General features: G+C 44.4%; 2 protein-coding genes and 1 long non-coding RNA gene across 10 annotated transcripts; 2 read left to right on the top strand and 1 right to left on the bottom strand.

Annotated features, from left to right (window-relative positions):
* Positions 1–5,518: 5,518 nt before the first annotated feature.
* On the top strand, positions 5,519–22,138 carry UTP6 (UTP6 small subunit processome component). Of its 2 annotated transcripts, none has more exons than XM_044981917.1 (19): positions 5,519–5,704; positions 6,472–6,556; positions 7,327–7,368; positions 7,460–7,552; positions 8,230–8,277; positions 8,547–8,610; positions 9,070–9,188; positions 10,674–10,751; positions 11,503–11,584; positions 12,438–12,519; positions 13,158–13,339; positions 15,157–15,236; positions 16,771–16,848; positions 17,024–17,191; positions 17,936–18,016; positions 20,063–20,172; positions 20,260–20,326; positions 20,625–20,697; positions 21,282–22,138. In XM_044981917.1, the coding sequence occupies exons 1-19, from the start codon at positions 5,613–5,615 to the stop codon at positions 21,437–21,439; spliced, it is 1,782 nt and encodes a 593-aa protein (XP_044837852.1). In that variant the 5' UTR covers positions 5,519–5,612; the 3' UTR covers positions 21,440–22,138. The 2 variants fall into 2 exon arrangements, with proteins under 2 accessions (XP_044837852.1, XP_044837851.1); XM_044981916.1 differs by having other exon boundaries at positions 5,524–5,704; positions 17,024–17,203; positions 21,282–22,136.
* Positions 22,139–24,630: 2,492 nt separating this feature from the next.
* Positions 24,631–29,129, bottom strand: LOC123346219. Its single transcript, XR_006572948.1, has 3 exons — positions 28,653–29,129; positions 27,412–27,518; positions 24,631–25,119 (listed from the first exon to the last, which is right to left on the bottom strand). It is a non-coding gene; the product is annotated as an uncharacterized LOC123346219 (long non-coding RNA).
* On the top strand, positions 28,659–102,955 carry COPRS (coordinator of PRMT5 and differentiation stimulator). Of its 7 annotated transcripts, none has more exons than XR_006572945.1 (7): positions 28,659–28,935; positions 32,334–32,421; positions 32,587–32,711; positions 33,171–33,440; positions 34,492–34,873; positions 98,551–98,702; positions 102,829–102,955. XR_006572945.1 is itself a non-coding variant. In XM_044983493.1 (4 exons), exons 1-4 carry the CDS (start codon positions 28,819–28,821, stop codon positions 34,659–34,661), a joined length of 645 nt encoding a protein of 214 aa, XP_044839428.1. In that variant the 5' UTR covers positions 28,659–28,818; the 3' UTR covers positions 34,662–35,193. The 7 variants fall into 7 exon arrangements, 1 of the variants encoding a protein (XP_044839428.1); XR_006572946.1 differs by having other exon boundaries at positions 32,334–32,455; XR_006572947.1 differs by lacking the exon at positions 28,659–28,935 and adding an exon at positions 29,133–29,414 and having other exon boundaries at positions 32,334–32,455.
* Positions 102,956–218,235: the final 115,280 nt, after the last annotated feature.

Here is a 218,235-nt window from a genome sequence, read left to right as displayed (position 1 = left end):
CGAGTAATCGGATGGGCTTTGCATCACGTCCCAAAAGTTAACCAATTGGGGAAACACATTCCAAGCTGCTCCTCCTCCTCACTGAAATGTCCCTGCCTACAGATGTTCAAATCTAGGGGTGACAGCAGAGACACAGAACATCTGAGAGTGAGTAGAAGACAAATCTGACTCAAAGTTCAGGCTCAGAACCAATTTACAGCAATGGGTAAAGATCCTGCCTACGCTGAGGGGCTGAGTGTAAGGGTGAGTATTCTGATATCAGTTGTGTCCAGGCTCAGGGCAAAAGGCCATTTATGCCCATTTTCACAGCTGCTGGTTGAAAAGGTGAGTGGGGAGAATCACATTTTGGGAAGTTCCTTCTAATCACAGCACTGATAAGGAATCAGAGGCAAACAGACAGTCTGCAAGAAAGAACAGTTGCATTGACACAGACAAGCATTCTTGCTATAAGAATTAAAAGGATCACACGGATCTAGGAAAAGTACATGTACCAATGTCAATGTAGGTACAAAATCAGTCTGACAGGCCCAAATCACAAAGCTGGATTTGACCTTGGGGAAGTTTGGAGATGAGCATCACAGTTGGATCCACATCCTACAGTGGGTCAAAGCAACATTTACAGTGACTGCTTGCCTGTTTTGGCAGAAGCAAAAACCAGTTATGCAAACTAGAGGAGCTAACTATTTTTAACTAGAAAATTAGGAGAGCTTCACATATGTATTGGAGGTAGGACTATTCCTCTCTCAAGAGCAAACTTTCAGTTGCTTCAGTTAATGGGCACATCCACATCTTTTTTGCATACACAAAAATCTCTCAGTTTTGTGTGTCCTAGAGGAGGTCAGCTGAAAATTAAACCTTAAGGGTGAACTCCAATCTCAATTGAAGTCAATGGGAGGTTTTTTTTTACCTTTTTCTTTTTTTTAACAAGGTCAAGATTTCACCCTAAATGTTTAAAAATGGGTCTTTAAAGTTCATGTTCTGCTGCGTACTGTTGGTGAGATGCTTATGCTTGATCTATCTTAGAAAACTTTAATTGATTTAAAATCTACTTAGTTACCAGCTCAAACCCATATTACAGATGTGTTTCAACCAGTTTAAATTGCATTTCAACTGCTTTTGTTTAATACACATTAAGCATAGTGCATTTTAACATAGACAAGTCCTTAGAGAATAAAAAAACGTAAATCAAAGCAAGTTAAAAAAAAAAAGAGAAATCAAAATGACATTTTTTTTCCAGATCATTATGCGCCACTTTACATCGGAGGATGTTTACAAACATTACATTCAGGCAACTTGCTAGAACTTTCACCATGAGCATTTTTAAAAGAGGCATTATAAAAGCAGCAGTAGTATCATCAGCAACAGAGCATGTGAGCCCCACTGGGTGGAAGCAGCACTAGATCTTCCTAGTAACATTTCTGAGACTCTCCAGACCCACTCTCCTTTATCTTTAATGGATCCCTTCTTCATTTGCACTGATGCATTTAGAATGTATGCTTCCAAAACAAGGCACATGGGAGGCATTTAAAGTAGATTTCCTGAAAGGAAAAAGAACAAAGGGCATGTCAGGTTCCATTTTGATTTGCATGACAAATTCACTGAGCAGTGTTCTGGTGGGTCAGGCCGAGCTCGCCTGCCACGCACTGCATTTGTTACTTTGGTTTGAAAGCTTTTGACAGTCCACAATGTTAATTGTTCTAAGGCTCATTTTGTTAGGGTAGGGGTGCTTTTATTTGTATACTTAATCTATTTAGGTGAAGGGAGGGTGATTTGAGGGAATGAAAAAAACTATTTCAAACTCCTCGCAGTTTATGAAATTAGTCCTGTCAGGACATCATCAGCATTTTAAATCTCATTATTACTCTGTGTGTATGTGGTTTTGGCAGGGAAATGTTGAGTCCTCAAACTAAAAACTTTGGGATTCTATTGTTTTGGTGCACACCATTCTTCCTTTCGTTGAGTCCCACAGCGATGGGTCATGCAGAGTTGTTTGTGCTTTGCCTGTATGCTCCTATCAGATGATATTGTGGTACTTTGACAAGTTCTAACAAGGGCATTAATGTCCCCAGGGACATTGCTGGCCACATATTGTTACTCTTGTGTGGATAGGACAAGAATAACTTTCACATCTGTCAAAGATCTGATGGTAAGATGTCTGATCTGGCCTCAGGATGACTGAATCCTTCTGGAGACACACTTCATGGTAGAGATTGCAGTTAGCCCTGGCGGCATGTTTTCTTACTTTTAGGAGGAATATGCGTGTGCATCTGAATAGCACTGATTCGACTCACTTGTGTAAGGGTTGGTAGGCTTGTGGCACATGATATTTGAGCCAGGATCAGAATTCAGGAGCACCTGGCTTCCAAACCCATAATAAGGCTTTTAGACGATACCGTTCCTCATTTAAAAAAAGACTTTGCCAAGTATGAAGCAAACCTGTTGGCTCTATCAAGATTCAAAAAATACACAGGAATCAAAATGCTGTTTTAACTACTAATAAATACAGAAACAAACATCTTTGCCAGCACTGACCAGTAATTCATAGCCTATTCACTGGCATTTTTCTAATATTAACATAATTTAAGGTGAAGGTCTTAATTTAGTAGTAGCAGCCTGGCAGCAAATGTTGATCCCCCACAAAATGTTTTTAGGGCTGTTAGGATGGTCAGTCAAAAGGTTTCAAGAGATGACTCTTTGTTGTTTCCATTTGTGTCTCTGCTTCACTTTTATCACTGTAGTTCAACCAATGGCAAGCTCAAGATTTTATGAAATGGGGGAACAGGGAATCAAAAATAGAATTTTCATGAGGTTTCCAGGTAACCGTGGAGAATGGCTGCATTGTAAGCTTTGAACTCCCACACTGAATGTTGGTCTGTTCTCATTTTCATGCTACTGTCTGAATGCACAGTAGCAGATATGTTCTAAACTTGGATTGTTTTTATATTGTAAAGCCAGGCTATAGTATGCACAATATAACATAAAGAAATCATGGATAAACAATTGAGTGTAGTCATTCCAATCACTTATTCATTCATATACTAATACTAGATCATTTTCCATGCCAAATTCAGTGCTGTTCTAAGTACAATTCCACTGAAATCAATGGACATTCACCAGGGATAATTTGGCTCAATATCTTTCAAGCATTTTACAAACATGAATGGATGAATTCTCATACCACCATTGGAGACAGGCATTATTACCCCCCCAAATATGGAAAAGGGCTTAAGGGCCTGCTTTAGTGAGGTGCTGAGGACCTACAATTTCAGCTGAAGTCAATAGAAGCTGCAGGTGCTCATGCCTCTGAAAATTAGACGTTAAGTGATTACCCAAAACTGCATTAGCAAAACCAAGATTAGAATTCAGTGGTTGTAGTTTCAATCCCATGATCAGATCACACTTCTCCCTAAAATATTCCTGTTCCACTGTTTTTTTAAATGGTGTCAATTTGCTGTGCTTACCTGATACTTAGAGGGATAGAGTCTGTCTGACTCTATCCCCACTAAGAACATATTTTTACTAATACTGAAAAAAAAAAACCTGTGAAACAAAGTTGTAACAGACATAAAAAAATAAAGACCAAGAACTAAGGACTGTCACAAACTTCATCACCTTTTGCTCCAACTGCAATGTGCATTTCTTTGATCTAGCCTTGTCTAACATAAACACATAGCAACAACAGGTATATTGCGGGGAAAAAATCTACCAAACCAAGACACTCCACTGCACATGCTTCTCCCCCTGGGGAGAGGATAAGAAACTAAATACATGACAGATGCTTTCTCCCATGCTGTTTCTCACTCTTGGGAGAAGCTTCAAGCTTCCTGTAAACATCCACAAAACTAACTCATTATCCTCCTTCAAATCCCTCCTTAAAACTCTCCTTTGTCAAGATGCCTACAAAAAAACTTGACAATAGCTAGGGCTGCTGGTGTGGTGAAACTACTGCCTATCATGCTGACCAATATTGTTTCTTTGTATTCCTCATTGGTCTGTCTGTATCCGTCTGTTCTCTTTTGTCTTTTGTCTTACACGCTCTTTGGAGCGGGGACTTTTTGCTCTGCGTTTGTACAGCACCTAGCACAATGGGATCTTGGCCCATTACTGGGGCTTATAAGTGTTACTAGAATACGAATAAATAATAACAATAAGTACGGTAATAAATTACTGGAAAGTTCACAGATACTATGTTGCTGAGCTAGATAAAAGAAGATATATAGAATAGAAACATTCACTACTTTTTATAATAGTTGTCATCTTTTGTTTTTCTATACCCACCAATAACCGAGGGCCCAAATCAGTCCCCAGTTATAGCCCTTTAGGCCACTCCCTAATCAACCCTAATCTTCTCAAAGGTTCCTGATTTCCAGGGCATCACTCATTTTAGAACCATGGTTCCCTACAGTCTACACAAATTTCATGTCCCCTACTGTTGCTAATTCTTTATATCAGAAACAACTGACCATGGAACTGAGGTTATAGACCCATTGGAAGAAATCATACAGCATTTTAAGTTCCCTGCATGAATAGTTTATTTCTCTCTCTCATTCCAGGTCTTTGTCACACCTTGATTGTACCCCACATTTTGGCTTTGATAAATCAGCTAGAACTGTTCCAAAAATTTCAAAATTCAAAATGTCAAGACTTTTTTTTGTCAGAGTGTTGACCAATGAACAAACAAAAGGATGAAATTTGGGACCAACTCTTGAACTAACCTAATTCAAATTGTTTCGGTCTAAGTGCAATTTGGGAGAGTTAGGCCCTGATCCTGCAAGGAGCTCAGTTCACGAGGGCAGTATTACCAACCGCTAGTGTTCAAAAAGCATGAGTCAGGCCTTGAAAAAATCATAAGATTACTTTAAAAAATCTCAGGATTTTTAAAATCAGGGGTTCTTTATATTTGTCTTCTCAGGGTTTACAGGCAAGTCTCATCTTACGCAGGGGTTCCGTTCTGCAGTTAGTGCCTAAAGCGAAAACTGCATATAGTGAAACACTCATTGAGTTGAATGGCGGAATCGCCTGCACTACAGATGCAGTTTTTATACTGTTTTTATTTTTCCCCGTTTTTGCCAACCGTGCAAAGCTGAATTCGCGCATGTTAAATGCGCCTAAGATGCAACTTGCCTGTATTTAGCCTTGAGAGGCCCCATTTTTTCAGATTTCCACTGGAAACTGCTAGCCAGGTATTTTTTTGTTGAAGCGAAAGCGGAGCGTCTCCTACAGCCACAGGGCCCCTGAGCTGGGGGCTTTACAAAACCCACCACCTACAAACAACTCCCAACAAGAGCTGGCAACATACAGCTCCCTGGGATTCCAGCTCCGCTCGGGTCCACTGGCCGGATCAGGGCCTGTAGGAGAGGAGCTTTAGAAGGGTCCCCTGGAAACACATCCAGCCAAACCCGCCTTGCTCGCCGGGCCCTGTGCAGGGGCTGGGGCAGAGCCCGGCTCCCGGGGGCTGCGGCGGCCGCAGTGGCAGCTGGAGCCGCAGAGGGGCGGCAGAGGCCCGGGCCCGGCTCCCGGGGCGGAGGCCCAGGCCGGAAGCTGCGCCGGGGCTGCCGAGTCGCACATGGGCCCTGGTCGCTCCGGCCCCTCTCCCGGCAGAGCCGCCCGCCATGGCGGAGCGGATCGAGCAGCGCATCGAGGCCCGGCTGCCGGAGCTGGAGCAGCTGGAGCGGGTCGGGCTCTTCACGCGCAAAGAGATTAAGTGAGCGGGGCCGGGCCGGGGGGAGCGGGGCCGGGCCGCGGGCTGGTTTCGTAGAGTGTAAGGCCGAGAGGGAGAGAGATCCGTGAGCAGCGTGTGTATCGCAGGCCGTGAAATATCCTCCGGGACCCCTGGATTGAACCCGGTCAGTCTAGCGGGGCTACATACAAAACTGGCCTGTGCCACAGCGGAGGCCTCCGCGTTGCAGTGCCAGCCTAATAGCCAGCCCGCCTGCAATGGCAGGGAAAGGGGATTGATTAGGGGAAGGGGTGCCCAGGTTCCCAGCCGGCCCCGGGCTGCAGAGGAAGTCCCCTCTCCCCCCAGGGTCCCTGCCAATCTGACCCGGGGAGAGATTCCTTCCTAGCCTCAAACCTGGACATCAGTTGGCCCCCGAGCATGTGAGCAAGACACAGCAACCGGGCAGCTAAGATAGAGGTTTCTCCCTAGCACCTCACAGCATTGATCCATTGTCCCATCTCCGCTGTGGCCATCCTCTGAAGCTTCAGAGGAAGATTGACTGTTCTCCACCCTCACTTCTAATCACATATGACCAATTGTGCATTGGGGAAAACAAAAATTCCTTCCTGACTCCTCCAGACATGGTCTGAAGACCAGAAGTGTGAGATTTGATTTCAGTCATTGTCAAAACTGAACTTAAAACCTGCCCTGTAGAAAATGCCTGTGCTGCTGTACACTACAGCAATGTCAGTTTTTCGGGGATTAAGAATAATTAAAGAATACCTAGAAATGGAATTTTTACATTTCTCCAGGGCAGTCATTAAGAAGGCCTCAGCTCTAGAATACAAAATACAGAGGAGAGCTCTCCATAAGGAAGACTTTATCAATTACATTCAGGTACGTTTTATTAAGGGTTATTGGCTTAGTCAGGTCCTTTAATAATACTAACATTACATGAGGAAGCATGTGCTAGTGGTTAAAGCATAGGACTGGGAATTGAGTGTTCTGGTTTCTGTTCCTGACTTTGGCACAGACTTGTTTTGTGACCCTGGACAAGGCACCTAATTTTGCTGTGCATCAGCTTCCTTCTCCATTCAGAAATGTTGAGGCTTAGCTAAGACGCTCTCCTAAAGGTGCTAGAGAAATGCAATTTATTATTAATAATAAAGTGTGACCTATTTTGTGGTAAGAAGTGACAGAGAGTCCTGTGGCATCTTATAGACTAACAGACGTATTGAAGCATAAGCTTTTGTGGGTGAATACCTACTTTGTCAGACGCAGCTGATGCTTATGCTCCAATACGTCTGTTAGTCTATGAGGTGCCACAGAACTCTTTGTCGCTTTTTACAGATCCAGACTAACCTGGCTACCTCTCTGATACTATTTTGTGGTAGCATTTAACGTAATTAATTGAACTTTTGAACTACCTTAGGGTGCTTGAGAGTGTTTGAAATGTCACACCTGATATAAATAGTCCAACTGGAGTGCTGGCAACTTTTGTAGCTGCATAACTGACAAATGTTTGGCTCTAACTTGATAGCTACTCTGTCATGGATATCATTCTTATTGTCCACCTGATTAGCAATTTAATAGCTATAAAGGGTTTGACTCGGCGATTAATTTTTTTCTTGCAATTACGTTGTAATTATTTTCTCCACTTCCCCTAGTATGAAATTAATCTGTTGGAACTGATCAAGAAAAGAAGATCGGTAAGTTGATGAACTCCTTACAATGCAAAGTAGCATAAATCAAATGTTGACAGGGCAGGAAAATTAACTGTTATTTTTTCCCACCCCTCAGCGCATTGGATATTCATTTAAGAAGGATGAGATTGAGTATTCTATTGTGCAGCGAATACAGGGCCTCTTCAGGCGTGCCACAGAAAAATGGAAAGTAAGCACGTTTCCTTCTGTAGGGCCTGGCAGTATAAAACAACCTCTTGATGCAGTGTGACATAAGAGAATAAATACAAGCATAACTGCTAACAAGTATCTGTGACAATGCAGGAGAATATAAAAGAAAAGTTAAATGCATGTTTGTTCAGATGGTGGTAGTTTAGGGGTAATGCTCCAGTATCTGATACACAGCCTCTTGGAGGGACAATATTCTGCCCTGTGGACAGATAGACTCTATGATCTACTATGTCTTTCTCCTCTCTAGCTGCTGTAGTTCTTTATATTGCCATGTGGATTTGTCTGGCAAGGGCTGGAAACTTGGAGTAGTTTCAGGTGAAGGGTGTTTCCTTGAGTCATCCGGCAGTAATACCTCTTCAGGGTGATGAAGGAACTGTGCTGATGAGTTCTGTATGGCGCAGGCAGTTGATGAGGAAAGATGAGACTGTATTTTGGGATTGAGGGATGGCCTCCTTGAGGCCTCCTTGCAGGGATGCAGGGTGTTGCATGCATGGGTGGAAGGTGTGAAGGAAGGGAGAACCAGAAGCTGCAGAGTGATTGCTCTATTTCAGTCATAACAAAAGTACGCTCGATACTTTTCAAAATGCACATTCTAAAGATGTATTATTGCAGTGTTGTTTCTTCCTAGTTAATCCTATCTCCTTGCCTTTCCAACAGGATGATGTGCAGCTGTGGTTGTCGCATGTGGCTTTTTGCAAGAAATGGGTGGGTATTCAAAATGTTACTTTTCTGTAATTTTATAGAAGTAATGTCTTTAATGCTGAACAAATATGAGGAATGCCATTCCCAAAAGGCAGTCTTTTTCTGGGGAGGGAAGTTACTGAAAATAGTGGGGTTGGAATGGAAATGCCTTTTTCATCACAACTGTAGTGTGGCTGTCAATGCTCCTGAATGCATCTTTGTTGCAGATGTTCAGTTCAGTGCTAAAATGTTCACAACAGGTAAAAACTCAAGGAGTTCTCTTGTCTTTACAGAATAAAAAAATTCAGCTTAGCAAGGTGTTTTCTGCCATGCTAGCCATTCATCCGAACAAACCAGGTACAGTAAAATGCTTTTTAGTGTCTTGTGTTCAAATCAGCCAGTTTGGTTCATTTAGAAGAACAACGTAATATGCTAGTGTGACAAACTAGTGTCAATCCAACTAACTGGTCTTTGAGATCCCAGTTCAACTCCTTAACAATCCCTGTCTTGCATTTTGCACCTTGCTGCTCCTCTCAATGAGAGGGCTCTCAAGGAAGGCTCATGCTAGCAGATCAGGAAAAATGGTGTCTGTAGGGGACTTCAGGCCTCGAAGGCCCTTCCCCTAAGGAGAGCAGGGAACTACACAAATATCCCCAAAGTAGAACACTTTGAACGGACTAAGCTCCTCCTCACGCCCCCCTTGGGTTTAAAGTCATGTATTGTATTTCCTTGGTGGTACCTCCCAGAATTGCCTCTCTACTCCCATTAGTCTTGTAGCAGAGACTGAAACAGATCCATTTGTGTGTTCCATTGTAGCATTGTGGATTATGGCTGCCAAGTGGGAAATGGAGGAACGGTTCTCGTCTGAAAGCGCCAGGCACTTGTTCCTTCGTGCATTGCGCTTCCATCCAGAGTCTCCAAAACTGTATCAAGAAGTGAGTTTATGGTTCTGCTCCTGTGAATGGCTATGTTTGCTTGGATCCATCTTGCAAAGATTAGTTTCCCGTTGTCCTGGGAAGCGTGAGTAGATGATTGGTTTTGGACTTAAATTGGTAATATTTCATGACAGTTTGGCAAGACTGGCTTTAAACAAATCAGAGTAAAATCCTCACACCTACGGTTAGGAGAAATTCTGAGTTACACTTAAACTCCTGTTTCTAGGCATTGGGAGTTCTACAGGAAATAATTGTTCTGGGTTAGAGCTTGGGATCCAAACTGTCTACTTGGGAGAGTTGTTTTATCTTAACCAATGTAGTATAAATAGCCTACATTGCGATCAGGTTTGCTTTAGCCTATTTTGCCCTGTCCCCTCACATGCACTTGCTTAAAGCCTAGTTCTCCAGGAGTTTTACACTGCTGTAACTCCATTGACTTCAGCTGAGTTGCCTCTAACTTACAACAGTCTAAATGAGAAGAGAATCGGACCCTTAGCTCTCGTTTTCAAATCATTAGCTACAGGCGAAGCTTACTGGTTGAGAAAATGAGATTTGAGGAATGGCTTCTGTAGGGAGCCAGTTTAGAAGTCAATGAAGGTTCCTTGGTAAATGTGAATTCCAGAGAAGAGAAAGAACAGCTTTGTAATTACTTTACTGCAAGGTTGCTTAATCACAGGAAGCCTGCATTCCCTCCTCTGGCAAAACTCCCATTCAAGTCAATGGGAGTCTTGCCTGAGTGCGGAGTATGTCAGCTTCCTCTTCGTTAGTATCATAGTAGCTGGCACTGTGTTGTATCTAGCACTCTTGTTATTTATGTAGTAAGTGAGCTTTCACTGGCAGGAGCAACCATAAACACTGAGTACAAAACAAATCCCAAAGAGGGGCTTAAGGGGTGTGTTCCTGGAGCCTTTGGCAAAGATTAACTCCCACGAAAGTCAATGCTGATTGTGGGTCATGAGATTCCTATTACAGGAGATGCTGTTTCTAAAATGGAAAAAGGCTGGTGGTCGGTCATCTGATTTCAATGTACGTATGCTTGTTAATTGGATCTAGGGCTATACAGTGGTCCCTTGCTTAAAGTGCACACGTCGTAATCTGTATATGTAATGGACGGTGTCCCCCTCACATCTCAGCAAAGATGGAATAGCAGATGCTGCAGTGAACTGAAATACTACTAAGATGTAATTGTTTTTCAAAATGTTTTGCTAATGCAGTGTTATCACAAACAAAGCTAAATTACAGTTGCTTAAAATAAGTCAGCAAATGACATATTGTGATGCATTAATCGTATGTTTTTAAAATAGCTGCTTCATTGCTGTTTCTCAAAACTTAGTCATTCACAAGACTCCCAGACGTTGGTGGGAAGTTCTGACTTGCAAATCTTCACAAAGCTTGCTTTAGTAAATGTCTAGGAGTTTGTTTACGTGCACTATAAATATTTACCCCTCTCCTCCCTTCCCATTTTATTCTACCCATTGCCTGCAGTATTTCAGAATGGAGCTGATGCATGCTGAAAAGCAGAAAAAAGAAAAGAAAGAGTTTGAACAAGCCAAGATGGACTTGGTAGGACACTTGCAATTTCTGTTATTTAAAATGGATTGTTTTGTAGACAGGCAAATGCTCTTTAAGATAGAGGGGTTTAGAAGTATGTAGTATGGTAGAACCCCGTTTCTCTGACCCTCCATTATTTGGCTCTCTCCATAAACTGAACAACCAGTGCACACAGATCCAGAAGCGGGTGATCACTCCTGTTGCCACTAGATGGTGCTGCAGCCTTGCACTTTCCCGTTCTCCAGGTTATCGCAATTTTTGATTATCTGATCTAGCCCAAGTCCCAATTAGATCGGATAAATGAGGTTGTGCTGTAACTGCCTGCACTGCTAGAAGTGCACCTTTTAAATGTACTGTCTGAGATCTATAGCCATTTGGAGGAACCAATCTGTTCGTTCAATTATAACTTATGTTCTTGTGGATAGCAGACCTTTGGCTACAGGTTTGTGGTTAGATCACATGGTTTATACATTTATTTGACTTTCCTTAAGGGGACACAACAGTTGTTGGTAAAGGCTTTTTATTTTTGTTTGTTTTCTATACCCCCCTGTTTAAAAGTAACTACCGGTTTCTGATGAAGACTAGCTAAACTGGTTTCCTCTCTTTTGTAGTAGGGATTGATTTAATTCTAATCTGTCTCTATAAACTAGATGGGGATGTGTTGTGGTGGAGAAAAATTTCCATCACCAGTTCTAAATCTTTGCAGAGAATGGAAGTTCAAAAAGAAACAACTAACTTTAGAGAATTTTATCTCACATTTTAGGGCGAGTTCAGTTATTCTGAGGAGGTTCTTAATGGGGAAATGGCTCGAATAATCTACAGAAATGCTGTTGAGAAAATCAAAGGTAATTGAATGCTCCCCTTCCCCTCTTGTTTAATGGAAAAATGACCACATTGGAGTGAGTCTCTGGTATCTAGTGTGGCTAGTCCTGGCTTCATTGTATGCACGGAGATGTGGCCTCAGTTGGTAAAATTCACCCTGTCATGCACAAAACCTGAGCAGTATGGAGGTACTAAATGGGTAGCACTATATGGTAATTTATAGCCATTTTTCAGCCTGGCACCTTCTCCGGCTCACCTGCCTTTTGCCTGAAATAGCAGCCCTTGCCCTTCCACACCCCTTATGTTTGAGTTCACAATCACTAGATCTGCATAGACACAAGATCAGGCCCATAGTCATTTGTAAAAATAAAAAAATCTCTTCTGGATACAATAGTGATATTAATACAAATTGTAAAGCACGTCTCATTAACCTCTTCTCTCTTTCCCAAATGCTGTATTGTAAATCTGCTTTTTCCACTATGACCTCGCATAGTCATAAAAACCAAGCATAGAAATATTTTCAGGATCAAAAAGGATGTGACTCAATCTGCAGTCCTCACTCAAGCAAGAAGTGCCATTCCCCTCCAAAAGACTCCTGGTGACAGTATGGGTTGCAGGGTCATGGCCTTGCTTGTCCAAATGACTAATGTGAAACAGACAGTGAAAAATAAACAGATAAATAACATCTGGTCTGCCCTAATATATGCATTAGAATGATTACTTTTCAGTAGCTGGATAGATTTTACAATATTATCTTTACTTTCTTGGAAATATATGTAAAACCTTTGAAAACCAGCAAAGATGAAAGAAATGCCGTGTACTAGAGGAATGTAGTATCTTACTTGTCATTGAGTTTCTTTGCTCTCTTGATCTTAGGTGCTGAGTTCTACCTGTCCTTGCTTTCAATTGCAAAGCTCTTTGATTTTACACAAGACTTGCAAAAAGATATTCTTGAAAAGTAAGTTGATTTAAAAAAACAAACAAAAAAACCCACAAATGCCAGCGGGGTCCTAATTTCTGGCCAGTTGACAGTTTGGTGTCAGAGACACTGTACTGGATGTTGGATGTTAAGATCTAACAAAACTTCCTTTTTAAGAAAAAGACCACTTTTAGTGTCAAACAAATGAACTTTGGTACCCCAGGCAAGCCAACTTTCTGGAGGAGGTTATGTGTATTTATAATGCAAAATTGGCTTCACTTGAGATCATACTGATAAAATGTGGATAAAAAGCTCTTCTCCTCGGAGAATGACTTTTTACACTCAGGAGAACAATTTTCAGGAAATGTATAACTTCCTAGTTCACTTAGTTGCTTGTAATTGCGTATCTTAAGTTTTCCAATGCATTTCTTTTTCCAAAAGAGCTGTTTCTAAAGCTGACAGTCAAGTTCAAGCACTGTTGCAAAGAAACAGGCCAAAATTTTGCTTAACTGCCTCTTGTGGAAGGGTGAAACACTTTATCAATGAAATTTAATTCCTTGGAATTGTCCCCTTGCAGTAAAATGGCAATTGGCAACTCCATAATTGCACTCCTCTAGAATGAGCTTGAAGTAAGATGGCAGTTTGTACATGATGACCTCATAGACTGTGTGTGTTAGCTTGCAGGCCGAGCATGCTGATGATCCTCTTACATGGGACTACATGGCCCGTCGAGAGCTGGAGATGGGGTCCTTGCCATCCCCAGAATGTTCATCTAAGCAGATGAAAGCATCCGAGGTGGCCCAGAAGGAGGAGCGGTGCTGTGCAGTCTTTGAGGAAGCAGTGACAGCGCTCCCCACAGGTTAGAAAGTCTACTTCGATTTTAAAATTGGGTTTCTCAGTATTTTTGTATACTAGCACTTGTGAGAAATGTGCAATAAGGCTTCCTAAACTATCTTATAGCAGGGCCCCATATCTTAATAGAAAGCGAGTATCTTGGGGAAACCACCTCCTCCATATCCAATTCTATGGGCCATGTCCCTGCACACTTACAAACCTGCAACATCCTTGTAGCAAAGGCAGAAATTGCTTATCTGGAATAGCATACTGGAAAAGCATTTATTTTTCGCTTTTTTTGGAATGTGACTTAGTGAATGGGGAGAGTCTGAAGCTTGCAACCAGCCCGATCTCTGCAGCCAACTGTTTGGAAACCACTGAGAATAATCAGTTTTAAGCATCTGTCTGATGAAAACCCATAGGTCAGGTTTCTAAACCCTTTTGTAGTCCTCTGGACTCTGTCCACATCTTTCCTAAAGTGTGATGCCCAGAACTGGACACAGTACTCCAGCTGAGGCCTCACCAGTGCTGAAGAGATTGGGACAGTCACCTCCCATGTCTTACATATTTACTCTTGTTAATGTACTGCAGAACTACATCACGTTGTTGGCTCCTCTAATTTGTGATCCACTGTAACCCTCAGATCCTTTTCAGCATTACTACCACCTAGCCAGTTATTCCCCTCTTTGTAGCTGTGTATTTGATTTTTACTTCCTAAGTGTAGTACATGCACTTGTCTTCATTGAATTTCATCTTGTTGATTTCAGATCAATTCTTCAATTTGTCATGGTCATTTTGAATTCTAATCCCATCCTCCAGAGTGCTAGCAACCGATTCCGGTTTGGTGTCATCCACAGATTTTATAAGCATACTCTTCTTTCCATTATCCAAGTCATTAGTGAAAATGTTGACTAGTATCAGAGCCAGGACTGACCCCAGTAGATATGCCTTCCCAGTTTGACAGCGAACCATTGATAACTACTCTTTGAGTACAGTCTATCAATCAGTTGTGCACCCACCTTCTAGTCATTTCATCTAGACCACATTTCCCTAGTTTGCTTATGAGAATGTCACGTGGGATTGTCCAAAACCTTACTAAAATCAAGATATATCATTTCTGCTGCTTCCCCCTCCATTCGCTAGGTCAGTGACTCTGTCAAAGAAGGAAACTGGGTTGGTTTGGCATGATTTTTGTTCTTGACAAATCCACACTGGCTATTACTTATAACCTTATTTCCTGTAGGTGCTTACAAATTGATTGTTTAATAGTTTGTTCTAGTGCCTTTCCAGGTATTGAATTTAGGCTGACTGGTCTATAATTCCCTGGGTACTAGGAGCCATGGCCTACTGCTACTGTGCCTTTAGGTCCTGGAGGATAATCTCCAACCCGTGCATTTGTCCCACACTTGGCCTTCGTGCCAGGAACCACGTTTCATCCTCATTTTGGCCCCAGTTCAGCAAAACACTTAAGTACGTGCTTCAGTTCCATGGATTTAAATAGAAGTGAAGGATGCACTTAAAGTTAAGCATGTGCTAAAGTGCTGTTGTGAATGGGGATGGACTTAACCGTGTGATTAAATGCTTTACTGACTTGAGGCCCGAATGCTCTTCAGAGTAAAATTACAATTGGATTGAAGGCTATTTGCTAAGCATTAACATCTGTAGTTCATATTGCAGACAAGTTATTTTAAATATTCATTTGGCGTAATTATGGATGCATTATCTATAGTATTTATAATTGGAGTAGTGCTTGACATCTCTCCCTTCTCCCTCCACATGACAGGTGTCTGTGCTTTCCGCTATGGTTTTATTCAGTGTTTAACTGTCCCTTTCACTTTGCAGAGGCCATGTGGAAATGCTATGTCACTTTTTGCTTGGAGAGACTTAACAGGAAAACCAACAGTGAGGAATTGAGAAGGAAGGTAAGTGTTCATCATACATTGATAGTACCACAAGCTCCAGCTGTCACTGACTTCCATAGTCTGTCTTCGTGATATCTTTGTAAACTATGGTAGATTTCCATCAATTTGAAACACATAATGCAGCTCATGTGAGAACAATTGGCTAGTTATTTGGACCGATAGCTGTCATTAAGGATCAGTTGTTCTCCCTATTAGGCATCCTCCTTCAGGGCTGTTTAAATCAGTCTTCCCATTTGGTCACCTAGCTAAAAATTGGCATGCATGTACCCAGATGTGAATCGGTCTTGTTCTGTATGGGGTGGGAAAGCCTGAAACTGATTACACATTTTTGATTCAAGTAAATGACCAGAAGTTTGGGGCTTTCTTTGAGTTCCTGTAGTGGGGAGAGAAAAAACCATAATCATAAAACCTGAACTTATATGCAATGCGAGTTAGCAGCTTTTGCTTAAGTTTCTTTACGGATATTTTTATAAACAAAAGCTATATAAAAATAATGTTGAGTCTAACATAACCCAACAGCAAAGAATTTTTTAAATTTCATTATGTTTATAACAGTTTTCATCCAGGGATCTTAACTTTCCCTTCTAAAGTGGTTTAAGTATCCTCCCCATTCTACAGATGGAGAAACCGAGGCAGAGAGAGACTAGATCACACAGTGGGTCAGTGGAAGAACTGGAAATAGAACCCAGGTCTCCTGAGTCTCATTGCCTCAGCCTCTGGACCATGTTGCCATATCTGGTTCTTGTCCAGTCTCATTGCAGCATTCTCAAAAGAGATGGTGATCTTTAATATTCAGAAAAATGTAGTGGCCAGAACTGGGCACTGGAATCCTTGGCTCTCCTGTATTTCTAGGACTGCTCTGTGACCATGGCCTATTGCTTGATCTTTCTGTGGCTCAGTTAACCAGTCTGCTGGGTATAATACGTGCTGGCTTCCCACAGGGCAAAGGAAGCTTAAAGTTGGTCAAGTGCTGTGAGCTCCTTTGAATGAAAGGCGCTGTAGGAGCACAAACTTCTTAATATGCTGTACCAGCACTGCAAAATCGCACTTGCTTAGAGTGAGCATTATTTTGATGGGTAAATGAACAGTTTTTTCATTATCTGGATGAACAGACTTTAGTGCCTGGACTGCTGAATCTCCCACACAGCTCTTCTGTGCTTAAATCGGACTGGCTGAATTAAGAAAGCTGTTGCCTTAACTATTTCCCTTGCATTTGACTCTTTAAATTAGCTATTTATGGTTTGACCCTGCTCTTAAAACTGCAAGGGAGCTTTGCTATGTTTCTTGTGCAGTCAGTGTGCAAGGTACCTGTATGCATCTGTCTCTAAAAGAAAGATGGAACCTTAAGGCTGAGGAACTTGATGTCGCTCGTAAGCTGGAATTTACAAAGGAGGCTAAAGGGTTAGGCATCCATCTTCCATTGAATTTCAGTGGGATTTGGGCTCCTTAGAAAGCCCCAGCCTTGAAAACGTAAGCTGGATTTTGGTAGACTCGGGCATGTACAGCAGCAAAGCTTATTCTCTTTCTCTTTCAGAGGCTGGAAAGGACTCTGTGTGTGTTCAGCAGAGCCCAGGAGTCCACCTTGCTGCCAGAGACTTTATACAAACAGTGGGTAAGGATATATGCAGGAAACTAGATTGAGGCCCTGATTCTGAATTGCTTGCACTCCCAAAATTGCCATTCAAGTAAATAGGAGCTTTGGATGTCTAGGAATGTCAGATCAGGGTCTAATTTCTTGATAAACTATGTGGACCTGTCTTGTTGATTAACTTCAACTGCTGTTTCAGCTTCACCTGTTACTGGAGGTTGGCCTTTCTGAGAAGGCCACAGAGGTAGCTGCAGCTGCAACCAAACGGTTCAGCCAGTCGGTGGAAATGTGGCACACGAGACTGCAGGTGCTAATCAAACTGAACAGCAGCGATGTGGCCCAGTGTTTTGAGGAAGCTGTGAGACAAGTGAAATCTAAGGTCTGTGACCATTTTAATCTGTTGCACAATACTCTATGACAAGAACTTCTGACTTGTGGCTTTATATTTACTTAAAATTGTAAAGCCCCAAACCCGTCTTTAAAATAAATATATATGGGCTCACCAGTCAAAATACACAATCCTGGTGCTAGGTTCCATGTTCTTTTAGTGGCCAACTGGCATTCCCTGTGTCCGCCTTGGAGAGGCACGCATGTGTTCTTGCATCCCAGCATACCAGCTTTGCATGGCTGGATAGCTGCCCCCAATGTGCTGGGAGAGGGAGGGGGATGGAGTTGAGAGCTTTGATCAGCTGGCTGGGCATTTCCCTCACCTGAACTGAACTCCAGGAGGTGGAGGACACAGGAAGGGTGTATATTTCCCCCTTCTGCTGCCTTTGGACTTATCTGTCTGGTGGTACAAAAGGACCCACTCAAAGCATGATGTCTAGCAGCTGTTAAACCAGGCAACATTTTCCACCTAGAGAGGAAGATTATGGAGGCGTGTAATCTGTAGTTGCTGTTTGTGCATGGGGACTAGTCCTTTGTTCATCACAGCCCATTTTGATGGGTGATTTTGCATCCAGATGTACAGCATCTAGGTTAGAACATGGGTGGATGTTGGCTGGAAATGTTTGTATAAATTGTTTTTAAACTCTCTGGTGACTGTTGCATTTTTATGTAAATCAGGCTGAGGCTTGGCCCTGAGCTTTCACTACTTCCTTTTCTTTTATAGGGCTGTTTACCGTTGTGGACTCTATGGGTGGAATGGAGTGAAGGAGCAAACAGCAAGGAAGACACACAAGCCCTCTACCAGGTATTTGGCTGAGGAAAATATAATTCCTCTTACTGTGTGAAATGAACTAGAAAGTCAATAATGGCCATGAGATACTGGGACAGTACGTGGGGCATGCTTAACAAGTGTTTTCTACAGGCAGTCCTTGTCTCAGGCTTTGATCACCAGTCTGAATGCAGTGCTGGTGAAACATTTGGGGAAAATGCCATAGGCTCTAAGGGTATGTTTATGCAGCCCGTGACCGTGAACTTTCCAGCTTGGCTCGACAGGCTAGTGCTCTAAAAGTAGCTGTGGAGAAAGCGCTTTCAAGTTGTGGCTCTGAAGCTTAGGGAGAGGGGTGGGCTTCAGACCCCCAGCTCCAGCCTGAGCCACAACATCTACACCTCTGTTTTTAGCACAGTAAATCACGGCAGTCTGCCAACCCGGGCTGTGTAGACGTAATCTAAAGTGTCATTGAAAATCAGTTAGACCAGGCCTGCACAACTCGTAAGGCGGCGAGGGCCAGATTACTCCAAAGAAAACAGCTGAGGGCCGAAACCCCCCGGCCCCGCTGAAACACCCCCCCAGCCCTCCCAAAACACATCCCCTGCCCCAATGCTGCCCAGCCCTGTGGAAACAACCCCTCCTCCTCCCTAAGTATAAAGCCTCACTGCCACTGCCCGCCCGCTCCTCTTGTCATCCCCCCATGAAATAAGGGGAGGGGAAAAGGACAGTTTGAAGGGATTTTCTGGGCTATGCACTAAGAGGAGGGGAAAGGGGGGCAGTGTGAAGGGATTGGATGTGACTGTCCAACACACAAACACAGGGGCTGCAGAGAGCCTGGGGGGGAATGGGGGACGGACAGTGTGATGGGGCCAGGGAGGGGGAAGGTCCCTGGACCAGAGAAGGGGGCAACAGTTGGAGCAGTGCAGGTGCAAAACACTCACTCACTCACTCACTCCCTCCCCTGGGGATTTCCTGGCTGCCCACAGACAGTTCAACCCACCCCACCCTGATCACTATGGAGGCCGTCCTGGAACCAACCAGCGCAGTAGCTGCCCCGCCCCCAACTGAAAGAGGGGTTGGGGGGGGTCTCTGCCGAGTCCCCCCCCTCCCCTCCCCCCCCCCCCCCCCCGAGCTGTGACTTGAGCCCAGGCCGGGTGCCCCTCCCCTCGCTCGGCACTTACTGGCTCTGCCTCGTGCCCAGCGCTTCCCACCTCAGCGGGCCCCGGAAGTGATGCACCCACTGTGCGCCAGGCTGGGGGAGGGGGAGATGGAGACACGTGTGGTTCTGGCCGTTTGGGCAGTTGGAGCACGGCGTGTGTGGGGCTGTGAGGTGGGGCCCCCGCGAACCCAGCAGCCCCACCCCGCTGCTTGCCCACGGGCCGCACAGTGAGCCCACATGGGCCGCGTGTTGTGCAGGCCTGAGTTAGACTATGAAGCATAAGTCACTTCTGAAAAGGGGGCTTAGGTTCCTAAGTCATTTTAAAAAGTTTACCCCAATAATATCTGTGTGGCTTTCGATTTGTGTCCTATTTTCAACTGTCAGTTTGTAAAATACTCTCTTGCACACCGAACCTGCCTTATGAAAGCATGAATACGGTACCAGAAAATTAGAGAAAAACATTTTGGTTCTAATCCCAACAGAGACCTCCCTGAGTAGCCTTGGACAAAATACTTCACCTCTCCTGTCTCAATTTCTCTACTTGTAATGTAAAATACTTGCTTCTTATGGGATGTTTGAGAATTAATTTGTCTGTAGAGCATTTTGAGATCTTCCAGATGAGAAGTGCTATGGAAGTGTAAAGTATTAACTCTTTAAACTGACTTGAATATTGGAAAGGAAGAAATTTTAGCTCTAATTTAAGTGTAGAGGTTTGTAGTTGAAAAATATTGGGTTTGCTGCATCTGCCATTTTTCAGCTACAGTTTAGGATACTCTTTTTCCAATACTTGAAATTCAGCCTCTTTCTCAGGAGACAGATATTTGATGCCAATATATTTGGAAATGGAGACAAGGAATTATTTGGTATAGTTCTCTGTAGTTACCTTGTAACTGTAGCAAAGATCCTGTGTGTTTAACTTGCAGAGATCCTTATTTGTCATTGACCCAGCTGACTCAGTAACCATGAAAGAGAAGTACCTTGATTGGGCCTACAGAGATGGCGGTTATAAGAAAGCAAAGAAAGTCTTTACCAGGTGAAAAATAAAAATCTGAAATCTGGTCTTTCTAACATATGTTTGGAGGAGATCTGAAGTCTGAAATTCTTAATGCTTTCATTTTAGCCTGCATGAAAGTCGCCCATTTTCACTCGAGTTCTTCAGGAAAATGATCGAAATAGAGAAGGAGCAAGTAAGTGTTACATGTCAAGTTAGTATTGTATTTTGTAAGACGTGTTACAGCTTTGGAGTTGAATAGGAAGGGGTAATTGTCTGCGTACAAAGTAATTAGGTTGCAGTCATCTCCATATTTGTCTTCTAAAGTGGATCCACACCATTAAATATAAAACCATGTATCATGTGGTAGCTAGTCTTCAAACTTCTGAGCTGTGTGTGTGTGTAACAGTGTAATTAAAGTATCTAATAATGCAGCAGCTTGGTTTGTTCCTGTATACAATCAATCAGTGGTCTTTAAACTCTTCCTTTCTTAGGAATCCTGCAAGATGCTTAATCTGAGAGAATACTATGAACGGGCCCTGAGAGAGTTTGGTTCTACAGATTCTGGTATGGAGGCTTTTTTGTTCAGTGTCTATGTTTCCATCAAGCTAAGAAAAGTAGGGTGATCTTCCTGCCCATATGTCTGCTAACCCGCATAGTGCAGCTTGCTGATGCTGTGCCTTTAATAGGGATGGCAGTCTAGTGATCTTGTTTCATAGAGCTTTTAGTCTGATTCCAACAAATACTCCTGTGGATAGTCCCACTGAAATCAGCAGGATTACTTGTGAGAGTCAGGGCTTGTGGGGTTTGTTGACATTGGCTGGCCTAGGGTGAAGCAGCTATCTGTAACTCACTAGTTTTTGTAAAAAGTACAAATCAGGCGTGTGTAATCGTATTCCTTTGCACAACATCCCTTTGAGGGATGGTGTGCGTATAGCTTAAGCATGTCTCTGTCGCAGCTGGGAAGAAAACCCAGCTCTCTGGGCTATAACTCCTAGGCAAAGCTTCCTCTGTAAAAGGAATCAAACAGTTGGACTTCACTATATTCACATATGTAACATTTTAATGTGGAGAGCCTCTATGTTAGAGGGCATGTGTGTGTTATCACAGCCAGATCAGAACATAACTAGATTTTTTTTTTTCGTTAAAAGATGTCTGGCTAGATTACATCAAAGAGGAGCTAAGCCATCCCCAAGGCAAACCAGTAAACTGCGGGAACATTCACTGGAGAGCTATGAAGATGCTAGAGGGAGAGCTAGTGGAAAAATTTGTTTCCAAATACACTTTGCTGCAAACTGGACATTTGTGAAAAATGCAGATTACGTTGAACTTGCAAACATTTCTGACAGACAATATTGAAGCGCAGAATTTCCGGAGTTAGTTGGTTGTCCACATTTTTGTACAAGATTCTGAAAATAAATATGTTCAGGAACACATCCTACTACGTACGCTATGTTTAAGTATGTTGGAATTCATCTGTGGTCCTACCACACAGCTGCTACTAGTGTTCCGTGTCTCAGTGTGGTGTGGGTACAAATCCACAGTTGAAGAAGAGGAAAAGCTTGTCACAAAGCAAGTGAAGGCATCTATCGTATTCGTAACTGAGAACTTCTGAGAGCAAACACTCCCAACAGTCTACGCTATCTGGTGCAGTAAATAGCCACTATACATCAGATTTCATACATTTAAAAGTTTATATTAAAACTAAAATTGATGCAAAGAAATTTAATTTCAGTAGAAATTGAAGCTTGGGTATCAGGCCCATATAGAGCAATGCAAAATGGAACAGAAAGCGACAGTAACTGAAAGCAAAGGGAACAACTATCAAAGTGAGGTTTGGGGATAGAGGTAATTTGAGTATTTGCATGTAGTGAACCTTGCCTCTTTCCAACATAACAGGCAGTCATTTAATTTACTAAATTGTAACTTATTGCAATACAGTTTTTCATGATTTTATATTTAAATAACTCTCTCAATATGGCCAATTTAAACTCTTTCCATAAACTTAAAAAAAGAAAAAAAAATCCATTGTCCTGTGTAAACTTTTAGAAGCTATTTTTCCGCTCTTCTTATTTTGCTCTTTACTGCTGACAAAACCATCTTACTCCTGTGTTTTCTGATGAAGATGAAATATAATATAAAATGCAGGACAAAGGTCTGTTTACTTCCTTGTCCAAACGAGCATCAATGCTCTAGCTGTAGGGGTAATGTTTGCTTGTTAATATTGGACATGCAAATTTACATATTTTGGGGATCTCCAAAATGTGGGGGCTTTTTTTTCTAGTTTCTTGGCAGCAAAATCCCCCGTAGTTTTCTTCTTTTAATTTTTGTTGGGTTTTGTGGATGTGGCTTGTTTTTTGTTTAAATCAGTTGCTACTCTTCCCCACCCCACTGCCCTTGCACTAAATACAATTGTAAATGGCCAGTTCTGAGAATCAAAAATGTCAAATGGAGAGCTGAGCTGGGATCGGGGTTCTTATGATCCATCCCTTCAGTGTGGCAGCTGAGCATTCTCATCTATATTTGTATCCACTTGCTCACAAAAACCGCACTAAAACAACACCCGTCTCATAGTTTCTGCAGAGAATGGTGACTCTTGCTTACAAAACCATGTTTCCTCACCAAGCTGAGTAATGAACAATACAGTACCAAATCAACATGGAAAAACGTACATTCAAAAAGGTGGATGCAGAATGGCATTTTTGGGTGCATGAGATTATCTAAGGTCTTTGAACTGGTGAAGATGCAGAGTATCTTCAGACTCTTCCCCTCCCTCCCCCCATTGAATGTAAGTGAAGTATGACATGGGACAGAGAAGGTACATGCTATAGATGGACAGCAAATGATGGCACGCACACACAATGTTTATCCTGAGCACTGTAGAACACCATGAATATACAATATACTTGGCATAACGTCCATTATTAAGTCATTTCTAAATGGTCACATGAAAAATCAAATGGTTTAGGCTTATGTTTTGCACGCTTCTGGGGCGTGTGACCAAAATCCTCTGCCCTCTGATGTATTTTACTTTCCGCCCCCTGCTCAGAAGCAGCAAGACATTGTCAGATTTGAACAAAGTGCCTTGTGGTGTTACTGTGGCTGCCCTGCTAAGTGAGTGAGGTGAGAAGCTGTGCCCCAAATCTGTCAGTGCATTTGTTGGCTTCTGCCTTTAGGCATGATCCTGTGCCCATTAGCGTCTCTGGGAATCTTCCCAATGGTTTCTCTGGGTACTGGAGCCAGGCCCCCTGGCTGAGGGTTTAACGGCATGCATCCTAATTTGGGGGGCAGGGACGTGATCTGGCTGCAGAACTAGTAATATTTTGCAAGAGTGGAAACTGCTTCCAGTTACAAAGTTATGAGGCCAAACACTTGTACCCCATTGTGCTATGAGCCCTGGATCCTTTGTTTCTGTGTTTCTGTAGAGGCCAAGGCACAGAATGAAGAGGGCAGGGGTGGTTTTCTGGTGGCGCTGAATCCTTACAGTGGATGAAGGTTGCTTCTGTTTCATGCTGCCTGTTGCCCTCGTTTGCCCCACCCCAAGTAGATATCAAGTTTAATTTTAAAATGGAACATAAAACGTCACATTATAGAACAAGTATTTTCTGGAAATTTACTAATTGTAGTGCCCAAGAACTATAAAACAATGTTTTCTAATGGTAGAGGGAGCATCCTGGACACTGATGAGCAATAAAGAATTGCTTGAAAAGAGTTTGCTAAGCATTACAGACTGCTCTGATGTTGCATTTGACTTGCTACCTATGATTGATTTCCCCCCCCCCCCCCCCCCCCCGAAAATGATAAACTGCTTGTAGAGCAGGGGTGGGCAAACTTTTTGGCCCGAGGGCCACATCTGGGAACAGAAATTGTATGGTGGGCCATGAATGCTCAGAAAACGGGGGTTGGGGTGTGGGAGGGGGTGAGGGCTCCAGGGTGGGGCCAGAAATAAGGAGTTCAGGGTGCGGGAGGGGGCACCAGGCTGGGGGGAGTAGGGTATGGGGGAGTGAGGGCTCTGGGGTGGAGCTGGGGATGAGTTTGGGGTGTAGGAGGTGGCTCTGGGCTGGGACCAAGGGGTTTGGAGGGTGGGAGGGGGAGCAGGGCTGGGGCAGGGGGTTCGGGCTCGGAGAGAGGCTCAGGGTGGCGCTTACCTCCAGCGGCTCCCGGAAGCAGCGGCCATGTCCCCACTCCGGCTCCTCCGCGGAGCTGTGGCCAGGCGGCTCTGTGTGCTGCCCCGTCTGCAGGCGCTGCCCCTGGAGCTTCAGGGGTGGCGCTTGCGGTGGGGGCAGTGTGCACAGTGGTACTCCTGGGCTGTCCCTACACATAGGAGCCGGAGTGGAGCCATGCCACTGCTTTTGGAAACAGCAGGGAGCGGCCCTCGACCCTGCTCCCTGGCTGGAGCACCGGTGCAGGGCAAGCCCCAGACTCCGCTCCCCAGCAGAGCTTGAGGGCTGACTTAAAATGGGTTAAGCCCACGTACTGTAGTTTGTCCACCCATGTTGTAGGGAGATTCTTCAGAATCTAGTAGACTAACAATTTTTTTCATTTTAGGAACAGATCTACTGAAAGCCACTTTAACCATTCCTTACTTTTTAATTTAAATTATTTTGATTGTTAATTCCTGGTGCTGTTTTTTCCAGCTGTGCTCTTAAAGCATAATTTTCACGATGCAGTCCAAGTTCTGAGTCTCTCAAGACTGAATTTTGATGTCTCAACCTTTGATTTTCTTGGGTAACATTAGCTAATTGCTGTGTTAACAGTAAGTTTTCTTCCATTAAGTTGCCTCTTTCGACTGCATGCCTTGAAATGTTTTCCTGGTTCCTAGAAAGCGACATTAGAAGTGCTCCTAAAACGAACGCAACTAAAAGTATCAGGACTAGGATGCAGATGAGCATTCTGTTTTTTTCTTCCAGTTCTTGGTCTCTTGAGGCACCACAAAATAAGGCAGCAGGATTAGCTTTCTCCAACCAGTAATTCATTCTCGTCAGCTGCCTGTAAGATAGGATTCAGTGTTTATGGCACTCTGCTACACTAAAGTGTTTCTAATTTTACAGGAAACCCTACAATTAAAGAATCTACAAACCATCACTCACATAAAATCAGTTACAAACAAATGTTTCAATAGAGTAGCCTGTTTGGAGCACAGATGCATCCAAATCTTGTCATGTCTTCCTTTGTAACATGTCCGAGAGACGTGCTTTTCTCTCTGGGCCAGCCCCCTACTCCTCCTGCTTTGTTTTGTGAGTGTGCTGTTTGTGTTTTTTGTTTTACAGCTGCTGCCTCTGTGGCACCCCTCACACGCACATAGCACCCCTGCCTCCAGTTCATTTAAAATCCACCTGCCTACCCATTTATACCATATCACCCTCCTCTGAATCCCTCTACCTGCTTCCTCTTTTCCACTATATTAAGTTTGTTTTATTCTTCATTAAACATTTAAAAAGCCGTCTGCCACTTTTGAAAATGGGATGAAGGCATCAGAGTTGGGGAGGGAGTGTTGCCCAATAGATAGAGAACTGGACTGGAGTCAAATTTGAGTTTTATTTCCTCCTCTGCCGCTGGCCTGCTGAGTGACCTGGGGCAAGACACTTTACCTCTCGGTACCTCCATTTCCCCTTCTGTAAAATGGGGATGGGATAATACTGACCCGTGTAAAGCACACTCAGATCTACTGATGAAAAGCACTGGCATTAGTCACTTATGTGCTTTGAAAATTTTACCCTCCTTCCTTTTTTTTTTTAAAGCCCATTAGCTGCAACAATGACAGTCCTGACCTCCAGCCTTAGTGCTTGCTGCCTTAGCACCCTTTTCTGCCTGGCATGCCCTCCCTGATCTAGTCTGTAAAGCCACTTCCCTCTCCTTTGAATCCTTCAAGGTGCCCTCCAACTAGTCATGGCTAGAGAGAAAGACAGTGGAGATTGCTGAAGTTGTGCATGCAGCTGGCACTTTTAAAAACAAGGTTGGATGTTTTTTCTAAAAATTGCGCTCTAAGATTTTTTCCCATGTGCTCTCTGTTTGTTAGATCTGGCCTTAAACTGGAGCCATTACGCAGTACCGTAATACAAATAGAATAGAACCAATAGTGCAAACCAACTTTTATAATAGGTCACTTCTGCTAACCTCTGGTGCAGCTTCTGCCATTCCTGGAGAAAAGGTCCAGAGTATTCTAGTGTAGACAAGGCCTGTGACTGTGCATCCTTTGGGGCAGGAACTGTGGCTTGCACAAGGATGAAAAGCATTGGTGCTTGGCTGCTAATAACATCTATTTCTGTCTGAAAGGGCCTTGCCTTAGACATGAAATAGCAAGACTTTAGTTGTCATGTGATTTTTAAACCAAATTTGATTTGACACAGTTTAAGGTTTGTTTGTTTCTTACAGTAATTTCAATCTTGGCTGCTGCACAGTGCACAAAACAATATCTAAGACCTACTGGCCCAGAATTTTTTCCTTTTTATTTTTTGTATTTAAAGATGATTGCAGTCAGGCAAGGCTAAGGCTGAACAGCGAGAAGACAACCCCAGTGCAAATAAAATCACTTTTCCCTGTCCCATGGCTTATTTTAGCATTAATGAATGACCTTGTTTTCAGAAAGCAGTAATTGGTCTCCAGAGTGTAAACAGCAGAATAAAGAAACCTAAAACTGAAACCACCACTGCCAGGATCCATCTTGGGTTTTCCAACACAGCTATTTCCCTGTTGTCTCACCTTTCTCTTGTACAACACACAAATTCTTCATTATCTGTTTCTGTCTTATATTTACTGGGCCAAATTTACCAATGATAACAGAGATGTAGGTATTTAAGTGTGATTTCCATCAGCTTGGTATTCAATCGGTGTGTAACATGGGCAGGGCTGCTGGAAATCTTTATTTTACATATTGGCAAAAGTTTTTTTCCCTTGGTGTGTAAATTACTTATTTTGCAGACCATAGGGATATAGGAGGAAAAGTAACCAATGAGGGTGTAAAATAACACTCCTCTTTGCCTGTCTTTCTGCTCCTAGCTTGCACTCCTTACCATGTTCCACACATTTTGGATACATTCTGCACGCCAAGGTGGTGGAAGTTACACTGCTTTACCAGTTGCATGCATTTTTAACCAATTTACACCCATGTGTTGTCCTAGCTGAATTATCCCTAAAGACTTCCAGTTGCATCCCTTGGTCAGTGTTTAGTCTTGACCAGAGCATGGTGCAGATCTACTGTTAGTGTATGATCAGTAACCATTTAGGGACGGTTTATAGGCAGCAGAAAGTAGATACAGCTTCATCTCACCAGGAACTTACCACTCAGGCTCAATTTCCACTTCACAGAGAGGGAGTGGGAGGAATTTTTCTGAGCTGGAGGTCACTCTCACCGTGGATGTTTCCTGTGACAGCAGCAACAGGTGCAACTGCAAATTAAATGTATTACGTTCGAGAGGTTTTTATGTTCAGGTGCTGTGCTGCTTCATGGACAAGTGTGGCTTCCCCAGGCAAATAAACCAGGTGCTCACAGGATCCGGTAGGTAAGAAAAAGGAGCAGATCTCTCCCTTTCCTTCAGAGGAGTGGCTCAAACAGAGAAGTTTACTCTTGGCCACTAATTAAAGGGACAGTACAGATATCTCTTAAGAGTTACTAGCAGTTACATACAGTACTGGCTGAAAGGCTAGTGGGGTAGAATGTGAAACTGGGCTGTCAGCTCTAGAGAGCAGCATAGGTGCTGGAACTGGGGGTGCTGCTGCACCCCCTGGCTTGAAGTGGTTTCCATTATATACAGAGTTTACAATTGGGTTCAGTGGCTCTTAGTACCCCCACTATAAAAATTGTTCCAGAACCCCTGGAGAGCAGTGAGATGCTGCCCCTTTATAAGGGAAGAAGGGAAAAGAGCAGGGCCACCTCACTCTCCCCAGAAGAGCTAGTGCCCCGAAGAAGGACCCCAGCACAATGGCAATCAGCATGAGAAGCTCTCCTATGCCCCAGTAATGACAGTGCATTGACAGAGCCCCTCAGTATACGCAGACTAGCCCACAGATGTTTCTCTTGCATGGGGAGGCAGTGTGGGCTAATAGACAGACCACAGAAGACCTGGGGTTGATTTCCTGCTCTGCTGCTGGATGACCTTGGACAAGTCACTTCCCCTCTTTGTGTCTCTGTAAAATGGGGATAAAGGCTCTAAACTCCATAAAGTGCTTTGAGCTGCAAAGTAAAGAGCTAGGTGTCAGCATTATCAGGCTAAAGAACAGGGGCAGTAGTTACCCAAGCCCTACCCTTGTACTACAGTAACCGGAGCAGACTGAGTGAGCTCTTGGGAAAACTCTCCTTCCTACGTCACACCAACCCATGATAAGGGCATCTGCCCCATGCACACCTTTCCCCTGGCCATGTCAACTGGCCATGCAGCTAGCAGCCACAGCTCAGGAAGCCATGACTATGATGTAGTGAAGTGGGTCCTACAGTGCTGGAAAGGAAAACTCCCTAGATAAACTTGAAACTCTCCTGTTGATTAAAAATAAAATCTTTCATTTCCTTATGGGAAAACCATTACCTCGGTCTCCTAATCCCGTGGTTGCTGTTGTCAGTATAAGCAAACTAACATTTGCTGTGCCCGAAGATTCAGCTTTTGAAGTCTTGTGTTCTTGGCATCAGAGTGGCACTGAGACCAGCCTGCCCCATTATAATCCAGGGCGCCCGTCTTTCGCCATTGAAACACTATGTCCAGGTGGAACATTATTAGTATGGAGACAATCCACTATTTGCTCAAGGCTGACCTGGTGCTGAGGGCTGCAGGAGGCAGAAAGGACAGAGAGGCCACGCCTGCCTTGCAGAAGGTAGGAATGAAAAACCAACTTCTTTTATGACAGCGATGGGGGTGTGGGTCTTAAGAAACAGGGGTAGCTGCTGTGGTGCAAAGGAAAAACAAAGGCCTGCACGTGAGGTTACCGACAGACTTACTGCCAACAACCAGTGGCTGTCAACATCCCCGTGCAATGGGGCGGGGCGGGGCGGCGCTTCCACACCCCCGCGGTTGGAGGGCTTGGGGGGGGTGTGTGGGCTGTAGTGCCTCCCCCCCGCCCCGCGGGAGCAGCTGGGGCCGGGGCTCACCGGGCCGCTCCCCCCTCCCGCCACGTGCTTCCCTCCACTCCCGCCGCCGCCGGTTGGCTCCCGGCCTTGCCGTCTGGCCGGCCGCGTGGCGAGTCCCGTGCGGCGGGGGGCGCAGCAGGTTCCCGGCCGGCCCAGGGCGGGGATGGAGGGGCCGGGGGCGCGGCAGCGGGAAGAGGATCCGTTGGAGCCGCTCCTAGGCCCGGAGGTGAGAAGCAGCGAGGGGGCTGTGAGGGGTGTGTGCGGGGGAGGGCAGGGCCTGTGGGGGGGCTGTGAGGGGGGAGGGCAGGGTCTGTGGGGAGGGGGCTGTGAGGGGTGTGTGCGGGGGAGGGTCTGGGGAGGGGGCTGTGAGGGGTGTGTGCAAGGGGGAGGGCAGGGTCTGTGGGGGGGCTGTGAGGGGTGTGTGCAAGGGGGAGGGCAGGGTCTGTGTGGGGGGGGCTGTGAGGGGTGTGTGCAAGGGGGAGGGCAGGGTCTGTGTGGGGGGGCTGTGAGGGGTGTGTGCAAGGGGGAGGGCAGGGTCTGTGTGGGGGGGCTGTGAGGGGTGTGTGCAAGGGGGAGGGCAGGGTCTGTGTGGGGGGGCTGTGAGGGGTGTGTGCAAGGGGGAGGGCAGGGTCTGTGTGGGGGGGCTGTGAGGGGTGTGTGCAAGGGGGAGGGCAGGGTCTGTGGAGGGGTGTGTGCAGGGGGGAGAGGAGGGGGCTGTGAAGGGGGTGTGCAGGGGGAGGAGCACAGGGGAGGGGCTGTGAGGGGTGCATGCAGGGGGGAGAGGAGGGCCTGTGGAGGGGGCTGTGAGGGGTGTGTGCAGGGGGGAGAGGAGGGTCTGTGGAGGGGGCTGTGAGGGGTGTGTGCAGGGGGGAGAGGAGGGTCTGTGGAGGGGGCTGTGAGGGGTGTGTGCAGGGGGGAGAGGAGGGTCTGTGGAGGGGGCTGTGAGGGGTGTGTGCGGGGGGGAGAGGAGCATGGGGAGGGAGCTGTGAGGGGTGTGTGCAGGGGGGAGGGTCGGCTCTGTGGAAGGGGTGTGTGCAGGGAGAGGGGAGTGTATGTGGAGGGGGCTGTGAGAGGTGTGCGGAGTGGGTGTATAGGAAGGCAGTAGATGCCTGGGGGTGACTGTAGGAGATTTATGGAGAGTCTAGTTTGTGTGTGAGATGGGAGTCCTGTATTTCAGCGTGTGGGGATTGAGTTGGGGTTATGGACAGAACTGCAGGGAATGGGTGGATGTTTTCTTTAAATATTGTGGTCTCATTTCCTTTCCTTTTCTTAATTCCTATTTATTTCCCCAGATCCCATGGTAAAGGGAGGGTAAAGTGCATCCCCCTCTCTTCCCCACTGGCCTAGCTGGCTATTCCTTGAGTAAAGGTGGGGGTGGATTCTAGTTGAAACCTAATGTTTTAGATCCTTCAGGCTGATTTTCTTACTGGGATTTATGTTTGGGAGAAATAGAAAGTTATTAAATAAAATTGTGAAAGGGGCTAAATGATGTTTGGGCTGATGCAAAACTCCTGGGAGTTGTTCAGATCTCCATCAATGTGCAGAATATTATTGGGCTTTTTTTTGGTAATTTTAACTCTTTAGGTTCACAAGCATGTCATGAGGTTGGAGCTTGACTATACCTATACTTGTGTGTGTCTGTGTGTAACTGACACTACATTTTCCCTTGGACAGAGTGGAAATAGGGGCTGTTTTCCATGCCTGTTACTGGAAACAAGATTGTTATTTTCTAGCAGAGGGAAGAAATATAGTGTTGCGTTTTGGTGCTTTTTAAGCGGGCATGAACAAAGCTTTTTAGTTAGTTTGATTGGCAGCTAAGTTATTTATTTCTCTCCAGCATATTTCATTTATACAATTAATGCAGGCAATCAAGCAATTGCTAATTGGTTAATAAGGTGCAGACAGGCACAGCTGTAACTTCATTGGCTATTTAACATCCTGGCCAACCCTCTAATTTATTATCCTGTTATTGCCTCCCAGCAGATAAGAACTAGGTTCATTCTTAAAACTTGCATGTCAGTTTCTCACACTCTTATGCAAAACAATCCAACAATATAGTGCCTTCTAATTTTTCCCACATCGAAAATTTCAACCAAAGGGCATTGTAACAATATGGAGGGTGGCTTTTAGCGTTGCAGTAGCTGCTCCCTGATGTAGAATATATTACTAGTTAAGATATATTACTAGTTAAGAACTTGCATACTGCGTAACCTGTAAGTTACTATTCATAGGCCATTGACTTCAGTGGAGCACCACAAAGGTGCAGGGATTAGCCTGCACAGGGTAACTTGCGGGATGGAAGCTATATAAACACACAGAATGTAGCCCCCTACAGTTTATCTTCTCTCTTCATCTATCACTAACTTTGGGCCATCCCCACATCCTTCCCCTTTGATTCAAGTCCTGTTGCTCACAACTGGCCTTAAGCCCAATGTATGTAGTCAGTTGCTCACAGTTTCATGCAGATCTGGAAACTCTCAAACTGGCTTGATCTCTTTCACTATCCTTCCCTGGACTACTGGACTGGTGAAGAGGTGCTGTTGCTCTGCCATATTCCCCTTGTCGCCACTTTGGTATTGTTACCAGTATGGGAGACAGTTCTCCAGCAGAACTTTACTTGTCTCCATTGCACCAGTGAAACCAGAGCGAAATCTTGCTGTCTCATACTTCCCAGCTTTGGGGCCTGTGAAAAAGGGCAGCTCTGCTCTTGGAGAAACATAGTTTCTCTCTTTCTGTCCTTTACCTTTCCCCAAGTCTTCTGGCTGCTAGAATGGGATCAGATAGTCTTTCTTTCCCCCAGCATCTGGGCTCCTGCAGAGGGGTTAGGTTTCCATTCCATTAACTCTCCCTCTTCCCAGTGCCTGCCTTTGCTCATAGGTTTTCCAGACAGTTGCAGTTCTAAAATTGATTTGTGTCAATTTCACTGCTTCCCGCAGGATTCTGAACAGCAGTGGTGAAACTGGCCACAGGCAGTTGTTTTCTTGATGCTGGAGCTGTCTGCGGGCGTATTTAAAATTAAATCTTAACTTGGGCAGAAGTAGATCGCTTGGGTCCCCTGGTTCACTTTGGAACAGGAGTCTCACTGTGTAGGAGTCTAAGGAGCAAAGCTACTGAACCCTTTAAAACCTTATCTCTACTCTTTTAGATAACGGTGGCTGCAGGTGACTGCACATGTCATGAGGAAGAAGAGCTTGTGAAGGGAGGGAAAATTGTGAATTGGAGGCCTAGAAAAGGTATGCAGAGAAAAAGGCATTAAATCAGAACAAGGTGAGAAAGAATAGTTATTAATGCTATCTGCTAGAAGAGGCCAAACAAAGCTGTGTAGTGATGATGGGTGGGAAACTTCTCTAGAGTGAACTCTGCTAAATTATTGTTGCCCATTTTCTGTGCATCCCTAGATAGAGGAGCACTTGATCAATATTGCAAAACAAATTCCTGTTGCTTTGGAGGCTCCAGCTGGAGTTATTCAACAAACCTCCCCTTGAAGGATGTCAAGAGGAAGTGGTGATGATGAAACAGGACAGTAAGTTCTAGACATCAGCCTAAGGTGCAAAGTTCAGACCCAGACTTTGGGTTCAGACCATTATAGAGAGAAACCACCAGCTGTGAAGTTCAGTTTGGGGGAGTTTGGAGCTAGTGATGGGATTCAGGCTATCTGTAATGTATTCCAAATATAGGAAATATCTGAAACCCAGAGGAATAATAGTGTGATATTAAATATACAAACATGAAATTGGACTTATTATAATTAGATAGAATTGATGCCTCTTCTTGTGTTACAGAAATTTATTCCTTCTGCAACCTCAGCGCAGCATAATGGGCTGGGGGTAGATTTCTGTCTGTAGCTGTAATTTGCAGAAGGCTTTGACTAGCTACTTTCAAAAAGTGTCTTCATATTGAACTATTGCATGGTATTAAAGCATTTTCACCACCCCAGTTTATGTCCTAAACATCTCTGTTGGCAATTTCTGTTGTATTACAGGCTGTTTGGCAAGGAACGTTTCTGATGGTGAGTCTCACCAGAGTAGATTTTCTGGTTGCCCTTGCTATGAAAGTGACACTACTCATTCAGATTCCTCGGGGCCTCCTATTAAATGTATTGGTGACTTTGATGACTTCCAGAGTGACCTTGAGAACTGGGAGTTGGATGATGAAGCCTGTGTTGTATCTTTCCCTGAGCTGAAAATTGATTCTCAGTACGAGGAAGAGGACTGGGATAAAGAATTGGAGGATGCTGAATGTAATCCTTATGGTAGGTGCAGGTTTGCTTTATGTTTTCATCAAGCCTACGACTCTAAGTGGATGGAGAGAGTGCTTTGCTTGGGAGCCCACTTAAATAGTTCCACATTCTCCTTTTTTTGAGCATTTGGTAGTGACACCCTTTGACTGCTTTCTGTGTGTTTGTGATGCACAGTTGTACCTAAGTCTTAAATACAGCCTTGGATCTTTCTTGGCCAATGGGGTTCTTATGAGATGCTACTGCCAGGGAAAAATGTGCACATTTATGTCTGGGGTTTGGCCTTTATAAGTCTTGTATATTGCTCTTGAGCAAGAGAGAGGGGCTCATCCTGACCTCCAGTGATGGGGAGTACAGTAGCTGAGGGCCCCTGCCTAAAGGACCCTTCTCCTTCCCTCCTGAGAGATTCACCCTGGGCTTTTCAGTCATGTCCCTGTAGAGCATAACGGTTGTATAAAGAGACAAAGTCTCTGACCTGAACATGTTCATTTACAAGTCGATCCTGCAAACACACATGAGCAACTTTACTCTGACAAGCAGTCCCACTGACAAAAACTTGTTTGTGTTTTCAGGCTGTGTCCCTGAAAGCTCCACAGTTAGGGGTTTCTCCTTTGTGTTTCTGAGCACCCTGAACTTCCATTGTGGTCATTGGGCGATCAGAGCATTTAGTGCCTTGCCAGACTGGACGCTTCAGTTGAGCAAACTGATGGTGTGTTTAATGAATAACCCATCGAGTGTTTGTAGCTTAGCAGTAGGACTGGCTCATTCTGTCTCCTTGTCATTCGCTTTCTCTCTTGGACTCTGAGCCGGGAGGTATGGGTTCTGTTCCTAGCTCTGTCACAGGCTCTCTTTGAGATCTTTAGGCAGGTAATTTACTGAAGCTTCTCTATCTGCACCACCAGTTGTACAGAGGTTTTGTAGGTTTCATGCACTAATGCTGGTCAGCCAAACTGACATTCCAGCACTGATGCAAATAACTTGCTACAACAAACCCTGTGTAGTGATAGCTAATGCGAAATGCTCTAATGCAGTCTAACACTCTACTATTTTTTAAAATCCTCTTTAGACGCGGAAGATATCGACTATGGTAGTCTTCAGGAAAATTGTCTACTGGCATCATGTACATGGCAAGAAGAATCATTGTATAATCCCAGGTGTCACCATGCAGCTCCACTCTCTCTGAGTTCGCCAAATAGAATGCCTGAGGTTGGCCAGTTTGATGATGCAGATGACTGAGGTTTGCCCCTGTTCAGGGCCATGCTTGGCAAATTGGACTTTGCTCCATTGCAGGGATGCAATGCAATGTGGGGTGCCTTCACCTAGCCTATTGGGTTCCAAACAGGGCTTTTCTGAAAACTTTCTTTGAGAATATTATTGAGCTGCAAATACACTGATCATGATTGACTGGAAGGAAGCAGAGAGGATCTCAGACTGGACACTAACCCTAGGTATCTGTGCAGTTTTGTAGCATGTTTTATTTTTATGTTAAAAGGAAAAAAAGCTGTCTGGGAAGTATGATTTTTAAACTTTGGCTCGATAGCTGGGATTAGCCAGTTCTAATATGGAACTCATCTGTGTAATTTTAATTTTTCTTCTCTTTTATTTGGCATTAATCATTTTGTTGAGCTGGGGTTAACTGTTCCTGTCCTTGTTACATGTTCTACATCATAAGTAGCATGACCAAGTTGTGTTTGAAGTTCAGGTCCTCTGATGGGGTGAGGGGAATGTACTGTTTGACAGTATCAGTTATGAGAAATACAGAGTGCTTCGTTGCTTACACAGGTTATTTTTTGTCTGTCATTACAAACATGGGGCACTATAGAATCAAATATCAACAAGAGTCCTCGTGCATGATTTACTCATGTTGCTGTGCACTTACGCAAACAATCTCATACTAGTCAATGGAACTACCCACGTGAACAAGGATTGCATAGTTGGGGCCTTAGTGAAAGTAGCTTTTAATGTCCCAGGGCGACTGGCCCCTTTAAAAGGGAATGGAGTCCAGCACAACTGTGATTGATTACCTGCTGCCCAATTGCAGGGTCTTCCAAGGGAGGATCTCCATGTGCTCTGCAGATCGTGAGTTAAGCTTCACCACGCTGCTGTGGAGCAGGAAGTTGTTGTTTTACAAATGAGGAAACAAAGGTGCAGAATGGTTAAGTGATGTGACCCTAGACAAGTCAGTGGCAGAGCTGGGACTAGAACCAGATCTCTGACCTCCTGGTCTTTGCCTTGGCGTTAATGCAAATGACTACAAGTGAGGAACAAGCAGACAGAACAGATAAACTTCCAGGATCATCGTTACTTGGTTTAATTCAACTATCTTTGATCACCCTCTTTAAATGGGAAGCCTGGGATTTTGAAAAGTGCTCAGTGCTGGCAAAACTGCTTCTGTTGAAGTCTGGTAAAACTCCCGTTGACTTTCAGTGGGAGCAGAGTTAGTCCAGGCAGTGCTGAGGGCTACCCGGAACTCGCAAATACACAGATCTTTTAACAGATTAATATCTAAGAAATGTTTCAAAGTTATCCGTAAGGCATCAGCGGCTCTTTAAAAAAAATCATAAAACCAGCCATTGATTAGGCTGCAATTTTAAAGCTAATATGTTGTAGGAACTCTGCATTGACCCTGAAAGTGCAGTGCCTATATCAACACCCTAAGGATGACTTTTATGTTGTTTTGCCCTTAGGTTGTTTCACCATTCATTGTTCTAGACGGAAACAAAGTAACGAACAGCTGCAGAAAAGCTCATTCAGTTGGGTGGTGAGGGGACTAGGTGGTGTGATAATTGATTTGTCTTTTTACTGGGATCAGTGGTGCTGCTAAGAATCTACCGGGGAATTGTTCTATCTTCTAAACTGGCACAAGGTGAGCAATTCCAGGATAAATCCTAGCACCTACCCCACAGCCTGCATAAATGGGGAACAGAAACCTAGTGATGGGCCTGCAGCAAGCTAACAACTCCTAAGCCATTCCCATCCTGTCCCCTCCATGGAGGGGTTAGTTATTTCTCCCACACTTAGTCCATAACATCTGTGGTGCCATGGTGCAGCCTGTGGGGCTCCCCACATCCTGCTGCTCCTCTGCAGAGCAGGAAAGCGCTGGTTGCACTCTCTAGAGTGTGGGCGATAGAGTGTAAAGCTCTGTTTTGGTGGGGAATGAGTGTTCGGCAATGGTTAGCGGCCACAGCCACCTCTGAGCTAGAATGAGAGTTGTGGGTGCTCAGTGCTTTACAGTATCAGGCTTATACTGTTAAACCTGGAGGATAGAGAAACCAAGACCTAAATGTCAAGCTAGAGAAAGCATGACTTCTCTTAAGTGGCTCACAGTCCACGTTAAAAATGCCACTTTGCATTCTCAGATCGGTGCTGCAAAAATACTGGCATGCTGTAGGGTTAAAATGTCCTCAGACACAACTTTTTTGTTTCCTTTGTGGGCCATTTTTCACTTAAATTCTTGCTGTGGCCGGCAGTACACAGTGCCGCCCTGCAGAGGGCGGCAAAAGGTCCAGTCAGTGAATGTTTTTATTGGCAATAGACTTATGCAGCAAGTTTCAGATCAACAGCTGGATGGATTTCCAACATCCCGATATTTGGAGGTGTTTGGATCTGGGTTCAGTCCAGCTCTACTGTTCAGCCTTCTGCCACTGTGAGCTTGATTTCTAGCATTTTCTTTAGTTTCCTATTTTTAAAATTTGCCCCCAAATTACTCAGGACATTAGCGAGACAGGGTCGGTGAAGTAATGTCTTTGATTGGACCAATTTCTGTTTGTGGGAGAGACAAGCTTTTGAGCCACACAGCTTTTCTTCAAGGCTGGGAAAGGTACTCCGATGCAGCTACAACTGCACTGGATACTTACAGGGCAGAAATTTCTACCACTTTTTAAAACATGAGAAGAGACAACGGTATTGTATGATTGTAGCTTATTGTGTTATTACTGCCCTTGTGGGAAAAGTCCCAAAGGTTTAATAAAGATGAAACCAACAGAGTTCTATAGAAATGAAATAGGTTTCTTTAGGTTTTTTTACATAATTTCTATAGTACAGAATCTTGTTGCAGGATTCTGTAGTTTGGTGTTGAAATTCTATAGAAAATTAATCCCTTTTACTTTACAAGCATTAGCCCATGTACTTCAGAAATGGTAGGACACATCTCAAATCTAATTTGAATTTAAATCTGGAGCTTGTCAAGACATGCATATTAATCTGGAATAAGGTATGAAGTGAATTTAAAGTGAATTAACTATTCCTGATTATTTCTGTGTGTGGATGCTCTTATTCCAGAATAAGAGCATCCACACATGAATTTAATCAGAAATAGCTATTCTGGAATAACTCTCCTTGTAAACAGGAGTCTTTATACTGCTATGCTTTTAATTGGAATCAGGAGTGTCTTTCTTGACTGACATTTTATTTGAGGGAAAACTTGGCTTGAAATGGTGAGTGCATGGCTTGTTAAGTTGACTGTCCACACTTTAAGTGACTGGAAGTTAGGCTTTTTGATACATTTCTGTTTACTAATAGTTTAAAATTATCTTAAACCATGAGCCTTGTACTGCAGAGATGTATTGCTTGCTTTTGGGGTATGTTGGCAAAAGTAATTTTGTTCATCTTGAGCCCTGTTCTTTAGAGAGGGGCCTAATGTGTATAACTTCTGATCTGAATACCCCCAGACTTCAGTGGGCTTTGAAGTCCAAATGCAGATTTCTCAAAAGGCTCCCATCTTAATGGGCTTAAGTCCAAATCTCCTAGCTCCTCACATCCCTGGACTGTAGAGTCTTCAAAGTCCCAACATGAATCTTACATTTGAGCCCATCTCTCCTATTGACATGAACACATCATCCTAAGTAAGAATTTCTCTTAATTAAAATATCACCATCTGGTAGCACATGAGCCAACAACTGAAGCAGAAATGCCTGCTAGGGTCACCCTTTACATCTGTACGGAGTCCCATTCAAGCCAATGGGCATAAGGGTCGTCTTGGTAGATCTTTTTGCAGAATCAGGGCCATCAATATTTCCCCAAGAGGAGAAGCACATTGATACTATGCAAGCCAAGTTTGAAAGCTTGCTAGGTTAAACTTCCTTATGTGACTTCGCTAGATCCCTCTGAACTAGTCGCTGGGGAATGCATCATCCAAAGGGCAGGAAGTTCTGTGCTGCAATTTAACACATCTTGTGACTTTACATGGGTTGACATTGAAGCCTAACAGACAGAATACTGGACTGGGAGTTAGGTAATCTGGGTTCAATTCCTGGCTCTCCCACTGCTTTGCTGTGTGACCTTGGGCAAGTCATCTCCCTATTCCTCAGTTTCCCCATCTATACAACGGGGATAATATTAATCTTTTTATAAAGTGCTGTGAGATCTATGGCTAAAAAGTGCTGTATAAGAGCTAGATGGTATATTAAGAAAGGGTATTAATTTTTCTTGGAACACATCAACAAAGAAAATAAAACTTTTCTTCTGTCACTTCCTTTGAATCCTCCAGGGGAATGATTTGCAGGGGCAAGTAATTAAGGAAAGTATTTTTCATGCTTTTTGTGGACTATGTACAGCATCTAAGGTTTGGAGGAGGTTTTAATAGGGATTCCTTGTTGTTATGTGACACACAATCCAGATAACTTACTTCCACTATGTTTTTTAAGAGTTGTGCTTCTTAATTGAAATATAATGGACTGCCAGTCAACACTCTATGGTCATACCATTGAAACTGTGTGCCTGGGATCTCAATCTGAGAAAATGTCTCCTCCATCAACAGAACCATGTCAATAATTTTGCAGGCTGGTGGGGAAATGCTGATGGCAGCAACCCATCTTGGCCATCTGCTGCTTCCAAGAACTCCATTTTAAATCCTGGGGTCACTCTCTGAAGCTGATGGCTAAGTTCTTGTAGCCCATGGGCAGGGAAAGGAAACTGTTGCAAACTTGCAATTCTCAACCCTCTGGGGGGTGTCTACATTACAAACATATGCCCCTGAGTGGGTAACGTTTTACAGGATGACATTGATGTGGAGCAGGTTGTACAAGGAATTACCAGTTGCTCATAGCACAGGTTCTTAGGATGGCAGGGGAAAGTATGTGACCTACCAAGAAAAGCTACAAAGTGTACTCTGCAGTACACAGCTCTGCTAATTAACTTTGATAGTGAACAGAGCTTCCCTTGAACATCCTGGGACAGTGCCTCAACTGGTGTCAATTGTTACAGCAGTTGACTTCCGTTTATATCAGCTGAGGATCTGCACTCCTGCACCCACTTAGTAATGCTTCTGGCACCTCTGTGGAGCTAGGGCTTTGCTTTTCTCTGCGACTTGTCTTATTCCTTCCACTCCATTACTGGCATGGATTTCAGTTTTTAGATATAATGGGCCATAGTCATGTCTGGTGTAACACCGCTGACCTGAATGGAGCAAAACCAGGCTTGTTCCTTTTATGTTGTTTTTTTTCTCCAGACTGAGAATAGTTAATTTCAGAATATTCAACCAGTTTCACCCCTGGAGAATTTTTCACCCTGCAGCCTTTGTCCTCTTTTGCACACGTGGGAGCTTTTAACTGGAGCCTTCAAGCTCCACCTGTGGATTGGTACTTAAATTGGTATTTAAGAATGTACCATGAAAGGGGTATTTACGTGCATGGGTCCTGGAACAATTTTTATAGGGGGGGTGCTGAGAACCATTGAACCGAACTGTTAACTCTGTATATAATGGAAACCACTTTAAGCCAGGGGGTGCGGCTGCACCCCTAGTTCCAGCACCTGTGTTTATGTGCCTAAATTCTGATTAGGCTTTAGGTTTCAATGTTTAAAATTGGGCACCTGATTTTCACAGGGGACTAAATACAAGCAGCTCCAGCTCTCTTCATTTGGAGTTGTGGATGCTCAGCATCTCTGAAAATCAGGCTATACGTCTCATCATGTGTCTTCATTGCACAGTCTAAGATGCAGAGGCCTCGAACAGAGGTTCTTGTACTCTAAGATCGAGCATACAGAACAACTCAGAAGTACTTGGAGGGCCACCTTCATAATTTTAATTAGTGTAGTTACAGTGGATTATTCTTCTGATACTGTAAACCAATCCTGATTGCACTCCATGTACCATCAATAGGGCATGTACTTCTAATCTGAGAGCCACTGCCCTAGAACTTTCAAATCTTCAGGAAGGAGGAACTGTGTTTCTCCAGATGCTTGTTCTGTTTCTCCAGTTACTGCATCACAAGGCAAAGATTTATTCTGGCTCCTTTTGGAGCACGGCTGCAGTAAATAGTCATCTCTTCATGTGTGATCCCTTTGTCCATTTCACTTTTTCCGAATACCTTTTTATTGGGTGGTGGGATTCTAGATAGCCAGCTGAGGTCACATCGCGTTGTATAACCTTTTGTAAATTGCTTATCTGTTGCAAATCCTGGTCTCTACAATGTACCTCGCTGCTCATCAAGGCGATAAGCAAGCTTATGGATAAAACTATAGGGGTAGAGAGGCACATTGAGGGCAAGGCAGTTGTGTGAGCAGTGCCAGCTCTCTAACCATTGGCTCCTGGGGGAGGTAAGTGAAATATAAACAATAACCTGTAAGCAGGATTAAATCAGAGCTTCACTTCCCAGCTGAGATGGTTGGTTCACTTACAATTATTTTTCTCTTATGTGACAGCAGTATGAGATAAAGGGGCTGAATTTCCATTGGCCAACTCTTGCTAGTGCCGATGGCAGTTGTGTGGTTGGGATTCTGAATACATAATGTCTCCAAAGCTGCCAACCAATTGCATATTGGTATGGAACATTTTAGAGGGGTTGGTAATAGGAGGCTGAGCCTTTCATCACTAGATCACTGTTTAATTTCTAGTGTGGGTCAGTAGTGACTGAATCATAGAATATCAGGATTGGAAGGGACCTGAGGAGGTCATCTAGTCTAGCCCCCTGCTCAAAGCAGGACCAAATCCCCAGACAGATTTTTACCCCAGTTCCCTAAGTGGCCCCCTCAAGGATTGAACTCACAACCCCAGGTTTAGCAGGCCAATGATCAAACCACTGAGCTATCCCTCCACCCCATTTCAGTGGACTGTGATAAGAGCTGGTGGATTGTGGTGAGAGCTCAATGTAGTTCAGATTGGACTTCTGTCCCAGCTGGCAGCCATTTTAGGAGTCTCTGAGAGAGGCCAGGGATTGAACTGCAGATGGTAACAACTTGCCCTAAAACATGGTCCCTTTCTGGCAGGGTTGAAGCACATTAAAGGCTTAATTCAGACTTGCGCTGACTTTTTATGGGCTTTTCACCATGGCCGAAGAGAACAATATGGGAAAACTCCTCTGCTATTGCTTCTGCTGTACCACCTCTGCAGTACATTGAGGGCTGTCAGCACAGTACTGTTCGTGAGCACAAAATAACACTTTTCGAGGAGGATGGTGGGAACCTTAGGGAAAAAGATCAGAGCTTTGTCCTGTTCAGCTGTGAGTTTTTCCTCCTGGACAAAGAATATTTTGATGCTTGTTGTGTTCCTCTTGCTGCTCTAGCTGCTTATTACTGTGTTTTATCTGATATTCTTGGGGCCTGTAAAACCATCCGGTTCTGAATGGTAATTTTGATCCTCTGTTTTTTCCTCACTTGGGGAAAAGGGAACGGAAGGGAGAAATGTAAATGAGCACATCTGTTATTTTAAACGTCTAAATGTCATATATTTTAAAGGGCAGGAGAGAACACACAATGGACAGCTAATCTTGCCTCCTGCATAACACAGGCCAGGGAACTTCTTCTAGTATTTCCTGCAGCGGGGGGACTTTTTCCTTTACCTCTGGGTTTAAAATTTTGAAAGCTCTTATTTTATAACCAAATTGAGGCTATACATAAGCAGTTTGTAATCAGCTTGAAGAAAATGAAATGTCGTTAGGAGCGGTGCAAAGGAGATCTTTTTTAAAGCAATGTCTTACTTAGTGCCCTGATCCTGCAGTCAGTCTGGTCAGGCAGACCCTTGCGCCCATGTGGAGCCTTATTGGATGTCCATGTGGGAGGACACTGTGCTGGCCCTGATCCTATCTCAAGCCTAAGGAAGTCTAATGTACTTAATAGAACTCTTTTCATCTGCCAGGAAACCTGCTGTTATGGGATCTTACCACAAGGTGGTAGCCTTTAGCAGTGTCCTGAGAGTCAAGTTAGCAGGAAATACAGATAGATAATCCTTGTCAATAAGCATTGTGCTTGTTATACAGTGCCCCTGAAGAACTGGCCAGTAATAAGGGAAGAACATGCTGTCTTGCCCTTAGAAGAAAAAGGCCCGAGGAAAGCGGATGAGGTTTTTTCCCAGGGTGTGGATAGTTCTGTATATCACAACCTGAAGCTGCCTCTCCCATCTTGGGTTGTACAGGTGCTAATCCCCCAAAAATGCTGAAATCTAGAGCCCGTAAATATCCAAAGTGCTAATCCACAAGCCACTGACATTTTCTCAACTATGTTCTTTATCAGGTTCACTATAATACCAGTCTCCTTTTGCTTTTGTTTTAATGCCCTTCTGTGCTTTTGATTTAATGCCTCTCCCCGTGCTTGGAAAAGCTTGTTACTATCCTTGTACCAAGAGACCTTCAAAACTCTCCTTAACGCTCTCCCTTTGCCTAACTGTCGAGTGCTCACCTGCTCGCTGATGCATTCTGCACCTGAGTTTCTGAATCACTTATATTGAACCTGGCTAAATTAGGGCCTGATCCTGTTCTTACTTGCCAGTATAGTCCTATTGCATTCAATGGGATTGGTCCTATAAGTAAAGACTGCAAGATTATATTGTAAACTACTTGGGGCAGGGACTTTCCCTGCCTGTTGAATATAGGCCTAGACCGCAACATTTGGGTTTGTTCTTTGAACCTTAGTCTGGGAGATTGTTTAGGGGGTTTGGTTTGACCTGTTAGAGATGGATGAGCTGTACAATTCAGATCTGGGTTGGGGTTCAGATTGCAGCACCCCCACAAGTGCAGTGGTCCTCAGGTCTGGGACATTGGTTTGGGGGACAGTTCTTGTGGTCTTTAAGTGCATCATACTGCTATAGAAATAAATAATACAGCGTGTTTCTGGTTCTGTTGTACCTTTTGAGCATTCTGGCTGCAATGATGATGCTTTTAATTACATATAAGGGTAAATTCTCAGCAGAGTTAATGGGGAGTGTCCAGCATGTTTCCCATCAGCTTTACTCCAGAGTGCATTCTATGCCAAAAAATAAAAAATTCTGCACCAAAAAATTAAAAATTCTACGCACAATATTTTAAAATTTTGCAAACTTTGTCAAATTAATGAGGAGGCTCTAGCCTGGCAGTGTGGAGCACAGGCCACTGGCTGCACAGAGGTGGGAGACCAATGTGCTGCTCTCCCCGGGACGCTGACTCAGCGCTGAGGCTGCACCCAACCCTGACACAGCGCAAGGACCCAGCGTGCCCAGAAACACCCCAGGGCCCTGCCCCTCCATGCCAGGTGCACCAGTGTGGGCAGGCAGGATCCAAGTGTGGAGGGGTTTAAAATGGGGGGGTCCAGGTGTGGGTTGAAAGGGTTCTGTGTAGGGCAATCTGGATGCAGGTGGTTCAGTGGGGGATCCGGGCGTGGGGGGGAACTGCATGCACGGGGCTTGTTGGGGGGTTCTGAGTGCGAGGGTACTGGGACTCTGCAGGGGGGTCCAGGTGAAGATGGTAGGAGCTCAGTGTGTGTGGGGCGATAGAGCTTTGCAGGAGGGTCTGGGTGTGGGGTGCTCAGTGGGGGTCCAGATGCTGGGGGAGTGGGGCTCAGTGAGGTGGGGATTTGGGTGCAGATGGCTCATCGGGATGGTCCAGGTGCAGAGGGAGTGGGGCTCAGCAGGGGGGGTTCTAAGTGTGGGTGGTGAGGCTCAGCAGGAGGGTTTAGGTATGAGGGGGAGGTCTGGATGCCCAGGTGTTAGGCAGATGGGGGATCAGCTCCCTGTACAGGGATCCCTTCCCCTGCAGCTGAGGAGCGACAGGTGAAGGAAGTGGTGGTGGTGGGGGACTTCGCAGAGCTTCCTGCAGCTGGGGGAGAAATCTGGGGATGGGTCTGACCCAGCCCTGGATGCTGTGCAGGGGAAGAGGAAGTCCAGTCCTCCCCAGCCCAGCCGGAACCAGCAGCTGAGCCTGGTGCAGGGTAGGAGCTACCAGCCGGGTCTTCCCCAGCCCCACCTCCTGCCCCACAGTGATTTACCTCTCGGGTGGCTGTCCTGGGCACCCGAAACATACTGCTGGGGAGGGTTGCGTGACCGCTCTTGTGGCTTCCCTCTGCTTCCCCTGAGAGAGTCTGCGCATGCTCAGTGGCGCAGAATTCCTCCAGGAGGAAAACATCAACAGGATTTATTTTGTGTGTGTTTTACTGCAAAGATGACCACATAAAATAAGCGCCTGCTGCTGGCAGTTGGAAGTGTAGGGTTTTTAGGTTCATTGATAATGTAAAGTTTCCCCCCTGCCCACCTTAAAAATATAACCCTGATTAAAGGATACACCAGATTTCATATACATGTCTCATCTTTGCCAACATCAGGCTAGATTATTGTAATGCACACCTAATTGGGCTCCCTTTGAAACTAAGCCAGAGCTGCAACATTGGCAGAATTCAGTGGCCCAGTTGATCTTTGCTCTAGGGCCATGGGAATTGGTAACGCTCAACATTTGTGATCTGCCTAAGAGCCAAAGGATTCAATCTGAGGCCTTGCTGATGTCTAGATAATGAAGTGTCCATAATGTAGGCTTTAGGTATTTGGGTTTCCACCTCTTCCTCTCTGTCTTTCCAAGACTGATGAGTTCGGCTCGGTTGCTTTTGCTCAGCTGTGCTGACTTTTCTCTTCAGACCACTGCTGATGTTCTGCGTTCCATCAGAATTTGGTCCATAGCTCTCTTCAAGGCTTGGCATTAGGCCTTTCAACTCCTATTTGATTATTTTGTCCTCAGTATTTCATTAGAGCTCCCCTTTTGTGGTTGTGTTTTCCTTTGCTCTTTTTCTTTTGCCAGTGGCTGCTTCTGTCTGGGGCCTTTGGGCTCAAGTTTATTTTAGTTTTTGGCTTTAGCACATGGCAGTAAGTAATCAAATTAAAGGAATTAAATGCTTGCAATATTATGACAGCAGCCATGTTGGCCAGCATACCACCGATTGAACCAGGAACCTCCAGAGCTAAATTTATGAGTTGACACAGCTTGAACTAAAGAGCCAGCTGGGACTGTAACAGATTCCTGTCCTCTAAGAACATAAGACCAGGGCCCCCCAGAGGATTCCGGGGGCCCAGGGTCTTCGGCGGCGGGGGGCCCTTCCGTTCCGGGACCCGCCGCCGAAGTGCCCCGAAGACCCGCGGCGGGGGCCCCCCCGCCGCCGAATTACCACCGAAGCGGGACCCGCCGCCGAAGCGCAGCCCGGTCTTCGGCGGTAATTCGGCGGAGGGGGGCCCCGCCGCGGGTCTTCGGGGCACTTCGGCGGCGGGTCCCGGAACGGAAGGGCCTCCCGCCGCCGAAGACCGGGCTGAACTTTGGCGGCGGGTCCCGCTCCGTCTTCGGCGGTAATTCGCCAGCGGGGGGTCCTTCTGCCCCGGAGCGGAAGGACCCCCCGCCGGCGAAGACCAGGAGCGGCAGAAGCTCCTGCGCCTGGCCGCACAAGAGTTTGCCGGGCAACCCGGAGCGAGTGAGGGACCCCGCTCTAGGGGCCCCGAAAAACTCTGGTGGGGGCCCCCGTGGAGCTCGTGGCCTGGGGCAAATTGCCCCTCTTGCCCCCCCCCTGGGCGGCCCTGCATAAGACCGGCCATACGGGGTCAGACGAAAGGTCCATCCAGCCCAGTATCCTGTCTGCTGACAGTGACCAATGCCAGGTGTCCCAGAGGGAGTGAACCTAACAGGTAATGATCAAGTGATCTCTCTCCTGCCATCCCTCTCCATCCTCTGACAAACAGAGGCTAGGAACACCATTCCTTACCCTTCCTGGCTAATAGCCATTAATGGACTTAACCTCCATGAGTTTATCCAGTTCTCTTTTAAACCCTGTTATAGGCCTAGCCTTCACAACCTCCTCAGGCAAGGAGTTCCACAAGTTGACTGTGCGCTGTGTGAAGAAGAACTTTTTGTTTTAAACCTGCTGCCCATTAATTTCATTTGGTGGCCTCTATTTACTATATTATGGGAACAAGTAAATAACTTTTCCTTATTCACTTTCTCCACACCACTCATGATTTTATATACCTCTATCATATCCCCCCTTAGTCTCCTTTTTTCCAAGCTGAAAAGTCCTAGTTTCTTTAATCTCTCCTCATATGGGACCCGTTCCAAACCCCTAAACATTTTATTTCCCTTCTCTGAACCTTTTCTAATGCCAGTATATCTTTTTTTGAGATGAGGAGACCACATCTGTATGCAGTATTCAAGATGTGAGTGTACCATGGGCAATAAGATATTCTCCGTCTTATTCTCTATCTCTCTTTTTAATGATTCCTAACATCCTGTTTGCTTTTTTTGACTGCCGCTACACACTGCGTGGACGTCTTCAGAGAACTATTCACGATGACTCCAAGATCTTTTTCCTGATTAGTTGTAGCTAAATTAGCCCCCATCATATTGTATGTATAGTTGGGGTTATTTTTTCCAATGTGCATTACTTTACATTCATCCACATTAAATTTCATTTGCCATTTTGCTGCCCAATCGCTTAGTTTTGTGAGATCTTTTTGAAGTTCTTCACAGTCTGATTTGGTCTTAACTATCTTGAGCAGTTTAGTATCATCTGCAAACTTTGCCACCTCACTGTTTACCCCTTTCTCTAGATCATTTATGAATAAGTTAAATGGGATTGGTCCTAGGACTGACCCTTGGGGAACACCACAAGTAACCCCTCTCCATTCTGAAAATTTACCATTTATTCCTACCCTTTGTTCCCTGTCTTTTAACCAGTTCTCAATCCATGAAAGGATCTTCCCTCTTATCCCATGACAACTTAATTTACGTAAGAGCCTTTGGTGAGGAACCTTGTCAAAGGCTTTCTGGAAATCTAAGTACAATATGTCCACTGGATCCCCCTTGTCCACATGTTTGTTGACCCCCTCAAAGAACTCTAATAGATTGGTAAGATGTGGTTTCCCTTTACAGAAACCATGTTGACTCTTGCCCAACAATTTATGTTCTTCTGTGTGTCTGACAAGCTGAGAGAGGACATGCAACACACACTCACCAGTGGGTTACAATATCATATGTTAACTTCTCTCGTCCTCTGCTTTCAGCTTTGTGTCCCATGAGAAGAAGGTTGGTTGTTCTGGATGTGAAACAGCCATGTGGACAGCCTAGAGGCCTTGTAATGCTGCTCTGGTATATGTGAGAACACCGGCTCAGTGGAATACAATAGGGACCATCACCTGAAGAAGAACCAAGAGTGATTCCCGCTCTGGTTTCCTGCTTCTTAAACCAGAAAAGACTGCAAGGACTTTGTGTTGCTCTGCAGCACCCCTTCTGGCTGAATGGGGAGCTGCATGGATGATCTCCGAAGGGAGGCCTCATCCAGTTTTCTATGTCTGGAAGGCTGATGGAGGCAACACAACACTGTGCGGCTGTTGAAGTGGGAAAATATGGGGGGCTCCTCAGAGGATCTCCTTAGAGTTATGCTACAAGTGCAGTGTATTTATGTGCTAGTTTATCTCCTGTCTGATTCATCCAAGTCTCGTAATTAATCAGAGAGATCTTGCTTTACAGCTTGAAATTGGACTATTCAACAGTAACTTTTTGTGCTGCACCTGTTTGCAGGATGTTACCTTAGACACTATGTTGATGAGAGACAGTTTTATTTTTAGCCCATTTTCCCATGCTCAGCCTATGGAGTGTGCTCCCCTGTTCCATTTCACTGTCCAGCACTATTTTAAAGATGTCTCTACCATCTGGTTTTTCCCGGATGTCTTATCAAGTATCCTCAGTGTTCTAATATTAACAGGGAGGCCTCTTCATTCTTGGCTATTCCATATATCTACTATTGGGCTCTTGGCACCTGTTCCTGGCTACTGCAATCTAGGAACAGCTATTTGATGCTCAGTTGGCCAGATCTTTCTCTAAATATAAAGCATGGATGCACTAGTGAGATTCAAATTTAGCTCTCATTTTTTCCTGCCTGTATTGGATCTTTTACATTTGGGATAGGAACACAGGATCCAGATACCTCACCACAGAAATCATCCTATCTTCGTTCTACTTGGTAGTACTGAAGCTGCTGCTTGTCTTTCTGGTCCTTGCTGTTGTCTTGGTAAAGTTCTGGGCAAATCCTCAGTGCCCTTTATTTTTGATCACTTTGGGGACAACGTAATATAGCCCCACCGCTTTTATTAAAATTCTTGCCAAAGCAGTTTTAATCCTTGTGTTCAGGGACACTCATTTTGCAGTGTTCAACCCCATTATTTTTTCTCTGTTACAGTGTCTGATTTCACAGGAGAGCTATCCCTTTCTTGTTAATATCTTCTGACAGAATGTGGAGGGCTGTAGGGCTGTTAAATGGCATCTTCATTTGAATTTTTTTTCTGTTAAGCAACATTGCATACTAATTACCTTGTCCTTCAGGCTCTGTTTTATTAAGAATGGAGAGAGAAATTTTGTTTTAATTTTTGTTGTATTATCTTAAATATTCAGGATAACTCACATGCACAAGTTTTATGAGATTTGTAGTATTCTGACATAGAAGAATCTATTAAAAGAGCCTATTTAAAAAATCCTAGGCAGAATAGCCTGTACACTCCAGATTTAGCTAACCTGCTCTAAAGGATGGGCTACTCTTTTCTTGACAGCTCCCCAGTATAGTAATGTGCAAGTGCACTCAGTAAGCTTAGATACTAGCATTTGTTGCTAGAGAGAACTCCAAGAGTTCAGAGGCTGTTGTTGGCTTTGACTGTTGATAAATGTTCCAGCACAGCCTAAAGAATAGGGACTCTGGAGACATTGGTTTTATTCTCAGCTTGGAGACATTTCCTGAGTGACTTTGGGCAAGTCATGTAATCTATCTCATGCCTCCATTTCCCCTCTGTAAAATGGGGTAATACTACACTATCTCTCTTAGCTGTTGTGAGGATAAAATTTATTCATGATTGTGAGATATTCAGATATTATTGTGGGGAGGGCCATCTAAATAGCTAGCTAGCCAGTTTGTATTGTTGGGATATCTCCTGAGTCCTGAATGTTAAGCAGGAACAATCAACATTGGAAGATGATCACAGCTTTGAGAAGCTGGAGGAAGTTATCACCAAAGAAATATGGTTTTTCGAAGTGAACACCTAATTAGTTTCACTGAAGGGGTAATCAGCAGGGATTGAGACTGCTTTAGAAACCTGCAGTAAAATGAATGAACAAAATCAAACTGAGTTTTGAAAAAATGTGGTGTGTAACAGATGAGGTGAAGAATGAGGTCTTGAACCTGCCCCTCATGGGGTCTGGGTTTAGTGGGACTGTTCCCTGTGAATAAGATTTGCATGTGCAATAAGATTGCATGTGTGTGGGTTTGCAGGGTGGGGAACTAGGATGGAATACAGCAGTCCTGAGCTAAAGCTCCCCGCTATGTCTGAGGCCTTGCAGATGGCCAGTTTTACCCCTGCCCTGATTCCTGCAGAGTGTAGAGCAGCCTGGGGATGGCTCTAAACTGTGCCAGCAGGTATCAGTTCCAAAGGAGCTGTCCACTAGTTGAGCACAGTCAGATCATAGTGCACTCTGACTACAGCCTTTCCCCATCCACTTTGCTGGGGCCAGAATGTGGGGATGACCTGGGCATCCCCAGCTCCTGTTCTGTACCAGTGTTTCAAAGGGAGCAGAGAACCTGGTCTACTATTGCAAGCCCAGCTGTATTCAAAGTTTGGCGGTCACCTGGGAAGGTTGCTGTGGTCTAGTGTTTAGAGCAAAGCATTGGGAGTCAGGACTCCTGGTTCTCTACCAAGCTCTGCCACTTGCATGGCCTTGAGTAGATTGCATAAACTCTCTACCTCAGTTTAAAGATCTCTGAAACATTGAGAGTAATAAGTAAAGTAGCTCACAGAGATGTGTGGCTTAATTAAAATCTGTAAAGAACTTTGAAAGCCTTGGCTGGAAGGTAATATAGAGGCGCATGTACTTTTGTTCATAAATCTGACCATCACTGGCTCACTTTGAAAATCCAGGGGTTTAAGAATCCTCCAGACATCAAAGAGTCTGTGTCAAAATGGACAGAGTCTGAGACCATATGCTAGGTTGCTGGGAGCATTACATTTCTGGCCAGTGGGTGCTACTGCTTCACCGACTTGCTAGACTCACTGGAGAAATTCCTCCAGATGAATCATGGCAAATTTGACCTCTTCCCATCAACTCCGAAACTCTGCAGAAGATGCTTAAACAAAAGCTATGTGAAGCTAGGAGTTTTCCCTTGGCAATAGGCAAGGAGGTCTGAAGACAGAGCTATCCACAGCAATGTGGATCATGCGGTGTGGCTGGTATTCAATGACATTTGGGGCAAATGACTCCTGTAAAAGCTTGGTTCTACTCCCATTGAAATCAACAGGAATTTTCCCATTACTATGGTGGTGGCAGGATTAGTTCCTTAGTTTCTTGTTGCCCTTAAATGAATCTCCCATGTACTGTATGCCAGGATTTTGCAAATAAAGATTATGAAGAACCACTTTGAAGCCAGACAATACCCAAGAGTCACAGGCTATAGCTGGCTTATATATATATATATAGGCCAGGATAATTTTAAGACCAAGCTTGTGGTTAATTGAGCTAATTTCAGCGAGAGTGGAATGTACTCAGCATCTTACAGAGCAAGGTCTCCAGAGTAGAAGCTCGTTGCCATAGGATTCAGGAGAAAATTTCCCCATCCTGTGCAGGGTCTTTTAATTGGCTAGAAACACTAAGTGTTTTACCTCTGCACCACCCTTTTGAAGCATTAGGTACTGTCCACTCCTATTGGTATAAGATAGACTTGATGTAACAAAGGTCTGATCCAGCACGGCAAATCCTGTGGTTTTATATGATTTTTAGATCACAAGTGCTGCTGCTACTTTTATTAATGTTCCAGCCTATGGACACTTAGGCCTTACTACACTAATATCCAATTCCCAGTTGTTCTATGGGAAGATAGAAAACATCATATTTAAGAATTGCCCTAATAAATATCTTCAGGAAATGCTGTTCTGTACGCCTTTAGGTTATGTCCAGTCTGTATTGTGGAGAGTACTTTAATTCCTCATTCAATGGTCCTGCCAGCCTTAACATCTGATTGCCTCATCACATTTAATGATAATGACAGGCTAATACTTCGCACTAGGCACTTTTCATCCTCACAAGTGGATTTTACACAGAGAGCGTTTCATTGTGGTTTTGGTCCATCTTTAGTTAGCAGGTTTCCATCCAAACAACCACATGCTTTGGGATCATTTGGATCTGGACCAGGTCTTTGAAAGTTGTCCCCACCTCTGCTGCTAATGCCAGCCTTGGCATTAGCACCAGCACTAGTGTGCTGTCAGTTCAGATCTTGTATATAACATGAACCTGTGCAAACACTTATTTTGGTAAAATGCTGTCAAGAGCAATAATGGCAGAAGTAGGAACCATTTAGCAATTTTTCGTTGTCAATATTGACAATGATGAAAATTCTGTTTGCAGCGCAGTTATGGTAGACAGAGGTAATTGCTGGTGGCCAGGAATAGTTTCATGTATTGAAGAGCCTGAGTCTGCTGGGAGAAATGGGTTTTTTCTCTTTAGGAGCTGAATTTCAGTTCTGTGGTTTGCTGAATGAATTAAAAAATACTTTTAAGGTTGCTGTAGTTACAGAAACTTCCCTAGTTTTATGGCTGTGCAAATTTCAGGTTTGGAAAAGTAGCCAAAATGTCGGTTGAAAATCAGATTTTTTTTTCAGGAAAACAGATTGAGCTTTATGAATGTTTTTATGTGCACTTAATTAACTTGTGGAACTCATTGCCACAAGATGTCATAGAGGAAGCCAGGAGCTTAGCAGGATTCAAAACAGAATTAGACATTTTATCTGGATAATGAGACCTCTCAATTTACATTGAATTACATGAAAAGAAGTTGGGGATATTACTACTCATTCTCTAGAGCATAAGTCAATCACTAAATGTATGTCTATACTGCAATAAAAGGTTTGACTGCAGCATGTATACACATACTTGAGCTAGTTTTAATCTGGCTCACTCTGGTACCAAGAGCAGTGAAGCTTCTGCAGCACAGGCTAGCAACCAGAGTGCCAGCACGCCAGGGGGCCTGGGTACCTACTTGGGTAGCTAGCTTATGCTGTGGTCTATACTGCCGTGGCTTCGCTGCTACTGATACCCAAGCCAGTTATGTCTAAATATGCTGCAATCACCCCCCCAATTGCAGCGTAGACATAACCTAAATAACGGGCACTAAGGAGATACTACTTTGGAAAGGTTATTTTGTAATTGTCCACTTGGGGCAGGTTGCACTCTCTGAAGCATCTAGTGCAGTGGTCTTCAGTGTGTGGTCCGCGGACCCCTGGGGGTCTGCAGACTATGTCTAAGTGGTCTGCAAAAGGTGACTATGAAAATAAAGTTTCAGATCCCAGAAAGGCAATCCATTTTTCTCATCAATCAAAAATATGTGACTACCCACATCTACAGCTCAAAACCTGGAACTGTTGTCAGTACCATAAAAGTCCACAGTTTAGTGCCCTTTCTCACGCTGCGTCAAATGCCGTGCTGAGCACATGCAAGTTCTATAGTAGAATTCTGTTCAGTCAATTTTCAGTCTAAGACTGAATTTTAATTTAATTTTAAATGAAGCTTCTTAAACATTTTAAAAACCTTATTTACTTTACATACAACAAGAGTTTAGTTGTATATTATAGACTTATAGACAGAGACCTTCTAAAAATGTTAAAATGTATTACTGGCATGCGAGACCTTAAATTAGAGTGAATGAATGACTCTGAATGAATGGCACACCACTTCTGAAAGGCTGCTGACCCCTGCTGTAATCGGTGTGATCTCTGAATGAATTACAGCTGAAGCTCACCATAAGTTTTAATGAAGATAATTTAGTTCATGATTCTACCACCTTAACATCTGAGAATAACCAGGGTTAGTTTAGGCCTAGGCAGGTGATAGTTTAGATAATAATTCTTGGACTTCTATGTATTTACATACCATTGCTGGATGCTGTTTGAGAACAATTTTAATCAAATGCTGTGACCATTTTCAACTGTCAGTTCAGTTTAGGAAGGTCCCACAAACCTCTCTCCTGTTTACATTTAATTGAAAATAGTTATTTCTTTTCAACAAGGTTTCTTATATTTCAGGAGCTTCCTATTTTACTGGCAGAGCATACCATAAAATCGTCAGTCTTCTGTAATTCTAGCCTCATGGTATCTTTTATTCTAAGTAAGGGAAGACACTGTGGTTACCTCTGAATGTTGGGTTTTTAATAGTAGCCATTGTAATATCTGACAATTATGACAGACAAGATTAAAGTCCTTTGATCTGTACAGCATGGATTTTTTTTTTAACGAGGAAAGCATTCAGTACTTCCCCTCTAGTATCATACAAAGAGCTAGAATATTATTCCTCCATACCAGCAGGTGGAAACAAAGACCAAATGAATTATAAAATGTCTCCCTGTAATGAATTTAAGTAGTATAGGTCTTTCTGTGCTTTCAGGATCTCTTAGTAAGTGCCTGATCCAAAGCCCATTGACCTCAGTGAGTTTAGGATCAGACCCTAAATTGGCATTTAGCATGGCAGTCCTACTGGCCGGTGTTCATGAAGCTGCTGCTTTCTGCTGCAGGGTCTAGTTTGGAAACAGAAATTCAGTGAAGAGAGATATTTGATCTCTCCCTGGGAGTTTGGATCTGCACAGGACCCAAAAATGCAGGGGTCAGATCACACCCAGGACTTCAGGTCTGAATAAGTCAAAAATTCCCGGTGGAGTGGGAGTGGGAGAATGGAGCTGTGTTTAGATTTAAGGATTTGGTTTGGGTTTGGTCATTGCTTACTTATTTACAGTGTGTTAGTACACGCACTCGCTGGGTATGTGTATGTTATATTGTGTGTGTATGTATGTGGTTTTGGATGACCTACAAAATATTGCACTGGCATTTTGCTTCCACTTGCACTTGAAGCAAAACCCAGCAGTGTAATTTGGAAGAGTGAGATCTAACAAATAAAAAGGCAGTGTAACTCACATTACACAGAAGAGCTGGTTTTATTAGCTTTTTGGAAAGAGTTTAACACCTTGTGTGTGTGTGTGTGTGCGCGCGCAGAATTCAAAGCCTTATTGCTTGGGGAGTTCCTCTAGCAGCTGTCCACAGAGGCAGAAGTTTTCTCAGAAACCATTGGTCAGTGGGAACTACTCCTCCCTTACCGACGATCCAAATAAGAATATGTTTATGGGGTTTTTTTTATTTTAAAAAAATAAATCCTGGTGCAACATAAGTTACATTGAGCTACTGGATCCTTTTTATTAGGAGGCGATCCCCATACTGGGTGTACTGCCACGGACTTCAGTGGAGTTGCATCAAGGAAGGATTTTGTTTTATGTCTATAATAACAGAGGGAATATTTCCTTTGTTGTGCTGTATGCACAGCAGTTGCCCTAGGAGATAACACCTGGCACTTAAGTAACTTTTTTGTATAGACAGAGGAGCTAGAATTTGATGTTAACCCCTAAAGATTCAAAGCAGCACATGGGAGGACTCATGTGAGTGTTGATTTGGTTTGTGTCTGTTGAAACCCTGCATGCTGCTTTGGGAATTGGGGCTTATACTAACTACTGTATCTAATGACAGTGTAAGTGGAAGCACAAATGCAGTGTAAAGGCTAACTCAACAACGGAGAGGTGAAAAATCAGGTGTTAAATATGTCAGTATTAGGTTGATGCAGGCAATGTGGTTTCAAGAGCCTTTTAAATAGACATGGGACAAACTCAGTCACTGAGTCCAAACCTCTTCTGTCTCCGGGGAAACCTTTGGCTCTTGCTAATTTCTGTAAGACAGATGTGAATGGGAACATTGACTGCACATCTCCTCAAGGTCTGGAAGAGTTTGGATCTGGATCAGGCTCTGGAACTGAGTTCTGGACTGTTTCTAATTGTATGTAGCATGTTCTTATCTTGGAGCTTGGCAGTCTGTGCTGTGTTTAATACCAAGCTTGCCATTGATACTGAACAAACCACCAGCCGTGCTGAATTAACAGTGATTAGAAATCCTCCCACTTGCATCTTCTATCATGCAAGAAGCTTGGGGATGCTGCTGCCACTAGAGCACAGCGATCAGCTCGTAACATCTCTGGCAGACTAAAGACCTGTGCCTGAGTGCACAGCTAGAGCAGTGCCCAGGCAGAAGCGTACTTTCATGGAGAGAGAAATGGGGTCACATTTAAAGCATAAGGATGGGAGTGAGGAGTTCTGCCTTCGGTTCCCGACCCTGCCCTGCAGATTGGTTGCTCTGGGGACATATCTGTTAACCTGTGTGTGTGTCAGCATCTCCTTTTGTAAAATGGGGATAACAACATTGAAGCCCAATGAAGAGCGGCTGTGTGTGGCTTGATTGATCAGTGTCTGTAGAGGGCATTGAGATCCATGTACAAAAAGCAACTGTAGAAGTGCAGAATATTTGACTGCAGTTGGAGCACAAGTGCAGGAAGTTAGAGCAGCTTTGCAGGCTTTGTCTGAATGACTGATGCCAGCAGAGATGTACATACAGAAGCCTGGAGCAGTATCACATCTGTTCAGCTGAAGTGGGCATTACTCTGGGCACCCATCTGACCAACTCCAAAGCCTCCTCCAATGAGCATGTTCTGGGAGCTGAGAATGAAGTACCAGTGTGGTACGGACCGCACCAGCAGGGTTGCTTGGAGTGCATCATTCCAGCATTGTCCTCATTCAGGAAGAAGCAAAGGTAATCCTTAGAGATGGGAGGTGCTAAATATCTCAGCCCTGCTATGACTGGAGTGTGGCTGCCTGGGATGGAGGTGATATGCTGCTGTCCAGGTGCCATGTTCTGTTATCCAAATTTGACCTCTGTAGCAAGTTGAGAAAGACTGAACTTCAAACCTGGATTAGATAATAAATCGTAACATTAACACACATCGAATCAATGCTATTACTCCTGTGTGCAGGACTGCCTTCCGTGGGGCTCACTTGGAAATGTACAGCTCATCAGGCTCTCTTACGGTTTGGGTTTATACTCCTAGGCTTTTAATTTAAAATGTCAGTCTACGTGGGCCGCATCCTCCATTGGTGTAAATGGGCACATCTCCATTGATGTTTATGGAACTATGCTGATTCACACCCGCAGTAGATCTGGCACAATGTACGTGGTGTTTCTGAACAATGCCAGGACTGACAGCTTTGGAGAATGAAGTTCTCTGCTTAGCCATCAGATGATACAGCAAAAGAAGTGGCCTCTCTACTGCCCTATCAGTCTTCTTAGTTCAGCCTCCATGCAAATTCAGCCTTTGGCCTGTCTTCTGAGACTGCCTACCAAGGTGTTAGTTCTGATGGGATGGAATGTTGTGAGCAAGACACAAGAAGTAATTCTCCCGCTCTACTCCACGCTGATTAGGCCTCAACTGGAGTATTGTGTCCAGTTCTGTGCACCACATTTCAGGAAAGATGTGGACAAATTGGGGAAAGTCCAAAGGAAACAAAAAAAAATGATTTAAAGGTCTAGAAAACATGACCTATGAGGGAAGATTGAAAAAATTGGGTTTGTTCCAGTCTGGAGAAGAGAAGAATGAGGCAGGGGGGACACACAAGTTTTCAATTACATAAAAGGTTATTACAAGAAGGGGGATGAAAGATTGTTCTCCTTAACCTCTGAGGCTAGGACAATAAGCAATGGGGTTAAATTGCAGCAAGGGAGATTTAGGTTGGATGTTAGGAAAAAATTCCTAACTGTCTGTATTAGTTTTTGGTGTGAATGCACCTAGAAAGAGAATATAAAATTTGTTTTTCACGAGCTTCAGATTTGCTGTCTGCATTTGTGCCAGTAAAGCTTGATTTCATGAATGTTGATGGAAATTGCAAAAACAGGGAACAAATGTAGCAGTAGGGAATTTGTTCAGCTGGAACAAATTGCCTGGGAAGGTTGTAGAATCTCTGTCATTGGAGGTTTTAAAGAACAGGTTAGACAAACACCTGCCAGGATTGGTCTAGTTATTACTTAGCCCTGCTTTGAGTTCCAGGGACTGGACTAGATAAGCTATTGAGATCTCTTCCAGTCCTACACCCTTTTTATTCTATGGTGTGAACACCTGTCCACTGGAAAGTGGACTCAGAGATCCCCTGACTCTTTTAATCACTTTATGGCTGTCAGCATGTAATGATTTCTGATTCAAACCAGTGACTAAATGGGGGAAAACTCTCACCCATTATCATCTCATCCCCTTTATCTTCTAAGGCTAATCTTCACACACAGAAGAATGCTGTCATTTTGCTATTATTCCAGCTAGGGTCCTTGGTCAAATCCAGCAAAGAAACCTACAGCAATAAATTAACTCAGTTCAGTTACAATTCTGAACATAGTGAAAGTTAAAGAAATTAGTAAAAGCCTCCCACACTTGGTTGACTTACAGTGGAGAAAACATAAGTCGTATGGTTTTGTTTCTGTTTCCTGACTGGGACGATAACTTCTGTAATTAGTTTTTGGTGTGAATGTACATGGAAAGAGGATATAAAATTGGCTTTTCATGAGCTTAAGATTTGCTGTCTGCATTTGTGCCAGTAACACTTGGTTTCATGAATGTTGGTGGAAATAGCAAAAATGGGGAATAAATGTAGTGGTAGTGAATTTGTTCAAATTTCCAAATAGATTAATAAAATTTCATTTGCAGTATTTACTGCTGCACAGAGCCCATATCTCCTCCCACTCCCCAACCCCCTGTGTCAGCCCGGAGCCCCCTCCCATACGCTGAACCCCTCAGCCCCCTCCTGCACCCAAATCCCTGACCCCTGGCCCCACCCCAGAGCCCTCACCCCCTCTTGCATCCCGGTCCCCTGAGCCAGCCTGATGAAAGTGAATGAGTGAGGATGGGTGGGGAGAGTGAGTGACAGAGAGTGGGGGGGATAGAGTGAGCTGGATGCTGGGCATCGGAGGAGGGGCAGGGCAACGATGTTTAGTTTTGTGCAAGTAGAAAGTTGGCAACCCTATTCATGCCCCAAGTCAATAACAGACATAATCAACAAGAAACAAAATTAACAAGCTAGTGAACTGATTATTTGCTTCACTTGTTTAAAAATGTCCTGGTAATAGGAAGAAGATTAACGACGGGCTATCGTTTTAGTTCCAGTCTTAAGCATGGCATATATGGAACATCTGGTAGGTTTGGAAAGTGAAACTGTCACAGGCAACGAATCTCAGTGCTGATATTTAGGGTTGAGTTGTATGACCTAATTCAGAGAGATAGCAGGGGCTGCTAAGCACAGATAAGGCACCACAGTAGACAGTGGCTTTTATTTCAGAGCATAGTCAAATGTTTTCATTGACTATGGAGCTTGTTGGCTTTCATCTAAAGGATGCAGACTAGTTCATGAAGGCAGGAATGGCTGGGAGGCCACTCTGCAAGTAAGCTAGCAAGTAAGTTGATGCATATAGCAAAAAAGCAAAGCACCTATATCAGGGAATGTATTTTGTTCCTACAGGACCAAATCCTGAGAAGTGCTGAGCAATAGGAACGTTCTGTTAGAATGTGCTTTTGTAACTGAAACCCCAGATGGCTTCTCTCTCCTCCATTTATGCCAAAGATTTGGCTTTTATTTTGACAACTCTGGTTTTAGCTCAAATTATTTATCACACTACTTCATAATGTCCAAATCAATGTGCGTAGCACACTTGGTTAAAAATACTCCCATCTTAGTAATATGAGACCTCATTCCAGCACTCTGCTGTTAAATCTTTGCTAAGGGGGAAGGAGCGGCTGTGAGGTTTTGGTGCACTTAATAAAACATGTGGATTAGCGAAGCGATGATTAGTGAGGTTCTACTGTAGGCAGGAATCTGAATGTCAGTCTGTGCTGAAGCCCCAGTGGAAAGTTACCTGTACTGCCTGCATGAGATTGTGTATGACAGATTATGATGCTGGTCTGCTGTAGGACATTGCACTTTGTTACAATCTTGGATTTTGCAAGCATGCTGGACTGTGATTAACCCCAATGTTTTGTATAAATGTGTGAGTACTCCCTACTCAATCTCTACTGGTGTATAGTTGGCAAAAATTATTTTTAATAGTCATAAGTCCAATAGTGTTGTGTGTGTGTGTATTAATCAGTGTGAAGAAGTTTAGTAAACTTCTGCATCTTGGGCCTGATCCAAAGGTCATAGTAGTCAATAGAAAGACTCTCTTTGACTTCAATGGGCTTTGGATCAGGCCCTAGCTGATTTATTACAATAGCACCTAGGAACCTCAATCAAGGACCAGGGGTCCATTGTCCTGGCATGAACACCGATGTTACAGTCTATGTGTGAGACAGGATGCAACAGGTGGACAAAACAGGCAGCAGAGTGGGGGTGGATAAGAGGACAAGGTAACAAAATGAACAGGGTTTATCAGAAAAATAGAAGTCTCAGCTCACCACTAGCTTAATATGAAGGTGAGTTTTTCAAGGTGTAGGGGTCTTCCATTTGCCACAAAATCTCAGTTTAATGCTCAGAATTGGGGCTGATCAAAAAATTTGTCAAAACTTTTATGTTGGAAAATTCTGTCTTCGACTAAACAAATTTTTCTGTGACAAATGTCTGGTTTCTGTGGAAAATTTTCATATTTTTTTAAACCCTGAAATATTTGGCTGAAAACCAAAATAAGTTGATTTGAAATTGCTACCGGGGTCGTCCTTGGGAGTTGCAGTTTGATTGACTCATAACGCCGTTCTCCTTTACGGACTTGGTTTCTAGCTGGACTACATCTCCCATAATGCACCATGGCAAGGGACTTTTATGATTAATTGCCTCCCCTCTCCAAGAGGAGAACCACGATGCATCATGGGAGATGTAGTTTGACCAGGGAGTCTGGCCTATAGAGGAGAATGGGAACTTGAGACCCCCTGAACTACAGCTCTCATGAGGCACTACAGCAGTATTTCCAAATCCAAAATATTTCAGTTTTCAGCAAAAAATTTTCAATGATTGAATTTTCTCCACAAATCTACATTTTCTACCTGGGGAAAAAATCATTTTTCAACCAGCTCTACTCACAATTTCAAGATTACGGTAGCATGAGGAGGCAGTGTGTTCTGATGGAGGGAACTGAGAGTCATAACTCCAGCATTTTATTCCTGGCTTGCTATTATGAGATCCTAGGCAAGTTGCAATTTCCTTCTGCCTTAATTAATACCAACTTCCTAGAGATATTGTGAGGTTTTAATGATGGTTTATAAAAGTACTTAGTGCTAATTATTCTTGCTAATATTGTTATTCCACTTATTGTCTTGAGGTTCCTGGAAGGGCTGTAGACAAAACTCTGTCAGAATATTAGCAGAAGATGGTACCAATTTATAGCTTCAGAGCTGCTTGTGTGAACTAGGGTGGTGTATTCTAATGAAACGTGCTCTTGTATTAGCTGTAATGGAAATGAGACTAGCATGCATCAGTCAGATGGTAATGCAGTAGGATGGTGCCTACTGCAGCTGATTGTCCTGAACTGCTAGACCATCCTAGCGTAAATAGCCCTGGTAATTATTCAGTCAACCTTGGTCTGTTTCCAATGATTGCTTTCCAGTATGACGTTGCTCTCAAGACCTGTTCTGATTCATTACCTCCTGTTCCCACCAAAGAGAAGTCAAAGGCACAAGAGGAGATGACATCCCTTGTCTGGTGCATAGTGGGATGACTCGGGTGAGGGTGGGGACTAGAGGTAATGCAGAGCAGACTGCTCTCCTAAAAAGGAGTAGCATGTGTTTATGTCCACCCTTGAATGTCAGCTGATGGCATGTTGGTGATTATCCAATCATAGTGAAATCTTGCCCATCTGCTATGTAAGTCTACCAGAATGGGGGTTGGTTGCGTATGCTCTCCAACTTGCTAGCACAACTGGACAACACAGGGAAAGAATTTGCATGCTGCATGCGTGTGTTTGTATATGCACATGCTGCATGTGTTGTACATGCACATGCTGTATCTATATTTCAGTGTAAAACCTATACAAGTCCTATGGTAAGTGTTAGAAATTTTAGGGTGGGATTTTCAAAAACACCTAAGGGTGGTAGAGGCACTAATTTAATTGCCTTTCAGTGGCAACATGCTCCTAGATCCCATAGGCACTTAGGAAAATCCTCCCTATGTGTATAAAGGCAAGCAATGAAAAGCTAAATTTCCCCCAGTGGTACAAACTCTCTCTCATTGTACATCTAGGGTGGTTTTAAATACTAGTTAGTGTTAAATGAACAGCTGGAGAAGTGCCTGCCCCAAAGAATTTACAGTTTAAATAGAGAAGCCAGACAAAGGGTAGGAGACAGTAAATATCCCCATTTTACAAATGAGGAACTGAGGCGCAGAGATTAAATGAGTTCCCTTTCACAAAGACAGTCTGTTGCAGAATGGGAATTAAACCCAGGTGTTCTTAGTCTCAGCCCTGTTGCCTTAACCGCAAGAATGTCCTTCCTCTCTCCAAGTTAGAGATATTTGTGAGTGCAAAAAAAAAAAAAGTTTAATAATTTTTTAAACTGAATTATTTTCACTCTCCAAGAACTTAAAAATAGCTGATGGGGTTTCCCTCAAAATTTCCCCTGTAGGCTGAGAGCATGCATGGAAAATTTGAGCTCATGAAAATAATCTTTGAGAGAGTTGACGCCAAATAAATAAAGGGGGGCTGTGTTATAATGGAAATTTGAATTCAACTTTAACTGTAATTTTTCCCTATAGAGAAAGCTCAAGGGACAGATCCACAGCTGGTGCAGCTGCTCTGATCTACATGAGCTGAAAATCTGGCCCATAATATTTGCAGGAGTGTATAGCAAACAGGTACTTAACTTTGCATGGAAATGTATAGGTGTGTGCCAATGGTTATTGAAATTTACTGATGTCGGAGCTTTGTGCAAGCACAGACTAAAGCAACTATCCCAAACCTTGTGGAAAATTCCAACTCTAGACTAGTCTAATTAATAATGTTTTGCCACCCCTTTTGATGTAAGTATGACTGAAGATGTGAGGATACATTTCTTCAACTGAATATACAAATACAATATCTGGAAGCTTAAACCTCCAGGCAACTCGCCAAAGAACTGCTATTGACATAAACCATTGCTGTGTGTCAGCAGTACAGAGAATATGAGTGCTTGTTTCAGTTTTAGTGCTTTGTGTCATGTTAAGAAAAGCAGGATTTGCTCATGCACTAAAAGAATGAGATGGCAGAAGGAAGCTCAGTTTAACTGGTAGCTGTTGTTTGGGATTGCTCACTAACAAAAAAAGTCTTTCATCTCATTCCAAGTAGGAGCTGTTTATTTGCCAGGTACAGCAATATGCTCCTCAGTTGCTTAACGATGTATCCAAACATGTTAATGATTTATATTTTTTGGGAGCAGTGTTGCTTTGCTCGTAATGCCCCTGGCGTGAACTAACTTGCTGCCAGAATTTTGAGGAGTGATAGGTTGAAGATTTGCAAACTGAGTCTGCACGCATACAGCAAAGAATGGTGCACGAGGATGCTAGATCCTTCAGCCTGTCCTGCAGAATCGCCATAGAATGTACTAGTCCAGGCACCAGATCTTCTTGCCTGCCCTTTACTGCTGGTGTTAGTGACAGTGAAAATCTTCCTTGTCCCCTGACTGAGGAGCTGAGAAGGATGTCTCAAGGCTGCCTACCTGTTAGCTCAGGGCAAGGTGCTGAGCCTGCCATCTGAGAGGAACTGAGTGCTCTTCATAACCATTGAAATCAATGGGCCAGATGCTCAGCTGGTGTAAATTGTTGTAGCTCTATTGACTCAGCATGGGCTAGTGGACAGGCCACTGGACTAGGAGTCAGGAGACCTTTTATTATTATTAATTATTATTTATTATGGTAGGGCCTAAGGACCTTTGTGCTGGGCACTGTGCCATAGGGTAATTGACAGTCCCCAAAGAGCTCCCAGCATAAATAGATGTGGCAGATGCTGAGTGGGAGGAAGGGATGGAACATGCAAGCAGAGAGAACAAGTGAGGGCAGCAAACACCATGTCAGTGCCACCATTTTATTTTTAATTTGATCTGGGTGGGGTTTTGTTGGGAGGGGACTAGCTAAACGAAACACAAAGGGGAGTGAGGGGGGTGAGGCTGGGGTCGCAGAGTGGAGTCCAGGTGGCATGAGGCTCAGGCGAGGAGACTGAGGGAGTTGGAGCAAACAGCCAATCAGCCCAGGGAAGAGTGTGTCCAGACTCGTAAATGTAGAACAAATTCTGATGACCTCATCAGCATCCACCAGGCCCTGTGGAAGCCGCTTCTGTGTCTGTGCCTGCCCCCGTCAATGTGTAGAGTTTTTTCTTACCAAGGGATTTGGGGGTCGGGGGGCACTGCAGGGGTCCTAGTGCCCTGGGAGGGTGGGGGAGGACACTCTGGCACAGTTTGCAGTCTGGAGGTGCTAGGAGCTGGGGAATGGTCACAGCCATGTCCTCTCTTTTTAGTTTCCCCCCTCAGTGCCACTGACCTGCTCTGTGCCCTTGGATAAACTACTTCCCCACTCAATGTCTCTTTCTCCTCTTGCATTGTCTGTTGTCTATTCAGATTGCAAGCTCTTTGGGACAGAGATTCTCTCTTACTATGTGTCTGTACAGCACCTAGCACCATGGGTCCCTAACTTCAGTGGGGGCCACTAAGTGCTACAGTAATATAAAAAATAATAATTGCTTTTCATGGAGTGATGCAGGTCTACACCAGTGAAGGCTCTGGCCTGATGATATTCCTTCTTTCTCTGTTATTAATTCCTCACAAGCTCCAAAGCATTACAAATAGTCTTTTCTGTGACCCGCTGGCAAAGATTGCTTCTCATATTAAATTGCACATCGGATAATTTTTTTTTCAAGTTAATGCATACATTCAGCTTTGGAACAAAGATTGCTATATTTTTTCTGTTGTAACTATTTTTCAGTACAGTCAGTATATGCAAAAAGAAAAATAATTTGAGACACTATAAGAATAACCAGGTAAAAGCTCTTTTTAGATCATATCAGACTTTTTTCTCCTACAGTCATAGAGAACACAACTATATATTTTAGATTGGAAAACAGGGATCCTATAATTTTGAGGTAGAAGTCCTCAAATATTGATTAATTAACCTGCCGAGATAAATGTATCATCAGTGCAGGTCTGAGCTACAAAACAATGGGCTAGGTGGACCACCATCTTAAGTGACAATTTGTCCTGAGATCCATTGGCAGCTGCACTAAAACTCCCATAAGTTGGTGGTTTTATTGATGTATTAAACAACACTATTATAGACCGCAGTGTTTTGGAGTCATAGTGTAATGTCTTTGTTTAAGCCCAGATGTCAGCAGAGGGTGTGTAAGAGGGCAGACAGGATCTTGAGGTACATTCACACATCCCAGTGTGCCTGTTACAGCCTGTGGGCTCTTTAAAACTCAGAACTAGCAGGTCACATGACTGCTGGGGGAGAAATATAAAATGAAGGGGGAGCTAAGGGGCCTTTTCCCCTTCAGCCTAGCTAAAGCAGGGCAAGACTCTGGGGAATTATTGCCCAGTGTTTATCAGTTAAGTTTTTGTGTTTGTTTGGCAGTTAAACAAGATCTGAGGAGCAGGGCTTAAAAGGACTGGGGCTTGGAGCTTTGTTTCCATTTCCTGGGTAGTGAAACCCCCTTCCGACTAACCCCCTGGTGCCTAAGGTTAGACTTTTAAGTGCATATGGAGGTACCCAAATACATGGCCTGATTTATTTTTTTTCCTCTCCTCAAAAATGCTGAGCATTCTACTGAAGCTTCTACTGAAGTCTATGGTGGCCATAATGCTGGGATCCCACCTCTAACTCGTTTCCTCTCCTGTAAAAATCCCAAGGTAAAAGATTAGCTTCAGACCTCACAAGTTCCCCTCCTTTCCATCACCCAGAAGCACCTCCCAGCTTTCCTAATGAATAGCTGAACTCAGCAGTTGGGGAAAAAAGCAGCTGGGAATCCAGTGGAATGAATGTAGATGCCACGAGTGGCTAAAGCTGAACCCAGGCAAGATTGGAGTGATGCTTGGAGGAAGAGAGAAGTCCTCTGAAAAACTCGCCTCCTCTGTAACATCCTCCACTTCCATCTGTGACTGGCCAGAATCTTGTGTCTCATCAGGGATCCATGATTTGTGATGTCTCAATTGAATAGTTGCAGCTCATTATATCTAGGAAGGAAGCTGCACTGAGGAAATTCCCTTTGATATAAAAGAGAGTAGCCCATTGTGTGCTCCACTCTGTGCACTGGATTCCCACTGAATAGAGTCCAGTTCACAGTTGCTGTCCAAAGTTGCCCATGGGATTGGTCTGAGACACACATTTCCCTCTGCAAGCAGGACCTCCCGTGAAAGCTACAGTTCCCTAGATTCGTGAAGCTGTCAACTAAGGGAGGGGAGCTCATGAGTAGGGGAGACAGTGTCAGGGGATGGCTTTGAGCTACTGCTGCATCCTGGTCTATGTGGTGTACCTGGAGATCTGTCCATGGTTTAAATCAGCATAAATATCCCCACTCTGGTAACTCCACAGGCTTCTCAGTAACCAAAGGAAACAGTGGTAGCTACACTCAAACATTTATTTAAAAAACCAACAACTCTAAAGCCTAAGCATGGGCAATCAGCCTAACAAAGCAGAGTCTGTTTCTGTGAGGAGATCAGTCTTCACCATGAAATAGGCCTTCTGAGGATCAACATGGGCTGCTTAAGTAAGTTCTTAGTCGTCAGCCCTTTCCAAGCTAAAGCATTAAACTAGTGAGCACACGTGAACCAATTGCTTGGAGTCCCGAGACAACAAATGTCTGGAAAATTGGGCATGTCAGTCTGAGAAGCACATTATTGTCACTCGACAAATAATAAACTGGTGTACAGAGCCTTAAAAATGATGTCTTTGTTTCCCTGTGCACTGTACCTCTCCTCCTGGTGGATTAAATTGAGTGGCTGGTTTGTGATCAGTGCAGACTCTCACAGAGGAGGTGTATGCGCTGTGCGCTCTCTCTCTCTCATGGGGTACATTGCTTTTGTTGTTTATTTCTCTTCTCACCTCAAACAAGTCACTCCTGGCGCAATGTATCTGTCTGTTCGGGCCTTATACATGGAAAACTGCAACAATAAGATGGTGCGTGACTGAGAAAGTCCGCAATGTTAGGAGAACGCAGCCAGTGAGAGCGCTTATTGAATGTACAGTGCAAATAGATGGCTGATTACAGAAGGATCAGAGTCCCCTTGTTTTACCTGGTTCTCACCATCCTATTCAATCCTGATTTACTCCTTCTGCCCACACCCTAGAAACAGGCATCTTGCAAATGAAACAAACTAGATTCTCTGCTGAAAAATGTCTTTCTAACCACAGCATGAGAAATACAGCTATTCCCAAGCTGAGTGGATGAAAGCCTGATTCCAGCGGATGTGGCTGAAGTCACTGGCCACAAATATCTTCCCAGCACAAACAGCTATTTTGTCCTCCTTGAGAACAAGTAGAAAGAGAGAGACGGGTAGATCTAAATCATTCTGTGCATCCCACCCATCACTGCTGTCCCAGCAGTTGTTCTTTCCCCCGCAAGATGTTTTGTACTATGATCTTGCCAGCTCTTACAAGTTAAACAGGGATGGGCTGGTTTGGTATGTAAATGGGAGATCTCCAAGGAACACAGAAGTATGCTTGGGGGATAAGTAGGTGGTGGTTTCTCCTCTGAGTTAGTACTGAATGAAATGGCTCCTGTGGTGCTAACTAGCCATGTGCTGCTGGAGGTAATACCTTTTTTGGCTGACATGCCCTGCTCACTTGAGCTCCTTAAAGATTCGTTGGCACTTTTTGTGAGTCTCTCTCTGCATGCGCAAGAGTAGGGGTGGTGTCCTGGCCAAATTCCAACAGGGATAATTTCTATCTGATGGCCAATAATAATAATTAACACATTCCCTGGTAGTTTTAACTGGAAACACAATTTTTCTTCATTTCCTGTCCTAAACTAATGTGCTGTGTTGCTATGTTTTTTTCCTAAATAGTTGTTTTTGCTTAAATTGAAGTAAAACTTAGTCCAAATCATTCTGCCACAATAAATCCATAATCTTAAATTGTCATTTATTACTGTAAACAATGAAATTCAGGGGCAGATCCTTGGCTGGTGTGAATTGTCGTAGGGCATTGAAACTTGTGACAATTTACCCCAGCTGAAGATCTGCCTCAGCATAAATTACCCAGAAACATTTGGAAATAATATTTGGTTGAGCTTTATTTAAAAACTATCACAAAATGTATATTAGAACTGGAAAAGGTACAGAGAAGGGCAACAAAAATGATTAGGGGGTATGGAGCAGCTTCCATCCGAGGAGGATTAAAAAGACTGGGACTGTCCAGCTTGCAAAAGAGATGACTAAGGGGGGATATCATAAAGGTCTGAACAAAATCATGAATGGTGTGGAGAGAGTGAAAAGGGAAGTGTAATTTACCACATCACATAACACAAGAAGTAGGGTTTGCCCAATGAAATGAATAGGCAGCAGGTTTAAAATTAACATAAGGAAGTACTTTCTACAATGCACAGTCAACCTGTGGAACTCGTTGCCAGGGGATATTGTGAAGATCAAAAGTGTAACTGGGTTAAAAAAAAAAAGACTTAGATCTATGAACTTATCTATCAATGGGTATTGGCTAAGATGGTCAGGGACACAACCCCATGCACCAGGTGTCCATAAACCTTTGACTGCGAGAAGCTGGAATTGGATAACAGGGAACTGATCACTTGATAATTGCACTGTTCTGTTTCTTCCCTCTGAAACACCTGGCACTGGCTGTTGTTGGAAGACTGGATACTGGGCAAGATGAACCATTGGTCTGACTCAGTATGGCCGTCCTTATGTTCCCCAGAGTTGTCTGCATTCTGTGTGTATCAATTTGAAAATCTTTGTAAGGAGAAGAGCTGAATAAAATAAGTGATTGTTTTTCTCTCTCTGTCTGGCATTTACATGGCCCCCAGGACTGTAGTATCTGAGTGCCTCACAATCTCAAATGTGTTAAATTTCGCAGGACTCCTGGGCAGTAAGGCAATGCATTTTACAAATGGGAAACTTAGGCACAGAGAGATGAAATGATGTACCCAATGTCCTACAGGAAGTCTGGCAGAGCACTGACTTGAACCAAAGTTTGCCCAGTTATAGGCTAGTGCGTGAACCATTGAACTATTCTTTTGTGTTCCTCTTCCCTGATGTTGTTGCTATGTGCAATGTTTTGGCTCAGAACAAGATACAGTTGGACACTACTGAAATGAAATAAAAAATGGTGTAATAACTCATCAAAATGGAACAATTTAATTCCCTCCTTTTTTTTTTTTAACCACATCCTTATTAAACCCATTGCTGTTGGTCCCTCCATGGGTCCTGCTGTGCTTTCCATCATCCATTAGTACTCCATGGAAACCAACAGAATGCTAGGGGCTTACGCCGCTTACCTGGCTCTTTCAGCAGCACAGCAGGTGTGTTCTATCTAGAACATTTGGTAGCGGTCATATGCAGTGTAGTTGTAGCTGTGTTGGTCCTAGGATATTAGCGAGACAAAGTGGGTGATATAATATCTTTTATTGGACCAACTTCTGCTGGGAAGAGAGACAAGCTTTCAAGCTTACACAGAGCTCTTTGGGATTCGGGTAGTTATTTTTGTTGGCTCCTTCTATTTCTGGCCTGTAGTTTAGAGAGGAGGCAAGAGGCCAATGTTAGTCAGCAGATAACCTGGCCACGGGTACTGCGTGATTGAAGAAGGCAGCTTCTGGCAAAGGGCTAGAGAAGCCAACCAGGGTCACTTCTTCATGTGATTTAATGACAGTGATTTAACTACACTAGGCTGAATTGACCACAGGGTAAAGTAATTAGCTAGAATTTCAGTTGCATTAAGGAAGAGATGGGCATGTCTGTTACTTATTGATGAATCGTCAACAAATTTTTCTTGGCGGTTGTTAAACTTTCTTTTCTTTCATATTTTTTTTTATCCCAGAGACTCTCAATTCACTTTCCCTTGTGTGAATTAAAAACAGTCAGATTTGATGTACTCCAGCCCCCTAGGAAAAATCTATCCCTGTAACCAAAATCTATGCATTTCTAAAGGGGTTAATACTAGTGAACACGTGCAAGGGTTACTGCAAAGAAAGGAAAAAGGCAGCACCACTTACCTACCCATCATCACCTTTATCCTTGGGATTCCTTTGGACAAATGCTGAGCCCTCTATAATCTGTGGCCTGCCTGATATTACCTCATCCATGCCTTTTACCTTTTAATCCAATGCCAGCCATAGTCTTTGACACAATGGCTCGCTTTTATGTGGTGGGAAGTATGTTACTAGAGAGTTTCTGTTGCTCAGTCCAAAACAATAAAAGAATGAATGGGACACTTTTCTTCTCCCCCAGATACGTAGTGTATTTATTAAGATCATTGTAATGTGTTAGTCTGCCCACTCCTGATCTCATCATAGGGTTTAAGTGGGATGTAAGTAGTGCAAACATTTAGAGCTAGCCCTGTGCTCAAGGGTGAATACATACAGCCAAATGGGGAGTATAATCAGTTTAGTTCCACTGCATGACAAGGAAACCAGGGTGTGGGTAGCCCTCTCAGGAGCAATGGGAGCTGCTGGATGCTGAGTAGGTTTGAAAATCTGACCATTTCCTCTAGATCCTTAAATGAGAATTGACCTTTTTAAAAAAAAAAAAAATAATGTGGCCATAAGTAACTTACCCAAGACATCAATGGCAGAACTGTGAATAGACCCAAGGTCTCCTGACTCCCAGTCATGAGCTTTTGCCACAAGGCTGCCTTCTTCTGCAGACACACTGCTTTCTATTCTGTTGGGGCTAATAAAAATGATGTATTCACAACTCTCTGCTGGTACACTAAGAGCCTGATTCTCATCTACACTAAGGCCCCTTTATACCATGCCAGTGGAGTGAATTGATAATAAAGGGGGTATAAATATAATTTACTTTCACTTAATCCTTTACATCAGAGTGGGGTAAAGGGCCCAAAGTGTCAATAAGAATCTGGCCCTTTGAATTTTCAGTCAACAAGAAACTGCAATTTTTTCTTCTCCAAAGGAACTATATTTTCTGGATCTGCTTGGGAAAAAATGATAGAGGAACTGCACAGAGAGCAGCAAAAGATGGCAAAGTATTTTTTTCTTTTAAATTTCTTTCCTGAGTCCACTTCTAAAAGTGTGAATCTCTTTTCAGTTATGTCTGCGTGACAGCAACTTTATCAATTTTAGGTGTTAATCTCTGTTTTCAGGTGAAAATTTGCCTCTTGCTTTGATTAAAGAAATACATTGTGACTTGTTCTCCTATGCACACTTCCTGTCCATCACTTCAGCAGGAACGGAAAAACACGGACATCCATGCACTGTAGCTAGAGTCCCATTGAATCTTAACAGCTGAGCATGGTTTGCTCTGTCTTAGGCTTTACCTATGCTTGGGAATACCCCTGACTCAGCCATTGTTGGAAACAATTGGTGTGTTCAGTGGTGCTAACCAATAAGCATAGGCTAGGTTAAGCAAAGGTGTTCACTGGTGCAAAGCTTGGCTTGACTGTGTCTATGTTACCAATGTAGATGCAATAGCGGCTGGCCACTGATGGTTGAACTGAGGCTGCTGAAGTGTAGACAAGGCCTTTTATCTTAACTAACTGCCATATCTTATCTAGGTTTTCATACTGCATCCATTACTTTGTGTTCTGAGCACCTTAGGCCCAGGTCAGCGCTTTGAAGGGAGATGTCTCAGGAATACCTCAGTATGGTGGAAGGGGCACGTTGTCATCTTTCAGATGAGATTACAAAATGGAATTCTGATTACTTCTGGGCATTAAAGAACCTATCATAGAACTTTTTGCAAGTTAGCCTTCTTTCCTGGCCAAATTCTAGCTTAAGTAGTTTCTTGCCCACCTAAAACGCCCCTACAGTTTCGGTTGGATATGATGATTTTCTTCATTTCCTGTCCTAAACTGCTGCAAGGTTGTGCTGTTACACAGCACTGGTCTCAGAGTTGGTTGCAGTTCAGTAATACTTTCCAAAATACTCGATAGTTTTATAACATACTTTGGGATGCTGCAGCTTCAAAGCTTTGGGTCTTATTTTAATAACATTCTACGATTTACTGCTAATGCTAGGAATGTTATATACATATGCCATTGTTTTTAGCAAGACATGGGGCATGTGGGTATCAAATGAACATCCAGGCCTCTCTCCTGGCACCTCATGGTCTTGTGGTTTTGTAAGTCATAACTTCAGTTTGAACTTCTCCATCAAATGAGAATAAATAGAACCAGTTTCCCACTTGGTTTTGTTTACAATGTCTGTTAAGCTCCCAGCAGGCTGTACACAATAGTTCAGAGATACGCTATTAGGTGGTCACATCTCGTCATTAGATTCTTACATTTTGGTGGGGAGGGAGTAGGGGGAATAAGAGAGAGAGGTACTGCAGCTGGCTGAAAGGAGAGTTACCTCTCCCTGCCTTGATAGCTTGTATTTCCCTTTACGTTGTTCCAAATCTGCATTCAAAGATTTTGTCTAAGTTAATCAAGATTTGGTACTGAGAAAAAAATTGGGGCCCAAGTCAGTGACGCATCTTCAAACGCCAGTGGCTGAGCGCTGAAGTGGCCCAGCACCTTGCAGGACCAGAGCTTCGGTTCTTTGACATTTTCAGGCCTTTACATGGACTTTGCTGGTGTGTATCGCAAAGCTTCCATTGGCAGCAGTGGTGATGGATCTGGCCCCATAGGTGTTACATTTAAGAACGTACTTTCTTGTGTATAGAGCATACCAATGGCCCAATCCTGTTCATGCTGTTTTGTCATGGAGCAGGTTTGTTAGATTTTCTTAGCATGTAGATTTCACACATATGGACAGCAGCTGGATGAACATTGATTCATTCATAGATTCTAGGACTGGAAGGGACCTCGAGAGGTCATTGAGTCCAGTCCCCTGCCTTCATGGCAGGACTAAATACTGTCTAGACCAGGGCTAGGCAACCTATGGCACATGTGCTGAAGGCGGCACATGAGCTGATTGTCAGTGGCACTCACACTGCCCGGGTCCTGGTCACCAGTCCGGGGGGCTCTGCATTTTAATTTAATTTTAAATGAAGCTTCTTAAACATTTTAGAAATCTTATTTACTTTACATACAACAATAGTTTAGTTATATATTATAGACTTACAGAAAGAGACCTTCTAAAAACGTTAAAATGTATTACTGGCACGCGAAACCTTAAATTTGAGTGAATAAATGAAGACTCGGCACAGCACTGCTGAAAGGTTGCTGACCCCTGGTCTAGACCATCCTGGATAGACATTTGTCTTGGACATTACATTGGCTCAGAAAGTAGTTGGATAGACAGTCCATTGGGTCAGAAGTTTGTAGCCTGAGGAGGATTTACCCAATGCCTTTCCCCAGAGTGGACATTCTTGTTGTATACATCATTACCCTGTGCTTTCATAGTGGTCCTGGGGCTATACACTATATTTCCATGCATTGAACAATCAGGACTAATCATTTCCAAAGTGAACACAATCAAAATGTCTCATCGGGAATTTTTGTGGCCCAAAGTATACTTTCACACAAGCCTATACACATTGCTGCGCTCGTGAAGTAGAGCAGCATTGGAAAATATCAGCAGGCACCTTCAGGCTCTTTAATAGGCATCAAAGTGTTGGCCTAGATTCTCAGGCAATGGGAACGTTATGACTTTCTATTAAAGATGTGTTGAAACAACACTAATAAAAAAACCTGGTAGCAAATTAAGGAAGTTTATAGCTAATACCTAATAGTCTAATAATGTTAGTCGAACCATCAGAAGTAGTAGAACCAAATTGTCGCCCACCTTGTTTTCCTACAATAGTTTTCACACCCAGTGCAATTCTTCCTGGATTTTGATTCCTTTTTTTGGTGGGAGGAGTTTCCCTGGTCTTACACAGTAAAACAAAACCAGTATCAGTGGCTCAGGGCCCATGAGTAACCCTAGAATAATATACAAATATGCACAACTACACAGCAGTCCATGCATCCTAGTGCTTATGTAATAACAAACTGGTGTGCATGAAGTGAAAGGAAATATGTATTTATTTTTAAGGAAACAGATTTCGCTTTCATATTTCCAAGGGTTTTTATGATAAACGGTGATGGGTTAGTGCCAGGTCCTTACAAAGCGTGTTCAGCTCACATAGTTTCAGTTGCTGTGAGGCAGTGTTTTGTGGCAATCAATCATAGTTGCTCAATAATCACTTTTGGACTTGACATTGGCGCCAAGAATGGTCTTCTGGTTAAGGCCCTGGGGCTGTGATCTGTTGTCCATTCAAGTCAACAGAAAGAATCCCATTGACTTCAATGGGTATTGGATCAGGCCCTGACCTGATATTTAAGAGCTCTGAGTTCAACCCCCAGCACTCCCACTGACTTCCTGTCTCACTTAGAGCAAGTAATTTTCCTTTAACTTCAGTCAGCTTCAGGTCAGGCCATTACTCTTGCTGTGCCTCAGTTTCCCATCTGTTTAAAAAATGGGGGGCAAGGGGGATGTTATCAGAATAAAGTCATTAATGTTTATGAAGCTCAGTTGCTGTGATGACCAGCCATAGAAGCCCCTAGATAGAAGAGTAAATCCTGCTCTTTTGGAGCAGTCTCTGTAATATTGTTGATCTTATGGAGAGATGCCTAAACGAAGCTTAGTTTCCTGAAACCAGGATCAGTTGTAGCACCATCCTTCTGCAGTGATCACTTCACAACTCATCTGTAACTCACTGTGCATGCAGACAAGCATATTGGTGTGCTTCCTACAAGTCTATTGCAACCACAGACTGCTCTGGAGGGCAAGTGATATGTCTCTGTTTTGTATTGTCTTTTCTTCAGGATGCTGCATTTTCTTCATGGAGATCTTGGGTCCATCACTCTGGAACATGACTTAGATTTAAATGCAGAATGACATAACTTCTCTTAGAAGCTCCCATCTATCAGTCATTCTACCACAGGAAACAGGCAACTACTGGTTCCTGCAGATGTTCCTAACTGTAATACCTTGACATTGTCCAGAATAATACAGTGCTCGCATGGCTTGGGAAGTGCCTCTCAAATGCCAGTGGAGACCCAACTCCTCTGTGATACCCTATACCCATTTCACAGAGGGGAGGATGACCTTATTGGTAAGGTCCCAAACTGGGATTTAGGTGGTCTGGGTTTAACTCCTGTCACTGCGCTATATGATCTTCAGCCAATCACTTAATTTCTCTTATAAAGGAGACATTTGGTGAAAGAGGTTACTGTATTCTGGCAACTAGGCAGCATGGGTAACTATGATGCACGTACAATTATATGCAGGAGTTAGGTAATAATAATGATCTTGCATCTATACAGCACTTCTGTCCAGATAGCTCCCAGAACACTTCCAGTGCTTTATTAAGTGACAGTAGAAAATATGGGCCTGATACATTTACAAATATGAGCCTTAAGGTTAAGACATTGGGTTGGGGCTCAGAGGATCTCGGTGCTGTTCCTGACTCTGTCACAGACTCCTTGTGTGAGCTTGGGCAAGTCACTTAATTTTTCTGAGAGTCGGTTCCCCATCTTGCAAAATGGGAACAATTAGCATTCCATTACATCTCCCTCTTTAAGATCTACATTCCTCCCATTCACAATATTTACACTATCATGCTCTTTTTGAAGTTCAATATGGATCAGTCTGTTAAGTGTCTCTGAACTTAACGTATTTTTCTAATTACATGACCTGGCTGCGTAACAACTTGGTCATCTGGCTGCCCATTAATGGCACTGGCTGTGGTTGCTCTAGAATTCTTCAGTCGTCGTCTTGTTCTGCATCTGCCATCTCTAGAGTTTGCTCTGTTGATTATTCTTTCTGAGGAACAAACTGCAGATGTCGATGGTTTCTCTTGAACGCTCCACTGTTGTTCTCGGTCACATGATCCGGGTGCTGAATTTTTTTTCTTTATGACAGCTGGCATTGAGCAGGACTGTTGCTGACTCCAAGCCTCTTGTAGCAAGCGCTGGAGAATACCCCCTTCCTCCAAGCCTGCTTCACCCCAATGTTTCCCTTTCCAAACAGGTGTCTAGAGGAGAGTGCTCCTTAGCTGAATTTCATTACTCAGCGCTCTTGCTGACTCTGGCAGCTGGCTTGTTCTATATTCCAACCACCTGTTGCGTAAATACATTTTTCTTAAATTGCTAATATCCTGCCCGGCTTCAATTCATGACCCCTAGTTTTGGAGTTAGTTGCTACTTCAAGTGTTTTCTTGGATCGCTCTATTCTTTCCACTTCTGGGTCTTTTTATGCTGTACCTCTAGGGGATCCTCTTTCCTCCACACGCCTTTCACCCCCGAGGTTGCGTTGATCAATGCTGACCGACGATGGTTCCTAAATCTTTCACTCCTCTCCTTTTAGCTGCCGTCTGTTTCACTTTTTCTCAGGTCTCTTCTTTATTTAATCTAGTACAGAGTACAACATCCCAAGTATGCTTTTCCCCTTGTGCCCTTTCTAGAGTATATACTATAATTTTGGCCAGGCTATTGTGACGCGATTGACTTTGAGGACAAGGCGCCAAATCCTGATGCCAATGATGTCAGTGGTCAAACTCTTAGGGACCTTTGTAGCACTTTACACGCTCTTTCTCGCCACCTGAACTGTTCTGTTTTTCCTGGTACTCTCTATCCAATCAGTAACCCATGTCACTAGTTCTCACTGACACATATTTCTGACTCTGTAAATCGGTCTGGTGTGGTGCGGAATGCTTCCTGAAATCTACTTACCGTAAATGGTGCTTCACTCTGCCCATCTATCTGCTGACATGCTCAGAGAATTCAGGCAAATGGATTCTTGTCATGAATCTGTTCTGACTGCCCTGTTTTTAGAACCATTGGCCAACATTTGCAGTATTTCCCAGAGTATTGGAAATGTCTGAATATAGCAATAGTTTGGGGGGTTTCTCTTGGTTATTCATTAGATGGGATTGCAGATTACAGTCACCAACTTTGTGCGTTTACCAGCGCTCATCCTTAATGAACTAACAGATATGATCCCGAAAGTCTTTCCTGTTTCTTTTACTGCTTACTTCTGAATGTTGGGGTGTAGTTTATGTGGGCCTGTTGCTTTGCCAGTTTGCACTCCAGTGCATTGCTAAAGCTTTTTAATCCTACACATATTGCACTAGCCCTTAATAATAGTACAACATAGACCAAGACTGTCTTTCTTCAGGGTGAGAGTGCTGTTTCAAACTGTTAATCCTTGTTTGGGTGAAGTGTATTTATTTGTTTGTTTGTTATAGCTTCTTTTTGAGACTTTGAATTTTTTCCATATTTAACAGACCTCTTTTGTTAGTAGGTCCTATGGGATCTTCTACTAACTCTGATATTCTCTGAAAAACTTGAGACAAAAAAACGATGACGTGTGCACCATCCAATTCCCAAAGCACATGCATCCAGCTCATGGCTGATTGGAATCTGTGGAATTTTTTCTGGTGACTTCAATGAACTATGGGTTGTGCCCTCTCTGAGGCCTGGTCTATGCTAAAAAGTTAGGTTGACCCAGCTACGTTGCGAAAAATCCACATCCTTGAGCTGCATGGTTAAGTTGACCTCACCCCCAGTGTAGACAGTGCTACCTCAATGGAAGAATTCTTCCGTCGACCTGGCTACTGCCTCTCAGAGAGGCGGATTGGCATAGATAGCATCTACACTAACACACTATGCTGTTTCTTTCTACTCTCACCTGGCCTTTTTGACTTGCGCAATAAAGAGACACTTGGGGCCAGATCCTGTGAATTTCTGTTGAGGTAAAATGAATTAATCATAGCATCACATCTTTGTACTGCAGGAGGCATCTGCAGAGTTGGGCTGCAGATAGCTGGTCTGAATAAGGTCCAGCAACACCCTCTCCCGAAATACAGGATGATGATAGCAACTAAGAGAGATCTGTCAGCTGATCAGAGCTCTAGAGTCTTATCTCTACTTCATCAATTACTCTTGTCTGGGGTTTAGAATTGTAAGCATATAAGGAATAGACTTTATCTCTAGGGAGTTTCACGTGGGCCAAATTCTGCCCTCAGTCACATCCATGCAATCTCATTGACATTAGTGAGGCCAATGGGAGTTTTATGTGCAGAGCAACAGCTGTGCTGAGCCCATAAAAATATAGGGCCAAGTTCAGACCTGGTATAAAGAGGCATGGCTCTGTTTGAGCCACTTTTGCCTGCTTACACCAGGTCTGTATTTGGCCCGGAGTTTGTCAACTGTTTGGGATCCTTCTGGGTTTAAAAGTGCTGTATAAATATTTGTGTTATATATTGAGGATGGCCTTCATTCAGCATTATAATGGGCCCATCCTGCCAGGTGCAGGACACTGAGTTCCCATAGAAGCCAATGGGGTTACACAATGGCGAGTTTGGGCTGAAAGGGCTGAATCCTGTTCCCACTGAAGTCAGATGAATGTTACTGTTGACTTCAGTGGGATCAGAATTGGGCCCTAAAGGTCCCAGAAGTTTGAGCGTGTAGGATATCTCCAGGCTTAGGGGCAACGATAGCCTTTGGGGCAGGGATTCTAAACTCAAACAGGGATTCTCAAAGGGGGTCATGAGGTTATTATGTATGTGGGGGGGAGGTCGTGAGCTGTCAGCCTCCACCCCCAAACTCTGCTTTGCCTCCAGCATTTATAATGGTGATAAATATATTTAAAAGTGTTTTTAATTGACAAGGGGGAGGGGTTGTAGTCAGAGGCTTGCTATGTGAAAGGGGTCACCAGTACAGAAGTTTGAGACCCACTGCTTTAGGGCTTGGTCCAAAGCTCATTAAAGTCATTGGGAGTCTTTCCACTGACTTCATTGGGCTTTGGATTAGGTCTTTCACGTGTTAATATTTTCCAAGCTGACTGGCGACGCTGCACTAAGATTTATTCCTTTTGTGCTGTACATCTGGTTTGATTTCAGTTTCTCAGCTGCAAGAATGAAACAGAAACAGACCGAAAAATTGCCACAAAGTTCCTGAGTCATGCAAAGTGCCTGCATCTTTTTTTTTTTTACCTGCAGTCTGTGCACAGCTGGACATCCCAATGAATACATGCAAACCAGAAAGCTTAAGGCTTTTTTGGCAATTTTGGGAATAATTGACCTGTAGTTACAGTTTGGCATTTCACCCTGGAAGCTGCTGCATTTCCAGTGGGCTCTGCTCACGTATTTTTCAACAGTAATAAAACCAGAATGCTCCAATTCTGTCCTGCTCTCAATGAATGGGCACTATCTGTGAGGCCGTGCGCTGTAATAGGACAATTTATTAGCAGCAGATTAACATTTTCCAATTTGCTATGGACAGAGAATAGGAAAAGGAAACAGAACAGCAAACTTTGGGCTCAATTCCTCTCCTATTAAAGTTAATAGCAAAAATCTCCCTTGCCTTCCATGGGGTAGGAGTGGGTTTGCAAAAGGAAATAGTGAAGGATAGTTTCTTTCTTTGTTACAGTGTCTTCCCAGTGTGCTGGATGGTCCTAACTACAGTCCTAGGGGATGCTGCTTCTCCTTGTTTATGTGTGCAGTAGAGAGGTGGAACTGGGGCAGTGAGTAGGAAGGGTGTAAGGTGTATGTGTGTGTGTGCAGGGAGAGGTGTTGGTTTTGTCGTCTCTCCCCTCTGCATATGTATCATAGAACTGGGTCTCCACCTGGCTTAAAATGATGCGTTTTCCCCATCCTACTAAAATGACTAAAACATCTTGACAGGTTTCAGAGTAGCAGCCGTGTTAGTCTGTATCCGCAAAAAAAACAGGAGTACTTGTGGCACCTTAAAGACTAACAAATTTATTTTAGCATGAGCTTTCGTGAGCTAAAGCTCACTTCTTCGGATGCATAGAATGGAACACACAGACAGGAGATATTTATACATACAGAGAACATGAAAAGGTGGAAGTATGCATAGACTCTGCCTGTTGGTATGCATACTTCCACCTTTTCATGTTCTCTGTATGTATAAATATCTCCTGTCTGTGTGTTCCATTCTATGCATCCGAAGAAGTGAGCTTTAGCTCACGAAAGCTCATGCTAAAATAAATTTGTTAGTCTTTAAGGTGCCACAAGTACTCCTGTTTTTAAAACATCTTGGACGTGATGCTATTTTTATGCTCTGGGCTTATTTCCTCATACAGTCCTAGTTTCTGACCTATTGCCTAGAGCAGCTCAAGACTAATCATTCTAGCATTCCAGTACCGCTGTCCTCTCAGCAGTACCTTCGGTGAGTGACCTGCCCAGCATGTCCCAAAAAAAAAAAAAAAAAAATGCCCACACAGGCCAGCTCTGAATGTCAAGGGGACTTTCTTCCACAAAGTAAAGCTTATTGGATGTAGGATGGACTGTGCATGAGGGAGCTGCAGTGCGTCTCGGTGCTTAAACAGGCACGGAGTTATTTCTCAAAGGCCCAAATACCCAGTTTAGGCCTCTAATTGCCCACTGGAATACCCAGAGGCAGACGTGGACATCCTAACTGAAGTCCTCAGCTCTGTGTTTAAACAATGCCTGAAATGACAGTATCCTGCTCTATGACTAGGGGCCCTATGCACTACGGCAATACAGATAATAGTAATGATCAGGTTCCTCCTGAACTAATACAAGCTTTTAAGCCAGATGTCCCTAGATGGCTGTTCTGACCCTTTGACAACATGCTGCAGTTAGCGAGGCATCTCAGGTGACATAAATACTTGGTCAACTGGATACACCTCGAGAACAAATCACACACAGAGGACACATGGCGCTATGAAATACCACATTTGTCATGTTGTTTGGCACATTGTACCGTAAGCATGAAGATCTTCAAGCATGCGAATAACTTATTATTCTGTACCGAGGCCATTTAGGTTTGAAATTGCCAATGACCAAGTGAAGGACACCTCTTTTTTTTCATGGCCAAGTAATGGGAGTTGGGATTTATAAGCCCTGCCAACTTCAATAAACCTGTGTTATAGCCTTTTAAAATTGTTATATTGAACACTTCTTGTAATGAGCCACCTTCTTTCTATTGTTTCATAATTTATTCAGCATTTTCTTAACTGGCCCATCAGCAGAACAGTAAAAGTGCTACAGAGTAAACTTTGTTTCATGGTGATCAATTTTTTTGTATATATTACAATAACTTCTGTGGAAAGAGACAATTACCTTGTGATTTGCTGTCAAGGCTGTAAGTGCAATTTGTTTCCAGTTCATTTAGGTGGGACATCACTTTCAAGCTCTCTCACAGTCTTTGCGAGGCTTTTTCTTCCTCTGCACGTTTGGATCCGCACACTGCATACCATGACGTATTGGTTCAATCCTGAATCCAGTGATTCTAAATATAGCCGTGCACCTCTGCTGTTTTACATGCACTGTTTATCTCCTGTGATGCATTATCAATACAACTCCGATTCTTTGCTCAAAGATAAAAAACAAAAAAACTCTTGAACATCGGCCATTACTGTTAACATTTTGCCACTGTTCTGTGTTATTTTTTTTTCTTTCCATGCATCTCCCAAGTACTGCAGAAAGGGACCTGGGGCTTAGAAAGGATCACAGATTGAATATCAGCTAACAATGCGATGCAGTTATGAAAAGGCTAATGTCTTTCTGTGGCATACTGCATGAGTGTCGTATGTAAGATGTGGGAGGTAATTGTTGTGCTGTACTCAGTACTGGTGAGGCCTCAATCAGCTGGAGGACTGTGTCCAGTTTTGGGCATCGCACATGGACAAATTAAGTCCAGAGGAGAGCAACAAAAATGATTAAAGGTTTAGAAAACCTGGACCCGGGAGGGAAGGTTAAATAAATGTACATGTTTGGTCTTGAGAAAAGAAGACTTGTGGGATGTGTGGGGGCGGGGGGGAGGGACTTGATGATAGTCTTCAAATACGTAAGGGCTGTTATACAGAGGATGGTGATCAGTTGTTCTTCGTGCCTAAAAGATCTGCTCTAGGATTATCGTGAGGAAGTTTGACAAGGGGTTATACAAGGGGTCAGACTAGATGATCACTGCGATCCCTTCTGGCCTTGGAATCTACACATCTCTGTCCGCTGAAGGTAAAGGAGGGGGCTCCAGGCTGAGGCATTGGGTTGGGATGCGAGAGGGGCTGAGGGCTCTGGCTGGAGGTGCGGGCTCTGGTGTAGGGCCGGGGATGAGGGATTTAGGGTGCAGGAGGGTGCTCTGGACTGGGACTGAGGGGTTTGGAGGGCAGGAGGGGGATCAGAGCTGGGGCAGGGGATTGGGGTGCAAGGGGGGTGAGGGCTCCGGCTGGGGGTACAGGGCCAGGGATGAGGGATTTGGGGTGCAGGAGGGGGCTCTGGGCTGAGGGGGTCAGAGTGTGGGAGGGGGCTCTGGACTGGGGGAGGGGGTCGGAGTGCAGGGGTATGTTAGGAGGAGGATCAGGGCTGGGGGTTGTGGCACAGAAGGGGGTCAGGGGGTGCAGGCTCCGAGCGGCGCTTACCTCAGGCAGCTCCCGGAAGCAGCGGTTTATCCCTCCTCCGGCTCCTATGCAGAGATGCGGCCAGGCGGCTCTGCGTGCTGCTCCGTCCACTGGTGCTGGCCCTGCAGCTCGCATTGGCCGTAGTTCCTGGCCAATGGGAGCTGCGGGGGCGGCGCTTGGAGCAGGGGCAGTGTGCGTAGCCCCCTGGCTGCCTCTATGTATAGGAGCCAGAGGGGGGACATGCCGGCTGCTTCCTGGGAGCCGTGTGGCAGGGAGGCTAGTGGAGAGCCAGCCAGCCCCACTGTGCAGCGCCGCCAACTGGACATTCAACAGATGGTCAGCAGTGCTGACGAGAGCCACCAGGATCCCTTTTCAACCGGGTGTTCTGGTTGAAAACTGGACACCTGGTCACCCTAGGTTAGATATTAGGAAACACTTTCTAACTATAAGGGTAGTTAAGTACTGCAGTAGGCTTCCAAGGGAGGGTGTAGAATCCCTGTCATTGGAGATTTTTAAGAACAGGCCAGACAAAAACCTCTCGGGGATGGTCTAGATCACCAATTCTCAAACTGTGGGTCATGACCCCATTTTAATGGGGTCACCAGGGCTAGCGTAGACTCGCTGAAGCCAAAGCCCAATGGCTCCAGTCCTGGGTGGCACTGCCCTGCTCAGACTGTCTCTTCAGACACCCACCCCGCATGCTTCAATCCCATGTGGGGCTGGGGGAGCCATGTAGTAATTATTGTTGTCAGAAGGGGGTTGTGGTGCAATGAAGTTTGAGAACCACTGGACTAGATGTACTTGGTACTGCCTCAGCGCAGGGGGCTGGACTAGATACCTGAGATCCCTTCCAGCCCTTCGTTTCTGTGATCAGGGATGGAGGCAGCTGTGGGGTTTTGGTCCCTGAAAATTCCACATATTATCAGAGAAGACTCTTGGGAAGCAGCAGGAAATATTCAGCAGGGCCAACGTTTTCTAAAATGACGAGTGATGGTTGAGTGCCCAACTTTGAGACGCTTTTAAAAGGGCCTGATTGAGTGATACAGAACCCCTCCCGCGGTGCTGATCTGCACAGGGATTTGAGCTGCTACAGCCCCAGCCATCCAGCTTTACTTCAAGCTGTAGTAGCTCCTTTTTTTATCTGTGGTGGTTCCCAGTTCAGTACCCTTTATGGTGGTCATCAGAGACGTGCAAAATCACTAGCCACGTTTGAAAATGTGTAGGCCTCCAATTTAAAAATGTTTTTGTCTCCAGGGGGCAGACAGCATGCATCCGGCACACAACTGTGCAGGGAGGGGGCTGCTTACATGAGCAAGAATCACAGGTTCAGACACTTTATTATAAAAATTGTCCCCATGACCTTGGCCAAAATTTCTCCCTACCTAGGGAATTCTTGTGAGAGTCAGGGTGTGGGGTTGGGACCCAAATGTGCCACAGTATCTTTAATATCTATGCAGAGCAGGCAGCATCCTGATTTTTGTAAGGTGTCGTCTGAGACAAGCTTCCTGTTCTGTTTGTAGGCCTTCCCTCTGCTAAAACCATTCATTGTAATCACTGTGCCTCAGAAGGATGAAAAGCTCAAACCACCGCAAGAAGCCTGTTTCAATCGGAAGATTTGGCCATTAAGCCATCCCAGGATATGAATAGCCTGAAATGTTACCTGGGTGCCGTATGAGAGGGTTGAGATATAATCAGAATAGTCTGATCCATATATTGTGTTACCCTTCTTGGAATCCAGGCTTCTATTACGAAAAAGATATTTAGGATCCATAAATCGTTCTGCACTTTACTCCAGCATGTTGGCCATTAAACACTGCCGAGATTAAGCATCTACCATTATGTAGACAGCATCATGTTTATAACAGATTGCTTCCTTGTAGCCCACCTGCTGCTTTCAGTAATTTGAAAGCACAGTAATTTTGATCTCTTAGGTTGTGTTTTGGAAGATGGCTGGGGTTTAAATAAAAGGTTTCAAATTTCCAGCCCTCAAATAGGTACCTAGAGAGGCAACGTCGAGCATCTGGCTGTTACCACATTACTGGAAGACTTTTAATTCACAAGGGAGCCCCCAAACCAAAAAACTGGTGGGAGTGAAACCGGACACTGAGTAAGTGGACAGCAATGCAAAAAGCTTTGTGACTAACCCTCGAAGTGGTAGGATAAAGCAATACATTTTTTGGGAAAGAAAACCAGAATTGGCTTGTGTGTGATAGAACAGCAAATTCCCTGAAGTGAGAGAGAGTTAACTCCTCTCGGTTATGCTGGTTTTACGTGGGCCCAAATCCACTGACTCCTGGTTCATGCTGTGTGAGAGGAGAATCAGGAGAATGTTAAAAGTCTTTCTGCCTGGGTATGAAGTGCGCAGTCCCTGCTGTGTCTGGGCATGGAATTACTAACTGCATGTTTTTAAGATAGTAATGGCCACTGGATCGTCTCACTGAGGCCCCAGTCCCACACCCATGGAAGTCAATGGAAAGGCTTCTTGGGCATTGGATTAGGCTCCAAATTCTTAATGCATGATGACATGTCCGCCCTGAACGATTGTGTGATCTAAGGAGGATGGCATTCGCCTAGCATGAGAGCTGGGATTTTCCAAAGCAACTAAGAGAGTGAAGCACCCAGATTCCATTGAATTTCTATGAGATTTGGGCACCCACCTGTCTTCAACTTCTTTGAACATCTCAGCCTAGCAGCTGGCAATTGGGTGCACTCTCCTAAAGCAGCTGCAAAGCTGTGGGAGCCGGTAACTGACAGTTCATTCCCATTGAACAGGACTCAGATTGTGTTCCCGTGGCATCCGTGGGCTCCCTCAACGTTGTATTTCTGTATCTTAGTGTGTGGCGGAACAGCTCCTCTCGTGGGTATTTGAATCTCTTTCTGCGTTGCCCTGTCTATCTGGTCCTCCATTCTTGGAGCCCCTAGTTAATCCTGATATCTCGGCGTCTGTTTCTTGGGGGCTGACTTCCATGGGTGTAAATAAAGCAGTTGTCACTGTTCTCCCAACGCTATACGCGAGTAACACACGGCATCGGGCACTCATCTAAGCCTGGTCCTGTGTCAGATTTGGGTGGGAGGAAGGCACAGGCCTAGGAGTAAGAAGAGCTGGTTTCCATTTCCCGCTTGGCCACAGATTCTCTGGCTGCCCTTGGGTGATTCTCTGCACCGCTATTTCCTAGTGAGGTTAATAAAACCACCCTGCCTCGGGGGATGCCGTGAGGCTGCATTCTTCAATGTTTAGAAAATGGTTTGAGCGGCTTGGATGGAAGGCCCCACAGAATGCAAGAGAGTCTCCGTGGAAAGTGCTGTTTCCCCAAAGGCGGTGATGCCACCAGCTGTCTTTGTCCTTTGGTTTTAGTCATTAGGGCCCCACTGGGAAGGGAGCAAACAGCCATGAAGAGGACATATTGAAGGAAGGCAAAGAACTTTTGCTACTCCCCTGGAGGTCGGAGGGTCGCCTTCCAGGGGGAGTGGGTGAACAAAGGTCTCTTCTGCCTCTGCAGGTCCGTGCATTCTGTAGGCGGATTTGGAGCTTAGGGAGTCCGGAGTGCCTTACCTCTGCACTGTGTGACTTCCACTTCCTCTCTGGCAAGGCTTGCGGGAGGAGACTTCCTCTCAGTTAAACTGGCAGGCTCCAAGAGGTGCTAATTCTGGGGCAGCTTCCTTGAATTTCCACCCTGCACGAGGAACCTTACAGTCTGGCAGGTGGAGAGTCCCAGAGCGAACAATCCGAGCTGCCAAAGAAATCTGTGACTTTCTCAATATGTCTCACAATGACGCTTTTGTTTCAGTTTTGGTGCTCTCACTCAAGGTGTTTTAAACTGACATGGCTTAATTTAAACCGTCCTGGTGCATGCACATTTGCATGTTTGTGCAGAGTGGAAGTCTGCACCGCTGCATGTTTGCACATATAATCACGGTGGCAACTGTTTAGGACTCCAGTTTGCCAGTCACATTTAGGGTGACCAGATAGCAAATGTGAAAAATTAGGACAGGGGGTGAGGGGTAATAAGATCCTATATAAGAAAAAGACCCATATAATCGGGACTGTCCCTATAAAATCGGGACATCTGGTCACCCTAGTCACATTCTTTTATTAAACTCGTATCTGAACAGCTGAATAATGGTACTCATGGCAAAAGGATTTAGATCTGTTCTATGACTTGTAAAAGGCCTGTATTTTTTTTTCTTGTTTTACCTTTTGCATTGCTTTTTATCAGAGTTAAGGCTAAAATGTTTCAATGGAGAAGAGATGACTTGTGCATTGGTTTTATATGGTGCGTAATTCTGGGTAAGTAGAAACCAATGGAGCTACTAATGTGAGTGAAGTAAGCAGTTTTGGTCTGGTTACATTGGATAATCTTTGCAAAGTCAGTAGAGGATGGAAAAAAATTATGGGTAACATTAAATATAAAATGTCTGATTATGTTTTCAGTATGATAAACCTTCCTGAGATGTGTGTGATATACATGCATTACTCCTGAAGCCATTCTGTGCCAAAAAAACAAAAATTCTGCACACACACTTTTAAAGTTCTGCCAAATTCTGCAAATTGTATTTGTCAAATAAATGTGGAGGCTCCAGCATGGCATTGGGGAGCACAGGCAGCTCCCCCCCTCCCCCGGGACACAGACTCAGCCCAACCCTGACACAGCGCAAGGACTGGGCCTGCCCCTCCATGCCAGGTGCACCAGGTGTGGGCAGGCAGGCTCAGCAAGGCACGTTCTTCTTCGAGTGATTGCTCATATGCATTCCAGTTAGGTGTGCGCGTGCCGCGTGCACGCTCGTTGGAAGATTTTTACCCTAGCAACACTCGGTGGGTCAGCTGGGCGCCCCCTGGAGTGGCGCCGCTATAGCGCTAGATATATACCCCTGCCGACCCGTCCGCTCCTCAGTTCCTTCTTACCACCCGTGACGGTCGTTGGAACAGTGGAGTGCGGCACTGCTGACCTCCACAGCCCTAGCTTCTCACTTGTTTTCTCTACATAGTTGTTGTATATAGTTTGTTAAATATAGTTAGATTTAGTTTACTAGTTTGTGTAGTTAGCATATAGTTACTCGGGGAAATTGGTGGGGGCTAGCCCCTTCTCTTTCCCCCAACCCGGTGCGGGCCCATGCCCAAGGCACCGGGATTTAAGCCGTGCTTGGCCTGCCAAAAGGCAGGTGCAGGTGGCTCAGTGGGGGATCTGGGGGCAGAGGGGGACTGGATGCATGGGGGCTTGTTGAGGGATTCTGGGTGCAACAGTAATGGGACTCTGCAGGGGGGTGAAGGTGGTTGGGGCTCAGTGGGGGGGTCTGGGTGTGGGGAGTTCAGTGGGTGGGGGTCCAGATGCTGGGGGAGTGGGACTCAATGGGGTGGGATCCGGGTGCAGCTGGTTGGGGCTCAGTAGGGTGGGGATCCGGGTGCAGGTGGCTCTTTGGGGTGGTCCAGGTGCAGGGGGAGTGGGGCTCATCGGGGGGGTTCTGGGTGTGCAGGGCGGGAGGTTCAGCAGGAGGGTCTGGGTATGAGGGGGTCTGGATGCACGGGGGTTGGGTGGACAGGGGAACAGCTCCCTGTATAGTGATCTCTCCCTCTGCAGCTGAGGAGCGATGGGTGCAGGAAGCGGGGAAGGGAGGGGAGTTTGCAGAACTTCCTACAACTGGGGGAGAAATATGGGGGTGGGTCTGACATGGCCCCAGATGTCTTGCAGGGGAAGAAGAAGTCCAGTCTTCCCCAACCCAGCCAGGAGTAGCAGCTGAGCCTGGCGCAGGGTAGGAGCCACAAGCCAGGTCTTCCCGAGTCCCACCCGCTGCCCCACAGTGATTTACGTCTCTGTCGGCTGCCCTGAGCACCCGAAACATACCGTTAGGGAGGGTCACCTGACCGCTCTGGTCTCCCCTTGCTTCCCTGTCAGAGAATCATTTTTCTGCGGGGAAGCAAAGAAATCTGCAAGGGGACATAAATTCTGCCCATGTGCAGAGGTGCAGAATTCCCCTGCGAGTAATGCATACATGTATACAGAGCGCATGCAGATTCATGCATACATATGTAGAGTAGTCAGATTGTCATTCATGCAATTGAAAGAGGAGTAATGTCAATTGAAACCATTGGTTTTACTGGCAAGTAATCTGCTTTAAAAGAGCATGTACAACTGATGCTGAATTCAAGTGGAAGTCTTTTAAAAGTATATATAAAAGCTACTACAGTAGATGCTAAAGGAATTAACAATCTTTTCATTAGACTAAAGTGTTATACATGCAGTCCCCATGCAGACAGAACTCCCACTGACTTATTCCTATTATAGTAAAGCTAAATTCATCCTTTCCCCCTTCAATTTTAGCCTACAATTCCTGATTTGAATTGTTAAATTTCCATAACCTAGCCTCTTCCCCACCTTTACTGGAGCCCTCAGTTGTATGTAGTAGGGTCATATCCAGGGCTGGCTCCAGGTTTTTTGCCGCCCCAAGCAGCGAAGAAAAAAAACAAAAACAAAATGATTGAGCTGCTGCCCAAGTGCCACCGAGGAAGAAATGGAGCGAAGGACCCACCGCAGAACGCTAAAGCGGAGTGTTTTGAGCTGCCACCGAAGTGCCGCCGAACATCCAGATGTGCCTCCCCTTTCTATTGGCCACCCCAGGCACCTACTTCCATCGCTGGTGCCTGGAGCCGGCCCTGGTTACATCTCACTTAACCTAGCCTCCCGCCGGCTAAATCAGATTCCCTCTCATTCTCACCAAAATCATTGATTCTTTCTGCTGTGGAATTTGCTCCTGCCAGGGATGGGACTAAACCTGCCACTTTTAAGACTTGGGGCAAGTCTCATCTCTTTGTGCAGGTCTTCTCCTAATCACTGAGCTGTGAATTCAAACCTCCAGCTGCCTGGGATCCTTTAAGAAGGTGAGAGTGGAGGGGAGTTTAGTTCCTTCTTATAGAAATTGATATTTGTCATAACTCCAAAAAGGATGCTCGTGTACTGAAGTGATGGGCACCTTTGAGCTGCATTTAATGGTGACAATAGCATGAACTGGTTAGTGTCTGAGGACCTCTGCCCTCTAGTGGGTAGAATCAGAACTGCTCCACTGTGTATCATACTGCCAATTTTTAACTCAAGGTTGCGGCCTGGGCTTTTGGAGCAGGAGGATTCTATTCTAGCTATTGCACGAAATTCCAGCTCACCGTGGTGTTCAGTGTAGTGGCAGTCAGGGAGTCCTGGGTGGCTGTGGATTTGCTACAGCAATTTCATCTGCTGAATCCTTGCCCCATTGTCATTGTTGTTTCTGAGGCATGGGCCCAAATGCGATTCTCTGTTATTCCAGCACTGCTCAGAGCAGGACTGGCCTCACCCCATGGATTGTTCTCAAAAGGTGCAGGCTTACCAGTGCAGTATAAAGCCATATCCCAGGTGCTGTCCTACCAAAGCAGCAAGCCAGAGACAATTCCAATCTTCTTGGAGTGGTACCTCATGCTATTTTGAACATGTTGCAACATTGAGGTGTGTATCAATATTTAGCTCAAGAGGATCTAATTAACTCATGTTAGTTTAGTAAAGCCTCTGACTGTAACCTGTTCTTTTATTTTTCATTCTAATCAGTTACTCAACAAAGTCAGTTAAGCCTCTAAACTCTGGCCCTGTTTTAGTGTGTTATAATGCTTTGCAACACTTCTTTTTTTTAATTTTTCCTTTCCAAGTTTAGGGAGATAAAAAATAGAGGTTGCATTACTTTCCAGGCCAGTCAGACAGCACCGTCCAAGCACACTTCAATTGCTGCCGGTGTTCAAAGGATGGGAGTGGGACCTCATCAAAGGGGGAGTGGGGAATGTACAGTTTTTCTGTCATCCTGTCAAGCTTCCTCTAAAAGAGCCAAGCCTGCTGACATGAGTAGAAGCTTGACTTGCCGAGTATGGTGCCAAGTAACGCTGCAATGTGCTTTACACAAAGGTGTGCTGCTCACTTCAGCATTTTCCCCCTTGCGAGATCATTCCCACAAAAACAACTCTCTCTCTCACTCTCCAGCATACACGGCAGAAGAGGTCTTGGTTTACAAGCTCTGATTTGATCAAACGTGCCTCGTAGAAGATAAGATGGTATTGCATCTTTGTAACCATCCTAGAAATGTGTCCATCTCCTTTCAAACCACATACATTTCATGGCAGAGCCGTCCTGTTTGGGAATACTAGTGTGTGTGTGATAAATCCTGTGCAGCGGGCAGAGTACACTGTCTCACAGCATCGTTATATATGGTAATTCATGGAACAAAACCCAAGGAGAAGATTTATTGCCTGGATTTGCTCATTGTGAAATTAACTTAAAAGATGTCTGGAAACCAATATAAAGTGAGGCAAAAATGAAAGCAAAACACATAAGTAGATTAGCAGTATAAAACTTCTCCCTGAATTGGTTATTTTATAACTTTCCTTTATGCAGGTGGATTCCTGTTGCCTTTAAATGATCTCATATATAAACTCAACATTCCATACACCCTAAAACAGAAAGATGCAGTCGTAAGTTCTCTGTCCTTGCAGTAGGGAATGAGCTGGACCTAATGGTTGGAGCAGGGGATTGTTTGTTAGTTAGGATTTGAGCCATTGACTTGCCGTGGGACCTGGGAATGGCACTTAATCTCTCTGTGGCTCGCTTTCCCTGTCTGTATAAATGGAAATTATAATATGTAATACGTAATTCACAGGCATGATGTGAGGTTTAATTCATTTTTGTAATGCACTGTCTAGATTCCCCTGTGACCGCGAGAGAAGTGTAAAGTTGTAATGATAAATCCTGGCTATAGAAATATTTCAGTTTGCTAGTCACATTTAAATCTTAATAGAAACAGCTCCCGAAGGTTTATTCAGAACATTTCTCAAAAATCAGTCTTGTTTCCCCTTTCTGTTCAGTTTATAATGCGGCGACGTTTTGCATCAGAGGTGCTGTATACTGGTGCCGAGACAGCATTGTTAGCTTGATCACTTGAGTGCACATAAAATTGTATGCATGAGTTAGGTAATAATGATAATGATCTTGCATCTTTATAGCACTTCTATCCAGGTGCCTCCCAGGACGGTTCTGCTATTTTGGTAAGTGACTGTACAGCATATGGGCTGATACAGATACAAATGTGAGCCTTAAGTTTAAGGTTCTGAGTGAGGACTCAGGGGACCTGGGCTGTATTCCTGACTCTGCCATGGACTCCCTGTGCGACCTTTGGCAAGTCACTTCATTACTCTGTGCCTTAGTTTCCCATATGTGAAATGGGGATAGTGATTCTTCCTATTGCTATGAGGATACATTCACTGTTTGTGAGATGCTCAGACTCAGTGGTGATAGAAGCCAATAGAACTACCCAGAAGCATCCTGGTACCACTTAAGTGAATGGGAGACTCGTTTTCAGTAGGGATCACATTGCATACCATGATAGTGTGTGACGTATGTGTGTGTAAGGGCAATACTTATGGTACAAAATATATAACTCTCCTTGTGTTGAGTATCATGTAGGGCTGTTCTGTCTGGTAAGATCCTGCCTTGAGAGGTGATGATAAACATGTGCCAATATTGTGGAAGAAGTATTCATGCACCAAGGAGGACTGACAACAGTAGGTGTAGGATGAGTATGTCCATGCAGAGTCCTGAGATTCCTACATTCCTGGTGTGTACATGCATGAGCAGGGCAATACTAACAGGTTATCCAACCTGCTCTCACCTATGACCTGGGAAGGGTTCACACAACAAATCTGAATCTTCTGGTTTAAGACTGGGGGCCTGATTTCGCTCCAGGTTCAGATATTTTCTGTTACTGCTGCCCAGCGGGCAGGGAACTTGCTGGTGTCAAATCTCACCCACAACATTTGTGATGGTGCAAGGCGCTCACCACCTGGCTTCGTTGTGACCTCCTGTAGCGAAACAGCGCAGCCCTGAAGGTGGGCATGGCTGGCTGGAAAGGGGACTTGGCTAAGGTATCTGAGGAATGTGCTGAGTCCGGATCCACTCTAGACTTCAGAGATGCAGTCAGGCCGTGCCACTGGCTTTCTCTGGCATCTTTCCCATAGATGTTGCTCGGTCCAGTGTTGTGCTATAAGTTGACAGGATGGTCCTTTTTTCCAGGAAGGGGGCGGGATCTGTATGTCAGACAAACTGGGCCCAAATCAGAACCCTAGATATAATCTCCCCCAAATGATCCAGTTCCAGATCGGAACTTCATGTCCGGTGCTCTGTCTCCCTGATAGCCTAATCTAACTGGAATTTGACAAGTAACAAAAAACACTTATGATTTACTCACATGGGGGGTTCTTTTCTGTTTGTAACTAAAACTGTAATCTCGACAGTAATGTATTTATTATGTTAAATTTCCAGCTTCTTAATAGGAGCCTGAGCTCAGTCTTCTATTGAATCACCTAGTATAAGAGGAATTTGATTAATGTAAACTGGAGTTTTGCCGAATTCACTGTGATACATTAAATCCTTATGTGAAACTTGCCAACACTATTAGCGTGGTTAGTAGACTTACCTCAAGGTGCTTTAAGGACCTGAGGCCTAATCCAAAGCCCACTGAAGTCAATGGAAAGATTCCCATTGATTTCATGATCAGATCCCTGGTGACAAATCTATAACTATTTTGGGTCTATAATGAGGTTTTGGTCCATGACTGCTAGACACTATCACAATACAAATAACATATAGAGGTATTTGTATAACAGTAGTGCCTGGCCTCAATCAACCTCAAGGCTCCGTTATGCTATGCACTATGCAAATGATGGAAGGAAACTGACTTGTCTAAGGTCCTTGACAGAGCTGGGAATAGAATCTGGGACTCTTGCGTCACAATACAATGCCCTACCTCTGGACTACACTGCCTTACCTTACCATGCTGAGTTCTATTGCAAAATATAGAGCATGGGTGACTAAGTTACTTCCCCAGTTTTGTAGGACTTTGCAAGAGAATTTCAACATTACCAAATGATTTGCGCTTGCACTTTGCTCTTCGCATCACAGCCCTAAATTCTCCTATATACACATCCGCAGCTGTAAATAAATACAGCTTCCAAATTAGAGTTTGGTTTTTTTTTAAAGCAATAAATATGTAGTGTCAGATTCTCCACTGATGTAAATTGGCCTGGCTCTGTTGACTTTAATGGAGCTAGGCCAATTTACACTGGCAGAAGATCTGGCGCATAAATTTAGCATAAACCTCTTCTCTTTAGTCATGTCCCGAATTGATAACTGGGCTTATAAAAGGGCAAAGACTGGACAGCTTGTCAGAGCAAGATATTTACCACAGGACTTAGAAATATTTAATGGGCCAAAAGCCAAACATCTAAATCACACATGTACTGTGTGAAATGATGGGGGCACGCAGACGTGTGTTACGTTTTGCTCACAATAAAAAGCAATACCGTTCCACCCACGTCCTTCCAGAAAAGCCGACCAGACACATCCTAACAATTGTAGGTTACAGAGTAGTTAGAACAAAACCTCACGTTGAAAACGTACCCTGACAAAACCAGCAGGGCATGTGCTGTAAAGGGAAAAGATGCGACTCGACTTGGAATGGTAATTGCAGAGTTGTACTTAGTTTGATGGTGGTTTACTAAAGAGAAGAAAATGCGCCTTGATAACCTCATGTGAAAGGTGCTCTCCTAGGGTAAAAATACTTACGTCTTTAGAGCACTGCACAGATGTTAACTAGATGAAGTTCTCTGGCCTGTGTTATAGAGAAGATCAGACTAGAAGATGATCTTTGTGGTCCCTCCTGGCCTTGAACTCTCTAATTAATCCTCACCTGGGTGAATGAGCAGCATTATCCCCATTTTACAGATTGGGAAATTGAGGCAGGGGAGGGTGAAGTGATTTCCCCAAGGCGAGGGGAGTCAATACCTGCCTGGATTTGAACTCGGAGCTCATTCTTCCAGACCATGCTGCCCCTAAAGTAGTTGAAAGCATTGTTAGTTTTATTTTATATTGAATTCCATCTCTTTTGAAAGATTACTAGCTTACACTTTTTCCATTAAATCTTTATTTAAATGGTTGAATGGTGCAGAGACCACCAGCTGTTAAAATGTATGAAGCTAAATCCTTCTTGCAACATTAGTCATCCTGTAGGGCACAAACAAGGTTCTGCCTTTCCTGTCTATCCCTGGCTGCTCTTTGCATGTGCTCTCCGTCATTAAGTACTCAGAAAGGGAAAATTTATGGGAATGTTCTATGAAGGGATCCTTTTGGTAGGCCCCTTTTACGTATTCCTCCAGCTGCCCAATGGCATGCCTGCATGGCAGATACTCTGGCTTAATTCTTAACACATGTCCCAGATATTTCCATCTTCTTTTCTGGATAACTTTAGAGATAAGAGGTTGTTGAACTCCCTGACGAATCTCGGTATTTGTTATAAATTCGTTCAATTTAATACCTCATATTTTTGAAGGCATTTGCTTTTGAAGGCATTTAGACGTCTGTCTGTACTTTGATGGATTTCTAGCTTTTACATCCATGTGTTAAGATGGAAATAACATTTGAATTGAAGATTTATAATTTGGTCTTTAAAATGTAGATTTTCGAAGACCAGATCATGTTTGAACTGGTAAATACAGCTTCTTTCTTGCCAATTCATGACATGATTTCCTTCTGGACTTCTCTGTTGGCTTGCATGTTAATGCCAAGGTATGTGAATTGATGCTCTGCTTGTCCTACAGAAAAGTTAGATATTATTTTTATTGATTTATTATTCTGTTGTCTTCTAAAGTAATGCTTGCATTGGGTGTTGCTGAGGTTCTCATTTGAGTAGTTTTTTCATAACTGATTATTAATCCTTTCTTGTATGGTGCTGGACAGTCTTTTGGCTTTTGCTTTGTGTGTTCGTTGAGCGGTCGCTTAGAAGACGATGTCATCAGTAAAATCTAGATCTTCTAGTGTACTTTTGTTGGGCCATATGATGCCTGTGTTGTAGCTGTCTACACTTTTTCTCATAATGAAGTCAATGGCAATGCAAAACAAGAGAGGGGTGAGAATACATCTTGTTTGACACCAGTGTCTGTGTTTTACCATTTGCTTTAACTGTGCAAGGTGCGCCTTGATGCGAGGCCTTGATGAAGTTAATTATTTTTGTTGGCATACCAAACACTTCCAGGTGTGCCAGAGTGAACCACAAAAAGACTGACGGATGCTTTCTGGAACCCTATGGAGTTGATTATGATTGGCTTTGCTCTCTTCAGCAATTATTCTTAGGGTGAAAATCTGGTTGGCGCGTGGTTTGCAGGGTGGAAAGTCAGCTTGCTCTCCCCTTAGTTTTGGCTCAACTGTTTCCTTTATTCTGCTTAAGATGACACTACAGAAGATTTTACCTGTTGCTGAAAGGAGTGTAATCCCTTGCCAGATAATAAGTGATTGCACTATGTACCAAGGAAAGATGATTTGTCATTTTCTCATTGTTCTGGAGGCTTTTTCTGGTCCCACACTTTATCAAAGAGTTATGGGATTTTATTGATGGGCTCATCATAGCAAGCAGGAGCAACTAGGCATCAGCAAAGCAAGCAGCTGCTTGGGGCAGCCCATTTGCAGGGGCGGCAGCTGGCAGGGATCCAGCCTGGGAGCTGAGAACCAACAGGGGGCCCTGGGAGCTGTCCTTCCTTGGTTAGCTCTCTGCCTATAGAGCCAGCCCTGGAGCAGGGAAAGAACTACATTTCCCAGCGTTGCCTTGGCTTCTATCAACAGGAAAGGGATGGGGGAGGGAGTATGGTAGCTGAAACCTCATGCTGCAGCTTGCTGTGAATGGAGAGCTCACTGCTAGAGCAGGGTGGCACTGTGAATGGGGAACAAGGGTGCCCAAGGAGTAGAAGGCTTTGGCCTAGATATCCCCTTCAGAAGACATCCCCAGACTGGATTAGGGATGTGACCTCACCTTGCAGCCCCCAAAGAAGGAATTGGGTGGACTAAATAGACAGTGCCCCTCTCTATCTGAAGCCTAGCAAGGGTGGTATGTGGATCCCACTAGAATTTAAAATGAAAAGTAAGGGAGGGGAGGCTCTGGACCTGGGCAGCTTTAGATACAGTACCAGGCACTTAGGAGGATTTCCACTTCTGAGCCATGGAAGCAGAAATTGACTTTTCCTTTCCAGATTTAGCTAATATTCAGAAAGGGAATCTAGCACCTCAGAATTCAGGAGTGTTCAAGTTCAATTTGGGCAGCTGTTACTTCATTACTCCCAAATCAAATATACTGATCCACTGTAATTTGCTGTAGAAAAAGTAGGATGAAATTGAGCAAGAAATGCTTCCCAGTGGTTTTTAGGACTGGAATCGCTATTTTCAACAGCCGTTGCCTTTTTTTTTTTTTTTAGTTTTATTTGTTTAAAAGGAAGACAGTGATATTACATTGGCAAATTCCCCATAGAAACAAAGAGTGGAACAAAAGAATAATAAAGGCACCTCAACTTTTCCTCATTTATGGAGGACAGTCTTATAATATGCATCCAGATATCCTCCAATCACACAAGCTGAAAATGGTTCTACATTACTGCAGTTCTGTAGCCATATGGGAACCAATCCTGTCTGTGTTTTGTGCACATCCAAAATTCCTGAGGAGTGACCCGCCCTGGGAGCAAGTTACCAGTGACCCAGGGCTGGGGCAGCATGGGGTGCGGGTGGAGGGGGCAGAGCCCAGGGCTGGGGCGGCAGGGTGTGTGTGGGTGTGGGGGGCACTGGTGGGAGGGAAGAGGGAAGCCCAGAGCTGGGGCAGCATGGGGTGTGTGTGGGAGGGGGAGCCCAGGGATGGGGTGGCAGGGAGGTGCGGGTCGGGGGGGGAGAGCCCAGGGCTGGGGCAGCAGGGGGGTGCAGGGGGGAGCCCAGGGCTGGGGTGGGGGCAGTCAAATTTTTTTTTTGCTTGGGGCAGCAAAAACCCTAGAGCCGGCCCTGATAGCAAGCTTTCAGAATTTAAAATCCATGGCTTATTTTAAATATAACCCCCCGCCCCTTATATCCTTATCTTACCCTCTCACTACTATTTTTGAGTTTGCAACTGGAGTAAATGAATCTAGAGGAGATTGGGAGCCAAATTTTCTCCTGGTATAAAATGGACATTTTCCACCAGCAGAGAATTTGGCCCATCTTAGATGTGCATAGTCTAAACCACTGCATCTTTAAAATGTATAACCTGGCTTAAGGATCCTTTCCTTTGAAGGACCATAAACTCCCTTGAGTGGGAATTTAGGGCAGACATAGGAAATGCTACCTTGGGATATTCGCAGTTGCAGGACTTCTATCTGTTTTTAGAACAATTGTTGGTAATGAAGCTGTCAACACACCGTGACTGGGTGAAGCTACACTCTGATACCGACTAGGATTTATTAATGACTGTAGCTAGGTCTTCATCATACTCCCAGGGTTGTGTTTTTTAAGAAATTTGGGTCTTGGAAGTCATCTTGAAATCGGAGGATCTGCTGTGCAGCATTCTAGAGGAAGATACTTGTATTTTTATTTCCTATAATTCAGTAAGATTCCCCAGAATCAGGGACTTAAGAGCCGAATGGTGGGATTTTGAAAAACAATCAGCACAGGCCTTACTGCTCCCATTGATGTTTAGATTAAACCTCGTATTGACTTCAGGAAGAGCAATGTTACACCAACTCAAGTGTTGCCGGAAGTCTCACGTGAAGTGATTTTGCAAGGGATTTCAGTGCAGCCTGACATTAGAGATCAGTTGCCTGAATCCCCAAAATTCGACTTAACTTCTTGTTACAAATAAAACAAGTACTTTAATATCTCAGCATTTTGCCCTGTAAATCTCCAATCAGACCCAGATGCAGGGGTCTGCAGTAAAAGATCCAGCTGGAGGACTGGGGCCATGATGAGCAGCCAAAAAAAAAAAAAAAAAAAGTCGGGGGGGAGGGAGGGTTTTATCTGTTTTTATGTTTCTTGGCTTTTTATGGGTGTCCCTTGCTATGATTTCATGATCCAATGTAAAAATCAGTAACCAAGGAAATAACTTGACTCTTTCAGTGCTAATCCTCCAAAAAAATAGATGATGATATTGAAAGCAAACAAACCAGACCCCTATAAGATTCGATCCTCAACTGGCATATCATTTTAAAACAAACAACCTTTCCCTTTTTTTCCCCCAATATGCAATTAGATTGCAAGCCTGCCTTGGTACAGGAGCTGCTTTTTCTTCAGTCTAACATGGCCTCAGGGACAGGGGCTGTATAACATGACCCTCTGGATGGGTTGTTATAGATGGTTATTGAACCTGGGGCATCTAGGTCTAAAAGCATGAACATCTACTCCCTGAGCTGAAGAAACAGGGGGGAACAGAGAGCTGCACAGTGTAAGTCTGAGTTATAGTTCAGTCTATTTTAAGGCATTTATTGGGTCTCCGTAGTACCTGAGCACCTTGCAATCTTTAATGTATTTATCCTCACAACACTCCCATGAGGAAGGGGAAGTGCTATTATCCCCATTTTACAGATGGGGAACTGAGGCACAGAGAGACTAAGTGACTTGCCCAAGGTCCCACAGGAATTCTGTGGCAGAGCATGGAATAAAATTCAAGTCTCTGGCTCGCTCCCTAACTGCTTGATTATCTTTCCTCTCTGTCACTCCTGTGGTGCTCAATAGATAATAACAATATTGTCTTCTCTGCTCTTTCCCAGGAGAGCTGCAAATTTCAGATAGTATTATCTGTGTGGATGCTCTGCATGGCTGATAACTATAATGCTCATGGACTTATGCAGCACTTTCTGCCAAAGGATCTCCAAACCCTTTATACTGGGGAACTAACCCTCACAACTCTGTGGCTAGAAAGGTAAGTAGATTTATTCCCATTCCACAGAGAAGAAAACTGAGGCATAGAGAGATAAATGGCTTGGTTTTGAACTTGTTTACACTGTTTTTACACCATAAGAATTGCGTCCCCATGCTCACGCAGTAAATTATTGACAGAGAGCGGAAAGCCAGAACCCAGGGACTTGTTGGCAGTAGTCTGAATAGTAGAGACATCACTGTGTGATGCATCATTATCGTGAGGGGCATTCTGTAAAGAGACATCAGTGTAAAGGGAGTGATGGTGTTATCCATAATTAGCTGAATAGGTATCCATGATGAAGTGAATTGCATGTGACGACTGCCATCTTGGCCGAGTCACTGAGGATTGAACTGGCGACCTCCAGAGTTAAAAACATGAGCTAAAGAGCCAACAGTCCGTGGCTGGGCTATAATAATTCATATCTTCTGCACAACTGCACAGAGGGGACCTGTAACACATACTCACCACAGGGTTACATATGCGTTCCAGCAACGCATGCTGATATCTGGGCCTTTGTTCTTGTTACTGATCCAATGTGCTTCCGTTCCAGGAGGAGATTTTCAGAAATGTCTTAAGGATTTAGGACAAGCCCCATAGACCTTGGCTGGGACTTATGTTCCTAAATTCTTTAGGAGCATTTGAAAATCTGCCCCACAGTCTTTTACATGGAACTGCTTCACTTTTTTAGAGCCTCTTCCTCTCTCTCACACCTGGTCTGAGTCTCGCTGATGTTTTTCTTGAATTATTTCTGACTGTAGAGTAGAATGACTTGCTTCTTTTGCCTATGTTGATTGCCCATGTTCATTTATAAAATAATGTATGTTAGAAACTTGGATGCCTCTGTTCCCAGGAAAAAACTTTGAATGCACCAACATCTATTCTTCCTAGTCATTTTTTTTCTGCCTTCTATGAAAAATGTATAGGTCTAATCAAAATTCCCAAGTGACCCATAAACCGGGTCTAATTGTGGGTAATCAGAGCCTCGTATTTGTGGCTGGCTGTCAGTGATGGTTGTTAGAACAGTTATGCAGTAGACAGCTGTCTCAGATGAAGCCTGGATGTACATTGAGAAGGAAAGCAAGCACCCCTTTTATATATATATTGCATTTGAACAAGTGAGAATAGAAGATTTATGACAATTACCATCTTTCCGTAAGAAGTTATCATAATATTTCATTATGATAATGAACATGTTTGGAACTATTGCAAACCTGCAATGAAGGATGACACTAGGTGTCGGGTCGGGGGGAGGAGAGGGAAAGGGGAAGGAATTGCTTCATTTGATGATATACTTTTGCAATTCATTGTTCTATGGCTGAGCTATGTATGGTGATAATTTATTGAGGGACAGAAAGATAATTTGGTTTTATATGATTGGGGCTGTTTAAAATTTAAATGTACAATATGATTGTAGGTCCTCATTGCCTCTGAAACTGGTTTCTTTTTTTCTGACTCCACTAGCTTAATTCTGTACATTCCCACTGAATGTTGCTGAAATTTGGCATCCAGCATGTGGAATCAGTGGTTAGATCCTCCACATGTAGGCCCAGATCAGGCATTGAGAGTTTTGGGATCTCAGCGCCCTGCAGGATAGAGCCCTTAATTTGTACCACTCTACAAGTTCCTGGTGCTTTAAATCCCATAGGCAAATCACATTGCAACTCTTCCAACCTCCCATGGTGCCAGAAGCGTCAACAAATTTCAAGCTATCAAGCCAAATGCACAAAGGACGTCATGAGGCTTAAGAAAACACAAACAAACTAGTGTTAAAATTTGCTGATGCTGCTGGCACTGCAAGAGAGTCATCTCAGTGTGTTTTGCTTGTGATTTAAGGTAATGGGAATGCTTAGAGTAGTACAAATTGGGAGGCAGATCATGTGAAGGGCCGAGCCCCCTCAACAGGCACTGAGTCGAGGCAGCAGCGTGCAGAATTGTACGAGATGTGACTTGTAGCTGGAGGGACAATGGAGCCTGAACTTCTAAATATTCGATTTCAGCATCAGGGGACTGTAGAGAATGAAGGTAGAGGAGGCAGGGGAGAAAAAATCAGTTTGAGAAACTATGAGAACCCATAATTATATTTTTCATTTAAATTTTAAACAGCCCCAATTATATAAGCACAAATTATCTTTCTTCCCTCAATAAATTAACACCACACACATGCCAAATGACAACGAATTGCAAAAGTATATCATCTTCTGCAGCCGAGCAATTTTTTTCCTCTTCCAAATGTATTACACTCTGTTTAATTGAGGCTACATTTTTGTGAACAATAACTTGTATCAATAAATAATGAGTCATGTCCACATATTCTTCTCAGTGCTTTATATAATACCTTATTTGCATAGTTTGTGAAATGCAAGGATAAATCTTAATGGATACTTAAGAGAAGGTACCGTTTGTAAAGTCTCTCTCTTTATACAGAAAATAGCTGATTAAGTGTGGCTATCTACAGCATCTTCAATATGCTAGCTAATGAAATGTGTGAAATGACAAAGATTTCCCATTTTTGAAAATGAGGAGATAATGCTGGAGAACTTGCTTCACTAGAAAAAATAAACAAGGGAAAAGCTCCTGTCAAGATGACAGACCTTGTCCGCAACACAAGATGTCTTGTTTTACTGTAGCAGTTAAAGCTGTACAAGCACCTTTAGCGTGGACACAATTGCACTAGTATTTATGTGCATATACTGGTATAGCTATTCCTAAACAGGCACTATATATAAGGCATATTTTTAGTGGACTAATTCGGTCCACACTGGGGGGTTTAGCTATTTTGAAAAAAAAAATCACACCCTAACTGAAAAATCTGTGTGTAGACCAGGCCTTAATGGGACATGAACTCCCCTAATTCCACATTTAAAACTACCCTTGGCATCTCTGGGCTCTCTGTGTACAGGGTTGAGGGCAAAATATGCCCCCATCTCATAGACAGAATGGATCTGATTGACATAGTAGGTAGGGTTGCCAGGTGTCCGGTTTTGGAGCCGGACCTGCTGGCTGCTTCCAGGGCGCAGCGTGGAGACAGGACTGACTGGGAGCTGCCCGAGGTAAGCCCGTACCCCAGCCCTGAGCCCCCCCAAACCCAGAGCCCCCTCCTGCACTCCAAACCCCTCATCTCCAGCCCCACCCCAGAGCCTGCACCCCCAGCTGGAGTACTCACCCCCCCTGCACCCCAACCCCCTGCCCCAGCACAGAGCCCCGTCCCACATCCTGAACCCCTTGTCCCCGGCCCCACCCCAGAGCCTGCACCCCCAGCTGGAGCCCTCACCCCTTCCCACACCCCAGCTCTCTGCCCCAGTCCAGTGAAAGTGAGTTGGGGGGGGGAGAGTGACCCACCGACGGAGGGGGAATATAGTGAGTGGGGGCAGAGCTTTGGAGAAGGGGTGGGGAGAGGCTAGGGTGTTTGGTTTTGTGCGATTAAAAAGTTGGCAACCCTACTATTCCTGGCTATTGAAGGGCCCAATTCAAAGCCCACTGAAGTCAGTATAGTTCTTTCCATTGACTTTACTAGGTTTTGGATTAGACCCCGGATGAACAGCTAGAGCTGCTTCCAAAGTTTCTGTTAACTGGAATGTGGTACCAAATGTCCAGAGGGCATTTGCCTGATTTACTGGTTCCAGCCAGAGTCCTCATACCCTGGCTCAGCAATTTGTGGTGCCAAACCAGAACTCCAAGCTCAGCTCCTCTCTGCAGCTCTCCAAATGGCTGGGTTGAAAGAGTTTATATACCGAAGGCAATGGCACTGAAAAATTCCCATTGCATAATTCTTCAAGGTGAATCTACAAATGGCCTTATCATCATTCACTGACAATAATTTGCCTGACCTATTTTACCCTTCGGTTGGCTGAAGACCGGAGCAAGAAAGAGTGTCAATGTGGCTGCATTGTGTTAAAATTGGCTTTTGGGCCACACGTTAAGGGAAGGCCAAAATTTGTGGCCTTTTGCAATCCCATCCTCAGAGAAATGCAGACAAATAATGGTAGAATTTTGATATTCTGTCTCTGAAACAAAAGATACCCTTGATCATTCACACTAACAAGCCAAATTCTAACATGTGTGATACATCTGCAGTTCAGCATCATTATGCTATCTATGCACAAACCTTTCTTCCTCTTGTGCACAGGCATCACACTCAGTTTGCTGCCCTCTGCTGGAAGAAATCAGAACTGCTCAGCTGCATGTCAGAGTCCCTATACTGTTAACTGCGAGTCCCTTTGAGCACTACTTGTTGCTTCCTGTGCTTTTGGAGGAGGTAGATCTGCATTCTATTCCTGCTGCAATTTGGAAGTTGTAGGTGGTCACAAATTTGTCACATTATACCACAAATAGTTTATACTGTGTGTGTGTTGACAATAAAGCGTTCATTGTCTTTTAGTATGTGCAAAGCAAGTGTACTTGCCTAGGAGTTTGTTTGGATGTAACATGATTTTCTTGCACTTAACTAGTGGAGTGTATTGTCTCTCAATATCCTGCCGTGGGAGCTTTGGCCGACAACATTTCTATCTGTCACCCATCACAGTAGTGTCTGAGCATCTCTGAAACATTAATAATTTGACTCTCACCACACACTATGGGGCAGGGAAGTGTCATTGTCATACACAGTTGACAGATGGGGAACTGTGGCACAGATAGGGTATGTTTACACAGTCTGTGGCAGTGAGCCTCTGAGCTTGAGTTGTCAGACTTGGGCTTGCGGGGTTTGGGCTAGTGCTCTAAAAATAGCTGTGTAGATGTTGTGGCTCAGGCACCAAAGCCTACAGAGTGGGGTGATCCTCAGAGACCACACTCCAGTCTGAGTCACAACTTTTAAATGCTGTTTTTAAGCATGCTAGCCTGAGTCTGCCTAAGGTTACGCAAGCCATTTGTGGCAAAGCTAGGAATTGAACCCTCGTCTCCTGAGTCCCAGGCCAAAGCCTTGGATGCAAAGCCATCCTTCCTTCCCTTTTTCTGCACCCACACAAAGTAGAATATTCTAGCTCCACCACTTGCGTAGTGGAATGAATCTTCTTAATGAAGGAGTTGTCTTTTAATTTGCCCCAGACCTTTAATGAATCTGACACTTAACATAGCACTGTTCGGCCCCTATTGGGCTGTTCCACACACTTTAAAATATCTTGAATCTAAATGTGCCTCCATGGCACGAGTCTGTCCCATTTCCCACATCCTTGGCTTGTTTTTATGTTCAATGCTCTATCTTTTCCAGACGGACTGGTTTCAAAGTCCCCTATTGGTATCATCTCTTGCATTGTGTGAGCACTGGGCAGAGCGACCTGACTATATCAAGCCTTAGTCTGGTTTCTTTTTTTTAATCCTTTAAACCATGTTGCTGGAGGCTGGTAGCCATGGTAACTCCCTTATCTCTATTGAAAAATAAATATCAAAAATTGCTTTTCACTATTTATATGTAAAAATGCAGAAGTAACTAAAACCTACAGCCTATGACTCACTTCTTATTTTGACGTCTCTTCTGCTTCTGTAAAATGTGGAACTAACTTGTGTTATTATTAAACCAGCCACTGATACTTTTCAAAAGATTCCATTGACAACAAATGTAATGGGCTTGGCAGAGTTTGTATGAAACACCTTGTTCCGATTAGCTGCGGTTGATGCTGAGAAAGGGTAAAGTGGGTTCTGCTGACTCACTGAAGGAGGTGGGAGTGGCTCTTTAGAGATAGAAGATCTAGGCTGTGGGCTGGGCACTCTGAAGGAGGAACCCTAGGAGCAGCCAAACCTAAAGAGAAGGCTCGAGCTGATCTTTGTAATTATTAAAGTCTTTGTTAATAACCAAACCCCAGGAAAGGGGCTTTTTTGTTTTTTAATGCTAGAGTGTGCCCTGACTTTGTTTTAAATCGGGTTGGGAAAGGCACCTGCTCACAATCAGTTTAACAAAATTCTTTCCAACTTGAAATTACTACAGGTCTAAAAATGACCTTTTTGTTTAATTACTGCACCTTGATATCCTTAGTCCACTAGATAATTCAGAGATTTCTGCTAAATCAAATCAATGTCACTGTTTTTGATTCCTACATAAAAGAATCAACAATTTGCTTTTAAAGGGGGTTTCTTTACATCTAGTTTATTTGATTTATGTTTGTAAAAATGTAAAAAGGGTTCTGACCCATACACTCCAGCAATCTATGTGCTGCAGGTTAAGACAACCAACCACAACCTCCTCCCGTTGGAACAATTTCCCACCACCATGTCCAATACCTGGGGGAAAAGATGAACCTAGCAATGTGCTACGAAGATGACTGTATTTGAGCTGTTTTGAACCAAGAAGGAGGGAACGACCAGGACCCTCTCAAAGGATGTCCTGCCTGCAGTCCTTTCCATTTGCACTAACAGGGCTCCAGCTTTTGGGGATCCCGTGTGCTTTTTGTTAGTGATGGCCTCTCTTATAGTTCTTCTAGACTGGTTTCCTTCTTTGGCTGGGTGAAATTATATTTCATAATGAAGAACTTAGTTAATATGTTTTGCCTCTGTTCATTGAAATTATCACATATTCACAGTGTTTCCAACTCACATCCTATTTGATGTTTTTCTTAAAGCCCCAGCCTGCTGTCATCAACAAATTACAAGAGAATCTCAGCTTTCATTAAAAAATAAAAAGTAAGTTTCTAGTCTGCATGGTGCCAAGAAAAAGCTTGAAAATGTGCAGCAAGTGCACCCTAAAGGCTCAGAAATTAGAAAGCCAATAAAAAGAAAAACATTTATTATTTAAAAAACCCTCAATTTTGGGGGCCTGACTTATGATTTTTGGGGGTGGGCTCATGGTGTATGGCTTCATCTGGACACGTGGCTTGTTCCTGTTCTCTGACTGGACGGGCATAACTCTTAGAACCAGGATTCCAGCGAGACTGCTTATGTATGTGAATTTTCAGAGTGTGCTCCAACGTATGAGTAAAATCCACTTGTTTAGAACATTCCAGCCAGGAACCTTTTTTTGCTGGATAGTCGCAGAAAACAAACAAGAAAAGGGCATATGGACACAATTAGAAGCAAATGAATATTCCATGAAGGTTTGCTTTAATCCAGCTGTTCTCAAACTTTAGCAACCCGAGGAACCCCGCCTCTTTCCGTTCCCTCCCCTGAGTGTGTCCTGTCCCCACTCCTCCCTCTCCCTCCAGTGCCTTCTGCATGCCGCTAAACAGCTGTTCCCTGCCGTGCAGGAGGTGCTGGGAGGGAGGGGGAGGAGTTGGTCAGCGGGCCCCATGGGTCTGCGGACCCCAGTTTGAGAAATGCTGCTTTAATCTAACTGTACTTAGGTCTGACTTCTTCAGTGTTTTTGTACTTGATAACACATGCTTTATTTTCCAGTTGTGTTCCTACACAGCCTGTTCCATTGCTCACTGTGTCTCTCCTTCTATGTCTCTGATTCACTAAGAGACTATTTTTGGTTCTTCCTTTCCTCTGTTTCATCTTCAGCTCTTGCTAAGTTTGTACTCGGCTTTGCCTCTCTGTGCAGAACGTGTCTCAATTAAAAAACTGGGTTCTGATTTTTTTCTTTAATGGTTAGGATTGTTTTGAATGAGAGAGCTTCTCTGAACCTTATTCATTGGCTATCCATATTCTGACAGGCTCAGTTCCTAGCTGGAGTTTGGCATCAAACGTGACAGTTCGTAGGCATGATGTTGAAGGATAAATTTAGAGCATCTGCTACTCCAGAAATGGGCTTTCCAATATATAGATAAGCTGATCAGCCAAAGGGGGTTAGAGAACTCATGGAGTTGCCTGGGACTTCATGTAAGGAGTTGGCAAACAGAAGTGTCATGCCTGCCTTCTTCCCCCTCACACGCACTATGAAGGGAGAAACGAACCCAGAAGAGTAGATCGTGGATTTCACACTATTTTATTAATTGTCTTTTGCCTAAATAGGAATAGATGTGAACAACCGTTATGATATTTGGCACCTACACACTGACTTTTCCTCCAGGTATCAATCGCTTCTCACAGCAGCACCATGAGTAATGTCCCCATTTTACAGCTTAAATGACCTGCTAAAGATTTTGCAGCTAATCAGGAGCAGTTGGGGACACAATCCAGACATCCTCCAGCATTAACAACAGGGACCCACTACTCAACAGTAATTACTCTGCATCGTTCCACAGGCATCCAGCACCTGAATGTAGGACAAGTGGGGTCCAGTAAACCAGACATTTCTATCCAGGGTCCTTTTCCATACCTTCCTGTCCTAAGCAATGCCCCAGAAGGTGCCTTTTGTTTCCTGCTTGTGCCACCCATTTCTGAAAGTCCCAGTTTGCTGCCATAGGATTTGATTTGTTCTTCTCTGTGGTGATTGGGTGTATTGTTACACGTGGATGTGGGTTATATGAGAGCAGACACAAAAGTCATCCTCCATTCTGGAAGGTAGGGGCAGGGCAGACTGAGTGGCAGGTCCTCCCTGCTGTGTTCTACAATGTTGAAATAAAGATAATGTGGTTATTCAATATGAGCTCTTAGTGCCTTCATGAGAAGAATCAACACAGTCCTTTCCGTTCTCTGGAGTCCAGAAGGACACAGAAGTATTCCTGTCTTCTCCCTGGGACACTCTGCACCTCTATGCCTTGGGCTAGAAACTGTCAACTTATTATGGGGCTGGACGCTTCCATGGGAGAGCTTTTCTTTTTGAAAAATGACTGTCTTCAGCACACATACAAAGCCATCTCTATGTAACAGTGAAGGTATGACACCAACCACCCAATGGAACAGAAGATGGACAAAGAGAGCCCACATCTCTAAGTGGGCACCTACGAAAGATTTCCAAATCCAGCCTGGATGCTTAAATTGGCTCTTAGTAAAGCCCACCTTGACCCTTTAAAGGCTGATTTCAGTATCCAGATACAGGATCTATTCACCTGTACCTGAAAACTGGGCTCCCAGTCCTTAATTGACCCTAGGTATTGCATAGTGGGCGGTCTTACATACCAAATATGCTGCTGCACGATTTGAGGTCAGTGGACTGGAATGGAGAACCAGAAAGAATGTTCATAGCTTCACCGTAATTGCGATAACAAGCAGAGCAGCGAGAGCCAAATTTAACCACCATTACAGACCATGCACCATAGCATACAGTCTGTGCTGAGAGCAGTGATGTCAAAATTCATAATAAAGTGCTTCAGTATTTCCAAACAGAAAATAGACATCGGAATTAGGCCCCGTTCAGGAGCCAATAGATACTGCCTCTCCATTTATAGACCTAAATAATTAGTGTATTGTCATTTACTTCTGCAGTCTTCTACTGGGTGAAAACACGGGCATAACCCTACAAGTTACTGCACACAGATTTTTTTTTCTCCCTTGAAATAATAAATTTTCCTGTCTGCCAGCAGCACTGCTGTTTACAGCCTACAGATCACAGACCGATGGGGTCATTCAGTGTGAATTTCCAAGCAATTTTCAACCTTTACCTTATTTTAAAATGCCATGGGAAAAATAATCCCTGTTCTGGTTTTCATGTAAGCAACAGCAAATGCTGGGTGCCAAGAATGCAAAGGATCCCAATTGACAGTAACTAACTAGGTTATTCTCTAAGTGATGTCATGTGTTTGTGTTTTTCTGTGAGGTTACAGAAAGTAAGGCTGGGCAAAAGGCAGAAAACTAAAATAAATATTCTTACTACATCTCACAAATACAGGCTTGTGCATCTGCCTTATCACTCTCCCCACCCCAGTCTCACAAGCTTCAGACCCTAGAATGTACCTTGTCCAGTGATTGCTAGAGGAGTAGCATAAAGTAGCAACCCAGGGCTTATCTATGCGGTGACTTTAGTGTGCGGCAAGCCAAGGCGTGAATCTACAGCTCACCAACTTTGCCACTCACTGACTTGCCATATAGACAACCCCCCCTGTCTCTTCTCAGCAGCAGCTAATATAATGAGAGAATGCAGTGATAGATTCCTGACTATAAACTCTCATCCATCAGCTTGTAACTGGTGAGCTTTGGGAAGAAGATCCTTCGATTGACAAGTTATTGCATCATTGGACGCAGTGGGGTTTCTTACACCTTCATCTGAAACCTCTGGAGCTGGCCATTGTGCCTGGATGACCGATCTGATGCCTATATTCCTACTGTTAGTTATCCAGTTTGAGTTGCTAGCTGGTTCACAAATGGAGTTCATGAAAAATGGCAGATTCTGTTCGAGGACAATCTAAGAGAATTGCATCCTGAAGGAGCGTAGGTCAGACATCTTTGAAAAAAGTGTTGGTGTTTTTGTGAATGTTGGATTGCTGCTTCCTGGAGACTTTCTCAGATCAAGATGTTATTGCTATTTGCCTTGATCCTGCTTTGGTTGGTATGGGAAAAGCAGTAATAGACTCTGTGAAATTTCTGATTTCATAACTAATTAGGGGTGAGTCCTGAATACCTGTTTATCTGCTTCCTGACTCATTTGTGATAAACTGTCAGCCCAAGTCCTTATACTTTCAGGTGCTTATAAATTCTGTGAATTAATGTGGATAAAACCATCACCTAAACAGGCCACTCTGATAACCTAAATGCTAGTACAGCAAACCATACTGGGCACCATGGAACAGAAAGGCCAATTGCGTAAACCTGAAATTAAACTCTGTTTAAGGAGTGAAAAGTCCATGTTGTGAATTACAGTCCCTAGCCATTGCTTCTTAGCAAAAATCAGATTTCCTAATGTATTTCAGCTTGATCCATTTTTGTCAATCAATCACAATTAATTATTCACTCAGAATGCTGCGTATCCATCAAACTCTGATAAATTCACATTGCAAAAGTCGATGCTTGTGCAGATTGTATCTTCTTTTGCCGTCAGTACCATCTGTTCTTGGCACTAGCACAAAAGGGATAGACAGTAGATATGCTGATCAGTCACTGAGAAAATTCACTTCCAAAGTATTTCTCTCTCTTTCACCTCAGGCCACAGGACGGCTTCATTCTCAGTTAGGGTAGGGCCCCTGAATAGTTTTCACTCACTTTAAAGTCCTTTTATGCTGCCAGAGTGGTGTAAAGGGTCCATACTGTGAATGAGAATCAGATCTAAATGTTTACATGTTTCATCTCAGTGGCAGTCTCTCTCTTTCTAAATAGTATACCTCCTTTCAGTAAGTATGATGGTCATTATAGTCTAATATAGTTTTTCTGGTTCTGTCCAACTCTTCCTGGAAAGATGCTATTACATAATCATGTTTGTTTACCATATTTTGAGGTGCGGGTGCTTCACTTTCATTGAACCCTGTGTATGTATCTCTGGGAAGAATTTTTGTCCTAATTCTGGTATCTCATTAAATTAGACTGTGCCTTGCCCCCTGATTTTGTATTAATCTGAATATCTCCCTCCTATGTTTCCTTCAAAATGTCAGGGCAAGTTACCAATAGATTTCCCAGTCGAGCAGCGATATTCATGGCACTATGGATACATGGAATATCTATTGCTGCTAATGGGGCTGTATCAGTGGAGCTGTGTCAGAACTCCACATAGGAGCAGTCACTTGGCATACAGGGCACATTTTTTGCAATGGTTAGGAATGTCAGACTGTAGCATGTGCCAACAAAACTAAGCCAAGATTCTGTCACTTGGTGTTTCCATGTCAAAATGGCCTGCCTAGAGTTCAGAATCTGCCATCATAATGCCTTGGGACTACCAGTGGCTCAATGATTTCCTTCAAGTCTCTGTTTTCCAGACAGTCCTTGGTGTCAGTGGGGAGCAGGAGGAATACTTTTCATTATGCCATAAATAGGCTGGCACTGTGACTGCCCCCACTAGCTTAAATTTAAGCAAGAGCAAATAATTTGTTTAAACTACAGTTGAAAAAACAAACACCCCCAACCAATTGGCTTTATACCCAGCCCAGAATTGGAAGGTTTTGAGAGAGTCACCTTTTCCTTAACTGCAAACGAAGTCTAGCTAGTGATCCCTCCCCCAGGAAATCTTGTTGGAGTTTTGTCAAATCAGTCTCTGACCTTCCTTCCCACTGAGTGGCAGTGGGGACTGAACTTTTCCCTTCAGTTCATAAACACATTTAATTCTCAGGTCACTATGCACCTAGGGATACGCTGCTACTACATTCATTTGGGTGGCAAAATGGAGACAGCCTAAGGTCCAAGACTGTTGATTCTTGGCACAGAATGACCCAATGGCTGTCTCCATCATTAACATGGTTGTTCAAAAAGTTGTTGCTTATGGACAGTCCCTTACTGTTCATGTACGTAGTACTCAAGGCAGCACAGCCCTGATCCCTCAAGTGGATCTGTGTTGGTGGTCTCCTGCATCCACACACCGTATCACTGAACTCAAGTTGGGCTCTATGGAGTGGCAAAGGTCTGACAGCCTGGATTCAGCTGCGGGATCAGGGCCTACGCTGCAATACTTTACGTGCTTCTTAATTACCAACAAAGTGGGTTGGTCTTATTTGATCTTCCCATGGGTGTATAGCATATTGTTTTCATTGTACTTTCTTTGAGGAGTTATCCTCAGCTCCAAAGTTTTGTTTCTGACTTTTGCCAGGATAATGAAGCCCCCAGCTTCTTGTTCTCATGTGCCACCTTTAACTGGTTTCGAACTTGGATTCATCTGCCTTTTGACTGCAATAGGACCATTAGTATTTTTAGCCAAAGAAGCATGAACGCTTGGGAAGTGCTGGGGTGTGGTGCTGATATCAGGGATTCTCTTGCAGAATCACACTGGATGGTAAAATATAACAGTTTGGTGAGTAGCTAGTAATCCCATCATTCTTCTCTGGCTACAAATGGTGATGCCGCATAGACTTGTTATTCACGTTCATATATGGCAAGAGGTTTTCTCGTTCCATGACAGTTTGCAGTCAGCCCACAGAGCATATGCTGGCAATGAAATACGGCCAGTGCAGGTGGCTGGTGCAAAGCAGATTTAGGGTAATTAATAAATTGCAATCACATCACACAATCTCTGTTATTCTGCTTGTTTTTTCTAAGTCATTTTACTTTTCCGTCTTGCTCAGAATACTCCACTTAGGCTCATTAAAAACAGTTTATGTTATAAACACTGACCATTTTTCATTTCCTTTGCAAACAGCGCTGATCTGATAAGTGTTTCCTTTCCCAGAGCTGTGAATATTTCTTTGTGGAAGAAAGTTTGCTTTGATAAAACAGAGTTGAGTGTAGCGTCTACTTGACCCCTTCCCCCTGCAACAAGCATTTAGCTTCTCAGTGATACTTTCCTTTCCAGGGATATGAACAACACTGAGAATTTCACTTCCGTATACAGAAAGCAGAGCTCTGGGTTTCCCCATGATTCCTTCAGCAGGTTTTTAGTGTAACACCAAATTAATGCCTTGTAATGTATTATCTAGAGCTGGGGAAGTAGTGAAGATGAATGGTCGAATAACTGATCTGAGAAATATTCGGAAATTTGTCAGATTTGATTCAACCAGCTTTAATAAGAAGCCTTGTCAGAGTAAAGCAGAATTATCTTTACCTGGTGGTGACTATGGAGAACACTGTGGCTTTAAGCATTAGGGGGTGTTGTGCCTTTGCTCTTTACACAATAAATGTGAGACCTCATGCCAGAAATATTGCGAAACAGAGAGCTGCTGCCAGAAGCCTCCAGAATCCAACCAGAACAGCACGATGTGTATATGCCTGGCATGTTTTGTGTACTCAAGAAACCTGGTTCTTTGAATTCCACTGTGCCCGTTTGATTTTTTTTTTTTTCATATTGTGTTTGTGGTGAAAAGAGCAAAAGACACCGAAGGGTGAAAGGGGGCTGGACCAACAGCTGCTTGCAAAGCCATTATAATGCTCAGTGCTTCCGGGAGCACTGGGAGAGTAGAGTCTAGCAGTATGCGCCCTGCCTTCTTTAACAAGGCACCATGTACACTTCTCTCGGTGCCAGCCCAGCTCTGTTGGCCAGTGCAGAATGGGGGCGGGGACCTGGCTCTGCTCTTGCTTTGCCCCTCCCCTGGGGCGTTTTTTTTTTATGACATTGGTGGCTCTAAAATCCCTGGGTTTTAAACCACTGGAAGTGCAGGGAATAGGAATGTGCCCAACCGCTGCAGCGAGGAAGGGGGAGGCTCTTTACGCCAGCTCTCCCAGCCCTTGTTCACCGACTCAGAGCCAGGCACCTTCTAACCGCACACAAACTGCATTCGTTATTTGAATTCAGTGATTACACTTGTGCTTTATTCAGATCCTCTGCTCTGGGACAGCCCTCGGGAAAAGTCCTGTGGGCCTGGCCTCAAGCACGGGCATTGAATTCAAGCCTGCTGGTCCTACAGAATGGGAAGATTAACTTGCCCGTGAGTATGTTGCATAGCCCCAAGTTAAACTGCCTAGTGCGGCTGTGAGGAATGGCCATGGCCAGAGAACATGTCATCACAAAGGAGCGATGGAGCACGAGGGCTAATGGCAGCAGGAACCCACTAAGTGACTCTTGACGTGAAAGGATGCAGCGGCACAAGAAGCCTTTCCAGCTGTAGCAGTGGGAGGGGTAATTGGCTCAGGAATCATCATAATTTCTGTTAATTAGAAAAAGACAGGCAGCGAAAAAGCCCGGCCAGCTTTGTTTTTATTGCCCATTAGCCACATAATCTAGGAGGAAATATTAGCTTGGGTTCGTTTGAAGGGTCATGAGCTTTGGGGTTGGGAGATGCGGCTCCTTTACTCATTCTTCCAGGGGTCTGTAATATTGATGGTCCAGATCCTCAATCCCTTTGTGCTGCAGGTGTTGGGGAATCCTGGGCTGACCCAGGACGGATGAGCCAAATGGGAAGTTTGGTGGTAATTGCAGCCAGGGAGCATCAGCTTGATGACCTCTGCTACTGCCTGGCTGGCAAAACAGTCCCAGAAACCCATTGTAGCTGTCACAAGTTGGAACATCCTCATGGCTGCTCTAACTTGCAGGAGGAGATGGTTTGGCCCCTATGTGACAACAGAATTGGGGAGGCATAGGTAGCCATCTTTGCCTCCCCCAGCTCCACTGTGCCCTGGAAATCAGCAGCTAGCCGTATTGCTGTGTACTCTGGCCAGGGAGGATGCCAGAGCGGTAGGAGGGGGCCGTAGTGGAACTCAGAAGCAGGCTCTGTGTGTGTCTGGTTCCCAGCTGCAAAATGGAGACGTGCAGATTTAGTTACTCACATTCCCGGGGCATTGAGTGCACTGCTGTGAAGATGTAAAGTCCCAAGTGCTATAGGTGACCCACGCACAAGGACAGGCTTTTTCTGGCTGATGCATCCTCTGCACCAGCACTGGAAAATATGAGTTTCTTCAGGGTTTTGCACCCTTAGAGGCCATTTGAAACGTAACTATGGAACAGCAACCTGGAAATAAACCTGGCAGCATAACAGCCCATCAGGCCGGATGCAATGTGGCCTGAGTCTGTCTAGTTACAGGCTGCTGACAAATGGAGGCAAGTTTAAAAAAAGAATCAGCTCCAATTCAATGATGATAGGGAGAGAGAGGGCTCCTGGAGAGGAAGAAAGCTAGACATGTTTGGGTTTTAAAAGCAGGCTGCTGTTTACAGTCAGCCACGGGACTGCTGCCTCTTTGGAGCAGCCATAGAAACCACCCATCAACACTGCATAGAAACTGAGAGCTGTATTTCTCCATGCTGCATTCACTGTTATAAATCTGACAATGAAAGCCAGTATTGTACTGTCTCAGCAGCCCTGCTGGGATGTCTGTAATTTCCATCTCGTGGGTCCTCAGGCCATTGGTTGCAGGATTCTGAGGACAGACAGTAGGGAAGAGTGCTTTTGTGTCCCGGGAGGTGTTGTAGGGGCCAAACTATAGCCTGGAACCCCCTTCCAAGCCCTACATGGTGTGTGTGGTGTAATAATGATAAAACATGAGCCTGATGAGTTTAAGCATTTGCCCTCTCTGGAGCAGAGAACAGGCAGTTTAGTATGGAATGTTACAAATGTCTAAGAGTTTGCAAGCCACATGTGGCATTTAGATGATGGATGTACTTCTTCTGGGGAATAATTGCTCTTTCTGTTAGTTGGCATTTCTTTAAATCTGTGATGCTCTTTAATGCATCTGGCTGACTGTGTATGTGGGGCTTGGTGTGCTGCCATGAACCAAGCTGCTTGTATATAGTCAGACATCTCCTTTAACCAGATGCCAAGGGCTGTGTCCTGCATGCAACTCCTTGAATTCCTTCTGGGTTCCCTAGGCCTTAATTCAAGTATATGAGGTTGAGAAAGTGATCCACAGAAAATGAAACCCTAGAAATTGGTGCAAAAGGTCCACAAAACACCCAACCGCAGGAGGTTCACCCATTTCTATCAAGATATTGCCAAATATAGTGGTTCTCAAGCCTTTTGCATGGAGGATTCTGGAGACAGACAGTAAGGAAGTGTGCTGCTGTCTGAAAGAGACGGGCCAAATTCTGACCCTTTTATACCTCATGACCCCTACATCTGTTTTACTGTCTCAACACAAACCTGACTGCCTTCTAAAAAGAAGTGCAGAACTGGCTGTTTCTGGATCAGAAGGCAATGCAGTTTACAGCCACGTGCCTCATATTATTTTTCAGTTCCTGAATGTTTAGGGCTGATTCAAAACCAAATAGCCTCAGCGTGGCTCTGAGGGAAAGAACCTGCAACTTCATCACATCCTCAAGCTCCCAATGTGCATCTGTTGCCCTGCTCCCTACAATGACACCAGATTCCAGGATGCAGAGAGAGGCCTTTGGTTGTCGCTGTTACCATCCTACATGTAGGTGCCCTGCTGAGAAGGATGGTCTAGTAGTTAGAGCCACTAGCCTGGGGCTTAGGAGACATTCATTCAATTCCCTGTTCTGCTACAGGCTTCCTGTGTGGTCTTGGGCAAATCACCTAGGCCCAGATTCTCAAAGCTCATAGACTCATAGACTTTAAGGTCAGAAGGGACCATTATGATCATCTAGTCTGACCTCCTGCACAATGCAGGCCACAGAATCTCACCCACCCACTCCTGTAACAAACCCCTAACTTATGTCTGAGTTACTGAAGTCCTCAAAGACCTCAAAGTGCAGAGAATCCTCCAGCAAGTGGCTCGTGCCCCATGCTGCAGAGGAAGGTGAAAAACCTCCAGGGCCTCTGCCAATCTTCCCTGGAGGAAAATTCCTTCCTGACCCCAGATATGGTGATCAGTTAAACCCTGAGCATGTGGGCAAGACTCACCAGCCAGTACCCAGGAAAGAATTCTCTGTAGTAACTCAGATCCCACCCCACCTAACATCCCATCACAGACCATTGGGCCTATTTACCTGCTAATAATCAAAGAAAGCTATTTAGGTTCTTAACTTTCCTGAGGATCAGAACCTTTATTTTCTCTCTGCCTCAGCTCCCTATCTGTGAAATGGGCTAATGCTACTGCTCTGCCTCCCTGGGGTGCTGTGAGGATTGTGAGGTGATGGTGATGGGGGCTAGATAAGTACCTCAGACTGCTGTGTGAGAAGCAGTGTATTCAACTATTCTGTGGCATGCAAGGGCTCAGTGTTGCTCCCATCGAAGTCATTGGCAACACTCCCGGTATCTTTAGTGTGAGCGGGAGTTTGGAATCCTCAGTTTACCGTTAGATTTAGCCTCTTCTTCTTGTTCCAGGCTACGCTATTTCCCAACCAGTGAGGCTGTACATTGAGTCTCCATGTAGCAAGGGAAACTCATCCTCTTGCCTAATTTCAAAATGATAATCCTATTTAAAACCAGCCAACCAACGTCAAAATAGCGCAACCCCTAACGACACTGTACTCTGCACGCTGGTTCTCTTGCAACATCTTTTCCTCCTGGGCTAGTCTGGAAATAGATGTAACAAAGCCAGTCTCTCAGATGGCTGGTAGGCCAAAGTCTCAATTCATCTGGGAAAAAAAATCTTTAATAAATTGGTGACTTGATGTGGCGGAGCCTCCAGTGTTTAATTACAAACACTTTACCTGAATGGCTCTTCATATGCCATGCAAAATCTATTATTGTATTATAAGTTGTCCTGAATCATCTTGCTGAGTTAGGGCCAAATCCCTCTGGATTTGGAGGGCTCTAGACACAGTGGTGTTTGAGAATCACACACAAAACCTTGCATGCCGCCGGATTCAATTTCACATGACCTTCCTGCACCCCAGTGCATGGGGGGGGGGGGGAGAGGTATGTGATGAATCTGCAGCTACGCCAACTCCGCTGCCATCCCATCATCCAGCCCCATTGGGCACAGAAGGGGAACAAGTGCTGCTAAAAGACACTGTGGTAGAACTTTACAAAGTGTTCAGCATTGGCCCAGTGCTGTTCCTTTTGGAGTCAGTGGTAAAGCTGAGGTAGATAATCGCCATGATATACACAAGAATCTTTTGTCATCAAAGAGAGCTGGATACTTTTGAAAGCTCAGCTGTTCTACGCTGGGATCACTGGGCCAGAGCTGGTTATGGGTTTTTAAAATACATTTTGAAGAGTTAGCAGGGGTACTGGGCTGTGGCCATTGACTATAACACAAGCCCTGGCGGAGGGCAAGAAATACAACACTGTATAAAACATTCTGCGAAGTTCTGAACTGAGGAGAGAGGAGAAATGTGTAAGTGCAGTGGGTAACTGAATCAATTGCCTGATCTTCCCTGTAATAGTGCTGGCACAGGAAGTGCATCATTCAAAATGCTTTTTCATGGGCTATTGGAAAGAGCAGCTATTCAAGTGGGAGCTGCTTAATCTTGGGAGCAGCAGCTATTAAAAGTGGGAGCCTGCTTTGGAGTTTACAGGAGCTGAGCTGAGCTTGCTGGAGGTACAGTAGGAGGTATTTAGGCACCCAGTGGGATTTCCAAAAGGATCTGTGTGCCTAACGCCCACGGGTGTTACGTGTTGGTGTTTTCAAAAATCCATGAGGTGCCGAAATACCTTTAAGAATTTGGCCCTTCAGCACTAAGTTCCAGTAAGAATTAGGCTAAAGCCCGGATCCTCAAAGCTAGTCCATTGATTCCAGTAGGAGTTGGGTGCCTACATACTTTATAAGGATCTGGCCCTTAAGAGCCTAAGGGCCTTAGGCCTTGTCTACACTACAAGACTATTTCGAATCAACTTAGTTCGAATTTGTGGATTCGACCTTATTAATAGTGTTCGAATTAAGTGTTCGTCCACACTAGGACCTTAATCTTAGGCCTTATTAATAATCTTGACTTGATTAAGTCACTTCTGAAAGCAGGATTTAGGTGCTTCAGTAATTTAGGCGCTTTTGAAAATTTGACCCCCGAGCAAGATGCAGAGCAGAAGCAGCCTTCTAGGCCAATCACTGAGGGATTGGTGCAGTCTCAGGTACATCTGCCTCTCGACAGCTCGTCACTGTATGAGATCCAAACGTCCTGCCTGTTGTGCTGGCTGGGAGACCAGCTGAAATGCCGCCCTGTGACCATAAATCAGGGGCTTGCTCTGGCAGTTAGCAGATTTTTGTCTGGAGATCAGATAGGGCAAGAGGATTTTTAAACTCCCATAGCAGCGCAAAAACAAACATGCCATTCTCCTTTCTGCTCCTGAGGATGTGGAAGGCAGAGAGGGCTCAGCTGACACAAGCGGATTAGTGGATTCTTTTCCTGTATATAACACTATGAATCATGGCACCTTAGGAAACAGCTAGCAGTCCCCCCCTGTTTTAAAGAGCATCAGAAATTAATCGGTAAAGACAGGGCTTTAGTGGTGATGTGCTTCCGCACCTTCCCGGGCCCAAATCCCTTTTACTCAATCCCAAGCCATCACTGGAATGAGAGTGCCCCACGTTTATTTCCAGTGCAGAAGGGTATGCAAGCACTCCAGCATTACAACTGTGCACATTACACCTATTTTAACTCTTCCAAAAGGCCATGGTTGACCTTGTCCGTGACCAAAAATAAACAGGCTCGTTCGTATTGCAGTCATGCCTGGAGGATCGCCCTGAAGGACTGGGGTCCCAGTGAGGGGTTGAGGCCCTCATGGCTCCAGTCTCCGCACACATAAGAAGTCCTCTGCCCCAAATAGCTTCCACTCTAAGCATAAGAGGAGAGAGAAGAGGTGGATACAACGGACGGATGGGGGAAGCACAAGGCAAGAGGGAGACTGTGATGGTTCTGTGTAATAAGCAGCAGTCACATTACATCTATTGCCTCACCCCCCGAGAGGGTGTGCGTGATACAAGCTCTGCACTCAGGAATAATGTCCTTTCCCAGCAGATGGGGCGCTAGTTCCTGTCATGGTCACCAGCACTGTCATAATCACTGATTTGGGATCCTGTCTTAAAACCCCTGCAGCAGCCTTCCCCAGGCTGAGTCTTGCTGGTCTCCTGTCTATATGTCTAATCGAATTGAAGCATTTAAGAGCTGATCGCAAACCCACTGAAGCCATGGGGAAGACTGCCATTCATGGACATCATTTGCTATGGGGCAAGGGGTACGGTCCTCCCCCCACTGCTTGGTTTGCCCCCCTCCCTTGACTTTTCATAGGTGTGTATAGATAGATATGTGCTGACATAACTTTGCCCCACCCCCAGGAAAGGATGTCCCTGCTGCCGTTGTCCTCAAGAGGCTTTGGGTCCAGCCCCTCCACTGCTTTTACCACTGGAGTATGTGAATGCCTAACAACATTATCCTCACGCCCGTACAAAGGTCCCGTTTCCTCCCTTGACTGCTGGAGGCAGCCAGGGTCAGCCCACGCTTTGCAGGCCTCACGTTGACACAAAGCTGAGCTGGGCTAGAGATTCGGGATCAGGAGGTTCCAGCCAGGAAGTCTGAATTCAAAGCGCAGTATAGTATGAACCGCGGCAGCACTACAGCGCGTTTACAAAAAATTCTCAGGGTACGTTCAAGTGGCAAGAGTATTAACTAATTAAATATCAATTGGCATCAGTATTGCCTAATTGATCTCAGCTCTCTCACTGTGTGCCTGAGTGGTGCAAACTGGCCTTACCCAGTGAGGCTGGGTTTTCCCACGAGCCCAAGCAAGTTGGATTAATAGATTTTAAGGTCAGAAAGGACCATTTAGATCAGGGAGGCCAACATGAGCCTGAGAAGGAGCCAGAAATTACCAGTGTACATTGCCAAAGAGCCACAGTAATATGTCAGCAGCTCCCCCCATCAGCTCTCTCCTGCCCCCGCCCACACCCCTGCTCCCAGTGCCTCCTGCCCACCAGCAGCTCCGCTGATCAGTGCCTCCCCCTCCCTCCCTGATCAGCTGTTTTGTGGCATGCAGGAGGCTCTGGGGAGAGGGGGAAGGAGCGAGGGGACCGCAGGCTCAGCAGAGGGGACAAGAAGGGGTGGAGTAGGGGCCGGGCCTGTGGCACAGCCAGGGGTTGAGCAGTGAGCACCCTCCGGTACATTGGAAAGTTGGCACCTGTAGCTCCAGCCCCGGAGTTGGTGCCTATCCAAAGGGCTGCATATTAACTTCTGAAGAGCGGCATGTGGCTCCGGAGCCAAAGGTTGGCCACTTCTGATTTAGATGATCTATTCTGACCTCCTGTATAACACAGGCTTTAGTGTTTCACCAGGTTACCTGTGTATTGAGATTAATAACTTGTGTTTAGCTGCCTTTCTGGAAGATATGCTTTAGCCAATCTATGGGGAATGGACACCTATCTCCCTTAGGCATGTTAGAAAAATCCTACCTTAAATGCACAGGCAGGTACCAAAGCTTCTGGAGAATCTTCTTTCCTTCCAGCTCCAGATTCTCGATATTTTCAAGGTTATACGTCATAACAAAGCAAAAAAGGGTAAAGCCCATTTTTAAAAGAAGCTAATAACCTTCTCACCCTCCCACTGGTCTAGTTGAGTCTTTATGCAAGTTTTAAACAAAGCAAATGCCATATACTGATTTCTCCAGTGTTATCCTCTTGGATGTGCCTAGGGCCCAGCTGAGGTGGCAGTCCTTGCTCCAGAGGAACACAGATCCCTCATACTGCCCAGCTGTCCTCACAACACAAACTGAATTTCCATGGGGGAAGTGGGGTTCCCTGCCAGGTCCGTGACACAGCAAGTTCGCCTTCCTAGGGACCCCGTATATGGGGACTAGCAATGGGCTCAGATCACATCCTGTTAGGGAGGTTGAGATGTGTTTCGAGTTGTGTGATTCAGTCCCATGTCTAAGTGGTGCCGTAGTTAGATAAATGCCGATACAAAGAGGAAGCTCGGTGATCTATGGTGATTGACCCATTGTATCATTTTGAGGCATCCTGGAATATCCTCACAGCCTCACACAATTGCTATTCCCGTCCCTTTGGCTCCACTGCAGCTCATGGACCACAGAACCCTCTTAAAATCCCTGCGGTGTTGTAGCCTTTACCTGCTACTTCCCCTTTGCTTCTGTCATATCTAGCTTTACAGTTGCCTGCTGATAACTTCCTTTGTGGTGGGCAGCTTTAATAAACGGACCCTGCGCTGTAGTTTTTTCTTAGGTCCTTGGATTGTTCTCAGGCACTGCATGTGCCTACCGTACTCCTTGGAATCATCAGATTGATATGCCGTGGGTGAAACCTCATCCCCCTGAAGCAGATTGATATGCAGCAGGGATCAGCATATCCGAGACGGTTAAATCTAACATTGCCTTGTTTTAAATGAAGCCTCCTCTAGGAACAGTAGGACTTAAGTTGTAGAACTAGAAAATACCGCCATGGCCTCAGTGTAAAATTACACAGTAACTAGTAATCTCAGTGCCCACACCTCAAGGCTATCACCATAGTTAAGAACCAGTGAAAATGTCAATCATAATATATTTCAAAAGGTTTCCCATGTATGTTGCTATAGCAGAAGTCACCAGATGGTGCTGTTACATGTCACCTTATCCATTCTTTCTCCTTAGCGTGCGAACACTGTTCCGCCCTTGAAGAACTGCTGTATTGTTGTTAGTGTGGCGCTGCAGGTTCTTTTTTGGGAGCGCTGTGGCAATTAGCGAGAGTGTTTGCTCGCTGCCTTAATCTCTTGCAGTAGAGTCGATCCCTGGGTGGAGCTGCTGCCCGGAATGGGTGTTTGGGGTGAGGTTTCAGAAAAAAGGGATTATAATGTAATCAAAACAATTTACACTAAAAATATACCTAGACTCCACATCTCTTCTCTTCCAATGGGAAACTGATCTACAGGGCACCCAATATCTGCCACCGCTTTGTAGAGAGTGACCCAATCCATCTAGACACGGTAATTAAATCAGTCAAGAAACTATATTTCTAATGCAGGGCACAATGTTTATGGTTCTGATTTTCAGGTTTTATAATATTTATTATAAGTATTTATTATAAGGGCTTGAAATGGTAATGAAGGGGCAGAGGGCTGACAGCACTAAAGCACTAGACAGCAGAGAAAGGTAGAAATGCAGCTTTCCTTCACAATCTGGCTTCCCAAGACTGCAATAAGTATGATGCCCTATGAGAGCTGGGGTGCAGTGCTGACTGTGAGGAACGGTCCATAACACTAATAATACCTAGCTCTTACCTAGAGCTTTTCATCAGTAGGTCTCAAAGCACATTACCATCTTTAATCACAACACCCTGTGAGCTAGAGAAGTGCTCTTATCCCCATTGTACAGATAGGAAACTGAGGCACAGAGAGTGACTTGCCCAAGGACACACAGGACATCGGTGGAATGGCAGGAGTCCCAAGGTGTAGGCTAGTGTGATAACCACTTGACCATCACAATTACTGGCCAGTGACCCGTCAGAATTAGACTGAAGAAATCACTGAGCTGTGAACCTGAGCCCACGATTCCCCCCCGCCCCGTAACAATAATCCATTGCATTTGTGTACAGGGGCAAAGTCCCGTTGCTGTTACTTTTTGGACATATGCTGTATGTCAGCAGCACAGATTAATCCGAATGCAGAGGGATTAACATGCTGCATGACACACATGTACAATAAAGCAGAAGCAGCACAAAGGTATCAGATCAAGGCTTTCCTTGTTAGAGAGAACTCCTAGGTTCTTTTCCAGGCTTTGGTACTGACTCATTGTGTAACCGTGAGCAAGTCACTATCTGTCTGTGCCTCAGTTTATGCAGGTGTAAAATGCACTTGCAAAGCACATATTTATCTGATGAACAAATTCCTCATTACAGTGGGACTTCTTGGTTCTCTTCCTGGCCACTGACTCACGCTGTAATATTGGGCACGCTGTAAACTCTCTGTGTCTCCATTTACATATGGCTGAAATAGGGATAAAAAATATTTACCTACCTGACAGGTGTACTGTGGAGAAGAGTTAATGCCGGTTTGTAAAACACTCTCACATTCCCTAATGTGAGTTGCTAAATCCTGCCAAGTATTATAGTTAATTCTGATCTTTCATGTATCTCCTGAAGTCCTGGGCCTGTGAGGGAGGGAGTGAGGGAAGGAACTGCTGACTACACTACAGACAATGATCAGCAGAAATCACAGTCTGCTAATCCAGTTGTTTACAGGCTGGCAGCATTTGCCTGAAGCACCCCACTTTATTAGCAGCTGTTGATCCTCCCGGGAAAGAGTTAAGTGGGTTCTGTTGATTCGCTGAAACAGATGCCTCCTTACTCCAGTTGGATAATAAAGGAGATGGGAACAGCTCCTGGAGAAAGAGGATATCGGCTGTGGGCTGAGCAGTCCTGAGGGAGGAACCCTAGGAGCAGCCATGTCTGAAGAGAATGTTTGAATGGACCTGTTTCTTACTGTTATTTTGTTTGCTATTAAAGCCAGACCTCGGGGTCTTTATTTGGGCTTCATTTGTGTGGTAGACTATGTGTGGAGAGCAGGTGAGGAAAGGCTCTAGCTAACATACAGTGCAACATGAACATGTTAGCATGCAGCAGCTCAGTGATTCCAGTGTGAAAACCTGATACACCTCGATAAACTACCGTATAAGGAAGCTGTGCTATATTAACACTTTGGTATATGAATACACTGATGGGATACGATTTGGTAATGTGATATCTTAAACAATGCAGTAAAAATATGTTGTGTTTTCTTAATGTAAGATCCTGTCCCACATGTTCCAGTTCTTTAAACATAAAGGAACACGGCATGGTTGAAATCAACATCAGGGCCCATGCACAAAGAGAGGGAAGGGTAGGGAATTCCGTATGTTGTTTATATTTCTATATAACCTATTCCTGGTTCTATTGCTAAGGATCAGATTCCTTTTTTTTTTAAAGTTGGCATGAAAGGATCTGGCTGTTTCCCACACATGCACAGTAAAAAGATTGTATCCTACACATAAGTCATTTGAGTGTATCTGGCCTATAACTCTTAAAATATACCCACGTGCGCTATGCACCTGGTCCAATGTCCATTGAAATCAATAGAAAGACTCTCTTTGACTTCAGTGGATGTTGAATCGAGGCCTAATGTAGGAGGAATGCATGCATGACCCTGAAGAGCCGGCGCTCTTAATTATTTTAGGTCCTGATCCTGGAAAGCACTAAAGCAGGTCCGGCCGATTGTGGCTCCCACTGGCCGCGGTTCGCTGCTGCAGGCCAATGGGAGCTGTGGGAAGCGGTGGCCAGTAAGTCCCTCGGCCTGCGCTTCTTCCAGCAGCCCCCATTGGCCCGGAGCAGCAAACCGCGGCCAGTGGGAGCCATGATCGGCCGGACCTGCGGACAGGGCAGGTAAACAAACCAGCCCGGCCCACCAGGGGCTTTCCCTACACAAGCAGCGACCCCTGTTTGAGAAACACAGGTTTAGATTGTGAACTCTTTCAGGCAGGGACTGTGTGACTGTCAGCACCTAGCACCATTTAGCTTATCAAAAAGAAGGTTGAAGGCTAATTTGATTGCAGTCTATAAATACCTACATGGGGAACAGAAATTTCATAACAGAAGGCTCTTCAATCTAGCACACAAAGGTATAACATGATCCAATGGCCAGAATTTGAAGCTAGATAAATTCAGACTCAAAATAAGTCACACATTTTTAACAGTGAGGGTAATTAACTGTTGGAATAAGATACCAAGGGATATGATAGATTGTCCACCACTGGAAATTTTAAAATCAAGATTGGATGTTTTTCTAAAATACATGCTCTAGTTCAAATAGGAATTAATTCAGGGAAATCTATGCCTGTCTTATGGAGGAGGTCCGTCTAGATGATCGCAAGGTAACTTTTGATTTTACAATCTGTGATCTCTGAATGGGGCCCCGATCTCAGTTGAGGCCTCTAGGTATTATGGTAATCCAAGTGTAGTAATAATGACTAATTGCCTGAGCAGGTATATACATGCTTTGCAGGATCTGGGCCCTACCATCTGAAATATCCCAGTAAGTTAGCTCGAGGGGAAGATCTGAAAGAAAATTAAACATTATCCTCTTGTAAATTAAAAATTAAAAATCCCTCCCATATTTCTTGCTCCTCGTTCGGGTTGTCAATTTCTTAGCCATTAAAATGCAAACAGAGTTCCTGCCCTTGCAATTAGTTCAATGTAAAAACTCCTTTTCCCCAGCCAGCATTTAGTCTTTTAATGAGAACTAGTATTGAGCAGTCGAGGCTAGAACTTAAAGTGTTACAAAAGAGCTTCACTCAGCACTGCATTCCTTAGGTGTCTTATTTGATCCTGGATAATTGCCACAGACATTACAGGGTGCTGAAGTCTGGGGGCCTGAGTCTCCTCTCGTGTACATTGCTGTCAGTCAGGAGTAGCTCCCCTGAAGTTACACCAGGGTAGCAGGGCTGCAAGTGAGAAGGGAATCAAGCCCCCAGTCTCCCTGCTGGCAGGAGTGCACCGTGTCACTTGAAGAGCTACTTTAATTGTGGTTGAACCAGTTAGGCAATCTTTAACCAAATCCTCCCTTCCTTCAGCGTTGACATGTGATTTTCTTTTTCTCTGCCAGCAGTATTTAGTTGTATTAGTGACTTTCCTGGCTTGGGCTAATGTAGTTTTTAATCCATTGGATTCTGGTAATGTCCCAGGCTCTGATTCTCCTTTCTCTCACTCCAGTATAAATCAGGAATAATTCCATTGCAGTCAATTTGCAGTCCATGGAATGACACCAGTGTAAAACCTTCCTCTCTAGGCTTCAGAGCCCAAGCTGCACCCTGAGCCACAACTTCAAAGCAATGTAGCTATTTTTAGAGCACCAGCCCAAGTCTGTCAACCCAGGCTGGGAAGTTCATTTCCACAGGCTGTGTAGACACCCCCCTTAGTGTCTCTAGTAGCTCAGGGTCTAATCATTCCATGGGCGTTTTACTGGGAACAGTAATTTACCATGGACCCTAGTAACCTATTTTATAATTTTTGGCTGGTTCTGTAACCCTTTAGTACTTTGCAACATCCCCCAGTACCCAATCATCTGCGTGAAGCTGGGATCCATCCAGGATGTGTTAAAGCTAATCGGTGTCCGGTTCCATCAAAAAGTATGCGTATTACTAGATAATTCTGTCAGTTAGTTCCCCTGTGCCATACCTATGCACAGTGGGGATGGGTTATTCCACCCAGCCCCACCCCCTTCTTCTCCAGACAGGTTATTCTTTTTCTTCCATTCCTGAGTCCTCGATGTCCCACCCAAGTGAGGCATCCCAGCCTATCCCAGCAGTTAGCTGTGTATTGTACAGCAGCCCGGACACACCCCTTTGCTTGGGTCCCTTTGACCGGATGGCTTGGATGTCAAGGCTCCTGCCTTAATCTGCCCATCACCCACACTTCGCATTCTTTTCTCCTTTTAATGCAATTGATTTCCCTTGCAATATTGTTATGCCACAGGGAACTCCACTTAATTAACCCGATTGTACTTCGCTTCATCTAATGTAAACCGTCAGTCAGGAGCCAACTATTATTCATAAAAGCGGAGTCTGGCAATATGTTCACGTGGGCCTGGTTTTCAGAAAGTACCGAACGCCTGCAGCAGCAGATGAAGTCTGTGCGAGCTGCAGGGCTTAGCATCTTTGAAAATAGGGTCTAAATGTTGAAAAGTCCAATTCAGCTGGTTGTCCATTTATTTTGGCTCTAATCGGGAGGGGGCTATTTCCCCTGGAGATAGCATGGATGGCTTTGAATGCTGGGGAGATGATGGTATATCCTTTTGTCCCTGGCCCCAGGGGTGCATTATTGGTATTGCGATAGTCTCTAGGGGCCCTAGTCAAGGATCGGAGCGCCACTGGGCCAGGGGCTGTGCGCATATACAATGCAAAATCAATCCCTGCCCCCAAAGCACTTACTCTCTGGTGCATAAAGGGAATAACGAAACACAGAAGGTGTCAGCTGAGACTTTCAAAGTTGCCTAGGAGATCTGGGTGACAGGAAGCCTCTCATACTGTCTGGGTCTTTGCCGGCGCCAATATGGTGCATATGACACTGTACTGTAGGGAAATATGTTCCTGGCCACAGCACTGTAGGAGAGAGACAGAGGACACGTAGAGCACCATCGTGCTGCCCATGGTAGACATGAATCAGTGCAGTCGGAAAGATCAGGGTCATCGGAGCACTGTGGGAGTTAAATCCACCGCTCCGACTGATGCTCCTGCTTCATGCAGCATCCCACAGAGTGAGCGAACTGGCACATGTGTCGTGCAGATTGGTCTCGTCTCTGGGAAGTTGCTCTTTTTTCAGCACTATCCCAATATGGGGGATGGAAGAGGCCCTTGGCACTGGGGTCTATGCTGACCTACTGCAATGGGAATCTTGCAAGTGCTGCCTCTGGGAGGTGGTTAGCGTTTCCAGAGATGGCGTCTCAGTGCCAGCTAGCGAACTAACTTACTCCCTCTCTGAGCAAGGTGAAAGTCATAATTCCTTCCTTGGCCTGATCCTGGGGCAGCACCCCTTATTCAGAGCAGGGTGTACGGTTATAAACTAGCCCAGAGTGAGATACCACTCATACATAATAGTATGAAAACCCATCCCTCTAGATACTGGACTTTAACATGAAGCTAAACCATTCATATGGTGTCTGCTCTGGCTGTTTCAGGAGTGGTGGTGATGGTCTTTGGAAGGGGTTGTTCCCCCCAGGCCTATTGGGTTGAGAGAGACCTAACAGTATCCCAGAAATGAGTAATGCAAAGACACACTAGGTTAAATAGTCAATCCCTTCAAGTGCTTTATCAAGTATAATTTTAAATGTCTCACGTGACAGGTCTTCTACCATTTCCCTAGGGAAATTGTTCCCCAGCCTACCCCAAATTTCCCTTGATATGTAGCTTAGATCTTCCCTTTCCTAGAACATATGAATGGGATGAAACTCTCTGACTCTCATATGCCAAATATAATAAAATAAATATACCCTCTCCCCCACGCCCTGCTTGGCTGGGAGGGATTTGGCTTCATTCCCCACCCCTGCTGGAGTACTGAAGAAACAGGACATAGAGAATTTTATTGGAAAGGATTGGCAGGAATCCCTTCTCTCCCCCTGCAATTGCAGTCTGTTGCGGATTCAGCTGTCGACCTGTCTTTAAAGGGCTCACAGCTTTGGGGGCTCATTTAACCCTTCTCTGCTCCAGCACAGCACAGGCCATCACAGAACAGAAACGGGAGAATATTCATTCTTCAGCACTTTCAAACAGGCCAACAGCATTATGTGCAGAACAGTTTTCTCCTCCTTGGCTGTCAAGACAATGTGTCAATCAGAGGGGAGGCTGATTGAGTTTCATAAACTAGGCAGGTCCTGTCCAATGCAGAGTCTCGAGAAATGTGGTGTTAGAAGACCCCAATCCAACTGAGATTAACCATTTTCAGCCAAGATGGGCGTCAGTGTTGAATCTGGGGTTTATTGTAACATCAACTGAGAAATGGGTACTTGAAGTCCTGATTTGCACAGAGCCTTAAGATCCAAGGGAATGCTCTTCTTTTTAACATTTTGTTTATGAGAGTTTCTCTGAACATGGCTCAGAGTGGCAGTAAAACAACCGTTGGATGGCCACGGGAACAAAGGAACAGGACTACAACACAGCAAAGCAGCGTATGGCCAGAATTGTTCAAACAGCTGGAGATGACTTATGCTTCACCTTAAATAATTTATCATGTAGAAAGTGTGTCATGATTGTAATATAGTAAGCATTCCGAGGTTTTTGTAGTGTGGCTGTGAACTGGATACGATCAATGTTTGAAAGGGTAACCACATGTTACAATATTCTGAGGGTAAGAAATCTAGTTGATTATGGAGAGGAGGGGAACATTCTTTATGGAAAGCATAAACATTTGATGTTGACACAAAGAGATGGTGGGGTGGGCAGTGTGGTCTATAGCAGAGATGATGGGGTGATCTGCGGAGCTCAGTGAATAATTAATAACGAATCAATTATTTGACAAGTTTTGTCTCTTTTTTCCATGTGTGGAATGTCTGTAATTTTTTCGAATTTACATGCTAGTCCAGATTTCAACTAATTACTTTTTGTGGTTTTTGTTTACTCTGCGGTGCTCAATATTCCCAGCTGAGTTGTGTTGCTAACCTGTAATTGGTCACATGGTATGATTTCTGTTTCCCTAATTTGATGAGTTTACATCAGGTTTTGGGGGTGAAGGCCCACAGAAGATACTTGTTATTTCTGTGTAGAAGGGCAGCATATTTAAGTGCTGCATAGGCCCACTCCATGTTGGCCCACTCATGTTGGCCCACTCCACAGGGACAAATTTCACCCACTAAGGAAATTTCAAAGTGAAAGAATTTGAACGTTTGACGTTTCCACAGACATATATGCTGGTGAAACTTGATGGCCTGAATGTGATCGCAAGTAGGGTACTAGCATGGCCAGAGCAAAGTTTGTATTTAAACTCAAGTGAATATTCATGGGAAATTGTTTGCTTTACTCACCCAGTTCTAGCGATCAGTGTGGTGCTTGGTACAGATTGGCAGCGCATTATGTATAGGCGTGGAGAGATTAGATTTGTATTGATAAATGTTGATCAATGTCAATGTCACTGTATACACACACACCAATGGAAAAAAGTTTCCATTGATGATAATCATAATTTACAGATAGGCACAGTAAGAAGAATGCTGCATGAGAACTTATTAGAGTTTGAGGTAAGAATATTTGCTTTGAATATTTTGACATGTGATGTCGATAGTTTTGTTTTAATGGTCATAAATCTTTAACTTTTTGAATCTCAATGTCTATTATTGTTAAGTAATTGTCTGCACCCCCCATAATTTCCTGCAATGGTGATAATTTAAATAGATAAAAATTGAGAGAAAAAAGCTTACAAATGAACGTCGATATTATCCGTCCACATTATTAAAAAAATGGAATCCTGCCAAGCCTAGCTATGTAGCATGCATGGTGGCCAATGTATCAACATTTGGAGACATGTATAAAAAGGAAGCTAAAACTATTCTGTGGACCAAAGGACATGCCATAGCTTGTTTAATAAAGAAGGATGAAGCCACCTGGGATGGAACCGAAGATGCAACATGAAAAAATATACATATTCCACCTACAGAGGACATTCATAATCAGAAATCTCACAAAGGCTAGAGCTCCTTACCATACACTACAACTCCCTCTCACTCTAACTATCTCCATCCCAAATGAGAGAGATTCATTTTCTTCAGAGCTTTTTAAAGATACTGACGTCTCCAGCATAACTCCTATTGATATCAGTGCATGAGGAACAAGCTTTCAATGCAATGCAGATTTAGGGCCAGATTCTGCTAGATGCTGAGTGCTCTCACCTCACATTGAATCCAAGCACTGGAGCTGAGGGCATTGCGCACCCTCCAAGAGGTACTCAGAAGAGCAGGCCTGGTTCTCAAGTTCGTAAGGAGGTCTTTTTGCTTCACTCATCTTCAATCTTCTGTTTTGTTGTAACATTAATATCAACTGAGCACTGACAAATTCATTACAGCCCCTGCTCCCCACACACACACACAGTAAACCAGTTGCAGTCAAGGAATCAGTCTTACTTAATCCAAAGCTGTTGTCTCTTTCTTTCCAGGTGTGCTTTTCTACTTCCAGATGGATAACAGAACAGCCCAAATGCCTATCAAATGGCTGGGCTGTAACATACAAGGGACTTTGGCATGGTTGTTTTTATTGCCTGTGACTTGAGAAGGTTTCCGTATCCTTATAAAGTTGTGTCTCGGGAAACCCAGGAAGGCTGAGCATTCTCAGTGTAAAACCCTCTTTACTGTCAAATGCTTTCCAGCGACTTAAACATTGCAGTCTACTTTGTAATAAATGTAAATTGTTAAGTGGGGTCAGGTATGGTCTCGGGGAAAAGGATTGTGTCTAATCTTTATTTTGCTTTTATGATTTTCTGTAACAATTCTTAAGGTATAAAAAAAAAAGCATCCAGGAATGTGGAGCAAGACAATCTGAATAGGAAACTGGCCCTTTGAGTCTCATATTGTTGTTCTTTGACCTCTGCTGGAATGAATCTTGGGCCAGATTCTCAGCTGATGTAAATCAGAAAAAACAAAAGTGCAGTTTCTGAAAGGGAGAGAGCACGTGTGTGTGTGTATCTCCTCTGTAACAGTCTGTGCTGGAATAAACACAAAATGATCATCTCTCTGGATGGTACGCTTTAACAGGACTGGGGAAAAAATTTCTGTTGCAACCTATTTTTTTGACAGAAATTGGTGTTTTGACTAAATATACATTTTCATGGAAAGTGTCTTCTCTTTTTCTTTCTTTCTTTTTTTTTTAAAGTATTTATCATTGGAAAATCAAAAACCCAAAACGTTTTGGCTGGAAATTGAAACTTTTTTGATTTTTGGCAGTTTTCAGCCAAAATTTTGTTTTGTTTGTTTTTGTCAGTTTCTGGCCCACAATTTTCAGATTTGGAGTTCTCCGTTTTTGAACAGAAAGTCGACACTTTCCATAGGAAAAAACCTATCCATTTTCTGACCAGCTCTCACCTTTAGATTTAAAAATCCAGCACACAGAAAACAAAGGCTGAACAGTAACATAGCTACTGTAAATACACACCAGAGAGCCTCATAAATCCTCTTTGGCCCTGTTCTGTACGCTGCAGGAATTATTTATATGCCTTTAAAACCTAACCTGTGCAATTTCTCCATGGTTAGTCTGAACTACTCCCAGTTAAGGAGGCAGTGGAAGATGCAGAACCAGTTCAGCGCAGTGCAGCAGGAGCAGCCTCCCTTTAAAGGGCCAATCCTAATGAAATCAGAAGAAAATTTTGTCTATGAGGTAATACAGGATCAGGCCCTTAAAGCAAAATCCCATGTATTTAAAACATGCTCGTTAAGGATCAAAGCAACTGCTGGCGAGAACACAGTACAATGTGTTCTGCAGCTCCACTTTCAGAACACAAGTGAAGACAAATACAGGGGGTGGGAGGAGACTAAATGTGGTATAATAGCTCCATTTATTTTCCTGTCACCCCGTACACACTAAGCACTGGCACCTAGAGCTGGCAGATAAACAAACTCTGCTCTCTTTTAGAAAATACGCGAATAGGATTGCACATTGTCAGCTTCACCAGGCCAAAAAATAATAAACACAGATGTACGTTGCGGGGAACAAGAATATTCTGAATTCTCCCATCTGAAACTCCAGCATCTGAAAGGGGAAGGAGACAGAACTCTGCTTGGGTATCACAGACAACATTAATATATGGCCTGTGATGCTCATATTTAAAGAGCTCTCACTGGTTCACACCTGTGATCACTGAGCTGCTGTAAGGCAGCGGTGGCTGGAGACTTCTGAAAGAGAGCAGGAAATCCTACATTTCCCTTCTGGGGGACAGTCCATGTTCCCCAAATACAGGTGTTTTTTCATCATTCCTCCTTCTCTGTTCCCCTCTCTCCTAAATCATTCCATTTTCTTCTTTTCTCTACTCTCAGTATCGTGGTCCCCTCCGGCAATGGAAGCAGGGCAGGACCCGCTTCTGGTGTGAGGATTTCCAAGAAGCAGTGGGTCTGACTCTCCACTTTTTACACTGGTGTAAACCAGGATTAACTCCACTGAAGTCAGGGGCATTTTGCTGGAGTAAATGTGGTGTAAGTAAATGGCAAATCAAGCCCACTGTGTAACTGCTTTTATAATAATTATAGTAGGAAATGATTACTTACATTCCTGTCCATTGCCTTAATTTAAAAATCGCCAAGCACTTTACAAATGTTCTTCTAGCTTCACAACACCATCAGAAATAGGCAAATATTCTTACCCTCCTGTTAAAGGTGGGGAAATGAGGTACAGAGGGATTAAGACCTAGATATTTAAAGGTGGTTAGGCATTGCTCCGCTCAGTGCGGCAAAGCCTAAGTGATTTAGACAGCTAAGGCCCATTTTCAAAAGTGACTTAGTAGCTTACATCTCAAGGAAAGCCAATGTGATTTAGGCTCCTAAGGTGATATTTTCAAAAGCACCTGCCTGAGTTAGGCACCTAATTCCCATGGACTTTCAATGGGACACCAGCACCTTAAGTTAACTTAACTCCAGCTTAAATCCACCTTACTTCCCTGCTTCATCCGACAACACAGTGGGTTCTCCCCAGCTGGCTGATCACCCCAGCCCAACCAATTAATTGTTATTATTATTGTTTCATTAATTGGTATTGTGGGGACACTTAGAGGCCCCATGAGAAGTTGGAGCCCTATTTTGTTTTTACTTCTCAGCTGAAATGGAAGAAACCACCTATTGTAACTACCATGCGAGCTCCCAAAACATTATTTTGCCCCAAACTCTTTTTTGGTCCCAATTCAGTGTCTCTAGAATCCAAAACCATAAGGTTCAAAAGTGTTGGCCTCAAACGGGCCTGGAGTCTAATAAACCCCAAACCTCCAGAGATTGTTATCAAGAAAAAGAACAAATTTTTAAGCGATAAACGAACTAAGCGTTAATGGGGATATTTCCACCCTGGTGTAACACCAAAGACTTCAGTGGAATTACACCAGGGAGGAACTTGGCAGAGCACTTCAAGATCCAAAAGACCCCCAACCCCACCATCTATTACTATTTATATTACGGTAGCACTAGAGCCTCCCCAACCAAGTTCAGGGCCCCATTGTGCTAGGTGCTGTACAAACACTAGTAAAAGATGGTCCCTGCCCCAGTGAGCTTACAATCTAAGTAGAAAAGACAGACAAAAGGGAGCAACAAAGGATTATTATCCCCATTTCACAGGTGGGGAATGGAGGCACAGACAGCTTAAGTGATGCATCCATGATCACACAGGAAATCCATGGTGGAACTTACTAATGCTTTACTCTATTCCTTCTTCTTTTAAATAAACCATCCGTTAAAACAGTGTTGCCAGTTCTTGGGATATGTGGCTTTTTTTTTTTAAAGTCCCGGTTGCTGGAGTTGAGACTGCATGAGAATCACAGCTTTTATTTTCTTTAAAAAGTCAGTTTCTAGCCCTTGTGGTTGCAGAGAAAAGCTCAAAAATGTGATCTGAATGGGATGCTAACTGCTCAGAGACCAGAAGTCTAAGAAAAAAAACCCAAATTCATTTTTAATAATCTCCTGATTTTTCAGTCAGTCTCCTGAATTCGAGGAGCCAGACTCATGGTTTTTAAATGGTTGGGGTTAGCAATGCTGGTAAAATGTTCATGTGGGACAAAACCAACCAAACACAGAGTCTCCCATTAATCCTTATGGCATTATGGGATTTTCTTTGTTCAGCCCTACAGAAACTTATTTAAATGAACATCTCCTACTTTAAAACCTGTACAAACCATAAACCTATGAAGCTTAATGCATGCTGTAGACAGAAAACTGTAGGCATTTTTTCATTCCAGCCCCTCTGTGCTTTGGAAGGCTTGCTGGGTTCCTGGTGTAGGATGGGACTGAACTGAATTTTGGAATAGTTTTTAGCCTGCTAGGCCCCAAGCCTAGGGAGCTCAGGTGCATCCTAAAGTCGATGATGTCAGAATGGTGGAGGGTTAGATTTCAGACTTGGCTGACCTCACCGTTCCCTGCTGGATAATTCACTGATCGGCAGTGGTGTTCACTCTGCTGGGAGTGCCTGACCCCTGCTCTGGACAGGAAGTTAGCAGTCGACTCATTGTAAAATGGTGAGGGGAAAATAGATTAGTCCGAGACAATGGGAGTCTCAGAGCTGTCACTGTTTTAAAAAATTGAGTTTGACGTAAACACAGCAACGCAACTGTTTCTATATGTTCCACAAGGTTCCCTTAGCTAGTCTGTCAGAAATGCTCTGGAGCCCTACATCTAATCACAGCGTACATTACGCTAGGGCCTTTCATTTGAGGTTCTCCCTGCTTTTTAAATATTGACTAAGACTCATGACGTTGCTAAGAATACGATGAGTAGCAGTAGCTCCTTTTTAACAGATAGGGGAACAGAGGCACAGAACAATTAATGGCTTGATTTTTCAGAAGTGGTGAGCATCTGAAATAGTCAGAATGGTCTATCAGAGCAGAAGAGACTTGCTCAAAACTACACACAGCAAGTCAGTGACAAAGCTGGGATCTGAAACATGACATGCAGCTTCTTGCTCTAATCACTAGACCATGCTTCCATATATTATATTTAATCAGTAGTTTAAAATAATTCAGTGTTAAATTGTAAGCATTTAATAATACTCCTGAGATACTGATTTTTTTGTACTTGGCTAACCACAATTATTATTAAAGTTTATGTTTAAAATTAAATATACACAAGTTAAGAGGGAAGGTACTGTGCATCTGGGGTCAGGCTTGAGTTATGAGGGATTACAGGTATCGGTTACAAGGATCGCAAGATACATACATATCACATAACCAGCATAGACCCAGATTGGGGTGCGGGAGTTTTTAAATCGTCAGCGGGCTCGGGTATGCCACCCATGGAATGTATTAAGAGTCCAAGTCAGTATCAGTGTAGCGAATAAGTACATGGGTGGGGTGCGTCCCTTGGTTCATCAAGGAAGGAAGTGGATTATTTCCCTGGTCGGCAGTCTCAATTACTCAACGTGGTATTGATGGTGTCCCATGATGTGTTCCGTATAGATATCTCTGGACCACCTGATGGTGTCAGACACCATGAGCTGTCCCATGAGCCATTCGTAGTGTCGACTGACTCTGCATGCTCTCAGTACTGGCTCATTGTGGGGGTCCCATGAGCCCAGGGCTCCCACGATCAGGGCGTGTATCTGGACCTTGTAGCCCTGGGCTCTCAGGGTGTCAGCCAACGAGATGTACTTCAACGCCTTCCATGCTCAGGCCTCGTGGAAGGCCGGTGACCCCTGGTTTCGAATGGCACTGTGACGTCTACCATGAGGACGTTCTTCTTTTCTGTGTCTGTCATGACAATGTCGGGTTGCAGTTGGCTGTCTGTCCCTGGGATGGCTGAGTCGAGGGTGATCTTCCCCAGGGACAGCGGGATGGCTTTTACCAGCTGGTTCTGGATGGCGTTGTGGCGGTGCCTCCAGGCTCTGGAGTGGTGTTTGCATCCACACAGGACGTGGGGCAGGGTCTCATTGGTGTAGCCGCACTTCCTGCAGTGCTTGTCCCGGTTGCCGTGGCAGATGGCTCCGTTGAAGCGAATGGTACTGGATGCTGTACAAGCCCATACAGAGACATTAGCTTAAAATCTAATTTGAGCCAATGAGGCAACAAATGAGGATGAAAAAGGAGAAAGGAAATGAGGATAAGATCACCTGGCTAAATAAGTAGATATTGCAAACCTTGTTAGTTTCTGAAGGTGCCAAATATTTTTCCTTCTCTATGTTCAAAGTGAATTAAGTCAGCTACTCCCAACTGACATACTGAACCATCAGCGGTTGGCTGATTGTATGTAGGCTTCAGCTGGAACATTTGGTTGTTGTCTTCCCATTCAAGGCTAATTTAATTAACTGAATATTATCCCTGTGATATTTTTCCTCTTGTCTTATTTTGCATATTCTTTTATTAGCGGAATATTACTCATTCTGTTCAGAGAGCCATTACAAGACCTACCCGCCACTTAAATTCTAAAAACAGTAAAAAATGCATAGGCTTTGCGCTGGCCCTCTGCACAGGGGTGAATTTCACTCTGTAGGAGAACAGAACGGTAAAGAGCTTCCAAGATTGGTCAGAACAGAGCCAAGAAAACGCTAATGGCGTACAAGGAGTTGGATTGCTTTGCAGGCTCTTCTAGAGCTCAGTTTCGCTGATGGGGAACAGGACATTTCTGCCAGAAGAAACATAAAAATAGTATCCTCTTTAATCCCTGGCTCAGATTTCCATTATAAGTGGCCCTGCTAGCCACAAAAATACCACTGAGACCTATTGGCAATAAAGGTTTGTGTACATTATTTGGAAAACCAAAAATGGCAAGAAAAAGCTTAAGTCCCTCTAAGGGGCCCATGAGAAGTCCTCATTCTGGGTTTGCTTCAGGGGTTTCTGCTGATCTCATATATATATATTGCCTTATTTTCACTTAAAGGCCTGTGCAAAAAATCCCGAGGCTCCTTTGCTGTTGAAGATGAGGCAACTGCTGCTGAAAGAGTGTTCTTCCAACTGGGTTGAGTATTACCATTGGGGTAATGGCAGAGAGTTATTTCTCACTTTGCCTTAAAATGGTCAGATTGACTTGGTGTCTCACTAAGGTCACTGGGAGCCTTGCCAATGATTTCAGTAGAAGCAGGGTCTAAGCCCTTGAATGATTGCTGGTTACTCCACAGTTAAGGGTGTGGCTACATTTCTGTTTAAAGGTGAAGTTTGCATCCTCTCTAAAAACCACCTACTTAATCAGATTGGTTTGAAAATTAGCAGACCAGGGCAGAGGCTGAGGTAGAGTTGGTGGGGAAAATCTGAGGTCAAGTCAATCAATGGGTTCCTGAGATACGGCCCCATTGGCCCTCCAAAGCCAGAATAGTCAGAGTTTCAAAAATCTTTTAACACGGGAGCTGGTGCAAAGTTTTTTTCATTGAGAAATGACCTTTAAAAAATCCACAATAAATGTTGATTTTTTTCTCGTTTTTTTTTGTTTCTACACCATTTTTTCTCATATTTTTAATGAGAATTTTTATCAAAATAATTACTGATCTATTATTGACATTTTTCATTTACTGAAAACATGGGAACATTTCAATAATGTTTTTCATAAGAATTTGTGTTTAAAAAAATTAATGAAAATTTTTGAAGAAATGAAAAATGTGTGTGTTTCAAAACCTGCAGGACAGGAGCAGCTTTGAAATGTTGTTTTTGTATTTTGACCAGCTCTATTTTACACCTATTTGGGCAGAGGTATGGAAAAATTAGAGAAAGGAGGCTGAGCATTGGCCTGCTAAACCCAGGGTTGTGAGTTCAATCCTTGAGAGGGCCATTTAGGGATTTGGGGCAAAAATCTGTCTAGGGATTGGCCCTGCTTTGAGCAGGGGGTTGGACTAGGTGACCTCCTGAGGTCCCTTCCAACCCTGATAGTCTATGATTCTCTGAAACATATACCTACCTGGACTCCTCTCGCTGTGCTCTAGTGAATGGTATCGAAAAAAGGGTCTAAAACCTTCGCCCTTTAAAAAAAAGTTCATGCGTGGGCATTGTTACGCTGACAGTAGATTTTTCATAGCCAAACTCATGCATGTTTAAAAGCCCAGATTCTTTCTGCGGTCTTGAGTTGAAACTCCATTACCATCACATGTCACCTGGTCATATAATCAAACATGTAGGAAGACACTATTCTGCAGTGGTGAATCATAAGATGTTTCAAAGTTCTATTTTTTAAAAAACCTATTACTCTTAATTTAAGAGAGGAAAGGATCAGAAACTCAACTTAGGATCTGTTATGATCACTTGATAACTGCCTGTTAATCAATTACACTAATTTTCAGAAGATTCTTTCTTTTTATAGCCCCTCTGAACCTGTGTGGCTAATTTTGACCCTCAGTATCATACCTAGAGTGGGTAAACTGTAACTTACATGCGTGCGTCTCCCATTGACTTCAATGAGTAACTGATGGCAGAATTAAGTCCAGGGTTGTTTTGGATCCCTGCCCTTTCTTTATCTTTCAGGCTTGCCCCTGTTTGTGTGATGTGTTGTGGAGACTGGGGAGAGGTTGATGTTTGGCTGTAAGAGTCTGGTAGTTCACCTACTCAGCGATGGTTACCTTGTCAGTGGACAGAATTCAAACCATCCAGGATGCCTCTGGTTTGCAGTTGTTTATGGCCTTTTTCCTTTGAATTTCTTGTGGGGTCACATTGTGTGATGTGAAGACAACTGTCTAGACATCTATAAAAATAAATAGATCTCTTCTACTGCAGCCTGAGGGGCACGTCTCAGAGAAGATGGTGCGTAAGTGCAGGTGTATAAATATAGAGCATGTGAGATTGACCTGAAACCAATCGCTGCAAGGATAAGTACTGTGCTCAGCTCAACAAAAGCTGCAGCTCTGTTGCAGTTTCACTCAGCTTTTAAGACATTGCTTATGCTGACCTGTTTGCGTTTGACTGACTCAAAACATTCCATTTTTGGCAACAAGTTCTGTCGGCCTGTACATTTACACACAGTTGTGGAGATTTGATTATTCCCCCCCCTCCCCCCCGGTTTGGAACTATTACCTTTGTCTTCCTATTGTTCATCACACTCTGCTTGAAGAGGAAAGCAGAGACCATATTAAACTAGCTGATTGCCAAATCATTTACAACTTATCCATAGTAGGTGCAATGCTTAGCTTCTTTCACAACGACTTTCTTCTATCTTTTCCATTTCTTCTGCTCTCCTGCCGAGGAGTAATATCAGCTTTCAGATCCATGCATGCAGGAGCCTGCTGTGTTCCTGGAACTTGTTAACGCACAGCCGAATTTCCTGTCTCACTGTCTTATGAAATCCTTCAGCAGCAAGAGCTTATCCTTCCAGGGCTCCATCTCTTCTGAAATATTCACCAGATCAGTAAAGGCAAGTGATATATAAACAGGATTTCCCTCTTTGTTTTGCAGAATACTGCTACAAACCTGACATGCTTGGAGAATAGTTAGAGAAACCAGGTAACATGCACAAGCAGTGTCATAGAAGAAGAACTTTTGTCCCATCAATCCCCATGCTATTTCACTTGGTTGATCTGCCAAGAAGTTGGGACCTGGGATTTTCAGTAACTCCATGCAGCACAGGAGGCTGTGAATCATGGCAAAGGAAGAGGCCTGCAAGTCTGTGTTTTAAACCCAGCAAATGCCTAGATTTGGATGCTTGCACTCCATTATCTCATGCAGAGTATTCTGGCTGGGAAAGCATTATCTAAAGTTGTATCTGATGCAGTAATAGCCATTGGAAATGCTGCTGTTTTCTTGCTTTGCTGGATTCTTCATGTAGGGATAATGGATGGTATTGCATTTAGTGTTAATTATTATTTATAATTTGGTTGTGGGTAGAGGCCCCATCTGAGATCAGGAAGGGGGGCCTTGTGCTAAGCACTGCACAAACATATAGTGGGTCTAGACAGTCTCTGCCCCAAGTCTGCACAAACAAGCCAGACAAAGGAAGCATCACTGTTCCCATTTTACAGGTGGGGAACTGAGGCGCAGAGAGATTAAGTCACTTGCCCAAGGTCAGCCAGGCAGGCTGTGGCAGTATTGGAAAATGAATCCAGATCTCTTGAGTCCTAGTCCACTGCCTTAACCACAAAACCATTCTTCCTTTCTATTGTAATATAGATTCCCTGGTTTCCTGCAAACCTCCTTGTGACATTTTGGGAGTCAGCCCAGGCCAGTAAGGGATTATGTCACCGCCTGCCCTGCAGCTCTGGGTGCCTTTAATGCTATGCTGCTGTGGCTCACAGCTGGGACACACTAACATACAAGCAAGCAGGTCTCACCTTGGCTTTCACAGTTACTGTTTGCAGAGTGACTCCACCATCCTCTAATCCCAAATTTCCCCAAAACTGTCTCCTTGCAGTGTCCAGCCCTCACCTCTCAGAAGTGACTACGTTCGCTGCTCCTTTACGAGACAGAAACAGAAGCTTGTTATCTTGACTGGCGCTAGCAGTCACTTCATTCCGTCAGAGCACTGGGCTGGTTTAGAGAAAAAGTAAAATCAATCCAAAAGAGAGAGGTTTTAAGTGCGTTCAAGACAGGGTTAGAAACAAACAAAAGTAAAAATACGCTTGCTAATGGCTAAGACCTAACTTAACAAGCTACAGTCTTTGTTCAAGGTAACTTCCTCACCAATCTTCCATTCCCAGCAATAGCTGGCTAACTCTTAGCCAGGATCCCCACAGAGTTCAAGGTGCTAGTTTTCCTTTTCTCCAGAGGTGATGAGTGGGGGGGGGAGTGGGTGACATGCAGGGCCACGTGCCCCCCAAGATTTCTGCCAGGGTTTATGTGCCCTGCCCTGAACCCTGCTGCATAACACCACTATTTAAATTGTGCCTCCCCCCCCATCAACAGTTATGCACCATCTCTGGGTGAAGAATAATGTAGGCGTTCTCTGTGCTGCTCTTTGAGAAGTCTCTCTCCCCCAGTTCTTTGACCCTGCTTCAAGAGGCAGGAGGGCTTCCCGGGGGTGGGGTCTCCATCCCTCGTTGAGATTGTTAGGTGACCCCTTTTCCCACACTTGCTCTTTGTTTGGCTGGCAGGCCTACGTTTGTCTTTGGTCACACCTTGCTCCATTTACATGGGACACATTCAAGCTGGCAGAACCGGGAAAAAAAACCCTGTTAATAAACTCCCCCGACACACCTGGTTAAAACACATTTTAGTCACAATTCTAGCACATCTGTATAAACCTTTGAGGGTTCACCGGGCGTACATCACACAAGGATATTAATGATCAGTGAGTTATTAGTTTTCCAATGACATATTACATGACACCTTTTAGATACAGATCATAACAACAGTGAGTTGGAGTACCCTGAGCTGGTCAGGACAGCTGAGACTCACTGCTAAATACCAGGGCGCCCCTTGCCTTCTGGCACAGGGATGCTCTTAGGGTCACACCCCTCGAAGCACTGTTCAGTGGTCCTTGTTTTATATCCCCAGTCAGTCAGGGCAGAGGACTGTGTGGGGCTCAGATTTTCAAAAGACGTAAGTATCCAATGGGCCTCGCTGTTTTGGAACTTTTCAAGTGCCTTTTTATAAACTATCCGTCAATGTACTGTTAATACAAAGTGTAGCTGGGATTCTTCCCACTGACTTGACTTCAATAGGGTTTGGATCAGGACCTTAGTAGGTAATTTCTATCACTAATTGCAATGATCCCAGCTCTTTCTAAAACAGCAGAGATTAGCACACAAGAATTTTCACATCTAAAGCTGTAGTCAGATCAGTGAATTCAGTTCTTATCGATAGCTTCCAAATACACCTGGTTACTTAAAGGCAGCAGCAATAAAATGAAGCAGATAAAAGTGAGTGAGATGGAATCAGAGATTAGATTAACATAAAACTCCTTACTGGAGTGTACATTTTTTTCAGATACTGCACGAAAAAAGGAAGTATATAGAGTGAATAATTATTTCCATTAAAGGGACTGTGCTGCTCACATTAGCTAATTTGAACTTTTTTTCCTTTTAATGGTATTTTCCTAGAAAAGAAAGGTACATTAAATAAATATTTCAGAGTAACCTGGGCAGCAATTTCCAGATATTAAGCTCTCAGGTTGACAGCCCTAAGTACATTAATTCAGTGTAATTATACACATCTTAACATCCAGAAAGATCTTAAATGAAAACAAACACCTTTCATTCGTACTTAAATGGGCTTCATGTTACAGGACTGAACAAATACCAGAACAATCAATAGTTCTATGTTAAATGTTACACATTGTAACGGGGGGTGGGGAGAGCACCTGAAGAATAACAGAGAGTGGTTTATCTAAATGAAGTATTGATTTACAGTGAACACACATACACAGACCTATATTTTATTAGCCCTTATCTTAAAATGGTGTTGTCCTTGGAGTTTGTTCAGTTACCATAGGAGTCAATGGCAAATCTCCTGCTGGCTTTCATGACAGTAGGAGCAGGCCCTGAGATATGAAATGTGACACTGGGGACATACAAGAATAGCTGTTACAAGTGACTAGGGCAAAGAGCTGCTTCTCAGTGGTCCGGAGCCAAACCTTTAGTGGGTTTTGGATTAGGTCCTATGGGCAGGATTTGCAAACTACCTTAGCACCCGCAATCAGGGATTATTTTCAAGAGAGCTCAGCACATTGGAAATCGAGCCCTTAATGGACGCAATGCCTGTCCTTCAGAATATCAGGGACAAAGAGTTCTCCAAGTCAGGGCTATGATCTTTGGGAAAGATAGGAATTATAGACGTCGGCCCATTGTAAACATACTTTAGCTTGTGGCAGGTTTCTCCAGGAATGTACTGATATAATTTATAGCATGTGAGTGAAGTTGGAGGAGTTGCATTCACCCATCCGAGAAAGCCAGGCTATCCTAGGAAAATGGATCTGGCAAGGAAGTGTGTTATAGTCTCCAAGTTTGCCAGGGCTGTGACCGATTTACTGCTCATTTCCTGCTCCTCCCCATCCCTCATCGCTTCCTCTCGCAGACACTTTTCAGATATGAAAAGCAATTTAGTGAGGCTGTTTTGGATATCATGCTCAATTGAGAGTCTCCCCCACTCTCCTCTGGCTCCCTCTTTTCTCTCACCACCTCCTCCTTCCCTGCTGGTCCCCTCTTTTGGGTGGATTCGGAAAGATACCAGTTGGGACTGGGCTCACTGCTTTTATGGTAAAGTTTCCAGTTACAATGAGAGTCTGATCCATTGGCTCCTCTGCTCCTTGGAACTGCTATTTGAATTTCCCACTGTCTCTGTGTTTTTTTGGGGACTTTTCCTGGCTTGCTGTTAAGTGTGAGCCTGCTGGGTGAAAGGTTGCTGGAAGGGTCCCGTGCCAGAATCCATAACTCTAGCGAATAGCTTGCTGCAGCTCTAAAGGCCAAAAATACAGGGATTTGATTGTTACTGGGGAATGTATTGGATAGAAACTGGGCATGGTGAAAGTATTTCAGAGTGTTTCATATATATTATAAATTAGTATGTAAGCCTCACATACTGCAAGTCTTTGACTAACGTCGGTGCCCAGAGAAGACATAAAACAGGGATTGTCACCATTTGGGGTCATTAAAGATTATTCTCATGACTGTATTTAATCTTTGTGTTATAGAAGTGCCTAGAGGCACCAGCCAAACGGGGCCCCATTGTGCTAGGTGCTGTACAAACACACACTGAAAGACAGTCCCTGCCCCAAACAGCCTACAATCTGAATAGAGAAAACAGACAAAAGAAGAATTATTATTCCTCTTTTATAAATGGGAAACTGAGGCACAAAGAGGGTTTTTTTAGGGGGGGAGTTGCCCAAAGTCATACAGAAAGTCAGCAGTGGTATGAAAAATTGTACCTATGTCTCCTGAGTCGCTCACCCTAATGCCTTAACAACAAGCCCTTCCTTCCTGTCTAAGAGCACACTGCATTTTTGGAAGGAGGATGGGTATTGCCCTGGAGATCTGGTCGGATTCCAGCTTGGATAACTATGTTCCCTCTTGTCGTTTCATTTAGATAAGGTATTCACATCCTGCCCTAAACTACTGTGTAGTATTGCTGTTTGCTGGTAAACTATTGTGGTGAAACTATTGTTGTTCTTCATCCCAGAAGTGGCTGCAGTAACTGGCAGATGAAGTGATCTCTCTGTATAGTTAGCGTATCTATTTATGTGTGTCTGAAGCCTTTTTGTTCCTTTGGGATGAAAGGTGCCAGCTAAGTGCAAGCGGTTACATTGGACACTGTAAACTGTAGAGCTGCCTGGAACCCTGAGACTCACAAGCCCTTGCCGATCCCTCATGATGCTGGAGACTTTTCCACTCATTTTTGTGACATTTTGTGAATCGTTGCTGTGAAGGTTTCCCTGGTGATTCCTGTCTTGCTCTCATGGCCAGAACACACAGTCCTTGTGAAAGAGCTTGTGCACTAAGGGATTTAGTCTGTGTTTTCCTATGCCGGGGATAGGGTCACCACTACTCAGATCCATAGCTTGGTCCAAAAAATTGCTGCCTGGCACTGCTAAGACTCTCCAGCCCCCATTAGAGAGGTTAGGCCCAGGGCCAGTGCTACCATTTAGGCCAACTAGGCGGTTGCCTAGGGCGCCAAGATTTGGGGGCGCCAAAAAGCAGCGCCCCCCAAATTTTTTTAAAGCGTTTCAGCGGCCGCTGCACTGGGAGGGAGAGGGAGTCTGAGCCCCCTCCGGCAGCCCAGGGGTTCCACCGTGCGGTCGCTGCTCTGCTTCTCCTGCCTCCCAGGCTTGTGGCGCCAATCAGCTGTTTGGCGCCGCAAGCCTGGGAGGAGAATTAGAGCGGGGGCGGCGTGCTTGGGGAGGACGCAGAGCAGAGGTGAGCTGGGGTGGGGAGGTGCCACACCGGGGGGGGGGAGCTGCCGCGGGGACGGGGGGCGCCTCAGGGCGGAAGGGGGGGGGAGGGAGCTGCTGCAGGGCTGGGGGGGGGGGCGCGCAAGGTGCACTGGCCCTGGTTAGGCCAAATGGCTCCTCGTGCAAGCCACTGGTAGTGATGGTGTGAGAGGGAGCTGTGTGCCAGCTGCCTCTGCTGGAGAAATTGTCTCTGAGGCAGTCACAATGGGCCTGATTCTGATCTCTCTCACACCTCTTTTACGTTGATGTTGCTTCGAACTTTAACCCCTGTCCTATCCCTAACCATAGCCATTTACACTGGTACCAGAGGATGGCCAGGCTCAGTGTGCCCTGAGGAAGCACTGGGTGTGTGGAAATTCCTATTTATCCAAATAGCTCCTTCTCCCACAGCGGCTCAGCTCCTCTGCGTGGTTGAGAGAACACTCCTTTGCAGCGTGTAGCATTGCTTTCTGCAATAGGCGCCCCCAATCCTTGCATACAAGGAGGACAGCTAGGCGGATGGGCCTGGCCTCTGAGCAGGACCTAAGAGTTTTTGCTCCCTTTCTCGCCTTTACACATCCATGTAAGGCTAGACCCAATCCAGCCCTTTGCATCGCTGCATTCCATCCGTAGAACAGAGTTAGGACGTACTCACCTATCTCACCAGGTGGTGGTAGACTTAACCGTTGATGTTTGCCTAGCACAGAGTGCTATATAGAGCAGGGGTGGCCAGCCTGAGCCTGAGAAGGAGCCAGAATTTACCAATCTACATTGCCAAAGAGCCACAGTAACACGTTAGCAGCACCGCATCAGCTCACCCACCCCGTTCTCAGTGCCTCCCGCCCACTGGCAGCTCTGCCGATCAGTGCCTCCACCTCCCTCCCCACACCTCCTGATCAGCTGTTTTGTGGCATGCAGGAGGCGCTGGAGGAGAGGGGGAGGAGCGAGGGGATGGGAAGGGGTGGAGTGGGGGCAGGGCCTGAGGCACAGCCAGGGGGTGAGCAGTGAGCCAGGGCCGGCTCCAGACCCCAGCGCGCCAAGCAGGCGCGTGGGGCGGCATTGTCCGGGCAGGGCGGCATTTGGCTCCGGCGGACCTTCCGCAGTCATGCCTGCGGGAGGTCCACCGGAGCCCGGGACGAGCGGACCTGCCGCAGGCATGACTGCGGAGGGTCCCTGCTTCCCGCGGCTCCGCTTGAGCTCCCGCAGGCATGACACCGGAGCCGCGAACCAGCGCACCCGCCGCAGACACTTCTGCCCCGGCCGCGGGACCGGGGAAGGGCGGCGCAGCGCGCCGCCCGGCTTGGGGCACCGTAATTTATAGAGCCGCCCCTGCAGTGAGCACCCCCTGGCACATTGGAAAGTTGGCGCCTGTAGCTCCAGTCCCGGAGTCGGTGCCTATACAAGGAGCCTCATATTAACTTCTGAAGAGCCACATGTGGCTCTGGAACCGCAGGTTGGCCACCCCTGGTATAGAGACTCAGTATTATTACAGGGCTGGAGTCCACAGCCCCAACTCAACTGGAGTAGCCCCACTGAACTCAGCAGAGCTATTTGCACAGTAAAATACCAGTCAATATGAGTGCAGGTGGCAGCATCTGGCTCCTACACCCCCATTCAGCAGTCCATTCTCATTTAGCCAAGCACTTAAGCACAAAGTTAACGTTAGGCCAGAGGTAGGCAACCTATGGCACAGGTGCCGAAGGCGACACGCGAGCTGATTGTCAGTGGCACTCACACTGCCCGGGTCCTGGCCACCGGTCCAGGGGGCTCTGCATTTTAATTTAATTTTAAATGAAGCTTCTTAAACATTTTAGAAACCTTATTTACGTTACATACAACAATAGTTTAGTTATATATTATAGACTTATCGAAAGAGACCTTCTAAAAACGTTAAAAATGTATTACTGGCATGCAGAACCTTAAATAAGAGTGAATAAATGAAGACTCGGCACACCACATCTGAAAGGTTGCCGACCCCTGCGTTAGGCACATGCTGAAGTCCCATTGGCTTAATGTTAAGCATGTGCTTAATTACTTTGCTGAATAGGCATGGACCAAGGTACATGTTAAATGCTTTGCTGACCCCTGGGGCTGTGTGTGTGTGGGGGGTTCTTATTTATCCAAGCCAGTTTGCTCATCCGTTGGGGATGAAATGTAGAGGCCAGAGTCTCAGTGTGCTCTCTGCAAGCATGGATAGGGCCAACACTTCTCAGGTCCATATGTCTCTCATGCTGCGTGTCCATCAGCGCCACCAGCATTTTCATTCTATCACTTGAGGAAGCTGCAGGAGAAGTGAGTGCTGACATTTGTAGCAACACTCGCGCTGCCTGACACTATGCGCTGTGAAAGATGAAAACAATAGCTGAATATGTCAAGTAGCACCCCAGAGATAATATTCATTTCCCTCTTCGATCCAGCTTGCTACTGAGGCTAACAACAGTCACAACCCTCAGAGTAATCCCTGCAGTAGGTACATTTATAAATAGCTTATAAGGTTAATAAATGATTCACAGATGTTTTAATTAATGATTGTTACAATTATAGAGTTTCCCAGATCAATAGGTTGCTTAGACCCTCTATAGCATCTTCTGCTGATGAGCTCATAATCATCTATAATACATACTGCTCATGCCTCTAACATGCTTATAACTTCTATTAAACATTTATTCTTCCTTTATAAACTAGCCATAAAGATACCCATAGTAGGAAGTGTGACTCATGTTTGTTTTAAGAGGAGGAAAAAATAATCAGGCCTGGGGTAAGATTTTTAAAAAGGCTGATGCAATTTAGGAAGGACTTAGGCACTCAGGAGCCTACATCCGATTGACGCTCAGTGAGACATAGGCTCATGCGTGACTTAGGGCCAGTTTTTTAAAGGTTTTTAGGTGCCTAAAGATGCAGTTGGATTTTCAAATGTGCCTAGTGGGAGTTAGGTGCCTAGGCGCTTTTGAAAATCCCACGAAGTGCCTCTTCGTTTTTAGCCCTCAAATACCTTTAAAAATATGGTCCTAAGTCACTTTTGAAAGTGGGATTTAGGTCCCTAAGTCAGTTAGGCACTTTTGAAAATTTTTACTCCTGGACAAGTTCATGCTCAAAACTTAGTGTTTACAATGGATTGCTGAGCTGAACAGGCTCTTGAGAGACCAGATATTTCACTTAGGAGGGAGCAATATAGGCAGCAACAGGAAGAGCCTTCTTGAGTGCAAACATCTAATAACATCTCCGAGAGAAAAACCCTCATGTTGAGTTGAGCTCTCGATTTTCAGAGAGGCTGTTTGCTGCAATGAAGTAAGATGTTATATAAAAAGGGAAAGAGACTGTGGTCCTTGAGTTACTGAATTTGCTTTTAACTCTCCTGGCTCTGGAAGATTGGAAGCGTCCACTGTACATTTTGAAGCTGTGTGCCTATGTCCTTTATACGTATGGCATAGCCTGCTATAAACGCATATGGACCTGATCATCAGTTACACTAAGGCATTGACACTGCTCTGGCACTGAGCGTGTATGCACGCATCGGAGTGTGATGGCTCATAAAAACAGGCACATGGTATTAGCAAATATGTTCAGATATTTGAGCAATTTTGATTGCATGTATTTCTGTTTCCAAGATGTTTCTAAATGGGTGAACATTTCAGGGCAAGAAAGAATGTCTTAGAGTTTAAAGCGAGAACCCTGAACCCTGCACCAAGAGAGAGAAACTGTATCTAAACAATGTGTTTAAATAAAGCCTGAATTGACACAAACTCATTCCAGATGACACTTTGAGATCTGCAGAATACATGGACTTTCTCTGATCTTTTTATTAGACGTGGTCGGTCCATATGTTATAGTGGGTATCATTGAGACTTCGCCACATGAGTCATGAGTGAGGCAAGACAGCATGCTTTCCATGGCCAAGGAAGTGGGTCCTTATCTGTCACAATAATCTGGAGTGTCTCACTGCAAGCAATGAGCTATTTTTTAGAGCACAGTACAGTGAGGCAGCCTCTCTATGTTCTGCTCCCAGATCCAACGTGGATTTGTTGTAAGTCACAACTTGTGTGTGCTCAGTTTCTTTTTCTGGAACATGAGAACAACAGTCAGCTAGCTCGTAGGAATTGGTGGTTGTATTCTTCTTTCAGATCTTTAGGTGAAAGATGCTGTACTTGTGCAGTTTATTCAATTCCTTTGTATTAATTAATGTTTAATAATTAATTACTTAACATGTATTTGATTTTACCCGTTGTCCTTATTTCAGCAGCACAAAATGCCTTTAGATTTGTTAACATTGTTTTGTTTGCAGAAAAATACACATAAATTTATAACAAAGCTACAATCTCTCATCTCTGCAGTTTCATTCTGCATAGGTAGCTCTTTAGCTTGAATCTAAGAGCATGATTTTTCCCTACATTGTGACACTTTTATCTTTCTCTTTCCATTAAAAAAAATGGGCATGAGGAAAAATATACCACTTGTCTCCTTAGTTTGCAAATATCCACCCAAAGACCCCGATTTAGGAGAACAAGCATGTGTTTAAGTTCATCTGTATTCAAGATAGCACTTAAGCACATGGATAAGTTTAAGTACATGCTTAAGTGCTATCCTGAACAGGGATGCTTTCCCGAATTAGGACCAAAACTTCTATAGATGCTATGAGCCCAGCTCTCGTCATTCTCAGCTGCCAGTTTTCCTACTATCCCTTGGTCACCCATCTGTAGTAAGCGTGGTGCATCTTCTTGCAACACGGTTATCTTGTAGCTACAGAAACCTCATGAGGTCTTTCATCTTGGTTTACTCTCTAATCCCTTGGCTTTTTCTCCTGTCTCTCCATGCGATGTCACACACTCACATCTTTTTCTGATTTGCTGCTGGTTTTAGGTTTTGTTCCATCGTCCTGGTGAGGACCCCAGAGTGTATCTGTAGAGTGAGAAGGGGCCAGCTGCAGATGAAGGTTTGCAGCAGAGGAAACCAAAGTCCTGTCCAGTAGTGAGGTTGCTTAATTACTCTCTCTTTATCTCATAGATTTTAAGATCCTGTAGGCCTATTATGATCATCTTGTCTGACTACAGCACAGCCCATGGCATTTCAACCAGTGATTCCTGCACTGAGCCCAATAGTTTGTGGCTGAACTAAAACATATCCTTTAGAAAGACATCCAGTCTTGATTTTGGCTGGGATTGTCAAAGGAGCCTAATGCCCAAATCCCACTGAATTTCAAATATCTGTAGAGACTGTACTTACTGTATGGAGCTGAAACCTGGAGGACAACCAAAACAACCACCAGGAAGATCCAGACCTTCATTAATAGCTGCCTCAGAAGGATTCTCCAGATCCGCTGGCCAGACACCATCAGTAACATCCACCTCTTGGAGAGGACCCATCAACTCCCAGCAGAGGAAGAAATTAGAAGGAGAAGGTGGGGCTGGATAGGACATACACTACGCAAGCAGCCAACCAACATCACCAGACAGGCACTGCAGTGGAACCCCCAAGGCAAGCGGAAAAGAGGCCGCCCAAGAAATACCTGGCGACGCAACCTTCAGGTTGATAGCAAAAAAATGGGCTATACCTGGAACCAGCTAGAGCGAATGGCCCAGGATAGAAGACTATGGAGATCTGTGGTTGGCGGCCCATACCCCGGTTGGGGTGACAGGCATGAATGAATGAAATGTAGAGACTGTAGAAACCTGGCAAACTATGCTGGATGGGGTGAATGCAAGACTGTCTTTATTTCCTGTTTACATAGACACATACCTCCTTGTTCTGTGCCCCCTAGCTACTGCTCTAAACATTCACAACTAACACCACAACTGACCAATATCCACAAGCTCCTTTTGAAAATTGGAGCCTTAAACATTTCAAGTGATGGAGAATCTACTGCATCCTTTGGTAAGCTCTAGCCATTGTTAATTACTCTCGGTGTTGAGAGTTCCTGCCTTGTTTCCTGTCTGAATTTTTCTAGCTTCAGCTTCCAGCCAATGGTTCTTGTAATACCTTTGCCTGCTATCTTGTAGCAGCTATCTCAATATCCTTCTTTACCCCTCCACTGCAAATCTGTAGACGCCTCTTTGCAGGCAAGGGAGAAGAGCTCTGGTGAAGTGATGTCTAACTATGGGCTTCCTCTGAACCTCTTCACTCTCACTGTCAAGCTTAAATGTATTGTTCATGGAAACGTCTTTCAGCATTCTCTCAGATCTGGTTTCTCTGTTCTTTCCTTTTTGTATTTGGCACCATTCCTGAGAACCTTATTTGCTGCCTGCACCGTTGAGAAATTCCTTCTGAATGTTGGCTGCCCTTCCTGTTGGTCAAAGTCCAGAAATCACTGTCATCTGCTTAACAGCGTTGTTTCTGTGCCGATGATCTCGGGTAACACTGACGGTAAGCACATGCTCTTTCATGTGACTCACTGTTCCTTAACATTTCTGTGAACAAGACATTTCAGCTAAACACCACCAGCGTCTTCACCTTTCTTATTTCCAGGTCATGTCCTCTTGTTCTCAGACTTATTGCTTGATCCCAAAGTCTAGTGGCTTCCAGCATCTCAGGATCCCTCCAGAGATTTGGATCGCTCAGTCATGCCCTCTTTTAATCTGATCTTTTCTAAAGGATACCAACCAATCTAGCTTCCCTGATAGTGCAGCCCCTGAGACTAGCTTCCATCTGGTTGCATTTTTCTGTACCTTTTTCAATCCTACTGCATGCCTGTCAGGCCCAGACTCCAGGTGAATCATAAAAAGGTCTTTTCAGATTTGTGCTCCCTTTCCATTCTGGCTGCTTGTATTGGCTTTATCTGGGCCTGATCCTGCAACGTGCCAGTGCTCGCTACTCCATTTGAAGTCAGTGTAAGCTGAGGGCATTCAGAACCATTCAAGGGCTGATCCAAAGCCCATTGAAGTCAATGGAAAGACTGACATTGATTTCAATATGTATTGGATCAGGATCTCACCTAATGTGAGTCATTATTCTGTATGTCAAGGTACTTAAATAGAAAGAGAAGGACAAACTGTCTCAGGGTCCTGCCCTCCAGAATAAGTAGGTGAATCTTATAGTGCCAGCAACTGTTCTTATGCCCATATGTGCAAACTGCTTATGGCGAGATCATAACAAGATGTACTCAAGTCCCAGAGGGCTGGTTCAAGCCATAAGTAATTGCATTATGTGTGCACTTGTGAAATCCATGTTTTGCAAAGTTCCTATGCAATCTGAGCAATCTGTCACATCCAGAGATTGCAGATAGTGCATGGACCAATATTGCAAGAGTAATAGTACTTTGATCCTCTATAGCAGCTTTCAAGGGAGGACTTTGCAAAATGTTACGCGTCACCAAACCTTTGTGAAGTAGAGTAACATTACTATCCCCATTTCACAGCTATAGAAACTGATGCACAGGGAGGTTTTAGCCGACTTGCCTAAGGTCATACAACAAGTCAGTGGACCAGCTGAGGCTATATCCCAGAGGTGAAATCCTGGCTCCTTTGAAGTCAATAGCAAAACTCCCATTGAGTTCAGTGGGACCAGGATTTCACTCCAAATCTCTTGGCTTCCAGTCCAGTAGAATAGTAGTATTGTAGCTATTTTATTCTGTGGACGACTTTATAAGTCTTTTCATGAGCTGCCTCCCATTCCAGTTCCTCACTGTTTGGTTCTCAAGTAGGTTCATTTGGTGGACTATCAGCAAAGTTTCCAGGGACCACAGTTTGATCATGCTTGCTCTGGACTCTACAGTAAAATTCTGCCTTCATAGATGCATCTCCCACTTCAGTCAGTGTACTCTGCTGCACGCCCGAGGGCACTTTTGGATACCCAAAAGTCCTAATCCAAATCCCAACTCAGAGTCTTTCCATCGACTTCAGTGGGCTTTTGGACTGGGCCCTAAGTCATTAGGTGGGAGATTGATTTTTGTTTGTTTGTTTTGAGAATGGAAAATTCGGAAAGAGCATGCAAGAAGTTGGAGAGTTTGTGGTGGCCCAGCTGAGGGACCAACCATAAACAGGCTGCACTCACCCCCATTGAGATTTAATCCGAAACAGCTGGTGCAATTGTTGGAAAATTCAAATTTGGCAAGAAGACGTGTGTGTGTGTGAGAGAGAGAGGGTTCTGGAGCAGGAATTGAAACTTAACAATCTCCTGTCCCACCCACCTTGCCCTTTTGTTTCATTTTATAGTAATATTTATTATAAAAAAGCCTGGTTCAACATTTTAATCACCCGATAGCCATGGATAATGAATAGAAAGGCCAAGGTTTGACTTGCCACTATAGACACCTCCTCTCCATGCTGAACTGTATGAGCCAGCTCTTCTGGCCAGGATTTGGTTTCTGGTTTGTTGTCAGTGAGGAAGTATGGGATTCATCACAAACAAACAGAGCGTGCATGTGAGAACCAAAAAACCAAAGCGGTTTATTTTTTTGTTCCTGCTTCCAATCTTCAGAACTGGCTCATCTGTTGATCCTCGTTTTATGTCTCGTGCTTTGTGCCTGTAGCTGAGACCTGGGAGTCAACTTGCACATATACTTCAGCCCCATTTTACTGACCAGTACGTGATAAGAAGCTCGTTGGAAGGCTGACGGAGGCGTCGTAGTCACGGTATTATAGAAATAATATTGTATGTCTGTGTGTTGTAGTTGGGCATGTAACATGACCTGACTAGTGTAATTTGACAAGTAGAGACATGAAAAAAGAATCAGGAGTCTTGGCTTCTACTCATTTGTGTGTTTGTAGCTATCCATGGCATGAATGAAATTGATGTTCCTGCATCATTGGCAATGGCACAGGGAGCTTCCATAGGGTAGCATGTGCCTTTTGGCAAGGTGTGGAGAAGAGGTCAAAGGTTAGTGGGGACTCAGCCCTCCTGATGCAATGGTTCCTCACGCTGAGGCTCTGAGGACAAAACTGGCCACACTGACCAGTTAGCTAGTTTCTAACAAAAGGTTGAAAAAAAATTACTTTTACTGCGGTTCATGTGCACGACACCCCCTTCTAGACTGCCAGTTCACCCAGCCCAGCCAGTGCTGCTGCCTGCCGGGCGCAAGTCTATCATGTGTACGTGTGTGGCCCCTGTTAGCTCAGTATCGGAGCGCCTCACAGTCTTTGATGCATTTACTTTCTCAGCGCTCCTGTGGGATAGGGCAGAGCTTTTATCCCCATTTTGGAGCTGGCGAACTGGGGCACAGAGATACTAAGGGAATTGCCCACGGTCACACAGGAAGTCTGTGGTGGAGCAGATTCTTGAACTCCGCTTTTCCACGTTCTAGTGCTCTGACCACTAGACCATCCTTCTTTTCTGCCTGAGGGAGATTGGGCATGGATGAGAGCTAGCTGGCTGAAGCTCAGTGCAGATAAGACTGAGATGATGTTGATAGCTTGAGGCGAGCAACCGTTGAGGCCAATGCATCCCCCTCTGACTGAGGGCGTTTGCTCTCCAGCTGTGAGTTGGGTGCGTAATTGGAGGGCTGTGGTGGATCCCCCCGGGGTGCTGCGCAGCTTAATTAATTGTTTGTCAAGAGCTCGGGAATTGTGGGGTGAATGGTGCTGCAGACGCACAAAGCATTGATATCATTATGTAGTAAGCTGCAGAATACAGGAGTGGAACCAAAGAAACAATATATGCTGAACACATGTGAAAGCGATACCAGAGGACTAAAAACTAGTTAACCTCTGTCTTTCATAGGGGGTGGGGGAAGATTCCATTCCAGTAAAAGCTGGCCTGAGGCCCAGTCTGTCTGACATAGGGGAGACTATGTTAAAAATATATTTTAAGACATTAAATGGTGATCTTTAAAAAAAAAACAACCCAAACCTGCTTCATTTAAGAGCAGCAGACAGGCTTTCTGATTAGGAAGCCAGAGCCCCAAATAACAGACTGGCTGGAGGAGGTTTCTTTGATGGTACTATAGATCAGTTCTGTGCTTTTGCTATAACAGATTTCAAAAGCCACTCCACAAAGTAGTGCAGAAGAGAGCTGTCGTAAAGTGCCTTGTGTTTTCTGGGAAAAAGCAATGCACTTTTACTCTGAGATTATTGTGTAAAAAAGAAAGGGGAAAATGCTTTAGTGGTACAAATGCATTCAAAATGTTTTTATGGGCAGGACCAAGCAGTTCTGTTTTGAATGTAACACTCAATGATGTTCTGCCTTTCATATTAGCACCATTAAGTCAGAGAGAGACTCAGGGTGAAGAGGGACCCATTGAATTTAGCATGGGGATGGTGTGGTGAGCTGAATGGTAAAGCAGCTAGTCAAGAAGGCACAAAAGGACCAAGAAGCAATAAAGTAACAAATGGAAACTTTTCGAGGTCTCTCACGGTGGTTTCTCCTTGAAAATACACAACCCACACGCCAGCTTTAAATGGTTACTGTCAAGTTTGCCGAAATTCAATTAGAAGATGGTTTTGGAGAACCAGATATTTCAGCTGGCGGATGGTATTTAACACAGGAAGCAGGGCAAAGGAAGAGGGTTAGCACAGGCAGATTCAGTGGAATCTGTATCCTTGAAGTGCCAATTTTGGGCTGAGCAATGACTGTCTTTCATCATGAATCATGACAAATACAGATTAATCCAATAGGCCTGAGAGAGGGAATGAGTGCTCAGTAGAGAGGTGCTGATGCCAAGTGAGAAGACTTACTGATGTATGCATCAAGAGTGGCTTGGCATGGCACATGAGCATCTGACATTTGGAGCTGGCTATCCTAGGTCTGGCCCTGCTTAGAAGAATGGTTTCCGTTCTGGCTCCACTGTGCCTGCCTCACAGGCTCCATTCCATATCCTGGCACCTGTCGTCAGGGCTCATCTTGATTCATGCCTCTAGATTTCCATGGAGTTTGTCTGTAATATACTGACCCTCGGAGCCACACTTCCATGTACGGAATAACTGATTATATTGCCACGTACATGACTGCGGTGGTCTCCACCAGCTCTTTACATTTAAAGAGACAGGGTAGGTGAGGTAATATCTTTTATTGGCCCAACTTCTGTGGGGGGGAGAGACAAGCTTTTGAGCCACAGAGAGCTCTCCTCCTCCTCCTCCTCCTCCTTCATCTCTGCCTCTCTTTCTTTGTCCCCCCCGCACCCTCGAAGTTGGTGCAATAAAAGATATTACCTCACCCACGTTATCGCTAAAATCTGGGGACCCACACGGCTACAGCTACACTGCATACAACAATGGGAGATATTAAATTTCAAAGGCACCTGAAAGAATGAATGGGACTGGGGGGTGGAGGGGGAAAGAACGGATAGAACAAAGGCAGAGAGACCGATAGGAGCACATAAGGGGCCAGAGTCTCAGCTGATTTACCGCAGCCTGGCTAATATGCAGTGTTCACACCTGAACGAAACATCCAAGTCATATTGCCTTTTACCAGAGGCTTTACAGATTTGCTACTCTTATGCAAACCCTGTTGAAGCCGGACTTGTAAGTTACGGTGCAGGTTTGGGGAAGGGAGTAGGACAAACCCCTCTGACTGTACCATTCAGTAGATGCAGCTTTGTTTATTTTTTAACCTGGCACAGAAATGTTGGATATGCTCAGCTGACCACAAGCCCTTAGGCAGGAGAGACTGAACTGTATTGTTAAAGAGTAAAGAGAAACTCTGGAATAAATTAAGATCATATAATGTCTCACATTTCCCAGAAACGCTACAGCAGCATCTCATCTCCCCTTACAGGGACGTTTTCAGTAGCTTTCTCAAGTGAATCATAGAAACGTTGGGCTGGAAGGGAGCTCAGACGGCCAAGTCCATCCCCCTGTGCTGAAGCAGGATTAAATGTGCCTAGACCATTCCTCACAGGTGTTTGCTTACCCTGTTCTTAAAAACCACCAATGATGGGGATTCCACAACCTCCTTAGCTAACCTGGCCCAGAGCTTAACTAGCCTTATGGTTAGAAGGATTTTCCTAATATCTAACACGAATCTCCGTTGCTGCAAACTAAGTCAGTTACTTCTTGTCCTACCCTCAGTGGACCTGGAGAACAATTGATCAGCATCCTCTTTATAAAACCTTTTACATATTTGAAGACTATCAGGCTCCCCTGTGAGTCTTCTCTTCTCTAAACTGAACATGTCCAGTTCTTTCAGCCTTTCTTCATAAGTCAGGTTTTCTAAACCTCTTCACACTTTTTGCTGCTCTCCTCTGGACTCTCTCCAGTTTGTTCCCACTTTCTCACCTTGCCCTAACCTGGACATGGTACTATGGCTGAGACGTCACCAGGTTTTCTTTACTGTAGGCTGAACCTTTGGTTGTTCCTAGCGTTGGCAGGAGCTCACCTACCTGTTTTAATCATTCTGGACGGTGCCGTAACAAGGGCAAGGCGAGCGAGGCACTTGCCTTGGGTGCGCCAAGCGGAGGGGCGCAGCTCTACCGTGATGGGCGGCGCTTCAGCGGTGAGTCCTTCTCTCCGAGAGGGACTCAGGGACCCGCTGCCGAATTGCTGCCAAAGAGCCTGGAGCTGGCCCTTTCCTCGGGCACAAAAATTCCTTGTTACGGCTCTGATTCTGGACATAAATGGTCGTCTCAGAAATATATCTTGTTGCTTTGAACTGCATGGTGATGAGCTTAGGGTGACGAGACAGCAAGTGTGAAAAATCGGGATGGGGCTGGGGGAGTAGTTGGCGCCTATATAAGACAAAGTTCCAAATTTCGGGATTGTCCCTATAAAATTGGGACATCTGGTCGCCCTAGATGAGCTACCTCAGTGCAAGTCAATGGGAGTTGAGGGCACTTAGCGTCTCATAGGATCAAGAGTGTTGGTGAATTTGCGTTGGTGAATTTGCGTTGCTGTGCTGGAGGGTTGGAGGGGGCTGTGGGAGGCGGCGGATGGGTGGGTCTCATGTTGTCAGTGTGAGTCATCTGAATTGTGTTTTGTGTTTTTTTATACATAAAGAGCATCTCTGCACTTTTAGTCTAAAAGGGCTTTCATTTTCAATTAAGGGAAAGCACGCGGGTACATTTTCCAAGAGAGAGAGAGCACAGTATGCATCTATCCTCTGTAACGGGCTGCAGCAACCCTTAGAACGAAATAGCTGCTGGCTTTGGCCACAGGGAGAGTCCTTAGAAATATAAAAGTACATATCACAGGGCAGCTCCGTGGCTACTCAGTGTGCTGCCCTGCTTGCCCTGTTTCTTGAGCTCTTAACCACAAACACACAGCAGCTTGTTACCCATTCATCACATGTGTATTTATTCTTCACTTACATGGTATAACAAGATGTATTGCTGGGTGATACTATGTAACTATTGCCTTCTCTCCTCAGCCCAAGCTCTCCCTCCGAGCAACCCTGCTTCCTGTTCCTGCCACTCAGATCCTCCCAATGCCAGCCAATTGTCTCATTAGCCCAGCAGTTGCCACCCAAGTGTCAGTAACCCCCAACGGAAACTGATTAATTGCCTTCAGTGAAAACTGCACGCTTCCCAGTGCTGCAGCAGCATCAGTGACCAGGGTGCCACTACTAACAGTGCCCTGTCACAGTGCCTTGTGGAGTCACAGCTGTACTCACCATGCCGGATATTTTTGCTTTTTTAATTTTTCAGAGCTTCATTGGTTTGGGGATTTAGATTCACACTCTGGAGGATTTTGTATATTCGTTTTATTTTTAGTCTTTGTTTTGACTGAATATTCACAGAAGGCCTTAGGGCTGACAGCACCGGACACCGGAATCCTCTTGTTGTCTGTATAACAGGCAGCCACAGGGTATGGTGCTCCACTGCACTGCCTTGGCCTTGTTCGGAAGTCATCAGACTGAGAGGTTAATTAATGCCCATTAAGCCCCTAGCCTCTCCATGGAGACTGCCAATAATAGTGCCATCTGCCAGGGTGGGTTTTTTTACATAGAATCCTCGCCACTAAATTGGATTGAGGCCAATTTATTTCACATAGTCAAAATGATCTGACTTCCGATCTTCTAGGTCATATTACATTGAATCAGTAACACGCCAGTTGCTAATCATTTTAAATTGTGGCTTGTGTTACCATGAGTGTGTGAATGAAAAGTGGAGACGTGAAGGAGAAATAGGTGTGAGAATCAAAATGTTGTAGGGCCTGATCCTGCAAACTCTCACTGTCTATGTAAGGTTTCAGAGTAGCAGCCGTGTTAGAATGGAATATGCATCTGATGAAGTGGGCTGTAGCCCATGAAAGCGTATGCTCAAATAAATTTGTTAGTCTCTAAGGTGCCACAAGTACTCCTGTTCTTTTTGTCTGTGTAAGATACTTCCATGCCCCGCATCACTGTAGTATCTGAGCCTCACAATCTTCAATGTATTTATCCTCACAACACCCCTGTTAGTTAGGATGTTCTATTATCCCCATTTTACAGAGGAGGAACAGAGAGGCTAAGTGACTTGCCCAAAGTCTCACAAGAAGATTGTGGCACAGCAGAGAAACCAGATCTCCCAAGTCCAACGGTAATGCTGTGACCACTGGGCCATTGTTCTTCTCCCAGAAAGTAGTCTAAGGGCTTTCAGAATCAGACTCTAAATATTATAAAAATATAAATCAAATAATAAATATTAATACTTAAAAAGCTCAGTTACACAATAATGTCAGATTCTCCAAAAACTGGATATTCAAGTTTCTATTGACAAGATATTTCCCGACTTAAAAGTCAATTAAAAAACCCACGGAAATCATTGTATGTTTAGACTATTAGTTATTATTGCTCGGTTAAGTATAACAATGTGTCAGCACATGACAGGCACTAGGGAAGGATATTTCACTGCAATAACACAAATCTGAAATCTTCCTAACCTGGCACTTACACACACGGAACCAACTGCTGAACAGTTCTGAAACTGGCCTTCAGAGCTGGGCTCTGGGTAAAGTTTCACAGCAATATATAATTATTCCCATTATACCTGTTGTCAGTGATTTCATTGACCACAGAGGCATACATATGAGCTATTTTTCTCTTCATTACTTTTTTTTTGATGATTCACTGGTTTTAAGTGCACACTATCATATGACTAAAGAAGAAAAAAAGACAAATAGAGTGAAGTGCCACTGACATTTTCCACATTAAAAAACCCCAACAAAATAGATGTTGGTTGATAGAATAATACTTCTCCCATGTAATGCTAGCAGACATCTGTAAAGTTTCAGAACGGTGGGCCTGTTTCCACGCCACTTTACATGTGCTGATGTGACTGCATTGATTTCAATACGTGAAATCAGTGGAGTAAAACAAACGGAATAAAACTGGAAGAAGGTATTGGTAGAATAGGTCCAGATTGACTGACCATTCCCGATACAATGGTCACTCCTTATACCCTCTTCAGAATCCAGGGGTCACTGTTAAATTTCTTGTACCGTTTGGAGAGCTATTTCCTATCAATATGATGGGGAAGAGTGATGGGTCTGGCTAAAGTGAAAAGTCATATACTATTAGCACGTCTTGAAGGCCTGCCACTGTACTTGGCATCTACTAAAGTTCCTGCTCATTGCTTCCAGGAGAGCAGTGCTACTGAAATCAATGGGACGGCTCATGGGAAAGAGGCGGGCAGTCAAAGAATACATGGCTTGTTCCGAAGTCAATGGAAAGACGCCCATTGACTTCTGTGGCTTTGGGTGAGGCTTGTAATCCATCCGTAGGTCGATGGGAGTAAGGGTCGAGCGATGCTTTATGGAAATGTAAGTAGAGTCTGAATCCATATGGCAGCAAGTACAACTTAGGAGACAGCACAAATAAAAAGAAGCAAAACAACCCATTGCACTGTAGAATACAAGGGGATGGGGGGAGAAGTTAGATGTTCTGTTGTGCAACAGGGAAAACAGATTTATGTGTCAGTGCTCTCATTTGTGATGAACAAGCCAAACAGTTTTGGCACAGGACGCAGCCACAATGTGGAATTAATTGCACATCATCCACATTTTTTAATATTAACGGATTAGTCTTGAGCCTCAGTTGGTGTCGGGAATAGGACGAGGCTGCCATGTAAAGGGGTGAGAGGGGAATAATGGTTGGTTTGATGGGGTAGGCCTGGGCGCTAGGTTTGTATAAGTTTTGGTGGTGCCCAGAACGAGTCCAAGCAGAGCTATCCTGTCCATAGGAGGGATCGGGGCAACCACCCCGGGGGGACGCAGGGTCCAGGGTGGCCTGGGGCTTTAGCTGGGGGCCTGGCGCTGGCAGCAGTGAGTGACTCGGCCCCAAACCGCCCTGCTCTGCCCCACCGGCGCCCAGCGTTGCTTGGGGGAGGGGGTGAAAACTGGAAAGAGGCCGGAGAGGTGGAGTGGAGCCGGGCTGGTGGGTGGAGCAGGGGCAGGAAGAGGTGGAGTGGGGTCTGGGGCTTGGGGGAAGAGGTGGAATGGGAGCGGGGCGGAGCGGGGAGGGCTGGGGCCGGGTCACTTGCTGCTGCCAGCGCCAGGCTCCCTGCTAACCCCCTAGGCTGTCCTGGACCCCCTGTCCCCCTGAAGCGTGGGGTCTGGGGTGATTTCCCCAGTCTGTCCTATGGACAGGACGGCTCTGAAAATATAAGCCCAAACATTGGTGGAGCTGGGCTCACGTTCCTGAATATTGGTGCAGCACGGGCACCACGGGCCTATATAATTCACTGCCTATGGGGGTAGGTGATGAGGGTAAGCATCATTTCCATCTTAAACATCCTCTTTCAAGTTAAGGAAGCTCAGTTAGCTCCTAGCAATAGTAGGGGCTCACATTTGTATCCTAATATAAAGGATTCCTTATTGTATATCATTAATAAATAAATAGCCCCTCTTTGCTCCACAGAACTGGCCCTTACAATAGTCACCAGAGACCTTTTCTCTGTCAAGTCTAAGTATCTTCCACATGTTTATTCTTCTTGCTCTACTTGCCTTTGACATTGTCAAACACCCTCATCTTCTTGAAGCCCTCTGCTCCTTGGGTTTCCTTTCCTGGTTCTCCTCTTAAATTGTTGAGTGTTACCTTCAGTGGATTCCCCTCCTTTCTCTGACGCCGCTCCTCTGGGAACCTGCCCTTGAGCCCCTGGTTTTCACTTAACCTCGGGAAACTTCATCTCCTCCACGGTCTCTCTTAGCACCTTTATGCTCATGACTCACAAATCTACCTCTCCCCTCCTAACCTCCGTCAGCTCTGCCCAGTCTTACATCTCCTCCTATCTCTTGATATCTCCTCATGGATGTCCCGACATTTCCTTAAGCTGTACATGGTGAAACTCGAGCTTCCCATCTTTCCTCTCCCCCTCTCCCCATCATCACTGAGATCTCACGATCTCCTTCCTCTCTGAGACTTGTCCCCTGCTCCCCTCATATCCAGCTCTTGCCAAATCCTGATGCTTCCCTCTCTACAGCATTCACTTACCTCCCCATTCCAGCTGCCTAAACACTGCATCAGCACACCGTGGGTCTCTCCCTCTCACCTGGGCAGATGGGAATGATCCCTCTTGTTCTGGCCTTCCTGGTTCTCCTTTCTTCTCTCCAGACTATTCAGCCGACATCCCCGAAAGTAACCACGTCAGGCCCATCTCTTCAAGTCCTTCTGGTTCTGTCTTTTCCAGCACAAAGGTCAGATGCTTCATCCTTGTCCTTAAAGCCCGAACCCTTCTTTAACACTTCTTTGGAATGCCTACAGATGTCATGCTGCAAGCTGCTGAGCACTCTGGCTCTGATCCAGCCAAGCGCCAAACCACTGGTTTATCTTTAAGCAAGTGAATAGTCCCAATTGATTCCATTGCTGTACTGAGTCAGGGCCAGAGCACGCAGCTTTGTCTTCACTGGATGGCCTAGTTCTAAATGTTAATCAACTCTGGAGTTTCAAATACCGAAAGACATTTTGCAATGTTAAAATACCTATACATGGACAGAGATGGGAATGATCCTTGCAGTAATATCCCATGAGTTAAAGGGCTGCTACAAGACAGAAATGGTATGCATTGATGATGGAAGTTGCTCATTGCAAATTCCTTAGGAGCAACAGGAGAGATTCTTGATTTTAGCTGAAGTCAGCACTCTGGATTTATACTGGTGCAAGTGAGATCAGAATCTGGCTCATTGAGTATCCATGCAGAGAAGATACATTGCAGTATATTCAAGTTGTTCTAATATGTATCCAGAAAAAAGAGAGAGATTTGTATCTATTAGGATAGAGAGCATTGTGGTAGGATTTACCCTTGGCCTGGACAGACCATCCTGACAAAATTTGTTGGAAACAAGCGATTGCATTTATAATATATACAGCTGGCCAGTAGCAGAGACTGATCATTGCCACTGACCCACAAGCCGGAGAGACGCCCAAGTTGAAACGGTCACTTGCAGGCTGATAAAAGACTGGCTGTTGGCTGGAAACACCAAACTGAACAATTTCCAAACCATGTTTTTCTTCATCTTGTTGGAATATGAGTCATCAGTTACATGCTCGGGCTATTATGAGTTCACAGTGACAAACCTCCTCCCTAATATGAAAACGGCACCCATTTATGGTAGAGCTGAATTTGGGTTCTTACACTTTACAAACTATTTTTTTTACCATGTTCTAATACTTTCTCCATATCTCACCTTACTCCCTTGTACTTGCCGTCAGCACTGCTATGCTTTCCTAGTGTGTCATCAGCTCACAAACAGTAGGTACAACTGACTCTGTGCTTCTGAACGGCCACCTTCTTTTCTGAAGCGTTGCCATTCATCTTTATCATAGCTCCCGACCTCTCCCCACCTATAGCTTCCCACATCTCCACTCTTCTCACTGCTTCTACCAGAAATGACTTCTACTCACAGTATCTGCTTCACTTTTCTTGCCCCCAACTCATTATTTCAACCAGTCTCCAGTTATTATTTGTATTAATTTAGCACCTAGGAGCCCTCATCATAGATCAGGACCGCACTGTGCTAGGCTCTGTACAAACACAGAACAAAAAATGGCCCCAAAGAGCTTCTTGTTTGCTAGATGCTACTTTGGCACAACTCCAGCTTTGACTGCTACACCAATTAAACCCAACCCCTTGTCTTTAGGTAGTGCATTATCTTGACTGTTTGTCTGCTTGCTATCATATACTGTCTGGTCTCACATCCTGTTGGAAAATTAATTAATGCAGCTAAGTTCAAAGTTATGCTTCTTGTAATATGTCCTTAGCTATGACATTCAAATCACACTATATTTATAATGATGACTAAGTCCTTACCTAAAATGTACAGTAAAATGTACCTAAAACCTCAGCTTTCTATTCTGCTCCCTTGAAATACAAACCAGTCTGTAAATTATCACAATTTCATCTCCATAATATTTCTCAACCTTGGTTAGGGAGTAATGCCCCCTAACACCCTTTGCTTAACCCTGGATTTTGGGTCCACGTCTCTTGTTGAGGGCAAGTTATCCCCACCACGTACTCCCACTGTGAACAGGTTGGACAGGCAGAAACTTGACTCTGCCCTCCCATATCCGCTGGCTGGATGCAGAGAGGGAGGTGAGCTATACCTCCTCCCAGAGCAAGAGGGGATGAAGGGGGATGAGTCCTGGTGTATTTGTGCCCCAGATGGATGTCTGCGAGGCACAGTGCTTGCCAGGGTTACCCCTGGGGTGGCATAACTTACAACCCACCTCTTGCTCATGGCGATGCCTAGATGCACCATCTAGTCCTACGTAAGGAGTTTTGATGGTCAGTTTTCCTGAAATTTGGCAGATCCCATTCTCGGTGCTTCTCTGTCCTCTAACTTTCAGTAGTGTCCGATTCTAAAAGTTACTTGTGACAAGAGCAACGGCTGCATCTTGCAAATGGCAAGGGCCGCACAACAATTTTTAACAATACCGGTGCTGCTTTGTGAAGCTGCGGCCACACTCGCAACTTTTGGGATGGACCAGTTGTAAAATAGATGAGACAACTGTTGTGCGGAACCTGTTCCCCTGCACCCCGTAGTGGTTGGGCCTATGCTTTTGTAATGCCTTTGACGCAGGAAGCTCATAGCATTTTACAAGGATATTTATTATGTATATTATATATATTCAATATTAATATGATGTAATAATCAGCATTTTATAGGGATATAATTATTTACTAAGAAATATATAAATATTACTATGTAATATTAACTATATTTATCATCACCTCTGCTAAAGGTGATATCTCCCTCCCCCTTCTGGACATGGTTGGAGTCATCCACCCTTTAGCCTCTTGCTTTGGATGGGGCTGAAGAACGCCATACGGTTCATCTTCAGCTTGTACTTTGAGTGGGGAAGCCCTGGTGCATTTGTGTTTGGTCCGTTAAAGAGACAGGACTGTCTTTACATTTATGTTACTGATTTATAATTAAGCACGCCACAGGGTGGTTTAAATTCTCCATAGGTCTGCAGGATCCTTTCCGGTCCCACTAACCCTGTCAGAGTCTCTATTATGTTCTTGAACAAGACACCCATTGGATTTCTGCATTAAAAGAGTTGAACTGCACCTCTAAAGTCATATATTAAATGGCCCTGCTTGCACTTTGCATCACACCAGAGGAACCAGTTGGGCTGCTGTGTTCCATTTCACTGGGATTAATTATAGCGCTCAGAGGCATATTTAGTGGGGAGTGGTAGAGTGACTCTTGGCCTCCTGAACTCTGCAATCACACAGTCTACAGGGAGAACTCCATCAGGAGAGAGAACCTGTCAGCAGACCAACTTGGAGTATCACTCACAACTTTCAGACAGGTGGCTGAAAAGTATGTGTGTAATTTGGGGAAACCCCTCAAAAAACCCCAAACCAAAATGACCACAACAGCAGAGCAGAATCCCGTTAATGAGAGGGATACCACAAATTCCTCCTAAAGAATTATCACCTGCATGGGTAAAGCTACTGCTAATAACCTATACAGTTCCAGGAAGGGAAGGTGGGTTACATGTCACAGCTCATTAATGAAATATATCTTGCTCTACTATGTGGAAAATATTTTTAAAAATTCTAGCTGTTCCTACCAACAGACAATGTCTGAATGATGAGAGTATATTGGATTTCCTTTGTTTCTGGTGTTTGCATGGGCTGAGATGATGCAATATGGACTGCGTGATTGCTGCCCATACTGGGGATTCACTATATATAAGGGGCTGTTCAGAATATATAAGCAGAAGGGAGCTGTGGGTCACAGGAATGGCCACAATAATCCCAAATTGTACAGGAAGGTGAACTATGTAAAGCAAAGCCTGAGAAATTCATGGCAATGATTATGGCAAAGGAGGAAACGGTGGCAAAATATACTAGCCCGGATGTGATGGCTTTGTGTATGAGGGCTAAGAATTGGAACCAGGAGACTCTATTCTAGTCCTGACTGTGCCTCAAGCATGTACTGTTCCCTTAAACAAGTCCCTTAACCTTTTCTTGCCTCACTTTCCCCATCTGCAAAGTGAGGCAAATGATACTTGCCTTCTTCACCGGGACGTGGTTAGCAATACATTGTTAATGTTTGTAAAGTGCTTTGAGATCCTATGTGCGATGGAAGTGCAAAGTATTATTTTCATTATCGTTACTAGCTACATCCAGAAAATGTACAATCATTGTTACTTGCAGCTGCAATCCTGGCTGGATGCTGCAGTTGCATTCTTCAGAATAAGGGTGCCATTAAAACTGCTGCCCATAGAGCTCTTGGCTCTTCTTAAATGTGAAAGTGGTTGGAGTGTTTCAAGAGAAGATTGTACGATAGGCTAAATGTGAAGTTGCACTGTTGTTTCTCCCCCGACCCCCTTGTCCTTTTGTTTCAGTCATGAATCTGGCCAAGTAGAAATGAGAATTTATGTCTGTATCTTTTAGAGAAGCATGGATGGAATGTAGGATTTATTGGCACCAATAAGAAGGAGCAAATTTAGAAAGGGCTCTGGAAATGAATGCATGTGGCAGAGTTTAACTCATTCTGAACCCATCAGCAACAAGGACCAATGAGCAGATTTCTCCCTATGTCAGTAGTTAGCCATTGCCCGTCTATGCCACCTCTCCACCAAGGATCTCAAAACACTTAGGAATATTACTTGCTGCAATTCTGCTGCAAGATGGGACTCTTAATACTTTACAGATATGGAAAATGAGACCCAAAGAAGTTAAATGACAAGCTCCAGGCCTCTCACTGGATTAGCGGGAGCATCAGGATCAGAACCCAGGAGTCCTCCCATTACCCTGCTCTAGCCATTGTACAAAAAACTTCCTCTCTCCTCCTAGAAGAGTGTCTCCCAGTGGGAGTTTTGTGAATAGGGAGTTTTGTGGAAAATGTTATAGCCTTGGAGCCTTCGGCCGTTGCCTCCCCTGCTGCAGTTTTCTCGTTATTGCAAGGTCCAAGAATGAAACATGGAATGACATGAGCCTCCCCAGTCACAGCTCAGTCCCGCCTCCCGCCACTACCCCAAGCCAGCCATGGCAGTGAAGGCCCTGACTGCTGCCTGGGGGAGGGGTCGACATGCTGTGGCAAGCACACAAGAGCTTTTCGATATTACGCCACGCACAAGGGAGCCAAGCTCTATGGCCACTCTCTGTGGCAGTGGGCCAGTGCCTGTGTTGACCCACTGGTCCCTCAAACCTGTGGGGAGAGGGGAAAATTCCCTGCAATAGCATCTGCACTGTGGATGCATCCCAGTCATTGCAGGCTGGCGACACTGCTTCTCTTCCCGGCTGTGCGCTCTGTTGAAGGTTCTCACCCTTAGTCGGTAAGCTTGGGAGAGGGGGGAATCGTGTGAGACAGCCCAAAGCCAGTCAAGGGGAAGGGCAGGCAGAGGTGTCGACTTTGGTGCTGGACCCCCGCTCCACCCCTGCCCCGCCTCTTCCTGCTCCTACTCCATCTCTTCCTGCCCCGTTCTGCCCCCTCCCTCTGCCTCTTCCTGCCCCTGTTCCTCCCTCTACCCCCAGCTCCTCCTGCACACTGCTGACCAGCTGATCACTAGTGGGCGCTCAGCGCTGGTGGGGGAGGGGAAGAAGCTGATTGACGGGGCTGCCGATGTGTGCTAAGCACCCACTATTTTTTTTTCCGTGGGTGCTCGAGCCTCGGGGGATCCTTGGAGTCAGCGCCTATGGAGGCAGCTGTTAGCAGGTTTTTCTTAGGCAAATGCCAATAAATGGGCTTCCAAGGAGAAATAAATAATGTGTGAAGGGAGCGTTCTATTCTGATCACCAAAAGCTGGTTGCTGCTGCAGCTGAAGGGCAGTGATTGGAAGCCTTGGACAGCGGGACTGAGTGGAGAGGATTTTAATCTCCATTACCTCCCTTGTTTGTCAGGATTCAACAAGAAGCCTGACAACTGATGTCTGGTCCCATCAGAGTCCATTCACAGCCCACGTGGTTTAATTCTTTGTGTGTGAAGAACCTTCAAGGCTGGGTACCTTTTTTTGTGCCGTTAAGCCTCTAGAGTACTCGGGTAGCTGTAACTTGGAAGTCATTATGAACAGATCATTAGATAAATCTGGTTTGTGTGTGAGATAAGCAACTTGGCATCAGCTTCTAATTCATGTACAGCAAGGAATTAATGTTGCTGGAAAGAGATCAGCCTTTTCCACTTGATTCCAGAGAACACTTCTTCTCTCAATCCTTCTCGTCTTTTAGCTGGTTACCCGCAGAGAAGAAACTCCGACCTCCCAATCCCACAAAAAGTTATTTTACTTTTTTTCCCAATTTTGCAATCTATTCAGGGTCACCCCTCAAGAAAAGGCAACTGGTTCTCTTTCTCAAAGCATTTTTTACAATTGAATCTGACATAAAGATCTCAAAGCTTAATGTGATACTTAAGAGTGTTTTACAGAAGAAAGCTCCCAGGTCGTGTGATTTACAATTCTTTTAATTTAACCTGAACGAAAATATGATGAGCCAAGTTATTTTGGGGAAATTTTTTTCTGGAAGGTCATTTGATCCCGTATTTGCCATATGGAAGCTTTAGGCTGAGGTTTGGCTCCTATGCTTATCTGTCCAAATGCATTTTGAGCTTGATTGTTCAAAGCAGGCCTCTGTTTTGGCAGATGCAGTTCGGTACCTGCAATGAACTGTGCCTACAGATTTCCAGCTGGAAAAAGGAAAAACCATGAATGCACTGGGAGGTGGGAATTATGGGTAAAATTATGCTCACAAAAACATAGGCTGCTTTGAAAATCAGGCCCTTCATTCTAAGGGGCAGGGAGAAGGTGTCATCTGTTGAAATCAATGGAGTTAATGGTAAATACTGGTGTATGGCTGTTGTAATGGACTGGAGAATAAGGACCATTATGTTCTGAATGTGATGGGGTGGTATTTTCAGGTGCATTATGTATTTTGGGTGTCTTACTCTGAAGCATTCAGGATGCTATAATAAGACCTACTTCTTGCCCTTTAAAATAAGCCTCTGGTCCTGAAGTTCCCTGACCTTGGCATAAGGCATTCTGGGAAAGAGAGCCTTGCTGCTATGTAAGCCACTGTCTCTCGCATGTTGGAGAGGAAGAAGCTGCTGCTGGGCTCCTCAAGATGGGTTTGTGAGAGCCAGGGAGGTAGCTAAGGGAGTATCAAAGAGTGTGGAATTGCTGAGAGATTGAGGAAGGAGAAACCCAAACAGGGAGTTTTTATTTTACACAGTTTCCCTCAACCTAAGACAGATCCAAGCTCCAAGCCCCATCAACCCCATTCTCCTCACACACAGATTACTCTTTCAGCTTACCTTAACAGATCAGAGCTATTTTGGTGTTTGGGGGAGCTCTGTTTGGAGACATTTCTTTTCTGGGTGAAGAAAGTGACCTTTGCTTTCTTTCGGGGCCCAGGGTCAGGACTTCTAGCAGAAGGAGGAGGAAACTTTCCTTCCCTTCACCCATTTCCCACAGCAATTGGGTGAGAACATGTTATGACCTGGTCGAGGGCTTGGGACAAGGTAACCCAGGATCCAGTCACATACTATCTAGCTTGGATCCTCCGGTTGTGTGTGCTTGATCTCTGTACACTAGCCACTGGGATGAGCTGGGCCCCAGGAGAAACACCGGAGAGAAGGAACCTGATGAGGAAGTTAACTTCTGGCTGTTTCATTCTGGATCTCCATTGACCTGGAATGGCTGTGGTGCTAAATCACATTTACTGGAAAGGGAACCTGAGGCACTGTCCATGGGCCAGGTAAGAGATCCATGACAGGCCTGATTCAAAGCACATTGAAGCCAAAGTCAAATACTTTGGATCATGTCATTTTCAGAAGCAGGAGACCATACCAGATGGATCAGTGGGCTATTTTGGTATGAAGATTCCAGCTAGTGTAGAAATCTGTGCATTACTAACTTAGCTTCTGCTCTTTGATTTCTGTCTCTGAGTGTCAAACTCCTGAAATATTACTGAATAGGAAATTTTAAAACTCCATGACAGTGACCTTGTAACGTGTAAATCAAGTTCATTTACCAAAAACAGATGCAAATATTCTTTCCATTGATTTCAATAATGAGTTTTGGATCAGGTGTATATCCAGTTAATGCATTTTCTGTGTATTCTGGGTTATAAATCACAGCCCTGACTAATATATACCAATGCAGTTTTTTTGAGGAAGAAGGAACTGCAGTTTTCAAGTACAACAGACACATACAGTTGTTTGCACAAATGGCTCGTGCTCCTGTGACTCCCAAAGAGCTTAGCACAGTAGGAGCTAAGTGTTGTTGAACCAGCTAGAATGATTGTCCATTGCTGGCACGTAACTTAAACATCTAGGCCATGTCTCCACTAACAAAACATATCCTACTAGAAAATGGGTTTTCTAACACATTTTAATTAACATGATGTTAAACATGACACCCCCCCCCCAATGTAGACAAGGACAGGTTCATGTTTAAAATGGGGGAGCTTTAACCACAACCAGAAGCTTTTAAGAGGTTGGGCACCTTACTGCCAGACTGCCCTGGCTCAGTGTGCCTTCTTGGAATGCTTGCAAATATCTATAGGATCTGCCTGGACACAGGGGAAGTGTTGAGGGTTAGCGTTCCCTGCACAGCTGTATCAGTGTCCAAGTAATGGTAGGAGAATTCCAGGAAAGCCGCATTTGAGGTGCAGCCAGAGTGGGAGGAGTCCAGTGAACGAGAGTGAATCTTGGCTCTGGGTCCAGGTTTTAAACACTGTGAAGTTCCGGGGTGTTTGGATCCAGGGTTTTGGTCCATCCCTTTTAGGGCAGGGAAATCTGTGAAATCCAGCTCAGGGTTTAGCTTTCAACAAGTCTCTGCCCCCATAGTCTGGGCTGGTTCAACTCTACTATAAAGCTGAGTTTGGAGTTCTGAAGGGATACTGCAAGTGGAGTAGCCCCAGGATTACTGGGCCACATTCTGAGCTGTGCTGGGGCATGGGGAGCAAAGGGAGCTGTACAACACTGCTGTGCTGAGATTCTGGGTCTCACCACGGCCTGCTGGTCTAGATCAGCCAGACTCCAGTGTGCTCTGACCTTGACTGCTTCCGTCTCTGGACACTCCCCTCTAGGGTGGCCAGACAGCAAGTGTGAAAAATCAGGACGGGGGTTGGGAGGTAATAGGAGCCTATATAAGAAAAAGACCCAAAAATCGGGACTGTCCCTATAAAATTGGGACATCTGGTCACCCTACTCCCCTCTGCTAACGGCTACCTGGGGCTGGAGGCAGTGTAAACTCCCTTATATCAGCCCTACACCACCCAAGAATGCCCCTGGATGGGGGTATTCCACAGGGGCTGGTTAAGTTGGCTTTGTGACCCTTTCCTAATAGCTGAGCTGACATAAGGAGACTACAGCCGATCACAGAACTGGGGTCACTGCTGTGCATTTGGAGTGATGGATAAAGAGAGAAAGGATGAAGTGAATAGACCCCGCTGGATTAGAATGGATCCCTACGGCTCTTACAGTGAATCTCATTCAAATCCCTCAGTCTACCTTAATGGAACAGGCTCCTAGCCATCCAGAGCTCGGTCAATCGCATTCTACTTGCTCAGCTACTAAAACCCCTCCCCAAACTGTTTTCGCTCTTCATATTTTAAATTCCAGCTTCCTTCTGTGGATATGAATGTGCTGTGTATAGATGTCCTCATTATATAATGCTTTAGCTGGGCTAGAGTCAATATTCTTAACCTTTTCTTCTTAAGCCTCTCATAAATGTGTATATTCTCTTATGTTGTATCATTAGAGGGATGTATCTGGCTTTGCTTCCTGTGAAGGTGCCCAGAAGTAATAACACACCACTGAATCATACCAAGGAATGAAGATGCTGATATGCCCAAGAATTCCAAGGTTGTTAAATTAAACTACAAAACCTTGGTTGCCCATCCATCTGTTTTTAATCTCCGTATTGCCGCACATTCTTTTTTGGACCTTGATCTTGGCAACTGATATTCAAGTTGGTAAATTAATCTTGTCAGTTTCCAGGAAGTACCCCAAAGTCTGCGGGCCAAATTCTGCTTTCAGTTACACCCATGTGAATGCCGAGTGGCTCCACTGCAGTCAATGGAGTGACTCCAGATGTATGAAGATGTAACTGTAAATTCCAAGCTTTCTTCCATAGCCTAGTGATCTGCAGTCTGGAATCTAACCAGACTATTTGCCCATGTCTCTGGAGTTCTCTACATACATACCGTGCCCTCTGCAATTCTTCTCAGACGGCCAGGCAGATGTTGGGTGAAAGTGGGCAGGAACACAGCTGTAATGGGGAGCAGGGTGCTATAGATAGTGAGCATTTTCTTTCTCAGACATGGAGACATTTATTTCCTTATGTGCAAATTGTCTGGTGTCATGATGCAACGGTCTGTCAACGGGGTTATTAACAGAAGGCCGTGTGGGCTGCCCAGGATAACAATAAGCAGATTTCTTAGAAACAAACTGTATCTGGGACAGGCTAAACCCTGCTTCAGCTTCCTTTTATCTGGCTGGCAAAATGAAGTTTTGAAGCTGCCCTGAGACAGCTGCTGGCTTCAGGAAATAGCCATGTAGGAACTAAAATCTCTCTAATGCATGTGTCCTGCAGCATGTCAAGTGCCGAATAAATAGTGCAACTGAGACTGCTTTTCACTGTTGGAGGCTTTGCAAGAAAAGGAGGGTGGTGGTATGGTCTTCTTTGTTTTTCCTCAGTTACCAAATCTGACAGCCTCAGTGAAGGCCACAGAAAGCTCATGATCACAGCAGAAGTGGTGATCAAGTTGTGAAGAGTCTGGACAGTCAGTCTCAGGTACCCCGGTGTGCTACTGAGCAGTGCTCTGCAGGGGCTGCCTGTAATTTGATATGTGAAGGTGGAGGGCTGGAAGCAGCATTGATGGATTCATGACCAGGCAGATCTACTGGCCAGCAGCCTTGAGGTTCTACCAGTAGCTGAGGAACTCTGTTAGAAATTGGATTAATCCCTAAAATTCCTCTGTCCATGGCTTGCTCGCCCCTTGACTGCAAAGCCTCTGCGTAGAACACTTCCCAGGCCCTTCCTGCATAGCTTCTTGCTACAGATTTAAAGAAATAGTGCACAGACCCCCAAGCTAATCTAATTGTACTTCTGGACGGGCTATCGTTGTGATATTGATGTTCTTCATCTGGAGAGCTGGCTTTGGTAACTTCCAGACATCCATGTGAACAATAAAAAACCCAACCACCATGAGAATGAGAATCCCAGTTATTAATGTGCTTCCCCTCCTACTTCTCAAAGAAAGGTCCTCTAAGGCTCACTTGTAAAATCTGGCAGGCAGTTTGAAACTAGCATTTCAGTAAGGGCAGTGAGTGCCTGAAGTGAATTGGCCAGAAAAACAAAAGCTGGCAAACTGACACTGCTTAACAATCCCAAAATTAATTTTCCATGTCAAGTCTCCTCTTCTTTTTCCCTGTGCAGTTCACACAGGAATGTAAAAGGAAATGGTTGACAAAACCCAAATATCTAGTTGTTGGGGGAGGAAGGATAGTTTTGTGGCTAAGGAACAGGAGAGGAGCCGGAAGATATGGGTTCTGTTCCTACCCCTGCCACAGACTTATGTGACCTTGGTAAACTGACATTTTCCAAAGTAGTTTTGGGCACCTTGTCATTTAGATACTCAACGTGAGACACAAAGGGTGTGAATTTCCAGCAGTGCTGAGCATCCAGGAGTCCCACTGAAGTCTGGAGTAGGGCACTCAAAATTAGAAGATACTTTTGAAAAGCTGGCCCTTAACTTTCTGTGCCTGTTCCCCATATATCAAATGGAAATAATATCTACCTGGAGAGGGGTGTTGTGAGGCTCACTTGCTTATTTGTAAAGTGCTTTGAGCTCCTCCGATGGGAGGATCTGTAGACATAAAGTGCTATCATTTGGACTCTGGATATTACTTTTTGCTTATGTAATGTAGCTCCAGAGTAACTGAGTTCCTGGATAGAAAGACACCTCTTTCCCAGAGGAGCAGTGGACTAGCAGGGCTTCAGACGGCATAGCCCTGCCGTTCTGCCACCCACTCCTCATCACAGCTGTTTCACTGAGCTGGGATTTGCTGCCTGCTGTTTGTATTTATTTTCTCTGCTGTTAATCCCGCCAAGAAATGCGAGTGTGTGGAGTCCATAGTGAAAAAAGAGCTTGTTTGTGTCCTGCCCCTTCCTCAACCAAGAGCCCAGACTTTGAAGTATAAAAATAGTTGCGTGTATTATATACATATCGTAGGATGTTTACCATTGGAGGCTGAAGCCTAAACAAGGAATTTGCAAACTGCTCCAGATAATCTGGCTTTATCCTAAACACCAAGTCATGAAGAAAAATACTGATTACAATAAATGAAACCCTTTTATTTGTTTTCTTTTCACAGTTGGAAAATCTGTACACACACACACACAAATGTTGCTTGGGGTCTGAAAGTATTTACCCTGCCAAATATAAACATTCTAAAAATGATACTTGGCATTCCCTGTGTCTTTGCATATTTATTTACCAGGAAGAATCTGTTTACAGAGGTTAGATTATTATTTTTTAAATATCAGGTTTAATTAATCAGATTAAAAAAAAATCAAATGTGCTTTCTTACCAACACCCCTCTCCATTAACAGCGATAAAAAGCTGGTAACTGTTTTTGTATGGGCTGTGGTTAATCCCCAGACAGGTTTATTTAGCAACCTAAGGTGACGCTAAGGGCCAGGCTTTCAAGGCAGCCTTCTAACTGCAACCACAATGTTGCTGTTTGTGTGCGCAGGAAAGCCCACAAACTTGCAGGCTTTCCTGCATGCAAATGATTGTGTAACCTACATTGATAAACTTAGAGATGGCTAAATAAACATATTAAAGGAGCAATGTTTCTCCAGGAAGCTACAGGCTGGAGGAGAGACCCCGGAAGAGAGATCTCATAACCTGGTTTCTCTCCTCCCCTCTTCTTTCCTCCTGCAAGTCTTTTGCTGGAGCTGCACTTTTATGAGGATCATCATTATAGTATTGGAACGTTTCACAAATATGAATGACCCGAACCTCCTGTGAAGTGTTATTGCCACTTTATGGGGTGGAAACTGAAGCAGAGAAGTGCTTCGCCTGAGGTTACACAGGGCATCAGTGCAGAGCTGGGACTAGAATTCAGAGCTCCTGACTCTCAGGCCTGTGTCCGAATCACAGGGTCAGGCTCCCTCCCTGTGGAGAATCCTGAGACTTTTTGTAGAGCTGGTTGGAATTTTTCAAACCGAAATAATTTTCTCTCAAAAAATGTGAATCAGATATTTGTGTGTGAAAAATGGTTGAATTTTTTGGTGTTGCCTTTTGTGGAGAGATTTTTTTTTTAAATGGTTAAAGAAAATTTTATGAAAAATTTTCAGTTAAAATAGAGAAAAATCAGACAGCTGAAAAATGGGTCTACTTTAAACCCTTCGAAACAGCCAACTTTGAATGTTCAAAACGTCGTGTGGAAGTAGATCTTTCTTTAGTGGTTTGTAATTGTGTAGCCTTGCTTCTGTGTGAGCTGACAGAGTTTGCTGCAAACAAGCAGAGTTGCACAAAGCCTGCCTAGCTGGGGTGGCTGGCAGGCAGAGACATTGCCCTGGGGCTCGATAACTCACTTTTCCTAGAAGTTTCTAGGATTCCACATACCTCCCCCATCCCACCACCCCATAAAAATGTAAAAGATTTTGCCCATCCATCCCTTTTTGGACCCTCAGAAAAGCACCTGAGTGAACTAGTGTACTTATACATAGCAGGAAAGAAGCAGGTGTTATAGTCTTGCAAGCACATTGTGGTGCATTTTGTGCAGAGGAATGATGGGCCTCCCTTTAGCAAGGGGCTTGGAAATTTGGCTCAGCCCAAGACTTATTTGATTCAAGAAATCCTTTCCCTGCTAGCCCCCAGAGGCAGGAAAAGTGAAGGAGGCGTCGTCCCTAACCAAGGTGAAAGAAGGAATGGAGCTGGTCAAAAAACGGTATTTTTGTAGCCCTGTTAATGCTTTGAAAATCTCCAACCAACTCTCCCCAGTCTGGCCCCAAGGCTTTCTCTCCTCCCCTGTGTCGGACTCCAGGGGAAAATAGCTTGTGTCACTTGCCATGAGGAGCGTGTTAGTGGAAGCAGTCTTCCCTTCTGCTGACTTTACAGCCTTCGTGTTAGTGCTTCTGTGGTTTCTCCACACTCGCTTCTTTGTAGGGCCGGGGGCTATATCGTGGAGTGGAGACAAATAGCTGGGCTCTTCCACATTGAGTAGGCAAGAGTGACAAAGTAACTCATTGCTGGTGGGGCTTGGGCTTTAATTAACAACAGCTGAAGCACTGCGGAGAAGTTCTGTGTCACGTCCAGCAATAGTAAGGCAAATAATTTTTTTCTTCAAAACTTGCGATAACAGGACTAGAATGTGTAGGTATCTTGTAAAGAGTTGGATAATTGTCCCCCTCTAGCTAGCTTCCTAAAATGACTGCAGACCGACTTCTATTATCCAGATGAAATAGGATGCATTGAATTAGTTGGATCAGTGTCTCAGCTCACGCAGGGTATTTCCATCCCCGTTATTACATATAGGAGGACAACTTCATTTCAGGTTAATGAGATTTTCAGATCATTGAGGTCTAACTGTGTTTTTTTAAACAGATGAAGATGGCAGGGCTCTTCGGAGGAGTTAACCCGCCCTGCCAGAACGGACACTTGACTGAGATCACCTCTCCAAAGCACAACCCCTCAGTGGGTGCTGGAGACACTTGCTACTGGTGGGGTTCAGCCCACAGAAACTAGTGAGCTCCGGACTGAGGTCATCTAGCCCAGTGGTTTTCAAACTTTTTTTCTGGTGACCCAGTTGAAGAAAATTGTTGATGCCCGCGACCCAACGGAGCTGGGGATGAGGTGTTTGGGATGTGGGAGAGGCTCAGGGCTGGGACAGAGGGTTGGGGTGCGGGGGTGAGGGCTGGTTCCCAGCCAATGGGAGTGTGGAGCCAGTGTTCGGGGCGGGGGCAGCGTGTGGAGCCCCGGGGCCCCCCCGCCTAGGAACCGAACCTGCTGCTGGCTGCTTCTGGGGCGCAGCGCGGTGTCAGAACAGGTAGGGACTAGCCTGTCTTAGCCGGGCAGCACGGCCGACAGGACTTTTACCAGCCTGCTTGGTGCTGACCAGAGCTGCTGCGACCCAGTGCCTGCCATTCCGCAACCCGGTACTGGGTCGTGAGCCACAGTTTGAAAACCACTGGTCTAGCCCATTCCCTGGCCAAGGCAAGACTGTTCCTTACGTTGCGGTGTGGGTTTTGTTAATGTTTTCAGGCAAAAATCTTTGGACCGCGGTGGCCTTGGACCTTGGGTTGTCGTTTTACACCTGTGCGGATGCTACCATTCAAACACATCTGAGTCCAAGCAATTGAGAAGGTCTCGCTGTCTTACTGACTGTCTCTTCTGCTGCTGGTTTGTCGCATCTAGTCGAGACTGGAGGCACTGTTCTAACATCACATTGTTGCATGACGCTACAGATTGGGGTGTCATTTGCTATGGGACAAGAGGGGTGGGTAACTCCCCTCCTGGACTTGGTTTGCCAACCCAGACTTGTCATAGGTCTACATGCTCCACTATATCTTCCAACCTCACCCAGACTTTGCATGCAGCCACTAGGAAAGCAATAATTGCCTAGTTTTTCTCTTCATGATGCTATTTGGGACAGAGATTGTTCTATGTGCAGCTATAGTGTATGCACCCCCACAAGATCCCCCCCCCCCCAGAATCTTTCTGGACTGATGCCCCTGTTACAGAGCACTGACTGGACAGAAGAACTAGGAGATCGGACTCACGGGGGTGATCAGAAATAACAGGTCTGTTGCTATTGGAGCAGGGCCAGTAACAGCGGACTTGCTCAAATCAGCCTCAGGGATTGGTGCCAGATGGGGGGAAGGACTGGACCGGTTGCGCAGCAGCCAAGGTGGGAGGGGTGGGAGTGGGCTGTCTCCCATCCACAGCTGATAAAATACACACAATAAAGGAGCAGATGAAGATATCAGAAGAAACTGTAGATGAAACACTTCTCAGTATCTCAGTGCATCCCTCCTGCTATAGGCACAGTCTTTCTTGCAATGGGGCAGATCCTGCTGTCCTTACTTGAGGAAGGAATGGGCGACAGGGGACGGATCACTTGATGATTCCCTGTTCTGTTCATTCCCTCTGGGGCACCTGGCATTGGCCAGTGTCGGAAGACCGGATATTGGGCTAGACGGACCTTTGGTCTGACCCAGTATGGCCATTCTTATGTTCTTATGTTAAAAGTCCTATTGACTTCAGTGAGAGACTTGCCTGAGTGAAAACAGAGTTCTAAGCTCTCCGGCCACCATACAGGAAAGCACTTAAGCACGTGCCTGACTTTAAATACATGAGCAGTCCCATTAGCTCCAGTCTGATTACTCATATGCTTAAGGTTAGGCACATGCGTAAGTGCTTTGCTGCCTTGAGGGCTCTCTCCGCAATGTTGTCTGTTAACGTCTGCGACACTTAACCATCAGCTCATTCGTATACCTGCTGTGACAGGTCACAGCTAAGGGTGCACATGTCACATTAAGGTGTACTGCCTTTTTAGAACGATGTGGAGGGGTCTGGAGCCGCTCAGCCCTCTCCTTCCACTGCTTTTAGCATCCAAGGACAGAGGGGGCTCCCTCACAGAAAGAATTCACACTTGAAATGCTAATTAGCAGCTCATAGATATATAGATGTATTTAATTAGCATTGTTGTCATGGCAGACGCGTATTATTAAAACAGCTGCGATTACGCTGTTCGGTACTAGACGTGCTCATTAACCAAGAAACCAAGGGGAAGAAATGCTTCCTGTGGCTCCAAAAGCTTGTTCCTATGCCACTAGCAAACATCCCTATGGATGGAGATGAATTTAATGCCATCAAGTGCTTTTCTCATTGCCACACTGATGGAATATGTCTTAGCAGAACACCCAGCATGGGTGAGACAAGGTGAAACAGGGTACGTGCATCCAATACCAGGACTGTTGCTAGTTCCTCATTCTCCTCCAGCACTATTCTCTGGCTCCTCTGGAATCTTAATCAACCATTGGAATGTCTCTTAATCCATTTGTCATACGGTGCTGAGGAGGGGGCCATGCCCTTCTGGATAATGAAACCGTCATTGTCCCTGCAATCTGTCTCCTGATGCTCTGCTGTTTGTATCCTGTGTGTCTCTACACTTGAAAAGGTTTGGATTGGTGGAAACAGTCCCACGGATAACACCCATTTCACCTCCTAAAGTAGTGATGTTCGTGATAGCCTGGATGCCATTGCAGTCCCATGACCTCAAGAGAAGGCTTTGCATTTGAATTGCCAGACTGGGAATAGTTGGCATGGGGCAAAAATTGTTATTGTGTCAAGGATTTGGCATGACGCCCTGCATGATGGGAAATGGGCTCTGATCCCAGTCAACACAATGCAGTTGGTTTCTTGCTGACTTGTACCTGCCAAATCCCTGGTAGGATAAGTAGTTATGGCTGATGTCATTCTTTTTTCGGTCCATATTTATTTTTATAGGCATCTGCATGGCTGGTTCTAGACTCGTCCTATGTAACACTATGCAAATACCTCATACATTTCAGGCTCTGAGAATAAAACACACCCTGACTCCCTTCCCTTGTAAAATGTCTGTGGTCTAATTGAAGAGCTCATAACTTGCTCTTTTTATGACCAGCTGAGATTTTTCTATTTCCGCAGCAAGGCAGTTTTTTTCCCCCCAACTACAGGGTTGAACATTCAGCCGAAAGGAACAAAACAAATGCAAGAGAACGCTACTGCTTTTAACTCCGATCTGCCCTGACAAGTGGCTTCATTAAAAAGTAAGGGGAAGGGAAGAGAGTCCTAGGGAGACCCAGAAGAGGATTCTACCGGGTGAGACTAAATGGGCCATATATCAATTCAATTCTGACCACTGAATGTATCCCAGGTAACATCTTTGTTATTTCTTTGGAGGCAAGGTCCAAGGCTCCATGCCCTTGTCCCAAACACGAAAATCAATTTAAATAGCAGCTTTCCCCATTCTCTACAGCCAGCAGAACTCCATCCCCACAATTAAATGTAGTTTCCCTCACCCGAAGACTCAGATCCAAGTCCCATCGACCGTACTCACGCACCGAGGAACTTTGCAGTGTGCTTCAAAGAACAACACATCAGGGCTACTTTGGTCTATTCCCGAGCAAAGGAGAACGTTCTACGGCTGGCTCCCCTCTCTTCTAACTCAGTTTGGGGATTCAGCTCAAGTACCTCTTCTGATCACAACGGCATCAATGTGGCAGGAAGAGACTGTCAAGTCAGAAGGTCCTGTGCTGTGATGATCATAATGGTTCCTTCTGGCCTTAAAAATCCATGATTCTTTAAAACTAAGGCCCTGATCCAGCAAGCTGATACTTGCAGGGAGGCCTCGGTGCTCACATGGATCAGTTGCAGGATTAGGCTTAGGGGCCCCGGTATTTAGTCATTACTGGGCAAAACTTTCATCACCTTCATTGTTCTGCCCAAAGTCAACAGGATTAGTCTTCACAGTACATACAGTAGCACTAAAATGGGTGAAGGGTGGCAGCCAGTACACAGCGTGCTAAAGAAGAAGGGATTTTGGCCAAGATGAACAGGGTAAAACTCTCCTCTTCTTAAAACTGCCCCGAGTTCTTTCATGTTTACACAGGCCCTGATCCAAATCCCTCTGGAATCAACGGAAAACACTCTCACTGACTTAGGTGAAAAATGTCCCTCTTCCACAACTTCTGTGCAGCGTGCTGTATTCTAGTTGGCTGCTACACTATGCTCTAGAGGTGGCTGCATTTCAAGAGTGTAGTATAAGTATAATTCGTGAAGCCCCTTGGGATTTTTGTGATGAAAGGCACTAATTTTCTACACCATTATAAAATATTGTTTATTCTAAGATGGCAACTTCCTGTTTGATCTATTTTTTGTGATACTTAAGACATGATTTTCAGTCATTACTCTTTGTAATTGAACATATGGTTAGAATATCTTTTTTTATTATCATTAGCTTTCTTTTAAGCTTCCTGCGTGTTAACTGGTCTCTCACTCCATTACTAACTCATGCTCTTATGAGCAGAAAAGGCTACAATGACATGAAATTCAGATGGTTGGAATTGATTAGGTTTTGTTGTTTTGTGTCACTTAAAAGGCTTAGACTGGGCTGGTCCAAGGTACGGGCAGCTCTCAGGTTGCCGTCTGGTCGGTCAGAATCTCAGCTTTTATCTTTGTAAGTCTCTAGCTCTTGTGAATGTAAAGAGAAAGATGTGATTTAGTGTCTAAAGTGGGTAGAGCTTATTCTGTAAGCAGAGCTTAGAGAACCACTCACTTCACCCCGCTGTTCAACTCCTAACTTCAGTGAATGTTTAACACTAAGAAAATTGACTTTACATATTTCAAATTGATGAATGAAAGATGCATAATTGGGTAGTTCTAAAAAATACATATGGCTGTAGATTGGAACAATTATTTGCTTAGGGTCTGATTCTGCACTCGTTACTCAGACAGAACTCAGACAGTAGCATTTTCTAGTGTCACTCTGGTCTGTTACATATGGGCTCAGTTCAACATTCTCATTAACTTCATTGAAAGTGTAATGTTAAAAAAGGTTCCAATTCTGCACCATTGAAGTCAATCAGAGTGTTGCCACTGGGTTTAATAGCAGGATAATTAGGTCTGTGTTATAAATATGCTATAGTACTGAATGTAGCAAGTTATCAGTTGGAATCTATTTGATGGGAAAATCAACAGTAAAATGACCCTTTATTAGAATGTGCTTGACACAGTTGGAATTGACCAACTTTAACCTGTGAAATCTCAGTGGTATCCTTTCTTTCTTTCTTTCTTTCTTTCTTTCTTTCTTTCTTTCTTTCTTTCTTTCTTTCTTTCTTTAAATTTCAGAATTCATCAAACCTAAAGAACTTCCTTAAAATTAGTCTTTAAAAAAATCCACAAGACAAAAATCAGCACCAGGCTTTGAGTTCTTACACAGGTGTAAATGAAAAAATTTATGTAAATTATAAATAGCTAAAGTAACTTTTGTTTACAAAATAAAAACAAAGTGCCTTCTTGCTTGTTTGCCAGACTTCAGTCCAAACAGGACTTTTGCCGGGTATATATGAACTTTTCTTACTAGAGGTTTTATAATGAAAGTTCTGACACACAATTAATTATAGCAGTATGAATGACACTGCTGAAATACTCTATCTCTAACTAATAAGATTTTGGTGCTGATGAAGTTGTAAGAAGAATTAATCTTGCCTAATTTACCCATCCATTAAGTCAAACCGAGGGCCAGATTCTGATCCTATTTACACCAGAATAACAGTGGGAAGTGGAGTTACTCTGGATTTATGCCAGTGTAAATGAGATCAGAATTTGGCCCTCAGATTTTACAAAAATGTAACAGAAATACTAGCACTGTGAAGCACTACCATGCTATAGATTTGTTTTTCTTAACAACTGTGCAACTGACTTACAGCTTGTGCCAAATTTGACAATAATAGAGGTTGGTTTCCTGCCAAGTCTAGTGAGCTGATTTGTATGGCAACATTGGCAACCTAAACTAACGTTTACATTGACTGCTATATTACACATTTATCCTAGGTCAGGGAAGTGGTTCTAATTACCTAGTGTTCAGCAGCGTGACCGCAGCAAGTCTGAGGGAACAGTCCTCTTTTAATGAGCTCATAATGAAATGCTAGGGCTGCGATTTAAAAGCCATTTAAGGGGTATACGGTATATTATGGCCTTTTATCAACGTTACTATGAGCACAACATGTTAGAAACCATTTTGGTGGTGGGAATTAAGCTATTTGTTTTAAGGATAAGTATAGTTACAGCTATTTCCTGCACATTCCAATGACATAGTCGTGTGCTTGCCAATTTGCTCTTGACATGTTTACAGACGGAGAAAGCCACCTTTGGACTAGTTTTCGCAAACATCATGTTCTATTATGAAAACGTTCCCAAGGCTGAGGGTGAAAAGTCTGGCTCAGAATACGTTCATCTCCAGACAGTCTGGTCTCAGTTACTTCTTGGGTAAATTTGGAGTAATTCCATTTGCTTTAATAAGGATGCTCTGGATTTGCACTGGTGTGACCGAGGTTAGGCTCTGACCTTCACTCTTCAGATGGGGTCTGAAGTGAACTAAACCGATGGATTTTTTTTGAGCCGTAAATAGCTCCAGGGAAGCCTTTTATCGGCTCTTCTTTCTCAGTAATAAAAGTGTGAAAACTGTAAGGATGTCCCCCGGTATGAAGGCGACATGTTTCTGTAAAATCACAGAAATGTAGAGCTGGATGGGATCTCAAGAAGTCATCAATGCCCAGCCTCCCGCATTGTGGCACAGATCACTATAGAATGGACCCGCCAGATGATTGAGTCTCACATGGGCAGAGTGAGTGAGAAAGGTGTTTTTACCGTGTGTGTATGATCTTAGAACTGTGGTTTGGCCCTTTTTGTAATGAAATACGGTTCTGAGATATTTGAGTGCAGAAAAAAAACCCCAACCCCCACCATAAATGGCTCGGCTTATATCGTCCTTGTGTCACAACTGCTCAAACTGATATTATTTAAATTTGTTACCCAAAAAATGTTTGCAACGGAGCCAAGACCACGTCTCTGTTAAATTTCACTCCAGAGTAAAATTTTTACAGCCAAGTTATTATCCCCTGGAAAATGGAGCTATCACAGAAGTGCTAACTGCTAACACAACCCTAACTGTAAACCACATTGCTTTACTAAATAAGGAGATGGCTACTTCTTATTAAACATAGTCATACTTGGCAATGTGGATTTTATAACAATATGATGGTTAAGTTTCTGGTGCCTTTTGCAACAGGTAAATCTCCTAGTGCTGAACAATGTTGGCCTTAGTTGTATACTCACTGAGCCGCTCTCGGTCCTGTTTCACCCTTGCCACCATCACTGAAATTGATAGATGTTCATCGGGGCACCATCTGCCCCCACTGTATTTGTTTATGTACATACATCACTATATATAGCTATTCAGTAGTAGTGCTCATTGATGGTGACTCATATTACTGGCAGATAATATACACCAATGATCTAACTACTGTGGAGTGGAACTTGCTTATAATGAAATTGGATTCAGTGCAGCCCAATCTTGAAGCCTTTATTCAGGCAACTCTCTTTCAAAATGATGGCTGTGTGGCATGAGGAAGGACTGCAGGATGGATGCAAAATACTATGAAAATTCTGTATTGTTCCAATACTGTGCAGTGTGCAAATCTGGGTCTTAGCTGGATCAATCCCACTCCCATTGAAGTCCCTAGGGTGGGGTCGGGGGGTTACCATTCACTTCAGTGGAAGCCAGAAAAGGCCCATAATGAGGTTGTTTTATGAAAGGACAGAATGGACCGGATCCAAAGTCCAATAAAGTCAATGGGAGTCTTTCCCTGGACTTCACTGGGGTTTGGATCATGCCCTGTAACATGATTTCATTGGCAAATATGTCCTTAGGTGCAGTACTGCTGCCACTATTTTCACCATTGTTTGTGCATTGTGGAAAAGGAATCCATGGCCAATGTATGATACCAGCACTTTGTGTGTTGCCTCCTCTAATCCACACATCAATGCAGGCGTTGCACTGGGAGCGGGGAGTGAACCAGCTGAAGCATCACAAGCCTGCAGTTAGGAATGGAACCAAAATGATTCCAGGCTTCTGTATCACCAAGAGAGAGGAACAGAGCTCCTTTTAAAATAACAGGTAACAGGGCTTAAACCTGGCATCTGAAAGAGGGCCCAGCTTGCAGCCCTTTCTCAGGCGCTTTGCAGCCAGTGAGAATTTTGGGGTATGCACTCACCACTAGCATGAACCCCTGTATTGATTATAAGAGGTCACTTCCCCGCTAGTGCCATCTTCTAGGGTGAGCATATGAGGGATATTCCATGCCCTTGAGGTGTCAATATATTACCTTTTCCTTCTCATCCTCCAGAACACATTAATAAGGACACATGGCGTGTGCACTCACATACGATCAATGAAGCCTGTTTCACAGTTGTTGCCCGTGAGACATTTGAAGCGAGAACAAAAACATCTTTATTTTTTGAAGTGGCTGTATACAAAAAAAAGGATAGGTTTCAGAGTAGCAGCCGTGTTAGTCTGTATCCGCAAAAAGAACAGGAGTACTTGTGGCACCTTAGAGACTAACACATTTATTTCAGCATAAGCTTTCGTGGGCTGCAGCTCACTTCTTCGGATGCATAGAATGGAACACACAGACAGGAGATATTTATACATACAGAGAACATGAAAAGGTGGAAGTACGCATACCAACTGGAAGAGTCCAATCAATTGAGATGAGCTATCGTCAGCAGGAGGAAAAAAAACCTTTGAAGTGATAATTGAGATGCCCCATAGAAGGTGTGAGGAGAACTTAACATAGGGAAATAGATTCAATTAGTGTAATGACCCAACCATTCCCAGTCTCTGTTTAAACCTAAGTTAATTGTATCCAATTTGCATATTAATTCAAGTTCAGCAGTCTCTCTTTGGAGTCTGTTTTTGAAGTTTTTTTGTTGCAAAGGAGTTTTTTTTAATTTGTATGATAAATCTAAACTCATGTGGATCCCTGGTGTAATGAAATGGAGTTACTGGATGCCAGCAAAAAAAATTGGACCACTGTTAAGGATCATACAAGCAAATCATAGAAGATTAGGGTTGGAAGAGACCTCAGGAGGTCATCTAGTCCAACCCCCTGCTCAAAGCAGGACCATCCCCAACTAAATTATCCCAGCCAGAGCTTTGTCAATCCGGGCCTTAAAAACCTCTAAGGAAGGAGATTCCACCACCTCGCTAGGTAACCCATTCCAGTGCTTCACCACCCTCCAAGTGAAATAGTGTTTCCTAATATCCAACCTAAACCTCCCCCACTGCAACTTGAGACCATTGCTCCTTGTTCTGTCATCTGCCACCACTGAGAACAGCTGAGCTCCATCCTCTTTGGAACCCCCCTCTTCTCTTCTGCAGACTAAATAAGCCCAGTTCCCTCAGCCTCTCCTCATAACTCATGTGCCTCAACCCCCTAATCATTCTTGTTGCCCTCCGCTGGACTCTCTCCAGTTTGTCCATATCCTTTCTGTAGTGGGGGACCCAAAACTGGACGCAATACTCCAGATGTGGCCTCACCAGTGCCGAATAGAGGGGAATAATCACTTCCCTTGATCTGGCAATGCTCCTACTAATGCAGCCCAATATGCCATTGGCCTTCTTGGCGACAAGGGCACACTGGCTCCCTGTGATCCCACTGGATCAGGACCCACATATAGTTTCTAACTAATGTCTAGTGCATACAGCCACCCTCAGGAATGACCGAGAATCTCTTGTGGCTGTATGTTTGGAAACCTTTCTCAAAGACTATGGCATCATCTTATTGGCTGCCTGAAATTGGTAAGGCTCTAGAGTAGCACACCCTGGGAATGTGTATACACATCCTAATATAAAAAGCCAGGTGACTCAGAGACCATGAGTCAGAGGAACATTGGCATTTTTAATTAATTCTGCTTATTTTCTTTGTGGAAGAAAGGTTGACAATCCTGGCGCAGATCTGGCATTTATTTATGAATGCATTCCGAACGCACACAGTATAAAAAACAACGACAAGCCTTTGGCTAGAGAAGGGTGGGCACGGTGCTGAGATTCTGTATCTGGCTCGCCTTACTGCCTGCCGGTAAAATTCTTTCCATGTGAGTCCTAGTGGGGTGGTGCTTGGTGTAATGGAGCCCTTGGCAAGAGATGTATCTTGTCCCCGTTCCTGCCTGTGAATCAACAAGCAGGTTCACCATTCCCACCCCCACCCATGTGGCATCTCATCTTATCTTTCCCCAAATTCTCCGGATGGGAAACTTGTCTCTTTGCCAGGTTGTTTCCTCCTCCACACTTCAGGGATGGGCTTCTGGAGCTTGGGAACAGCTTCTTTCCTTTCCCAGAGTCACAGTCCCTCTCCTGAAGAGTGGAACCTTATGTGGCCAACTTCCATGGAAAGACTCATATTGACCTAAAAGTCTGTTTACCAAGTGCTGTTAGAGTGGTCAGTCTTTATACACATAAAGGAAAACAGTCACTGCACAAAGGAGTTCACAGTCTAAAGGCTCAATCCTGCAAGGTGCTTAGCACCCACAACTTGCAATGACCACTCAGCGCCTGGGTGGATCAAGTTAAGCCCATGCGACCAGTAACCCCAATGCAACTCTGTGTTATAGGTGCAATTAATGTGTCCACCTCTATGCATCAAGGTAAAGCTTAGACTCCAGTGACAAATTCTTTTGATGTGCAAGCAAGAATAGAAATAACTTGTTCTCTGATAGCTGTGTTGGCTCTGTTGAACTAATAAGAGTAGAAAATAGTAAACGTATCCTCTTTGTTACTAAAATAAGTAGTTATGACTCTGAATGCACACAGGAAGCAGATCTGGTGAGTAAGAAGGCACTGTTTAAAGATGACAATCACTTTTATGGCCTTATCTGCTTTTAAAGGCCAGAAAGATCCACCACCCTTGTGCACACACAGCTTAATTGGACTCAGTGTATCTACTCTGGAAAGATAAAGGGGTTGACTTGATTCTACTGAGACTAGACCAGATGGCTCTAGGGAATCTACATGTATGATCTTTTCCCCATACACAAAGAGTATGCATAGTCTTTCATTCTGAATTACTTTTATTTTAGAACAAAAGTAAATTCTTCATGAGTGAGAGCATAGTGTGTGCATCTCCTCTCTAACAGGCTGCATTACTCTGAGAACAAAGTGACGGCTGAATCCTACATGCAGGGTGAATTCTTGGAAATGTGAAGGTGCGGTACACAAAGGAAAGTGATATTCTGATTTCGTAGCTGCATATGCCATAAAGTGTTCTAAAGCTGATACGTAGGGCATTAAGCTGGCCCCTCTGGCTTAATTAAAAAGCTAGAGACACTAAATAAATCCAAGATGACATGCAGCTTCAGATCCCTTAAGTGATTTTAAAATGTCCACCATTGCAGGAGAACATTATCCCTTTAACACTGAGGAGAAACTAACTGGCTCGCTGGTAACTCAGCAATCAGACATTTCCTGTTAGAGTTTTCCAGAGGCAGTACATGAGGAAAAGATAAAGAGTTGGGCTGCGAAGTCAGGCAGCCATAAAAATCAGGAACAATAAAATAGAGCAAAATTAGTTACAAAACTGCTGAAGGTTTTTTCCTCCCCGATCCCACCCTTTCCCCCAGCGTTTTAAGCAAACTAAATTTTCCCTGGGTTATGAATTGCACCTTGGAGGAAAGAGCCTGAAAGTCAGACAGTCTCTTAACTCTGAACAGGTAAACAGCTATAACGTATGGAAATATTTACAATAAAAGAGGCTTCTTAATAACGGTAGGAAATAACCATGTCAGCAAAAATATGAAGTGTTTCTAGCCCACTAGCCAGTGCTGCAGCACTGTGTTTCAATAACCATATATTCTAGATCTTGGCAGGCATTTATGATAACTTTTTTGCAGTGTAACCCTTCACCTAGGATAACACAAGGGACAAGTACATAGATGGTGAGATGGTCAGTACAGCACATGGATTGATCCATCCATTTACACAGTGTTTGTTTTGAATTAGTAAACATGTCACCTAAATTTGGTGTAGCAGCTTTTTATCTTATGTTAAATGATTGAATAACAATGTATTGGAAGTTCTAATGGTAGCAAACAGCGTTTCCTGATCCAAAGAAAGTACATTCCACCTCGAGGCAAAAAAAAAAAAAAAAAAAAGGGGGCAGTGTGCAAACGCTGATTTAGAGCCAGAGAATTTCATATCAAAAGTCCCCAAGATCCCTTACAGTAATTGCAAGCAACACATACAAGACCTGAGTTCAAATAGCTCAGAGTGCTGAAATTCAATCCGTTTCAGGTCCAGAAGCCAGTGGGGAAATGGCTTTGACAAAGAGAGAAAGTCAAGGCTAGTTTGGAACAGAGCCAAAAACTGACTTAAAAACTACAAAGCAAACTTGTCAGAAATATGCCCCGCTACAATGTATTTAGGGCCTGATCCCGCTCTTCCTGAAGATAACAGAAGCGTTTCCACTGACTTCAGTGAAAGCTGCCTCAGGCTCCTGGAGATGAGCTTGGGTCAGTCCACCCAATTCTTTAACTTGAAGGAAGTTTCAGCTCAGAACTTTCTGATTGTGCCCATTTTTAATACAATTTATTTTCTTTAGTGTCTTGCATACAGTGTTCATGAGCTGTATAGAGTTGCTGTGGGAAATGCAAGAGAGAGAGCAGCTCGACAAATCGACAGCATGTTTTAGGAAAAATTAAGAATTTTTCAGACTTTTTCCTACCAAAACCAAAAATCCAAATGGTTTCTGGTCCCTCCCTCCTTCTCTCCCTCCTTTCCTCCTTTTTTCAGCGGCAAAATGGAAAAAGGAAAGAGAGAGGAAAAGGGAGGCATCTGTCAAGTATTAACTTTAGACTTTTTGGTTTTATACATCAAAAAATCTGAAAACTCCCCAAACCTGAACATTTTCATTCTTATAAAGGCTATTTTTGGTCCCAAAAATAATTTTTGAGTGTCTACCAGCTCTGAGACATTGGCGATATTAAGGGAATCTCCAAGGAAGAAAAGAGACAAATTTTCAGCTGATCTTGTAAGTTAAATGGAGAATTGAATGAAGAACAGAGATGCAGGGAGGCGGCTCTAGATAGCAAGAACTGCAGAGGAGAAGGCTCTTGCATCAACGGTGTAAGAGTGCAATAGATTGTGGCATGAATTCACGCTGTGCACAGGAATGAGGTTCACCCTTGGACTAGAAAAGGAATGTCTGGGTGCTCTGAGCATCCCTGGGAACTGAGGTTCCCAGCCCAGCAGGGTTGACTCCAGCTATTGAGGTATAGTGAGTAACAGGCAGTTCATTGTGGCGGAGGAGTCTTTACAAAGCAGAGGGCCTGAATCTGCGCTGCCTTGTATGCTGCACATTGCTTCCAGACGTGAAGCATGGATGCAAAACGCCGCCAGATCAGCAAGGCTTTGGGCAGGCGTGAATTATGGCACAGAGTATAAGGCAGAGGAGAGTCAGGCCTGAGGCCTTGTTTATATGGTGAGCATTAAAGCCCCAGTCTCTTTAGCCCACTTTTCCCACCCCCTCCCAAAGTGCAGCACACGGTGCCATGCTCTCTTCTGGTGGTGCTGCATGTCTCTAGCTGTGAAATGTGTCGGGATGAACGGTGCTATAGGGACCATTGAAACATGATGAAGCTAAAGGAACTCTGATCCTCTGCATGATCTTTGTCCCTCCCTCTGTTCTGCCTCCCTTAGGGCTCAGTTGTGAGGCACTGAGAGAATCTGCTTGGCTGCCATCAGTGCGGCCTTCCTGCATACAGCTGGTGTAGATGCTGGCTGTTAATCTCTGTGATGCCTTGTAGTGGTTCATGTTTTAGAAGATGCCACGGCAGCCCAGTGCACATCATGCCTGTCGCAGTTCGTATTTAGCAGCGTAAGCATAGACTTTTTGTTAGGTTTTCCGATGAATAACAAACTTAATGGACAAGTGGATTTTTTAGGCTCTGTTCTTTCCTCTGACACCCCACCAGGAGGTGTCAGTGATCTCACAGTCTCGGGATTTCAGCCCTTGGAGTCTCTGGTGGAAAGCAGCTAGCCACAGATATGCTCATAAGCGCAGGACCCTTTCCAGCTCAGACATGGAGGAAGCGCCAAGAGCGAAACAAATAATACTTGAGGTTAAAGCGTAAAAAGCTGAAATTGTGTTAGTATCACAAAGCCAGATCGCTGAGTCTGCTAGGGGAGTTCCACAATCATGACACAGAACAGCGTGTGTCAAAAGGTTGTAAAGATAAGTGAGACGCAGCTGATGCAATGCTGTGCCTGGTGGAGGAGTAATTAGCTGAGACTAATGTCAGAGCCAGTGCAGACCGGTGGAGATGAGTAAGAGACAAAGTTTAAATGCGTGCAACTCCAGTTGGTGTTAGGCTACAGGCAGCATGCTGAAAATTCCTTCAGACACTGGTTCTGCCCCAGGAGCAACCTCTGGCACCATAAGATTGGGCATTATTCAGTATTTATAGTGCAGTAGCACCCAAAGGCCTCATCAGGATTGGGGCCACGTTGTGCTAGGCAGTACAAAAACAGAGACAGGACGGTCCCTGCTTGGCGAGTTTGCAGTCTAATTTAGGACATGATGCAAGATACATGCAAACAATAGGAAGGAAGAGGGGTGAGGGTAGAGATCAGATCAAAGACTTCATGGGCTAACAATGAGTGTGGCTTGGTTCCTGCAACCATTATCTAATCTTGAATTGACAAGGGCATGAACTACTGGACTCAGACAATAATGGGCCACATATGAGCTGTTAAATGGCAGACTGGTGATCAAACCTTTTCCATTGTGTCCTGGTGTTAAAAATAATGCTCCAGTTCTTCTGCCCTGGTACTTACTGATGAGTCCAAATGGCCAGTTTTGCATCTGGATTTCCAGCACCACCAAATGCCTGGGGTTTGCTTTGGTACCTGTACAGAGATGGGGGCTCTTTGCAAAAGTCAGCTGTCAATCCAGAGGCAAATTGCAAATGCCCTCCAAGATTGAGGCTGGTCAGCCAGGAGGGAATTCAGGCCCATCTCCAGTGGCAACAGTATTACCTTTAGCTGTAAATAACTCCAGCTCCACTCCTAGTGGCAACAGTGGAATCCCCTGCAGACAGAATTCCCACTGTCTCATCCCACACTGCAGCCATTGATCTCGCCCTAGCCCCTTGTGTGGTTCTATCTGCATTCCAGTGATGCCTACCTGGTATTAACATTTCCCAGAGTTTATCAGCAGTTGACAGATAGATGTTTAATGACCCATCTAATGCAAAACAGCTTATACCTTTAGAATTAATGAGGCGATAAAATGCCTTAAAGACTAATGAAAAGGAGTACTTGTGGCACCTTAAAGACTAACAAATTTATTTTAGCATGAGCTTTCGTGAGCTGCAGCTCACTTCTTCGGATGCATAGAATGGAACACACAGACAGGGGATATTTATACACACAGAGAACATGAAAAGGTGGAAGTATGCATACCAACAGGCAGAGTCTAATCAATTGAGATGAGCTATCGTCAGCAGGAGGAAAAAAAAACTTTTTGAAGTGATAATTAAGATGGCCCATAGAAGGTGTGAGGAGAACTTAACATAGGGAAATAGATTCAATTGGTGTAATGACCCAACCATTCCCAGTCTCTGTTTAGGCCACAGTTAATAGTATCTAGTTTGCATATTAATTCAAGTTCAGCAGTTTCTCTTTGGAGTCTGTTTTTGAAGTTTTTTTGTTGCAAAATTGCCACCTTCAAGTCTGTCACTGAGTGGTTAGAGAGGTTGAAGTGTTCTCCCACTGGTTTTTGAATGTTATGATTCCTGATGTCAGATTTGTGTCCATTTATTCTTTTGCATAGAGACTGTCCGGTTTGGCCAATGTACATGGCAGATGGGCATTGCTGGCACATGATGGCATATATCACGTTGGTAGATGTGCAGGTGTACGAGCCCCTGATGGCGTGTCTGATGTGATTAGGTCCTATGATGGTGTCACTTGAATGGATATGTGGACAGAGCTGGCATCGGGCTTTGTTGCAAGGATAGGTTCCTGGGTTAGTGTTTATGTTGTATGGTGTGCGGTTGCTGGTTGGGAACCTGAAGCAAATACTCACCAGCCTGGTAGATGATTGTTGAGGTTCAGGCTACATCATGAAAACATGCCTTTTTCAGGACTACAGCCAAGCATGTTTGGCAGAGGGTACCCAGCTGTGAAGTTTGCTCCCTCAATTAGAGCCTGAGTGAATGAATGAATGAATGAATGAATGGTGAAACATGGTCTCAGTGTAAACAGGAATGGGGCCAAAGGCTTTACTTTTAGGTGTCATCGCATGAGTTTCCAGGTTAGTACTGGACAGGGCATATTTGGGGATCTTGTGAAGAAAACCAGCTCTTTAAGTGGTGTTCTGTCTCTGGAGCTTTTCACGCCGTACGAGCAATTAGGAACTGGCTCCATTGGATGAGTGTAATTGGCCTGCCGGAGGCTGTTCAAGCTAGGGCAAGATGTCACAGGTGGGAAAGTAATGAGACAGGAATACGAACAATGAGTCCTGTGGCTGCTGCAGTTTTCCCACACGATTAGAAGAGATGAGTGCTCTGGGGGAGTTTTGCCTGGGTACAGAGGAGAGGATTGCCCTGCCCCAAGTCTTCACACCAAAGCTCTGTCCTTTGCAGCTACGTCGTTTTCATTTGTTTGATCCTATGCTGATATCTTCTCTCTGGGATGATAACCAGGCACCGGAGGTATTTTAAAGTGACAGTGGCATATGACTAGTCTAGATCTGAGGGTTTCTTCCCTGAACAGGTATCATACTCATGCTGAGCGCATGAAGACATTGGCTTTAATCCTTAGGAACAAAAGAGAGTGAGCAATCCTATTTCATTGCACACATGAACGGTGTGCAATGAAATACACCAAAGGGCAACCTGGGTTGGGGTTCTCAGCCCAGGAAGTGAGCAGGCTCTGATTTTGCGGCGTGGTGCCCTTGGAGCTGGAGAACAAGGATGAGCCCTGCATTCTTTGATCTTTCCAGAGGACGGGAATTTTTCAGGTCTCCCCAATGGTGTGGAAGACATATACAAACAGTCAAAGCAATTATTTTTAAGACATTTGTGTGTATTGGGTCAAGTCCATAAACCCTGATTCAGCATTGACTCAACCCTTATTTCGGCAAACTCCCCACCTCCGCCATTGACTTCAATAGCAACTGAGTCAGGGCTTCCAGATTTAGCACACTGTAAACTTGCTACCAAAAGCTGGAGCCAAATCCTTAAGGTCCTAACCCCCTGCAGCCCCTGCTGGGTTCACTGGGATTGTATGTCCTCAACACCTCTCAGGATTTGGTGTAGTAATTGTATGAAAAAAAGAGTTGGCTACCAGGCCAAAAGTGACCCCAAATAACTAAACTTCTTGGGTCACCATCTAGGTAACGAAGAGCAACAAATGCACAGCAGTGCATTGGCTAATGGCTTTTAGAGTCAGTGATGTGCTGAGCTGTGCATTTCATAACAGGAGTTATGCATTTCATGCGGGAATGACGGAGTGAACCACTCTGGCCTGTGTTACGCTGGAGGTCGGAATAGATGCTCACAGGGGTCCCTCTGGCTTTACTCTATGAAACTTCAAATGTGACTGCTGTTCATCACAATGCTTTCCTATTGATTTAAATTCATTTCAGACAATTAACAAAATATTGATCTATATGCACAAAATATCCCTGCCATGTTACAATTCCTGCGAAACCCTATTCCGAAACTACCAGCCTGTGGCTAGGATGTATAAGACTGCCAGCCTATGGCTAGCAAGACTAACCAAATATTTATGTTACTTATTTGCACAGAATCTTTGCCTATGCCATTGTGCTTGACATGGATTTATCTCAGACAATGTGATCAGTTTTAACCTTACTAAGTACAATTGGTAAAAAAAAAAAAAAAAAGAGGTATTCCATGATTATTCATACCCATCTAAATGATCCTGAATTTTGTCTACTCATAGCGTAAGAGTAAGTGTTTGAAGGATTGGACTCAATGTAGTAGTCTCTCATGTGTTGCTACACCCTTCATTGCCCTTAACCATTCCTTTCATCAAGGTAAACAGGTTTGATTACCAGTTTAAGTAACTTACTGTTTTGTCTTATTTTGTAATTCACCATTAATAGGCTTTGAAGAGAGACATTTTCTGCCAACATAAACAGTTTCTTGAATGTAAAAGAAATGAGTCCTTGCTTGCATTAGTCTGCTGTGAACATTACGAGTGCTATAAAATAATCATGTGAAAGTTGACGGTTTCAGCTGAGCGTCAGAATCTCCTTTTGGCCATTCCAAGGCTTCCACAATACAGTCTAATTTAGTTCTTGGGGTTTTCTTTTCTTTTTAACAGAGTAGCCATTGAAATCACCTAGTCCAGGGGGCAAGGCCTTGAAATCCCTTGAAGGTCATAGACCTGTTGGCCCTGAGAACTGCAACAATCCTAAACTGGTAAATTCCAGTGTGTAAGGGCTTGAGCCAAAGCCCAGGTCACTGAAGATTCCTGCTGATTCCAGTGGGCTTTGGATCACCCCTTTGTTTTTCCCAGAGCCACATAAAATCTACATGACAGATATATTGAGAATGCCCCACAACGTAGTATCAAGGCAGTCCTCTCTTCAGTCATCGGTTCAGTACATTCACGGCAACCAAACGCAGGGCACGGTGCAAATATATGAAACAAAAATGGATAAAATCATCAAAACCCAAACCAGAGATTGGCCTGAATTTACCCCAAAAGCCTAAAACCCAGACTGAGCACCAGGAGTAACACTGCTATTTATAAAGACTCAACTGAAAATTTCATAGGACAGAAGTCAGCAACTGGCCACTGGAGTTCAAATCTGAAAGTTATTTTTTAATATAAGAATGCCTGGTCTTATCTTCTTCATGCACCCAAAAGTCTCTTTGACTTAAATTGGGTGAACAGAAGTCAACTGGGTTCCAAGTCATCCTCAGTGTTAAATAGCATTAGCTCGTCAGCAACATGTTATTTCAGTTAACAAACCTGGAAGAAAGCTGTAGAGAAACCAAAATTCACTTCTGGTAGATTTGGTCATTGAAGTGTGGCCCTGTGTTATTTATTGCGTAATCAACTACTGTACCATATTCCTTCTCAATAGAGCAACGTTCTGCAATGATAGATGGAAATAATATCAGTGCCTACACCATACAGTCTGTCGTCTAGAAATTTGTATTTACTAGTTAACGTGATGGCAGTTACACAGTGATCAATATTCAGATTTGGAAAGCTAGCAAAAGGGATAGAAAATAGAAATGTTTCTTTTTCTCCATAATACCGGCTGCATCTGTAACCTTCATGCCAATATTGACGGGGGTTACACTTGTATCTCCGTTGCATGTATAAGGCTGGTCTACACTGAAAACGTACATTGGCATAACTATGTCTCTCAGGGGCCCAGCGCCGACTTTTCAAAGTGCCGGAGGGTGCTTGACCCCCAGTCCTGCCCCTACTCCCCCCTCCCTCCAAGGTGCCCTCCCCACCCCGCCTCTTCCCACCCCTGCCTCACTCCCACCCCACCTCTTCCTGCCCGCACTCCACTCCTGCCCCACTTCTCGCCCAGTTCCGCCCCCTCCCCTGAGCACGCCACGTCCTCGCTCTCCCCCATCAGCCTCCTGCACACCACGAAACAGCTGTTTGCGGTGGATGGGAGGCACTGGGAGGGAGGGAGAGGCGCTGATCTGCAGGGCCCGCCAGCAGGCAGGAGGTGTTGGGGTGTGTGTGGAGGGGAGCTGATGGGGGGCTGCTAGTGGGTGCTCAGCACCCACCATTTTTTCCCTATGGGTGCTCCAGCCCCGGTGCAGCCATGGTGTTGGCATCTATACTCAGGGGTGTGAAAAATCTGTGAAGCTTTGCCGACCTAACCCTCAGTGCAGAGGGTGCCAGGTCGACAGAAGAATTCTTCCGCCTCTCAGGGAGGGGTTCTCCCGTCACTACAGTGTCTACACTGAAGCTCTACAGTGGTGCTGCTGTAGTGTTTTAAGTGTGGACATACCCTATGGCTACCTATTTCATGCCATGTCAAATCCTCACTGGGTATGCTAGCCTCCTCTTCTTTAATTAAACAAAATGCCCGTCCTATGGAGAGATCAAAGCTTCTGTTAGGTAATTCCCTGCTGTTAGAGTCAAAATCCTGTCCTACAATTAGACTTTTATTGGTTTCTTTTCTCTGCCTGGGATTTTAGTTTCAGACTGTGGCTTGAAATTATTTCCCACTGTCGCATTGCTTTCCTTCGCTGTTGAATAACTTGGGAGGGGTTTGTTAAATGGATGTTGCTACATACCAGGACTTTTTCACGCACATGGATCAGTGACCGCAATCTCTCACATGCTAATATGGTGCCTGCAATCTAAGCGAATACCAGGGATGGAAGTTGAGATTAGAAAAATTTGAGTTGGAAATAAAATACAACTCTTTAATAACAGGAGTTGTAACCAGATGACCTCCTGAGGTGCCTTCCAACCCTGATAGTCTATAATATGTGATAACGGCTCAGCAAACAGCTTGCCAAAGGAAGAAGCAAAATCATCACCACCTGGGAGTCTTCAGATTAATATTTTTATAGCAACAAGGAGCCTTAAGCATGGATCAGGAGCCAAAGGTGCTAGGTGCTGATGACTTTCTGAAAGATATGCTACAGTTCAGGCACAAGTTACCTGCCTTGATGATGATCAGTTACTTATTAGGGAAGATTAATTCCATCTGTTACAGGAATTACTGGATGGAATTCTATAGCCAGTTTTATGCAGAAGGTCAGACTGCATGATCAGTGTGGTCTCTTCTGACCTTTCAGACTCCATGAAAACTGCTCATCTATACCAACAAAAGCATGCTGACCATTTGTGGAGGATACCCTGGCAGTCTAGGCTAAGTTATTCTACATTTAATGCAAGGGACATGCTTGGGCATACTTAATTAAAGCCACTCTTCAATTCATTCCACGCATGGGCTTTGTGACCTGCGTGAATGATCCTTGCATCTTGGCTGCTGTTGGGAGGGTTCTGACTTTTTGCTCAGGAAAGCTAGAAGTCATCTCTGTGCAGAGCACCAGCATAAAGCCTGTGCACCATTTAAGCTCCACAAGAACTTTTAATACCCTATGAGCAAGTAATACTCAAATAAATGATTTGCTGGCACCTGGAAGCCAGGTTGTTTTTTTTTAAATAATTATCCAGCACACGTGGTTTTTAAATGATTTGACCAGCTAATAAATTGGGCTGATAGCACGATCCAGGATCCTTAAGGAGGACATATATGGTGCAAGCCCTCTGCTCCAGAGTCAATTTCACCCAGATGTGATTGCATCCTTCAGAGCAGAATCAAACAATAGGGCAAAAGCATTCACCATCATGGACCTCTTCTGTTTCCACTTTCTGCTGACTGGAATTCAAACCTGCCCCATACTTAGGAGCTTAGAAACAAGATCTTCAGGTCTTTCCTAGTTGTAATGAGAACACACCCATGCAGATTACATGGGGAGATCAAAGGGAAGAGATTTGCAGGACTTCTTAAAATGAGTCTCTTAATTTTCCCTTAGAACTCAAAAGATACCGTCAGCTAAAAATATTTAAGAGCTGAAACAAATAAAGCCCCAGTAGAGTCCATGGCTGTCTTGATTTGCTTGGGCTTATCTGAGCTTTGCCCTGGAAAAACGTGAATTGTTGACTCTCTCTCCATTTTTTCTTCTGCTTTTCAGTCCTCAGGTACCTGGAACCCATCCCAGAAAAACATGAGGCTGAGCCAACCCTGTGAAAAGCTGGTGTTTTCCAAGCTTTTTCTGAAACCTGGCGGGCTGTGCCTGAGTTTGAATATTTAAGAGTTCCCACAACTTCCATTTAACAACAACCAAAAAAAAAAAAAAAAAGCCGAGCAGCAGGGTTTCCAGATAAGCTGTTGGGAGGATAGTGGGCAGCCGGAGACTGTGTTATGCTGGGAGCCTCTACAGGGCATTATGTTATTCCAGACCAGTCGTTTCCAGGAGCCAGGCCTTTTATTACTGATGGGTGCAATTGATACTGTGTGCAGAGAGTACAGACAAGGCTTCTGCATCCATTTGTGGGGCATGAGTGGTGCCTAGACCCTGAGCTGGTCCTTTGCACAGAAGTGGATTTTGTTCTGTATGCACTAGGCCCCAGTGTTTGGCAGGATAAGCAAAGAGGCAGTTTTCAAGAGCATCTTCAGCAGTTTAGGTCGGAAATAACGTTGCCTTTTAAGTCAACGGAAATAAGCAAAGTTTTGGAGCCAGAGGTGTTTGTTTGGCTGAAATTGTTCTCTGAGGGCCAGACCTTGGACATGGTACAGGACTCCTGGGGGAATGAGCCCCTTCCCATTCACTCTCTGGCCCTGACGTCAGTCATCCCCTGCAGCCGCTGCATTCCTCCCTCTTGCCACACCAAGGGGTTGGCTGGCGAATCTGCAGAGTTGCCCATTCTCTTCCCCGCCGTCCACAAAACACTCCTCAGCCCCAGGGCACAGGGACCCCCCACAGCACGGTGCTCCTCCTCTCCCTGCTTGGGCAGCAGGAATGTGACCATTCTTCTTTGCTCAGGGCGGGATTTAGGCCTGGTTGCAGAACCTTTCATTAAAAAGAGAGTTGTTTTAAAAGCTTGACGAAGAGAGTCTAACCTGTTACAGAGCTGTGAACGCTAAATAAGCTTTTTATAGAAACAGTCGGTCACCTATTCATGTGCCGAATAGTCATCCCTCGACATCTCCATTTCAGCTGGGGTTTTCTAAGCAGTCTAATGAGTCGGGTGGCCAGATCCCATCGACTTTCAATAGGATTTGGGTGTCTAAGGTCCTTAGCTGCTTTGAAAATCCCACCACTTAATTCCTCAATATATTTAAGGCACTAGGGGTCAGCTCCACACCTGGTGTACGTCTGTGCAGTTCCAGTGAGTCCAGTAGAGCGGAGCCAAACTATAGCAGCTGAGAATCTGGAGGCAAAATTGGGAGTCAGGAGACCTCGGGTTAAGTCCATGCTCTGCCACTGACCTGATGTATGACCATGGTGAAGTCACTTCCCCCTCTATGCCTCTGTTTCCCTTCCTATTCCTCATGTATTTCGTTTGTACATTCTTTGGGGGCAGGGGCCAGGCTCTTACTATGTGTTTGCACAGTGCCTAGCACAAAGGAAGATCCTGCCCTTGACTGGGGCCAGCAGATGCTACCGCAATCCAATGTTAGATAAGCCGCCCTAAATGTCACTTCCATTGCACAGGGCACAGTCGCCTCCTGTCCCCAGTCAGACGGTAGGGATGGGGTGGAGGGGTGGAGAATCTGTCTTCAGATTTCTGGACCCCACCCAACCTCCTGCCCCGTCTGTTCCCAGATAGAAGAATTTTATTTAAATAAAAAACACCAAACCCTCTAAAATGACAAATGCTGCTCACTGGTGCTGTGAGGTTCAGAGAACCTGCATCTTCCTTCCCAGCCCATGTACAGTTCTCACGCTGGCTTTCAAAAAAGCCCAACCAGGAAAACAAGCTGACAACGAATTTTAATCTGGAAGATGAAACCTGACATAACAGGTAGTTGCATTTTTTGTATTTTCTGGTCATTGCCTAAAAGCAGCTTTTAAATATTTCTCCCTTTGCACCACCAGAGAAATCATCTATTTGCTTCTGAAGTAAAAAGAGACCATCTTAAAACCCCTCCAGTGTCCTTTAAAGCTTCTGAGCTAACTTTTTTCTTTTTAACATTATGGGCCTGATTTTCAGGGAAGCCAGTGGGGATTTTGCCATCGGCTTTGATGGGAGGGGAGCAGGAGCCGTTTTTTTTGTGCCCAGTGCTATTGAAAAAACAATGTTCACAATAAATAGTAATGTAAAGCATTGGCTTCTATTGCCCTTGTCACTGTAGCGTCTGTGAGTCTCTCAGCCAATAACGAATGTGTCATGCTTTGTTTTCATCTTCCCTTCTACAGTACAACGCAGAATGGCCTAGATTGGGTGTTGCCCATCACACAGTGGACCATCCTTTCTCTCTTTAATATACGTATAGTGCCTGAATGTCCACTTCAGGGGAAAGCAGCCAACTCCTGCCAAAGCGTCTCCATGTTTTGCTGTCTGATCAACCAAATTGCGTAGGGTAACTAAATACCTTCTGCAGCTTCCCACATCCACTCTCCCACCTTTAACGTCCGTTCCTGCAATTGGCAGCATGTGGACAGATTGTTGTTCAGATCCCCTTTGAAACCAGCAGAGTTCTGTGTGGGCACAGCAGTGTGTCTGACTCTGCCCGTTGTCAATTGCAGGCTTGGGGCATTAGATGCCAACTACTTCAGGCTACGGTATTCTCTCTCTCTCTCTGTCTCTCCCCCGGACACACACACCTACACACACACACCCCTACACTTTTCACAATAACTTGAACGGGGATTGCCATTGTCGAGCACTATTTTTAAATATTTTTTTATTCTGTTATAAATATCAACTGACCAACATAGCAGAATTTGGCTTCACTTCACAAAACGTTGTCTTCACGCTTGAAAAAGAATAAGAAGTGGTTCTTGATATTTTTTTAGACATACTTGTAGACCAAATAAAAAATGATTGTACACTTTTATACACTGTTATAATACTGTACCAAATGCCAGTGTGCATACACCTCTGTTTACCTGTCAATATCGCACAAAAGCATAAGCATTTTAGATAAAAATAATTTTAAAATATATATTTTCCCTTTCACATCAAGCTCTTGTGCAGCCCTCCAATGTTGTGCTATAGAATACAGCTGGTCAAATACTGGATTAAAGTAGTTGTCAAGTAATGTACTAGAAAGCCAAGGTTGGGAAAGGTAATAACTTTTTTGGACCAACTTCTATGGGTGAAGGAAACAAGCTTTCAAGCTCCACAGAGCGAGCACTTTTGGTCAGTGTGGAGCTCAAAAACGTGTCTCTTTCACCGAAAGAAGTTGGGCCAATGAAAGATATTACCTCACCCACCTTGTCTCTCTCATATCCTGGGACCGACATGGCTACAAAAATACTTGAAATAAATAATATGGGAAACTAACAGGACTTTGTTCAAGAAATACACTATTCAATCCTTGTTTAGCCAATGGAGAGCTTATGCTCATCAAATAAAAGTGGCGTTATCAGATAAATTACCTGAAGATCACTGGACTAGCGCTCAGAGTGGATGAGCCAAAGCCCAGTGAAGTCAAAGAAATAAACTCCATTCATGTCCCTGGGTTTTGTGTCAGGACTATAAAAAAAGCCCGAATAGCTCTGAGTGGATCAGGCCTCTTGGTAGAGCCTCCTGACAGGATTGCAAACGAGTCTAGCCCCAGAGACCAGGGAATTGCATCCCACCAGCTGACTCAGAACCTCACCCACGGCCAGTGGCAATGTCACCACACCAGTCGGGACAAGCGGTGTGGCGAGGAAAAGGAGAGCAGATCAAAAGGTGCTTGAGGAACCAATGCTGGCTCTGAATGTGATTTGGAATCGGGATCAGGAAGTCTTAAAAATTGTGATCGGTTGTGCACATGTGTACACAGGAGGTATATCATTCATAGGGTGCTTGTACGTTCACTAGTATAGTCACGGGGATGGGTCTTTCCGGCTAGCACCACATCAGGTCACTAAACTGTACTCCCTCAGCACAAATATTCAGAGCTGCACAGACGTGATCGCTATGAACCTCATCCAAAACCCACGAAAGTCAATATTCAGACTTGCATGTAGTCCAGTGAGCTTTGGACCAGGCCTTACCTTCTCTTAAACAGACACTGCTGCCCGTCACAATTTTACAAATATATATATATTTTTTACTACTGTTTTATTGAAAAAAAAAAGAAAAACCCTCAGGAACTTGCAACTCACCCCGTTTCCTTACCAACTACACCCTACCTCCTCTGCATGCTCTCTGGCATGGTAATGTGGGATCGCTCTTCTCTGCTGGCTCCACAAATTGGTACGCTGCTTTGTTATTATACGTGTGCTCACAAACACTGGCCTGCTTCACAACACTGCTGGGGGTGGGAGGCGGGGAATAAACATTTGCCCTGAGAAAGCCCCTTTGTTGTTCCTCTCAGTCCACACAACATCGTGTGGACTTTGCAAACATATAATTCTGGGGAGGGCTAAAGAAAGGGAGATCAAATTTTCTGGCTGCCATTTTAACAGGGTCCCTTTAAAACTGTAAATGCCCCTTTGCAATATAAGAGTCTCGGTGCATTAATTGGAAGGGTTTCGATGGTTCAGAATGGGTCCTGCTCAGAGTGACGAGTGGGGAGAGCTGGTCACTCGAGCAAGCTGAAAAAGGAAGTCAATGGATAACCAAAAATATCTCCATTGATTGAAGTGAGCAGGTCAGGGGAGATATTATATGGCATTTTTTAGTAATGCCGATAGCGTTACCTTGTATTTATTTTTAGACCTACATATATACATTTTCACACTGGAGGTCTGCAGAACAAAAATAGCTTGATCTCATATTTAATGGTGGACATTAGGTTTTCGGCATCAATTTCTTTTTCCATGTCAGTGGGCCCCAAGACGTTTGAAATGTCGGCATGTTCTCCCCGCTCTGTATCCAACCTGTATGTCCAGTCAGGGGGAAGCCCTTTGTGAGGGTAAAGTCCAAAGCATCATAGCCTTATTTACACTTAGTCAGCAGCAGCCCATCACTAGCAATGCCTGGGCACATTTCAATTTTATAATTGAGTGGGACTGGTTATGTTCTTGTGAATGGAGGAAACAGTGGCCCAGGGTGAAATCTGGCCCCATTGAACTCAGTGGCAAAACTCATCTTATAGATGGGGAAAATGAAGTAGAGAAGCTAAGTGACTTTCTCGAGGCCACAAAGGGAATCAGTATCAGAGCATGGATTAGCACTCCAGAAGAGCTCAGTGATATGCTAAGAACACATGATCATGCCGCTATGTAGACCACACGTTCAATGAGAATTTAGTGTGGTCATAAACCCATATGCATGCCTAAGAAATGGATACGTCTTTTTTAATCTACCTACCTATCAAGGTATTCATGACCCTTATCACTGTAGTATCTGAATGTCTTTAGAAAGAGATTTCACCTGCCTGGGATATGTGTGTGTGTATATATAATAGTTAGACAAAAAAGTTTCTAAAATTTTGTATGGAATCTTGGTTATTCTGGTCAGAGTAAATCTTCTTGAGATTGTAAACTCATTAGAGTGGGGAATGCACCGTTATCTAAATTTGTGAAGTGCTGGGTAGATTCTCACCATTGTGTGCAGATTTGGTAATAATAATACTAGCAATTAACCTTCCTGATTGTGAGTGTGTGTATTCTTGTCTCATCTCCAGAAGGATTGTTTCTTTCTGAGTCCTGAATGCCAGCAACAGGAAGAGACAAACTAGTCCAGCTCCAAGTTGTATTGCATACTGCCCTTTGGGAGGAGACTCCTGTTTAAAATACTTCCAGATCTTGGCACATTTTTGGCTATCACAGAAGACTATATTTGGATTATGGGGTAGCAATATGAGAAGCGCATGGGACAAAAGCTGTGACCATCAGCAGTTTGCTAACGGTAAACAGTTTCACATCTCTAGAGGTAGAGTGAAGCCAGCAGCAACCTTGTAAACAGCAACGGATTACTGTTGGATAAGGCCAGGATAAGGATTGAGAAATCACTAGTCCTGCTTTTCCGTGGTTGCCAAAAGTGAATGAGCCCATATCAACCATCCTGCTTGATCCTGCTGTAATTGATCATTACAGTATCCTCTTAGTTCTCCTCTCAGGGTTCTTTGCCTTGAAGAGTACAAAAAGCCACGAAGCTGGCTCCATGCTCCTGAAGATATTTGCCCAAGTATCTGAAATCAGGAGCATCACCAGTGGGGAGAAATTGTTCTACTCATTTTTTGGCATGGGATAATATGGGATTCCCCCCGCCCCACAGCTTCCCCAATCATCAAGAAGCAGAACTTGTCATCCATCTTTCTGCTGGTCTGTTTAGAAGGTAGTTGTGCCATCTTTTGAAAGCTAATGGTGCCATCTTGTCTGTTGGAGAGCGTCATCTTTCCCTGAATAATTGTGTCTATTTCTCCCCTTGCCCCACCAACCTTTGAGACATAAATCAATGCTAGAGCAAGTGGAGTCATGACAATGGAATGATCTCCCCGTTCAAGGTGAAGCCTGATACCTGACGTATGAGAAGACCATCCACATGCTGAGAATTCCTTGCTAATTTAAGTTGCTAGTTCATCAAAAACATCCTCCCAAACATGCACAGGATGTATTAAGTTATGGTGCGGTAAGCGATCAGCTTGTCACATTGACATTTCAGCTCCTTGCCAGAAAGTACTGGACCTAGTTATCTCTCTCAAGAAATTAGATCTGTAAGTGTCACACTGCAATAAATTTGTGTAACTGGAAACCTCTCCCCAGGCACATGAACATCTGAGGACAACTGATCATTGCTGTTCCCCAAAGGCGGGTATATAAATACATTCTGGACTAATGAGAGATGGGCCTGAGTCTAAAACCATCAGAACCGAATATGGGAGGTGAAGGATTAATCTCTAGAGCTTTATTCTGCAGCTTGATCTGTTCTCTATTACTAACTGGTACAGGTTGAATGAGAAGGAATCATACACAGGGGCACACTGTGTTGTTCAAGAATTGTGGCTGACAACTTGTGGGGCTATAAAATGTTCTGATTTAACTGCAGCACTGGCAGTTCATGGTGCAACCCTCTCAGCTCCCCCAAGCTAAGCACCAGACTTCCTACTTGATGTCCTAGGTGCCATCCAGCTGCTGACAGGAGAGGTGTTGCTAATTCAGTAGGTGGCGCTCTTCTTGCCCAACATGGTATTAGGAGACAGTGGTGGTGGAGATGCTGCTATCGGGATGAGATGTAGAATAAAAGTCAAGATCCTGTGGGAATGTGATCCAGTGGATAGAGTACCAGACTGTAAGGCAGAAGATCTGGGATCTTTTCCTAGCCCTGCCATTGACTCACTGTTTGACTGTGGGCAAGTCAATAAACCGCTCTGTACCTCAGTTTCCCCATCTGTAAGATGAGACTAATAACCCCCCTCTTTGCAAAGTGCTCTGAGATCTATTGAGAAAGCTTTTAATACATGTATTAAGTATTATAGGTAATTTCCTAAGACTAAAGGTGCTGACCCTATTATCCTGGCTAAAATCCAACTCAAATCAAAGTTGTTTTCAGTTGTTTGTTGTTTTTAAAAAGTTCACACTTTTTTGGAATTTTTATTAAAAAATGTTATTGACATCAGGCAACAGAATGATTTACAAATTTGAGTCAAATTTGGCCGCTGGTTTCAACTGAAAAAAAAAATCCTGGAAACAAAAATTTCAGAAAAGTTGAAGTGGTTCACCACAAAATTATCATGCAATGTCACAAAAGCTTTCTTCAACCTGAATAACCTCTTTTTGTTCCTTTACTTCACAGAGGAAAAAAAAATAAAAAAAATCAGTTTTGGTTGGAAATGAAACAAATTTATTTTTCCAAATGTTTTGGTTTGCAAGCTGAACCAAAAAAATCAATGATTCATTCAGCTCTACTTGGAAGCTAGTAAATGCAGGTGACTTGGTAATGTATCATAAATCGTATAAAACCCAACATAACCTTGAAATGGGCTCCTATACTAATTCCGTATTTGCATTAAGGTGGCTTAAAATAGGCAGAAATGTCACCCCACCCCCTGCCCGCCCATGCCCATATCAAGAGATCTTCTACCGCCAAGATAGAGCTACTCTGGCCCCCCCGTCAAACCTGGCATAGGAGATATGTTAGGGACATAGTAGGGTGCACTGCACTACAGCTCCTCTCTGGTCTGGGAAGTGGAATGTAAGTTATAGCAGCCCTCAAGCTAGGGGGAAAGACCCAGAGAGAAAAGGGGTAAACTGGCCGTTGAGAACATATTTTTGTTGGGAATTTATTGTGATGCAAGCAACTGATAGAAAAAGAGAACAAATATGTATTGAAGTATAGCTGCACCTGTGGGCGAGGCAAGGGCTAGTGCTCTGAGCACAGCACTACATCCGGAGCTCCCTAGTTCTTATTTCAACTCCGAGGCTGCCGTCCTCTGTCACCTCAGGCAAGTCCTTAGGGCTAGAGAGTGATTTTCAGCACAGCCCTGAGCAAGAAGCGGTGTCTAAGCTACACCATCCCAGGAACCATTGTGACCCGTAGACTCTGCGTCACGGTTTCTCTCTGCATCCTCCTTGCTTAGGGGGAAAGACTGCAGTAATTAGCTGCTGCCCTGTACCGACACATACACGCTGTTCTGAGTGGAGTGTGAGGTGGCATCTAGACACTGTCCGTTCCCTGCCACTCCACACTCACCTGCTTTGGGGATTAACTGGACACTCCAAGGCCCCATGGTCCAGCTAGTCTCCACCGAGATGCATGGGGGATTCTTACTCTTGTCATTTCCTTGCATGGCTAAGAAACCCAAGTACAGTCTAGCTCAGTGTGGAGAATTCTTTCCTCCCAGAGTTGGTGTATGGAGTGACTGACTGATGCTTCCAGAGGGCTTTCAATCCAAAGAGAGTTAAGTGGGGGTATTTTGGGAGATCGAGGGGAACGGACCAGAATTCAGTTCCTGTGCACTGTGGACGTGCCATGCAATACAGTACTTCTGTAGGTGCAGTAATAGCTTTTTAAAAAATTAAGTGAAATATTTATTTTCAAGAGTGGCACATTCCCAATTAACTGCTGCGATTGAGGTAGGTAACTCTGGTAAGGAACTGTTGACTGTTCTTCCCCTTTAGAAAAAGCAAGTTCAATAATTATTAATAATCAAAGTTTAATTATGGCTACTAAAGAGTTTTCCGTTAGACATTATGTAAATTTCAAGCAGTTTTATGTTTACTGAACATGCATAATAAAATAACTAGGCTGGTGATTAATTTCTCACCCTTAACGTTTAATTAAGAACTTTCAGGAAGGTCAGCCTAATAAACCAGTCTATAAATCACAATTCAAGCCACTGAAAAATAACTTCCTGGCTTTTGAAAGATGCTTTTTGGGTAGAGATTCAGCCAGATTGTCCTGACCGGTTAGAGAAAGGTGCGTGCTCGTTACATAATATGATGGATGATCTTTGTAGTCTAATGGGTGATGCAAAACAAATCAGTTAAAATAAGTTTCCCATGAAATGAGTCTTGTTTCCCATTCTCAGTAGGGGAAATGTGGCAAGTACTGAAGTATGGGCAATGCTGATTATTTTTGTAACTGCACCCATAGGATCTTGCCTATGTCAGGACCCTGCTAGAATGCTAGACTCTGCTTCCCAGCAAATGTGCGATCTTCAGGGTGTGGAGGAAAAAAGCAGCTCTCTGACCTTATGGAAGAAAATTGCACGAAACCAAGTTCCCATCTGCATGCATGTGGGGTGGAATTGTTTTCCCTTTGGTCTCTGTCTGCGTTTTTCATGGGCTGGGATGTGCTCACCTAAAACTTTTGCCCACATGTCAGAGCAGGTTTGCAGATCTGTCAGTGCACAGCATGGCCCCTGACTCATGGGCAAAGCGTGTATGGAAAAACCATGCCATGCTTTTACAAATGCTTGATTTTTTTTTCTGTGCATAGTTTTATTTCCCCCACCCCACCCTAGTCCCCATTTTAAATTTGTGTTCAGTAATAAAAGCTAACTCCTAAAGGAAACGAGCCAGGTGAGCCCTGCAGAATTTCACGCTGCATGCGTGAACAGAAAGCCTTTTCAGGAGAGTTGTTTGAATTAAAAAAAAAAGATGAAGGTTGGTTGCTCTGATGCCTGTAGGGTAGGGTGCAAAATGGCTATCTTGCTAAGTTCTCATTCCTATCCTTGCACTGAAAAATTCATATGCTGTAGTTTTGAAATAGCTAAGAGAAGTTACTTTAAACAAATTCTCCTCTCAGTTACAATGGTGTAAATCTAGTGTTACTTCACTGAAATCAAACAACAGGGTTCTGCTACACAGTCTAACTAGTTGCATTACTCTGGATTTACACCAATAACAGAAGATAATTTGGCTCATTGTGAAAATAAAGAATTTCTGATTTAAATAAATCAAACCATTCCCTTGGTTTGTAGAAATATCTTCAGTAACAACACAGTGATTTAGAAGGCAACATTTCACCATAGGGTGCTAGGAGGAATAGGAAGTCAATGGAATAATTAACATCTAAATTAGGGCTAGTCTACACTTACCTGCCAGGTCGACATGGTGAGTTCGACTTCTCGGAGTTCGAACTACCGCGTCTAATCTGGACGCGATAGTTCGAACTCCCCGCGCGCTCCGGTCGACTCCGGTACTCCACCACTGCAAACGGCGGTGGCGGAGTCGACCTTGGAGCCGCGGACTTCGATCCCGCGGCGTCTGGACGGGTAAGTAGTTCGAACTAGGGTACTTCAAGTTCAGCTACGCTATTCACGTAGCTGAACTTGCGTACCCTAGTTCGACCCCCGCCCTTAGTGTAGACCTGCCCTTAGTGAGCTCACATGCTACCTAATCATCTCTAGAGACCTATACGCAAATCATTTTCTTGAGTCTGATGGTCTTAGGGTGGACCCCAATAGATCTTCCAAAAACATCTGGCAAAGGCTTGGCAAAGTCACTTTCCCTCCCTATAAAATGGGGATATTGTTAAGTGACCTCTTTTGTGACATGCTTTGAGACATACCGATGAAAAGCTCTGTGTAAGCGCTAGGTATCATTGTGGTTTGTACTGGAGAAAAGTATCAAGGTCTAGGTAGTTCTCTAATTAACAAAATTGATTTGCCCTGTCCTAATCTGTGTGTTTTATGTGTACATTGTGTGGGACCTTTCCTTCAGAATCACTGCATTTCCTATTCAGTGACGAGTCACCTCCTCACTGTCGTGATCTAACAAATACAAGAGCATCTTCAGCAGGATTCTGGGGGCTGATTCTGATCTCCACTGGTTTTACACCAGTGTTCTGTAATTCCAGAGACTTAAGTCAGTTACTCCTAAAATGGTTATAAATTAGAGGAGAATCAGGCTCCATGCCGTCACACTTGGCAAAGGGACTGTACTGGATCAGCATCGTATTTTCCATTCCCAAAGGTAGGGAAAGGCACTTAGATGGAATCTTGCTCTCCGCCAAATTACCAGTTGCCTTAGGTCCTTATTGCTTAGTGATATCTCCTGTTCCAGTATACACAGTCTGCTTTCTCTCAGCACGGTCCTAAGAATCCTGACAGTCAATTTCATCTATTATCTGACCCCTTCCCAAACAGAGTAGTATAAACACCTCACACACACACATTTCAGCTTTGATGGTTGGTAATTTATTGCAATTTGAAACTTCCCTTTGATTCATGTAGTTTCTTGTTGAGTCTCATCTTTCCATCGTCCTGTCAGGTAAAGTGTATCAACGGACAAAAATGACCGAGTCAGTAAGTGCTCCCTCGCTGTTCCAGCTTTTCCAGCCAGCTGCTTGCAGAAGGTGCTTCTCAAATGTTAAAATATGGTCGATTTTCCAATTGCTTTGTTTGGCCTTTTAAATGCTCCTTTACTGCCTTAGTCTGTCCCATCAGTATGTTTGTTTGCTCGCTCCTCCAAAAGTTCTTAGCTTGCTCTGTTAGGAATACTCAAGAGAGCTCTGCAGATACCTAGCTCTGGCCCCAGTATCAGAGTGCCTAAGTATTTGTCCTCCCGACTTCTCACATGAGGCAGGGACATAGTCTTATCCCTCATCTGACAGGTGGAGAATTGAGGCCCCCAGAGATTTGCCCAAGATCACAAGTGACTCTGGAAACAGAGCCAGATTCCAGGAGTCCCAATCTAATGCTTTAACCACAAGACCATCCTTCCAGCTGTCTGAGCTGTTCATTTATTTCCCACCGGGTTCTGTAGCACACTTGCATTTCTCTGCCCTAGACATGCTCTGCAGGAGCAGCCCCTTCCCTCGATAGTGCCAGTGTGTCGCCTCTATCTTGCGCCATGTTCCATAGGTTCTGTCTCTTCTGCACGTAGAGCAGTGGTTACAAGTGTGCAAGTTGCGGCTCTCGCCCCGTCGGGGGTGGACGCACAGGAAGGGTATGTTTTAAATATTGGAAATGCCACCCAGCCTATTACATTCCAGCCAGAATTGTCAGCGCTGAGTCCTAGCCCTAAATCACCACTGAATCCCAAATCCTAGCTCAGAGCTGGACGCAACCTGCTCAGCCTCCTTCTGGTGTGGAGTGGGAAGCATCCGTGAGCAGAGATCCCTGATTAGCTTGTCTGTCTCTGCCCCTCCTCCTGAAGGCTTGGGTGAGTGGGCAAATAAAGAACTGCCCCCCCATCACCAATATTCCCTGGGAACTTCCCCACCTGTGTCCCGATCCTCCACAGCGCTTAGCTTCAGGCCTGTGTGGCGTTAAAGGGATTTCCCGTGTGCTTAAAGATAAGAACAAGCTTCGGGGCTGTAGACTCTTATTTCTCTAAAAGTCCCTGTTGAGGAAACCATGCAGAGGCAAGACACAGCAGCCCTGTATTCTCCCTTTGCCAGGACACTGAATTGCTGCTTTGATGGGGATCATAGCATTGTGTGTTGCTATTTTTCCAGTTTTTGCAGCGTTTAAACGGGGGGAGCCTGGGGTTGTAGCCTGGTAGGGAATCGTTTCCAACAATTCCTACAAAAATCCTTGTAGAGCTCCGGGGCTATTTCAGCAGGGAATTCCTGAACAGCTCTTCACTCTAGATTAGACCCAGACCGTTTCCTGAGCCACCCAGGCAGCGCAGAGCTCAGATTTGGCCAATCGATCCAAAGCACTACGGCCCATAACCATCACTCGCAAACGAGTATCATGCCTTTGTGAGTGCCATGTGACTGCAGGTAAATAATGTGACAGCTGCTTCTGGGAGACGTACATAACATAACCTGATTGACCGGCTTTGGTATGCAAGTGTCTGATGTGGACAGAAGGTGAAATTCACACGGCCTACGCATCACGTAAGTCCCCCGTGAGCTGCTGAGTGCTCCTTTGAAAATCCCAGCAATAGGACTTATGTGGCGCCTACCTCGTGTGCTGGTTCTCTGCACCGGGGTGACTTCTGCCCTGAATGAAAGGGGTAGTTGCTGCAGCTGGTTATTTGGTTTCTGTATGAGTGATCACCTCCCTGCATGGTACATAATGCTGCATTGTCTCATTTAAGTGTCATACTGACTTACAACGTGACCTCATGTAATTTATGGGACATCTGAAATGTACAGAGAACTGCCCTTTTTCCTTAGAGTAAATGTCCCGTGTCAGGTGGGCCAAGTTGTATATAGTGCTACATTAAACCCAAGCGTTCATCCCCATCAGTACCCTAAGACACCTAGATCGGCTGTGTTGGAAAAAGAAGGCTTTAGCCACACAGCGCATACCGCACAGCAGCAGCGGGGGAAAGTGCTCTGCAGCACCCCTTGTGTCTCAGTCTTGTCTGTGGCCCCTCTGTATTGCTGAGTGCCAGCGTCATTCATTGAACGGGGCATGGGAGTGGAACTCATGAGGCCTGGGTTCCTGTCCCAGCTTTGCAATTGACCAACTGTGTGACTTTGGTCAAGGCTCTGTGCCTCAGTTTCCCCATATGCTCTTTGCCTGTATCGATTGTGAGCTCCTTGGAACAGGGATTGTCTTTTGCTGTATATCTCTACAGCACCTTGTACAATGGGGCAGCCATCTCCATTGGTGTTTCTAGGCCCCAGCATAACACCAACCATGGTGAGCAGCTAATGGTAGCCTTTGTGGGTGGATCACCTCCTGGCTTGAGCACAGAAATGGAATTGATGTGTGTCTGGAGGGTGGATTTTTATAATGTGGACACCATCCGGTAGCTGCAAAAGTGACTACATTGTAATGATGGGTGAACCGATCCCATCCTTGTGCATATGTGCTTGCCCACATGTGCATGTACACACATGAACACATATATGTGCACACGCACTGGAAGTTTATCTCTGTTGCATAAAATCCAGCATCATGGCAAATGAGTTCCATGATAAAATACAACCCCTGGTTATTATCTGTCCTTTAGCAAATCAGTAGACCTATTGTGATGGGCAGGGGAAAGACACTGCAGTGTGTATCATAGGGCTCCTCGTGTGAGTAAGGGCTACACACGTGTTTAAACCTTTGCAGGATTGGGCCTCAAAGTGCCTGAAATACAGAACCATTTTAAAAGCTGAATCGTGAAAACTGGGGAGCCCTAAATGAATAAACTTCTCTTTCCCATTCTCTGAGGAATTAAACATTTGCCAAATATAATTATAAAATTAACATTCAGGGGCAGAGAGGAAGAGAAATATTTTCCATAGAAGTCTCTAGGGGATTTGGATCCACATTTCTGGAGTCTTCCTTGGGGAGCATTTACATGCATTCCAGCGCGACTGTTTCCCTGATTGTAATGCATGATCTATTTAGCAGCAGTGCCTGATGGTTGGAGAGAATTCAGCTCGCTCCATTTGCTCTGGGACGCCAAGCCTCAGAGCGCATATCAAAGGCATTGGTGGAGAAGCCAGTTCCTATCACCCCAGTGCAGCTATGTGCTCGAGATGGGATTGAGCTATAAAGTGCCAAACTAGATTCTGAGCCAAACCATCTCAAAAGTCAGGGATGTTCTGATCTGGGGTATTTTTCTGCCCGTTACAAACATAGGTTACCGGAGGTGAAATTTGGGTGTGTTTAGATGTGCTACGACAAGCCCATCTCTACTGTACTAAGAGGCAGTTTACAGAGCACAGGATTTAGACTCACAAGACCTGGCTCTAATCTCAGCTCTGCTATGTAATGTTGAGCTAATCATTTCACCTCTCTGTACCTCAGGGATAGTCTCTTTAGGTTCTTTCACCAGGCTCCTCTGGGTGGTATGTGACCATAATAATACTTACTCTTCCTTTGTAAAATGCTTTGATAATTCCAGGAGAAAACTGCCATATGACAGTACAGGAAAGTATTATTATATTCGTTATGGTTAGTTTAAATTTTTCTATCTCCTTTTCTTCCCGATGAAAAGTTGGTTTATGACAAAAGGAATATTTTCACAGAATGTTGTTGGGAAACCCACATCTGAACATTTTCAGTGGAAAACTTCTTGGGTTTTGGCATTTTTTGGTCATTTATTTTTATTTTCATTTTTTTGATAAAAAAAGTCAAAATTCCCCACTGAAAATTTCCACAAAAAACATTCCCCCCCCATTTTCATTGATATTTTCCATGGAGTGGGAGGGACATTTTCTGACCAGCTGTGTTATTAATGACCACAGGAGCATGTTAGTTTATTTAGCTAGTGATTAGCTTTGTTGCAGAGCAATTGCTGCAGCAAGTCAATCAAAGCCAAGTTTCTGTCCTATTGTGGAGCCCGTCCTTCACAAAGCTGAAGGGTGACAAGGAGAAGGTCTTCAGTGAGTGCTAGAAGGGAGTGTCTCCTGTGTCTTCAGGTACAGATCAGCCCTCTTGTTCCCTGCTACTCCCCTGAAGTCCACTCGGGACTTCACTGTTGCCCGTCTAATTATGGTGAGAGGTGCCCAGATACAACGGTGATGGGTAATAGAACAAAACCCGCAGACAGATACTTAAAATGTTTCTTTTTATCCACAACACAAAGGCTGCAGATATCATAGAATCATAGACTTTAGGGTCAGAAGGCACCATTATGATCCCTTCTGACCTTAAAGTCTCTGATTCTCTGTCCCCAGGACCTGATCCTGCAATATGAAGCACACAGCCAGACTAGTGCAGCCAGGTGCTACACTTGGTAGGACCAGATACTAATCAGCAGGGTTGTCAGCCTACAAGGTATTGTCTCCAGGGATAGATCCCAAAATAGATAACTACAATCCAAGAGAGAGAGAGACCGTGTGTGTGTGTGTGTGTGTGTGTGTGTGTGTGTGTGTGTGTGTTATTTCCTTACAAATACTGGCTCTTTTCCAGTAGCTACATTCACATGGAACAATCTTAACACCATTCAATTGCCAGAACGGTGGCTGGGTACAGTTATCTAGCGGATGCATATCCCATACACATATTTTTTTGCTTATTTTACCAGGCTTATTTTAGGCTAGTTTAAATCCTTTAGGAATCAGACTAAACTGCACTAAGTCCCCCTTAAAGCAAAATGAGTGTGTCCACTGATTTAAAACAAGTGTTTAAAAACTGGTGTGCAACTGTCTTATGTAGACAGTGCCTTAAAGTGCCTTGAGACTTGATTTGCAAAGACAGGAGCTTCACCAGGAGAGCTAGAATGACCCAGTACTAAACAATCACCTTTTCCACCCTCTCCAGCCAAAGCAGACAGGTGAAAGATGAAGGATTTGACCAGGAATGGGGTGGGGGGTTGTATAAAGGCTTGTTTACACACAATCTTGCACTGACTTAAGTAAGCTGCCTTAGTTAAGCAAGTGTGTGGACCCTCTTCTTTCAATCTGTTTCAGTTTAGCTTAAAGCGATTCCTGATCAACTGACGCTGACGCAACAAGCCTAGGTCAAACTGAACGAAGTGTCCACATGGCCTTTAGCACTGGTTTCACTAAAGTGGTTTAAAATCACACCTCAAGTTACACCGGTGGAATCCTGCATGCAGCCAAGCCCTACAGCGCCAATTCTCAAAGAGGGCCGAAGGGAGTTAGGTGTCTAAATCCCACTGACTGTCTAAAGGTGGAACTTTGAAATCTCAGCCTAAATCTGTCCCATCTTCTCTGTATGAACAAATAGGCATGGGTGGCAAAGATTAAACAAAGGAGAGGGATAAAGGGCCTGCCCCTGCCTCCCAAATCACCCACTGCTGGGTTCAGTGTGAGTTTTGGGGGTGCAAAGAAAGGCAGAACCAGACCCCTCAGTCGGCAAATTCCCAGTGACGGGAATGGCAGTGAAGAGAGAAGCAAGCCCCAACTTTCTGTCCTATCCCAGATTAATCACAAAATGAAGAAGGAAAAACTAACCTGGAGGTTCAAGTCCTCTTGTTCAACTGGATTCATGGGAGTTGTCAAAAATTGAGAAGTGTCTTGCCTGAAGTCCTGAAGAACGTACAGTACGTTGCACAAGATTTAATGTCTCGTTTACCTCTAGCGTCAGTGCACCTCAGGCACCGCCACAGAAAGAGATCTGGCACCTCGATTTGTTAGTACACTGCATTTGTGTCCCGTGACGGGTTGGGCTGGAGTGGCCAGGTGATCTATCACCGAAGAGCTTTTTTATCCAACCTTGCTGGCTACAGCACAAACTGCTTCTGGTCCTGTCCCATTTCACCAGGGAAGCTGTAGCATTTCATACAGGCAGCAAGGCAGGTGATCCATCGGGGACAGATCTATACTGCAGAGGGTCCCTTCCCTGCAATCTAGAGTGTTTGGTGTGACCCAAGGCTTGGATTTTGGGTTAGGCATCTCAGCTTCACACCCCTGCATGCTTAATCAGTTAGGTCTCTCTGCACATATGAAGGGCCGGGGGAGTTCTGAAATGACAGGCTAAGGAACAGGAGGTCCTCTGCATGCAGGAGAACTTTCAAAAATTGAAAAATGTGACTTTGTGTGACCTCACAGGCTACCTCTGGGTTTTTCACCCTCCATGCCCCAGCTGTAACTGCAGGACCAGCTGTGGCAGGCTTGGTGGAGTTGGGACTGCAGGCTCAAGGTCTGGTTAGCAGCAGTGCTGAGCACCCATAGGTTCCATTCACTTCAGCCAGAGTTGTGGGTGCTAAGCATCTTCTTAGCTGAGGACCACGTCAGCTTTACCTGCATCTGGTAACAAGATGGGTGGTGGTCGCTCTCCAGTGATTAGACAAGATCCTTTCACATAATAAATTTACAAGGAGATGGGTTCCGGGCATGGGGGTTGCAAACAGGCTTAAGGGGGTAGTGACCTCCTTGCCTTTCTGATACTGCTAATGGGATGGCGGTCCCAGCTAGTTCCTGGTTAGCTGAGATAAACCTATCTGAGCATGTCCCAGGATGGAAAAGGGGGAAGACCATTGATTTAGGACAACTGGCATTGTGCTAGCGGGTGAATTTCACCCACAGTGTTGCCAGCTCTCATTATTTTATCATAAGCCTCATGATATTTTTAAAGTCCCAGCTCCTGGAGTCCTGTTAGTACGTGAGAATCTCAGCATTCATTAAAAAAAAAAGTTTCTAGCTCTTGCGGTTTTAGAGAATAGCTTGAAAACATGACTCAAGCGTAACCCAAAAGTTTCAAAGACCAGGAAACAAATTAAAAAGTTGCCTTTAAAAATAATGAGATTTTTAGAAAAAAAAAGTCAGAATTTTTGAGGGCCCAACTCATAACTGTTGAATGCTTGGGGTTGGCAATACTATGTTTATTTTCTGTGCTTGGATTATTTGTATGGCTTTGTGTGCATTATGAAAAAAGCAGATCACTTTGTTGGACTAGTGCCAAACCAAACTGTAATGTACACTAAAAATTCTATAGTGGAGTGGAACTGAATGCAAAGGGGTAAGCTATCGCTTCAGCAGTACAGGCAGAAAAAAGTACATTACAGAAGAGGAGAATGATATGGTTTATCGCTTGTGTTTATGGCCAGAAAGAAAATACTATATCTATAGATCTGGATTCCCACTGTATATTGCAATTATAGAACAAAATTGAATTATAAATAAAGTCCACATATGCTGATTTATGAGAGATTTATTTCTCAACCTTTGAAACGAGGCTTGGCCTGACTTTTTAAAACTGGTCATTTGCTGAAAGCAAGCCTGTAATTCAGGAAGGGGCAAAATCCGAAGTTTGCTGATTTGACTGCCTGACAAATGCCTGACAAATGCCAATCCCTGCACAGCTCTGTTCCACATGAGCACGCAGGATTTCCCAGCTATGGGATATGAGGCAGGGCAGCTGTTTGGGGCATTTTGGAAAATGCACCTAAAGCAACATTTTTTTTTACTTTAATAAAAACTTGAAAAAATAGTTTTGTTTTTTTCCCCTTCATTATTTTAAAAACCACAGTGGCACATCATTAAAATTGAAGAAAGAGTGAATGAGCGTTACACACTACGGCCATCAAAGAGCTCCACTCCTGACTTGCTGCATGCTGCATACCCCTATATCCACAAACAACGGGACTAGAGAGTCTTTAGCTTGTTGGGACAGGATCAGGGCCTAGATTGTGAGCAATTTAGTCGCATTGCGTAACTGCTCCCCCGTGTCCCATTAACGTCTCGTCTTTTGAGGAGGCTTAGCTCCTCAAAGGTACGTAGGCACCTACATGCTTTTGGGGCTCTGGGCTGTCGGCCCTTTTGAAAATTGTACTGAAAGGGACTTGCCCCAGATAGTCTGAGCCTCCACCCATAAAAACCTCCTTTCTGCCCATGGAAAATAAATGATAACTTCAGAGGCATGTAAATTCCCAACTGCACAAAGAGATGCCTCTAAGGCAGAGGTCCCCAGTCTGTGGGGTGCAGCATTCGGGGGGGCGGCTGGGGTCTGGGCAGTGGGGAGGGAGCCCCTGGGGATTGGCTGCCAGCCCTGTGCCCTGGGATCTGCTCCCAGCTGTGGCTGCTGGCCGTGGCTTCACTCCTGCCCCCATTTGGCCACCTTACCCCTGTCAGTGTCCCCCCCCAAAACTCCCCCTGAGACAGGAGATGGGAGCGGCGTAAGGTAAAAAGTTTGGGGACCACAGCTTTAAAGAGAAAGCAAGAGTGGCTGGAATTCTCAGCTGCCAGGGGTGAAATAGGATTTAAAAAATGTAATGCTGAGTCTATAAAGAAC

This window comes from Mauremys mutica, chromosome 12, assembly GCF_020497125.1.
Source record: "Mauremys mutica isolate MM-2020 ecotype Southern chromosome 12, ASM2049712v1, whole genome shotgun sequence".
NCBI lineage: Eukaryota > Metazoa > Chordata > Testudines > Geoemydidae > Mauremys > Mauremys mutica.
This window is presented reverse-complemented; position numbering and strand designations above follow the sequence as displayed.

Excerpts from the sequence above, each read along its gene's own strand:
- UTP6 (XM_044981916.1), top strand. The coding sequence starts at position 5,613 with ATGGCGGAGCGGATCGAGCAGCGCATCGAGGCCCGGCTGCCGGAGCTG. Across the intron at positions 8,611-9,069 it reads CATTCATCCGAACAAACCAG|CATTGTGGATTATGGCTGCC; the intron begins GTACAGTAAAAT and ends GTTCCATTGTAG. Across the intron at positions 11,585-12,437 it reads TGCTGTTGAGAAAATCAAAG|GTGCTGAGTTCTACCTGTCC; the intron begins GTAATTGAATGC and ends TCTTGATCTTAG.
- COPRS (XM_044983493.1), top strand. The coding sequence starts at position 28,819 with ATGTCCAGGTGGAACATTATTAGTATGGAGACAATCCACTATTTGCTC. Across the intron at positions 28,936-32,333 it reads CCACGCCTGCCTTGCAGAAG|ATAACGGTGGCTGCAGGTGA; the intron begins GTAGGAATGAAA and ends CTACTCTTTTAG. Across the intron at positions 32,422-33,170 it reads GAATTGGAGGCCTAGAAAAG|GCTGTTTGGCAAGGAACGTT; the intron begins GTATGCAGAGAA and ends GTTGTATTACAG.